Consider the following 288,358-nt stretch of genomic DNA (forward strand, 5'->3'; position numbering starts at 1 on the left):
CCCCCCAGTGTGGAGCTCATCACAATTAGCACATGGCAACTCTGGGCACCTACCAGGGTCCCAGTGACCTGTTAATTCTCTCTATCTTGTCTGGTGTTCCAAGCAGCATCAGACTGATGCATCTAGCCACTCTTGATTTCCTATAATGCCCCTGACTTAGTATCATTCTGGGGCATTCTGGGAAATTCCAAGGGACATTACAATGGGTAAAGTTCACTGAACACTGTTGCCATGTAGCACTGCTGCACTTCGCTGGGTTAAAGGATAATGGGAAGTAGCTAAAGTCAACGGAACTCTGCCCCTTCGCTAACCCTGGCTCAGGTTGACATCCCTTAAATATTGACTCACCAGGGACTTGCCACTTGTTTACAGTTTACATTTACATTCCCATGGGTGAGGTCCCATTTGCATCTCCTCTTGGATTGTCAGGAAAGTCACATTCTTGTAGGGCGTGAAAACTATGTAAAGAAAGAAACATTTGTCTTTGGACTAGGCAACCTACACATCACACACTGTTTGCAATGGAGAGTGTTCACCCAACACAAAACCATGGCTAGTCTGCCAAGAAGCATAACACTACCTGAAGCTTGTATGCAGGCATTTTTACATGTCACTGGAGGGAAATTAAGCTACTCCCTTGGCAAAATAGAAAGAAAAATAGATAGTTTCCACCCCCTTCCCTACAAATGACTGCCAAACAAATGGAGTCAGGAAATTCAAAGATGGTAACACCACAGCACTGACTTAGGTCTTACTAGATGAGACAGGGAAGAGAAAAGGAGGAGACACAGGATTCTCTGGGGGCACGTGGCACCCATAACCCTAACGTATAATTATATTACAGAGATTTTACTTTTTGCTCATTGCAAAAAACAATGGTTTGCTGATTACAAAAAGATATGGCAAGCACTAAAAGGGCTAGTTATTTTGACAATATTTTGTGAGCTTCTGTTGGCATGCCCACTTCCTTCCACCCCCCAAAAAAGCACAAGTAGTATATTTGACAATGAAAAAATGTGATACATCTGGCAAAAGTGTGTGTGTAGGGGGCTCCGTCTGGTTCAAAAGAAGCTGTCTCGGGTGTCCCATGTGCACTTTCTGGACACCTGTGTAAATATACTCAAGGACAGCAAGCACACAGACATCTGTTTTCCTGCATATACATGCACTAAGAACCCCTGAGTGTCAGTTTGGATATGCAAAAGAATGGATAGACAAGTCTAATAACTGTATATGAGATCCAGACAGAGGCTGTACCTAGTGTCAGTCCTGCTCAAAGCAGATGCATTAAAAATCAACACGTCTGACTTAGGTCCATTTAACTGCTGTTTTAATTGCTGTGTTGTTTTAATGGGATTGTTTTATTGCCTATTTTAAACATAGTCATTTATGTGCTAAAGCTTTAATGTGATTGTTTTATTGTGTATTTTCGCTGTGGGGTATTTTTTAATTATTTTGTATTTTAACAGGGTTGTACAATCAGTTTTTATGTTTTGTAAACCACTTCAAACTGGTTGCGCTCTGAGTAGAATTTAGTTGTGTACAAAAAAGCATCAACATTTTTTCCTAAAACTCTGTGATTTTCTGACATTCAAAATTAACAAACAAAGGCAGGAATTGGGATTGTGCTTACAGACTGTCCCCCTGACCTTTACACTTTCAGTGAGCCATTTGCACAGAACCTGTGATCATACTACCCTGGATATGTATGGGTTCATACACATACAGTCCATATCCTAACCAAAATAATGTGTCCATGGGAGCTTATGACCCAGCACCTGCCAGCTTCCAAAGCCTGAGATATGGGACTTTCTTGGAAGAGGTAAGGGAACTGGAAGGAGTTGCCTCTATTCAAGGCAGCTGCTACTTAGGACACTCAACCACTGGACCTCCATGATATATATCTTGCCACAGGTCTAGGTGTGATGGCCGGGGATTCCTATTCTGAGAGTGAACCGGAGGAATCCCAGCCAGCACAGGAGTCCCCGCCTCCAGGGCCGGCTGAACTGGGGCAGGGCCTAGATTCTGAGGAGCCTGCACCTGTGCCAGATCCTCAGGAGCAGGCACCAGGTGAATCCATTCTGGCCCCAGAGGTGCTTGAGGACTCAGTGTCTACAGGTGAGTCTCCCCCGGGGCCCAGTAACCCTTCAGCCTCTCCTGAACTGCAGAGGCTTAGGGCAGAGAGGCGAAGGGAACTGGTTTCTCCCAGGAGGAGTGCTCGCCTTAAGGCCAGAGGAGGCGGGGCTCCAGGGGGCCGGGACCGCCCCTGGCCTTAGAGAAGATAAAGGTCAGTCAGCCCGGTCCCAGGTTGCGGGAGCAACGTCATTGTTGAGTACCTGCTCTTACCCGGACCTAGACCTGATCTTCGAGTGTTCCTGTCCCCGCCCAGCTCCCTGTTTCGGACCTCACCTCACATCTTGTGAACTTCTACCAGGCTAGTGACTCAGGACTGAACTTTGACTACGGTAACAGTACCTTCCCCCCCGGGACCAGCACACTAGGCTTCCTCTGTGCACCAGGACACCCCACCACCACCAGTTATCATCTTCTGGATCCCAAGAACAAATATGATGAAACACTTGGATAGAAGCCACCATATAATGTACAGTGTTTGTATGACACATTTCACTACCTTTGATCCCAAGGATGAGACCTGATTTATGTACCTCTGGGATCAGAGCCTCTAATAATTTATTAGAAAGGGTATGGCTGCAAGGCTTAATACAGCAACCCTCAGTTGCTGCCTGGCTGGTGCAGCACCCAATCTATCCAGTTTCTTGGTCTGTGCTTTAGTTATCTTTGTGGGCAGCACTACTGAGAACAACTTGATTGGGCCTGAACAGGCTGGTTTTAGACCGAATCAGTCTGCGGTTGATCATGTCTTAGTTTTATACCACCTTGCCCGGAAATATTCCGCCCCAAATAGAGGCCAACTTTGTGCAGCCTTTATTGATTTAAAGGCCGCTTTTGACAGCGTCCCCAGGGGATTACTTTGGGGAAAATTAGCACGATGGGGAATAGACAAAAGACTTTTGTGGCTAATAACTAAATTGCATGATGGATCAGCCGCAAGGGTGAGAATCACTCCGGCCGGCGACCTCTCAAATTCAGTAACCATCAATAGAGGTGTCCGTCAAGGATGTATCCTTGCTCCGACCCTTTTTAATCTATTTATAAGTGATATGAGGGCGCCTCTGATAGATTCTCAAGAAACAATCCATGCCCCCCGCCTTGCCCAATATCGTTGCCCCCTTCTACTCTACGCAGACGACGCAGTGATCCTATCTTTCTCAAGAGTAGGCCTTAGGAGGGCACTGAAAATTTTTGATGCTTACTGCAAATCAAATTTTCTTACAATTAATCATGCCAAGTCCAAAGTTCTAATTTTCACCAAGAGTCGAAAAACTTATAATTGGAGAATAGACGGAAAAGCCATTGACCAAGTCTTTAAATTTCAATACTTGGGAGTCCTTCTCCAACACAACATGGGCTGGAAGGTCCATCTGGCATATGTATTAAATAGAGCTAAAGCCCTTTCCTTTGCGCTACTGCGTTTTTTCTTTTCAGATGGGGCTTTCCATATTCCATCAGTGTTAAAAGTTTTCAGGGCAAAGGTGATTGCAACAATAGCATATGCAATTCCAATATGGGGGTCCTTTGTTAATCTAACCCAATTGGAGGTAATCCAAAACCAGCTGCTAAGAAGGTTGCTAAAATTACCCAGGTGTGTAGGCAATACTGCTATACGTCTCGAACTAAATGTTACATCTCTAGAAACCACATTATGGAAATGCATCCTCTGTTACTGGTTGGCATTATGGCATAAACTTCCAAATCTCCACTTGATACAGTGTCTCTGGAGAGACGACTTCCCTAGCCCTTGGGCAAAAATAATACATGGGAAACTTGTGTCCTTAGGACTATCTCCATCTGAACTACTAAAATTGGACTTAATTTCTGCCAAGAGAATTATAACTCACAAATTAGAGGAGATGGATTTACAATTTAATATTGCGACAGGTGGTGGCACCTGTTCGCCGATAAACCTTGGCTTAACACCACCAACGAAGCTTCCATCTTATTTAACTACCTTATCTGTGGTGATGCACAGGTACGCCTTTATAAAGGCTAGATTCAACGTTTTCCCATCAAATGTGTTGGGTAACAGACTCTCCAATGGACAGATCTCACTCCTCTGTGACTGTAAAAGTGGATCTACAGAATCGTTATATCATATAATCTTCTGTTGTCCTATACATTCGGCTTCACGGTCCAAGTTTCTGGACCCATATTTATCGAGAATAGCTGACAGACCTCAGGAAGCCCAAATAATATACTTATTAAACGACGAAGACTCAAGTAGATCCCTTGCAGTCGCTAGATACCTGATAAATGTCTTATTTCATAAGAGGAGAAATGGATCACTGTATGACTCTGACAGCTTAGCCAAACTTAAGAACCATCAATAAGTGCCAGAACTAAGACGCATACCCCCCAAAATCTGAGGGATTTGAATTGCGGTTGACATAGAGGGAGCTTATTGTGTATAGTTTACTAAATTGAAGTAAAATTGGTTTTATAGGGGTGTTTTAACTTGGAACTGTTTAAATTGTATTGTTTATGGATAAATTTTGATGTATTGTTTTTAGATATGGGCCAATGGCCGTAATAAACCAATCAATCAATAAACAAGATAAAGATACAATCTACAACAGAAACATGGCTTCCAAAGTGGCATGCATGTCAGCCAGTCAAATGGCCAAGTGACAGTCAATCTGGAACCACCGTTAATATTGTGTGAACTTTAACACATTAACACTAACACAGAGAAATACACCCTCATTATTTCTAACTACTCAGGCCATGACACACTAATCAATGGGATTAGTAATTCAGATAGTCATTTAATTAAAGACTATCTCCACCTTGCTAGTCTGCCAGATGGAATGTATTGGCATTTTCTCTCCATTATGTGTATACCACATATTAGTACTAACTTGATGCAGTAACTATGACACACATTCAGTCTCTCAGAACGCAAGACACGTGTTCCCATTTTTATACTTAATCAGTGTTGTTGGAATATGTTTGTGTTATCACCTAAGCCTGATGGGAAAAGGACACCTTTCCCCAGTTTTGGCTTCAAAACATTGTTTTAAATACGTAGAAATATCATAAAGCAGCTATCTATCCTTTTCTATTGCCTTTTCTTCAAGAGGGGAAAGTTGCATGGTTTCCACCCTATTATTTACTGTTTTCTCCCCCTTCTGCCCAATTCTTGCTAGAGCCGGAATCGGTTGTTGAACAAGAATGGACTGTGAAGTCCTCTTGCATAGTTCTAAGGCTGCTCCATGCCTTGGGTATCATTCCAAGGGTATCATTCCTTTAGGACCAGCCATGGGTGCCTCTGTACACCTTCAAAAATGTATCTAAAAGAACAGAACAGAAATGATAGGCATCCAGGATGGCTGTCAGGGCCTGGGCAGAAGAGGAATGGTGGAGACCGCCCCCCCAGCCTGACCTTTCCAGAGGAGAAGAAGACGACAGTTCAGAATTACAACAGGGGTTTGAGAGAGGTCACAGCTCAGAGGCAGATGAGGGGGAAATCTGGGAAATAATAGGAGAGGAGGAAGAGGAAAAACCGGGAGGGCAACAGCTGGTGGACACAGTGTCTTTAGAAAGCATTCCAGACCCTCCCCTCTCCCAGAACACGGCGAGCCTTGAAAGTAGTAGAGCAAAGAGTTCAGAAGCAAAGGGCCCCCAGTGCCATCTGTTGGGGAGAAGCAAGTGGGAGAGAAGGGGGTGGAAAGTCACTCAGGACAACACCATTATTTCAAGAGGCTGCATTCCCAAGCCTCTCTTTGTGAATATTGAATAAAAAGCAGATGGCAAGGACTTTTCCTTGTCTTATCTGTCCTTGGCAACCTGTTGTGGGGGTTGGTCCCTCTTCCACCTGACAGTGAAAATCATGAGATTTCTAAGAAGCTATGGTGAGCTGTTCTCTCATACAGCCACCTGAAATTGAGCTTCAGATACCACTGCAGTGCAGCAACTGTCGCTATTTTTCACCTCAGTAGAACAGAAAAGAAGTGGACTGTGATGGACAAATGGACAATCTATGTCAGATCAGCTGGTCCAGCTGTGGTCTACCTTGCTCTGATCCAACAACATACTACTTCTCTTTTTATGCAAGGGTGCCTTTGCAGAATCCTTCAGCTCATATTCATGATGCCTTGCCTATTATGAAATCCCAAGTGTGTAGTCTTGATTTGTAAATCTAAACACGTTGGTAGATCATAGCATACCTAGGATTTTTTGGCAGAGGATGTATGTTTTTTTCTGAAGGTACATGAAGCAACAGAATACTTAAAGAAGAAATGCCTAAGACTGAGGGATGACTCATGCTGGAAGAATGCATAAGAGTCAGGGATGTCTGGCATTGGAATGCATGGTGCTTGAGCATTTTTGCTTCCAAACTGCAAGAGAAGCCGCCTATACCTGGATTCAGATTTCTTGTGCAGCCATGAAATTTACTTTGTTTGCCTCAAGTGAGAACTCTCTCTCAGCCAAACCCACTTCACAGCAAAGCAGGTACATGGATTAGGCACCTCAGTCGAACAAATGTAATACAGATGACGAGAAAAGTTCCGGAGGCTGCGTGTATTGCTCTAAAAATATATAAATCACAAAGTAATATCAAATGCTGGTGCCAAGAAGCAGAAATCTGTGAGGTACGGCTGAAATTCACCACCACAATGCAGCAACTTGGGTGGATTTAAAAGGATTAGACAAATTCATCGAGGATACTAATGACTACTAGTCATGATGTACTGCAGCAGCAATTCATTGTGCACTGAGGCTCTGCCCTCTGCAGGCCACTGAAGTTCTGCAATCAAACATCTACTGGAAACTGCTCAGTGAATTCTGCGTTTCAAGATTTCACCAGGCATTGCCCATACTATCTTAAAAGGGCCTGAAAAGTGTCGACCCTTAAAATGTTTCATAAGGTATCAAGTGCTGTTAAATACTAGGTTTTGTCCTTGCACAGTGAACCTGTGAATGGTAAAAACAACCACCACCACCACTTCCCTATGTTACTGCAATTTGATCAAGTCTTATTGTAATTATTTCTAAATCTGTTTGAGCTGATACGGAGCACTTTTGAGCCTCGAGTGGAGGACATGTAGACAGGCAAAAGAGCACTGATGGCTTTTCAGCGCTGGGAAGACTGTTTTGTTCTTCCAGGCCTTTAACATCACTTTAATATTTTTGACATCTTTAATATCTTTTAAATATTTAGCTTAATATTTTGGTCTCTGCTTTTATGGAGGTTGGGATATGTTTGCTCCCTTTTATTATTTTACAGAGCAAGCCAAATGCCTGATCCACTGTGAAGGGCAATTTGGATGGGGTCTGGAGGGGTTCCTCTGCCCTGCCCGGCTTTAGCCAGCAAGGAATGTCACTGCTGTGGCCAACACCCAGCCGGAAAGCAAGGTAATTTCCCAAGACTTGGGCCCTAATTGACCCATTTGAACCCAGCTTATGGGCCAGGAGGTAATGCCCCTATGGTTGCGATGGTTGAGTGGAATTCCTCATTGGCCGCCAACCACATGGGTCTGGCTGACCGGGAAGGAGGCTGAGAGCGAGGGTCTGCAGCCGGTGCCCACCGGGGAAGTGGTGAGTGTTTAGTTCATAGTCCTCCAGCTGAAAGCATATTATTTCAAACAATGCATGGTTAAGCTTAACCACAATTTGTCAGGTTGAGATGAAATGCAAGCTGCAGCGAACTGAAAATGAAAGTGAAAGCTTCCAAACTGCTCCTCTCAACTGCACTGCTGTGTGAGCCAAGGCTAACATTGGCTAGTTTTCTTCATGATAAATGATAAGAAGGATTTGTTTAAAACAAACAAACATGAATAAAACGATCTATTTCTGCATCACTTCTGAAAACAAGCTAAAGCTTGTTCCTACAAACTGTATAAAGCAGATGCTATATCTACCTATAAAGGTTTCCAAGCTGTTAAACTGACATGATAGTGTTTATGGGCTTCCATTCTTCTTCTTCCCATTATTCTACTGCACTTTAGAAATATTATTTATACCTATTAGAAATACTATTTATCCCAAATATTTATTTTCTTTAAAGGTCCTCTTGGTCAGCAACATTGAGTAAGCTCATGGTGCCCGGGGCACTGGGGGGGAGGGGAGGCACATACAAGGGGGTGTGTGCACAGGGTGAAGGAGCCCATTGCAGCACCTCAGCTCCTGCCACTGACATCGCTGGAGTGACACTGTCCCGCACCGGAGCAAAGCAGGGCTCTGCTGCACCTCCTGCCTGCCCATACAGGGGGAACCCGGCCAGCTGACATGGCACTTAGCAGGTGTGAACCAGGTGCTCCCACAACAGCACCTCCAGTGAGGCCTAGCCAGATGCTCCTCTCTGTAAGCTTTGGTTCCCCATTACACCTGCCGGGGGGTGCCAGCTTTGTGCCCCCTCAAAAGTCCAGGGCCAGGGCCCCCTCTGACACTCCCCCACTATGCCCCTTCTCTTAGTACACTAAATAAATCATTTTCAAGAAAATCACCTCTTCTGAGGTTTGCATTTAGCATGGACTTCTATTTGTTATTCCATGAGACATACATTGCCTTTCCAGTTTTCCTCAGGTGCTAAGAAGTGTTGATGAAGAAACAGTCCCACAGTCCCAACTTCTATGGCTACTGCTGTCTATTCAGCTGGATACATAAATGGTTGTTGCACATGGTAGAGAGGACATCGGGCTACCACAGTTAATATTACTCTGTGGCCAGAACTTTCGACGCAACACATGTCAACATACATGCATACAAAGATACAAACCAGACATGCTTCTGCAGGCATCAGCTAAAAAAACCAAAAGGACACACTTTGGTTTGTGCAGCATCAAAACTGAGCGTGAGGTTTCCGTTCCAAATACAGTTTTGTTGCCACGTAAACCAGCGTTCTTTTGTTTTCAGAAGATGACTGATTAGGAAGACTTTTGGTGTTGGCAAGATGACAATGCAAAAAAGGCTTTCATAACTGACTGCAGAAGTAGAACAGGTACCTCAAGGCTCTGAGATGGCATTTGAGACACAGAGCAGAAACAGTGCTCCGGGCTATATGAATTACTTTAACAAGTGCATTATGCATTATTAAATAAACATAAATTGACATAGTTAACTGGAGTAATAACTTGATTCAGAAGATAAATGTGGAGGGGGGGAAGAGAAGAGAATATGAGAACAGATAGGCTTGTTGTTTTAAATGTAACCAGCCCTGGAATCTGCTGCTGAAGGATGGGTAGCAAATCCAATATAATAATAATAATAATAATAATAATAATAATAATAATAATAATAGCCAACTACCAAACTAAATAACTTTGAACATATCTACACTCATCCATTCTATTCTAGTGTATGTTTTTCTTTGCATTTCTTCTCCTCTGTCAACTGCTTTGACTCCAGAAATGGCATTTATTCATTCATTATATTTCTATCCAGGAGCAACTCACCTAGTGGGGCGGAGCCACAGCAGTACCCTGTTGGCAGCCCAACTGTGCATTTGCACAGCCTCAACCTCACTGCTGTTACCTTGCTTCTCCCAGGAGGTGGTAGTGATGCTGCTGCTGCCGCTGCTGCTGCTGGGAAGCTCTCACTGTGGCTCTGACTGACCAGGAGAGCCACTCCCAAACCCAGGTTCATGCTTTGTTTCCTCCAGACAAACCATGATCTATAAACCCAAGAACTAACTTTGCTTTGTCCAGAGCTGCACAAGCCACAAGTCCCTGAGTCAAACCATGGCTTAGCTCACTGCAGCAAAAGCAGCAGGACTGGAGGGAGGAACTCAGTGGTGACAATGTTTTCTTTGGGGACCTGCATGTTCACTCTGAACCATAATTTGACTTAGTGTTATCTGCAAACCATCTCACAGCCTTTTACAAGCTGCATAGCTGAATTATTAAATTGAAAGGTGGGGAATAAATACTACAAGCAATAGCTATCGCCCAGATACCGTCTGCCCCACCACCACCATCCCACAAAGTAAATAACAGCTTCAGGGGTCAATTTAAAATAGAGAGGGACTTTTTTTTTTTGCTTGGTTTTTTTAAACAACAACAACAACAACAACAAAGCAATGCAGAAAAAAGGGAGGCCTCAAAACAAATTATTTGCAAAAGCACTCCAGTTTTCTATTATTACGCCTAAGGCATTCTGAATGTAAGAACTCTTCTGTTGGAGGCGATACTCAATTCTCGATTCCTGGATTTTGTTTTAGGGAACCAGACAACCTTTAGGGAACCAGACATCCTGACAGGATGGTAGAAAGATTATTTGTCACTGAAGGAGCATTCATTCTCATTTGTTGTTAGGGAGGTGAGATGGCATTGTGTCACAATAATTATTACCCCCACACTTGCCAGTGCATTTCCCTGTCACTTTCCTTACACAAAATGTGTGTGGGTATGTTTTGGGGAGGAAGGGGAAGTTTTGTGGCACAAGAGGGCCAAGCCAACCTTAATTGCGCAACCTGAATTTGCCAGCATGTGACTGAATCCCACCTGAAAATAGCAACCATCTTAATTGCCACAAGCTGTTTGCTTCCCCTGCCAGCATCTGTAGATACCATGAGAGCAGTAGACATTAGTTGCCTGTGTGTCCTGCTGGTTTAGGGGAGCACAGCTTAAAAAAAAACAACCCAGAATTTTCCAGCATGCTTGAGATCGCCCATGTCTGTAGGGATTCCCTCCTGCTCTGTCTTTTGCCCAGTTTGCTGCCCTACACCAGGAGTCGGCAACCTAAGGTCCACGAGCCACAAGCGGCCCACGGGGGTCATTTAACCGGCCCCCAAACCGAGCTACCCACTCACCGAGTCCCCGTGCGCTGTGCTAAACCGGCACAGAGCAGTGCGGGGACTTGCTTCTGCGGCGCCGGAAATCGCATCTGCGCAGACGCACGAGATCCGACCCACAGAGGGATCTCCGCTGGAGTGAACCGGCTCATGTGAGGTAAACCTTGCCGACCCCTGCCCTACACTTCCATAGGTATGACTACCACTTCACTAACAGCGGCAACGAGGAAACAGCAGTAAAAGCTTATGCAGATATGGATGACAAATAATATGGAAAATCAATTTCCAGACATCAAGATGCTGCGCAAGTGATATCAGGAGACTTCAGCTTAAGATGAAATCAGCCAGACCAAAGAACGTGTCAGAGCAGTAGGTCTTTTTTATTAATACAAAGAGGACAAATCTCATTGGAATTCATGTATCTACATAAGATATCTTACTGCAATGTGGAAAAGGGAAGACGATAGGACACGCTATTGTCTCTGCTAATACTGATTTAATGAAAAAGAGGGATTAGCAAGCTGACTGAAGCCTGGGCAGCATTCTAGAAAATTAGTATTATACAGCAATTGATATGAACAAAGCAAAAAGCATTCTAACCCTGAAACGCTATTGACATCTGCATGTTTACTTATCACTGTAAGCACTAGAGATAAAAAAAAGTTTGCTTATAGTGTATAGTGGTGATAATACAAGTTATATGTGTAGGTCATATTTGATGCACACTACACTGAAACCTAGTTATCACAAAAACTTAACCTAGATCTGTCTAAAACTTAACATAGAATTCTTAGTGTAGAACTGCCCTTAAACACTACAGTATTAGGAGACATTTTGAGAAGGTAGTTTGCTAGGAATACTTTACACCTGTGTTTCGGCATCTGCACTACTTCCCTGGTGTCTGAACAGAACTTTGCTTTAACAGGACAAACAGCAGCTGAGGAGAGAATTAACTCTCCTCCCCCAAACAGTAGCCCCAATCTATATCAGAGTTCCCACTGACTGCTTTTTATGCAGGTTTAAAGAGACAAAAAGATCAAATCACAGATGTCCGACATTTCAGGTAGTTTCGGCAGTTTCAGCCCTTTGTTTATTACACAGAAAAACCTATAAATAGAAATCTGGAATTGTGATTTCTGCTACAAAGCAAGGTAGTACTGAAAAGCAGCCAATGGGTTTGGCGTAGGAAGCCATTTTGGAATCCACCGGACTTTGCTAGTCCTTCACACTGTTAACTGGGAATGATTTGCTATCATTGTGGAAAAGAGAATGGTTGGCACTATTTCTCCGCAAATAAATGAGGCAAAGGTCAGGATAGTTATGCACCAAGTTCTATTTTGTCACAAAACAAGGTATCTTCTATTCTAAACCATTTCATTGACATTAAATAATTCTGACAAAAACAGCTGTGAGTCTTGTGTTTCTCATTTCACCCCACACCCACCGTATTTAGAGTGAGCCAGCAGGCTTCACTGTAAAGAAATTAAAAGTGGACTATACTAATTAAATTCAATTACAGTCAAGCAAATGTTATGGTGGGGGGGGCAGTGTTGTGAGTGGGGAGGGGGGAAGGCTGCTTAGACTTTTAAAATTCCACAGGACAAAACACAACTAAGATGACACCACATATCTAGACACCGGGCATTTGAGTTTGTGAAAAAGAAACATTCTGGACTTAAAGGGGTGCAACCCTACAAGAGGCAATAATGTACAATGTGCATTTGAACGTCCATTTTCATGATTGCAACCTTCAGCACTGAACTTCAAACTACTTTTAATCTCCTGAGCATAAAAAGTAAACTTGACAGTTCAGCTAACAGAACTGCAGAGGAGATAAAATCCACAGAAATTTGGCACATGCAATCATGAAAATTGCACCCAAAGTTGTGCTGCTGTGTTGTTGTTTTTTAACAATTCAAGAGACTAACCCAGAGTTGCTGATTTGTGAATAGTCTAATCTGCTCCATTTTAGAAAAGACTATGAACACAGTATGTTTTTTTTCCAGCTTTTATCCCAGAATATATTAGTTCTACCCCAAGACAGCTGTTATCTGTCCCCTACTAGGTCAATGCTATCGGAAACAGAAAAGCTATAGTAGTTATCCATAGTAAACTCTTTTCCCTCTTCAAATTACAGGTAACTGCAGCTTTCTGGAAGTAATCAAAGCTGTTATGTTTCAAGGAATAAGGCATACTGCATCTACAAGATTGAAGCCTCCCCAGAAATGCACTTAACCCTCAAAGCATTTTACTAGGGAAAGCTTCATGATAGTATAATAATTTAATACCTGAGGTTCTGAAAGCTTCCACACTACAAGTGACGATTCTTGACTGTATGAGCAGTGACTTGTATGTTTGTTTCAGTTGGTTTATGAGATAAGGTTACCAGATGTCCCTGTTTCTCAGGGACAGTCCCCAGGTTTACAAATCAGTTCCCTGACAAAATCCATCTATTTAGCAGGAAGTTGAAAAGTGTCCCTGGATTCACTGAAAAAAAATCTGGTAACCTTATTATGAGAGGAGAAAAAAAATGCAAGCCCTTCATTTCGAACTCATAAAACCTATGGTATGTTGTCCACTGTTGTTCATCTTGTGCATGCATTTAATTACTGTATGTTTTTATCCTGCCCTTCTCCAAGGAGCTCAGGGCAGTGTACATTGTTCTCCTTCACAACCTTCATGGGAAACAGGCCACAACAACCCTGTGAGGGGAGATAGGCTAAGAGATGGCAACTGGCCCAAAGTCACTTAGTGAATTCATGGCTGAGTGGGGATTTGAACCTGGCACAACCAAGCCATACTTTAACAGTAATCATTACAGCTATAGCGTGTCTCAAGGTGACTCAAAATGCCATTTTAAAAGTCCATTTTAAAAATGGAACTAATAAAGCCAGTGCAAAAGTAAAACAGAGCAATATACATACAGTACACACAAACACAAGCATACATGTGAATCTATAGCTGAAATGTACTTAAGAAAATATATTTAATACTCTAAATTATTCTCCCGAAGTTGTTGTATTAGTCCAAATACAGGCTGCATTCCCCCTCAACGTCTGGCTTGTATAAGCCTAAGTGTGGCCTAAAGTAAAGGTAGAGAAACTATAATGTAAGATGAGGACTCAGGAACCATGCAGAACTTTGATATACTTCGGTTGTTTTTGTAAAAGTATCACCCATCATTCTTGACAGGTGGCACTAGTTGCCTGGTGAGTTATTCATCGTGTGAGGTAGCACGTGTTTTTAGATAGTAAAAATATGGGTGTCCATGTCAGGGGAAAACATCTATCAGTTGGGGGCTGAGACGTGACAAATTTCAAAATGGCAGTTATTAACTATGCTGAAGTGACAAACAATAGAGAAACAGGAAGGAAATATGGTGCTCATGAAAAGAATGTGCGTCATTGGAGATCAAAGAAGAAAAAATTCAGAATCCCATCTCCATGCAAAAAACATTTCGAGGGCTTAAATGTGGTCGACGTTATGAGGTTGATGAGTGTGTACTTTCCATTGTAAAACAACAAAGAGAAAATGGAATGCCAATCAGCTGCAAAGCATTTGAATTGGTGCCGGGATATTTGTGCAAAGAACTGGCTTCTTACTTAAATGTGGGACATCATTTGCTCAGTGGTTGTCTTCCAGTTTCAGTGAGAAGTTCGTCCAATACCAACGGCATGTCCTTGGCCTGAGGAGAAAACACAACCATTATCTTAGCCAAATTGGAAATGCTGACAAAACGCCCATGTTCTCTGATATGCCAAGCAGCATGATCATGAAAAAGAAAGGAGTGAAATCTGTCTTTGTGAAGACCATGAAGAATGGGCGGGGAGGGGGGGGGGAATGCACCTTACAGCAGTGGTAGCTGTAATAGTTGCATGCCACCCGAATCTCAGAGCGGTGTGATATTCCAGGGGTTACGCAGGGTTTGTGTTTCCTTTGGAATGAGAGAGACTGTGGACAGAGACTTTGGACAGGAGAGGCTGTGGTGTCTTCACAGCATAAATACCCCAAGAGGGACTTGCTTCCCCCATAGTCACAGCCATGAATCCCAACAGAAATCAAGCATAGCTCTGTCTCCCAGCTGTCCAGCCTCCAGCCTGTCAGCTTCTAGTTCACATAACTCAACTGTCAGCTCTACCTTTGTCTTTCTACCTACCGGTGAGTTGAGAGAGGAGGGCCCACCCACTTGATATCTGGCGCAGAGCCACTTCCTTTGTTACCTTAGTGGCCCATACATTACCTCACCAGGAAGCTAGCCTACCTGTTCCAGGAACTGAATCCATGCTGGATCCAGGAATTAGGCAGGGCCAAGGCATGCAGCCTACTCCCCCACCAACTCATCGCAGTATGTTATACAGTGGTACCTCAGGTTAAGTACTTAATTTGTTCCGGAGGTCCGTTCTTAACCTGAAACTGTACTTAACCTGAAGCACCACTTTAGCTAATGGGGTCTCCTGCTGCTGCTGCACTGCCGGAGCATGATTTCTGTTCTCATCCTGAAGCAAAGTTCTTAACCTGAGGAACTATTTCTGGGTTAGCGGAGTCTGTAACCTGAAGCGTATGTAACCCGAGGTACCACTGTACTGAGAGGAAAAATACTTCCAAAAGAAACATTCCCCGCCAGAACAGTTGTGGGATGCCCAAAAAGAGGGTGGATAGTGACTATTCTGTAAGAAAAGGGGGGCAGTGCTAGTGCTAGGTGCATTTAGATGGCATCTTACCCCAAAAGTTAAGAAGATGGATAATCAAAATCAGATTTAGTAGTTGTTCCAGGTGGAACGGCATCACAGCTACAAGCCCTTGATGCGGTTGTGAATAAGCTCTCCAAAGGAAGGACTCTGATTTGTTTTTGTCAGGAAATAATGCTGTCTCACCGAGCATAAAAAATAAAAACCATTGGTGAATTTGCTACGCCACTGGATTTTAACTGCATGGCAAAGAATATCTCCTGAATCTGTGGCTTCAAAAAGTGCTGCCTTTTAATTGCAGCGGATAGAAGGCGACATATTGTGTGGAAATTGGGAAGACAGTGACAACTAACGTGACAAAGATGAAGAGAGCTGTAATAATTAAGAATCTCTATTTGACATAAAAAAGTTTAACAGGAAATATTTTTTAAAAATATTTTCCGTAATTATTTTTCAGTGCACACTTATATCTATTTTTTTCTTTCTTTCAAAGAGCTCTCAAATTTGGACCAATTAGGCTATGCATAGTTTAGTCATAATTGTCAGGAATTACAGTGTAAGGCAAAAACTACCTATGAGAGGAATGAATATATGCTACCTGTGAAGCATATTGCTGAGATCATATTTGTTCTACTTGCTTTGTTTTTCTGCATGGTTAGTCAGCTTTTTTTGCAGAGTTGCCTCAGAAGACTAATCTGCTTTTATATTCGATGTATTAAGCCTGGTTTGTGCACATGATGAATTACTCATAAAATATTTACATATATTCACGCTTCGGTGGATGTTCTGGTTAACTTGCATTAGGACAACATACAAATCGAGGGAGCAAACCAGGCGTAAGTCCTCTATATGCTGTCACATCTAAGGAAGGCTTTATGCAGATGTTCGCAATGTGCACGTGGTCCAGAACTGTGATCAAACTGGTCCACCCAATCAGCCCATGATCTCACTTGATGATCACATGTTTGCACTGGAGCCTGCAATGAAATCAGTTGTGAAGAGTGAAGAGTTTTGGTGCGAACTCACAGCACAGCCCTAACCATGTTTACTCAGAAGATAAGTCCCATTAAATGCAATGGGGCTTCCTCCCAGTCCACATAAATTAGTATAGCATTACAGCCTATGTGAAAACAATTTAATCTGCTTCCAACCCACCGAGCCTGCATTGGTTACACGTGATCTAAAAAACCAAAGTGTACCAGTGGCATGGATCTACCTGAGCTGGGCTCTGAACATGCTGGCACCCATGAAAACATAATATATAATGTGCAAAATTGGGCAGGAGCACAGGAAAGGGAGGATCCTGCTCTCCCATCAGTCACCATGTCTTTATAGGGATAAAGTAGATCTTGCACTGATATCTTCACTCAGTAAAATCTGTTGAGAAACTTGTCCTAAATTACAAATTATGTATACGATCCAATCAATATTAAATCACCTGAAAGACTTAAGACTGCATACCAACATGCATTTATTTATAAGTGCTCTTGAACTCAATAGATTTATCTCCAAGAAAACATACACTGGAAGAATGATGTTCCATGCAACAATCCCCATTCTACACATAAAAGAGTGGCGGCGGGGGGGGGGGGGGAGAGTCATATACAGTATAAAAGAGTCAAGAAAACTTCTAAAACAGCAACTAATCTGCACACTTTTACTTAGATTAGGCAATCCATTTAAAAAAAAAACTGTTAGGAGTGCTAGGTGCTGGCTTTCTCCCCATTTTCTTCCTCTTTCCATGGAAAGAAGAACAGCATTCATCAAAGAAAAAGTTTGTGTATAATTTACGTTTCTTAACTTCTTTGTACAGGCCGCAGATTGTGGTTGTAGGGAAATGACGGTAAACCCTGAGAGCAGGGCCTGTCGCAGGCTGCAAAGGCCTCTAAATTGCTGTGGTTTGGGGTTTTAAATACTGTATAGACATCACTTTGCAAGTCTCATACCTGCACGCTATGCGGACAACATCTGTACACACAGAGGAAGTGTCCTCTGCGGCTAGTGTGCATTAAGTTTCCTTCCTACCTCCCCCTTTCAACGCCCACATATCACAGGTACAGTTACTTATCTTGCCCAGGGGCTTCCTTCCCTTGTACCATGCAGGCAATTTCATGATGACGTTATCTCTTTTCTTTTGCCAAGGAACTCCCAAGTATGGTATGTTCAGAGGCTGCCTATTCTGGTGTGATACATGGCTAATTAGTGATTGCACAGTCTGTTTTATTGTATTCATTGTACAGGATGCTGAGAATCTCTGTGTGCTGGCAACAGGCAGGCAGGGAACAACACAAAAGTTTAATTTCTGGAATCCAGAGTTGTTTTGTTTTTTTAAAGGCACTTCAAGGTTTCAGAACATCTCCTATGTTATAGCAATTAATTCCACTGCAGTCATGATGGTTTCTGTAAAGGCAATGCACCAAACTCATGTACCGTACCTCTGTTCTAAACACTGCCACCATAACAGATCATATGGTTCTTGGTGGGAAAAGCTTATAGCAATTATAACAGTCAGTTGGATCCAAGCTTTGGGATTTCAATAAACTGGAGGGGTTACTTTAAAAATCACAATAGATGCTAAAGTGGAAGCCAGCCCCTTTCCCAACTGTGTTTGTGTACAGACAGAAAGAGTTCATGGTGAGGCTATTTTCTTTAAAAGAGCACAAACACTTAATGGAGGCTGTTTCTGCAAAAACATTAGTGATTTGTATGCAACTCTCAAAAAACAGAAATATCAGTATACTGGTGAGATACAAGGATATAATAAGGTATTATATACTCTATTATTTTCAAGTTGGTGTGGAACACTAAATAGTGATCATTGCCAAATCAAGTGAAAACAGCCTGGTTTTCCTTGACCTTTTCTGATTCCCCCCCCCCCCCCCAAAATCATGGCCTTGGAACTGTAGTTTACCCCTCATGGGTCTACAATTCCCAGCGTCCTTCACCAGCTAGTTCCCAGGAATCTTTAAGAGAAGCCATATGGTGTGAAATGCAACCACTGGCCGAGGAGCACAGAGAGAAGCCAAACCTCTGGCATTATATGACTACAGAATAATTTTATTTTTTTTACTCAGAAAGCATTTTGGCGCCACTCTGCAGGCAAGGCCGGATTTAGGTTTGATGAGGCCCTAAGCTACTGAAGGTAGTGGGGCCTTTTATATGTCCAGCTGTCCTTTGTCAACAGCAAATTGTTGTTGTTTTTGTGTGTTGAATATATGCTATATGGCAATTTATGGACCTAATAATAGGTATCTAGAGCCATTTGCACATAACTAAACATGTATTTAATCAAATGCATGTATTAATCAAACATGTATTTAATGCAGTCATGATGGTTTCTGTAAAGGCAATGCACCCAACTCATGTACCATACCTCTGATCTAAACACTGCCACCATAACAGATCATATGGTTCTTGGTGGGAAAAGTAATTGTTGAACTGAAATACAATTAAGAAGAAGTATATTAATAGTGAAATACAATTAAGAAGAAGTATATTAATAGTGAAATAATTATTAAGCACTAACTTAAAATGATTTTTTATTCATAACAAACTTAATAATGCAAACACACTGGCATTTGGCAATAACAAAAGTTCCTTTAGAAACACAGTTTACAAAGACTCATAATCTAGTCTCTAGAAACTTGCTATAACATGAAATAATAATAGGTGATATATGATGCAAACTACTAATAATTATAAATAGCTCTTTTAATATGAAATTAAGTGTTAGAACCTGCACAATGCAATTGCAGTTAATACAAGCAGGCGGGGCCCATTACTTACATCATAGAAGCCTACACAACACAAAACACTGTTGCTGTATGCAGGTTTTATTTTATTTGTTTTTTATCATATTTTGGAAATGTAAATCCAGTCCCCCCCTTTAAATTTTTTTGGGGGGCCCCAAGAGAGTGGAGCCCTAGACTATAGCTTGTTTAGCTTCTATGTAAATCCGGCACTGTCTGCAAGTACTGACCAGCTGTCTTGACCAGGCCATTTCCACCTTGTGTTCCTTCCTGAGAATTTTTACCTTTTAATAACAACAACAACAACAACAAAATCGTTCTTCCTCTTCTAGAAGAAGAAGAAAAAATCCCTCCGCTGAGGGAAATTTCCTTCAGGCTCTAACATTTACCTGGTTGAACTTGGGTGCGACAGATAAGTGGATGAGCTCCCAGCTTATGGTCAAAAAAACCAAAATGGCTTCTGCTTCCAAATCCTACTTAATTTAAGACAACACGTTCCTGCCTGGTGTGAGGGAGGCTTCAAAAAGCCCCCTGTTGGCCTTTTTGACTAGTTAATAAAGAAATAGAGCATGCTGGGGCCTAATTTTTATTCGCTCGCTGTGAGGAAATTCACCCACCCACTCCATTTGTGCTAAGGAGAAAAGGGGTGAAGCGATGATATGAAGGTCCCTTTTCAGGTATACGCTCCACTATTTCTCTCAGTAATACGAATCGGAACAAGGAGATTTCATTCGGCCATCCAGGGGACGGGATGGGAGAAGCGCCGCTCTTGTTCCCGTGTGCAAGAAGAGAAAAGGAGACTTTGGTCATCTTTTGCAATATGGCAGACGTTGGGCGCTCCAAAATGGATCTTCTGGGTTGTGGTTCTTCTCCATTTTGCACCCCCTCAGCTCTGCACCCGCTGTGGGCCCACAGCGCCCCATATCCAGCTCTGAGAAAAGGAGGCCGCAGGGGTGGAGATTGCAGCGTTGAGTGTTCTTTTAAGGAATTGTTTTGCTTTCCATACATACATATATATATGTTGTTTATTTTCCATTTAATACTATACATTCACATCATCATTATCCACTATACCGCCCTCTTAGAGCCTATCAGCTTCCTTCCCTCTCGCCTCATGGCTTTCAAAATTAACCTTTATATCTTTGCATTTTTTACATTTTCCAATTCTAATTACACTCATTACAGAATGACTCAAAATTTAAATAAATATAGAAAGATAGGAAATTTCTCATTACAAGTCTTTCTGAATAAATTTATGCGATATCTGAAAGATTATTGTAAGCAATTAACATCACTAGCAGAGTTGTCTGAAGACTTGGAATTGTTTTGTTTTGCTTTCAGGCAGCCAAACGTTTGACCAGAAAACATCATGTTTCCAGCCTTGAAGTACCATGCAATAGACTACTTACATGAGGTACAATGGCTAAAGCTTGACATTGTTTGCTCTCTTGGTAGTGTGATAGCTGCGTTTAAATATAAAGACCACTTGTTAAGTCACAGAAAGCAAGTATTTGGACTGTTTCAGTTTACTTTTATTTTATTTTGACAGCATGGGTTTAAAAAAATAAAACAAATAACTGCTCACATTTCATACTGTGAGGAATAAAAATGTTGCTTTTTCGAAAGGTCGCAAGGTTGCAGCGGCTAGGTAACCGCAGACTTGCTTAATACTTATATTTAGAATGGCTTGTGGGTAGAACACTCATTAATAGGACAGCTTGCAACTGAAATACGGCTTATTATTATTATTTATTGAATTTATATATTATCTGTATGCTTCAGCAGATGTAGAACTAAGTTACACCTGCTAGTGGTTACGATGTGGCTTTATCGCTTAAGTCAAGGCATAAAAATAACACAATTATCTGAAAAAACCAACAGTCTGAGGCAGTTTACTGATTTTTAAAAATTTTTTGCTAGATTCCTGCGTGCACATAAAATCCATTTTTGCAAAAGGAATACATTTTTGTGGTTTAGTATGTTTTACAATTTACTTACTTTGACTTTTAATGTGCACATAGTAGTGTTGATTGTAATAATAATAATAATAATATGCTGCCCATATTGCCAGAGCTACTAAAAACACAATAAAACAATCATTAAAAACTTCCTTGGCATAAGTGAATGGATTTGCCAGCAGCATCTGATGTGGTTTTTGAAAACTTTTCAACCTGTTTTAACTTGTTTCATTTCTATTGCTTTATTACAATGCCCCACTGTGGCATTTTGAAGTGTTTAAAGATTTGAAATAAACAAAACAATCCAATTAAGGTTAAGAAATCCCTATAAAATTAAGTAGGAATGTTTAGCATGTGCTCAGGTCTCTTCTATTTAAATCAGTGAATCTTTGCTTGAGTTTTAGGAAAGTAAAATTTGAAAATGTAGGCGTTGGGTTTTTATCAGTTTAAATGTGCATGCACGTAAAGAGACTGTATACTAGGGAGAATAGAATGAACTCCAAATAAAACCACTGAATAGTTCCAATTGGGAAGCCATGTACTACTTAATATGAGCAAAACTGGAGTACTGATACATTTCTCTTGTGCAGAAAGTGGCTAGACAGAGATTTTCCTTTGAATTGTTCTCAATTCACATCCCTTCTGGTTTATATGAGGATAAAAATTATTGTCATAACGGAAACTTGGCTGATGATACATACAGGAGACCCTGGGCAAAAGGTATGTTGTATCTGGCTTTCACATTTAAATTAAATTTTTAAAAATTATACAATCAGCTACAGATGAAAAAGAAGGATAATGAGAACTTGGCAAAGTTACAAAATGTATGTGGACAACTGTTTTGTGTTAGAAATACATTAGCCATTGTAAGCATCCTTTTGACTGATCACAGCAATTCAATACAATCAGATGATCAAAATAATTGTTCGCACACCACAGACATAATAGCTATCATACCCATATTGTGTTGTATTTGTGGCAGTGAACACTGATTGATTTAGCTGACTGAATGGCACAGAATGCTATTCACAATCAATCCAATTATTCAAATAAGGTTTATAGTCCAATTACTGTATGTGGAGGAAAAAGTCCAAGTTTTTCCTAAAGCAAATCTTACACAGGCCCTAGGGACGGGGTAGGTTTGTGGGCAAACTGAAGACTGGGAATTGTTCCATTGGGTAAAGAGTCCAGTGAACGAGGTGGCTGAAGGAAAAGGCCAGAGCAGAATATGAACTGAGAAACTGGAACCAAGAAACCAAGGATTTTTCGTAATGATTTTCATACTGTTTTTTAACTATTTTTGTTTTGTTTTGCTGTAGTTACACCTGACCTCACTCAAATTGCTATGGATCGTCCTGTGCTTGATCTCTGGAATAAATATCTTGGCACAGAAGACTTCTTGGAGGAGTGAGTCCTCTTCGTTTATCATTACGTAGTTGTTGATGCGCTTCTATCCAAGTAAATGTGTTTAAGATGGGAATGCTTTAAAAAACAGAGTCAACATTACTGCCTATCTTGTGTGTTTTAAAGTAGTGGACCTTGAGCTGTGCAGTATGTGTTCACTGTTCTGGAGGTTGACTGCAGTGTATCATCTGCAAAATGCAGATAATATATGACATCTGCTTTTCAAGGAAAAATAAATTTGAAGTCCATCTTGTTCTTTAATTGTGCTCTGTTAATAACTGGAAAATAGAAAGCTCCCCTGTTGTTAGTGTAACAATATATACAGGAGCGTAATGAAAAAATACTGCGATGCAACTGAAATTTCCTGGTGTGAAAGTCTTGTTCCTGCAGTTTTCAACTAAATCACATTCTGTGAAAGACTAGATGAGTTTCTGCATATGGCTAATCAATTTCACAAACAATTTTTTTCACAAGTTAAATGCCAAGGCCAATTCAAGATAGCTTGGTGTCTGAAGCAGAGCCAAAAGTGCAATTGATTCTTAATGGACCTACTGTAATTTCAATGGGTGGACACAAAGCAAAACCTAGTTGAATACCACCCATCACCTTAATCTCAGGGTCATGGGTTCAAGCTGCACGTTGGGTGAAAAAAATCCTGCATTGCAGGCGGTTGGACTAGATGACCCTTGTGGTCCCTGTGATTAATTTCAGTGACTCTAATCTGAGTTGAATACCATCCCATATAGGGAACTTGGACAGCAATAATTTGTTTGTTTGCTTGTTTATTGCATTTATATCCCAATTTTTCCTCTAAGAAATTCAAGGTGGTCTACATGACTCTACACTTCCTCATTTAATCCCCACAACAACCTCCTCCATACACACACAGAAGGCAGGATGAGGTAGATAAAAGTAGGAAGTGTTAGGAAGTAATAAACCAGGTTAGCTTCTCCTCCTTGTTCATCACATTTGTCTTCCTGCAGTCCTGTCCTTCATGTGCATAAGGACTGAACTATATCCTGTTTTGCTGCTTTGCACTGTTTTCCTCAAGAACCATTTATATCATAAGTTTTCCACATAATTTTGTACAAAGAAAGCAAACCCAAACCAATGTACATTCTCTTATGTTATAGTATAGCCCAAAAAATGAAGTGAGGCACCACAGAAATAAATGACTATTATTATTATTATTATTATTATTTACCCACCCTTCACCCTAAGGTCCCAGAGCACATTACAACATTAAAACAGTTTAAAACAATTCCACAGGTTGACTTTGCTCAATGAAATATAATGAAGATATATTTAATGAATGAAATGAAGTTTTCTTAGATGGGGGACAGAATCTTAATCAGTATGTTAAAATTACATTACAGAAAGGTGCATTAGGGGTTATCCAACTTTGTCATTCATGAAAAAGCCTTTTTATGTCTTCAGGTTGATACCTTTTAGTTTGATATATGAGAGACATGTTATTTTATAACATTCACATAAGAGTCAGTTAATGCTTTTCATAGGATGACCTTGTTCCTTTTGTCTCCTGCATTTAGTTAATTCTAGAGATTGTATTGACTTTCTGCTGACACTATTGTTACAAAGCCAAGAGTTTACTCAGAGAGCCAAGTAAATTAAGTTTCAGACATACAGTGATAGAAACAGGCAAAGTCAGTAAAAGAGGGCAACTTTAAAAGGAGGAGGCGTAGTCTTTAGATCAGATTCTTAATTTAGAAAGCGCAGAGGCAGAAAGGCACATTAAGACATCACTACTGTGGCCCCATTCTGTGCTGTGGGGTTATGAGACACATACATTTTTCCTCTTCAGCAATTTGGCATTGGTCTAATGTCCTTAAAATAACTATGGACAATGACTTAATTCTGTCTTCTTGCTGTGTGTCACCCGCAGCCTCTACTAGCACAAGCCTCAATGAATGATACAGTCGTTGCAGTAAAAGCCTGTGCTATGCATGAACATAGGAAATCTTACCCTTCTCTGAAATACACATCCTAGCTGGAACCACTATTTTCCCCTTGCATCTTTCTCTGGACTAAGGCCATGGGAACATCCCTAACAGTAAGATAAGGTAAAGGGACCCCTGATCATTAGGGTCCAGTCGTGGCCGACTCTAGGGTTGCGGCGCTCATCCTGCTTTATTGGCCGAGGGAGCCGGCGTACAGCTTCCGGGTCATGTGGCCAGCATGACTAAGCCGCTTCTGGTGAACCAGAGCAGCGCACGGAAACGCCGTTTACCTTTCTGCCGGAGCAGCACCTATTTATCTACTTGCGCTTTGATGTGCTTTCGAACTGCTAGGTTGGAAGGAGCATGGACCGAGCAATGGGAGCTCACCCCGTCACGGGGATTCAACCTTCAGATCGGCAAGGAAACGATCAAACCAACAAAACTGGAGTACTACTGGCAACAGTCTCCAACTGCATATAACCTTATATACGGTGTCCACGTGTCTTTATCCCTCCAAGCGAGGATGGGGTCCTTGAATCACAAAACTGGAGTACTACTGGCAACAGTGTCCAACTGCATATGGCTATGCGCAAACAAAGTCAAGCTGTTGATGTGAAAGTCCCAAGTTTGTCCTGACGATACCCCTTTCTCCCTCTAGCCCCAGCAGAAAAGAAACAGTGACCACAAAGTATTTCAGACAGCCTGCCCTCTCCTCCTCCCACCAGGTTCCCATATCCTGAGTGGAAAAAGGGAAAGCTTATATTTATGACAGCTCTTCTTCTGGATGTCTCAAGGCAGGAACCTAACAAGGACCTCTTGACAACTGATCAGCTTGTTGCCTACCAGAAAAACCCCATAATTGGTGTCTTTTTATCACAAGTGATCATGCACAAGGTTACAGTGGTTTTTCCTGTATGTCTCTACATAGAGGCTTTTTTGGCTGTTGAGATAATGCCTAGACCAGTGGTGGCCAAACTTGGCCCTCCAGCTGTTTTGGGACTACAGTTCCCACCATCCCTGACCACTGGTCCTGTTAGCTAGGGATGATGGGAGTTGTAGTCCAAAAACAGCTGGAGGGCCAAGTTTGGCCATACCTGGCCTAGGCAGAAGGACTATCAGAGCCCCCCTTCTACTAGTTAAGACCAAGTGACCTTATTGGAAATTACTGTGCTGCAACATGGGACATGTGATTAGTGCAGCAGCACATGACAAGTGTTTGGATCCCAGCCCCTTCTGTAGCAGGCCATAGTAGCTGACCAATATGGATATATATATATATTTCCATCAACTGAAAAGTATTAACTTTCCACTTTTCAGGAAACCCACTTCAAGCACTCTCTTCCATGTCCATAATGAAGATATTGAAATTGTTCCAAGTTCGAATCCTGGTTCGCCTTTAGACATAGAAGATGCTTATGTGCTTATGAAGAATGAAGACAGTTATTTAAATCCTAAATATGCTCCAGTGGAACTTGAAGAGCCGGAAGAAGGTAAATGAGCATTCTGTACTTCAAATACTGCATTTTTTCGACTATAAGACACCCCCATGTATAAGTCGCCCCCTATTTTGGGGGGACTCAGATTAAGAAAATGGGGAGAGATGGCCCAGAGTATAAGGTGCCCCCTAATTTTTGACATTTTTTTAGGGGAAAAACCTAGTCTTATACATGGAAAAAATATGGTAATTATCAATACAGTGCTATCTGTTGCAGAAATGTGAAAATTGCACATGCCAGAGAACCTGCTCACCCATGTGTTATATATCAGTTACTATGTGGCTAAAAAACTGTGGAGCTACCTGTCTCGAAAGCTACTGCCGTTGTGTAACTTGCCTTCTCTTTTGCACACCTCCCCTGCCCTGATTTCATGCAAATCCAGGGTTGCGGTGAGACAGTCAAAAGTCTCTGGTGGGAGCTGCACTCTGACTTTATGCAAATCCAGGTATGTGATGTGGTGCTACAAATCCTACAATGGGGGCTTCGCAATGATGAACTAGTGCAAATGCAGCATAGAGAGATATAGATTTCTACGACACTTTTCAGGATAGGAATTGATCTGCAAAGCTATCTCATTACTTACTATTGTATTTTTATTTCCATTTCTAAAAAGGTTTTTATATTGAAAATGAATTTGTTTCGATGGACTATTTAGCCCAATATGCTAAACATCTACCTACTCCGCATATGCTCTTGAGCCGAATAAACAAATTCCATGTACAGAAACCTTTCAGTGTACAGGAACCCCTTTTAAATTTTCAAGGAGATAAGATAATGGAAGAGGACATCTTCAGGTACTATGTAACTAGATGTTGTGCAATAGGTGATATACATGATTAATATCTTAATATCTGTCCACAAATAATTTTTGTGCACATTTTTATTATTACTGATTTTGATCCTTTTAAACTAAGCTCTGACTTACATAAGCTTAATTTTATCTCATTGATCTTTCCACCCTTAATTCACCAACTTTTATAAAACTGCCAAGAACAAACTGGTTTTGCATGCTTATCTGGTTTTGTAAGGGGGAAAATGTGTATGTGTTATTTAGTTGTAAAACAGAAAACTAAAAGGCAACTCCTTGTGCTTTGATTTTAAAAGAGAGTGTTTTGCTTTCAAAATGAATGTGACATCTGAAATGAATGTGAAATCTGAAGCAAAAGGGAAAGTACACCAGGAGAATTTTGGTAAAGTTTCTTTAAAGAACGAGGAGGTATGTAAGTTACTTTATTTAATCAATGGTGTGTTTATCATCAAACTGTTATGCAGCGATTTTGAAATTTACTCATGCAAACTATTTTACAATCATTTGCCATGCTTCCAAAGATACTGTACCTTGTATATATATGGCTTGTGCCTGCCTTTGATTAACCTTACATGATAAAAAGGTTGCATTGAAGAGTAGTTTATAAAATCCTATACGCTCACTTATAAAATCCTATACACTCACATATTCTAAAGCTCGATGTACAGCCAGAAGCTGGTGATAATGTTGAGCTTCACAGCATATAAAGCAGAGGTAGGGAACTTTTTCATCCTGGTGGACAGGATCCTGTGTTCCTTCATCCCTAAGGTGGGGTTGGATCAGCTATACTCCTTAGTTGCCTATTGGAAACTCTGGAGTGAAGCCAATCCCAGTGGGGCATGGAGTCTCAGCTGATCAGCACTGACTTTAGGCCCTGGTTTTAGAGAGGGTTGGCCACACTCTGTAGTTACCTAATCCAAACAGAGCTTGTATTTGTTGCAAAATTTAAAAGGTGCTGCCACAAGTCCCACTTGCTAAGGGACAATCTAGGTTGACTTTTAAGATTGTTTGCAGCTGTGTCTTTACCTGGCCAATATGGGATGCCATAAATGGTGTGAGATGTAGGATGTGTAGGTGTTGCTAGGGAGGAAACGACCTTGAAGGCCAAATTAGGACCCCTGATTAGGCCTGCAGTCCAAGGCTGATGGGAGGGGTTAAATCCTGCATTAGGTGTATGTGACTATTCCCAACAGGGAAAAGGCTCGCGCAAACCAAAGCAAGCAAGATTTCATTCCCCACTCATCCTGTTCAGTTTAAGCAGCCCAGCATTCCTGTTTGAGCTCTTGACAATTGGGACTTAAAAGGAGAGCATATCCTGATGTCATAGTGAGTCAGATGATTAACAAGTAGGTGATTCTACCCACCAGTTATATTTTGCCTGCCAGTGGATGAGGAAATAGTGATCTGGGCTACAGGCCAGGAAAGGCTTTCTACCCCTGGGCTATGCCACTTTTTCTGGTTAATTAGCACCCATAAAAGGTACTTGGATCTATGTGCTGAGGCCATTAGATTTGTCTTACTTCTGTGGTAAAACTAATAAATGATGCTTTTATATTGAGGTAATACATAACACTATTTAATAATTTTATACTTATCCAAGATTCTTTTAAAAATACTTTGCTAGTTCAAATATAAAACTCTTCAAGCTGCTTTGAGAAATATTATGTATGAAATAACTGTTTCAGGTTTTTTTAATCTATCTAGACAAATAGTGAGAATCTCACATGCTTGGGGCTAATCTCTTCAGAAATTCAGGAAATTATAGGAAATGAAAATGAGAATCTTAAAATAACCAGAGAAGGTAAGGATACAGAAAATGGTGTTCTAGCACTAGTTCTTGGGTTTGATATTGCCTAGTTTCATTATTTTATTGCTAGTCATTTTAACTGGTGAAAACAAAATAAATAATTCTCATTCTTTGTATTCTACAGAGAAAGACAATTCTTTCAATTTCATTATAATGTCTTTTTCAGACCTTGAAGTGAAAATTACTCCTGAGACAGAGAATTTGGAATCTTGTCCCCCACAAGAACTTTGTGCCAGTCAGTGCAGAAGTGTACTGGGACAAAGCAGGCCAGGTAGGACTTTCTAGACAGGCAAATCTGAGACAGCTGAGATATTTGGGTGAATAGCTATAGATCTATACCAGGGACGTCCAACTATCAAGAGACTGTGATCTACTCACAGAATTAAAAACTGGCAGTGATCTACCCTTGGGAGGGGGAGATCAGGTCAAAGTTATTGAGCTTCTTTTTAGGGAGGAAAGTAAAAGTTGTTCACAAACTTGTTTGCAAAGTTGGACATCCCTGAACTATAGTATACCTATATCTATAGTACATCTGAAGGACCACCTGCACCCCCTTCGTTCAGCCCAGACACTGAGGTCCAATTCCAAGGACCTTCTGGCAGTTTCCTCACTGTGAGAAGTGAGGCTACAGGGAATCAGGCAGAGGGCCTTCTCTGTAGTGGTGCCCACCCCGTTGAACATCCACCCATCAAATGTCAAGGAAATAAACAACTATCTGACTTTTAGAAGACATCTGAAGGCAACCCTATACCAGGAAGTTTTTAATGTCTGATGTTTTACAATTTTATATAAATGCTGTAAGCCACCCAGAGTGGCTGGAGAAACCCAGCCAGATGGGTAGGGTATAAATAATAAATATATTGTTATTATTATTATCTTCTTTTATTTTTGCATTCTGAATATCTGAAGGGAGGCTGGCAGAGAAATGTAATTTAGAAATCCCTGGAACTCTACACGTGGAACTCTAAGGCTTCATATAAATGTAACTATAAATAGTGATTGTTCTCAGATATTTTTTGTTCCTGCTGCAGAGTGATCTTAGCTTCTCTTCAGATTTTGCAAGGGAGAGAGCAGGTGTTCCAGGACTCACAGCAAAGATGGTTTTTATATACCTTTGCCTTTATTTTAAAATGTGCATTCTTTCCCTTAATACCTTTCTCTTCTTGTAGGAATTAATGAGAATTGCATGTTTTCCCATTTTTCACAGAGCATCAGACTTCCGTACCTAAATGTCAACAGCTTTCAGCTATAGAATTTCAAGCCAGCTACTTGCAAGGAGGTAACACGCCCATGGGTGAGACGGCCGAGGAAAATTCCCCCTTGGCTGGTGACCATGTGGGTCTGGTTGGCCAGGAAAGAGGCAGAGAGCAAAGGTCCACAACCGACGCCCACCGGGGAAGCGGTGAGCGTCCATTGTCTGCACATGAAGACATACTGGTGTTCAGCCACCTGGAAAAAGATGACTGCACTAATTTAACAGAAACTTGCGCTAGACCATGTGTTTTAGAAGAATTGAACACAGATTTAAGCGCTGGAAATGAGGTTCTTCATACCAATGTAGAAGTGGTCTCAAAAATGTCTACCTCTCGGACGGACAGTAAGTATTGGGCATTTTGTCAGGTGTTGTTTTCCCCCCGCAGCATGAAATGACAAAAACAATTGGCTTAATAGACAGTCTTACGTTTTGTAGTTGATAGTAAAAACAAAATAATCAATTCTCATTCTCTGTATTCTACAGAGAAAGACGGTTCTTTCAATTTCATGATAATCTCTTTTTCAGACCTTGAAGTGAAAATTACTCCTGAGACAGAGAATTTGGAAAATTGTCGCCCACAAGAACTTTGTGCCAGTCAGAGCAGAAGTGTATTGGAACTCAGCAGCCCAGGTAGGACTTTCTAGGCAGGCAAATCTTAGTGAGGATACAGGGAACCAAGCAGAGGGCCTTCTCGGTAGTGGTGCCCACCCTGTTGAACATCCACCCATCAAATGTCAAGGAAATAAACAACTATCTGACTTTTAGAAGACACCTGAAGGCAGCCCTGTGTACCAGGAAGTTTTTAATGTCTGGTGTTCAGCCACCTGGAAAAAGATGACTGCATTAATTTAACAGAAACTTGTGCTAGACCATGTGTTTTAGAAGACCATGTATTTTTGCATTCTAAATATCTGAAGCGGGGCTGACAGAGAAATGTAATTTAAAATCTCTGGAGCTCTTCATGTGGAACTCTAAGGCTTCATATAAATGTAACTAGAAATAGTGATTGTTCTCAGATATTTTTTGTTCCTGCTGCAGAGTGATCTTAGCTTCTTTTCAGATTTTGCAAGGGAGAGAGCACGTCTTCCAGGACTCATAGCAAAGATGGTTTTTATATACCTTTGCCTTTATATTAAAATGTGCATTCTTTCCTTTAATACCTTTCTCCCCTTTTAGGAATTAATGTGAAATGCATGTTTTCCCATTTTTCACAGAGCATCAGACTTCCGTACCTAAATGTCAACAGCTTTCAGCTATAGAATTTCAAGCCAGCTACTTGCAAGGAGGTACCGGTAACACCCCCATGGGTGAGACGGCCGAGGAAAATTCCCCCTTGGCTGGTGACCATGTGGGTCTGGCTGGCCAGGAAGGAGGCAGAGAGCAAAGGTCCACAACCGACACCCACCAGGGAAGCAGTGAGCGTCCATTGTCTGTACATGAAGACATATTGGAGTTCAGCCACCTGGAAAAAGATGACTGCATTAATTTAACAGAAACTTGCGCTAGACCATGTGTTTTAGAAGAATTGAACACAGATTTAAGTCCCGGAGACGAGGTTCTTCATACCAATGTCGAAGTGGTCTCAAAAATATCTACCTCTCGGATGGACAGTAAGTATTGGGCATTTTGTCAGGTGTTGTTTTCCCCCTACAGAATGAAATGACAAAAACAATTGGCTTAATAGACAGTCTTACATTTTGTAGTTGATAGTAGCAGGCAACAGGGCTGGCATCCATGGTGATGTTGGGTACAGGGCTATTGTGTGCCTTCATTGGTTGTTGAAGCACAGTTGAATGAACATCTGAATAGAGTTACAGATACAAAATATGGGAAACAGGGAGAAAACCTTTATATATATATATATATATATATATATATATATATATATATATATTCTTCTTTTTAGAATGCCTTGAAGAGACAAGTTCCTTTTCTAACAACAGAATGGAGTCTTCTAGTGTCCCTAATTGTAGTGGAACAAAGGGTTCTTGTTTGTCTCCACAAAAGAAAGAGAGACTTCGTCCAATGCTCTTGGAGCCTGCATCAGGTGTCGATCTACAGCACACAACATCTACTGTATGTGACAACAGTGCACCTACTGAGAACATCAGAAAAATGAAACCACAGACTGAGACAAGAAAACCAGGGCATTTTGGAAACCCAGAAGAAGAAAATGATCAAGTCCAACTTGTCAGTTACAAGGAGGCATCTACTGACGCAACGAATGCATTGGGAAATAACATGCCTGATGGATTTGATCTGCCTAGGAAATGTAGAGATGATTTTGACCTTTTGAGCAACTTTATCATACTGAGGTCTCAACATATGATCATGCAAAACGAGGAACCAAACAATGTGGATATTCAAGCAGAAGGTAGCTTAAGGCAGTGATCCGAAGGTTTTGGGCTGGAGGGGGAACCAAGGTGGTTTAATCACCTCTTTTCCCAAAAAATGTTGCCCTGGGTTGAAAAGCCACTGTAAAAATTGAGCTTTCTAATCCAGAATAATTACATTTTTCCCCTCCAAGTTTTAAAAATATTTTCATTTATTCAAACTTAGCAAAGTTAAGCATCCTTTATCTAATAAAGCTACATCTGGGTTTAGCCAGTGTGAGCCAGCATATTCAGAAAGAGACATACAGTAATTGGAGGCAGATACCACATAGGGCATATCTACACTACAGGCCTAAACAGCCAATCCCTCACCAGAGGAAACCCTTCAAGCTCTAGTTCTATTTGGGGGCAGGGGAACTAGGGGTCTCTAACAGAATTCTCAGTACCCCAGCAAAACTACAATTTCTGGGAGTCTTTTAGGGCGTGGGGGCACGTATTATTCTGTACGTCTTCTTGCTCTGTGTGCCTGTGTTGGAAAACCACAACCAACCACAACTTTCAGTGGCATGCAACCAAAATAAAAGCTGCGCATGTGATTATCACATCTGATCACCTAAATGTGGGTCACACGTCACTTCCAGTATGAAAGTGTCTTAAAATAATACAAAAAAAAATTCTTCCAGTAGCACCTTAAAGACCAACTAAGTCAGTTCTTGGTATGAGCTTTCGTGTGCATGCACACTTCTTCAGATACACTCACACATGCACACGAAAGCTCATACCAAGAACTGACTTAGTTGGTCTTTAAGGTGCTACTGGAAGAAATTTTTTTTGTTTTGACTATGGCAGACCAACACGGCTACCTATCTGTAACTTAAAATAATACTTTTTTGAAAGGGGTGCAATGCACTCTCTGCCCTATATCTGTCGTTGTTGGGCACAGTCATGCTCTTCTGACTGGATCTTGTGGAAAAGCAATTAATGAATAATAATAATTAATGAATAAGGCCTTTCACCTTTAATAACTTACAATTTGCTTCCCTTTAATGCTTTGCAAGAATCTGCTGCCTGAAGCAGCCTGCCTCACTTAGTCTAATGGCAGAGTTAATCCTGCCCTCAGCAGCAGGTAGGGTGTGCATTCCCATTCAGATTATTCTGATGCAAGCCTGAAATTTCTCCATTGATCTCCTCCTCACCACACTTAATTCCCATTAATCACAGCTTCAGTGATTAGCCTAGCTAATAACCTTATCATATGACTGGAGTGGACTGGCTTATAAGTGCATTGGGTATGATGCACCGGTTGTGACAGCGCATGCTTTACAGGAATTTTTAACAGTTGATTCCACAGAGTAGTGAGTGTGGGAACTTGAGCTGGATCATAAGATCTCTTACTGTGTCATTACAAGCCACAAGGAGAGTAGGCAAGGCATTATGATAGCATAGAGTTGCACTAATCCTGTTTTTCCTTTGCACCAAAAGGCTCTGGTGCAATGCTATATCCATCCTACTCTTTTCTGCCCTGTGGAGCCTTCTTTGAAACACCCTAACAAATAACACTGGCATAGACTAATCCCTGTTATGAGGTGTTGTCCTGCCTAGATGAAAAGATAAATGAGTGTATATAAAAGTGTAAAGGGAGATTGCTCACAAAATACTAACTACCTCTTTGTGACCTAGTTTGAAAGTGGGATTAGCTACGTATGTGTGCACATATGCCATTTTAATTAAGATCTGTTAACATTTAGAATCAATTACCATATTGCACTTTCCTGCTTTTTAAAACATCATTAAATGCAGAGTCACAGGAACTGATGACCTCTGTTCTATGCATACCAGAGTGGAACATCTGTACTTGGTTACTGCATTACCATCTAGCAAGCAACATCTGCATATTGATTGTTGCCATTGTATCAGTGTTTTAGGGCTTCTTAAGATGTTAAAGACAGGGACGCGGGTGGTGCTGTGGTCCAAACCACAGAGCCTAGGGCTTGCCGATCAGAAGGTCGGCGGTTTGAATCCCTGCGACCGGGTGAGCTCCTGTTGTTTAGTCCCAGCTCCTGCCCACCTAGCAGTTCGAAAGCATGTCAAGTGCAAGTAGATAAATAGGTACCGCTCCGGCGGGAAGGTAAACGGCGTTTCCGTGTGCTGCTCTGGTTCGCCAGAAGCGGCTTAGTCATGCTGACCACGTGACCCGGAAGCTGTCTGCAGACAAACAGCAGCTCCCTCAGCCTATAGAGCGCAACCCCAGAGTCGTCCACGACTGGACCTCACGGTCAGGGGTACCTTTACCTTTACCTTTAAGATGTTAAAACCTTCCTTACATGATAGGTGTCCTATTATATATAGTGCGTGTGGAACTTGCTGAGCGAGATCTAGTCTGTTCTTGTAGTCTGCCAGTTGGATTAGCATAGATCAGTCTGGGATTCACCATAGCCCCCATGTGGCTTTCCAGATTTAAGGTATTTTGAATCGGTTCACCTGACAACTGCACCTGGAAGTGTTCTCCAAGAGTAGGCTGTTCAGAGATTACAGTATGATTTTAACAGGAGGTGTGGGGGGAGTTGCCTTTTTGCTCAATTCCTGAATGTGAAATAGTAAAGTATTCAAGGTAAGGGATTGAATTGTCCTCTAGCTTGTCCTATAACACTTGTGGGTTTTCTCCCCCTGTTGTTGTAATTCTTAAGTTCTGGATGCTAAGGAGAAGAGCCCAACACTGGAAAACAATATCAGTCCTCTTACCCTTAACGAAGCAGATCCTATGGAAAAGCAAACAAAGGAAAATGAAGAAATAGTTTCCATTCAGATTAAAGCATCAGGTACTGAATATTTTAAGACACCTGGTAGTTAAGATTCTTTTGTGGGTGGTATTTATGCTGTGGTTTTCAGTGTTCCAAAGAATTAGAAGATCAACAATGGCAAGTTAAGCTTCCATGAAAGGTAGCTTGCTCATCACTACCAATCTTTAGATACATACTTGGGTGTATTCCGCTCAGTAGGGTTCCTATATATCAGGAAGTTGTTGAGCTTTTTTTAGGAAGTGTCACCTTTTGGAAATCTCCCCGGACATCAATTCTGCCTTTGAAGCAAAAGAAAATCACCATAGAAATGGTTCTCAGAACATAGAAAGACTGAAGACCATTGGCACACTAGTATATACCATATTTTTCGTCCCATAGGGCGCACCGGCCCATAAGACGCACCTAGTTTTTTGGGGGGGAAATAAGGGGGGGGGGAATTATTTTTTCCCCAGGTGCGGGGCTGGGGCGGGGGAGCGCCCGAGCTTTCCCCTACCCCAGCCCCCAGAACAGGCAGCTCTCCGCACAGCGGTGGGAGAGCTGCGCGAAGCCTGGAGAGCGAGAGGGGTCGGTGCGCACCGACCCCTCTCGCTCTCCAGGCTTCAGCGAAAGCCTTCATTTGCCCCATAGGACGCACACACATTTCGCCTTCATTTTTGGAGGGGGAAAAGTACGTCCTATAGGGCGAAAAATACGGTAATTCAAATTTATGAAGCATCGTAATTGCTTGTACTGATTAATGCTAGGAAGCTGGTGCTCCTATGTGCATACTGTATTTTATTAGACAGTCAAAAGATGTCATGATGTTGTGAAAGACTTAAGAGAGAAAAAGCTTGTAGAAGGTAGAATTGCTATTTTTATGAGTTAAAAAAAGATGGTCATTTGGACATAGAAAGCCCATAGTGGTGTGGATAAGCCCTTCGCTTACATTTAGCATGTCCAACCTATGACATTTTGCTGCTTGAGGCAAAGGACAAGATGGTGTGCCCCTCATGCCACCTACAGAAGCCCATCAGACTAGAAGTTGTATCTTACTTCAACTCTGGCAGCAGCACAGTACACCTGCAGGCAACAGGCTCACTTAAGAAGACTTGCGGTTGGCTGTGTGGCACCAATAGCTCTGTCCTCCAACACTACTGGTGCTCTCCTATTCCCACAATCTCCTGCCTGAGGAGGCAGCTTTCCTTTGCCTAATGGTTGGGCTGGTTTTGTCACAGAGCCTGTAATATCTGCATATGTCTAAAGTGTCTGCATCTGAAGATGCAAAGTGAACTTTGGCAGTCCTGGCACGAAGAAAAAAGATAAAGATAAAACTGAAGCAAAATATTTCTACTGTAGAATGTTCTACATTTGTTCTCTAAGAAGGTAACAATGATGCCACCTAGTGTTTATCTACAACAAAAGGCTTATTTGGAAAACACCGTATTCACTAAATACAACATTAGAAAATTTTAAAAGTCTGTGATTTAAATTCTGTATTGTGGGCTGTTAAAACATTTTGTATTCTCATCAGACTGCACATTATTTAACCATGTGCTGCCAACCTGAAGTTTTTTTGTGCGGAATTTGTTTTCTCCAGAGAGTCAATTTCAAGCATATCATATCCTTGAAGCTGCAGTGACTCCAGTTTTGAAAGAGCTCATGAGTTTTGGCGTGCCTAAATGGAAATTTCGCACCCTTAATTTTGACACCACCAGATATTTTTTGAAACAGCAGGAGAAAGTGATCAGTGATGCTTTTAAACAAGGTGTGACTGGTAAGGACAGATTCATGCATTGTTTATGACATTAGCAGGGTTCTTTGTATTACTCAGGGATAAATGTAATAGTTTATAACTTAGCAGACAGGGATAATTGTCCTGGCAACTATTATTTGGGGTTTCTTTCTGAGAATCTTCTACACACAATCCTTTTAATTCATGGTATTAGGAACTGAATTGAAATTTTCAAGGATGCTGTAATAGCCTCTTTCTTCAGAATGGACATCATTTGTTCATTTGGCTTTTAGAGAGAATCCAAACGATGTTGCTGCTAAACTGCATCAATCTAGTGTTTTCTGTATAGTCTTTTCCACCAGATCTGGAGTCATTTTTAAGACAATTGCAGTCATATAGCTCTTCATTGTTGTTGTTTTTAAAAGTATTATAGAAATACTGCAATTGCAATAATACCAAAAAAGATACAATTACTCTAAATGCAAGGAGGAAGCAAGTAATGAAAGCTCTTACCCACTGAGTAGGAACTGACTAATGAAAGGAGTGTATATGAAATGCCATGTGGAACCACCATTTTAATTCTTCTTCCAACTGCAGAAATGTATTGTAATGACTCAGTAGCACTAAAGAGCTCTAGTGTGGAAGCAATCTAAGGGCCTTAAATGCCCCCCATATAGAGCTCTGTCATTACAAAAAGGTAAGAAATGCTATTGCCTCATTTACCAAATAATTCTAATATTTATGGGAACACTCCTATGTAAACTGTATATTTCTGTGCCTTTTTAATAGGTATCAAAGAGGGGAGAGAGATTGCAGTATTCAAACACGCTGTTGCTCTTCATTTACTGGTAACAGTTCGAGACCTGTTACTAACATGTAACTTGAACACCGCATTGGGTTAGTTTTTTATATAAATAATAATAATAATCCTTTGTAATTTTAATAAAACACAGCATGAAAATACCTGAACACTACTGTAGATCGTTGAGGCACTAGCGACGTTGTTAAAATCCATTCATATTTTATATCATTTTGTTGACAGATCTGTATGAGAATTCAGTTCTTCATTATTGTTCCAATTCCTCACTTTTTAAAACATGTAAATATTTGTGTGGGGGGGTGGAATTGCTGTGAAAATGTCTTGAATGTAAATTCTTTTTTATTTGTTCGTTTATGGTATCATGGAAAAATTATATAGGTGGTGGAAGTCTAGTTTCCTGTTATTGGGAGTAGAAATCTAGCTATCTGGAATTTGTCTTTTGCATGGCTCTGTGGTCTAATCCAGCTGGCGGCAAGGAGGCACAACCAGCTGGGAAGTGCCCTGGAACTGTGATTGCCTTGCCAATTACTGCTCAACTCCTCTTTGCTTACTGTGCAGGAGGGGATAAAAGGGAGCCACCATGGGGAAGGAGAGAAAGGAGCACTTAGGGGAGCAGGGCTTCTAGTCGGAGAAAAAAGGCAATGGGAAAGGGGGGCTACAGCCGCTCAATCTCCTGAAAAAGCATCACTCCTTCAGACTGTCCAAAGACAGCAAGGACAAACTGCTGATAACTGTATTGGATGGGTGAGTGATAAGGTGAGGTCCTCATCTTCGCTGCAACACCTAGAGACCTGGTGAAGCTCTGGGTGTCCAATAACTTTTGGCAATAAGTTTAGGACTTTGCTCTGAAGCTTTCCGGGACTTTCCCCTGAGGCTTTCTTCATTAACCCCACATCCCAGTTCTAATGAGGGTGGGGCCCAGCATATCCTTTGCAGAGCTAGCCCTGAATCTTCTTCTAAATACGTTGCAATATCATATTCATTTCATCAGAGCCTGAATTAACTTAAGGCTGTTACTCGTCACAGAAGTACTACATTTTGTCCTAGCATGGTACATTTCCCCCCTCCAAAATATTTCTAAAGGTTGAAAGGGAAGAGTTAATATATGTTGAGTCTGGAAGATTTGGGTGAGGGTGGCTGGTTCAGCATTACAGAATGCAGCCTTTAAGGGCAACATTGGCCAATCTTTAAATTACCAGTAAAACTATCATGGGCCATAACAATGTTAAAAGTCTGTGGCAGATGCATACATTGTATTTTTTGTTTATTTTTACAGCATTACAGTGTATGTCACCTCCAAATGAATCAAGTATTTATATGGTTTGAGGAAATATGCTTATTATGCTTAGGGCTGTTTCTGTGCTATATATTTTTCTTTTGGTGTTGTTGTTTTAATGTTAAACTTGACGGTTGCTTTGTGATTGTTTCATATTGGACAATAAAAAGAAACAAACTACTAGTTTGTTACAGTACTGTTGTTAATGATGATTTTGTAAAGCATGTGATTGCTGTAATTAATTTTAAATAGGATATTTGTTCAACGCAAAAGATAGATATAAGGACTTCCTGGACTCCAGGCTGGATAATATTTGTAGATTGTTGGAGATTGTGCAGATTTCCATGCAGAAGCAAGAAGTCAATCCCAAGATAAAAGAACTGCATCATCAAATGTACAAATGGGTGCAGAGTAATATGAATGATCAGAATAAGGTAAATAATATCCAAAGCTGGCATATCTGCTGAAAACCAAGACTGGAATTATTATACAGAATTTTTAGCATAGCATGAATTGCCAGGGAAGGAAAGTTCACCCACCTGTCTAAGTGTTGGAGAAATAATTCCCCACCCTTGGAGCAGGGGTAGTATGCTCAGCAAAACCTAGGACTGAGCATCTACAAATACTAGTTTTTGCATAGCCTTGTTTCTTATTTTATCTACATCCATTAATCTACTTTCGCATTTAATCTAAATTACTCTTGCTTCTTGTGATTAATCCTCAAGTCCTGAAAATATCTACCACTATCTCAAATTATTGTCAAATATTTTAAATATCAAATACAGACTGATCATTGTGTTGTTGTTTTTAAAATGCATACGGTACTTTATTTTATTTTTTATGATGTGCCAGGTAGTAATTGTGACTAGAATGGGTTTTGATGAAGAAACAGATGTACTAATCAACACCATCAGTACAGTGCAAGGTAAATGTTATTTTTTGTTTTGCTTGGAAACTGTATATACCTTAATATTTGCATGTTTGCTTGCATATTTCAATTCAAAAGTCTTGGATCTGAATCTCAAACTCCCATAATATTATTATATATTCTGTAGTTCTCTGAGCAATGATGATTTCTCTGTTTTAGTTTCCTTTTGGACAAGATAGAGACACATGCAGTGATTTCATGATAGGTGTTTATTTAAAAACAAGCACAATGAGCACTGAGAGCCAGGTAGGACTACTAGAATATAAAGTTGCATCAGCTCCTCCACAAGCAAGTGTGTGATCATCTCTTGAAGCCCCACAAAAGTCTTCCTAACTAAAAATCTCAGACCTAGATATGTTTGTTTCCCTCGAATCTCTGCAACTTTCTCCAGCCCTCACCTCAGGTTGTGGAGCATGTCCTAGCCACCAGCCATCAATGTTCAATTGATAAACCTTTCCAATTCAAGCAGGCACCTCTGAATTGCTGTAGAAGCATTAGATGGTCATTAGGAAGCAATCTGATATACAAATGATGGTCACTTCACAGTCATTACAGCATGATACTTTCTGCCTTTGGATGGAATATGAATGAGACTTTTTGTAGGACATACAGCCCCTTTGCATGAGCTTTTCTATTTTGTCCAGGTGGCAAACTATAGTTATCAGCTTCAGAAGAACCAGGATATTAAGCTAAGGTTTGAAGTTGACTTAATATCCAGACTTGTTCAGAAGCTGCTAACCAGAGTTTCCTGGTCCAGAGGAAATCAGAAACTACGTATTGTAAATGGAAAAGTTTCCCATTTGTTTGCTGTCTCACACCAAGGGCATGAATGTATGGGGGGGAAAGGCTCATTCATATCTCATTAAGACAACAGATGATCATCTGAAGTTGCCCTTTAAAGAACAGAGAACTTCCCAGCACATTTATATAAATACTAAAGATAAAGTAAATATCATTACTATATGCTGGTATTTTTCACGCTCTCTTGTCTGATGGAACCTGACAAATGTTATTATTGGTTATTATTGGCCATATGACAATTACCACAGCTTCAAATGAACCTTTTAACTTGAGTCACTAACTTGCAGCTCTGTCTTCCAACAGGCTTGAAAATTGTGTATTTAGATTCTGAGGAAAGAGGGACTTTTCTAGAGAGCCAAGATGTAATAAGTAGGTGAGTATACTTCATTATTAGAAAATAGACTGTGATGTTGAAATTATTAAAAAGAAAAGATTTGTAGGATGTAACTGAAGGTAGTCATCCTAAAATTCCCCCACCTTTGCTTCGTTTGCAGTTTGGAAAGATCCTCTTGTGTGGTTGTATATAATCAGAACATTGGACCTGATTTCCCTTGGACTCATTTTTCATTAGTGGTGGAGTATAATTATTCAGAAAAATCCTGCTGGCTTGATATTTGCAAAAATCTCAATGTTTCTTACATAACTTTCATAACCACTGTTCCGGAAACATTTGGAATCGGTAGGTGAATGTTTAAATACTAAATAGATGATAAAAGTCAAATAGGTTCGGGCATGCTTCATAAAAAGTGATCCAATATCTTTTCAAATGGTTACATAACATTGACTCCCAGAAATGAAAGTCGCATAAAATCAGATGGTGCCCAGGGTTTCCTCCCCCAGCTATACAGCTGTAAAGGCAGAAAAGAACTAGTGCTGTGCTCTGATCTAATGGGAAAACTAATATATAGTGTTAATATAGCATTTTTTAAATATATTGCTTTGTGCTAGTCAGCTCCAGTTTTAAAAAAATATAATTCAGCAATCTTAATCTTTTCCTTATACATTATTTCAGTAATCCTTACAGCAACCTTGTAAAGTATGTCAGTATTCATAGTACAGATTGGTAGCTGAAGCTGAAAGACTGTAGTTTGCCTAAAATCACTTTATATAGATTGAGAGGAGATTTTATTCCAGGACTGCCTGACTCACAGTTCACTTAAAAGCAGCACGAGCATGTGCATATCTATGGCGTCGCCATTATATATCTTTAGGTGCCAGGCAATAACGCTCCTCTTCAACCAAGGGTTTGGCTAATTAATATTTTAAAGCATTTTAAATGTGTTTGTGGGAGGGGGGTTATTGTTTTGTTGTTTTCTGTTTTAAGTACCGTATTTTTCGCCCTATAAGACGCACTTTTTCCCCTCCAAAAATGAAGGGGAAATGTGTGTGCGTCTTATGGGGCGAATGCAGGCTTTCGCTGAAGCCTGGAGAGCGAGAGGCGTCGGTGCGCACCGACGTCTCTCGCTCTCCAGGCTCCAGGAAGCTATCCGCAAGCCTTGCACGCCTGGAGGGAGTTCCCCCGTGAGCGCAAGGCTTGCGGGCGGCAGCCGGGAGCACGGAGCACGGGGCGCGCTTTGGAGGCCGCCCCGTGCTCCGCGCTGGTGTTGGCCAGCCTTGCGCACCCGGGGGATCCCCCCCCCGTGAGCGCAAGGCTTGCGGGCGGCAGCTGGCAGCGCGGAGCACGGGGCGCCCTTCGGAGGCCGCCCCGTGCTCCGCGCAGGTGTCCGCTAGCCTTGCGCACCCGGGGATCTCCCCCGGGAGCTAAAGGCTTGCGGGCGGCAGCGCGGAGCACGGGGCACCCTTCGGAGGCCGCCCCGTGCTCCGCGCTGGTGTGGCAAGCCTTGCGCACCCGGGGGAGATCCCCGGGTGCGCAAGGCTTGCGGGCGGCAGGCGGCAGCACGGATCACGGGGCGCCCTTTGGAGGCCGCCCCGTGCTCCGCGCTGGTGGTGGCCAGCCTTGCGCACCCGGGGGATCTCCCCCCGAGAGCGCAAGGCTTGCGGGCGGCAGCTGGCAGCGCGGAGCACGGGGTGCCCTTCGGAGGACGCCCCGTGCTCCGCGCTGGTGTTGGCCAGCCTTGCGGGCGGCAGCTGGCAGCGCGGAGCACGGGGCGCCCTTCGGAGGACGCCCCGTGCTCCGCGCTGGTGTCGGCAAGCCTTGCGCACCCGGGGGATCTCCCCCCGAGAGCGCAAGGCTTGCGGGCGGCAGCTGGCAGCGCGGAGCACGGGGCGCCCTTCGGAGGCCGCCCCGTGCTCCGCGCAGGTGTCCGCTAGCCTTGCGCACCCGGGGATCTCCCCCGGGAGCCGAAGGCTTGCGGGCGGCAGCGCGGAGCACGGGGCACCCTTCGGAGGCCGCCCCGTGCTCCGCGCTGGTGTCGGCAAGCCTTGCGCACCCGGGGGATCTCCCCCCGGGAGCGCAAGGCTTGCGGGCGGCAGCCGGCAGCACGGATCACGGGGCGCCCTTTGGAGGCCGCCCCGTGCTCCGCGCTGGTGGTGGCCAGCCTTGCGCACCCGGGGGATCTCCCCCCGAGAGCGCAAGGCTTGCGGGCGGCAGCTGGCAGCGCGGAGCACGGGGTGCCCTTTGGAGGACGCCCCGTGCTCCGCGCTGGTGTTGGCAAGCCTTGCGCACCCGGGGGGGCGCGTGGGGCGCCCTGAAACAGAGGGCTCCCCATGCTGCGGACTGTAGCGTGCCGCCCGACGCGCGGGGCGCCCTGAAGCAGAGCGCCCCTCGCGCCAGGCAGACATGGGCCAGCCCCACAAGCTCGGGGGACAGCGGGGAGGTGCAGCACCGCCATCCCACTGTTCCCCGACCTGGTTTTGGGGGGGGAAATAAAGGAATTTTTTTCCCTTTATTTCCCCCCCAAAAAAGTAGGTGCGTCCTATGGGACGGAGCGTCCAATGGGACGAAAAATACGGTACTTAATTATGCGTTTATCTTGTGTTTTTATGAACTGCACCGAGACCCTTGAATGAAAGATAGTATAGATATCTTAATAACAATAATAATAATAATATTCTTTAGAAGAGGTTTCTCCAGATAATTTTGGGTGTGTCCTCCTGGAACTGCCAATTCCATATGTTTTTCTGACATCTGAGGGCCTTCTCAATACCCCAGAAATCCTTCAGTTACTGGAGTCCAAGTAAGTAGTGAGCATCTTGCATTCTCTTTGCGTTTCCATTGTCATAGCTTGCAATTCCTCCTCAGCCTGTTCTCTATGGCTGTTAATAAGGACTGAATGTTAATAAACACTTGCGACCTACTTCTCAATTAAATGTGGCCAGTTGAGGATGAAGGAATCTGTCAATTTAGGTTTCTCACAGCTTTTCGTTTTTCCAAGACTAAATTCACTTTTCCACAATTCCTCAGCAATTTGCATTTTAAAACATTGCCAGCATTTGGGTGCAAATTTATCCTAATAAGCACATTTTCCTATCAATTTTTTTCACTAATATACACATTTTTGCAAGCGGTTACTAATAATATAATGCATTTTTGTGTGTTATTTTCACTAATATATGTGTTTTTATGCACATTTCCCCTTAATATATGCAGCACGTAGGTTGGTTGTATTGCAAAATTCGGCAAATGTCAATTTCAGATGATGGTTGTTGTCTGGTTTGCATATTGTTTTTGGAAGTGTGAATTAGATTCTGCCACCACCCCCCCTATTAAAATACAAGCAAAATATAATTTCTTCCAGTTGGGGTGGGGGTGGGGTTGTATGCCCTAGCCTTTTGTCAGGTAATTCAGTAGCAGGCAATGAACTGGCAGAGGTGTGGGGTGCAGCAGAGCTGAGGAAAGTCCTCTTAGAACTTAGCAAGGCCAGATGACACAGGAAAAGAAAGACTACCATGAGAAATAATGCTGGGACATTCAGTGCAGGAAGAGCACAATTTTAAGTATTTAAGTTGGGTTACTGAAATGTACACAGCTGGTCTACTAACAGGGACTAATCTGTACAGGTACAATATTACATTTATTGAGAGGAAGTGCTGTGAGGCATTACAGTTCTTTGGAAGCACGGACCGTTACATCGTGATGACTGTAGATGAATGCACTGCTATTGTTATTCAGGTAAAAATATGTGGCAGTTAAAGATTTTTCCCTTGCGTATATGCGAAGTTTTATGCTGTCCTGGACACTGAAGGGGTCTAAGACGTTTTACAGCTTAGTAATAAGTTAACATGAGAATATGTCAAATAATAGGTAAATCTTGATAATCTGTTAGTCAAGGGGGAATTGTTCTGTTGTATAACTACTAAATATATTGTGTATTTTGCTCTATGATCCCGTGCATATCTACTCAGAAGTGAACGTTATTGAGTCAGTGAAAATTACTGCTGGATAAGTGAGTACAGAGATGGCCAATTACCCTGCTTTGGGTTGACAGCATTGGCAGCCCCTCACAGGTTGTCCTCCATTTCCCTTGTGGCAAGGAATCACATTCTAGCGGCCGGCAGTTGTAAAATCCCTCACTGGCCACATTACAGGGCAGAATAGCTCAGCAAGGCTAAAGTTTAAATTGCCCAATCATGGGCTGCCAAGGGGGTGGAGCCTGGTTGGCGGACCTGAGTGCAGAAGTTCTCACTCTGGTCTGCCAATTAAGCGAGTACAGAAACACAGCTTTAGATCAAGTGGGTGATTGTTACTCAAGGCATAAACTTTATAAAGTGAATTAATGAAAGTTGTCAAGCAGACTTTTGAGCCTGTAAAATTACAAACCTCAGATAAATGGAGGGGTAATAAGTATAAGACACCCCCATGTATAAGACAACCCCTATTTTTTTGAACCCAAAATTAAGAAATCAGTATTTCTTGAGTTGTTGAGGTTTTCTAGGGGGAGCTTACCCTTGAGTTGTTTAGTTATTCATGTATAAGATGATCCCCAATTTTTGCCTAATTTTTTAAAGGAAAAGAACCATTGTCTTATACACGGAAAAATATGGTAATACTCATGTGGAAGCAAAAATATTGGTGGTTCTTTTTTTCTTCTAATCCACACTTTAATCCTGCATTAGTTGCAGAGTATAATAGACTCGTGACATTTTAAACATTTAAGGCACACTCACTGATTCTGCTACGATTTAATAGGCATCTTTAATACAAATCTCAAAACACACCTTAGCTTAATTATCCCTCTTTTATAGAAAGTGAAACTCACTTTCCAAATTAGGAGTGAAATCCTGTGCTTCAACCATTTTCAATGATAGCTATAGTCTTGCATATACAATCAGCTCCTTGCTTTATACTTATTTTGTTGCAGAACATGGAAGAACTTGGTTATGAAAAATCTTCTGATAGCATTGTGTTAAGACTTGTGGTGCTGTCACTCCAGTACAGCTCCTGTTGGATTATTTTCTACTCCCAAGAAAGATTAAATTCAGAGTAAGTTCATATCTTTTGTTTGATCCTAGTTCATGAGGTTTAGAAGAATGCCATCTTTTTTTTAAGAAGTGAAAGCTCAAATTTGCAATATTTCTGCCAAGGCTGTAGCTGTAATGGAGGAGATCCTCTGGACCAGGAATGTCCAACAGGTCAATCAGCTCCTTTTCCTTTGCGTTGGCCTAAGAGCATCTGGTCCCTCCCCCTCCCTCCATTTTCGCATAACTGCTGGAACGAAAGACGGAGTTTTTACTCGTCTTACATTTTGCTCTTAATAACGGGGCTTTCCTCCCTAAAAAAAGCTCTTTGACCTGATCCCTCCCCAAAAGGGGTAGATCACTGCCAGTCCCCCCCCCCCCCCGCCCCATGAGTAGATCACAGTCTCTTGGGAGTTGGACGTCCTTGCTCTAGACCTTTCCCCTGAATGTTCAGTATGGAAACAATAGTCTACCTGTTGTTTAAAACATACCTGTTCCTACCTTCCAGCATTCTGGCAAATGACTGCAAACACTTTGATACAGCAAGCACTAGGCACTTACTCTAAAATGTTTATTTTATTAATATCTCATACAATGGACTAACCTTAAATATATTTAACTATGTTATGGTTAAGTTATTTATCCCAGTCCTGTGTATCCTCAGTTGCCCTCACCACAAAATTATTGATTATGGGTCTGATTGCTGCACATGCCTTAACAAAAATGTTTTGACTGCTGCTGTTCGGGAGCTGAATAGCAGCACGTTAAGAAGTGCAGGCCTCTTAAAAATGCTGCAGCCTAGCCAGTCACTATAAATATGTTATTCCTCACTAATTATTTACAGGAGAACAGGGTCATTTCTGCATCCACATTCACTTTCCTGGTACAGTCTGACTTTCTTCAGATCAGACAGAAATAGCTACCTTAAATGCTCTTTCCTTGTGAGGTTATGGAGAGAAGTCTGGGTTGTATGAATACTACCCATTCTGAGATATCTTGCTTTGATTCTTGTGGATGGAATCCAACTAAGTTTTACTGGGAATTGACCCATTGAAGTCAGTGGGCATAACTAATTTCAGCCGGCCTGCTCTGAGTAAGACGTAGCTAGATACATTTGTCAGTTTTGCAGTTACTGAAGTGTCCTACATTTTTAACTTTGTCATTTTTTACTGTATCATGTAGTTCTGCCTGTTCAGTTTTTATTGCATCCTTTCTATAGGTTAAGAAGAAGAATAACAGTGAATCTATATTTGACCGTACACCACTTAGAGATTTTATTTAAATGGTATTAAGTGGTATATACTGTAAATGTTTTAAAATAAATACATATATCACAGAAAGGAAAAATATTGGAACAAAGTAAGGATACATAGGAAAAGAATTATGGCATGCAGTGTAAGCCAAATGCATACGTTTTATAAAAAGGGATAAATTTAAAGAATATTAATGTTGTTTGTACTTTATCGCACTGTTTCCCCAGCAAATGTTCAGGTAACTTAATGTTCAATATTTCATAGAATTTGAACACAGATATTGACTAAGTGTAATGAAATACTACTTTATTTAGGTATAGTCTAGCTGGAAAGACTCTGCATCACCTAACCTTGATTTATGGAGCCTTGGTTTCATTTGCACAGAAGTCGGAAGACTTTGACGTAAAGGTAGTTTTTGTAAAATATATTCTTTAATGTTGCTGATGAAACTCCATTAGCAGAATATTTGGTCCTTCATGCACAGACAAAAGATAGGAAATTGGTTAGATTTTAATATCTGCTGTAAAGGAATCTCAAAGGATGTGTGGGATCTGGCAGTAACTTGGTTTGCATGAAATGCTAAGATAAGGTCGGTTTGCACACCCAAACCTATCCTCACCAATGAACTATGTCTTGCTAGTGATCAACAAATCGGAATATAAAACCACTGTTTGAAGTTGGCTTATGAATTGCAGCTTGTGTCAACCATGGCTTCTTGTTGCATCTAACCCCACTATGCAAGCATAATCCTGGTTAGTGTTGGTGCCCCGCCTCAAGATGCTCACCTGTCTAGAGAGAAATGCGGCAAAAGTGATTAGCAAACAGAAACCAACATTAGGTGAAACAAGACTCCAAATATTGACCCTGCTTTGTTCAACAAACTATAGTTAAGACAAACCATAGCTTTGTGTTACAAGTGAAAGTGGCCACAGTTTTCAATGGAGTCTGTATAAAGCTGTGTTTCTTATGTCATCACTTGGCTTCCCCCACCCCTATCATTTGGTTCTCATTTGCGAGGGCTGAAGGCTTAGAATGACAGTACCTGATTCCTGGAGTGCTGGATTTCTCACTTTTTTACATAGCCAGTTGGCACCAGTGCAGATTGAATTTTCTTGTGACATACCCTACATTCCCAAATGTGTGCTACAAAACACAAGCAGAAGTGCAGGAAGAAGGCGCAGATGCAATCCAAAGGTATACTCACTCAATAAGTTAAGGTACAGGGCAATTCTAAGCCCTGCTCCATGCTGCTGGTGGGAGTTAGAATGTAGCAGAGGTGACCTCCTGCCTTGGTCTGCTGGGTTCTTCCACTGATGTACTTGCTGAAAGGGCAGTGATGTGCACACTTCTGTTTGCGCTTTCCTATCAGTAGCAGCCTGTGTAAGGTCCCCAAATAGGGCAATTTGGAGTTGGGGCAGGAGCCAAAGCTCCACCGTTTCCTGAGTGCGGGGGGAGGAGGAGGAGGAGGAGGAGGAGAAGAAGAAGAAGAAGAAGAAGAAGAATTATTGCCCTGTCAACCATCAGCCACAGCCAGTATTCTAAAATCACTTACTGAGTAATCTTGTGGCAAATTTATATCACACAAGCTTCTGCTATCTATTGTCACAAGTATTGCTTGTTTGCACTGCCCACGCTCTGTCCATTGTAGCTGGCACATGATAAGTTTCAAATAATTCTGGCATGTGACAGTAGGAAAAAACACTGTGGTCTGAACAGAAGTACCTAATGCCATGTTACCACTAGAGGTCAGCAAGCTCAGTTATCACAATTAAGCAATCCATTATTAATGTAAATTCTCTAGGTTTTTCTTCAACTTTTTAAATCCTGATTAAGCTCCGGGTGTTCTGCTTGGAAAATAAATGAAAGCAAATGTAAATTCTTAGTTCAGGCTGTTGCCTGATATAGCTGGGGTAGAATTTTTTAACCGCATATAGAGCTTACTGGAAAATTGGTAACTGAGGCCTTGATTATCTTAATGTTGTGTCTAGGCTGAGATTGTTAACATGCAGCATCAACCTGGGCATTAAATTGCCAAGGATTCTTGTTGTTTTGTTCCATTTTATGTAATCTCTGTTCTGAATGTATAACAACATTTTAGGTGGTTCTTACACCAGGAGTTGAAGAGACAGCCCTTTTGGTTCGTCAGATCGCTGACCACATTCTGATGACTTCTCAAAGACATCCTCAGGAATGGCTAGACAAATCTTGGCTTTCCGTCTTGCCGTCAGAGGTGTGTTTCTCTCAAACAAACAGGGAACCTGTGGCCCTCCCAAATGTTGCTGAAGTACAACCTCCCATCATCCCTGACCATTGGCAATGTTGGCTGGGGCTAATGGAAGCAGCAGGTGGAAAGCCACTGGTTCCCTCCTCTCCTTACAAGGGACAGGTGGTTCCTGTTCCATTGCATTTCTTTTATTCTTAATGTGTGTAGGCTACAATAGCAGGGAACACTATTCAAATGCAGCTGTTGCACATGAAAGGATCCTCTAGAGGATAAGGACTGCAACCCACTTTACATGGTAGGCTGCGGTCCTTCCTTGCTAGTGGGTCTTCCAGATGGAAAAATGCAATCTGCCCATGTCTTATCAAAGAAAGGAATGAATCGCTGTATGCTGCTGGCTGGCTAAAAGCCATCCTATTTGTAAATAAATGTATGTTTTATATAATGATGTAGTTACTTTCTGGAAGGAAAATCCTGAAGCAAAACACACATAAATGAGAGAGGTGACCAGACTGAGATGTTGCCTGCCTTACCTGATCTTGAAGGATGCTCCAGGAAAACGTGGGTGGAGGCACTGGCACACTCTGATTTTACACGGCAAATGAATCTGATTCATCCTCTTTCATTACTGTTGCTTTCAACATGGCAGATGCAGGCAGGGCAGAAAGGGAGCAAGCTGTTTTTAATGCCTTGTTGAAATTGTAATTTATAATGTCTCTTTCACAATGCCAGCTTCTTATAATATTGTTATGCTTGCCTCAGTTTCCTGAGTGGTGAGAAGTTCCAGGAGCTCAGCGTGCATCTGGATTTTGGTTTCCTTCTAAGTGGAGGGACTTAAAATATTTTGTAATATTTGAATTTATATTATTTTGGGCATAGGCAGAGGTGCAGTTTAACGCCTACAAATTGTAAACTCTGCTGCCCTACATCAAATTCCCATAAAGGCAGTTTTCAAAAGACACTTTCTAAAAACTAGCCCTTTGCTTCTTTCTTTGTTCCGTTCAAAAGCCCAGTCTTTGCTTATTTCCACTCACAAAGGTAAGTAACATCAGCTTGAGCAGCGGGAAATAAAAAGGATTGCCTTTGCCAAAATGGCTCTTGCCTACCAGAGGTGTCTTCAGCTATCTTTTTACTTGTAGCCTCTCTAACAGCAGATGTGCCTGCCAACTTGGCCCGCTAACTATTAAGGTACATTTGTAGGCATTCTGGCCCCAGGAAACCTCTTTTATCCTACTTTGCAGCAATCAGTTAGCGAACTCATAAGCTATTACCTTTGAACTCAAAACAAAGCAAACATCACTTGCAGCTGTCCTTGAAAACATAACAAAGTTAATTCTGGTTTTTCCCCTCAGGAAGAGAAATCCTTGTTTACATTTCCATGCATGAATCCTCTAGTGGCTCAAGTCATGTTAAAGAAAAGCTCTTCACTGGAGTGGCTTCTGTCAGCAACCTTTGACCAGCTTCATGCGCTTCTGCCTGAAGTGCCTGAGAAAGTTCTGAAGGTCAGATATTCAGGGCCCAGCATCTCCTGTGTACCGTGTGTGACTGTGTTTATATGTGTTTATGCAAGAATCCAGTACTTTAGATGTGTCCAATCAGTGGCATAGCGTGGGTTGCAGCGCCCAGGGCAAGCAAGCCACTGACATCACCAGGGTGCCTCACCTGAGCCAAGCGGGGCCACACTGCACTGCACTGCACTGCCTGCCCATTCAGGTGGGAGCCTGGCCGGCCAACATGACCCTTGGCAGGCGAATCCCCCTGATACCCACAGAGAGGAGTGCTGGGCCAGGCCGCACTGGAGTTACCCCTTACCCGTCTCCCTCCATTAGTGCTGGCTCATTGTGGGCCTGAGCTGCTCTGCTGCCTTCAACAAGGTAGGGCAAGGATCTTCATGGAAGCCGGCGCCTGTGTGTGGATGCCTGGTTGGTCCCCTTAAAATTTTGCGCCTGGGGCCATGCCCCTCCCCCCGCTATGCCATTGTGTCCAGTTGATGCACAACCGCCATGTGGGTCCTTTTGGATATGGAAGAGGGAGGAATGGGGGTGTGGCAGAACAGGTTTATGCACACACTGCTGACACACACGGGGCCCAGAAATGCAACCCTTGTGCAAAACGGTTGCCACCTATATAATTTTGAAACAGAAGGGTGACAAGAAAAATTCCTGAAGCTGAATTTGTTTTTTTACAACTTGATCCCTATTATATGTGTTTCTATAATGCATGCCAGCTGCAATTTAAAGTAAATAGGCCAAGACTGTTCTGCGAATGCTGCATGTCCCTTACCAGGGCCAGCCCACCCATGAGGCAAGGTGAGGTGACTGCCTCAAGTGGAAAGATCCACAGGGGCAGCAGATCCAAACTCCAATAAATGTATTGGTGGCGACGGCTGCTTCTGTACACTCTTTGGAGGCCGGATCGTTTGCCTTTTTGGCAGGCCCCCTCCAAATGCTGCCTCTACAGCGGCCCCTCGGTCTCCTTTGACTCTAGGAAGGAAATGGTGAGGGCTGTCCTCTGGGGGTCTCTTGAGTCCGCATCTACCCAGCATGAGCAGGCCCCTCCCCCTGTCATTCCCACTTCAACCACCAGATAAGGTTGATTTGAAACACACATAACCCCCATCATTATTACTAATGTAGATCTTCACTAACCCCTTCTTCACTGGCAGCGGCGAGACACTGTTTTGTGATTTACCTCAGGAGCCAAGATGTCTTGGCCCAACCCAGCCCCTTGCAAACCCATTTATTAAAGGTTCCATATCAAAAGTGTAGACATGCACTGATATAAACCTAATTCTGTGTTGTTCCCATAGTTTGGTTGCCACTGAACAAACTGCCACAGCATAGTTAGGCCACAATAGTAATGTCTGTAATTTCTTGTTAATATTGTTAACAAGACATCTTCCACACCTGTATTGGTAGCCCTGATGTACCTCATTTATTACATTGTTTTTACTGGGTTATGGATGTTGCCATTACAGTGTGGGTCTTCACCTGTGATTTTCCAGTGGCAACTATACCACAAAGAGATGTTGCCATTACAGATGCAAGCAGTGATTTATCCTGTGGCAACTATACCAAAACTATACCATTTTAGGCCATGGTTTTAGGAATCCTGCAATTGTCTTGCTCTTTTTCTCATGTGTGAATGTTTAATGCGATAATGCTGTGTTGCATTTGGCAGGCAGCTGCCACCCTAGTGTTACTGGATATTTCAAGATGAAATCCTACTTATACCACCTTAAGATGTTCTAATACACCAGAACTGTGTTCAAAATACCATCCTAAGTCTTGATCTGATAGCCAATAGAATTTTATACTTGAACTAAAGCATTAAATCTTCATATAAATTCAGTTTCCCCTTTAAGGTTTCGATGGTGATGTCATTTTTATGCACATTCAGATTGGCGTATTTCCTATCACTTAATAGTTGAAAATGCTGTGGCAATAAAAGCTTCATGTCTTTCTAGTGGTGTAGACTTGAAACTGCTTCTTCCATTCCAGCACTTTAGCGACATCACATCACTGTACATCTTGAACCCTCCAGCAGAGCCAAAACTTCCAGAAGAAACTGTGTCACTTCAAAAAAACATAAAGGGCTCTATCAGGTCTTGCTCCGAAATTCCCTTTTCCAAGGCGGTGTTATCTGGCTTTCAAGGACACAGTCCCTTTACTAAATATTTTGGAAACTATGGTGAAGTACAGAACAGCAAAAATTGTTTCCCAGTTTACTACCAAAATGAGTCCTATACTCCTCTGAAATTAGGTGGAAAACACAGCAGCTTAATAGCACCTTCAGTACCATACCAGGAAAAAGTTTGTTTCTTTCAGGATAATACAGGCATAGAGCAGCAACAGTACATCCCATTTGCGAAAAAAATGGAAGTGGAAAAAAGAACAACTTCATCACTGCTACCACCAGATGATCTGAAAGGACGTCCCCATATTAACCTTGAAGCTACAATGCCATATTTAGCATACAAGCTGGGTGGAACAAATATGTATCTTGAAAATAGCGCGCAAAATAGAATGTACCGTTCAAAAGCTTCAGGCCAAAAGCTTGCTCATCAAGATATTGAAAATATACTGGAGGTGAAAAAGCAGCCACTTGTAAAGCAATGTGAATCTAGCAAGGATTCCAAATCTTCTTGGCATCTTGTCTCTAGCAGAGAAGATTGTCCAATCCAGCAGAACTCTCAGAGTTTTCTAGGAGAACTTGGTGTGACAGGATATAGTGGTCCAAAATTTCAGTTTGAGGAGATGTTTTGGGGTAACCAGTCATCCGTGCTAGCAATGGATTCATCTCCCCATGATTCAAGTTTCAGCAAAGAATTATCTAGTCCAGATAGATTCTTTAATTTGGACTTTCCAATAACAGGAGAGTACACAAGAAAGAAAAATCCCAATGTGTTATCATCTAATCCAAGAGAATGCGTTTCAGCAGGTAGAGTAAAACCATAAAGCACTCTTTGCTGCCACTCTTTTCTGATTAAGTGAAAAATAGCTTTTCCTTATTTATTTTTTCTTACAGCTCCGTGCCCTTTCACCTGCTATTGCTCAAAATTACAGAAATATTATCAGAACCATGAGCAGTCCTTTTGTTTAATGGGATATTTGGCCATTCCTACAGAATGAAATGCTGGACCTAGTCTTAACTCTTAACCTGAATGTGTTTGATTCTGTCGCTTTGATGCTTTAGGGCCAGCTCTCAGTTTACTGCTTCAGGCTTTCATTAAAGGAAGCTTCCTCTGAACAGAGGAAAAGTTAATTGAAATCTGTGGTGTTGCTCATATTGTTGAACCTTAGGGAAATTAGGATAATTATGAGAGATTTGTAAACAATGCTTTCCACTGGCCCTTGTGGATTAAAGTTGAGATCTGAGTAACTATATTTTTATGTACAGTGGTACCTCAGGTTACATACGCTTCAGGTTACAGACTCCGCTAACCCAGAAATAGTACCTCGGGTTAAGAACTTTGTGCAGGATGAGAACAGAAATCGTGCTCCAGCGGCGCGGCGGCAGCAGGAGGCCCCTTTAGCTAAAGTGGTGCTTCAGGTTAAGACCAGTTTCAGGTTAAGAACGAACCTCCGGAACCAATTAAGTACTTAACCTGAGGTACCACTGCACTCTCTTTTTATACTTATTTTCTACCTAAATCTACTGCTTTGTTGAGCGTTGAAATGATCAATTATAATACACATTTCTTTTTTAAAAATTGAGATCTGTGGAATGACCATGCATCAATTAGGTGTTTAACCATGGAAAATAGCCTCTTATGACAAAGCCTTTAAGGATTCAGCCAGTCTGACTTTCTTACTGTGCTTCACTGTTTCCTTGCTTCTCTGGGCATATTAATCTTAACATGTTTCCTTTTGATGCATGCTTCCTCATGTGAAGCTGCAAGCTTCATTTTAAACATTTTCCCCCTTAATAATGTTGAATTTGTGCAGCTGAACACGTTAATAAATCTGGTTAAAAACCTTTTATTTACAAAGGAATATATCAGTTAACGCCATAGAAACACTCGAATGCTGCACCATTGTTGAAAATCAGCAGATGTGGGAGTCCATGTAAGCAGCTCTGAGCTTTGTAAAGGAACAGAAATAAAGAAATAAATAGTATGGTGTTAAAGCCCATAATTACACAATCCAAGATGCCATTTCAATGTTGTAACCTTGTCTCCATTTTAAGCTCTTACACACCATTGCTTTAGCAAGCAATTAATTCCTTTTTAAGACAGAAATTCAGGGCACCATGTAGCCAACAGTAAGCACTTTAATTAATCCAATGGGAGTTAAATAGAAGCTAAACCCTCTCAAACTGAAATAAATGGAACTTAAAGTGCTCCATTTTGGCTAGATCACTCCTTTAAATGCCTAAGCATGCAGACTTTTTCTTACTGCTGGATGGGATTAATGAGTTAGATCTGCATAATGCCTACTAGGTAATTGCTCACTTCTACACACTTTTTTTTCCTACAGCAGGTTTAAAATGCACCCAGTTACCACAGCTGAAAAAAAGACGTCTAACCTATGAAAAAGACCCTGGGAGAAGCGATGGTCAAACACGTCTCAAATTCCTTTAAAGGAAATGCAATCTCACCTTTCACACTTCTGTTTTTATGTGATATACTTTAAGCAGTTTTAAAACAATGTTATAATTTATTGTATACTTACTTTTAAACAGTTTTTAATATTTTCTTGTAGTGCTTGTTGGAGGGTGGGTTTTTGGAGATTGTAGAAAATAGGTTAGATAAGCCTGGGAAATTATTACACAACGATGCGGTATGACGATTAAAATAAAGCACTGCATACTTAAATTATACGTCATCTTTATAACTCATTTGGAGCATCTCTAGAAGGGGGCCTATATTTTCGACTCTGCCTGCAGAATTTGGAACATCTGTCAGGGACAAATGGCAGTTGTCCTGATTCGAGGCCAACAGACTAAGTTGTCACCCGTAGCTACCAGTGGACTGCTGCTAAGTCCATATTTCAAGACTGGACAGGAAAGGGGCACTTTCTTTCTAGGTATCCAGGAAGAAAGAGAGGAGAGAGGAGGCTCGCAGTTGGTAGACCTCCTTCCTTTATTTGAGGCTGAAGGGGAGATATAAAGTGGTGGTTGTCATGAGAAACCAGCTTGTCACTCCTGCCCAGGGCAGTCTCTTTATTGGGCCATAAATAAATGGTCTTAAAATATGTCAAATATCTCAGGGGAAATTCAGTGTGGCACGTTGCCAATTGTGCTGACAGTACAGGCTTTTCAGCTTGCCAGATGGAATGATCCTCCCTCTTCTACATGATCTGGTACTTCTCGTCATGCCCTCATGCCCCCCCAAACCTGAGCCAATTTCAGGGGGGGGAGGGGGAAGTCCAATTGCTTCCGCTAGCACCACTAGTTACAGTGGTTCCTCAGGTTACAAACACTTCGGGTTACAAACTCCACTAACCCAGAAGTAGTACCTTGGGTTGAGAACTTTGCCCCAGGATGAGAACAGAAATCGTGTGCCAGTGGTGCAGCAGCAGCGGGAGGCCCCATTAACGAAAGCGTGCCTCAGGTTAAGAGCGGTTTTGGGTTAATAACAGACCTCCAGAAAGAATTAAGTTCGTAACCAGAGGTACCACTGTAATTGAATCCAGCCTCTGAAAAATATTCCTATAGATCTACAGTACAGTGGTACCTCAGGTTACATACACTTCAGGTTACAGACTCCACTAACCCAGAAATAGTGCTTCAGGTTAAGAACTTTGCTTCAGGGTGAGAACAGAAATTGTGTTTTGACACCGCGTCGGCAGCAGGAGGCCCCATTAGCTAAAGTGGTCTTCAGGTTAAGAACAGTTTCAGGTTGAGGACAGACCTCCGGAATGAATTAAGTACTTAACCCAAGGTATCACTGTATAGGGATTGTTGCTTTTAAAGGTCAATGAAGTACAGTCATACCTCATGTTATGGCCGCTTCAGGTTACGTGTTTTCAGGTTGTGGACCATGGGAAACCCAGAAGTACCGGAATGGGTTACTTCTGGGTTTTGCCGCTCGTGCATGCGCAGAAGTGCTAAATCATGCTTCGTGCATGCACAAAAGCACCAAATCACACCTGCGCAGATGCGGTGCTTCAGGATGCGAACACTGCGGGTTGTGGGCGTGCCTCCATCACGGATTACGTCTGCAACCCGAGGTTCCACTGTAGTAATAAATAATCATAGTAACTTATATTTACAAGCCTGGAGGCATCACTATTTTGGGTCCATTTTTGTGGTCTCTGAACAGCCAATTTTCCATTCCCACAGATTTGGCAGGGTTCTTTTGCTGATCTGAGGAATTTGCTATTTCAGAGCTAAGAGATGCCAAATATAATCATAACCAGCCACAGGGCGGGAATGTTTCAGCTTTCTTTCTTTCACAGTTTAAGAAACATTCCTGCTCCTTTTCCTTGAATTCACCCTTATTATGCACATATCAGAATTGTAGTCCAAACCTATAAAAAGTACATGAAGGGGGGAAAGGTTTAAAATATTGATATAAAAAACACCTTAGGGGTGGGTACATTTTTTAAAAATGACAAGCATTTTTAGAGATTTTTTTAAGTTTCTCATTTTGACACATCCTCTGAACAGATCCTGCAACTTACTTTCAAAAAGGAACCACAAAACAAAAACTGGCTTTCTCTCCTGTTTGAATTGCAACAATGTTATATAATTCAGCAATGTTTTTAAAACCGCATAATTAGTACTTCTTTATTTGAAATACAGGGAAAAAGAGAATGTCATGTGTGAGGAGAAAACAAAAATAGTTTTTTGAGAGATTTTAGATGCCCATAAGGTTTTTTTATCTTAAACATATTATGAAGGAATGCTGTGACTCAAACTGTTTCCTGGTATTTGCTGAGGTTATCTTCCTTTCCTCACCCAGTGGAACTGCCTTCCACTTTTATCATCCCCGTAAATCATAGGTAGGAATTTTTTTCAGCCTGGTGGACCAAATCCTTATCTCCACCAGCCCTGTGGGCCAAGTGTAGCAGGTTGGCAACAGTGCCTTTTGAAGTTTCCAAGTGGAAACACATTTCAAAAGTGCTGTCTCTTAGCCCCAATCATCTGACCACACCTTTACTTGCCTTCCACCTGACATCACATCAGATGCAGGCCAGGTAGGTGTGGTTTGAGAAAAGCAGCCTTGCAGGTCAAAGCAATGTAAGGCAGCTATCTCAGGTGACCAGTTTTGGATGACTTGAAGGGTTGCAGAAACAGGTCTGACCAGGGACAACTACTGGGAAATTCACTTGTACAGGTCTCACTGAAATATCGTTGTGTGGCGATGCACATGGTACAAAAATCCAAACTCGGTTGTTGGCATGTAAGGCTTTCGGATGATTGACCGATACTGGAAATCAAAAGGAATATCACCTTCAGAAGGGCCTCGTTTTCTTTCTCTTCTGCATGCATATTAGGAATTATTACTGCATTAATCACCATGAATAGGATAAAGCAGGCCACTTGCAAATAGTCATTTGCTGACACCATTAGGATAAGAAAGAATTGGATTTTATGATTTGTTCCACTTTGAAGCTGAATAATCTTTTAACAGGAGAGATTTTAACATACACACTCAGGAGTACTGTATGACTAAATTTATCCTGGGTTTAGGGGCATCCAGGGGACCAGCTTTGGATTCAAACCATTTCCTGGGACACTTCCACCCATCCCCTTTTTGATGGTGTTGGAAGAGGGAGACGCCAGCAAAGGATCACCCTCTCCAATGTCAGAGCTGTTTCTCTGACGTTTGGAGGGTAAATCTTATGCAAGGACACCCTGCCTGGGCTATAGTTGAGAAATAAGCAATCTTATGCGCACTTTCCAAATTCCTTCAGTGGATATCAGATTTATTTTACACTGAAAACTCCCCCATCAAAAATATTTCTCTTTGTTACCCAAAATGCTTCCTCTTTCCATACAACAGAGTGTCCCAAATAGTTAGGGAAAGAAATTTTTATTTAAGCTTCCAATATATTAATACAAACAAGGGTGTGTAAACAGAATATTCTTTTTTTAAAAAGTAAACAGTCTGTGTGTGTGTAAAAGTGCTCGATAAACAAAAATCAAAGGCACCCCACCCCAAAAACACATTTGTACAGGTCCCAATAATGTTGCAAGCCTTGAAAAAGTGACCTATAGAAGTATTTATGTAGTGTAGTGTAGTCTTCTTGTCTGTAATTACCTGCCGAGTTACAGTTTAGACATTTCAAAGAAACAGTTTTCTGTAGAAGCACAATAAAAACTAAAGACACACTAAACCTAGTATGGGGGATTTTGGGAATTCTATCTATGTGGCAGATGGAACCAGCTATTTCTGTATTCTCAATGCTTTCAGGAATAGCAAAAGAGCAATGTTTTATAAATAATATTTCTTTCCATACTGGATAGATGGGCACTCTCACTAAAATGGGTTCACTCCTGCCAAAATTTAGAACTTTAAAGTCTCCAATTTCAAAAAGGAAGTTAAGAATGTTATTGAACATGTCCCATTGAAATTAATGGGAAATGGAGCCTGATCCTATGCATATTTACCCAACAGGAAGTCCAAATGAGGTGAATATGCACAGCATTGTTGTGTTAAAAGGATTTACCTTTGGCTGGGTCATGCCTAGTCAACATTTTTATCAGAAAATGCAAAGCGGCTACTAAGGAGGTACCTAGTGAGTGTCTCATTCAGGCACAACAACAGAGCAAGAAGTCATTTGGTAATTTTCTTTTCCAGAATGTAAACATCTCAGGGGAGTAAGTGTAGAAAAGAAGCTGATTCCATTACAAAAAGAAAGCCTCTTCCTTAAAAAAATGCTTTACACAAGTATTAGTAAAAGATCTAGTCAGTTACAAAGATAGTCAAGCAGACTAATAAATATCTAAAGATACTGTTTTGGCCACACAGAAGTAAGGGCATAGACATGTTTGTTGAAAAGAAGGCTGCCAGGATTTCCTCTCACGTCGGAAGAGAACTTTTCAATAACCTTCCCTGCAATATAGGAGGGGGAAAAGCTTTCTCAAAGGGTTGTCTTCCACTTCACAAGTTAATCACAGCAGTAAGAATCCTATCACTACAACAGACAAAACTTTGTGCCCATGAAACAGCATGCAAAACATCTGCCTGCCCACAGAGACTCACACTGCACCACACGTGATATCCCTGATCATTTTATTTAAACATAATTTGTATGCCATTTAATTTAAAAAACCCCTCTTAAGTGGTAAACAAGGACAATCACGTATTAAAAACAAGCTAACATGACATTTCAAAACAGATAAAATCAGCAATGTTAAAGCTGTTACACATGGTAAAATCGCATTCTAAAATTAGATGCATAAAATATTTTTGGCAGGTGCCAAAAATGACAGCAAAGGTGCCTGCCTATTATAAATGGGCAGAGAATTCAGGGGCTGCCACACTGAAGGGTTTCTAAGTGACTGAGTGGGGCTGGGCCGCTCAGTGTCAGGGATGGAGAGTATATTTTGCTCTCCATAAGACAGGATCCCCAACTGCAGTGGTTTACTCTCCCTGCATCCCGCCCCTGTTATATGAGCAAAAGGGAATTGGCCAAAGTTGGGAGAAATTAATAGTGCACTCATGCACTCAGGGATGTCAGTGGGAAGACTCTAAAACCTGTTGCCTTCCCCTACTGACAAGCCTCTGAAGATCAAGCTGAGTCCTGCCTGCATCATCCCATCATCTTGGATTGAAGTCCAAGGATGCTTCCTTGCGATCTGTTTATTGCATATTCTCCCCTATTTATTTGCAAGGAGATTATATGATGTTGGCTACTTAATGAGCATTGAAGTCCAGTCTTTTGTGGATGTAGGTTTGTTGCACAGCAGCTCCAAACCAGCTTTAATTGTGCAACATGAATTTGCTGCTATGTGACTGAACCCAACCTGAAAAAAGTGGCCACCTGGCAGCGCCCAAGGGTTCTTAAAACTTGCTGAAGTCTAAGATTCTGAACCAAGCTGGAAGTAAATTGTTCGTCTCAAATTGAATCCAGTGTCCCCTACCGGTAGATGCCATTTTTATTCTCTACAATTTTACTTGGTAAGAGTTACATAAAGCTCTACACACTCTCAAGGAAAAGGTAAGATGATAAACTCATTTCCAGACTGTACTGTTTTGGACTGCAGAGGAGAGCTCCTCTACAATGACACTATTCAATGCATATTTTTTTTAAAAAACCCAAACTACCATGTTATGGGGGAAATGATAATTTCCTATATGTAGGGAATTGGTTTGTATGGAGGAGCAAGTCATTTTATGAGCTTCCACCTGCTCTCTGAAATGGTACCTTTTAAAAAACAGGTTTTCTTCCTCATCCGAGAACGGAACACTTGGTTGCACAACTCAGGAATAAAACACTGTACCCTAACGTAGATTCTAATGATATGGTTTATGCCAAAGGGGTGTGTAGCTCCTGAGATTTTAATTTTTCTTCTTTGATCAGCAACTGCTTGTGCTACATTACAAATGGTTTATGTAACTCAAAAAGTATTTTGCAATGGTTTCTGTAACTTTAAAGGTATTTTGCAGCATGGGCATGGCCGGGGGGAGGGGGCGCAGCTGCCCCTCCCAGATCAAGTAAAACAATAGAAATATTTAACTAACTGACCAATCACATCAGTTCTGCCCCGCTCCCCCACAAAAATCCTGGCTACGCCCATGTTTTGCAGTGCAGCAATTTGGGTGTGCCTGCTATTTTGGGAAACAGAAGCCCCCAAACTTGTCTATTTAGTTTCATGTCCTCCAGAGTTCATTGGATCCTGCCCTATGCTCTTAAGAGAGATGCAAGCTTCTGCAAGGATCACCATACCTGTCTTCAGAGCAATGCACAGGACCTGGGCTCTCGAAATGGGTTGCTTCCCGCAGGAACACCCACAAGCAGGGCATCTTTGCAAGCATTCTGCATACAGTACTGCTGAAGCTCTGCAGCTGCCTGAGAGACCTGGAAGAGAGAAAAACACAGGAGAACTAACAGAGGGTTCTTTTTTAGAAGTCGCCGTGACATTGTTTCACTGCAAATGGAAGATGCAAAACCTGAATGTCATTCACGGAAACTGAAAGGAAATAGGTTTGAGGCGTTATTTCCTTGTACACCGTGTAATAATTACCTGCGGATTTTATTGCTGCAGAACATAATGACAGTTATTTAGATAGATGCTTAGGACTAGTTAAAAAAATGAAGGCTAAGTAAGTTTGTCTATTTATTCCTGGCAGGGCTTCTGCAGCTTGAACAGCTGCGAGACCATCAAATGCATGTGGAGCCCTGCCATTCATATAGTTTAGCACCCTGTTTCCAACAGAGGTCAGCCAGATGGCTCCACGAAGTACAGAAAGAGGGTATGAAGGCAATAGCCCTCCCTGTTCTCCCCAGGACCTAACAGTCAGAGGTATACAGAGATATTGAATTTAGCTTTTGTGCCTAATAGCCTCTGACAAGAGTTGAGGTTTGCAATAAAAAATGCAACCACTCCATTTTATTCCGCCTCCGTGTTTTTCATCTCCCCTGCCAAACAGCCAGTCAACATTCTGTGGCCACTGAGCATGCTCAGTCTTCATGGGGCAAACGTCAGGGTTTACCCAAGCCTGCTTGTGCCTCCCCTCTTTTGCACCAGTGGTGCTTCTTTTGGCTGCAATAAACAATGGCACCTGCAGGCGGAATGCTGGGAATAGGAAGAATGACAGAAATACCCAACCAGAATCGGTCTAACAATGTCATTGGCTATAAAAACTAAAGGAGAACTCTGGGAATTCTGTTTGGGACACACAAAGCCTGTTCATATTGGATTTGGGATGCTTCCAATGCCCGTGGTATAAAAAGGCATTGCAATTTTATAGTCTTTGCTTATTTTTATGCATGTTATTGTATTTTAGGTTGGTTTTATTTTTGTTTTATTTCTGCTTTAATTGTTGTTTTTAAAAGCTGCGTTGAGTTCAGCTTTTGAAAAAAGTAACCACCGTAATAAATGAAATAGCATTTTCTTTTTCACACATGTTCTGGTCCTCATCAGAGGAGCTCCAAGCAAGATAAGGAACACCACTAAATCCTACCTTAGTGCTGTAGTTTCCAGAATATTGCCCCATTAAGGGTAGGAGCTGTAGCTTTTTACGAGGACAAAGACAAGCCTTAACTGCATTAGCTTGGGAGCAGGTGGCAAAGTCCCTGGAGCACGCTGAAAATAAATTAATAACCCTAAAGCTCTGTCTGAATCTCTTAGCAGATGGCTGCATTTTAGCTGCAAAAAGGTTAGCAAAAGGAGAGTGTGTGGTGTGCTCCACTGATTAGCAAATTATTTTACTGCTTTGTACCTGGCTGAACTTTGCGCAGGTATTGGAGGAAATTAAATTTTAATACAAGGCAAATGTAAAGCTTTGGAAATTTGCGGTAGGGAAAAATCCTGCCACTCCAAACTCCCCTCCCTTCTATTCCAACACCTTGGATTCGTTTTATATGAAAAAAGGTTGAATAGGTGTTTTTCCAAAAATAAAAATAATCCAATAACACAAGAAATGAGCATGTCTAATTACATCCAGCTTTTCTGCAGGGAGAGCTTGCTTTTACAGTGGTACCTCAGGTTACATATGCTTCAGGTTACAGACTCCGCTAACCCAGAAATAGTACCTTGGGTTAAGAACTTTGCTTCAGGATGAGAACAGAAATCGTGTTCTGGCGGCGCTGCGGCAGCAGGAGGCCCCATTAGCTAAAGTGGTGCTTCAGGTTAAGAACAGTTTCAGCTTAAGAATGGACCTCCGGAACGAGTTAAGTACTTAACCCGAGGTACCACTGTATAGTCAAATGCCTGTGTGGACTCACATCAGAATGCATGGGGATCTTCTGTGTTATTTACATCGCAATCTATGTCCTTTTGTTTCCTCGTGAGCTACAGTGACATGGTGCATACCCTCGTCAGAATTAAAAAAAATTACCCAATGGCGTATTAAATTCCATCCCTCAAATTCTTCCTAAAGTGAGAGTTAACCTGTAATAAAATCTCATTCCACAGAACAGCAAGACGAAGTACACTGTTCATTAAATGCTCCGTATTACAGTGGTACTTTGGTTTAAGAACAGCCCTGTTTACGAACTATTCGGTTTACGAACTCTGCAAAACCAGAAGTAGTGTCAAACTTTACCTCGGTTTAATAATGGAATCTGAACGGTGGAAGGGCACCGGCAGCGGAAGGCCTCATTAGGGAAAGCATGCCTCAGTTTCAGAACGGTTTCGGTTTAAGAATGGACTTGCGGAACGGATCAAGTTCGTAAACCGAGGTACCACTGTATTTCTTATTTCATCATTATCTACACAGCAGCCCTGGTATACTTGGGATCCCTATAGGGATCATGAGCACAGGCAGGTCTCTGCCCCACGGAGCTCGCCATCTGAAGTTTGACAGTAGGGAAGGAGAAACAGAAACAAGGGGACGGATGGCAGAGGCGAGATGGGATTGTGCTTGTGAGTCAACCAATGAATATTTCATGTTAATGAACTATATATAAATGATTAATAATAATAAAAGACAACTACATCCTCCTCCTGACTACTACAACCTAGTTGTGCAGATACAGGCAGTTCCACTTTCCCAGCGGCCTATTCAAAAGCAAATGACTGCCTTATTCTACATCATCCTGCCAGGCCAAATCAAAGCTGAGTTTGTGATATCTCAGCATCCCCGGGGCACAAAAACCTCTGAGTGGAAGGTGCATTTATTAATAAGTCGGCAAAACACACACAGCTTACAGCAGCACTTACATGTCAACTTGTGTCTGCAGAAATAAGAGGCTGGGCCCAGCATTTATTGTGCACCATGAATAGCATGGCTGCAGCTGAATATACCACGGACAACAGCTAAACATAGGAGGCTGCCTTATGCAGGCGAATCCTCACTCATGCGGGAGTTACATTCCCGCACCCCACGCGCATAAATGAAAATCGCGTAAGTAGGGGAGCACCCTCTAAGCATCCTCTCTGCTGCTCTTTCTCCAAAATGCTGCTCTCCAAAAATCAAAAATGCTGTACCAAAAATACCTACAACTGGAATTGAAACTCTGAGGCTGGCAGGAGGCTGGAAGAAGAGCCGGAAGGCAACAGCTGCTGCGCTACCGTGCACATCAGCTCTTGGGCGGGGAGGCTCAGCAGCCTAAACAAAGCCCTGCTGTGCCTCCAGTCTCTTCTCCGTCAATTGTGCACAAGTGTGTGTGGGGGATGCCTGTATCAAGTTAGATGATTGGTTCTTCTAGCTCACTATTACCAGTGTCCTTCAACCTTGGGTCCCCGGACATTGTTGGACCACAACTCCCATCATCCCCTGCTAGCCTAGCCAATGGTCAGAGATGATGGGATGTGTAGTCCAAAAACATTTGGGGGACCCAAGGTTGAGCCAGGATTGACTCGCCAGTGGCTCTCCAGGGTTTCAGACATTCTTAGCACTTCCTCAGAATCTCCTTAGAGCTTGTTTATGTGTTAACAGAGCATTTAAAAGTGGTTTTGCCTTCCTGTTTCCCTCACGCCAAGAGAAATTAAAATCAGAAATCAAAATTGAGGTATAAGCAGTAAAAAGTAAGTGACATGCATCAACTCCATTTGGATTGTCTCTTTTAAAGCTTCAAAACCCAAATGTGCTACTGTTTATATCCCCATTTTATCCATTTCTCTGAAAAAAGTATGGATTTTTGAAACTATCTGAAGCGGAGTACCCTCTTTTGAAGTACCATGTGGCTGAACGTCATGTAGTACAATTATATGAATTCAATGGGACATACTCCCAAAACACCCAGAGGGCAAAAACTGCTGTGCTGATTTACCTAGGAGTAAGTCCCATTGTATGCAGAGGCTGGTGAAGGCTGATATGTAAGGTTCAGCACTGTATGCAAAACTTAACAAAGATACAGCTGCTTTCGAGATTTCTGCGATCTGCTGCTAAAAAGTAAACTTTGCAGAAGGCGGAACTAAATAAAGCACCAGAATGCCATCAAATTCCTAATCAAATGGAGGATCACTACCCTGTCTCACCCTGATACATAACTCGGGACTGATTCCCTACCTCCTGTTTTATTCAAATAAATAATGTGTTTGAAAACTTAGGCATGTCTACTTGGAAGTAAACCTCCCTGAGGGGCCAAGGTCCCTTTGTATAGCAAAAGAACTCACCTCTCTCTGAGACCTCGAAGAGCTGTTGCAAACTAACAGCAGGAAACATTGAGGCTGTTTGTGTGACTCAGTAGTATCAACCATGTTCGACAGGACTAAAAGCTAAGTAAGGGTACAACTCTGAACAGGACTGAAAACCTATCAGCTATGTGTTGGAGAACCCTGCTGAATTTAGTAAACATATATGCAGCCTAAACAAGCCTTTCAGGATCTGGTACCTTTCAGATGTTTTTGATTACAATTCCCATCAGTTCCAACTAGCATATCCAATGGTCAGGCATGATGGGAACTGGAGTACAAAACATCTGAAAGGCACCACACTGGGAAGGCTGAAGTCTTCTCTTTTTAGATGCTGCTGAGAAAGAGAGAGTGCTTTTCAGAGTTCAATGAGATTTACCGAAATTGGTTAATATTACCAAGCAAACTGCAAGGCTAGGATTTTGCTCCTAGCTGTCATTATCCTCTCTTTGTATCAATTTTGTGTCACTGATGTGCTCCCATCCAACTTGACAGTCTATTCCTTTGTCCTGTTTTATTATCAATTTTGAAAAGTTTACTTTCTGGTTTTTGTTTTTGTAATTCCATGGGAGAGCTGGTCTAATAAAAGCTCCTGTGAAAGTATCCACTCAAGAGGGCATTTACACAAAGGCCGTTCCTGTTGACAAAACACTGCGAGCCTCTTCTGTGATCGCAAATTAGGGGGCGCCACATCTCATTCCTACTATCCACAGTGCGCCTCTTTGGGAACAAAGGCGTATTTCAAATAGCGGAGCCAGAGTGGCAGCCAAAAGAATTAGCAACCAGGCAAAAGCCTTAAGCTCAGCTGCTGCCAGAAATGAAAAGTATAACTCTAAACCTCCTTAAACGGTACAGAATTTATGAGATGGTCTAGAATGGGCTTCAGTCGCACATTCTCTCAAACATATGATCACAAGGGTTGCCGAAGTTTAAACCATTTTTATCTGTCAATTTTCAGCATTTCCCACAAATATTCTGTGCCCCGAGTATTTCACAAAATGTAAGATTTACATGCAACGGCCACAACCAGTTAAATAGTTCAGTACAAAACTACAGTAGAACACTGACAGCTGTTCGTTTAAAGCAATAAAACACTATAAACAGTCAGATAATTAACAGTGTGCTAAAAACACATCAAAAGTTTCCATGTGCCTAACGCACACCAGCAAGTTAATTAGCAATATCCAGTTCAAATAAACACCAGCGTTAGATCCACGTTTAGCAATCCATCTGGCAATTCGTAGTAGGAAAACTAACCAAGATACCTCGCCCATTTATTTATTTTTAAACTAGCAGCAAGAGAGGAAAATAAAAAACGCTACGAAAACAAAAACCCTTGGAAGCAAGCCGAGGGAGGCCTAACTCTTATCAGTTAAGGACGCCAAATAAAGCCCCGTTTCTGTCAGATGAGACCCCCCGTCTGGCTCTGAATGGGTTTCCAGCGAGCCAGCGAACGGCCTCACGCCCAGCGCTGCAAAAGCCAGCTGCGAAAGTGCGCGTTTTGTTGCAGGCCGAGGAAGATGCCCCTGCCCCTCCGTGCCATCGGAAAAGGACACAAAGCTTCCCGATGCCCCGACGGCCTGACTTGCCATTCAGCTCCTCTAGAAGGAGCGGCGATGGGAGAGCGATGCCTCCTCCCTCCACTATACTGAGGACAAAGGACGCCTCGGGGTCTGGAGAGCAAATGGAGCCGCCGCGCGTCCGGCTCTCCGGACGCCAGCCAAGCAGCTCTGCTCACCCGGATCCTCTCCACGCCGGCCTCCAGTTTCAGCTGCTCCACCAGGCGCTGCATGGTGCTGAGGCTGGAGTTGGAAGACATGCTGGCGGCGGCGGCGGCGGCGAGGAAGACGCGAGCGCTCGGGGTCTCTCTGGCGCGCCGCGCCCGACTTCCCTTGCAGTGCCAGCGCCGGCCGAAGCTGCGCTCCCGACGACGCACCAACCGAGCGCCGAGGGGGAGGAGGCAGCGCCCAGGCAGGCTCCCCCCACCCACCCCGCCACCCGGGGTTGCGCCTCCCGGGCCCGGATGGAAGGCGAGCGCAGCCGCTTGGCTCTTGGAGAGGAACGCCTGAGGGTCCGCTAGCGTAATACTGTACTTATAGACCCGCCGGTTGAAAATTGAGAGGGCTGCCCTCGAAAACCCCACCCGCGTTCCCTTGTCCCGGGAGTTTTGGGGGAGTAGAGCAGCCAACTTGATTAAAACATTAGGTGGGTGGGTGTAACGGGCGCAGCCAGGATTTTTGTTGTGGGGGCAGGACTTTGGTTAGCGGGGGCAGAATCGACTTGATCCATCAGTTAGTTAAGTATTTCTATTCTTTTACTTGCTTTAGGGGGCAGCTGCCGTGTCGATCACAAGATGCAAAACAGACATACCATATGAATGGCAATGTCCATAGGAGCATAGGCATAGCCAGGATTTTTGTTAGGGGCCCCCAAAAGTTGTCCACCTTTTGGGGGGAGATCGCAGGTAAAAATCCCTCTCAAAAGAGGATATTGCAGGGGGCAGGCTTTTGCTGGGGGGTGGGGAACAGAATCTTAGCATTATTTTTAATGCTCTTCGCTGCCCTTCCCTTGGCTACGCCATGCATAGGAGCAAACTCCTAGTTGCCAAGGTACCTTTGGCTCCCCAAATAAAATAGCTGAGTGGGCCAGACTCCCCAAAGTGGGTGAGCATTGCCATTCAAATGGTGTGCGTGGGCCACGTCTTGTGATCTACTGTGCAGGGTGGGACTTATCTGGTCCCTCCCCAATATTTTATTCAAATTAGCACCCCAGGCAATGCTCATCAACTTTGGGGGGGGGGCAGCCCTCTCAAATATTTTATTGTGTGGGCAAAGGGACTTTTGCCCCTAGGAGTTGGCTTGTATGTTGGGGAGAAATGTAAACCTGCTGTCTCAAAGATGTTGGAGAGTAGGGACTTGGGGCATGGGTGACTCAAAAAAGATGTGGGTTTATGGCATTTGTAGAACCTGAGAGATGAGGTAAAAGGTACTGGCACTCTTCTTCTCAGTTCTGATGGGAGAAACCAGCCCCCTTTCCTTGTTTTGACCCCACCCTCCCAAAAATTACTGTAAACTCCCATGGCGGAGGTTCTTCCCATCTGAGCACGGCAATGTGCATGAAACCCAAATCCTATTGGGGCTACTCACTAGGGAGTAGGCTCCTTTGAAAGCAATGACTTTGTCTGCACCAGAACAAAATGTGGATTTGCTTTGGCCTGTCTTGCCATTAATAATTCACATGGCACCCTCACCATCCCAGTCCAGGACTTTCCCCTTTTCTCCTTTGATTTACAGCTCACAAGCTATAGGTTTGGAAGACACTACCCTGCCCAAAGCAACAGGACCAAGGGAGGTGCAAATCCTCCCATTTGTACTAAGCAATGGTTTGCCTTGAGGTTACATGCAAACCAGCTCGCAGGGAGCATTTTTCCAGCAGAGATTTTTGGAAAAGACCATCCAAACTAAACGAATTCCTTCTCAAACTACTTAGGCTAGGGGATACTCTCAGGTCAAACACACAACGCAATCACTGGAGTTGCAGCAAACTGCTTCAGGAGATAAAGCTCTTTAGAGAGTGATCTCTGCAGGCAAGAGCGCTTTAATCTCCCGCTCTCATCCCTAAGCACCACAGTGCAAGACTTCTCTGCCTGCTCTTTTACCTCCCATTCTGTGCGCTAAGGACCACAGCACTATGATCAGAGGTAATGCTTCTTGCCTGCTTTCTAAAGAGGCATTTCTTGCCATGCCACCACTGGCAAATGCGTGGGCTGAAACGCTGCTGTTTAAAGGAACAGACAAGCAGCTTTATCTCGGGTATTAGCACTGTGGTCCTTAACACTAAGAACAGGAGGTGAAAGAACCCTCTGCTGTTTAGAGAACCCCTCAAAAGGGAAGCCAAAGGAAAAGGCACTGTTTGCAGCCAGCATCTCATGCCAGCACTAGCAGGAATACATGGAATGCCGATAGTTTGTATCTGCATTGTGTACATGACGCTATGTGTGTGTGCATGCTCTTTATGTGGTGCATGTGCAATTCGTTTGTACAGTCTGTGTACAAGTGCATGCACAGGCATACATTAGCCATCTCCAACACTGAAATGCAGCTGTCGTCGTCGGTGGGGTGCAGAGTGCCCATCAGTGTGGTTCTTGGATTGATATAAAACTTAGCCAGCCTGGTGTTCACTGTACACACCCTTTCTGGAGCTTTTTATAAGGGGATTTTGACTACTACAGTGGTGGGGAGGCCTGCTGAAAAGTGTATTTCTACTGCTTCATCAGCACTGGAAATTCATCTTTATCACCTCAAACTGGCAACCACATGAACCTGCCAGAAGGCTACGATCTTTCAACTTCCTATCATACAAGAACGATTGAAGCCTCGTGACAGCCTCCAACTTTGAGCTTTGGGGCTGTACAAAAGAAAGGCAAAACAACATGGGCATGGCTTGGATGGCTGATTTGGCCCCTCCTGCCAAATAGGCCCACCTACATACCTGTTACATTATCACATTTACATGAAGACTCTTAAGGAGATCCATGTCAGGCGTGTTTTTAATTCTACATCGAGTGAACCATGGAGCAAAACAATTAAGACTGATTAGCAGATTTCCTTTTATTTTATAAAAATCATAAAATTGTACTAGTTTTCTGCCTGATTACTTCCTGAGTTTCAGAACATTGCTGAGACACAGCAGTTAAACTCTGAACTTTTTAGGTATGAATTTTTCTTGCCAATCATCACTGGACCGTATAAGTTACAGCAAGTGTCAATCATCAATAAAAGTCAGTCTTCCAGGTCCTTCATTTCTCATCCACCGCCTGTATCTTTTCCATCGAGGGTCCGATGCCATTTTTTTCTTCAGTTCTTCCTCTTGCTCTTGTTTGTAAAGCTAAAAGAGAAGGAAAAATTTAACTGAAAGCAATGTCAATCTTCACTGTGCTTTAGCAACAGATTCTTTGACAGTTTCACTGCGGACAAGCCAAAATGCAGATCCCCCTATTTGACATTCAAATGGAGCACTGGATTGCATAAAAGTAGTTGATCCTAAAACAAATGTGCTTGGGGGATACACTGAAAATGTGCCGTAACGGGCTAAAGAGCTAGATACCATGCAGGTGGGTAAAAAAAATTTAAAAATACAGCTTTAAACCTTAATAGTCACATTTGAGTCAATGCTAATCCTACTCACGAGTAGACTCAATGAAATTAATTAACTTAAGTTAGATATGTCCATTGACTTCAATGGCTCTACTAAGTAGGACTAGCATTTGGCATCTATTTTCAAAGTACATTACCAATAGTTAAGGTGACACATTAACTGAGTATCAATTAATATTCAAATTGATATTAATTGAAATATTTACAAACTCACACTCTGCAGAATGAAGCCAATGTTTTCCCACTTCTGCTCTCTACATAACATATGAGGCACAATGGGTTGTAACGGACCTATTAATTTCAATGCTTCTGCTATGAGCAGGACTATCATTGGATACAACCTAATACTACTTGCATGGCACTGAAAGGGACAAGGCTGGTGACAGCTCTCTCAGTAGACTGGAAATGCCACACTGCACCAAGGCTTCTATTGCCAGTATGTTGGGTTTTTTTTTTAAATGGTGCTAGAACAACAAATATTGACAGCTCTATCTGCTTGAGCACAGACAATTATTGTGTTGTGGAAGATAAAATGGTTCTTTTCCTTCAGCAGAACTTCTAAGCTGATTTACTGCTGGGTTCCCTGATCCTAGAACTAGGATAAGGTTCTCCGAGATCATGTATTAAGAAGAGCATTCTGTGACTGCTTCTCACTGGGCCTTCTCCATCTCTCGGTCTTTGTAGCATTTCTGGCCCTCTTCTGAGATTCAGATGACAAATTAAGGTCTCCATTTTACAAAGCCTACACCATCTGCTGAAAATTGAATCTGAGCAGTTTTTTTCTGGTGATAGGCTTGTTAACTGTAGTTTACTGCATTGTGTTTTGTTTTTGTATGTTGTGACTTGCTGTGCTGCTTTACTGATTTGTACTGATTTGAGAAGCACATTTATAGACAGGCATTTTTTAAACTAACTAAACAATGCCACTCAGCCTCTAATAAAGGGGCATAACAAAGAAGTTCATTTGAACACTGAAGTGAACCATCTACAGTGTTAGTATACTGCCCATGCAACAGCCCAACCTATAAATAAAGGTTGGGGAAGACCTACAAAGACAGTAAGTTTGGACAACCGTAATAGGAAATACCTGGTGTACTTTAGCTGCGTATGGGACACTGATCACTGCTTGTGACCCCAACCAACACTATGGAACTGCAAAAGCAAGCGCCTTCGCTTAGGTGTGGTATGAACATAATTTAAGAAGTCAGGACATGTTAGGTTCTTTTCCCACTTCCTGTGTGCCAACGCCGCTCACCTCATAGTTCTCTCTTATCCAGAGCTGTCGTTCAAGAAAAGTCTCTTTCTGGTGATCTTCCAAAGTGTCAAACTGAGACTGTGACATTTTCATGTACTTGCGTATAATATACAATTTCTCTTCTTCCCCATACTCTTGTCCTTTGATGTTGAAACAATAAATCCACCAACAATACCATCCTATGTACTTGCACAGATAAAAAGGTGTTAAAAGGATTTGGAATAAGAGTATGTCATATATTTGGGGCTTCTGATAACCACCCTTGATATCTATTTTGTTTTTTATTACATCTTTGATTATTTCCTCCTCCTCCTTGCGGATTTCTTCCTTGGACCGCCTGTTCTTGCCCTTTTCTTTGGCTCTGTTTAGTAGCCCTTGTTGCCTGGCAATCTCCATGGCTTGTATACGATATTTTGGCATGGTTGCTAGGTAGTTGATAGCTTCATTGTAGCTACTCCACCAGCTGAAGAACTAAAATATAAAACGGTAAGCAATATTAGCCTTAGAGAATAAGCAAATTACCTTTCCCTGTGGTACTCAGACTATATATATAGGATGCACTATATGAAACTATTGTTTTCTTTATTTGCATAGCTTTGCATTCATAATCACTTTTTTTTAAAAAATCCCCTTTCCATGTATGGTGCCCAAGAATCTTAGGGAAAACTGATGTGATATTTTTAATATGTTCCTTATTTTGCAGGTAATAAGTTCAGGCCAGCCACATCCTTTGCTGGCATAATATAGAGAACAGACAGCACTTGATCAATTGCCTTTTACACAAAGGGGAAACATTTGTAAGAAACCAGCCATATTACATTTCGTCTTTCATTATTTTTCAGGTCAGATGGTAACAATGGAAGAGTTTGGAGACAAATATATTTACCTGAAAAACAGAGATGGCACAGACAGTGACTAGAATCACGATTCTGACATCTACCTTGGGTGCCAATCTTCTACTATAATAGTGATAGTAATGGCTGTAATACTCCTCAGGATGATCCAACATATAATCATAATCCTTACGAGTTTCTTCATCCTGCAAATGATGATTGGCAGGTTTTCATTTGGAAATATCCCATATGTCAATGAATAAAAACAACCACCATCCGCTCAGTTTAAGGAATTGCTTTTGGTAGTACTTATGGCAAATATATCTAGTTGAACACTACTCTTAAATTTTCAAACATAAAATGATCAATAGTATTTACACAACAGGAGTAAAATAGCAAAAAGTAAAGGTGTTTATGCTTTATGCTTCTGAAGCAATACACTTGACTACTGACAAGCTATTGTTCTTAAAGCAGTTATAAGCAAACACACTAAACTAATGACTGAACCTAGTTAGGCATGGCATACTTGCTGTGTTACAACCTTGGTTTAATGGGCCAGTTTCTTTTCTCTCTCTGACATACACAAACACCAGGCATATTATACAGCACAATAATATACTGGTGTATGCATATAAACTAGAAATCCTGTTTTCACACACAAACACCCCACCCCATGGAATTATATTAGTTATCAGAATGAATTTCTAGAAGCAAACTGCTTTTTCTGTGCAGCTGAGCAGGAGCAGTCTCCATTAAGAAAAAGAGGTCAGAATAGGCCAATATATATGTGGACTGACCCTGAATCAAGTTCTTAACCAACCTAAGGTTGTCATCTGAACTAGACAAATGTTTAACTGAGAATCAATCACAGTTGGTCCATCATTTGAAAAATGACTTTAGAGCCGTCTTGCCCCAAAATGGCAACTAGACATTCTGTTTTGGCAACTGCAACCTTGGTTTAAGGGGCCATTTGGCACCTAGCTTATATATCTGAGTTTCTAACACTGTCTAGAAGTGTGTTGTGGAGGGAGGACACCCCACGAAGGCAGACCCTCCAAGTGTCCCTATTTTCCAGGGACAGTCCTGGATTTACAGAAGCCAACCATTTTTCTAATTTGATCCTGGAATGTCCCACTTTCCCTCAGGATGTCCCTCTTTTCAACATCATCATAATATAATAATAATTTATTATTTATACCCCGCCCATCTGGCTGAGTTTCCCCAGCCACTCTGGGCAGCTTCCAGTCAAGTGTTAAAAACAATACAGCATTAAATATTAAAAACTTCCCTAAACAGGGCTGCCTTCAGATGTCTTTTAAAGAGAAGATAGCTGCTTAATAATGTTGGAGCGTATGAAGTAATGCAACCCCTGAGCCAATGAGATAAGTAACTATACAACTTTTAGAAGACCTCTGAAGGCAGCCCTATATAGGGAAGTTTTTTTAATGTTCCATTATGTTTCTATATATATATTGGAAGCTGCCCAGAGTGTCTGGGGCAACCCAGTCTGATGGACAGGGGTATAAATACTAAAAATTTTATCATGGAATAGGACAATGTCCCTTATTTCCATTGCAGAAATGTTGGAGGTTGTGACGTTAACAGATCCAGAGCCTTCTGAAGGCAGCCCTGTATAGGGAAGTTATCTTCAATGCTTAATGTTTCATGCTGTTTTAATATTATATTTTTATATACAGAGCTGAAGGCAGCCCTGTATAGGGAAGTTTTCTTCCATGTTTAATGTTTCATTACGCTTTACTATTATGTTTTTATATACAGGACTGAAAGCAGCCCTGTATAGGGAAGTTTTCTTCCATGTTTAATGTTTCATTATGCTTTACTATTATGTTTTTATATACAGGACTGAAAGCAGCCCTGTATAGGGAAGTTTTCTTCCATGTTTAATGTTTCATTATGCTTTACTATTATGTTTTTATATACAGGACTTAAAGCAGCCCTGTATAGGGAAGTTTTCTTCCATGTTTAATGTTTCATTATGCTTTAATATAATGTTTTCATATACAGGACTGAAAGCAGAACTGTATGGGGAAGTTTTTTCAGTGTTTTATTATGTATATACAGTATATATTATATACTTGGAAGCCATATGGAGGACACCCCTATTTGCATGGCAGAGAAATGCGAAGGGGGGGGGCCTGTTCAGGGCCCTCCCGGCGCCAGCCGCTCCTGTCACCCTCCTCCCCGCAGCTGCTCCTTCTCCTCAAGGGAGCCAGGGAGGTGGGTGCTGTTGGGAGAAACTGAGCCTGGGTGCGTGGGGGGGGGGGAGGAGGAGGGTGCGGACGGCGCGTGTCTTACCGGAGGGGTCCGGCCGGGGCGGGCGGAGGGAGGGGGCGGCCCCGGCCCCGCTCTCTCACCTTGAGGGTCTCGTAGGCGGTGGCGATGAGCAGGAACTTCTCCTGGGCGGCCTCTGCTCCTTTGCCGTCCGGGTCGGGTTCCCGCGGTCGGCGGTCCGGGTGGTAGCGGAGGGCCAGCTGCCGGTAAGCCCGGGCCACTTCAGCCTTGCTGGCATCCCGGCTCACGCCCAGCACGTCGTAGCAGACCAGCTTCCCGCAGTAGAGACCTTCCACCAGGGCCTCCGCCGGCCGGGGGAAAAGGCACAGGGCGGAGACCCACACGAGGAGGAGGAGGAGCGGCGGCGGAGGCCGCAGCCCCTCCGGAACCCCCGGAGCCGGTCGCGCCCACGCCATGCCCGTAGCCAAGGGCGACCGCTCGCCGCGGGAGGGGCCTCGCGCGCAACGCCGCCACGCCGCTTACGCTGCAGCCGCCTCGCGAGCTCCCTCGCGCCGCTCTCGGCAGCGGGAGGGGCGGGGCTAGAACACATGGACGCGTGGACAGAAAGCGAGGGCGCTGACTGGGTGGGCCGCGAAAGCAGGAGGAGCAAGGCAGGCACCATACGTTACCCTGCCGTCTAACGTCAGGCACAGAGAGAGAACGGGAGGAGAGGTCGGGATTGGAAGAGGAGCGGCCAATCACAAGGAGCTTGGGGAGGGGAGGGAAGAGGGAGGCGGTGTTTCTGTTCACGCCAGTCATTGTATATTGGAAAGGGAGCGGCCAATCAAAACAAGAATAGGGGTGGGGAATAGGGAGGCGGGAGGGTTTTCTGTTCACGTCAATCAGGAAGAGAGGGGAGGGACAGCAGCGGTCGGGATTGGAAAGGGAGCGGGCGAATCCAAAGGAGGCGGGGGGATAGGGAGGCCGGAAGGCCGAGACGTGGCGCGGCACGCAAAGTGGGTGGGAGGGGGAGACGTCGAAATAAGGGACGTGCACGACGGAGACGTTGCGACAGGGAGGCCAATGAGAGAGGAGGATGGAAACACCAAAAAGGGGAGGGAGGAGCATGAAGGGGGGAAACCGAGGACGTGTATTCTAAGCGACTTAGCTGCGGGTTTCTCATTTCTCCGCCCTTTATATTTTATTAAATTTCCACACATTTCACATATACATCCGAATATATAATTGAATTTTGTTTTGTCGACTTCCCACACCATTTTTCAGGGGTTTTCTCTCCTCCCCCTCTTGCTGCACCCTATCTTCTCTCTCTTACAGTGCTTTTTAAATAGAAAAATAGGTGCAGTAACCATAAAGTTACAGTAAGTGTAACACTTTTTAACACAAAAAAGAGGTGAAGGTTCTGTGTACCCTCGAGTACCCCCTGAAAAAAGCACCGCTCTCTTACGACAATAATGTAATAATCACTAATTCCTTCTGTTGCTCATAGTTCAAATTTTGCTGGTCAATGCATCATACTATAATATTTCTTTATATAGTCCAAAAAAGGCTCCCATAAAACAAACATTAGGTTCTCTTATTTTAGCTGTTAACTTCGCTGGTTCAGCATAGTTAGGGTTTCTAATTTCTTAATAGGTGATGCATGTGATTTTAGGTCACTCTCAGTCAATTAATTTGCAATAAAACGGCTCTTCCTAATACTCTGGATTCTGACGTGGTTGCTTGATGGCCTCTGGTCCAAATAACAACTACTACTACTACTATTATTATTATTTCTATACCGCCGTTCATCCAAGGATCACTGGCGGTTTAGAATATAAAAAAACAAAAAAACATTTAGAAAGTTTCACACCCTTTCTCCACTACTGTACTTGTTACACACTGTATATTTAAAGACACCCCCCCAATAACAATGCTGGGAACTGTAGTTTAACCTGCACAGGTCAGTGTTAAAAAGGCTGGAGGATGAGTAAGAAAAGACACTTTTTTCAAGACTCTGCTGCACCACAACTCCCAAAAACGCTTGCTGTGTGAACAGAAACCCAGTGGGATGGAAAATACAGCCTAGTCAGAGCTAGAGACAAACTGCCATTGCAAGAGACAGGCTCTGCAGAGGGCAGGAAGACCCCCAGGAGAGCACATAGGATTGCTCATAGGCAGAGGCAGGTTAGGGTTGCCATATGTCCAGAATTTCCTGGACATGTCTGGGATCCAAATGGAGAAATTAGCGTTCAGGGGGAATTTTGAAAAATTGGTAAAATGTCCAGGGTTTTGCCAACAGAACCAGGAAGTATATGTTTGAGTATGTATTCTTTGTGGTGCAGCACCACTTTTGCTTATATTTATTTTTTATTCAGATTTGTCATGACCAATGGCTAGTATAATAAAGTTATTCGGATTTGGAGTATCAAATTGGATTTGGAATATCACCCTTTGGGGGCAAATTCCCCCCCAAAGCTCTCTTCCCCCAAAATGCATTTTGAGTGATCCCCCGCAAAAGCATGGGGCTGGGAAAGTAGCCCAACCTGGAGGGCCACCAAATACACGGTACAGGTCAGGTGGAAGCTCAACACCAACGGTGGTAGTAACATGTGCAGACTGTGCACAGCAGTGGGTGCCAGGGGGGTTCTCAACACTGCAAGGGTGGCACAGATGGATGAGAAGGGAATGAAGGGAGTGTAGAGCAACAGCAGAAAGCCATGGCAACATTGAGTACCTGGGTGGTGGGATGGGGGTCAGCTGAAGGCAACGTGTGAAGCTCAGGGACATGGAAGGGGGGGATATAGGCATGGGGAGAAGCAACAGAGGCACATTGGCATGGGCAGCATCATGGTCTGAAGAGCTCCATGACCTAATCTGGCCACAGAGGGTCCTGCCACTGCAGCACCATGTTTTGGACCACCACTTTTACCACCTCTGCATTTATTCCTATGGAGAAAAACTATGAAACAGTGTGAGAGAAACGTAATCTGTATTCCTGTTGAGTAGCCTGGTCCTACTGAGTGAGATCCTACAGGTGCGTGCATGCATTGCACAGTATGTTTTAGCGTGCAGAGCGCATGGAGTGACACTGTGCTCTAGCCAGGAGCCTCTTGAAATAGGGAAGACCTTCCTATGCATGCACGCACGCACACACACACACACACACAACAACAACAACAACAATAATAATGGGCATTTTAGGAGTATGGAATAATTCGCACACCTTGGTTTCACATTCACAGCCCATTTCCTTCATTCAAGTGTCTTGAAAATGTTGGTTAAAAATGCCATCTTTCAGTACCCTGACAGCATCATGCCCTCCAACATTTCTCCGATGAAAATAGAGCCATATAATAATAATATTTATATCCCACCCATCTGACAGGGTTGCCCCAGCCACTCTGGGAGGATTCCAACATATATAAAAACTATAATAAAACATTACACATTAAAGAACTTCCCTAATACAGCTTCAGATGTCTTCTAAAGCTTTACTGTATGTTTACTTATCTCTTCTGCTTGAGTGTCACATAACCTTCCAACATTTCTCTGATGAAAATAGGGATGCCCTAAGGAAAAGTGGGACATTCCGGCATCAAATCAGGACGGCTTTTGTAAATCCAGGTCTGTCCCTGGAAAATAGGGACACTTAGGGAGTGGCTCTAGGATTTACAGGAGGTTTACTTAAGTCTACATCTGGGAATTTCTAAAACAATGAGCCACGTCGCTCTAATACCTTTCGAGGCAGAAACAATCCCGACTGCTACAATCACCTTCCGCAGATAGGGGGAGAAACTCTCCTTTCCTTTTTATTTGTTAAGTGCTTTTGGTTTTTGTTTTCCCACCACCACCACTTCATTTTAGACGGGGCGGCGGGTCAGCGAGGACAAGAGTAGACAGAACATCACTAAGCCATGGAAGTCAGCATGGAGGCAGGTCAGTTTTCCTTTGCCGTCTTGTGATGAGAATGCACATGGGGGTCCCCCCCCCCCCAGATTTCGCAGGGAAAGGAACAACCACCACAACAGGGTGTCCTCACCTAAGACTTAACGTAACCTTGAGTTCATCTCCGCGTGGAGCAATTGGGGCTTCCCTGGGCCAGGGAAGAGAGCGCCTTGGAGGAGGAAAACGTGGGGCGGCAAATAAAATAAAACAAGAGAGCAAGCTGGCGGGCTGAGCAATGTGCTCAGCCTTTTCTAAATATAAAACCCGAGCAGGGTGGGGAAGGGTGTGCAAGGCAAGCGTGCGAGGCACATGCACACGCGGAGGGGAGAGTCGCAGGGCATCGAGCCCCGCCGTCGCCTCGACGGTGGTTGGCGTTTCAGGGGAGAGTCACACGAGAGGGAGGAGGAGGAGAAGAAGAAGAAGAAGAAGAAGAAAGAAAGCAGCCCTTTTCTCTGCCTCTCTTTCCCTCCGCGGGCTCAACTCTCAGCAAGAGAAGCTCATACGGGGGGGGGGGGGAGCGGGGTGACGTCGGGGAGAAGGAAAGGGGGCGACGGGTGCGGAGCCCGGAGGGCGACCGGCTAAGCCTCCCTTCTTCTCCTCCCTTCTTTTTTCCCACACCCCCCCAGCTGACAACATGGCTGCGGCCGCTAACGCTGCCCAGGACGAGCTGAGTAAGTGGGGGCTCTGGCACAGAGAGGAGTTTGGGGAGGGGGATTAATTTTGGTGTGTGTGTGGGGGGAGAGGTGGGCTGACAAGTTTTAATTCCCCCTCCCCATAGTCTTCTAGGGCTCCCTCTTTTTTGTGGGGCTCCCCGCAGCAGGGGAGTGGCCGGGCCCTTCTTTATAGGGTGGGCGCCGGAGGAGGGTCCTGCACCCCGCTCGCTTTGGAGATCCTTGTTTCGCATGGGGGGGGGGGGCAAATGTGGAGCCGGCAGAGGGGCAGGAGGAGGGGGTTTTGCCCCGAAAAGATGGGGGAAAGGAAAGGAAGGAGGGAGGAGGAGGAAGCCGGGCGCCTAGGCCTCTGTTGTGCAAAGTCATATTAGGAAATTGAAAGTAACGCATCGGGGCGGAGGAGGGTTGGGGAGGGAGCGCGCAATATACTGTATATATCTATCTATATCGGTGCCCTGACACCCTTCTTCTTCCCACCCTGCTTTTTTTTAATATATATAAGCCCTTCTTTTGAAGAATCGTGTGTACGTTCGCTCGTTATTCTCGATGGAAACGAGGCATGCTTGCCATAGATATGCTCCCGTTGGGGATTTAACGAATCCAAAGCCGCCCTCCCCCCTTATATTCTTCTGGGACAGTGAATCCAAAGCGCCCCCCCCATAACCCCCGGTTGATTTTCCTGTCCTATCACACTGAAAAGTGTAGGCCGGGCGGCAATAATGACTTTGCTTTTCCGGGTTAGCATCCGGCTCTAGGGAGTCTCTTGTATCCACCTAGAATTGGGATGTTTTTTTGGGGGGTGGGGAGCTGGGGTGGGGGAGATCCTGTTAAGGGTCACCTTCCTTTCACACACACCCTGTCTTTCAGACGTGGAGATGTTGGGGAAGGGAAGAGCATGTTGCCAGCGCGAGAGAAGCTTTTGATTTCCCAACGTGTCTTGCCTGGTGCAAGTCTCCTTCACCCCCACCCCCCATTGCCTTCCAAATTTAGTGCTTCTCTCTCTCTCTCTCTCTCTCTCTCTCTCTTTCACCCCCCCCCCATGTTAAAGGGACCCAAGCCTTGCTCTGCTGGGGCGTGGAAGTAATTCTTTGTGACAGGAAATGCCTGCAGTTTATGGCACTGAGGCAAGCTGGGAAATGTATTTTTCTTTTTCGTCTCATTGAAAATGGTTCTTTCACAATCTCCGCATGTTCCTGCTTAGTCCCTGCAGAAGAGATCCTAGAGGAACAGTGATGGGACTTGGTAGAAAGTCACGTTGTGCAATGTAATATTTATTTTGAGCAAAGATGCAGAGGCTGGGGCTGTAATTGTGATTTCTGTGGTGTTTGGGTGGAACATTCCCTTAATAAAACCTTCTGATCTCCGTTTCCTCCTTCAGGATATGTAATCCTGTCTGGTCTTGAGTAAGCCTTCTCCGTGCCCCAATCCTTTGGTTTTCTTGGGTTTGAAATGACATGATTTGTCTCTGTACCTGTTCCAAAATGTTGGGAGGTGAAATGATACAGTACTTAGAAATGCTTAGCTCGTGAAGTATTCCATTTCTGTTATGCTCCTCACCAGAATGGCTGACTTAAAGCATAAGTAAACTTTCTCTGCCTTCTGCCTAATTTACCTGCAGCATGTATTTTTAAAAGCAGTCTTAGCTGATACTTGATTTTGGAAACTTAGTGTAACAAAAATTATTTGTACATTTCAAACGTGTAAAGCAACCCACATACATGCAGTTTCCATCTGTGGCCTGGTTGTCACCTAACTTAACAGGTCCACTTAGCATGTTACATTAAGCCAAACCATGGCTAAGTGTGAAAGAGAAACACTGTGGGTACACGGAACAAACATCCGAACCATTTTGCTCCTCTACGGCTCTTTCTCCAACCGGAAGCTAAGCCATAATTTTGCTCGGTGTGATAAGTGAAATTGGACCCATGGTTTGCCTCACTTCAAACAAGCTGCAAGTTGTAGCTAAGGTTTGTTCTTGACCAGTACTGTACTCATGGTTTGTTTGCTGGGAGACAAACTATGTGTGTGGGTTCGCACATACCTAAACCTCCTTGTCTTATCTCTGGGTAATGCAGCAGTAGCAGGATTGGGACTGGAGTGAAGTGGCAGCAGTTTTATTTATGAATACCTGTCTGCTTGCTTGTTCCCACTTAGTTTTGGTTTGGCTTAGTCTGAGAGGGGATGCATTGCTTAATGCCACATGCAATGCATTCAGAAGCACCTTTACTGGGAAGTGAGACCTACTAAGTTCTGTAGAAATTTACGTACATTCTGGTGAGTGTGCTTAGACTTGTAGTCCCTTTGAATCTATGACAGAGGTTTCAAAAACAACAGATGCTGCACGATTGTTGCAATTGTTTTGTGAAAGTCCATGATGATGCTAAGTTTGAAATGAGGAATCGTGCCAGCACTTGAGTGGCGTGCACCTATCGCATGCGAGATTTGGAAAGTGTGCGTCACTGGCACCATTTGGTCAGTACTCTTGACATCTCTGATGAAAGGTGACACAACATCTTTTGACACGCCACCTCATGATTTTTATTAATTTTTAAAATTCCTTCATGAAATAGTGCTGACTGTTAAGCTGTTGAAATATTAAGCAGTTTATAAACTATAATAAAATAAATAAATACCAGCAATACTTCTCTTTCCTAGTGTGCCCTGTAATTTAATTATCACTGTTAAGTCTGCAGCTCAGGAAGGTTTGCAGCACAATTTCTTCCTAAGGCTATCAGTGGTTACTATTATTATTGTGATTACATTTATTTCCTGCCCTTCACCAGCAGGTCTTAAGGCAGTTTATAGCAATTTAAAACAGTTAAAACATATTGCACTCACAAGTATAGGGTGGGTCCTGAAAACACACATCTCAAGTGCCAAATGGGTGTACTTTGCTTCCATGGTTGGAGGCAGTATACGCCCTAAGTTGAGTATACTGGGTGGCACTGTGGTCTAAACCACTGAGCCTCTTGGACTTGCCGATCGGAAGGTCAGCCGATTCGAATCTGCACAATGGAGTGAGTTCCTGTTGCTCTGTCCCAACTCCTGCCAACCTAGCAGTTTGAAAGCACACCAGTGCAAGTAGATAAATAGGTACCGCTGTAGCTGGAGGGTAAACGGCATTTCCGTGTGCTCTGGCACTTGTCACGGTGTCCATTGCACCAGAAGCGGTTTAGTCATGCTGGCCACATGACCTGGAAAGCTGTCCGTGGACAAACACCAGCTCCCTTGACCTGAAAGCAAGACGAGCGCCACAACCCCATAGTCGCCTTTGACTGGACTTAACCATCCATGGTTCCACTTACCTTTATCTTACTACCTGAGTACTAGTTGCCGGAAACTGCAGGTGAGGAGGGGGTGCTGTTGTGCTCAGGTCTTGCTTGTGACTTTCTAGTTGGTAACAGGTTGGCCATTGTGAGAACTGGAGTTTGGAATAGATGGGCCTTTGGTCTGATTTAGCAGGCTCTTGTGTTCTCATGTTCCTGTGCTGCCTGGGTAGCATGAAGAGGCATATGTAAATAGAGCATCCTTCAGTGCCTTCCTGTGCCTGTGTAGCTGCTTCTGGAAAATTGTACAACACTGTTGTAGGAAGGAGCTACCCCATGGGGTCAAATCATGTGTCCTGGGGCTTCTCACATTGGTCCAGGAGCACAGAAATATTGTGTTGTACTAAAACAACCTTTGGAGGTCCATTTGTATCAGGAAAGTTCATTCGCTATTGATGCCCATCGTCCTCCACCCCTCCCTTCACCTTTCATGGTAAAATAAGTTTTTATTTTACCATGTTTTTATTTTATTATGTTTTTAAACATAGAAGATGGGTAGAAATGATGATGATGATGATGATGATGATGATAATAATAATAATAATAATAATAATAATAATAATAATAATACAAACAAGGCTTACTAAATTCACCTCTTTCTTCCTGGCAAATGTGCTCTTCTAACAAGGTTTTGGGGAGAAATCAGTACACCTTACTCCTTTGAAGCGTTTTAAATTATGTTGCCTTTAAAAGCTGGATTCTCAACTATGATTACAGTGTTTAAAGTTTGCAGTGCCCTTGCAAATTGATGTCCTCACTTTGAAATTGGATGCAAGTCATTATCCCAAACCACCTTGCAGAACATTACTGTTGCAAGCCCTGTAGTTGAAAATTCTGTTGTGTAAAAGGCCTGTTCTTTGTGGCCACATTCCACAGATAATATTGTGCTGACTAGACTTACCCTGAAATGCATCTGTCTTGGCAAGCCCCTGACACACGGCTGCCTCCATTCCGTAGTCAGTGTATCAACACGATGTAGTGAAAGTATCTGGATGTGGTACTATGAAAATCTTATCTAAGTGGCATTTATATGCCATTACTTTCACTGTTGGGGTACCCCTTTCTTATCCAGACTTTGAGAAAGTGATACAAGCAAGACATCTGCACACATGTTTACTAAATGGAACAAGCTACCGTCAAAAAAGAATAAGTTTGAAATTGGGGTTCATATCTGAAAAGAGGAAGTTACAGTTTTAGAAAATCAATAGGGTACTTATTTCACTCTGGTTGGTTTTTTTTTTAAGTGCTGTGTGTATCGGTTTTCGGTGTCATTGTGAAAAGCTGAACCTGTGCTAGTATTGTATGGCTTGCCTGCTACAGGGCATTCATTTTAAAGTATTGAAGGAGGGGAAGTCACAGAAGTTCGAGGAGCCAAAAGCTACGCTTACGATATCTTTATTGTCATTGTCCCTTGCAGAACAATGAAATTGTGAAACAGGTGCTACATTCTAATAAAGTAGGATTTCTTATTTGGGATTTCTTCCAAATTTTTACATGAATATAATCCGCTCAAGGGATATGGAATATGGATTCCCTTTCTTTCAGACTGGTCCTTGTCTTGTTTCTCCAGACCCCTAAAATCACATTTGCTGACATAATAGCTATATGATACATACAAAGCTTTTCTGCAGACCAGTGTCCTGAGGCTGTGTTTGGAGTCATTGAGCAAGCGGCTCATTCATAGCAGAAGCGCTTCATTACAGCAGGATTTTAGCTCATCCCTTCTTGTTGGATGATTTGTATTAATTGTTTTGCCATTTTATGACAATCTGTGATTAGCAACTTACATATAGAACCTGAAAAAAGAAGTTGATGGAAGTGCTAGTATTGTGTTCAGCGTAACATAGCACACAGGACCAGAAAAATGTAGAGATGCCTTAACGTAAGGAATATATGTATGACTACATATTACTGTGTGCAATAGTATAGGAAAAAACCTATAAGAAGATAGGAAATATTATTTGAATGGCTTAACGTTTGAAGAGCAAGGGGTGTAGATAATAATATTTCACTTCTTGTCTTGTAGAGCTGAAAAACTTAGATGAGAGTAATTTTCACTTCAGTGTCGCAGAGAAACAATAGTGTACTGCAAAGCAGTATGTTGATAAGGAATGTGATAAGAAATAAGTATGACAGTGATTAATTGATGAATCACCTGTTAACCAATTAAATCATAAATGCCTTCAGAGATAACTTAAACTTTAATAAAAATGCTACCTTTTTTAAATCTTGTTGTGTTGGATGATCAGTACACCAGTACTTTAAAAAATGAAGTGTGTCCTTAGTTTATCGCCTAGCAGATTATAATTGTTAATCAACAAGTGCTTTAGTTCATTGACATCCATTAAAACTCTTATTGCAATTGTTGGAATAGGCCATCATTTGGGCAAAAAAATGAAAGCTAGCACATGATGTAAAAGCAGTTTAACAATATTTTCTAGGAAGCTAGCATTCTAAATGCCTGACCCACCTGTAAATGAGCCATTCCAAAAGCCTGTACTTTGGAAACAGTGAAAGATGCTTTTCTTCATTGGAGCTTTTGGTATCTACTGTTAGTTATGGCTAGACCCATATGTGTGTAGGTGGAGGTTGTGTGTGTGCATATATATAATTAATCCACACTGATTTATTGAGATCTGGCTAGCTACAAAGTAAATCAAATAAATCAAAATGGCCATTGGTGACCTTGTTGCTGACGCAAATATTCTTATGTGGTAGTGTGAGCTGTAAAATTGTCTGTGCAGTGGAAACACTGGTTACTGATATCGGCCCCCAGTTTGTATGAGATATTTTGCTGGCATTCTTGCACTGGGATAATGAAATAAATCCATTCTTGGCAACCATAGAGCTTTGGTTAAACAGTACTATAATGCAGTTGGTCCATTTTATTTTAGTGGTGGGTTGTGTCCGTTTTGCTGTCTGTCATAGATTTTGCTAGTTTTTAATTCGTCTTCCCCCTTTCTTTTTCATAGATCAGCTTGAGCGTGTCTTTTTACGTCTTGGCCATGCAGAAACGGATGAGCAGTTGCAGAATATTATATCCAAATTCCTACCGCCTGTTCTTCTGAAGCTTTCCAGTACACAGGAAGGAGTACGTAAGAAGGTATGTATAGACTCCCTGGGCACAGAAGCACATACAAAGACAATGATTAAAAATCCTCCTATATGTTAGTTTTAGATGCATGCAATTTATTCTGTTTGGAGTCTGCTCATGTATCGTCACCTCAGATTTGTTTTTAAACTCAAACTTTTATTTTGGACTCATTCTTTTAAAAAAGATACCATATGGGTATTGCATTCACTTTCCTTTGGTATTCTAGAAATTATTATCTCATTATATCTTGGACTTTGTCAATTGTGGAACCCAAATCAGTCAGATCCAAGATGATTATTTTCTTTCTTTCAGGTTATGGAATTGCTTGTTCACCTGAACAAGCGTATCAAAAGTCGCCCCAAAATCCAGCTGCCGGTGGAGACTTTGCTGGTCCAGTACCAGGATCCTTCCGCAGTGTCCTTTGTTACAGTACGTGACTTCTTTCAAAAGTTGTCGGCTGGTGAATTATGAGGGCTTATTATAGTTAGAAACTTCATCCAGTTGTCTTAACTATTCTGTCATTTCAAAAACTCAAATAGTTATGTCACTGAAAATGGATGGAGGAGACATGCATTGAATTAGTAACATCAGTAGATTCTCATGCATGACCTTTAACATTCAGATAAGACCCAGACTTCTCAGGAAGCCACTGGTCGGTCTTGCCCAGTCTTGTCTACTCTGACTATCTGTGGTTCTCTCAGGGATTCAGTTGGGAGTGTTTTCCAACCCTACCTAGAGATGCCAGGGATTGAATTTGGGGGGTTCTGCATTCAGAGCACGTGCTCCATCCCTGAGCTACAGCCTGTCCCATTGACACAGAAGATACACAGACATCTAGTTAAGAGCTTGATAACCCAAACTTTTAAACATTAAATACTAAAGATAGATAAATAGATTCATAGACTTCCTGGATTTTTTGTCAGAATCTTGAGTGCTGATGATTGCCTGTATTCGTTTCTTTTGACTGCCTGCCCCCTTCCATTGCCAAAATTATTCTCAGATTTAAAAAAACAAATTTCAGGGTGAGGCTGAAACTTTGGCAAGTCAGTGCAGTAGTTGATTGACGTTGGTTACACAGCCACCCAAATGTCTATGTAAAAGCTCAATGATGGTTTGGAAGGCTTTTTCTAGTTGATTGTGGCAGGACACAGAGGTGGACGCAATCTCTTAGGTTTTAATGAGCACTTTCCATTAAGGGCTTTAGCAGTCAAAGCTATAACCTTGAATTTTGCCTGGAGTGTTGCTGTAATGTGCTCCTAGCAACCTACGTCTGTTAGGAAATGGGCTTCTGCAATCAGCCCCATTAAGAGCACATCACTCTTGCTCAAGGTGAATCAGGTTATAGTACTTCTGATGAACTGGACTAGTTGACTGCCAAATACAGCCCTGCCTTGGTACTCGTATGTTTTGGCTCCCGAATGCCAAAAACCCGGAAGTAAGTGTTCTGGTTTTCGAACGTTCTTTGGAACCCGAACGTCATGATGCGGCTTCCGATTGAATGCAGGAAGTTCCTGCAGCCAATTAGAAGTCACACCTTGGTTTTCGAACATTTTCGGAAGTTGAACGGAATTCCGGAACGGATTATGTTTGAGAACCAAGATACAACTGTATGGGGATTGCGATGGCGTTTGCCAATAAGAGGATTATTCTGCACAGATTTCTTAAACCTTTGTGGAGACATTGCATGTCGCTGTTGCTTTGAAGTGGTTCTATGTAGATTTATTTTGTACTTTTGCAGAATTTCACCATAATATACGTTAAGATGGGTTACCCTCGTTTGCCTGTGGAAAAGCAATGTGAGCTTGCTCCCACTCTCCTTACTGCAATGGAAGGAAAACCTCAACCCCAACAAGACAGGTATGATGTTCTAAGCATACGGCTTCTTTTGTATTGTCTTAATTTTAATTCTCTCCCCACCCCGAAATCTTTGATGTCCTTTACTGGGTCTGACTGCATTTTAGACTGCGATTACATGTTGAGGAAAAGTCTTGCTGTACAACCTTTAGGGGGCTCTTCCACTTCAAGATTAGACATTGGAGGAGAGGGTGTTGCATGGTCTGGTTGTTTCCCGATGTGGAAATATCTCTTGTGTGCAGAAAACTAATAGGAGGAAGGCTAAGGGTAGAAATAGCATTATGGAGATCATTCCGTCATTTCTGCTTGTCTAATGGAAAGGTCTCCCCTCTCCTGTCCCCATATGCTGTTCACCCAACCCCCACAGAACTGTTTTGTGGACAACTTGAGGAGAGGGGGGGGGGAGACCTATTGAACTAGTGGGAGTCAATATGCTAGTAGCACAACTTTGTAGTTCAATATAGAGTTTAGTCTAGAATTATCTCCTTTTTCTCAGTCAGGAAATTTTTGTGGTTGTGGTTGTTGTTTTCAAGAGGCATACTCAACTTCTGCATAATAGGCACTTCTGGAAATGTGGACTTTAGAACTGATATTGCTCCATTTGTTAAGCAACATTTCTACCTATATGGATTAATCATAATCTTGGTTATGATCTTTTGAGTTACAAATGGCCATTGGATTGAGTTAATTTCAGTGGAGTTTTGAAAATGCAGTTCCACTGGGATTAATTGTTCTGTAGAAAGAGAAGCCTAATTTTTATGTGGACTATATTGCTTGAAATTCCTGATTCTAGATTTAGAAAATGCACATAAACCAAACTAAGAGTGATTTTTAAAATAGCCTCTGAACACTCTCAGCATTTGCTTTGGATGGACATGAATTTGCTTTCACTCTCAGTGTTCGTTGTGATAGGTATCAAGTGAAAACTAATAGATCATGAAGGCATGTTTCACAGTGGCAGTAAATATAATTGTTTTTCAGCCTAATGCACCTTCTAATACCAACCCTTTTTCACATGAAATACCCTGTTGAACCTCTGAAAGCAGCTTCTCCGTTTAATCTTGCCGAGAAACCAAAGACTGTGCAGCTGCTCTTGGATTTTATGCTAGATGTCCTCCTTATGCCTTATGGGTAAGTAATGTTGCAGTTCAGCCTTTGCTGTTTCTGTTCTCATACAAGTGTATGGCCAGTATTGCCAAAATCACAAAATGGGCTGGGGTTTGAAAACTCTCATATTTAAAATGCTTTCCTTCACAGTGTATGGTTAAAGACTATATAGTAGTTGAAGAGACTATTGCATAACAAGAGTTTTCCAGTTTCTTGTTGATTAGCTACTGTTCTCAACAATGAATGCTCTCTAAAACTTCACTTTGAAATAAAACCGATGCCTGATAACTTTTAAGTCTATTTATTTATAGCCATGATATTAATATTTTGGAAGAATTCTTGCCTTTTCGTATACATTGTGCTTGTTTCTGAGCTGTTTAATTACTTTGTAGTAGGGTTTTATGGTAACACTTGGTATATGGAAGTCTCTTTTCTTGTTTGCATTTTCATTCATTAGACAAAAAAGTAGGCTCTCAAGATGTGTTTAAGTGATACTTTCTTCCCAAAGGAACATGGAATAAGTTCCTTGGAGTTTGCTGGAGGATGGGACTGCTGGCCTGTCCCCTGCTGTGCTGCAGGTGACACAAAGAGTCTTCTGAAGTTGCCTACTCTGGCGAAGTTTTTCCATCTGAGCAACTTGTTACTGGCACAGCCTGTGCCCGTTCACTGGCTCACCAGCCCTGACCTGGGAATCCAAATTCCTCCAAAAACGTCCTCACGTGTTTTTCTTCTTCCTCTAGATATGTGTTGAATGAATCCCAGAGTCGCCAAAGTGTCCCAGCTGGACAGGGCTCTTCTTCATCAAGTGGTTCCGGAGGTTCTGGGATCCCTCAGCCTCCTCCAGGAATGAGCTTTTACGCGGCCAAGCGGGTAATCGGGGACAGCCCATGGACGCCGGAACAGCTGGAACAGGTAAAGCAAATGTGTTGCAGTGCAAGTCTGTGTTTGAAATTGGTGCAAATATCGCCAATTGCATGCATGCAAGCTTGGGAGCCTGATATTTGATTGCATTCTCTTCCCCCGAACCTGGCTTCGCATTCACTCATGTGAGATCTAACGGCAGGAGGAATTTGAAGCCAGTTGACGCCTGGCTCACTCGTGATCTAGTTACAAAGGTGACCATATAAAATACAAAAGGTTGTCTTCAATGTTAGCTCTACCTAGCACAAATATATTAAAATGGATGGACACAGCTAACTCTCAAACCCATTAATTTCACTGGGCTTAGTTTGGTACAACCCAAAATATCAGAGGGACAAAGAAACAATAGTGCATGCATGCAGGTGGCGCTGTGGTCTAAACCACCGAGCCTCTTGGGCTTGCCAATCAGAAGGTCGGCGGTTTGAATCCGTGTGATGGGATGAGCTCCCGTTGCTCTGACCCAGCTTCTGCCAACCTAGCAGTTTGAAAGCATTCCAGTGCAAGTAGATAAATAGATACAGCTGTGGCGGGAAGGTAAACGGTGTTTCTGTGCACTCTGGTTTCCGTCAGTGTCCCGTTGTGCCAGAAGTGATTTAGTCATTCTGGCCACATGACCCAGAAAGCTGTCCGTGGACAAACACCGGCTCCCTCGGCCTGAAAGCAATATGAGCGCCGCAACCCCATAGTCGCCTTTGATTGGGCTTAACTGTCCAGGGGTCCTTTACCATTTTTATTTTAAACCTTATTATGAGAAAGAATGTTCAGAAAGCCTTCCTGCTTATCTGGTAGCTGCAAATCTAGCCTAAACCACCTTGCCAGTGCTAATAATAGTACTTTACTTTCACTGGGGGTATTTTATGGTTTACCCCATTAACACTCTCATAGCATAGCCTATGATAAACTGACCATCCGCCCTTATCTGGCTCTACCATCCTGCAATTAAACACATAAAAGAATCTCAGTCCTTGTTATTGCAATTTGAAGATCATGTTCCTGATTAGACTAACGGATTTCCCTCCTTTCCCCCTCTCTTTGCATTGCCGGGCAGTGTAAACTGGGCATTGTGAAGTTCATCGAAGCTGAGCAGGTGCCTGAACTTGAAGCTATCATACACCTGGTCATCGCCTCCAGTGACACAAGGCACAGTGTAGCCACTGCAGCAGACCTTGAACTCAAAAGCAAGCAAAGGTAATGGCTTGGAATTTTTCTTTTAAAAATAGGAACCGAAGCTTAAATATTAGGCATACTTCCTTTCACCGATTGCAAAATTGTGCTTATTACCATGGCATTCATTGACAAATGGCATTTACTAAGTTTTTGATGCTGTTGTATTGTAGGACCCCCCCCCTTTTTTTTTAGCTGGGTAGTTTTAAACTTTCTGAAGAAAATAAGGCTGGACAAATTACAGGCGTATGACTATTGAGAGTTTCTTCTCTATATTGTTACTTGTTAAACTTGTATCTATCATTTCCACTTAAGGTTGCTCAAGGCAGCTAAAAGCAATAATAATTAAATTAAAATCAAATGTAGTGTTGAAAAGAAGGCATTTAAGACATCACTAAAAAAAAGAGCCAGTTGCTACACATTTACATGTCAGCTTGTAAGCCAAAGGCGTATCTAAAGAAATAAAAAATGGCTTTGCCTCACTAAGCCAGTTGTCAAGGCTCCTTTAGAACTCATTTGACGTAGGAAAGGGAGCTCACAGCAATTTTAGACTCAGGAAGTGTGATATTTAAGTCTGCTTCTGGAAGGAATGGAGGAAGGAGGAATGAAAAGTAAATGTTGTGTAATCATCATTAATCCTTCGACCTTACCAAATATTTATCCTTTTTTAACATTCTTTAGTTTGATTGACTGGAACAATCCAGCCATCATCAACAGGATGTATAAAGTGTACCTTGGGGACATACCACTAAAAACCAAGGAGGTAAGACTTGCTTTCCTAGCTCCACGTTCCTTTTTTGATTCCTGTGAACTAGACATTTCCATCTAGATACAAAAAGCAAGCCATTAAAGACATTGCTGTTCCATATTAAGAACGTCTCGTCTTTGAATGGCGGTTTTGCATATGTGCAAAGAACCAGATGCAAATAAAGTGCTATGTAAGCCACATCCGTTGCTGCAAGAAGAAAGTTAATCCTTTTAAAAAAAAAGATAAGAATTTGTCACGTCCCCATGAGTATTAAGGAAAGGTCAGAACTCATGAGATCATTTTGCAGTTTAAAAGGATTTGATACACGGTACACAAGAAATAGAAATTACGTCTTCACACAAGGCACAATTGATTTTATGGAATTCGGGGCCGCTATTAATTTAAATGGCTTTGAAAGAGAATTTGACAAATTAATAAGTAGCAGCAGCTGTTGGCCATAGTGGAAGTGCCAAGTTCAGAGTGATTCTGGGGAAGAGCTGTTACTTTCACATACTTCTTGTGCTCTTCTCTGGGCCTAAGTCATGGCCGCTGGTGTGTTCACAAGATTAATAAGTAAATGAGTGGAATTTTTCACACCAGCTTCTAGTATGGAGATTTACAATTGCTTAAAACTATTGTGAATAGAAATTCATGGAAGCATTTTGCTGCCTTGCTAAGCATGCTTACTACAAATGAAGTCCTACAGTGGGAATTACTTTTGAGTAAACATACTTAGGATTGCCTTGCTGATCAGTATCTTTATGCCTTTCCTGAAGTCTCCCGTAACCCCATATTTCTTCATAACAGGGAGCTGTTCTGAAACCAGAATTGAAACGTGATCCAGTCAGCACACGGGTAAAATTAAAGATAGTCCCTCATCTTTTGCGCTCCAGGCAAGCTGCAGAAACGTTTCCTGCAAATATTCAGGTAAGGTCTTTACCTCATAATTCTCAGCCTCTTTGAATCCAGGCCTTAACACTCTGGCTTTACATCATGGGCGATGGCGATTACCGGCTCATTTTGTTTTGTTTTTATTTTATTTATTAATACATTTATATTCCACCTTTCCTCCAAGACAGCATGCATGATTCTTCCCCTCCCCATTTCACCCACACAACAACCATGTGAGAGAGGTTAGGCTGGGAGACGTTGAGTGGCCTAAGGTTGCCACCCATCGAGCTTTGAGGCTGAGTGGGAATTTGAACCCTGAGCTCCCAGGTCCTAGTCCAGCCCTCAAAGAACTATACCACACTAGATCAAAGAGTGTGATACCTGTACAATAAAGCTTTTTGGGTACTGGATCTGAGAGCACTTCTGTGCTAAACAAGACTGGGTGCAGTGAAGCGTAGCATACAGGATACCTTTCTTAAGAGCAATTTATCTTAGACACTGTTTTTCATGAACTACTACTGGTTTTTTTAAAAATAAAAAATAATTTGATAGAATATGATCTTAAGTGAGACACAGAAAACTTTGAAAGGATTTTAAAAAAATGTCGCTCCATAAACATTCAGTTCCTAATTATGCCTCCTTTCATAAATAGGACAGATAGGTTCAGAAAATAACTGGAAATAATATCGACTGTTTCTAATGAGCTATTTTGTTCTGTTAGGTGGTCTACGATGGACTTTTTGGTGCAAATACCAATGCAAAACTGAGAACCCTGTCTCTTCAATTTGTGCATCATATTTGTGTAATGTAAGTACTTTGATATTGGTCATGCCGCCATATGCAGAAACATATTAATGGGAAATGGAATATAGAGATAAGCCTGAAGATTTATGTTTCTGAGGGTTTTGTCCTCTTGAGCAACAATATGGCACTATGCCACCAGGAGAGATTTATTACTATTATTTTAATATTCTATTTTATTTCATACGCTGCACTTTTAGTCCTGACAAATAAGAAAAATAAAAGAGAGTATATTAGTTGGATTAAAACTATGTTAAGGTGGAGAGTAAAGTTTAGTTCGATACAACCTGAAAACCAAAACACAGCAAAGCAATGTAGAATATTAAAATAACAAAAACACATGAAATTGGCAGAAGGATACCTAAAAACTGTCACATTAGTACAGTGTTATCACCTAAATGCTTCCTTGGAGAGTTAGCTTTTCACTGGCTACCGAAAAGTGAGCAGTGACTGGGGCCAGTCAAGCTTTCATTTGGGAGGGCGTGGCACAAGATCTTGTTCTATATCAGGGATGTCCAACAGGTTGATCGCGATCTATGTGTCGATCCCTGGGAGGTTTTGGTAGATCGCTTTCAATCGCTGGCTTCCCCATCCAGCCCCCTTGCCCCGCCCTCTAGAAGCTCAACAACTTTGACCTGAAACCCCCTTCCCCAAATGGAAAGCTACCGTATTATTCACTCTATAAGTCGCACCCGACCATAAGACGCACCTAGTTTTAGAGGAGGAGAACAAGAAAAAAAAATCTCTCCCTCTCTGCGCAGCGCCTCTCCAGCGAAGCGAAGTCAGAACAGCAAGAAGGATCGCTGCGCAGCGAAAGCAGTGATCCCTCTTGCTGTTCTGGCTTCAGCGATAGCTGCGCAGCCTGCATTTGCTCCATAAGACGCACACACATTTCCCCTTACTTTTTAGGAGGGGGGAAAGTATGTCTTATAGAGTGAGAAATACAGTATTCCTAAAAAAAACCCTTAACAACTTTGACCTGAACCGCAGAAGAAGGAGTAGGTCACTGCCAGTTTTTAATTGTGTGAGTAGATCGCAGTCTCTTGGAATTTGGTTCTATTCTCCTGTTCTATATCAAGAATGGTTATAAGGATGTCTTATTTAAAAATACATCAAAACCTTTATTCTTCCATGTGTTGCATTTCAGTTGCCCGGATGGTAAGATAAAGCCACTGGGTCCGATGCTCCTGAATGGATTGACAAAACTGATTAATGAGTATAAAGAGGTGAGTTCAAAGGCTATTTCTAAAGAGGGACTTCAGTTGCGGAATCCGTCAACATGCCCGTCTTTTTCGTATCTGGGGAGTTACTTCATATTTGCTGTTGCTAGAACTAAGAAAGAGACCGAGGGGGAGCCTGCAGTGCAACAATTCAGTGTGTTCTCCCTAATAAGAATGTTCCTCTTTAGGGTTCCAGCCATGCATTCTCTCAAAACAGAGCATTTGGTCCCCTTCCCCATTTCTGTTTTTTTGCGCATTCATCATTCTATGGCTATTGAGCATACTCTGTCCTCATTGGGCTATTGATTTTTGCTTTTTTCCATTTTGGCTCCATTTCTTTTGGCTGCCACCACCTGGGTTTCCTAGTGAAAGTAGGTTTGGGGTTTTGTCCTGGATTTTACAAATGACCGACAAGGGTGTCTCTGTCTGCATTCCTGGGTATGGTTTGGCTCACTCAAATTTCACTAAAAAAATAAACATGCTTTACACTAATGTAAATAGCCCGTGTTTAATACCTGCAGCCACAATTCCACAGGGTGTTTTCAGCTCTGGTGGCCTCCTCCCTTGCAGCAGCACACATGTGTGTAACACCATCAAAGCCAAGGGGTACTTGGAAGTCATTTCCTGTCCAGGAGGTTTTGACAGCTGGGCAGAGCAGATGCAGAATCTCTAAGCCACCCATCTGTAGCCTGTGTTGCATGCCTGGGGGTGTTCAAGTACTCTGCCCAATCTTCTCATGCACGGTTAGGGAATAATAGGATAAACTACCTGCCCTGTTTCATGGGTATGGAGCTCCCAACTCTGAGATTACCAGAGATCCACATGTGAGTGTAGTAGTAGTAGTAGTAGTAGTAGTAGTAGTAGTAATACTACTACTACTACTACTACTACTACTAATAATAATAAATAGTGTATTTATAGCCTGCACATCTGGCTGGGTTTCCCCACTCTGGGTGGCTCCCAACATCATCATCATCATCATCATCATAAAAACGCGATAAAACATCAAACATTAAAAACTTCCCTAAATAGGGCTGCCTTGGATCATTTGAATAGTGTTTCTTGTATCCAAATTATACAAGTGATTCCTGGATTGCACTGCCCAAACCTACGTGCTGTTTCAAGCTCTTGTCATGGTGCCTTATTGTATCTGCAATTTTCCACTTGCCAAGGCTCCTTTTTCCTTCTTGACAAATAAAATTAAAGGAACTAGAAGTAGTTTCACTGCCATATGTTGGGATTTTTCATCTCTGCGTGAAGAACACAGTCCCATCTGTTCCTTCACTCAGAAATGGCTTGCTGTAGATGATTATTGTATTTTTGGAACTGTTTCTGAAACTTTATTTGTTAGAGAAAAAGTGGGAAGGATGATGTAAAATGCAATTGTAATAGTTGGGGATAAAGGGCAATGAAAACCTGATTGTGTATTGTTTCTTTCACTTTTATGCTGAATGGCTTTTTTTTTATATAATTCAAGGACCCCAAATTGTTGTCAATGGCCTATTCAGCTGTTGGAAAACTTTCCAGGTAACAGAAATGCACTGAAACATGTAAGATGCTGGTTGATTTTTGCAAAGTGATTTGTTGCTCTGACAGCGGGCAAGCAAGTTAATTTACCACATCACATGGCAACTCATAATGGTGTGTAGAATGTGGAATAGATAATGATCTTCTAATTGCACCGCAGCTGTTCAGTTAAATTGGTGTGGAGGGTGATTATTGAATGCTTGGGCTAATCCACTTTCTTAAAAAAGGGCATTGTTGAAAAATCTATCTGTTCTTGACATAGCTTAAAACTATGTTGGGTAGGTAGTCGTGGAGCAAAGCTTGTGATAGCATGCTTCATAAGTTCTGTGTATAGAAATTACCCTTCAAAAGCCCTATCAAAATTTACCTCTAAAAAGGGGAAAGATTTGTACGATCTGAAGAGATGCCAACGGTGACTGATCAAAAACATCTCCAAAAAAGATACTTTTGACACGCTCTGGTCTCCCCTTTTCTCTTTTACTGAAGAAGAACAGGATATTTTAATGCCACCGTTACCACAGAGGTTTCTGTGGAGGGAATATATTGGTTGAAAATGTATTGTAACTTTTGAATAAATGTTTTTTGAATTAAAAATAATAATTCCTATTTCTATAACTTCTTGATTTTTTAAAATGATCTCTGGTGGTTATCAGATAAAATAAACTTTTACCAGTAGAGGCAGGCAATTTAGATCTAGCCTCTGATTACTGATAAAAGTAATTACCTGCCTTGCTTAACAGCTAGTGTTGCCTAGTGGCTAAGACACTTAGGTATGAACCAAGGCATTTTTGGTTGAAATCTTACCTCTGACATGCGTTATGCCAGTAAGTGCCCTAGGGTGCAATTGCAAACACAATTACTAGGGAATAAGTTATACTGAACACAGTGGGACTTGCTTTTTCAGTACCTGTGCATAAGATGCACCTTGTCAGGCTCCCATTTTTTATTTTTTTTTAAATTAAATGTCAGGCTCCCATTTTTGCTATACAGGGCAGCAATACTGGGCTACCTTACAGATCGTTCGTAAGAATTTCTGCGATACCATCATTATTAGAATGGCAAAGCAAGCTCTGTGAGTTTGTGGAAATGGCAAAATTGATGGCAATCATTAGAGGCCATTCAAATCAGAGAATAATTGAAGAGTGGGATGGAGTGAAGGAATACATGAAAAAGTATGGTTCTGGAACTGGAATATCAATAGATAATGTGTAAAATGTGCAGGGGTAAACAAGGAAATAATAAAAGACTCAATTGAATAATTATTAAACTACAACACAACAAGATGGAAGAAGTTAAAAATAAAAGAGATCACACATGGGTGAAGGGGAGTGGGGGATATAGGAGAATTTATAAACATTTCTAATATAATATTTCTAATTGTGTTGCATTTATATTTGGCAATTAGGTATATTTTAATCTAGTCAACTGTGTAATAGGCTTATGTTCCAAAACCAATATGGATTTTGAATTTGATGTTTGTAATTCTTTTTCGGTTTTGGAATAAAGTTTTTTTAAAAAAGAATTTCTGTGAATAATTGCATGTGGAGTGGTTTGAAGCTTCTAAAGCAGTACACAAATACCAGGCAACATATTGTTATTTTATAGAGATGTTAACTGCAAGGGTATATATTTCGCTTCAGTCTCAAAAACTGATCTTTTAAAATGCTGACGTTGTCTTTCAGCCGAATACCTCAGCTGTTCACCAAGGACCTGGCACTAGTCCAACAGTTTTTTGAGGCTCTTTCTAAGGTTAGTAATTCCTTTAATAACATGCATGCATGGACATAGGTTGTCTAGAAAATTCTCCTTGTTTGTAAGGCTGGGTACTAAAGGATGTATCTCATTTCAGGAAGATCCTGACACCAGGCTTGCTATTCAAGAAGCTTTGTCCATGATGGTTGGGGCCTACACAAATCTAGAAGGAGCCCCGCGTACTCTTATGGAGGCCCTTGTGGCCTCAAACCTAATTAAGGTATGTCAACAAAGGAGTAGAGATATAATATGATGCAATATGACTGAACCTCAAGACTTGAAAGTAGTGTGTTTAGAAATATCCAATGTTTCTGTTGTGATAGATTATTCAAATCCAGTTCTGAAGCAGGTGAAGACTGCAGAGAGTAGTCACAAAGTTTGCCTGTTAATGATCCTGTTTACCTTTACTTTTAGCAGGACCTTAAAAATGCTAATTCACTGTCGCTTCAAAATTGAACACAACAATAAGCAATTACAGTGGAAATTTAGAATTTTTTTTTAAAAAACCCATAGAACCTTCTTGTACAAGCTGAATTATTTAGATACGACTATGAGAAAATTCATTGGGACACGGGTGGCGCTGTGGGTTAATCCACAGAGCCTAGGACTTGCCAATCGGCGGTTCAAATCCCTGCGACGGGGTGAGCTCTAGTTGCTCGGTCCCTGCTCCTGCCAACCTAGCAGTTCGAAAGCACGTCAAAGTGCAAGTAGATAAATAGGTACCGTTCCGGCGGGAAGGTAAAAGGCGTTTCCGTGCACTGCTCTGGTTTGCCAGAAGCGGCTTAGTCATGCTGGCCACATGACCCAGAAGCTGTACGCCGGCTCCCTCGGCCAATAAAGCGAGATGAGCACGGCAACCCCAGAGTCGGCCACGACTGGACCTAATGGTCAGGGGTCCCTTTACCTTTACTATGAGAAAATTCAGTATGTTTGTGGTTCTATAAGAGAGTTCATGTATTGCAAATGCTGTAATTGGATAGAAAATATTAACATCTGCATACGATCCAAAAGGTTGAACATTATTGCAAGACCATATGGTATCTGTCTTTATGCTAGACACCTGATGTTGTACTGTGTTACACTTTAATACCAACACATATGGTGATATTTTGCTTTATGACCTCTATAAACATTTTACTGGGCAAAAAGGGGAAAGGTGCTGAAGAAATGGCAGCTTGTAGCATTTTTTAACATCTGGAGTGCCTCTGCTCCACTGTTTTCCACCCCCTTTGTAGCTGCCTTCATGTTTATTTCATATAAGCACCTGCATTTTTAAACAACTTGGATGTGATTTGTGTAGTCTTCCTAGAGGTGCAGCGATAAAACTGCTAGCACATTTGCAAAGCTAAGCAGGGTGAAGTATGGTTTCAAATTAGATGGGGGAGAACCTTGTGTTGAGATTCCTGCATTGAAGTGGGTTAGACTCTGTGACCCTCGGGATCTCTTCCAATTGTATGATTTCGTCTTTTCAGCCTCAAGTCCAAGTACGTCAGGTGGCCGTAAAGTTTGCCAGCACGGTGTTCCCTTCAGATCACATTCCTTCAAGATACTTACTTCTTTTAGCTGCAGGAGACCCGTAAGTTTAATGTTGCACTGTAGGTCAGATCTGTAAGGAGAGATTTACTGTTATAATAAGTGGTACGCTTAGGGCGTAATTGTCTTCTGTGGCTGGCATGCATTAGGCATCCAGAAAACAATGGGTTAAATTTCCCCATCCTTCTAGGATAGGCATGATCACATGACAAAGGTTTGTATATATTGGCCAACTGATGTGTCTTCAACCAACTTCCTTCCCTGTCTCACCTTGGAACAGAGAAATTGCTTTATCTCTTCTGTCAGTTTCCTGGTTCCTGCATTTCAGCATTTTTCTATATAGTAATCTCATTCCTACTTACCCTCAACTACTAGTCTCTTATTGTTCTTACTTTCTTTTTTTTAAAAAAAGAAAGTCTGTTTCTTTCAAAGATTTCGTTAAAACAGAATGGGGAGCCCCCCTTCAGGGTAAAAAGGCTACAGTAGTGGCACAAAAATTCTACATGTTTTCGGATCTCTTCAAAGTTTCACTGGCTGACACTCTGATAGTGGCTGCTGTAATCTGTGCAGCGGTCTTTTAGGACTGAAACACTCCTCCTTTAAAGATACGGTACCAGCCTACCATTTGCTCCTAGAACTTTTACCAAGAGCATCTCTGCTTAAAGGGGATTCTACTGGTCTCTTCTCCAGACTGCATTTTCTTCTTCTTCCCTATCATTTTCCACCTTCTCTGTCTTTTGTTAGGACACGGTTCAGTATTGGGATGTAGGCATAAGAGGCTGGTCAGTCTGTAAAAATGTTTGTCAATTGGGATGTACGCTGTTATGCCTATCGGGTGGTTGCTCGAGAGCGCACAGATCCCTCACTGGTCTTTTCAAAGGCTTTATTATTGGTGCAAAGCATTTACAGTGTAGAACGCCTAAACTCCATGTCTTCCTCAGTCACTAACAGAATCTGAGAGTGGGCGCTCCTTAAACTTTCCCCAGCAGAGTAGTTTCTTGACCCCCACCCAACGCCTCCCCTCTCTGCGCGAAAACCTACTGCACAGAGAAGGCTTGGGTAAAGGGGGACCTGCCTCACCCCCACTTTGCTCAGGCCCGATGTCCTGGCTCTTTCTTGCATCCTTTGAGCCCTGCAGCTCTTCCCCACTAGAGGCGGGAGCTCCCTCCTCCGCTGAGGAAGTGCTGCTTCCCACGATCTTTAGGGGCTCTCTGTAATCCAGCTGCCTTTCCACCTCTCGCCACTGAGCTGATGGCAGTTCCCTGACATAGGCATAAGAGGCTGGTCAGTCTGTAAAAATGTTTGCCATTTCATCCTGCAGGCAAAGGCAAGAAGGGAGGGTGGCAGCCAATGACAGCTTTATTGTAGCTGCACATCGTGGCTTGATGGTATGAGGGGGTTAAACCAAAGATTTGCAGTTGGTACGGTTTTAGAGAATTGGTCTTGCATTTGCCCTGTTGTATTAAGACATGCTCTAATTTCAATAACAGAATGCAGAGTGAAACAGATTATAAATATAAAAAACCACTAAACATAATTTTGTAAACAAACCTTTTCAAATACTGTACAGTGTATAAAAAACATTGGCAATAAAAGCTGGTCTAAAAGGAAACAGTCATCTTGATAAATTCATCTCCGTTTAAGGGCATTTGAAACTGATTGGTCCCAGCCGTTCTCAACCTGTGGGTCCCCAGATGTTGTTGGACTACAACTCCCATCATCCCTGAGCTCTGGCCTTGCTAGCTAGGGGTGATGGGAGTTATAGTTCAACAACATCTGGGGACCCACAGGTTGGGAACTGACAGGGCAGTCCCTGCTTTCTTTGGTGGGAAAATTTCTCAGATTTGTGGCCATCACTGAAAAGGCTCTGCATCGCTCTCTCTATGTGTGTGTATGTGTGCACAAACTGGCTTTCCCCCCTTAATTTTTGAAAGACGGGAAGAGGTACATGGAGAGGCACAACGCGCGCTGAGAACGATTCCTGGCAAAAATGAAAAGGAGAGCGGTGGTAAACAGATGCCTTCCTTCCCAGAAATGGTCCAGTATATCCAAGAGAAGGTACAGAATTTCAGCTTAACTCCTGTTGACTAGTAAAGTCTGTACAGAATCTAGTCATAATAATGCAACATACACAGCCCACACACAAAAAAGAGAGAATGGTGTGAAGACTGATGCTTAAGCTTAACAAGTCTGGTGCCATAAGCTGCCTCGATGGCTGAACACCTGGCAAGCCTTTCTGAAGAGAGGGTGATAAATAAATACCAGCCCAGTAAATATTAAGCAGAACCTTGAGAAATACCAATGAAAGACAGCTGTTTCTCTTTCTTAGTGCTTCCTGGACAAGGTACTTTGAGATAATTGTGTTTCTCTGCTACCTTTTGGATACCAGCTCTGTTTCGATACTAACGATAAAAAGAGCAATTTGCATTAGTCCTATGGGCCACACCTCATTTGTTAAGGTCTTCTGGGGAAGTCCTTCATTGGGTGTCTTCTCTGTACGTGATTAGGCTAGAATCCATTTTGTTACAAACTAGTCAAGTATGTGCTTCTGTTTTGCCTTCCTGCAAGGCTCAAATGTTGTTGGGCGATCCATTTTAATTGCACAGGAATTAGGTTATTGTTGTTGAGTTGTTAAGCACAAGCTGCCTGGACACCCGTTAGATATTTTGTCCCCCCCCCTGCTTTAGGCTTCTCACAGAATGAAAACACCTGCTAAATATATGACAGGGACTACAGTCATGCCTTTCAACCCAGCTGCTTTTGGAGAGGTATGTGTATCACTTTCGCAAAATTTTGTGTCCGTTCTGATAGCTTTAACCATATACCTTTCTCTCACATAAACCTGCCTGAAATTTAAGATTTGCGTTGATGTCCTCTGGCTTCTCACATTGGATTGTTAGGTGAGAGATGGCATTCCTTTTGTGAAGCTCTGTTGCCCAACAGGTGAGGGAGGCACCAACTTTATCCTTCAGAAGACAAGCTGTGTGGTTGTATAGAGTTCTGACATGAACATTGCCCTGGGTATGATGCAGTCTAAGCTAAACAAATTAAAGTCCTCTTGATTCAGCTGAATGGTTCAGGTAATTTTAACACATTCCCATAGAAACAACGAGGACAACACTCTTCTGGAATCATACTTAGACTAACATTTGAGCTGCAGGCTGCTTAACCAATTTTGCAGGCGTTCGCGCCAAGGCACTATACAAAATGTCAAAATGTTGTTTTTCACAGTTGCAGTTCTTGCAGAAATGCACATATTGACTTTGTTTATTTGTTTCTTTAAAAAAGAAAGAAAGAAAGAAAGAAATGCCCAAATCTGAGTGCTGGAATAGTGTAGTAACCAAGAGACTTAATTACAATTGGGAAGTCACCATTTGAATCTCAGCTCAAGCTTTGAACTCACTGAGTGGCCTCACGCAAGCCACGCTGCCAGCCTCAGACTCTATGTGCAACTCTGAGATAATTATACTGACCTACCTTACAAAGCTGAGACAATATATTTGAGGTGCTTTGAACTTTCTGAAGCTCTATAGGAATGCTAGCTAGTATTACTAAATTGGGAATCTTGGTTCAGGGAATGAAGCCTTCTGACCGATAGTGATTGTTGTTCCCAATGCCAAGTGGCCTGTTTCCCTAACCTTTTATCTTGTTTTCTTCTGCTGCTTAGATCGTCCTGTACCTCCGAATGTGTCTCGCTCACAGTTCTGGTGTGGTGCCCACCTCTCAGAGCTTAGCCGAAATGCAGGATCATGCTCCAGCTATTGGCCGTTACATTAGAAACCTCCTGTCTGGACACGTCATAACATCCTCTTCCTCAAAGGGAGGTGAAAGCAACCCTGTGCAGATCTATATAAGCCTTCTTCAGCAACTGCTGTCTGGTGTTGGAGGTGAGAAACAGCGCTCCACGGAGGTTGAAAGAAAGGACTCCCCTTGCTATCTTTTCCTTTCTGATTTAATCTATTAAAGGTTTAAACGAAGACGAGTACAAAATGTCAGTATAGAATAAGAAGAAGGAACCCCCAACCTCCCTTTTAATCTAGTAATACAAGGTCCACATTTTGTAGTACAGTATTGCAGTATGAATGCAGGAAGGGGGAATAAAATTAGTAATATAAAACATATTCTCTAAACTGCGGTAATACATATGACAATGCTATTCCAGATTGGGGCTTCAAGAGAACACTAATTATATCAAATTTATATAGAAAATACAACTATCTAATAATAATTCCCCAACCACTCTGGATGGCTCCCAACAGAATATTAAAAACACAATAAAACATCAAACATGAAAAGCTTCCCTAAACAGGGCTGCCTTCAGGTGTCTTCTAAAAGTCAGATAGTTATTTATTTCCTTGGCATCTGATGGGAGGGCGTTCCACAGGACGGGTGCCACTACTGAGGCGGCCTTCTGCCTTGCTCCCTGTAACCTCACTTCTCGCAGTGAGGGAACTACCAGAAGGCCCTTGGAGCTGGATCTCAGGCCATTTTGTTTACGAAGTCTGAAACCCCCTGCCATTGGCCCCCTCCTATATAAATCCATGTTCATACCGAATCATTAAAAAGTCTTAATGAATGAGCACTGAAAAGGTCAGTGCAGTGACTGCTGTCAGTCACTAGGTCAGCAGCAAATAAATTTGCTTCCTGAAAACGTAAGAACTGTTTTGATCCACCAGGAGGACAATGCTCATGTGCTCTGGTATTCTGTTTCCATTGCCAGCCTGCGGTACTCATGAGCAGGGCATGAGAGCGGTGGGCTTTCCCAGTTGGCTGTCTCCACTGTTTGGTATTCAGAGGTATAGCACTGTTGTACATAGAGGTTCAATGTAGGTATCATGGCTAACGCTCATGATTCTGCTTCTTCCCCCCTACCTACAAAAATGCATCTTATGTTTCTGGCCATCATCACATATTGTGGAATTCCGTAAGTTTAATTCCCCTTCCTTGCTTTAAACTATCAAGGTCACGGTGTGTCTTAAAAGACTTCTAGATGTGTCACCTTAAGCTAGGTGTTAGGGCTGGGGAGAATATGGAGACGTCTGACTCCTAGAGAAGAACAAGGAGGAGTGATTACTGTTTTTTTATGCGTTGTCTTGTGTACGATGCCTTTTAAAAAAAACAAAACAACTCTTTTCTAATCTTGCCTTTCCATCCACATAAGCAGAGTGTGACCCTTTTGTAATTCCACCGTTCGGCATGTCTTCCATTTCCTCCTAAATCCTGGGCTTTCCCCACTCCCATCTTACATCACTTCCTCTCATCACAGCGACACCGGAAGTGGCATCACTTCCAGTATCGCGGGATTTCGGCGGCTGTGCCGCTCACTCCTCCATCTTTCCTGCTTTCTGGTTCTGTTTGGGTGAGTCTTTGGTGGCGTGGCTTCCCAAACTGCCATTCGGTTTTGAGAGAGTTGCATTCAGATTTCTGTCTTCATTTTAAGAGAGGAAAAGGAAATGCAATTTGTTTTGTTTTTTCCTTTTCTCCACAATTCACGATTTTTAAAATTCATTACCAAATTACCATCTTTGGCGATAAGCATTTTCCAGTTTTCAGCTATTGCGCTGTTTTGGAATAAGCTGTTGTATCTCAAGGTGTATCAGATTGACACCTTGTGGCATCGCTTTCTGGACTCCAGAGGCTGGCGATCCTGTCTAGTCTCTGGGTTGCATTTCACTCTCTTTGGCTTGGACCTGGGTGAGGTGCATGTCATGAATGGTCGCATTTGGCTTGGTTTCAGCTTCTTGCTTCACTTCAGCTGCCTGAAGCATTTAGGAGCATCAGAAGTGACTTGCCAGCAGTGCATGTGAAATTTCAGCCCATGGGTATTGCGTTGCTCTTGGGCAGAATGACTCTTGTGTTCTTGTAGCATCCTGATGTTAGAAACACCTGTTGGCGCTATGCATGCGAGATGCTACACCTCATCTTTCTGCTAGTCATTATGTGGTACATTTGGCCAGCTTGAGTTCTCAATGCTTTTAGGGGACCAGCAACACAGTCCTAACCATATCTAAAGGTAAAAGTAAAGGAACAACTCTGGGGTTGCGGCACTTATCTCGCTTTACAGGCCGAGGGAGCCGGCATTTGTCTGCAGACAGTTTTTCTGGTTCATGTGGCCAGCATGACTAAGCTGCTTCTGGTGCAGTGGAACACCGAAACCAGAGCAGTGCACAGAAACGCCATTTACCTTTCCGCTGGAGCGGTACCTATTTATCTACTTGCACTTTTGGCGTGCTTTCGAACTGCTAGGTTGGCAGGAGCTGGGTCTGAGCAACGGGAGCTCACCCCGTCGTGGGGAATCGAACTGCCGACCTTCTGATCGGCAAGCCCAAGAGGCTCAGTGGTTTAGACCAAAGCGCCACCCGCGTCCCAGTGCCACCAATCCTCTTGAATTCATTGGGTCTTAAACCCAGATCAGTGGGGTTAGGATTGCAGCCTAATTGACTTTTAATTTAGTATTCTAAGAATCCTAGATTTATTTATTTTTTAAGCAGTTCCTAACAAGTTTTCAAATGTGATGGCAATTTTCTTTGATAGGAGCTTCAGTGTTAAACGGTATTCTTATTTCTGCCAAATGTTTTGACATGCAAAGTATACCTGTAAAAGAAAATCAGCCTTGGTGTTGCTTTATATATTGGTTTGCAATGTTCTTGGCATGTTTACTTTCTAGGCAGCAAAGGAGAGAGCATACCAAAAGCTGCTGTGTATTTGTATTGACTTTAAATAATATGTCAACTTGCCACTTCTCTATTTTGGTTTTTATAATACTGTGTAGGTTTGCCAGTGATGTACTGCCTGTTGGAGGTTGTTTCCGTCTACCCTGAAAAGCTAGCTGCAAGATTTGTAGACAAAATGGATTGGATAAAGGTATGTTAAAATACTACGAAAATTGTGCATTTCCCCCCAGGAAATGATGCATTTTGCTCCAGTTAGACAGACTCTTTTGCATGACTCCCAAAAGATGGAATGCTTGTTTTCCAAGTTTGGGCCTGGATTTGTTGACAATGGTTAACATGCAACCTGTGTCACACCTGTGCTAGCTCCGTATCTGTTTATGGCGAGGCTTCTATGTAAATCATTTAGGGATTCATTTTAAAGGTCTGCCATTGGGAAATTGGTATGGCATTGCCCTCGAAAATATTAATGTTCCAAACAAAGTAAGGATGAAATACAAAAGGGGATTATGACAATTTCTCTTTAAAGAAGTCGTTTAAAAATGACTTTCAAAGGCAAAATGGTACAGTGTCCAGTTCTAGAGCAATTAAAACAGGAATAGAATGGCTTCTCAGGGATTGGGTCTGTATTGATTACTTACCGCATTTTTCACCCCATAGGACGCACTTTTCCCCCTCCAAAAATGAAGGGGAAATGTGTGTGCGTCCGATGGGGCAAATGCAGGCTTTCGCTGAAGCCTGGAGAGCGAGAGGCATCGGTGCACACTGACCCCTCTCGCTCTCCAGGCTTCAGGAAGCTATCTGCAAGCCTTGCAAGCCTTGCAAGCCTGGCAGGAGTTCCCCTTGCGGGCAGCAGCCTGCAGCCCGAAGCACGCGGAGCCCTCCAGAGGGTGCCCCGTGCTTCGGGCAGGTGTGCGCAAGGCTTGGGGCGGCAGCCGCAGCTTGGGGGGGGGATAATATTTTTTTTATTCATCCTCCCCCCAAAAAACGAGGTGCATCCTATGGGCCGGTGTGCCCTATAGGACGAAAAATACAGTATATTGTCCAGGCTGTCTTTAGTCTCCTTGAACTTGGTATTTTGTCTACCTGAATTGCACACAGGTATGGTATTGGAACAACTTTGTAGGTTTGGCCAAATTCCCTCAGAAGTAATGTTCTTCAATTCTGCTTTTTTGGGGGGGTGCTTTTGCAGTTACAACTCTGGAAAAAATGCCATTCAGAAGTAATAATAATAATTCATTTATTTATACCCCACCCATTTGGGTGGGTTTCCCCAGCCACTCTGGGCAGCTTCCAACAAAATAGAAAAAAAAACAATAAAACATCAGATACTAAAAACTTCCCTAAACAAGGCTGCCTTCAGATGTCTTTTAAAAGTCAGATAGTAGTTTATTTCCTTGACATCTGATGGAAGAGCATTCCACAGGGCAGGCGCCACTACTGAGAAGGCCCTCTGCCTGGTTCCCTGTAACTAGTCACTATGTGGTACATATTGTCCTAAGAAGTGTCCTAAATCAAACCTTTTAGGTCAATTGGATCATTGTTTTCATTGTTTAAATTCTAGAGAAATTTTTATATGTACAGTGGTGCCCCGCAAGACGAATGCCTCGCAAGACGGAAAACCCGCAAGACGAAAGGGTTTTCTGTTTGCGAGTTGCTTCGCAAGACGAATTTCCCTATGGGCTTGCTTTGAAAGAAGAAAGCCCATAGGGAAATCTCCGGGGACCTCTTTTAAATGCTGGCGGTGGGGAGCAAAGCCTTTCCCCCCCCTCCGGCCTTCAGAAGAGGTCCAGGAAGGCTGGCGGGGGCCGAAAGGCTTTGCTCCCCACCGCCAGCATTTTAAAAGTGGTCTGGGATAGCAGGGAAGCACTTCCCGCTATCCCGGACGGCTTTTGAAGGCAGGCAGGGGGGAGCAAAGACTTTTGCCCCCCGCCGGCCTTCAGAAGAGGTCCAGGACCTCTTCTGAAGGCCGGCGGGGGGCAAAAGTCTTTGCTCCCCCCTGCCTGCCTTCCCGGGAGAGCGGAGAAACGCAGCAACCTCTTCTGAAGGCTGGCGGGGGGCGAAAGTCTTTGCTCCCCCCCGCCTGCCTTCCCGGGGGCTTTAAAATCGCCCCGGGACAGCATTTTTAAAAATGCTGGGGGTGGGAAGAAAAGCCCTTGTCCCCCCCCCCCAGCCTTCAGAAGAGGTCGGGGGACAGACTGTCCCCGGACCTGGTCTGAAGGCAGTTTCCATAGGAACGCATTGATTGATTTTCAATGCATTCCTATGGGAAACCGTGCTTCGCAAGACGAAAAACTCGCAAGAAGAAAAAACTTGCGGAACGAATTAATTTCGTCTTGCGAGGCACCACTGTACTGTAACATGGTTAAATTGTATCTGTATCTTTCATTCTCTTTTCAGAGCCTTATGAATACCAATAAGGAAGAGATGCGGGAGCTGGCTGCTCTGTTTTATTCAGTAGTATTGTCGACAGTGTCAGAAAACGAATTTAAAACATCAGTTCAGCACCTGATAAAAACAGCAAAAGACAATCATGTAAGCTTAGTCCTCCTTGTCCGTTATTCTGTGTTAACTTTTATTAATGACTGTGACAAATAGTAAATGTACTGTAGGCCCCAGATGATTTTCTTTTAATCTAAAGAAGTTGAACTAACCAATATTTTGGAAAGCAGTGATTTGTCTAATTAAAATAGGCAAACAAATTGGGGGGAGGGGAATCATTTTGTTATGCAAGTTATGATTTGAAAAAAACAGAATGCATCATGTCACTAATTTGAATTTAATTTAATTGTATACCAGATATTTTAAAATATCCTTACAATTCTGTGTTTTTAACAGATAATATTTATTAAAGGATTTTAAGTGTTGTTGAATTAATGGAGGATGTTGTTTTAGATGAGTTAGATAACCAATAGAAAGTCACATCCTTGCTTTTATTTGCATGGAGAGCTTATGATGCCCTGGTATATATCCTTTAGTGATTTGCATCTGCTTTAGTGAGATTGTTGCTTTTTATCTGCAGAATCTGGAAATGCAACATGGATCCTTGTTGGCTCTGGGATTTACAGTTGGACGGTATTTGTCAAAGAGAAAAATGAGGATGGTGGAACTACATGACTTGGAAGATCCAAATACCATTGTTGCCCCAGAACAAGACCAGTTGATAAAGTCAACGACAGAAACGATCGGTCAGTTTATGCCTTTTGTACTTTGCCTGTATTCTTGACTCATTTGCTTCCATTTCTCTAATCTACACTGTGCGGACAGACAGGGGGCTTTGCTACAAAGCTCTCATTACACACTAGTAATCTTAAACCCACTACTTAGGAATGGGCACTATGTTTTGTTTGTTGCTTTGGCATCAATTCATACCATGAGATTATGTTTTGTGTTGCCTGGTTTGCACATTGCACTAAACCATACAGTGGTATGAACTTGCTGGAACTTCATCTTTCCCCAGTTATTCTGCTGCTGCCCTGAACTAAGCCATTAAAGGTAAAGGGACCCCTGACCATTAGGTCCAGTCATGGCTGACTCTGGGGTTGCGGCGCTCATCTTGCTTTATTGGCCGAGGGAGCCGGCGTACAGCTTCCAGGTCATGTGGCCATCATGACTAAGCTGCTTCTGGTGAACCAGAGCAGCGCATGGAAATGCCGTTTACCTTCCCGCCGGAGCGGTAGCTATTTATCTACTTGCACTTTGACGTGCTTTTGAATTGCTAGGTTGGCAGGAGCAGGGACCGAGCAACGGGAGCTCACCCCGTCGCGGGGATTCGAACCGCCGACCTTCTGATTGGCAAGTCCTAGGCTCTGTGGTTTAACCCACAGCGCCACCTGTGTCCCGAACTATGCCATAGTTTGGCTTAATATGTCATCTGAATTTGGGCTTGTCATTTAGCTTTCTCTAGGCTAACCATGAGCTTTATATGTCCTATGGTTTATGGCTCATGAGCTAAACCACAAGCCTGGGTTTGGACAGGACACAAAGCCAAACTATGGTTTAGCTCAGTAGAGCACAGCAGCAAAACTGAGGAGGAGCAAAGAGACTGTAGATCTTCTCTCCCAGAACCCACGTCCCTGTGCATTCATGCTAAGCTATGGTTTGGCTTAGCGTGAGATGCAAACTAGAACCAAGGTTTCTCCAGTTGCAACCAAGATATCCACATAAAAAATTCCAGTTGGAAGAATTCTAGAAATGAGAAATGCATCATTATTTTTCTAGACGTGATACTATGACGGTGCTCAATATTTGTGGCTACAATGGCGAACTAATTGGTGCTCCCCACTTTATGCAATTTCACTTATGCGTGTGGGGGCCCAGAATGTAACCCCCACGTAAGTGGGGGGAAGGCCTGAACCCTTAAAATATAAATGGAGTAGTCCCATGAATACAGAAATTAGCTTTCTGTGATCTGAGATACTAGATAAAAAAGTGACTCAAGCACTGTAGATGTAATATTCTTTTTACGCATACACTGTTACTTCAGTTTTGGAGGTTCTGACTAAACATGAGGAAGAACTTTCTGATAGTAAGAGTTTTTGACAGTGGAGCCGACTCCCTCGGAACATGTTGACTCTCGTTTCATTGGAGGTTTTTAAGCAGAGGTTGGATGGCCATCGGTTGGAGATTCTTTAGCTGTGATTCCTGCATTGTAAGGGCTTGGATTAGATGACCTTTGTAGTTCCTTCCAGCTTTATAGTTCTGTGATTCCAGACCAGGCACCCCCAAACTCTGCCCTCCAGAAGTTTTAGGACTACAGTTCCCATCATCCCTGACCACTGGTCCTGTTAGCTAGGGATGATGGGAGTTGTAGTCCCAAAACATCTGGAGGGCCGAGTTTGGGGGTGCCTGTACCAGGCGAATATTTTGACTTCGTTCTTGACGATACCTGTTGGAGAAGACTGGAAGTCTTACTGTCTTTTAGGCCTCCTTAAATTTTTGAATTATCGTCTTTTGAAAGGAGAAATTCAGTCGTCTTGTTTGTTTTTATTTTAGGTTCTTTTCTGGATAGTACCTCACCCCTCTTGGCAGTAGCTGCTTGTACAGCACTGGGGGAAATAGGCAGGAATGCCCCTCTGCCCATCCCGAATGAAGGGACTGGATTTACAAAGCTTCATCTTGTTGAAAGTTTGCTAGCCAGAATTCCCTCAGGCAAGGAAACTAATAAGGTAATGTTTTGCAACAGTTCATTGTTTCTTTATGCATGTGTGTTTATAGGTTTACTCATGTGAGGCCGAAAAATAAAGCCCATCTTCTTATGGATAAAAGACTGGTTTTTATAAAACTTATTTTCCAAATGAAAAAAAAAGGGGGGGTTATGTTGTTATTTTTATTGAGAGCAAATCAGTTGAGCATGGATTTAGAATAATCTTTTGGGTCGGCAAATTGTACAGCCCATGGCGAACACATTTCTGTTGGCTGTTCATGCATCTTACAGTATTTGCACAGGACTCAGTGTTTTGTGCAGAATTTGTGATCATTCAGCTAGCTTGATGTACTTCTGAGGTTAGGAGGTTTGTCTTCCCACCTATATACATAGACAGGTGTTTTTATAAAATTTCTTTGATTTCTTTTAGATGAAGGAACGAGCTATACAAACGCTGGGTTACTTTCCAGTAGGGGATGGAAACTTCCCCCACCAGAAGCTACTCTTACAAGGATTGATGGATTCTGTAGAGGTAATGCTCTAATGTTATACATTAAATATGAAGGGTTAATATTGGTATTTAGTCATTTGTGTCACACTTTCAAAGGGGTATGCTTTGGCATCTTAAATTTTATTCCTTTTTTTAGATAAGTTGGTGTAGCAGGCTTGCTTTCATATTAGTAGATTTTTAATAATAATAATACAACAAAATATTAAAAGCAAGTTAAAACATCAAACATTAAAAACTTCCCTAAACAGGGTTGCCTTCAGATATCTTCTAAAAGTCAGATAGTTGTTTGTTTCCTTGACATCTGATGGGAGTCGACGACCATTTCGCATGGTTCCCGGCTTCTGCACCTTATATAAGCGTGCTCCACCTTGTTCTGCCTCGCCCTTTGAGTGGCATGTTTTGTGACATTTTCAGTCACTTAGAAGTTAGAGTGCCAGCACCCGAACACAGGAATGAGTTGGCAGATCCTTCAGAGCAGATCAGCAAAAAAGGCACGCCTCCCTTTGCTCTCTAGAATAGCCAGAACTTTCATGTTGCCAATGGAGAACTGAGCAAGTTGAAATGTAATTCCTTTTGTGTGTGTTTCTCAGGCCAAGCAAATTGAACTGCAGTTTACTGTTGGTGAAGCTATTACCAGTGCTGCGATAGGAACTAGCTCTGTAGCTGCCCGGGATGCGTGGATGGTAGCTGAAGAAGAATATACTCCTCCCGCTGGTAGGTTTGGGGATAAATGACCACTTGTGTATGCAATCCTTTATCCCCCTTTTCATCAGTTCAATGCCAGACCAGTATCAGTGGAAACTAATCTCTTCTGTTCAGTTTCTCTCCCCTCCCCTTCACATGCTGGCTTCACACTCAAATGCTTAATAGCCACCTGAGATTAAGCCTGTCTCTAGCCCCTTAGCCTTGTACAGTGGTACCTCGGGTTAAGTACTTAATTTGTTCCAGAGGTCTGTTCTTAACCTGAAACTGTTCTTAACCTGAAGCACCACTTTAGCTAATGGGGCCTCCTGTTGCTGCCGTGCCGCCAGAGCACGATTTCTGTTCTTGTCCTGAAACAAAGTTCTTAACCTGAAGCACTATTTCTGAGTTAGCAGAGTATGTAACCTGAAGCGTATGTAACCTGAGGTACCACTGTAATAGGATGTACAGTGGAACCGCAGGTTGCGAATGTGATCTGTGTGGGAGGCACATTCGCAACCCGCAGCGTTTGCAACCTGCAGCGCCGTGTCTGTGCACGCACGGGTTGCGATTCGGCACTTCTGCCGCAAAGCGTGATTTAGTGTTTCTGCGCATGCGTGAGCGTCGAAACCCGGAGGTAACCCAGTCCAGTACTTCCGGGTTCGGCATGGTGCGCAACCCAAAAACGCATAACCTGAATCGTCTGTAACCTGAGGTACCACTGTAATATCTTCAGTTCATAATTGATAGGAGAAGAGCACCTGCACTTAAACATACCTGGTTTTCCTAATTTGTGCTGAATCTGAGTTTGGGCCTTTTGAATTCTCGCTTGATGCTGAATGTACCTCGGTGAGGCCTTAAGCCAAGAACATTGACCCACCAAAGTCGTGATCTAGATCCCACACTAACCGTATATAGGGTATGTTGCAGATTTTCCTAAGCACAAGCCTACAGGAGGTTACCTGAATGTGGACAAAAGTCCAGTAAGGGCCAAAATGCTTCTAATTTGAAAACATTAAGTGCTAGCCGATGGACCAGTTTGTTTTCCCCCAAATTCTTTTGTTTGGAATAAACTTCTCTCCCCTTCTCCGTTTGTTTAATTAAAATAGATGTGAAAGTTAACGACGTGGTTCCCTGGGTCTTGGATGTCATTTTGAATAAGCACATTGTCAGCCCCAATCCTCACATAAGACAAGCATCCTGCATCTGGCTTTTATCACTGGTGAAGAAGCTCAGCACCCACAAAGAAATTAAGGTATAAAGACAAAGCAAATTTCCTCTTTCTTTCTTTCTTTCTTTCTTTCTTTCTTTCTTTCTTTCTATGGTTTTGACAATCTTTTGTGCTCTCTTTTCTCATTGGCCTGGTTTGCATGTCATGGTAACCCAAACCATGGTGCAGAGCAACTGCGCAGGCTCCGTTGTGGCAGTCTTCCTGTGGCCACACTATGCTGAACTGGCTACACTATGCCGCACATTGCATGGCTCAGTGTGATATTTGAACCCCGACTTTTGGTTTCGCTCTTCCGGACAAACTATGAGCTGTAAACTGAAGGGCAAATCTTGATTGCTGCTCATGGTTAGTCTGGAGGGAACTAAACAGCAAGCTTGGGTTTGAACTTAGATCAGTGCAGCAGCTGAATGACCAGGGAGAAGCAAAATGGCTGTGATTTTCTCAGTCAGAGATGGCCTGCTTAGGTGTTTTTGACTTAGTGTGACATAAGAACCAAGCCAGCTCCTTTTGCCTCTTTATGTATTGTAGATTTTCGGCAAAAGATGATTAGAAGCAATAGCGCCTTTTGGTTTTCATGTAATTTTTTTCAAAGCTCATTAGACTGTAGGACTCCTTGTTGGGGTCCCACATCTCACCACATTTGATAACTGATGCCATTGAGTCACTGAAGAATTGTGATTACAAAGTGAATGATTGATGTGTCCCTGAGATGCATTCACACTTCATGGGGTTGGTTGACTTTGAGGAAATATTCTCTTTGACCCTGGTCAGATGTTTCTTTCATAGAAGGCAACACGTTAACATAGGGAACAAGCCTTTGTTTCCTGTATCCTTTCCTGTCACTGGCAAACCAGGCCGTACTAAGTTCATACGCAGCCTTGAATTTCCTGCCCTGTGATCTAGTCCCCCCCCCCCCCCAATGTGCAGATGGGATATTGGGCACGGGTTTTCTTCTTCTTTATTTTAATGGAAAACTTTTTCAGACACTCTAGTAGGAATGAGTCTAAGAATGTGAGAAACAAGCTGCCTCCCCCCCTCTTCTTTTGCAGTCTCACCTCAAAGAAATCCAAACTGCATTTGTAACTACTCTATCCGACAGTGATGGTAAGTAGAATTCTACTTGCTTTCCTTTTACATGGTTTGTTTTGCACTTCTCCAGCGCAACACCAGGGTGGCTAACAAAGTAGTAAGAAAAAAATAACATTGCAGTTTTAGAAACCCTAAAAAATGAATCATACAGACTAACATTAGGGTCCCCAACATGGTGCCCATATCAGCCCAGTGCCAACAGACACTGACATTCTCCTTGGTGCTGTCATGGCTCTCCTATTGTTTTGTTTTGTCTTGTTTTCTTGCCTTGCCTTGCCTTGCCTTGGGCAGCAGTGGGCTGGCTGTGGTTTTGCCTGATTTTTGTTTGTTTGGTAGGAGTGCTTTCCCATCTCCCTACCTCCTCCGTTTTGTTTTGTTGGGTTCACAAAGGCAGGAAGAGATGGTTATTGAGCATCCATCCTCCAGCAACAGCCGGCAAAACTTGCAGCTGCAAGGAACCAGTAACAATAAGGCAAACAATAGTGCTTCTTAAAACCCGGGGGGGGGGGGGGATCTTACTGAATTATAGCAGTGACGGCTCCAGATAGGACTCTGTAGGGAGGCTCTACCAATTCTTACACAGTCTTGCCTCTTGATTAAAAACCTGCTGTTCTCTATTAGAAATGGAAGCCATTATCAGGCATTGTCGATGAAGGAAAAAGCTGACGCAGTGCAAGTGATTGCAAGTTAAACAGCAATTGTATACAGTTCACCTGGGAGTATCTTCCATTGAACTCAATAGGAGTTGTTACTGAGTAGAGTTGCATTCATTTTATCTTTTTTGCTGGCTTTGCACTTTTAAGAATAAGTTCAAAGAATAAACTGGACTATCGAAATTGGGTGCTTTTTTTTTTAAGCATAGCCTTCTTGGAATTCAGATTATAACCTAATTTTTGTTTATTGCTATTTTTGCTACAAATATTGATACAAGTAGAAGAGCATTATCCAAACTGTTATTCTTAAATCCAGCCCTGTATACTTGTTTCAGTCCCATGTAACAGTAAAGTTTATCATTCAGCAATGTAGTGAAGTAAAGCAGCTACTGAATATGAACAGAGAGTGGAAATTAAAAATATAGACTGCTACTGACATGCTGGTTTCAGAAAATTAGTGCTGTGAGATAGATAAAGTGATACTTTCTGTTGGGTCAATCTGTAAAGCAGAGACTAATTGACCACCATGACCAGAACGGTCGTCTGGGGGAGAAGTTTGTGCACAGTAAACAACGCTTTCAAAGTTTTTACTACTATTGTACCTAGCTAAGCAGGCAGCCACAGGACATGCAATGTTCCCATTCCCCCTACTTTTCTCCACTTGGCAGTCTAGATCCTAAGGCGCTGTCCTCTCCAGTACAGTCGTACCTTGGATCCCAAACGCCTTGGTACCCGGACGTTTTGGCTCCCGAACGCCACAAACCCGGTAGTGACTATTCTGGTTTGTGAAAGTTCTTTGGAAGCCGAATTTCCGACGCAGTTTCTGCGGCTTCTGATTGGCTGCAGGAGCTTCCAAGGTACGACTGTAGTTATCCCCAAAGCCTTACACCGTGCATGCCCTTCTCCAGAATGCACTATGGCATTCTGGAATTGCAATCCAAGTGTGCAAAGGCTTTTTCCCCGCGATCTTCTATCATGTGCCAAAAGCACAGTGGGGAATTGTCATGCATCAAGGCAACATTCCTATGCATGAGAGCGGACTCCCTATAACTTGTAGGAGTTCAGACTTTCCAGCTTGATTTTCTGGATCACAATGATAGCTAGTTCAAGGTTGTGGTGGTGTTTCAAACACTCAGCTCATTTGCAGAGCTTCTGTACTAATTCTTATTCTCTATTCATACGATTTTGTTTTTTGATTCTTGAAGAACTCAGTCAAGATGTTGCTTCCAAAGGCCTCGGTTTGGTGTATGAGCTTGGGAGTGAGCAAGACCAGCAGGAGCTGGTTACTACTCTTGTGGAAACTCTTATGACTGGGAGAAGGTACTTGTTTGCACCTCGTTGTGTGTGGAATCCGTGTCAGAGAAGAGGAGAGTGCGGTTTAAGAGACAAAGCTTTGACAATGAGGGACTTAAATATAAAGAGTGGTATTCCAGTAAATTTTACTTAGAGTAAGACCCATTGAAATTAAATAACTTGATTAAGTTAGGTCCATTAATTTCAAAAGGATTACACTCAGTGAAACATGGTTGAATACCAGCCACAGATAGGGTGTTAGCTGGTGTCTTTGAAAGGAAGACCTGAAGCCCCTTTGTCTACATTTGCTGTATTTGCTAAATACATTTGTGAATCACGAGTGTGAAATATTTCACTTAAATCCCCAGGTATGTTTGGGACATGCTGGTTATCCACCATATGCTTATTAGAGACTGCAATTTGGATTGAATGTGGGCTTCCTTGGTGTAAAACCTTTTTGCACGGTGGCCCAATCCTAAATGTGAAAATTCTGGTCTGGGTGTAGAGGTCAGGACTGAATGACCTTGTGGCTCCATCTGTCCTGGCAGTGGCGTGATTATGAGCTCATTTATAACATTTGTACAAGTTGGTGTATTCAATGTACATGCTGCAGACCCAAGTCTTATCAGAATAACTAAAATACCGCCAATCAGGTGGGGCAGAATTCAGATAACAACAACAACAACAACAGTAATTTGTATCTTGCCCTCCCCAGCTGAGGCCGGGCTGAGAGTAGCTAACATCATAAAAACAACACAATATGAATAAAAACAGACATCAATTAATTAAAATACATCTTAAAATTACCATATTTTTTGCTCTAAAAAACTCACATTTTCCCTCCTAAAAAGTAAGGAGAAATATGTGTGTGTCTTATGGAGTGAATGCAGGCTGCATAGCTATCCCAGAAGCCAGAACAGCAAGAGGGATTGCTGCTTTCACTGTGCAGCGATTCCTTTTGCTGTTCTGGCTTCTGAGATTCAGATTTTTTTCTTCTTGTTTTCCTCCTCCCAAAACTAGGTGCGTCTTGTGGTCTGGTGTGTCTTGTAGAGCGAAAAATATGGTAATTCAGACAAGTTAAAATCTAGGCAGGTGGCAGTTATCAGGTTGGAATTGAGAGCGGTTGATACTTGCCAGGGCCAACTGTTTCCACTGATCATACAAGGACCTGTGAACAGGTTGGGGGCGGGTTGTCGGACGAACAGACTTTTAAGCATTTCCGAAACTGCCTTGCGCACACAATCTGTTACAAGAGAGAGGGGACCCGCAGATGCGGGGTCCGTTAGTTTTTTACCCTCATCTTCCTTCCTCATTTTGACAGGTGGGTGCACCACTTCACTCTGCCTGACAGGTGAAAGTGAAGTGGAGTCCTTGAAAGCGAATGTGATCTATTGTCCATTACACATGCCCGCTTTCGTGATAGGTTCTTTTGTATGCTCAGAGCTGGTACTATTTTGCTGGTAGCAAAAGTCCTATGTAATCCGTAGCCCTGTTCAGGTTTTCTAAGCAGCTCACGTAACGGGAGTGTGCATGGATGGGTATACAGTCCCTGCCCTTGCTATCGCACATCATCCTCCGCAAGTAGGAAGAATAACTTCTGAAGCAAGGAGTTTTTAACCCAGCAAGCTTCCTGTGGAATTTGGAACCTTGGAAAACCAGGTTCTGAATCAGGCAGGGGGTTTGCACGTGTTGAGTAGACCCGCATCCCACTGCCAAAGTGACCCCCCCCCCAAAAAAAAATTATGGAGAGCGATGGGAATGGGAGCGGAAGAGCTGAGTCACTCCTACATGCTTCGTCATCACGTGATGGACTTCAAACACTTGAAGAGTTCTCTTATATTTTAGGGTTGTTGTTTTTTTTATAGAAATATAAAAGCATACTTTTTTTCCAGAGCCAGGCATGAAGTGACTGGGGAGACAGTGATGTTCCAGGGATCAGGCCTCGGCAAGACTCCAGATGGGTAAGCTCATTGACTAATTGCAATGTTTGGACTCTGAAAAAGGCTTCCTTGGGTGTGCCCCCCCCTTCATTCTCTAGAACATGGGTAGGCAAACGAAGGCCCAGGGGCTGGATCCAGCCCAATTGCCTTCTAAAACCGGCCCACGGATGGTCCAGGAATCAGCGTGTTTTGACATGAATAGAATGTGTGCTTTTATTTAAAATGCATTTCTGGGTTATTTGTGGGGCATAGGGATTCGTTCACCCCCCCCCATATATAGTCCAGCCCCCCCACAAGGTCTGAGGGACAGTGGACCGGCCCCCTGCTGAAAAAGTTTGCTGACTCCTTCTCTAGAACGATGAATACGCTAAATCTGAAGGTGTTGGTTTCCTCATTCAGTTTTATCAGGAAGTTTTCCCATTTAAGGGTTTTGAAAAAGTACTCTACTGTCCAATAGCTGTTATTTAAATTGACGCCCAGGATGTGACTTTGACAATATAAAAGTCCCATTTCCTTGTGAATTTTCCTTGTGGAGGGTTTTTTGGGGGGGTTTTGTTTAAAGCGGCATTAATTTTTCATTCCTGTTTTCCCAAGCCAGGGTCTTTCAACTTACCAGGAGCTTTGTTCGCTCGCTAGCGACCTCAACCAGCCAGACTTGGTGTACAAGTTCATGAATTTGGCCAATCACCATGCAATGTGGAACTCTCGGAAGGTAATTTCATTTAAGGCTACTAAAACTGTGAACGGTGGAATGGAACAAAACAAAAGCCTGTAATAAGGTGCGCATTCCGGGTCACGCTGTAGGAAGTTGTTCCCCTTTTTTGAACTGTGACCTGAAACCCAGCATTGTAGAATCTTAAAAAAATTAGAAGGGATAAGAACATAAGAAGACTTTCTGCTGGATGAGACTAGTGACTCTTCTAGCCCAGAATCCGGTTCTCAGCAGCCAACCAGGTGCCTATGGGAAGCTCAAAACAGGACAAGGGCTCAGCAGCATTGCAACCATTTGTGATTTCCAGTAATTGGTATTCAGAGGCATACTGCTTCTGACAGTGGAGGTACAACATAGCCATTGTGGCTAGTAGTAACTGTTTTTATATACACACACATATATATCAACATCAATCTTTATTACGGTCCAGAGACCCAACAAATCGTTACAAAGCAATACACACTTCATACAGCCTGTTGTTGTTTAGTCGTTTAGTCGTGTCTGACTCTTCGTGACCCCATGGACCAGAGCACGCCAGGCACTCCTGTCTTCATATTTTCATACAGCCTACCTCCAGGTTAAACAAGCATTTTGTTCAGAATATAGGGATCATTGGTTCTTGCAACCACCGATAAAAACTTTGCCACTGCTAATGTTCTAGCGTTTGTCCAGTCTTCCAATAGGAACCTGACATAGTGAGCCTCTGATTTTCCTGGGAAAGGTACCAGCACATGAGCAGAGTCTGTCCTGGTAGGGAACTCCTTTCAACCTGCCATCCGACACTGCAGCAGGAAAGATGTTTAGTCTGGCTTTGGTAAAAAGCCTTCAACAGTTTGGTACTGTCAGGTTTTTAACGTAAGATGTTAACTTAACTTTCAGTAATTCATCACACTAAAGAAAATTAAAAATGAAACATAAAATAAATACTATTTAATACTGGCCTCAGCCCAGTATGCCTGAAGGAGCGTCTCCACCCCCATCGTCCATCCCGGACACTGAGGTCCAGCTCTGAGGGCCTTCTAGCGGTTCCCTCACTGCGAGAAGTGAGGCTACAGGGAACCAGGCAGAGGGCCTTCTCGGTGGTGGCGCCCGCCCTGTGGAACGCCCTCCCTTCAGATGTCAAGGAAATAAACAACTATCTGACTTTCAGAAGACATCAGAAGGCAGCCCTGTTTAGGGAAGTTTTTAATGTTTGATGTTTTATTGTGTTTTTAATATTCTGTTGTGAGCCAGCCAGAGTGGCTGGGGCAATGCAATCAGATGGGCGGGGAGCAACATAAAAATTACAATTGGACGTAGCATTAGTATTATTAATATGGAGGTATTTAAGTTATTGGCTTTAACCGTACTTTTTTTGTTTTCTCAGGGAGCTGCTTTTGGTTTTAATGTGATCGCAACCAAAGCTGGGGAACAGCTCGCCCCTTTTCTCCCCCAGCTTCTTCCTCGTCTTTATCGTTACCAGTTTGACCCCAATCTAGGGATCCGGCAGGCTATGACAAGCATTTGGAATGCGCTTGTGACAGACAAATCTGCAGTAAGTAACGGAAAGCCATTCTCTATCCCCATCTTTTTGTGATGGTTCTGGCAGCTCATCACATGTAAAAGAGTTTTAGATAGCTGGATATTCTTTTAAATGGGCAAGACACTAAGAAAATAGTCTGTGACGAGGTCAGATAAGGCACACTTTGCTAGATGCGTGCGTACACACGCATGCTGCGCATAGTACAGGAAAAAGCATTTCTGGATACAGTGGTACCTCGGGTTACATACGCTTCAGGTTACATACACTTCAGGTTACAGAGTCCACTAACCCAGAAATAGTACCTCAGGTTAAGAACTTTGCTTCAGGATGAAGCAACCGACGGCATGGTGGTAGCGGGAGGCCCCATTAGCTAAAGTGGTGCTTCAGGTTAAGAACAGTTTCAGGTTAAGAACGGACCTCTGGAACGAATTAAGTACTTAACCCGAGGTACCACTGTGTAGGGAAGCTGTTAATGTTTACAGTTCGTTTTCATTTGATCAGGTGGACAAATATATGAAAGAAATCCTTGATGATTTAATAAGCAACTTGACCAGTAACATGTGGCGGATCCGAGAGTCCAGGTATGTCTTTCTGAAACCATTTGTTCCCATGTAAATAAAAAGTTTGGTGCTTTTGGAAGGTTCAGGGCTCCACGTGTAGATTTCCAGCATTGGGTGATTTATTTATTTTTTAATCTCTTAGCAACAGCCAGGAGGAATAAAGGAATTTGCTGTTAAATTTGCATCACTCATAAGCACTACATAAGCACCTGCTATCCTAAAACCTCTTTTTGGAGAGGGAAGGGAGTTTTAAAATAGGAATGGATTATATTTGAAGAGATTTGGGGGGCTAGATGAGATTTTCCCCCCAGAGAAATTAAGAGGTCTTTTCCTCATAGGCATTACTGTTTGGAAAATGATCCTTCTAAGTTTTTTTCTTTCTTAATATTATTGGTTTTGAGAAACTTGGTGTTAATAAAGTATAATGACTAAGCTCTTGCCATAGCTGTCTAGCATTGAATGATTTGCTAAGAGGAAGACCCTTGGACGACATTATTCATAAACTTCCAGAAATATGGGAAACTCTCTTTAGAGTGCAAGATGACATAAAGGTACTAAAGTTTTTTACGTGTCTAGTATAAATTGTTCCGTTTCTACAGGACATAAAAACAGGCTTTCACAAACAGTTTGCTCCTGAGGACTTGGACATTTCCTTTTTCCAACTGGAATCACTCAGAGAATTCCAGCTGGTTCTTGGTGTCATTCAAGCTCAGATCCACTGTTGAGAGTTTGCTTTCCCCTGAATATAGTGTGATGTTGCACACAGGACCTGTCCCTTCACTCCACAGCCAGCGCAAATTTTGGGTGATTTTCAAGGCCTATAAAACAAAAACCACAAAGAATCTTAATAAAAGCAACACTTCAGGGATATTTACCGCACATACTATTTCTAGTTATCTGAGGATACAGTTTTGAGAGTATAACGTATCAGAGCTTATGTCTTAACTTTTGAAGCATCTTCATATTATTGGTAAATAGGGTTTGTCTCCAATTACATTCATTAATTTTTTTAAGTTTGGTAGAGCCAGGGTCAAGCTACCCTGGACAGATTAAGTGAGAAGATCAGAGGGCCTTCTCGGTAGTGGCACCCACACTGTGGAAGGCCCTCTCATTAGATGTTAAGGAGTAATTATATAACATTTAGGAAACACCTAAAGGCAGCCCTGTATAGGGAAGCCTTTTAAGGTTTAATGTTTTGCTATGCTGGAAGCCTCCCAGAGTGGCTGGGGCAACCCAGTCAGATGTGCGGGGTACAAATAATAAATTATTATTTTTATTTTGAACTCTGTATTTTTAATTTTGTACATTAATAAGGGTAGTATCATCAAACGTAATCAGTTGTGGTAATACAGAAGGGAGGGGGCTTAAACCTTTCCATCCTGTTTTAAATACCCCTCACCCCAGGTTGCCATTGGAACCAGAGGCCTGTAATTTTTCCAGTGTGAGGTTTAACAGCTTGCAGCATCTCCTTCCTGCCCCGCTCCTCCCCTCTCCACCACAATTAGTCTTGCAAAGAGTATAAAGGGCAATCTGCTGGAGGCAATGCGATCTTATTTCAAGCCTAACTGTGATGGTGGTTACAGCTGGGACAGGAATGATCTTGCCATGTACTGTGACACTCACCTCTTCCAGGCCAAAAAACACTTCTGCTCACTAATTAGGCTTGGGGGGGGGGGGTAGCCTATTGGCTTGAATATACAATTTGCCCCCTATCAGCCTAATGGTTGCTGGAGGTCAGGATGTGATTTTTCTGTAAATTGAAGAGTTTAAGACTTCCTCCCTAGGTTCTTGGGAGACCAGGATGATCGTTCCCCTCTAGCATTTAGGCTTGCAAAACAGCCAGATTTCTTTTTCAAGCCTAATTGCTGGAGTGAGCCGGAGAAGATTGTGGGTGGGTGGGGGGGTTGCACGGGGAGCCACACCCACTTTCCCTTGCTGCTGATACGTGATTCCCAGAGAGTTGACCAAGAGGAAATGTGATGCTCGGGGCCCCCCAAAAAGGTTCTTCACTCCTGCCCTACTGAATCTCACTAAGTTTTGTACTCATACCATAGATGGTTAGTGAGCTTGATCCTGTAGCGTGCCTGTGTCTTACCTGTCTGTGCTGTGTGCAGCAGGGTTGTTACTGTATTTTTCGTTCTATAAGACTTTTTCCCTCCTAAAAAGTAAGGGCAAGTGTGTGTGTGTGTGTGTGTGTGTCTTATGGAGCGAATGCAGGCTGCGCACCGATCCCTCTTGCTCTCCTGGCTTCTCTTCGCTGGAGAGGCGCTGCACAGCTCTCCCTCTCTGCACAGCGCCCCTTCAGCGAAGCGGGAGGAGAAACGAAGCCCCTTCCATTTCTCCTCCCGCTTTGCTGGAGAGGCACTGAGCAGAGAGGGGGAGAATATTTTTTTTTCTTGTTCTCCTCTAAAACTAGGTGCGTCTTATAGAGCGAAAAATACGGTAACACCTGAACTCTACATGCAAGCCCTTACATTTGCCCTATGGGTCATCTCCCATACTGATTCAGGTAATACGGTTCCCAAAATGAGCAACGCAGGTTAGGACAAAAACATCAGGATGAAATCCCTCTGTGGTTCATAGTGACTTAAATTACACAGAACAGCTTAAAATCAAAAACCTTTCCCCCTACCCCCCTTTTTTTCTTTTGCAGGAATCTGTACGGAAGGCAGCAGAGTTAGCCCTGAAAACATTAAGTAAGGTAAATTTTCATTGAATCTGCATGGACCAAAGCCATTCCACTGACCTGCAGAATTTCCCCTCCCATCACAACCTGACCCCATGTATTCTTGGTGGAGGCTTCTTACATTCATCACAGCAACACACATGTTCATTCAAGGAGCAGAGCTTGCAGAGGGTCACACTGGAGTGTCTTCCTTTTATTTTTGAGGTGTGTGTGAAGATGTGCGACCCATCCAAAGGAGCTGCAGGCCAGAGAACAATAGCTGTCCTGTTGCCATGCCTGCTTGATAAAGGAATGATGAATACTGTGACTGAAGTGCGGACTCTCAGGTGCGTTCTCACATTTCCCCATTCTCCCCAATTGAATACCTTGAGTATATTCAGCCAAAGAATCTTTCTTCTGGCCTCCATATGTTCTTAACTGAGATGAAATAGTCAACCCCATCTATGGATATATTTACTTAGGGGAAGACATTTCTGCACTGTTGTTGTTGGCATCTGTCTGTCTCAGGAGACAATGGAAGAGTATGCCTTCGGGGGTATGCCTTTCTTCCATCCTTATTCTCTGTACCTTTTGCTATAGCATTAACACCTTGGTGAAGATCAGTAAAAGTGCCGGGGCCATGCTCAAGCCACATGCACCCAAGCTCATCCCAGCTTTGTTGGAGTCTCTGAGTGTGCTGGAACCCCAGGTCCTCAATTACTTGAGTCTGCGTGCTACGGAGCAGGAAAAGGTCAGTGCAAGCAAATGCACATATATAAGCAAATGGACATCAGTGGTTATGTGTTAAAAGCTTTTGCGGCCATGGAGAAATGAGATGGTGGATTTAATGGAATTAAACATTGTGATGCATTTTATTGTTAAAATGCCACTTTAATTTGAAAGGATATTGAACCTATGCCCCTCCCAGATGTTGCAAAACTACAATTCCTACTATCTGTAACCATTGGGCATGCTCGCTGGGTCTGATGGGAGTTGGGAGTTCAACATCTGGAGGACCACAGGCTCCCCACCCCAAGTTAAAATATAAATCGCAGGTTAACAAAACAAGTGAAATCTTGAGTACAGTCAAATACTTCTAAATCCTCCTCCTGCTCATGGGACTTTTGTTCCTCTGACTCTCCAGACGCTTTTAATATTACCCTTCTTGCTTGGTAACCATATAAAGGTAAAGGGACCCCTGACCATTAGGTCCAGTCGTGCCCAACTCTGGGGTTTTCGTGCTCATCTCGCTTTATTGGCCAAGGGAGCCGGCGTACAGCTTCCGGGTCATGTGGCCAGCATGACTAAGCTGCTTCTGGTGAACCAGAGCAGTGCACGGAAACGCCGTTTACCTTCCCGCCGGAGTGGTACCTATTTATCTACTAGCACTTAGACATGCTTTCGAACTGCTAGGTTGGCAGGTACAGGGACCAAGCAATGGGAGCTCACCCCGTTGTGGGCATTCGAACCGCCAACCTTCTGATCGGCAAGTCCTAGGCTCTGTGGTTTAGACCACAGCGCCACCCGCGTCCCACGGTAACCATATACACCTTCTGTTTTCTCTTACTGCTTTCCTAACTTCAGATTCTGGTTATACACATTCTTTTTCTCTGTGTCCTCCAGGCGGCAATGGATAGCGCAAGACTCAGTGCTGCTAAATCCTCCCCCATGATGGAGACTATCAACATGGTAGGTAACTCATGTTCACTTAAGAATCATAGAATCTTAGAGCTGCAAGGGACCCCGAGGGTCATCTCTTCCAATCCCCAGGCAATGCAGGAATCTCAATCCAATCATATATGACAGATGGCCATCCAACCTCTGGTTTCAAACCTCTCAAGGAAGGAGAGCCCACCACCACTTGTGGGAGTCTGTTCCACTGTTGGAACAGCTCTTACTGCCAGAAAAATCTTCCTGATGTTTAGTTGGAGTCACCTGTCCTGTAACGAATCCATCAGTTCAGGCCCTAACCTCTGGAGCAGGAGAAAATAAGATTGCTCCATCCTCCATGTGGCGGCCCTTTAGATATTTGAAGAGGGCTATAATATCTCCTCTCAGTCTCCTCTTTACCAAGCTAAACATACCCAGTTCTTTCAACCATTCCTTATGAAACTTGGTTTCCAGGCCTTTGATCATCTTGGTCCCCCCCTTAGTACATAGGTTTCCCTTTATTCTTCTGCAGTTATCACCCAGACTGCCCGTCCCAGATCTAGCACAACACAACTAGATTGTCCCTGAGCCTTTTGGTGATGTGCTAGCAAGCAGCTTATGAACAGCATTCTTTAATAATGTCTTGTCAGTCTTTTGATTTTCACCTTTTGATTTTTACTTTCTATAGTGCTTACAGTATTTGGATGTTTCTGTTCTGGGTGAATTGGTTCCCAGGCTGTGCGAACTGACTAGAAGTGGACTAGGCGTTGGCACCAAGGTATAATTATTTCTCTAGGAGGGTGTTTTGCAAGGAGGACAGAGATGGAAAACACAAACTAAATGGCCAGGAAAATATGTATTGTGTCTGCCATATAGCTCTGTGATTGTTTGATCTTAAGATGCGATAATGAGCTGAGCCCTCAGGTGGGGCAGCAACTGTCGATGTGAAGAAAGGCACGTGGACATGTGTACACGTGTGTGTGTGTGTGTGTGTGTGTGTGTGTGAGTGAGAGAGAGAGAGAGTGCAATCCAACCCCTCCATTGTGCATAGATTCTCCAAAGTTTCAGGTACGTTGGGTGAATATAGAAACTGCAAGTACCATTAGAATGAATGACTGTCCGCCCAATCCTATGAATATTTATTTCAAAATATATGTTCCAATGAATTCAGTGGGCCTTATTTCCAAGCAATTTATTTATTTATTTAACAACAGTTTGCATAAATAAGTTAATAAACTGTAAACTGTAAAGTAACTGTAAATAAGTTAATGAATATAATATGTGCGTTAAAATTGTCGATGAAAATTGGCTTCAAACCAAGTTTTTTAAAAAGCAAAGTGAATGAAACCCAACAGTCAAAAGTATGCATTCTAAGCTGAAGGTAAATATTAAAATGCACATCAGCTTCCCATGACTGGTACATGTGCATAGGCTTGTAACCTGTATCTCACCCGGCAGAGTAAGGTTATAACTGGATTTTGCTTTTCAATCTTTTCAGGGCGGTTGTGCTAGTGTAATTGTATCATTAACCACTCAGTGCCCTCAAGACTTGACACCGTATTCAGGTGGGTGTGGTTCCCCTCTCCTTACGTTTTGGTTGTTTTTTGTATTCCTTTGTTTCTTAGCAAGAAGCACATTTCCTAATTATAGACACATTAGTTATCTGTGCTTGAATAATCTGGTTTTAACAAAGATGGTGTTTAGGTTGGGATAGTGGGCAAGTAGTGCTGCTACTTGAAAGGTATGGTAGCTTGACTGTAACATTGGTATCAGGTGTCTTACTGTTTCACTGAGTTCCTGGGAGATGTGAACGTTGAGTGCTGTAGTCTCTAATCTGTCCTCCTTCAGCAGTGTTAATAACAAGAGAGGCTTTGTCACAGCCTTTCCCTAAATCTTGTGCATGTGCCAAGGGAGATGGCAGTGAGCAGCTGAGATTCCTGAAGGGAGTTGCTTTGCTGCAGCCTCAGTTGTTTTGCATTGCGAGAAATTGGATTAAAGCCAGGGTCGGCAACCTAAGGCCGATGGGCCACAAGCGGCCCACGGGGGTCATTTAACCGGCCCATGAGCTGCCCCCGAACCGAGCCACCCGCTCGGCGAGTCCCTGCGCGCTGTGCTATACCAGCGCGGTGTGGGGACTCTCTTCTGCGGCACTGAAAATTGCGTCTGTGCATGCGCAGATGCCAAAAGTTGCATCTGCACAGACGCAGATGCCGAAAATTGCAGGCGCGCGTGATCCAGCCCACAGAGTGATCTCTGCTGGAGTGAACCGGTCCAGGTGAGGTAAACCTTTCCAACACCTGGATTAAAGAGCCCTTTTGCCTGGGCTGCAGTTTATGTAGGACTGACTCAGTGAACAGAGAGCCAATGTGGTGTAGTGGTTAAGAGCAACAGACTCGTAATCTGGTGAACCGGGTTCGTGTCTCCATTCCTCCACATGCAGCTGCTGGGTGACCTTGGCCAGTCACAGTTCTCTGAAGTCTCTCAGCCCCACTCACCTCACGGAGTATTTGTTGTGGGGGAGGAAGGGAAAGGAGAATGTTAGCCGCTTTGAGACTCCTTAGGGTAGTGATAAAGCGGGATATCAAATCCAACCCCCCCTTCTTCTTCTTCTTCTTCTTCTTCTTCATCATCATCATCATCATCATCATCATCCTCCTGGTCTTTCAGTCCTTCCCCGTATTAAAAACATCACTGCAAACAAATAAAAATTATTAAAAAATAAATCACTGCAAACGAATGGTGTAAAAGTGTGATTGGGGAAAAGGATGCTTCTATAATACAGAACTAGCCAGCTCTTGTTTCTGCTTTGTGTGTTTTTACATTGAAGCATTTTAAATAAAAAGCAGTAAGCACTCTGTGGATTAGCCTAATGTAGGGACAGCGAATCTTTTGGGCTGCGTAAACCAGATCTTTACCTGGCCCCCACCCTAGTGGGCCGACTTTGGCAGCTGGGTGGCAAAACCCAGCTGTCAATCACAGAGTGCCATTATGACATCACACGATTGGCAGGTGTCAGTCTCACCAAGCGGTCAGTCCCTTACGCGGAACTGATGGAAAGCGCCAAGCATTAAACTGGAAAAGTGCTTCTTTCGCCTGCCTATGAGCTGATGCAGTGGGGAGAGGGAGGGAGGGAAGGAAGAACTGAATGGAAGCTACTTCAGCTGACTGTTGGAGCGCACCTTGCTCCAAGCAAAGGAATGATCAGGAGCTCAATTTATTCCCCTGATTGTTCCTGTGATGCCATAGCTGTACTTGGCAGACATATGATGCCACATATGCATTAGGAGTGTGGCGGATGAGCAAGGTTTGCAGGGAAACGTGGGCCAAATTGGGACTTTTGGTGGGCCCAGTTTGGCCTTCTGGCTGTAGATTCCCCACCCCCTAACCTGAAGAGTGCTATATTTGGAATAATCGTAATTTTAGAAAGGAAAGGGGCTAGCCCACAAAGAGCATAGGCTTAATTTAGGTTCTGGAACTCCGTTTGCCCTGGTTCTCAAAGCTACCATTTTGGCTCATTTTCTTTTTCACGCAGGCAAGCTCATGAGCGCTTTGCTCAGTGGCCTAACTGATCGAAACACCGTGGTGCAAAAAACTTTTGCCTTTGCCATGGGACATCTAGTCCGGGTGAGTGGAGCTTTGGTGCCTCCTCAGTTTTATATTTGATTACTTCTGGGTTTTTTGCATTGAGATGTTCCAAAATGATTTGAGCCTTTCTAATTTTGTTTCATTTAAAAAGACCTCACGGGACAGCAGCACTGACAAATTGCTGCAGAAGCTGAACAGTTGGTACATGGAGAAAGAAGGTATGTTTGTGTGTGCATGTGTGTATGTGCATTTTAAACCTTGTCATTTCATGAGATGATAAATACCGTGAGACAGGAAAAAATATGACTGTTCTGTAGCACAAAGGTAATGCTGGTATTCCTTTTGACCCATGCTCCCAAATCATCTTAAAATGGAACACGGAAGGGTCAAGATGTACCTTTCTCTGATAAATTCACCAAATAGTTGATGCTAGTGCCTGTCTCTTCATTGCTTCCATGATATAAGTTTTTTTAAAAATTAACTAGAAGTGCCATGCATCTATATTAATTTGTGCCCCTACCTAAGAGCAGACAACTCCTCTGTGAATTGACGCCATACCTATAACTTTGTTCTTTACTTCAGAACAAGTCTATAAAATGGCCTGTGCGTTAACCATCCATGCCATTGGGCGCTACAGCCCAGATGTACTGAAGAATCAAGCCAGACATGTCTTGCCCCTGGCGTTCCTGGGCATGCACGAGGTCCCTGAGGAAGAAAAAGGCGAGAAGGAAGAGGGCAACCTGTGGACTGAAGTCTGGCAGGAAAATGTGCCTGGTAAGTTGATCTAATGAGTTGTAATTGAATACGATTAACCCCCTTGAGCTGCTATTAATGAAACAGAAAGGGTGGGATACAAATCGGAAAGTACATACATTAATTTTAATAGTAAATGAACACAGTCCTCAGTTTTGGCCTCGGAGAATTCCTAAGTCACAAGATGTTTTCTCGGTAAAGATTAGAGCAGTTCTCATAAAGCTAACCTGGTTCTGCTGCTCTTTACTCACCCTGTGAATCTTGTGTGTGTTTTGAAACCTAGGTACCTACGGTGGCATTAGGCTTTATATGGAGGAATTGATAGCAATCACCCAGAAAGCTTTGCAGTCCCAATCTTGGAAGATGAAAGCTCAAGGAGCAGCCAGCATGGCATCCATTGCAAAGCAAACTGGCTCCCTGGTCCCTCCGCACTTGGGCATGGTGCTCTCTGCTCTGTTGCAAGGCCTGTCTGGGAGAACGTGGGCAGGGAAGGTAAGGAACGCAGTTACTGTGCAATGCATTTTAAGGGAGAAGTGATTAGCCCCATACTTAAGTAGATGGGGATAAAATACATCACAAGCATTTGTATCTTCTTCCTTTTGCATGGATGCCTTCTGTTTGGATATTGCTGTCAAGCAAAGAAAAATTCTGATCTATAACGTGAAACTGGATGGGGCCTGAATATTGTTAGACCTGAATCTTGCTTTGGCAAATCTTTTCTCTCTATCCCTTGCTCTCTCCTCCCTGCTTTTTGCTGCTGCTGTTCACAGCCAGGTGTTGGTGTATGAAATATACAAATCTGGTTGGCTACAAAGGATAATCCTTGGGTGATGTGAGGGGGAGGCATTTTAAAAGTGCTTTGTAGCTAGGGCATGAATGAATTAGTATTTTTGTGGGCTATATCACTTTTGCATGTGTTCCTTTGTCTTGTTTCCATATTAATCCTTTTTTTTTTAATTAAAAAAAAAACCCACATGAAAAGTTGCATTTAAATACTTATTTCTGAGCTTATTTTATCTCAAGATAGGTATTTCTAAAGATAAGTTTTTCAGCTGAGGCATGTTTGAACATTCAAAGCAAGAAGCGTTAAAATTGGCGGATAGCTAAGTTCCGATCTGCATGTTAGTTTAGGAAGTGCTGATTAGGCCAGTCAGTTGGTATTGGAATTTCTTAAAGATGGGCTTGCTCAGGCTTTGCTACTCATAACATTGTTCTGCAAACAGTGGTCCCTGGACCCTGTACTTCCCCATAGAACCATATTTTTCATGGCTTACAAATAAACGTTGACAAGCAAAATAATCTTGAGGCTCAAGACAGCCAGTATCCTTTTCTTTTATATTTTTAATGATATGGCTTGGTGGCTCAGTGTTAAAATGTATTGGAAACTATGTTACTATTGTATGGATCATGGTAGTTGAAAGTCTCTGCAATTTCTGCCCTATTCAGAGTAGTTAAGAACTCCTAAGTAACCACTTTCCCTGTGCACTTCAGAAATCCCATGCTAAAAATTCTTCCCATTTCTTGTTTTGTGATAACCCTTTTAGGAGGAGTTACTGAAAGCTACTGCCAGTGTTGTCTGTTCATGCAGGTAAAAAAGTCCATCTTTTACTGGTTCTGAGCTATGAGCTTTATAAAGATTGGCACTATTTAATAAGGTGGGCAAACAGTGGGTGACCAAATCTGTGTTTTCTGTTGGTATTTTCAGCACGGAGTTGCAGAAGTCTTTACCCAACCAGCCCAGCGTTGACGACATCCTACAGGCCTTGCTGAAGGAGTGCCGGAAAGAGAACCTCAGGTACAAGATTGTGGCTCTCCGGTGCACCGCTGATGTGCTCAGGGCCACGCAGGAGAATCGGTTCAAGGAGCTGACAGACATCATCTTTCCAATAATAAAGAAGGTGAACTTTCCGTCCATGTTGCTTTTGAATAGCCCACTAAGAATGACTAATACCACCCTTTGCCCATTGTATCAAACTCTGCAGACCATTCATATATATTCTCAGCATTCCTTACAACAGCTCTGTAAGGTAGGCCAGTGACGTCATCCCCATATCGCAGATAGGGGATGAAGCTGAGAATTAGCTGGCTTGTCACCCATTGGCTGAGTCACCCGTTGAGTTTGTGGCAGGACCAGGATTTTAACTGATGGCTTCCTATTTTGCTGCTCAGTCTCTTCACAACAATATGCTTTCTGCCACTAGCACTGGCCAGCAAATCTTAACCTTCTGCAGATTCTTTTCTTAAGTACGTTGTCCTTCTGTGAGAGAATTAAATGGAGCAGCACTCATTTTAATACATGGGCTGGGATGTCCAAACAACGTCATAGAGTTGGAAGAGATTTTGGAGGTCCTTGTCTGCATCATCTTGCTCCATGCAGGTTCCTGGAGGCACCTGAAGCATCGCTGAGAAGTGGATGTCCAACCTCTTCTTAAACACTTCCAGCAAAGGAGTGACCAGCAGCTTTCAAAGCAGCCTGTTCTAGTGTGGACCCAGATCAAGCCCTTGGGAAGCTTTTCTTAATGCTATGCAATAACTAACCTGCATTCTTCTTGTCTCTCCTTCCTCCTCCAATCCTTTCCTCTGGTACCACTGCAGAACTGCCCTGAGAACATGGGGGCCAGTTCGCCACAGAACGACGACGAAGATGAGAATGAAAACGAGAAGGAGCTCCAGATGGAATCTCTTCTCTGTGCCTTTGAGAGTTTGGGGAAAGCATGGCCCAGAAACCCAGAAACGCAACGTAGGTTTTTTCCTTACAAATATTTATACTAATTTTGTGCAAACTGCTTTTGAAAATCATCATCATCACCATCTCTATAACCATGTGGTCTACAAATCTTGTAAAATAAATATAAATAATTGAAAGGTTTAATCCCCAAAACTCAAGCGGCATTTCATCTTAAAAAAAAAAACCCTCTCCAAAAAAGAATCAGAAAATGAGAAGAAACTTGAGGACACTCTTTCAGAGTATTTATTCTATTAGTTCAAATTGTTATTCTTAAAAAACCTCAGCTGCTTTGATATTTAGTGATTTCATTGTAGTTTTATTTGTTGTATTGTTCCTTATTAGTTTTGTTACCCTATTGAAAGGTGGGATAAATATATATATTTAAAGACAGGAAAATGGTTCCCAAGCAAGCTATTTGATCAAGAGTGTTTTGCTTTTTTTTGGCCCTGAGTACTGCGGTGGGGACAGTAAATTAATACAATGCAAAAAACAAAACAAAATGCAAAATGCATTTACATTCATTGTAATAATAAAAGGTGTGAATATTGTTTGTGTTTAATGACATTCAGCAGGAGATAGTTTGAATCAGACATTTGTGTTTAATGCACAGAAGTCTGCCCCCACTCTAGATGATTGCCCTCTACACCCTTTTAACCCAGGGAGGGTCAGGCAAACATCTGCACAGGGGTAATGTTGTAGTCCTGTCTAAATGTAATGAATGGGACAGTGATAAAGCAGAGTGCGTCTGCAAGTACTTTTGCAAAATATAGGAGGCAGCTTTGAAGGGGTGGCGGGGAGAACTTCCGGTTAGAATTAAGATCTGGCCTTGGCTGCTGTGTCCTAGTCTCTCTCCTCCTCCCCCCTCCCCACCAACATAGCTTAATTGGCAGGTTGCTAGGATTGAACCCTACTTAGAAATGATGGCCTCTGACTTAGGGGGTCCTTGCTGCAGGTCCCATGGGGAGCAGTATAAATGGGAGGAGGGGTGGCTGTGTTTTCTTCCATTTCAGCAGTCCAGTGTTTTAGGTGTCTAATGCCTTTGAGCACCTGCATTTTTTTAAACCCCTGGTGATAATGTGTCTAGAGGACAGGGGGAGAATGTAGTTGTTTGCCTTACCTTTGTCTTGATTCTCTTGAAAACCTTTTTTTTTTGCCCCAGGCTGCTATCAACAAGAGGTGTGCAAACTAATGTGCGACCGGCTGAAACTCAGTACGTGGAAAGTGCAGCTCGGAGTACTCCAAGCTATGAAAGCTTATTTTCAAGGGTAATTTCCCTCCAGGTGCTGAACCTGCTTCTTCTCTGCCTTTTCCTCCTGTGACATTTTGTGCCTCCATGTGCGGTTGCGTCAAATCTCGCAAACGCGCGGTGTGCCTCCCTCTGATGTGAACAGAGACAGCAAAGCGGTAACTTGCTTAAGTTGTGTTTGCAAACACCCGGTAGGCACTGCCGCCTGCACTGCCTCCACATTTGGGGAGGAGAAGGCTGCCTTCTACATCACGTCAGAGAGAAATAGAGAAATGGGGGGGGGGGATCTGTTTGGCCTAGATAAGTAGGATAAAGGTAAAGGGACCCCTGACCATTAGGTCCAGTCATGGCCGACTCTGGGTTTGCGCTTTATTGGCCAAGGGAGCCAGCGTACAGCTTCCGGGTCATGTGGCCAGCATGACTAAGCCGCTTCTGGCGAACCAGAGCAGCACATTGAAACGTTTACCTTCCCCCCAGAGTGGTACCTATTTACCTACTTGCACTTTGACGTGCTTTTGAACTGCTAGGTTGGCAGGAGCTGGGACCGAGCAACGGGAGCTCACCCCATCGCGGGGATTTGAACCGCCAACCTTCTGATTGGCAAGTCCTAGGCTCTGTGGTTTAACCCACAGCGCCACCCGCGTCCCAGATAAGTAGGATGCACCTTTGTAAATGATAAAAACCTTTCAGTGGGGCAGTGCGACTGATCAGCTTCAAAAGTGGTGGACGTTAAGCACCACTGTGATTTGGTCATTTGCAAATGGTGCTTCTCTCTGGGATCAGCTAATGTAGTACATTTCTCCTCTGCATTCCATGTCTTTATTCCAGTGCAATGCCAAGTAACCATCTGCTTCAAGGGCTTCCATTTGTGCAACAGAACCACTCCCCCTCTCCTTCCCCCATGTGGAAGCCCTGTTGTCCCCAGACCGACTTTGGGGGAGGGTTGGTGGGAAGCACCCAGAATGGAATTTAGGGGGTACACAGGAAGAAATGAGAAAGTCCTTTGTGTCAACAGATATTCTTTTGCTGAAAGGACAGTTACTTAGCGCTGCTTTGGCTAAAAGCCTATATGTTGTGGGCTTAAGCCCATGCCAATCCTCTCTAGCTAGGGCTAATTGGTGCAGGCTCTGCTCTTTCCAGACTAACCACTAGCCAAGACTCAGAGAGTTAAAAGGGAAACGGTTTCCTGCCTGTTCCAGAGATGCTTCCCATGTTTCCTACAGTTATCTGTGATAGCCCTAAACTGGGCAGCTACTGTTCCGATATTGTCAGCAAGCTCCTTTTGACATAAGGCAATGGTGCTGTTCTTCCTTTGGGTAGGTTACTGTTGCTTGAAGCAGAACACTCAGATCCTGAGGCTTTGAGAAGAATACTGTTTGAAACCTGTTCCTCTATCACCCATTCTCTAGGTAAGTATCTTGTCAGCGGTGCACCAGGAAACCCATTTTAAAGCTTTAAATGACTAGCTTTCACTAGCAGAAGAGAGTGGAGCCTTTTGCGCTTTTTGAATTTCTTGTATGCATCTGTATTGAACCTCTCTTGGAGACAGATGGGCTGTAGGAACTAAAGGATTGATGCATGACTAAAAGAGACTCCCCACTTTGTAGAGGGTGGTGGGACAGAGGTGGGGGTGGACCTTACTTTTTTCATCTTTGTTCTCCTCAACAGAATCCTACTCGTGTGTGGGATTATAACATCAGAAGATACTAGAATTCTGCCCTGTAGCCTTTTAGATATGGGAACAGGGAAGAGACACATTTTTGAATGCTCCATATTTTGCGGGGAGGGCAGTTGTGAACTTGTGGTGGGTAAGACAGATGTATTCCCATTAACTATATGCATCTGGGTCATTGCATAAATAAATGCTGGGTTCTCATTTAACTTCTGACAAAAGTTCTTCCCTGGCAAACATTTTGTCGTTTCTTTGAACAATAACAATACAGTGCTACCTCAGGTTACAAACACTTTGGGTTACAAACTCTGCTAACCCAGAAGTAGTACCTCGGGTTGAGAACTTTGCCCCAGGATGAGAACGGAAATTGTGCACCGGCAGCACGGCTGCAGCGGGAGGCCCCCATTAGTGAAAGCACGTCTCAGGTTAAGAACGGTTTCGGGTTAAGAACAGACCTCTGGAACGAATTAAGTTTGTAACCTGAGGTACCACTGTAAATCTGTACCAAAATTGGGGTTAGAAGAAATTAAGAAGTGCATGTTGCCCTGCAAGATGCTTAAAAGATGTAAGTGGCCCATATGCATCTCTGGCATGAAGTTACATTTCCCCTCAGGTTATATTCACTCTTGACTAATGTTTGTTCCCTCAGAGAATAGAAGCTACACCTCCATAAGAACTGAAGCCTTGTCAGTGATAGAAGTACTGCTCACAAAACTTGAAGGCAAGTTTTTTTCATGATTTTGGAAATGTTGATCAACCAGGTTGTCTCTTAACTCCAGAAGGCTAAAGAATGTTGCAGTTCAGTGCTAGTCTAGACTGATTTTAAAGCAATAATTGGTATACATTTATTGGGGTGGGTACTCTGCTCTTTTTGCTTTGCAGGGTAATTTTGGCCAGGCTGCTTCCCATTTTGTATTATGGAAGCTCGGTTTCTGTGCATGAACTGCATAAGAGTCACACCAGTTGTTTGTTTGACAGAAACTTACCTGCTTGTATTTGCTTTATTGTGTATTTACTCATTTTTGTTGGGAGCCGGCCAGTGGCTAGGGCAACCATATGGGCATATAAATCATTGTTGTTATTGATAATAATAATAGTAATAGCCATTGTGGTGTGGTGGTTAAGAGTGATAGACTCGTAATCTGGGGAACCGGGTTCGCGTCTCTGCTCCTCCACATGCAGCTGCTGGGTGGCCTTGGGCTAGTCACACTTCTCTGAAGTCTCTCATCTCAGCCCCACTCACCTCACAGAGTGTTTGTTGTGCGGGAGGAAGGGAAAGGAGAATGTTAGCCACTTTGAGACTCCCTAGGGTAGTGATAAAACGGGGTATCAAATCCAAACTCTAATAATAATAATAATAATAATAATAATAATAATAATAATAATAATTAAAAAAAAACAACAAAAAACTTTTTGATGTTTGAAAACCACATTTCGTAAAAAACAAACCAAGGAGTATCAGTATGGGGATAAGGGGAAACCTAACAGAAGGCTTTGGAAAGGAGCTCAGGACACAGAAGTTCTGCCACCTAGGCTCCTTAGTCATTTCTAGGCATTGTCTTGTATGGTTTGCAAAATACCACTAGGATATGTTGGCAAATGCCTTTGCAGATAAAAGGTAGAATTGTTATTTTGGGCTTGTATTCCTACAGTCCCTGTTTCCTGCTATGAAGCACTTTACATTGCCCATGTGTATGTATCTACTTCTCAAAACCAAGCTGAACATCTTATTGGCTTCGTGTGTTTGGTAACATCAAAACTAAACCTCTGGTGTGTGTTCCATGTGTTGGGGCTGCCTTTGAAAGTTCCAAGTGCAGCAGTTGGACCCAGGAGTAAGCAGTGAGATGGACTGCATTTCCCATCAGCCGAACTTCCCTTTGGCTATTCTGGCTGGGGCAGATGACAGTTGGAAGTCCACCATCGTTGGCTCCCGCTGGGTAAGCCAGCCACTGCATTAAGTTTAGGAACACCTTTCAAAGGCAGCCCCACAAAGAATGCACACGACTCGAGGGACCATATAACCCCAGTCCTGAAGGAAGTCACACTGGTTACCAGTTAGTTTCTGATCTTTCAAGCCGTTAGTGATCTGGATATCTGAAGAAGCACTTCTCCCATGTTTGTCCATATTTATTTCTATTTATTTCCTTGATATCATCTGAAGGCTCTTTCACCGCCTGAAGATCAGTGGATGGTTCCCAGGGCTGCCTTCTGACTTGTCACTATCTAGAACCCATTGATGCTTCTTACTATATTTTAACTAATCTTCTTACGACTTTTTGTTGTTTTTATAAGCTATTTTTATGGCTTGAAAAGCCCAGTAAGTGGGAATGCATGAAATGACATGATGATGTCCTTCTGCCTCCTTCTCCTTATGTAGAGTCCAGACAGTGGGAGAGCCTGAACACACAAAGCAGAGAACTCCTCATTGGCTCCTTAACAGCCCTGATGTCGGACAGCAGGCCTGAGCTACAAGAGAAAGCCACTTTGCTAAAGAAAACCTTAGAAAAACTCGATTGAATTGACAGCCAACCAAGTGCCATGCGAAACGAAACAAGCAAAAGCGAAAGCGCACAGTGAGCTCTGAATACAGAGAGGGAACGTAAAGACGACTCTGTAGCATGCATCATTCCTTGGCTAAAATAAAGAACACCTTGAATTCTGTTCCCCATTAATTTTCTCCACCTCCTCTCCCCCCCCCCTCCAGTTTTTTGTAACCATTTCAAGCAGTTTGGCTAGAATGAAAGCCTCGAGCGTATTAAAAAAAAACAAACCAAAAGCACACAACCATAAACCCAAGCTACGTAATGAATTTTTGGGAAATTGTCCCGGCCTGCGTGCAAATAAAGGAGGGGAAGAAGCACCTCATTTGAAAAATTAACACCAGCCAAAATCTTGGGTGCGTACCTGGAAATGATGTTTCAAAAGGTATCAAAAGGTGTTCATTGGAGCACTGGAGATCAAATACTCTGGCCTGTATCTTTCATGTGGAGTAATTATTACTTAGTGTTGTATTGGTAGGACTCTGGCTCTTTTTAGGACAAGGTAAGCTAATACTAATATGGAGAGGTCCACCTTCTGTTGGTTTAGCCTGACTTCCCTTTTGGAATCCCCTTGATGTGTTCTGGTCCTCCTGGTCCGCATACCGCCACGCCATCCGATGTAAAAATGGAGCAATTGCACACTGGAAAGCACTTTAATTAGCTGTCTGGAAACAAGGGTGTGCTTGGTTTTAAACAAGCAGAGAAGGAGCACTGCCCTTTCCCGAAATGAGTTTTGCATGACACTCAGTAATAGCAAAGCCCTTATCCAAAATAATGGTTTTCAAGAGTGCTCTGCATTTTCCATGAACTATCTCGTAGTAGGCTTCCTTTCCTCAGGTTTGTAACCCCCCGTCTTGCTTTGAAAAACTGTACGTGTTTTAACATTATTAGGAAGGTGCAGTTAAATAACTGCGTTGTATCTGACACGGCATATTCTGGTTTGTAAGAAAGTACTTTTGTTTTTCTGGGTAAGGCTTAACGTTACATCCATTTAAAAGTGTGGAAATGTATTGCGTTAAGCAGCCCCCTTTTCTGTAGCTGCAAAAGCATTTTTTGGGGGGGGAATGAAATTTGCTCCAATTTTAATAAAGGCTCCCTAGACGGTGCAGTTAAAACGTTTTAGAACTTCGCAACCCTAATTTAAGGCTGATCGCCATACATTCACAGAATACCATGTAGGAAATAACGTGTGCTACTTGCTAACAGTTTTGCCGTGTGGTGTCCTTGCCCGTAAGATGTTTGTAGGATTTGTTTCACATGAAGATCTATATGCAGGTAGCACGTTAATTCCTACATGGAAGTGCCTTCTGCGTAGGACTTTTGCAACGTACAAAACTGACCACTGGTTCTGTTTGATTGGCACCCCCACCCACCCAGTTGCCCTGTGGCACCTTGGAGGGCTGCCTGACTCAGCCAGGATTACTTGGATGCATCGGTTATATGAATTGATCCCCTCGCAGTGCAACAAGCCCCTTTCCAGGTGCCTTTGATCACGAACCATCGGCATCTGCATGGACTGCTCCCTTGCAGAGATACTTCATACATTTGGTGCATCCCGAGGTGCGAGGGCATAAGCTGTTCGTAAATTGGCCTTTTTAGGGAGGTTCAGGACATTTGACAGAAAAAGGAGGGGGGTGTTTAGGGCTGCTTCACATTTAATGGCCACCCAGAATTCCTGGGGTGGGGTTACACGCCTGTATCCTGAGATACAGGTTACCTCAAAATGGCGGCAAGAGGCATGTTCCTGATGTGCCGCCACATTTTGAGGACTCCTGGCCATTGTTACGATCTCGCTCTGTGGAAGTCTACTGAGAAATTAATGACTGGTGTGTGTGTGTGTGTCTCATGTGTGTCGTCAGACTCTTGTCTGTTGAATAAAGGCCTTTGTCTTCTACCTAGCACTGCCCCGTAGCTAAGGAATAGTAAAGCTGGTCTAAAAGATTTTAATGTATTACGGAAAGCTGCTTGTTGTTTACGCTGAGTTTGAATTTGCCAAGCACATCTGTAAAACGGAATGTTTGTAGGCATAAGATCTTTGCATAACTTTTAACAAAATAGCCCATTTTGTCTCGCAGGAGCGCTCTCTCTCTCTTTTTGTATTACGCAGAAATGTCAAGTGTTGCTCTTTTTCTTTCTTTTTGCAACAGTCGTTTTGAGTGTTTTAATAGAACCTGTGAACCATATATATATATATATATATATATATATATATATATATATATATATACACACACGACATGTGCTAGGTCTCCGATATGACTCTTCAGCAACGGCTTCAGTATTTTGAGGTGGAATCTAAAAACTTGAGTTTGGAACAGCTGCTGTAGTAAGTATTTCCAAATGGAAATTAATATTAACCATACTGAATACTAAAATTCCAGAATAAGAACTACCTGGAATGTGCAAGTTTGGTGAATAGCTTCTCTGAATAGCTTTTTTTCTTCTAAATTTAGATTATGAACTTACCAAACAAACATGTGCCTCTATGAGAAACCTACCTGCAAAAAAATAAGTTGACTTAGAGGTCAGATACCCGTCCCTCTTTTAAATTTGTTGACTTGATAGGAAAAAAGTGGCCTTTGGAGAGTTATGTTTTCCTCTGAAAACAATTGCACTATAAAACACTGTTGCCCAAATGTGGGCGCTTGTGCTGCTGTTTAATGCTGCTTTGTATACCTGGATTGAAGTGTGTAAATTTGACACTATAGCACCCGCTGAATTTACAAACTTGTTTTGTGTTTTAAAGATTTCTAATGTTGCAAGAAAAAGGTCTCCATTAAATTCACTACATTCATTTTCTGTATCTGGATGTCAAGTTATGTAAGTGGATTGACCGAAGGAAACCTCCCCACCAAAAGGGTAACATTAAAATAAAGGCACATGACCTCCTCTTGGATAGAACTGGTAATTCTGTTGGCGGTGGAGGGTGTACAGATTGGGCTATCTGCTCCCGTTTGCTCTTGAGACAGGGCTATGCAAATCCATCAGGAGGAAACCTATCCTCATTTCAGTCCTCCCTGCTACTTGGAGAGTCACATGACCTTTGGGGAGGCCATAGTTGGGTATTTCCTGTGGGATAAAAAATTTCCCCTCCATTCCAATCACGGGTAGGAGCTGGCCTTTCATTCTCTCTGCAAGTCAAAATCACTGATGACGTACAGTGGTATCTCAGGTTACATATGCTTCAGGTTACAGACTCCGCTAACCCAGAAATAGTACCTCAGGTTAAGAACTTTGCTTCAGGATGAGAACAGAAATCGGGCAGCAGTGACGCAGTGGCAGCAGGAGGCCCCATTAGCTAAAGTGCTACCTCAGGTTTAGAACAGTTTCAGGTTAAGAACGGACCTCCGGAATGAACTAAGTACGTAACCAGAGGTACCACTGTATTAAAAATATCTTCTCTTGCCCTTCCTCTCAAAAGGAACCCAGGTGGCAAAAACACAAAGCGATAAAACAAATACCCTCTATTCAAATGGCTTGTTGCAAGAGGAAGTTTCTCTCACAGTAGCACTGGGAAGACTACAGAAGCCGTGCCTCTCTAACGCGAGGGAATGCCAAAGGGCAACACTAGAGGCCCAGTTCTTGCATTGTGCAGAACAGGCCTGATCAGATGATACTTGCAGGAGGCCTTCACTTGCAGAAGGCAGTGATCAGCTGGCTATATAAAGGGTGAGATGATATGTCAGGTATCCTGGCCCCAAGCAGCACAAGGCTGCACACACCCAAACCAGAACCTTGGAAAACAACAACACTGAATTTAGCTAATTGACAAATGCAACAATGAATGTGCAGCTGCGCAAGATGCTTTTAAACCATCTTCCAGGATTATCCCATCATAAAACCGATCTCAGATACGCACACTATTATCCTAAGATTTCTGTCTGCAACCCCCTATGTTTATCACTTCAGTAACCTGGAAAAATATCAACGGTCTACATATTCAGTGTCATGAGTCGAGAACAGAGAAAACACCCAGGACTGTTACACTCGACAGTAGCAATATTTGTGGTTTCTTGACTCTTGCTGTGTGTGGCAGGCCATCGGAGCTATTGCTCCAGCCATTCATCCGAGGACTGACATTGTCGCTCACCTGTGGCAATATTCTGCACTGAGGAAAAAGGGAAAGAGCTCTCCACCTTTACTGCCCCCTTCCCTTCCTTCCCATACAGCTGAATCTATTTTAGTTATTTTCCTTGGCATCATTATTTGGTATTTTGACACAACTTCACATGTTCGTGAAGTTACAGGCCATAATCCAGAGAGCGGCAGGACTCCGCTGCAAACACAGCTTCACAAAAGCAGACTGCTTATTTTGGTTTTGCAAAACTAAAGCAGACTGCTTAGTTTTGTGCTCCTCTCTTCCCAAGATGCAGACATTAAAGAGAAAACCCACCCTCAGAACATCAGGGGCTAATCTAAGCCATGACACTTAAGTCATACACCATACAATACACAAGAGGTTTCCAAGAAAATATTATTGTTGTAGAATGCTCAAGAATGGCTTTTAAGAAGACAAACCTTTGTCAGATGTACTTAGATTTTCACAAAACAGCAAATTTCCCTAATCGTTGAGGAACACAAAAAATACTGCACTTGGAACGAAACGTATCAGCATTTGGCAAACAACAAATCAAACCAACAGTTGAACAATGAAATAAAAATAAAACTGCAGTGCACACTGAAAAGATCTCAGGCGCAACGTGACATGGAGATTTTTGCATGTTTACTTTGTAAACCTTGCACATTAGAAGGTGTATGAATATTTCCTATTATACAGATGGGAAAAGTGGCAAGTTTATATTTTGTCTTTTTCCAGTGTAACAAGAGCCAAGAGACAAATATATTGGAGTTAAAAGAGATAAAAACAGTTTGCCACTAGTATTCCCTCAACTCTGTTATTTACGAAGTTTGACTGTAATCGATGCACACCCCAAACTCTTAAAGAGCAACAAGGAGACATAGGGCATTTATATTGCTTTTACTCATCAGGATAAGCTTGGCAATTATTCAGCCAAGTAGTCGTACCTTGGAAGTCAAACGGAATCTGTTCCAGAAGTCTGTTCTTCCAAAATGTCCGAAAACCAAACCACAGCTTCTGATTGGCTACAGGAAGCTCCTGTAGCCAATCAGAAGCCGTGGAAGCCCCATTGGACGTTCAGCTTCCAAAAATAGTTCACAAACTGGAACAGTCACTTCCGGGTTTGCGACGTTCGGGAGCCAAAACGTTTGGGAACTAAAGGAAATCACTTGCCTGTTTTCATGTTTATGCATTTAAATGCCTGGGTGTCAGCACAGGTATTGGGTGGCTTCTAAAGGATATGTGAAGCAGCGGCAGGTGGGGAGAGCAACACGGATGGCACCGTTCATCATAGCAGATACACTGGAAGCGATGGTCTTAAAAACCACAACTGCTTTGCAATCAACAATTCCCAGACAGAAAGAGACAGTTGCATTATTTCACCCAGCACCATGCCATATAAGAAAAAGGAACAAGTCCAGTGTCCTATTAAAATTGTCCTCTTTACTTTGTGGTTCAGAAAACCCCATTAAACTGACATTTACACCCACCCACCCATACCCAATTTTTCTTTGCTCTGACTATAAGTGAAATGGAGCCTCGGATGCATGTCTAAAGACTTGGTTCTAAATAGTACTCCCTCCTCCTTTTTTCTGCTGCAGTTTTAGGGCAGTGCCTAAAAACTGGGGGAGGGCGCTTTCTCAAAGTGTGTGAAGCGCTTACCCTGCGGGAAGGGAGTGGGAGGGCTCTTACAGGGTCCTTGTGTCCTCCTTCCCAAAGCTGAGCAAACGCTTACTGGGCTTTGGGTTTTCTTTAAAAAGGTAAAGGGCCCCTGGACGGTTAAGTCCAGTCAAAGGCAACTATGTGGTTGCAGCGCTCATCTCACTTTCAGGCCAACGGAGCCAGTGTTGGTCCACAGACAGTTTTCTAGGTCATGTGGCCAGCATGCCTAAACCGCTTCTGGTGCAACAGGACACCGTGACGGAAACCAGAGTGCACAGAAATGCCATTTACCTTCTTGCCTATTTATCTACTTGCACTGGTGTGCTTTCGAACTGCTAGGTTGGCAGGAGCTGGAACAGAGCGATGGGAGCTCACCCCGTCGCAGGGATTCGAACCGCTGACCTTCTGATCGGCAAGCCCAAGAGGCTCAGTGGTTTAGACCACAGTGCCACCCGCGTCTACAGGGCTTTGGGAAGGAGGTGGGAGGCCTCTAGGTTGGAGAAACTCAGGCCCAGGGACCAAATACAACTGGCCCTCTGAGTCCTCCTCAGGCCACACTCCACACTGGCCACCATTTGGAGGATAGAGAGGGGTGTTTGAGCATGCATAGATGCTACCTTCATGTACAAAGCAAAAAGTTGCATTCATAGCTCCAACCACTTCTGCTCCTGGTCTCCACCACAAGCATGAGCATGTGACCCTCAGAAATTTGCCCCTGGCTAAGAGAGCGGCTTGTCGCTCCTGTTTCACCCCACATTCTGTTGCGTCGGGAGAACAGAGGAACATGGCATTCCCTTCACCGGTGGCATCTTTGAAAAGCGCCGTGGAGCTTCCCCAACCCACACTGGAAAACGTCTTTAAAACGACATCGCGTTCCTGCACGCTGGTATAGAAAAGCTGGCCAAAGAATGCAAACCAAGCTTGATCTTCTCAGCTAAAGCCATCACTAAGTACAGATCACCCTCTGCTGTTAAGTCCAGGTCTATCTTCAAGTTCTGGAGTGATTTCAGAGGCTTTCCCCCTTTTTGCCTGAGGGATGGCAGGGAAAACTGTGGTTGAGCAAAATATTTTCATTTCAAAACATGCCAGGGTACCGAACTCACTGCTTCCGCGAGCTCCTGTATACTTACGTATCATCTTCTGCATATTTGATGAGAGTTAAGGCTTTTCTGTGGAGGACCAACAAGAATTGGGCAAGGAACACCCTCCTCAGAGACAATCCAGGTTTCAAACAAAAGACCTGTTAAAAAACGGCCACACAGGATAAATCAGCAAACGGTCTCATCTACTGGCATTTTCTCATCAGTTATATTTTAGCAAAATACTCATCGTGATGGGAGGTGGATGAGCTTGTGCGTTGCAGGGACTCTGGGGAGATGCAGCACATTTCTGAGTGCACGACACAAACAGATGCATTACAAACAAAATTCATTTTGAAAGCATGAATACATCAACGTGTTTTTACAGTTATATGCATTGCCCTTTCTAATCTGTTTATGTGCTGGTTACATTCGGAGCCTATGTATAACATGATACGTATTATGTGGCATTATATATATATATATATTTATAATATTTTTTATTGAGTTTGTGAAATACAGAAAAAAGAATAAAGAGCATATTATAAGAGTAAAGTAGAAAGGTTACAAGTTTTCTTGTTCTTTTTTCCAAGCCTACTGGACTTCCCCACATCCTCCCAACCCTGCATTCTCTGTGATACATAACATCAGCAATTTGTTAACTTATTTCATTACTTGCTGTATCCTTCGTTTTATCATGTTACCCAATTTCAAATGCGTTATAACCCAAATCATGTACATTTTCATTTAAACACAATAAAGTTATTTCATTATTCTATCTCAGACTTCTTGTGCCTTAATTTCCATTTCTTTAGTTTAACATTACTGAAGCTAGAATTTCCTAAAAGGTGCATTTTTTAACATTCATACAGCTTATAGTGTTTTTTCAGATAGTCCTTAAATTTTTTCCAGTCCTCCTCAATTGTTTCTTCTCCCAAGTCTCGGATTCTGCCAGTCATTTCGGCCAGTTCCATGTAGTCCATCAACTGCGTGTGCCATTCCTCCAGTGTGGGTAAATCTTGTGTCTTCCAATGCTTTGCAATCAGAATCCTTGCTGCTGTAGTAGCGTACATAAAGAAAGTTCTGTCCTTCTTAAGCACTCTCTGGTCCACCATGCCCAGAAGGAAGGCCTCTGGTTTCTTAGGTAAGGTAAATCTAAGTAGCTTTTTTAGTTCATTATGAATCATCTCCCAAAAGGGCTTCACTTTCGGGCAGGTCCACCAGAGGTGAAAGAATGTCCCTTCCGCCTCTTTACATTTCCAACATTTATTATCAGACAGGTGGTATATCTTAGCAAGCTTGACTGGGGTCATGTACCACCGGTATATCATTTTCATAATGTTTTCCTTCAAGGCACTACATGCCGTAAATTTCATTCCGGTGTTCCATAACCTTTCCCAGTCTTCAAACATAATGTTATGCCCCAAATCCTGCGCCCACTTTATCATGGCGGATTTGACTGTCTCATCCTGAGTATTCCATTTAAGCAGCAGGTTATACATTCTCGAAAGTAGTTTACTTTTTGGTTCTAACAGTTCTGTCTCTAGTTTCGATTTTTCCACCTGGAATCCAACCTTCTTGTCTACTTTAAAAACCTCTTGAATTTGTGCATAATGCAACCAATCTCGCACCTTGTTTTTTAATTTTTCCAAGCTCTGCAACCTCCAATTGTCTCCAATCTTTTCAATTATTTCCCCATATTTAGGCCAATTGGCCTCCATGTTAGGTCTCTTACGTGCCTTGGCCTCCACCGGTGAGAGCCACCTCGGAGTCTTACTCTCCAATAAGTCTTTATATTTTGTCCAGACCATTAAAATTGCTCTCCTAACAATGTGGTTTTTAAACAATTTGTGCACTTTAACCTTGTCATACCACAAATATGCATGCCACCCAAAAGCATTGTCAAACCCTTCCAGATCTAGGACATCAGTGTTTTCCAGTAAAATCCAATCTTTCAACCAGCAGAAGGCTGCGGATTCATAATATAACCTCAAGTCTGGCAGGGCAAATCCCCCTCTTTCTTTCGCATCAGTTAATATTTTAAACTTTATTCGGGGCTTTTTGCCCTGCCAAACAAACTTAGAAATATCCTTCTGCCACTTTCCAAAACATTCCACCTTGTCCACGATCTGTAGGGCCTGAAACAAAAATAACATTTTTGGCAATACATTCATCTTTATAGCTGCTATTCGGCCCAACAAGGAAAGTTTCAATCTTGACCACGTTTCCAAATCACTTTTGATTTCTGACCAACATTTCTCGTAGTTGTCTTTAAACAAATTCAAATTTTTGGAGGTCAGATACACCCCTAGGTATTTTACTTTTTAAACCACATTTAATTCTGTTTCTTTCAGGAACTCATCTGATTCTGTAATTGTCAATTTTTTTGCTAAAACCTTGGTTTTTTGCTTGTTCAGCTTAAATCCCGCCACCCGACCAAAGTCAGAAATTAATTCTAACACTCTTTTAGTACTAGAGACTGGCTCCTGTAATGTTAATACCAGGTCATCTGCAAATGCTTTCAATTTATATTGTTTCACTCCGACCTCAATTCCCTGTACCAACCGGTCCTTTCTAATCATGTTCAATAGCACCTCCAGAACTGAAATAAACAATAGAGGGGATAGAGGGCACCCCTGTCGTGTCCCTTTTTCAATTTTAAACTCCTCTGTCACCACATTGTTTACTATCAATTTAGCTTTTTGTTCTGAATATATTGCTTCTATTCCATTTTCAAACCCCCGCCCCACTCCCATCCCTTCCAAATTTTTCTTCATAAACATCCAAGAAATGTTGTCAAAGGCTTTCTCCGCATCAATAAAGATTAACACCGCTCTAGTGTTGAGCTTTGTTTGTAAAAGTTCCAAAATGTCGATGATGTTTCTTGTGTTGTCAAACAAATGCCTACCAGGGAGAAAGCCTGCCTGGTCCTTATGGATCACTTCATTAAGCACTTTTTTAAACCTACTTGCCAAAATGTCTGCAAAAATTTTGTAATCCACATTTAGGAGTGAGATGGGGCGGTAGTTCTTAAGCTGGGTCTTTTCAGTTTCTAGTTTGGGTATCAATGTGATGAAGGCTTCTTTCCACGTTTCCGGTGCCTTCCTCCCCTCCATAATCTGGTTACAGACCTCCAACAAAGGTTGTATCAAATAGTCCTTCAGAACCTTATAGTATTTGGAGGTAAGTCCATCAGGGCCTGGAGATTTGCCTAATTGGAGGTTCTGAATGGCGCTTTCAATTTCTTGCTGTGTGATATTACTATTCAGGATTGTTCTCATTTCCTGAGGTATTTTCTGTAATCCGTTGGTTTTAAGAAATTGGTCCACCTCCGAATCTTTCTGTGGCCCTTGTGAATAAAGTTCTTTGAAATATCTCTGGAAGCACTTTCTAATTTCCTCGGGTTTCTGAACCATTCTCCCTTCAATCTCTAGATTTGTAACTGTATTAAGTTTTTGTCTCTTTTTCAACTGCCATGCTAGCAGTTTCCCACACTTATTTGCTGATTCAAAAGATCTTTGTTTCATTTGTTTAATTTTCCATTCCACCTCTTGATTTATCAATTTCAAATATTGTGCTTGGAAGAATTTCACTTCTCTCAGCACTTCCTTCGACTTGGGCCTGGATCTTAGTTTTTTCTCTCCATCTCTTATTTTTTCCAATATCTTCTCCTTCTTTTCATTCCAGAGCTTTTTCTTGATCGTATTTTGTTGTATTAGAAACCCTCTCATGACTGCTTTACTTGCGTCCCAGATTGTTCTTTTTTCCACAGTGGTATTTAAATTTATCTCAAAATAGTCCTTTAAAGTTTTTTGGGCCTTCTTAACAATCTTCTCGTCCCTTAGTAAGGTGTCATTCATTTTCCATCTAAAGGATCCGGTTGTATTATTATGTGGCATTATAGACTTGGTAATATTTTTGCAGAACTTGGAAAAAAAAAATATTGTCAAGATTAAAGAGCAGGTCTGAATTTGTAGCTCTTGTAACTTGGTAGAATGCTGGGAACTAGCTTTTACAAAGAAATAGATGGGAGACAGACGCACCCATGTTTAGATACTAGCAGCCAACAAACTACTTGAGTGAGCCCCTGACTTAACCTCAGAAGGGTTACTGAAATCAGTGGTTTGTTGAATATTATGCTAAATACTCAGTCTTAACAATAATGCTTTTATTTCTACATCCCTTAAGTACACTTGAAGCTTTCCCTCAGTTTCTAGACATATAGTACACCACCACTTGAATTAACTTCAGAGTACAGAATACAGAGAAATCTTCTTTAAAATCATTGTTAAATTACTACACAAAAGAAATCACTTGAGATTTTTTTTAATGTACATATAACTACACAAAAAACTACTTCAGGTTTTTTTTTAAAACATGCTATGGATTAATCTGCTTTATTTCATTTGAGTGAATAGTCACCTGATACAGGAAGTCTTTTACTAGAGTGTCTTGGTAAAGGACATCTTGGAAAACATTCCTGAAAAAAATACAAACAGGAGAAGCATGAAGCAATATGTTGAATTTCCCCACAGCACCAAGTTAAACCAGTGGCTGTCCACTGTAACTGTATTTCTTCCTATGTTCAAAAACGTTGGTTTGGGATTGCAGCCTTGGCTACATTCTTACACACACACATGTGGGAGCAAGCTCCACTGAATTTAAGTGGGGGCGTGCTTGCTCAGGCCTGAATTGTAAGACTTCAAGCGCTCTCCACAGAGAATTGGGGCTACAGTCCTAACCTGCTCCTGTCTTGAATTCAATGGGACTTTCCTCTGAGTGGATGTGGTTAAGGCTGCAGCCGCAGTGAAACATCCTTACATTTCAGTTCAGAGATACTTACTTGACTCGTTTTATGACTTTATTTAACCAAATGTTTGTACTGCCTGAATTGTTTCCCAAGAAATACTTAAAGCGTCAGTGAAAATGGTGGAAAGCAGATAATTAAAGCATTCCAAAGGGAATAGACAACAGAGTGAAAAAAGATTAAAACCTGTCAACATCTACATGTCTTGGATATGCTGGTCCAATTTTTAAAAAAGCTTAAAATGCTTATGAGTAAACATGCAATGATGACCCATGAAAATGAAAGAGACTGCAAACTTTTGATTCAAGCAGCCTTATCACTGGAACTTTCTTTCTTTTTAGAAACACAATAACCATATGATTTGAAGTTTCACTGTGAGGCTGGCTATGCTTCTCAACTGCTGATACATGCCTTATTACAGAGACAGGAACCCTGCGGTGGTAATGCGAGTTTCTTTCAATCCCCATGTCTTGTCAGCATTTGAACAAATTGCTAGGTTGCTTCTCCATCCCTTCCCAACTAATTCAGGACGTGCAGCTGATCGGCCACAAACACGGTACGATTCCTTCCTTCTGACAGAACCACAACTGGCCCATGAATACTTACCCCGTCAGAAAGGGGGAAAGAACTGTAGGGTTTGCAGTTTTGCTCACTACCACGACTGTTTGTTCCTTAAAGTACTCTGAGATTATTTAGCCATGGGTGCTTCTAAAGGTACAAAGTGAATCTGGACTGCCATAGTTGGCAAAATTAAACTGATTCAATTTTTTAAAAAACGATTAAAGATTTCTAGAATATAATGGAAATAGCTGCATATTAAATAGGGGTCTTTCATGCTAGTAAGCGGTATGCAAATACTGTTGAGTAAATAAATCAAAATAATTATCTCAGTTGCAAAGCTAACTTTCACAATACATTCCCATCGTTTCTGAATGTGAGAAGGAGAGGAGAGGGATGCAAATTTAATATTTCTTCGTATTGGGAGAGCAAACAAGGAAAATACGCTTTTCCAAGAAAGCAGCACTAAGCATGAATTCATATTAGCACTTAAAAATTATGCTTCCTTAGTTGTGCTGGATAAACTCCCTTTAACTTTGCCGTTCGGGGTGGGGGGTGGGGAGGCCGCTCAGTAGCCTGCCTACCAAAATATCTAAGTGGAAATCTTCATTTTAACCTCAAAGGGAAAATACAAAAACTGCCTGGAAAATCTTATACCCTAGAAAAGACATCTAGTCAGAAAGAGGACAAGGTAGACATCATAATGACAAAGAGATAATTCAAAAGCTTCTAAGCACAACATTACTTCTTTTCCTTAGAAACGAAGGAGCCAGTGGCATTTGGGAGAATTTAGCAGAGGAGATCAATGACCTTACCTTCAGCAATCCTTGCACAAAAAGACCCGACTCGTAATGAAAGGAGGTTTCATTTCTGCAAAGCCTCGAACACTTTTCTCTGTTAAAGTGAGATGAGAAAGAGGCACAGTGTACGTACCTTCTGTAATACAATATCATTTTAATAGTACAGGCAGTGAAGTTTAGCCAAGAGAAAAATCGGCAGTGGTTATATATTGCACAAGAACTGGGGCAATTCTTACAGGGGTCCACATATATTTTCTAACAGCTATATGTTCCTCCAGAATGCAAACTGCGAATTTTGTGGCCAGAGTAATGATCTCTCCCCCCCTTCCAGCTTGGGCACCCACCTCCATCGGACTGTCCAAAACATCACTAGAGGAAATGTCCAGCCCGGACGCGAGAAGCCCTGAGCCTTAATCATGTTTCAAGCAAGTCAAGAGATTTCAAGGGCGGGAAACCTTTCTCAGGCCAATGACCACACTCCTTCGTGGGTAATTTTCCAGGGGGTATATGCCACAAGTGGGCAGAGCTCAGGGCAAAAGTGTGCCAAGAAATCAATATAATTTTTTTACCTTTGTGCGGTAGACTAGCCTCTACACCAGGGGTCAGCAACCTAAGGCCCATGGGCCACAAGCGGCCCATGGGGGTCGTTTAACCAATCCATGGACCCCTGCCACCAGCTCAGTCGGCTCCCATGCGCCGCGCTAAACCGGCGCGGAGCAGAGTGGGGACCACCTTCCGCAACGCTGGCCAGCTTCCCATTGGCTGCAGGAAGTCTGTGGGACCATGAACTGGCCCAAGCCACAAAAACTTTGCCAACCCCTGGTCTACACACACTCTATCCTTTCAATCTGGGATGCGGGTGGCACTGTGGGTTAAACCACAGAGCCTAGGACTTGCCGATCAGAAGGTCGGCGGTTCGAATCCCCGCAACAGGGTGAGCTCCCATTGCTCGGTCCCAGCTCCTGCCAACCTAGCAGTTCAAAAGCACATCAAAGTGCAAGTAGATAAATAGATAGATACCTACCGGCAGGAAGGTAAACAGCGTTTCCATGCGCTGCTCTGGTTTGCCAGAAGCAGCTTAGTCATGCTGGTCACATGACCTGGAAGCTGTGCGCCAATAAAGCGAGATGAGTGCCGCAACCCCAGAGTCGGTCACAACTGGACCTAATGGTCAGGGCTCCCTTTACCTTTTATCCTTTCAATCTAGGAGACAAAGAGTCATTATTAGAGTTCATGGCCACATTCCTGCCAGGTCAAAATACATCAGTAAAAGACATTCCAGCATCCTCAAGATCCTACATTATGGCATTTCCCTATTTTACGACCAATCACTTTTTATAAACCTTTGAATGTAAAAAACAACAACAACTGCATACAGTTTTGGTCAAGTACAGTAAGAAAATGATTTCAAGTGCCGTCATGCTTATGAGATGGAAGCTGGTATTAACTTGGCACTCTCGAAAATCTAGAAGTATTCTTATTTACGATGTGTAATTTATTTTACCGAAGGCAGATCAAAAAGGAGAAGAATGGAAGAGCTGTTTCCTTTCATGATGCAGCTAAGATAAGGGCTTACATCTATGTCTTCTGGAGCACTTTGTGATTTCATAGATGAAAGGAGTTCCATTATAGGAATAACTTCCCCCGTCAGCACTGGAATGATGCTCTGGCCCTGGACAATAAATAACATTTTATGAAATAAAAAAAGCAGAGCATGCACTTACAAAACGTGACATGAAAGGACTGGGAGGTTGTTTTTTTTTAAGAGAACAGAGTAATAGGGAAATAGTCAAATACTTTATTTTCAAGGTAACCAATAGAAAGATAAGCAAATAAATCAAGAAAATAATTTTAAAACTGAATGCAATTTTAAAAACTGGATTCATAATCTTTTTATTTTAAGACTGTTCAGTGAAAGTACTAGGGACAGATCTAGGACTTAAACTGTGAAAAGATTAATGCAGTTAACAAATTTACTGCTGCATTTAACACTTCATCAGAAGAAAAGATATGGGGTTTCATTCCTTGTTAATTACTATTCCCCAAGTGTCCTCTACAATAATCCCCCTCTCAGCCAGATATAGCTTAAGAAGCTTGCATTGTCAGTTCTTTTGCCTGACAAACAACTAGTAAAGAAAAACCTTCCCTTTTTTGTAATACTATTTTGTTTTTTCTGTTTAGAAAATTACATTTGTTAGGAGGTTGATAGTAGTCAGTCTGAGGAAGATACTACCTGTTTTTTTATAAAAAAGACTCAAAATTCATCTAAACTGCCCTATATAGTGAGAATAAAATATTAATCAGATTTCTACTTTGCTTCAAAATAGGCAGGGGTGTGTGTGTTAAGTTTTTCAGAATCCTCAGAGTTCCTATCACATCTTCATGGAAATTGTTCTCGTATACAAAGCTTCCAGAATATCCAGGAGAATCCAAAGTTGCTCCTTCTTCGGATGGGTATGATGCAATGGGAAAGGAGCAAAGACATTCATAACTCACTGAAATCAATGGAATTTGCAATCCATGTTTTGCTGCACGCAATGCTCATACCTCGTCTTCCAGTCTCTCCGTGCCTTCTGAGGCAGCCTTTTGAAAGTGTTCTTGTCTTCCCTAAGGAATAAATCAGTAGGTTTTCAGTAGGTTTTTTTTTTTTGAGGGGGTGTTTTCTTTTTTTTTAAGAAGGTCCTGATACATGTCTGCACATCTTAACCATGTCATACATAAAAAGACACTAGATCCACAACCTACCGTACGTTTCTGTGTATAAGACTACGTTTTTTTCTTTAAAGATTATGCTAAAAAGTGGGGGTCGTCTTATACATGGATAGTGCATAGGGTGAGTGTTTGAGCAGCTATTTGGTGTGTTATTGGTTGATGCGTCAATGGCTGGTGTTGATTGGCTGTCGCTGTGGCAATGGGGGGTGATTGTCAACTTTTCCTGGTGAGGGGACAGATGAGAGGCAGATTTTGCGACTTGTGTGGGTGAGAGATTTCCGGTAATCCCCCCCTAGAAAAAGCTCAACAACCCTGGGTAATTCTCCCCCCCCCCCAAAAAGCTCGAAACTCTGTGCCATCTCCCCCATTTTCTTAAATGTTCAGAATATTAGCTGATGTTCTTTGGATTTAAAAAACAGACACCACCACAAACATTGCCATGGTACCTAGCTGAGGAGTTTGTCCACATGAAAAAGCATTTGATATTTTCCCTGAGAAAATGTATTTCCAAGCAAGGGTATATAACATGAGGGACACCTTAATAACATCTCCAGCAATATATACATCTGTGATGCAGTATGCATTAAAACAGATTCTCATCTCAAAATGGCAACATATAATTTTGGGAAGAGTTTAGCCTGCAAGTAGATTTGAGCCGACAAGGCATGAGCTCTGCTGTTTCAAATCACTGTGCCCTAATAAAACCACTTCTGGGATTCAAAATTTAACATGTACACAGTTAAGTGAAGAATCTTGAACAGTGGTACCTTAGTTTTTGAACGTAAAACATTCCGGAAGACCGTTCGGTAGCTTTTGATACAACTCAATTTTTTTATATGTATTTGTTGCATTTGTGCCCACAATGTTACCATTGCCCACTTGCCGGCTGAAGCTGATGGGAGATATAAAAATGTAGTGTAAACACTGAGAACTGGGAAACACTGGCCTGCAAGCGCTCCAGTTGGATAACAGCCTTTACCAAAAGTGTCATGGGTTTTGGAGACACTCAAACTCAGGACGCAAGGGAGAAACGTGCTAAGAGGCAGGCATGCTTGGCAAATCCACACCGTGATCAACTCCTGCCCGGAAACCAACGTCCCCACTGTGGAAGGACGTGTGGATCCAGAATTGGCTTCCAAAGTCACTTACGGACTCACTGCTAAAACCGTGTTTATGGAAGACAATCTTACTCGGCTACTTGAGTGAACACCAAAGAAGAAGAAGAAGGGAGATATGGTACTTTAACAACACCAGGAGGGCATCAGAGTGTCAGAAAAACAGGTTGCCTGCCCCTCGACCCAAGCCCACTAATCAGTTCTTCTCCTGCGTTACAGATCTACCCCTATCGGTGTACACACCATATATTTAAAGCACATCCCGTGGTCTCTCTGAAGAATCTTGGGAACTGTAGTTTGTCAAGGGTGCTGGGAGTTGTAGTTCTCTCTGGGTGCAAGGAACCACAGTTCCCAGGATTCACTTTCCCGGTCAATGCATGCTGTGAAAGGGACCCTCAAAGGGAGACACTGTTGCAGCTGCCCCTGTTAGGCAGTCACTCACCCTGGGACTTCAACGGGGGCGGTGGCGGGATGCTCACCTGGAAGCGGCTACTCTGTGACTACTCTGTACAGTCTCTGTGACTGCAAAGCTTCAAGGAGAGGGGAGGGAAACCCATTCCTGTGCGTGCGCGCTGTCCAAGGTACTGCGCATCCCAGAGATTTGCTCGCGCGTTTTAAGAAAAAAAGGGAAGGAAGGCAAGCAAGAGTAAAGTATAGTGTCATGCACCTCTCATTTCCGGCTCTACAATGCATTTTTTATTTTTATTTTTGCATTTTCTGCATCCGGTCAGATGCAACACAGAACAAGCCTGCATCTGTTCGCGGCTGCTAAAGAGGTGGACGAATCGAAAGAAGCAGCTCCGACGCAGCACGCAGAGGTTGGTTTTTTTGCAATAATCCTATCCCCGGTTTATAAGTAACAAAAGCCGAGGATATGAGTTTTCAGGACCCTCTGTTTGTCCCCGCCGTCGTTGGGGCTGCTCTGCATTTTCAGCCTTGTAGCACAACGGGCAGACATTCAACAGATATAGTTGACAGAGTAGCGCATGGGTGCAGCTAGCATTTATTTTCAAGCAAAGGAGCTTCCAGCTCCGGATTATTATTTTTTAACCCGTTGTAACATTTCGGTTCACTTCCACGCATACAGGATCCTAGGATCTGTAATTGAGAGCCGGAAGTCTCCATCGAAAAGAAAGCCTTACCTCTTAGGCGTGACACTTGTCTATCCAGCGCGGCAAGAAACACGCAGGCGCGAAAGGTGGTTTGTTGCTTTTCAATGAGTGTTTCAATCTGTGGTCCGGTCCACCCGTTTCACCCAGGTGATCCGTGGCACCTCTCCCTCAAATATTCACAATGCTTTTCAATTGCATTTGTTGCTTCTTTTATTTCTCATATTGCATTTTGTTATATTACCATTGCAACGCTATGGAATTCGAATTGCATTGCAGCACAGCACAATGTACGAAGTAAGGGAAGCAATAAAAACGCAAGTAAAAACCACGCACCTTTCTAGCACGATGCATTGCAACTGCTGCAACAGGGAGAAATATCAGGGCACGTTTCACCAAGCCCGTCAGCAATTTTCAAGTGGCCCATGGTGAGTTTGGGAACCACTGCTTCTAATTTTATATCACGTTTTGCGTCAGTGGCTGCTTAATGCTAACAGGAAATTTGGGATGCTTCCAACAGGTTCAGTGCTGACCAGGCCTGACACACACAAATAAAGCAAGCTTTCATGGCTTATATACAGTGGTACCTCGGGTTACAGATGCTTCAGGTTACAGACTCCGCTAACCCAGAAATAGTACCTCGGGTTAAGAACTTTGCTTCAGGATGAGAACAGAAATTGCACAGTGGCACCAGCAGGAGGCCCCATTAGCTAAAGTGGTGCCTCAGGTTAAGAACAGGTTCAGGCTCAGAATGGACCTCCAGGACGAATTAAGTTCTTAAGCAGAGGTACCAGTGTATAGTGAATGGGACAGCAGCTCACATTTCCAATTCCAGTGTTTACAAAACGCTACCTGAAAGTCACTTCATCACTTTTCTATCTCTTCTATAGACTGAGAAGTTGTGGGAGGCAGGAAACTAAATTTCGAGTTGATTTAATACAGTACTTGCATTCCGCTTTTCTAACAATAAATGTCAAGCTCAAAAGTGGCTCGCAATACCAATAGCATTAACAAATGTTGCAGTCACTAGAATATCAAACACTATAGCATGTAAAGCAAGCAACAACAAAACAACCAGTGCAATAAAGTCAGTGTAATTCAGAGAGTTTTGCCATGCCAGGATACTTCCTAATCACATGGAACCTTTACTCCAGAGCCCCTGTCCACATAGGAACATCCCTTTCTGGGAACACCCCTTTCTGATTTCTTGAGATTTTGTATAGAATTGTAGAGTTGGGGTCCAATTTGAAACCACGCTGGACTGTTGCTTAGCTTTGCAAATGTGCTAGCAGTTTTATTGCCGCACCGCTGTGCAAATCACTTGCTTCTTTTTTTTAATGAGAAGACTGTGCACTTGAAACTGCCCAAAGCTTAACGTCCCAATCTATACAGTATGCATGTTAGTTCTGAAAAAATGGCTGCCATCTGTTAACAGAATTCTTGAGTCCGTTAGTACATCCCTGTGCCCGTCTACTCAGATGCCAGCCCCACTGCGTCCAGTGAGACTTACTCCCAGGCAAATGTGTAAAGTCTTGTAGCCTGAATCTTACTGAGATAATTCAGTTATGCTGAGTATCTCATTTTGGCAAGCCTGCTGAGTGACAGTAAACTGAACTAAGCCAGATGGATTGCAAAACAAGCTGATACTTGCACAAGCTTTTGACAATTTAATTTTGACAAGGCTGAACTAATATTCAAGACAAATATTGAAAACGCATTAGGATAAAACCAAACACTATTTGCTAATTGCCAAAAATTACTATAAAGAGAAACAGAAATGATTTTTACAGGATATACTTTTTTTTTGGCGGTCGCTCTGCTTTTACAGCTTTCCATGAATTTTTTTTTATTTTTAATGAAGACAAGAGGAGGGTTATAACGTGATCTTACAAAGCTAGTAAGATATGGAGCCAGCTGCATTTAGCACACCCTGTACAGAAATGCTGGCAGATTGCTATGTAAGCAGATCTTAATTTGAAACAGAAAATACAGCTGGCAGCAAAATGTGAAAAGGGAAATTCATGTGTTTTTTAATTTTTTATTTTTAAAAAAACGCAAAACAAAAGAAGGGGGCTTAACTGAGCCCACAGCCCAGACAAAGAATTAGTCACGCCCATTAATTTCAGTAATTTACTTTGAGTAAAACTTAAGTTACGGTAAATGTCCCCCAAATAACAATAAGATAGCAACAAAACAACAACAGAAATATTGATTTATTTTACACAGTGATTTTCTAAACCGCTTAATCAAAGAGCTATGTAAGCAGTATAGAAATGAAATGGTTGGTAAAACACAGCAAAAAGCCACAAAACAGTTCAAAAACAATTGTACTCAAAAAACAATAATCATTAAAACACAAAGAAAAACCACAAAACTTTTATAACAAATATGGACAACAAAATTTGGATCTGGGTAGGCTTTGAGATACAGATGTGGACTTGTTAGTCTAATCCAGGCATGGCCAAACGTGGCCCTCCAGCTGTTTTGGAACTACAACTCCCATCCCTAGCTAACAGAACCAGTGGTCAGGGATGATGGGAATTGTAGTCCCAAAACAGCTGGAGGGCCAAGTTTGGCCATGCCTGGTCTAATCTGTAACTTTCTTCTGCAAATCAGCCAACAATGAACTCTAAAGGGCAGGGGGAACCGCACAGCAAACCTTATAACACGTTATCCTTGTCTCCACTGGGAGACAAGCCTTGAACCCTTGTTACCTGTGATCTGTTGACTTCCACCACCATTCCCAACATCAGGAAAATGGTGTGTTTCAAGGACTATTGCTCCTAGACATTTTTCTGTGTGTGTCTGTGAGCTTACGGTATTTCTAAGGTTACTGGTAGCAAGCAATCACCATAACTCATGCAGGCAATCTGTGATTTTGGACAGCGCTTCAGTGTAATTACCAATAATAGTAATGAAAAGAAGCCTTACACCTGACTCCTTTGCAAACCTCCTTTTCAAAGCGCATCGCCTCTCCCTTGCTATAATGTGCCATTTGGTTAGATTTATTAGGCCATAATTATAAGCATCCAAATCTAATTTGACTTGGATGTGGGAATAGATTTTCTTTCCAACCTCTCCGGTTCTAGAAAAGAAGCCATTTATTATGTTCAATGAGGATCTCTTATTTGCATTTCCTGTTGTGTCCCTTCAGCAGCTGCTGATTTGAAAAAGCATTCCTCTTAACCTTGTCCAAAGCCCATTGAATGCTTTCCAGTAACTTCCAAATCAAGGCCCTATTAGTGTCAAATGATGGTGAAGCAGAACTTGACAGATAAGACAGGAGAAGCTTTGTAGGTTGAAGACAGAGAGAAGGAAAACAAAAAGCAAATAGTCAAATGCAGAAAACAATTATTTAATAGCTGTTGTTGGTGCTGGGCTTTCCTGCTAGTTGTGGGGGTAGAGTTGAATTATTATTATTATTAATTATTATTATTTATTAAATTTGTATACAGCCCTATACCCACAGGCCTCAGGGCACTTCCCAACATAAAATAACAATATAAAAAAACAAAATGCATAATAAAAACAAGAACAACCCAATAACCCTGCCCCCAACACATTTTAAAAGGACAATGATGTCAATCAGCTACAGGCCTGGTTAAAGAGGAATGTTTTTGCCTGGCGGCTAAAGGTGTAAAATAAAGGCACCAGCTGAACTTCCCTGGAGAGATCATTCCACAAACGGGGAGTTAAAGGGCAGATCTTAAGAGGCTTAGGGGTAGAGTTGGATGAAGCATTGGTAGATCCACAAGGGGATCAATCCTGATACAGGTATTTGAAGCTAAGTACTCCTGGCAGTACTTAGTACTTCTAGGGATGCGGGTGGCGCTGTGGTCTAAACCACAGAGCCTTGGGCTTGCGTATCGGAAGGTCAGCAGTTCAAATCCCCGCTCCTGTTGTTCAGTCTGAGCTCCTGCCCACCTAGCAGTTTGAAAGTACGTCAAAGTGCAAGTAGATAAATAGGTACCGCTCCCGCGGGAAGGTAAACGGCGTTTCCGTGCGCTGCTCTGGTTTCGCCAGAAGCGGTTTAGTCATGCTGGCCACATGACCCGGAAAAACTGTCTGTGTACAAATGTCAGCTCCCTCCGCAACCCCAGAGTCGTTCGCGACTGGACTTAACTGTCAGGGGTCCTTTACCTTTACCTTTTTTCTCCTGACATTAGCTATAATCCATGTGTAGCCCGTCGCTTTGTAAGAAATACTGCTTTTAATATATTTCCCCTCAAACCAACTTCCCTTCAATTTGAAAACGTAAGCTGCTGTTCAGCTGAGGTGTGTCCACTTCAGATAGCCATTGCACATGCTCAGATGATGACAGATGAATTGGAGTCTAGGGGGTTACAGGCATGGGGAAACAGTTCCAGTAATGTGCACGGGGGGGGGGGGGGAGATTCGTGACACATACTGGTACAGCAAAGTAAAAATGTGCTTTGAAACAGCGATAGGAAACATTGGGAACCTTGCTGTGTTTCAAGCTACTACTAATTTGTGTACATAGCCTAAGTCAGAGAATGGGCCTTTTGTGTGGTGGCTCCCCGATTGTGGAATGCTCTCCCCAGAGAGGCTCACCTGGCACCATCACTGCATGTCTTTAGGTGCCAGGCAAAAACATTCCTCTTTACCAAGGCCTATGGCTATTCAATAATCTATGGCCTATGAAAGTATGGGGAAATGGACTGTTATTATGATGATTATTTTACTATTAGGCTGTCTGTGGTTATGGATTTTTATTATGTGTTTATCACTGATGTTCTGTAATGTGTTTTTAATATTGTACACCACCCTCGGATCTGCTGATGAGGGTGGTGGTATATAAATTGAAACAACAGGAATGGTCACTTCAACACCAATTGTCAGGAGAGGGAATGAAGAATCCAGTTTTCTTTCCACTGTTAAAAATATCAGATCCTGAAGAGGGAGATATTCTCGGTGATGGACCTTATTTTAGAGCATGGGTAGGCAACCTAAGGCCTGGGGGCCAGATCCAGCCCAATCGCCTTCTGAATCTGGCCTGCGGATGGTCTGGGAATCAGCATGTTTTTACATGAGTCCTTTTATTTAAAATGCATCTCTGGGTTATTTGTGGGGCATAGAAAAGCGTTCATCCCCCCCATACAGTCTGGCCCCCCACAAGGTCTGAGGGACAGTGGACTGGCCCCTTTCTGAAAAAGTTTGCTGACCCCTGTTTTACAGCTACAGAGGATCCCAACTACAGGAAGCAAATGACTCTGGGGCGATGGTTCTCCTATCTACCGTTCGTCTGTTTTAGATCTTGTGCCAATGGAATACAGCATCAGCTACACTGATCAAGAGGAAAATTCAGAGAAAGAACTACTTATCTAATACCAAAGGATATAAGCCTTGCCTTACTACATCAGACAAACTGTCCAGCTACAACCTTGTTCGGTTGTTCTGCTTGGAACCTCAATATTAAGCCTGTTTTAAGGAGCAAGTCCCACTGAACTCAGTGAGATTTGCTTTTGAGGAAAGAAGCATAGGTTCAAGCTGCAATGGTGCATGTCTCCCAACAGTAGCCAGCCAGTTAGGTTTAGGAAACACACATGCAGGGCATAACCATAACTAGCCATATCCTAAATGAATCTCCCTTGAAAGCCAGGGCGGACAGGGGGTGGGTGGGTTTGGGGGACTCCTTGGTCCTGAATGCGTAACAGTGCCCCTGAAGGACCAGGTGCGCAGCCTGGGAGTCATTTTGGACTCACAACTGTCCATGGAGGCACAGGTCAATTCTGTGTCCAGGAGAGCTGTTTACCAGCTCCACCTGGTACGCAGGCTTAGACCCTTCCTGCCCGCCGACTGTCTTGCCAGAGTGGCACATGCTCCAGTTATCTCCCGCTTGGACTACTTCAATGCGCTCTACGTGGGGCTACCTTTGAAGGTGACCCGGAAACTGCAATTAATCCAGAATGTGGCAGCTGGACTGGTGACTGGGAGTGGCTGCCGAGACCATATAACGCCAGTCCTGAAAGATCTTCAATGGCTCCCAGTACGTTTCCAAGCACAATTCAAAGTGTTGGTGCTGACCTTTAAAGTCCTAAACGGCCTCGGTCCTGTATACTTGAAGGAGTGTCTCCACCCCCATCGTTCAGCCCAGACACTGAGATCCAGCGCCGAGGGCCTTCTGGCGGTTCCCTCATTGTGAGAAGCGAGGTTATACGGAACCAGACAGAGGGCTTCTTGGTAGTGGCGCCCGCCCTGAGGAACTCCTTCCCATCAGATATCAAGGAAATAAGCAGCTACAGTGGTACCTTGGGTTTTTTTTTTTTTAATAAATTTTTATTGAATTTTAAAGAAAAACAAACAAAACATCTCAAATTTCATACCCTTATTTTCATTACCTTCTTTCATTGACTTCCCCACACACCCCTTCCCACCTTCCAATTTCGTTAATTATCTCAGCAAGTTATTTCTTCTCATCTCTTAAATACAGTTCCTATCTTTTCTTACAATTTGTCATTTTTACTTGATCCGGTTTTACTTATCCAATTTTACACATTTAATCCTTTTTCTAAGGTCGGCCCAAATTCTCTCCCACGAATTCCTCCCTTTTTGTATTTAACCAAAGATCATAATATTTCAATTCAAAATCTCAGATTCTTATTACTCTATTCTCCCCTCCCCCCCCTGGCCCGGTTCCTGTCCCTTCCCAGACCAATGTCCTCAAAAGAAAAAAACAGTTTAGCCCGGATTCCTCACATCAGAGGCCCTTAAGCCCCAGTTAGTCTCTCTCCACCAGTTTTGTTGGTAGTCCTTTTTGTTGGCCCTTTCTTCTCGAGGAAGTTCTGTCACAAGCCCCTCATATTTTCCTCCTTCCAAATCAGTCAAAAACAATTTCTGCCCAGGATCCACCGATCTCCCATGCTCCAGTCTAAAGAAGAAGTCCCCATCATACTTATTTACTCTTTTATAGTCCATTATTCCAATTATTGCAGGGGTTTCTTCTTTTATCTTTCTCTCCTTTTGCAGATTTGTAGTCCACTGGTCATCTTCTTTATTTCCTTTGTTCCCAAAGGTTACAGGCTCTAGATTGATGCTCTCCACCTGGGTTTCCTCTTCTCCTTCTTCTTCTTTTTCCCCCAGTTCCAAAGTTATCTCTTCTTCTGCAGCTGCAAAGTTTTTTTCCATTCGCTTACTGCCATCAACAGAGTTGTTTAGTTTAAGATTGAAGGTCACCAGCTGTTCACTCATAGCCATACTCTGCTCTTGTAGAATTCCCACAAAAGAAAACATTTTCTGTATCTCTGCCAGTAATTTTCCTTCAGCAGCCATTGCAATGTCTTTAGTTTCCTCCAGGGGGATTTCCATCATGATTCTTTTCCAACAGTCTGTTACTTTATTAATCAAAATTACTTTGTTTCCAGTCAATTCAGTTTAGTTGTAACACTTTTAACCCAAAAAGATATTTGTTACACAGTTCCAGGCCTTGGCCAGCCGTTTGACAGCTCTTTTGACAGCTGTCAAACTCTTTATTCCTTTCCTCGGGCTCACACGCAGGGCACTCCCGGGATCCCAAAAAGGTGGGGGGTTAGCCAGGCAAGGAAAACTTCTGAAATTTCTCTCTCCTTCTCTCCAGCACAGTAACTTCTTAGTCCAATTCGTAAAAGTTATATGTTTAAACACCAAAGTCTTTCCGCCTTAATACTCCTCTCCTTGCTTTAAAACTTTTGGTGGGGGGGGAGTGTGGACTTCCTTTTTAACACGTCCCCCGATCGTACTCGAATTCAAGGATGAAAACTTTAGTGCCGAAATTTCATTTTACTCACGGGTTGCTTATTTCAGTCCAAATTTCAGGAAGAAAGACAGCGCTCTCCGGCAATGGCTCGCGGCTTCGCTCCGCCGAGGTAGCGATGAACTCTCAGCACCGCGCCACTCTCCAGTCCACTCCGTAGCCTTTAAAAAGGCTCTTCGCGGGTCGGGGAGGGCGCTTAAGGTGCCCACCGAGTTACCAGGTCCGCAGGCTTCCGCGCCTGCGGTTTTTAAGGGTCCCCGTGTCGCCGGCACGGCAAGACCCGTCCTCGACGGAGCCGATTCCCTCCGGAGCTCGGAGGGAATCCGCCATTACTCGTTCGCGCTATCCCGGAAGTAGTGGTACCTTGGGTTAAGTACTTAATTCGTTCCAGAGGTCTGTTCTTAACCTGAAACTGTTCTTAACCTGAAGCACTACTTTAGCTAATGGGGCCTCCTGCTGCCACCACGTCGCCGGAGCACAATTTCTGTTCTCAGCCTGAAGCAAAGTTCTTAACCTGAAGTACTATTTCTGGGTTAGTTGGAGTCTGTAACCTGAAGCGTATGTAGCCTGAAGCGTATGTAACCTGAGGTACCACTGTATCTTATCTTTAAAAGACATCTGAAGGCAGCCCTGTTTAGGGAAGTTTTTAATATTTAATGCTGTATTGTTTTTAACACCCGATTGGGAGCCGCCCAGAGTGGCTGGGGAAACTCAGCCAGATGGGCGGGGTATAAATAATAAGTTATTATTATTATCCTTTCTTTCTTTCTTTGGTGATTACTCGTGGCCAAGTAAGAATGTCTTCCATGAACACAATCTTGGTGGTGTGTTCATTAGTGACTGTGGAGGCCAGTTCTGGATCAGTACGTCCCTCCACAGTGGGGACATAGGTTTCCAGACGGGAGTTGATCACAGTGAGGTGCCTTCCTCTTAGCTCGTTTCTCCCTTTTGTCCCGGGTTTATGCTTCTTCAAAGTCCATGACACCTTTGGTAAAGGCTGTTCTCCAATTGAAGCGCTCTCAAGCCAGTGTTTCCCAAATTTCCATACTTATACTGCACATACATAAGCACTGTTTGTGCTTATGTTCACATACCTCTGAGCACTGTTTCTTCTCACCTGTTACGGCTTTTCACCTGTCACCCCCAAACTAGAAGTCTCCCAATTATGGCACCTGAAAGTCTATTTTGTCTAAGCACCCCATGGAAGTAAACTCTGATGTTTAAGGTCTTGCTAATATTTCATGCAACATGGGCTTAATGGAACCCATATATCAGCATTTTGTTGTATTGTCTTTTGCTCATCAGGGTGTAAATGGGCTTCAAGGTAATTTTTAATCTATATGGAAATTAGGTGTTATTACTGCAGCCACAATACAAATCAGTCAGCACAGGAAAAGGAAAGAAGGATAATTTGCTGAAAAGCAATATTTATTGGGGGAAAAAGACAAGTTGGCTCTTAATAATTAGTCACCTGCAGATGGAGATGGATTTGATTTATTTTAGGAACACTTTTGATGAATCTGTTAACACAGTCATGTGGGTTCTGTTTACAGAATCTGTTTCTCTGCATGGAAATGGGTGCTATTCTGATTATTCCTGATATCTTAATTATGTACCTTCCAGTGCATGCAATTCAAGATAGGGCTATAGGCTATGAGCAGCTTAAGTGTTAACAACAAAGAGTCCTGTGGCACTTTAAATGCTAACAAATATATTTATTATGGCATAGGCATCAGTGGACTAAAGCCCAGTTTCTCAGATGCATCTGACAAAATAGGTTTTAGTCCCAAAAAAACTTATACTATAATTTCTTCCCAGGCATGAGGTTGCTGCCTTGCTAAAGCTCTGCAGGTCGTGGTCTGGTTAGCATCTGGAAGAAAGACTGCTCAGGAACCACATACACAACACCTTGGGTTCCATGAGGGTTATAAATGTAAGGAAGTTGATAAATGAAATATACTGGGAAAATACATTTGTCAGTCTTTAAGGTGACACAGGGCTCTTGCTGTAATGTATTAGCAATGCTATTCTTCTAGATATTGTTGCAATAAAAAATAACCTGATTGCGCTTTAACTAGAGTTCATATGAATGAGCAGAGTGTACTCTGTAAATGCTAAAAGTTACAACCAGGAAATTCGGCACCTATATTCTGTTACAGGTGATACCAGGCCTAATTTACAGAGCGTTCTAGTGACTGCACTGAAACAAAAATGTTCCATATTCAAGCTGCATGATGAAAGCTATTTGCAAATAGAAAATTATCTGGCCACTTTCATGTTTATTTAATCTATATTATTATTAAATATGTTTATATGCCATTTTTTGTCACAAGCGACTGCAAAACAGTTCTCATAAATAATCATATTAATACAAATCTCAGAACACAATTAAGGTAACAGTAAAATATCACCAATATCAGTAATAAAACCACAAAACCAGTACTATAAAACAAAGCGTACTCAAGGCTCAAAAACAGTCTAACCATGTCCACCAAAAGTTAGGAAAAAACCAAGTAAATTTCCATTGAACTCCCAAGGAACATGTGGACATTCAGAACTGTTCCAGACCTGGTACCAGCACGGTACTAGAGCCATTGTTCTAGAACCCGAGGTCTGCATTTGGCCCCTGGATTCAAGCTTCCCCACTTCTGCGGTAGAGTCCAGAACATTCAGTTAAGCTTTCTGAGGGTTATACTCAACAAAGCCTTTTTCTGTTTTCAAAAGATTAACAGCATCCTCGTCTTCAAAATATTACAGTTACTTTTTTTTTTAACATCTCTGTCGCAGCAGGAAGACCTAAATCTACCCTGATAACTGTAAAAAAGTATATTAACTTCACCAAAGTTGCTGCTGTCTGACAGCGATTTGGCTAGGCTATAAGTCACTGCGGAGCGTTGCTGTCAGGCTCGAGATGTACATCAGCCGACAGCTGCAAAAATAAAAGGGCCAGATGTAAAAGTTATATATTAATGTAGTCTGAAGTGGTGTGTGTGGGGGGGGGGAGAGAAAGAAGCCATCCCTCAACGCTTTAAAATAAGCAGCTGTACTTAAAGTGACATCGTCAGGTGAAATATATTATGAGACGGCACCTTGACATCGACGCAGAATGAGCCCAGCGCGGCTGGGATGAAGCTGGGGAAGAAGAGACAACTATTAAGGAGGAAGAGCAGGAGATGCTGCTATCCCACACTCCTCCATAGCAAAAGTGGTTAGAACATGGGAGACTGCCTTAAACCGTACTTCTCATTGTATAAGGCTATGTTTTATTCTATAAAAATCATGCTAAAAAGTGGGGGTTGTCTTATAGCCAGTGTGGTGTAGTGGTTAAGAGCGGTAGTCTCGTAATCTGGGGAACCAGGTTCGCTTCTCCGCTCCTCCACATGCAGCTGCTGGGTGACCTTGGGCTAGTCACACTTCTTTGAAGTCTCTCAGCCCCACTCACCTCACAGAGGTGGGGGAGGAAGGGAAAGCAGAATGTTAGCCGCTTTGAGACTCCTTCGGGTAGTGATAAAGCGGGACATCAAACCAAACTCCTCCTCCTCCTCCTCTTCTTCTTCTTCTACATGGGTAGTGCATAGGATGGACGTTTGATTGGTTGCTGCCGAGACTGTCAGCGGCTACTGTGCATGTTATTGGGTGCTGCATCAATGGGTGGTGTTGATTGGCTGATGCTCTGGCATTTGGGCAGTCAAATGGCAGCTTCTCTTCTGCCAGCGATGGGAGGTAGACATAGCGATGCATTCGGGTGAGCGATTTTTGGCAATCCCCCCTAAAAAAAGCCCAACAACCCTGGGTAATCCTCCGCAAAAAAAGCTCTGTGCCATCTCCCCCCATTTTCTTAAATTTGAGTCCCCCCAAATAGAGATCGTCTTATACATGGGGGAATCTTATAGATGGAAAAGTTAGTCCGACATAGAGGTTCAGACAGGGGTATTTGTCAGGAGCTCATCCTACACCTGAGTAGGACCCTGGCAGAGACACATGCCCGACTGGCATGTTCTCTCCCTCCTGGTCAATTGTTCGGGAACTTCAAAAGCGCTCTTCTACCCAAACACCACAACGACCGATGCCAACAGACATCAGCACACTTAGGGATCCGCAGAGTTTGGGCAGCTTGCGTAACAGAACCCAGCAACTCAGCATTTTGGCTAATCTACTTTATTCACATATAAACACACACGGAGCACTGCAACATGGCTCCCTCTCTCTCTAGCATCAGACAGCAAAGAGAGAAAGGGCAATAGTCCAACTTCACGGAACATAGTAACACAAACATCCTGTCTCCGTCACTTCCCACTCTGTGGAGTCAAAACATATCACCGTCATGTGATAGACAACAATCCCATGACTGCAATCTTGGAGCAGGAATTCTAACAGTATTTCCTAGCTGTACCTGGAGATGTTGTGGATTGAACCTGGGGCATTTCTGTTCACTCAGGCTCTTTAAAAACATGCTATGTTTCATAGCTTGGGCCTCTCCATTCATAAATACATTCACGGAACTGCCAAAGCCAGAACAGCAATTCATTTTTGGTTCGCTTGTTCCTTTTTCGGTTTGTTGAATGAAGAATGGAGCATGTTAGGAAACAAAACAGGAAAAGGCTGGGAAAGGATGACCTGTGACAGGCCTCACAAATAGTCATTAAACCCGCCATGCACAATAGAAAGAGAGTGAATTACCATTGTATAAGCTCTAAACCACTGAGCCTCTTGGGCTCAGAAGGTCGGCGGTTCGAATCCCTGTGATGGGGTGAGCTCCCGTTGCTTGGTCCCTGCTCCTGCCAACCTAGCAGTTCAAAAGCACGTTAAAGTGAAAGTAGATAAATAGGTGGGAAGGTGGGAAGGCGTTTCCGTGCTCTGCTCTGGTTCGCCAGAAGCGGCTTAGTCATGCTGGTTACATGACCTGGAAGCTGTACACCAGCTCCCTCGGCCAATAAAGCGAGATGAGCGCCGCAACCCCAGAGTCGGTCACCCCTAATGGTCAGGGGTCCCTTTACCTTTAAGCTCTTGGATAACAGACCGTGGCTCTGTCGCTCTGGTATCACATTCCCTGATCCTTACCCTTTTGCTTGGAACATTCTTCTGCTAAATTCTGCAGAGTAAAGTTTTCAGCATTCCATTAGCTTACATGTAAGCAGCCTTTAAAAAAAAAAAAAAGTTTCAACAGTCAGTCTGCAGGGAAATCCCTTTTATGTAGAAATGTTCACAGCTGCTGTCATGGAAACATGACTTTCTTCCAAGGACCAAGAAGAAAGAAATGCATTTATCAATTCGGTCCCCAATGGAATGTTGCCCTCTGGGTTGCATATGGAGTGCCAAGCTAACCCTGAATTTTCATGTCCACACCACTGAGCCCTTAGCTCTTTGCAGTGAATAAAGTCACTAGATAGACGGCTAGTACAGCAGATAGTCAAATATCTCTGCATGAAGAGTAAATGCAATTTAAGCATAGGCTGAAAATAGTTATAACACCTTAAGGCTGCAATCCTCTACCTGTATCTAGTTGTTGGCATCTATCTGTCTCGGGAGACAATTGAGGAGTGCACCTTTGGGGGTGAAGTCTAATTGCAGGAAGTTTGCAGGGCCTACTGTGGCTGTGATAATGGGAGAGACATGTTTTGTTGCAGCTGGGGCAGATGAAGCTCTCCTCTTGCAGTGTTGGGAAGAAGGATCCGTGCCACAAGACATGCATGACTCCAACATTCTTGACCACAAGAACAAAGGTAACCACCTGGGCTGTAACAACTACCATGGGATCTCTTTGCTGAGTACTGTGGGAAAAGCCTTCGCTCAGCATATTACCTGAAGGTCCTAGGGGAAAGCCCACTTAAATCGTAATGGGCATTAATTTATTCATTTCAAAATCTAGTAAAACACCCTGCTGAGTGGGCCCTGGACTTTTGCACAAAAATCCTGCTCTGATTTAACACTATCATGAAATCAATGGGCCTTTAAAGCCCAATGTGGTCTCTTTCACTTCGTATAAATACTCAGAATGACAAAGTTAACCTTTTTGTACTGAAAACCAGTTGCTCTTGGGCTGTGCTTTAAACCCAGTCAGTATTTGTATTTTGTTTCTTGCAGATTGCTTCACAGATAATCACAGCACATACTTACCATACAAATTTATATTGGTTCTGTACCACTCATGGCATTCCCCTGGGAATGCTGCTTTGATGATGGTGCAAATAATACTGCTGGGAAAAACAGACAAATGTTTCCCATGCAAGAAGGAATGTGTATTTAAGTCTGTGTTGTAGACAATAGATCAGCACGGGCAATAGTAGCTGCTCCTATCCTCTCAGTAATGGAATGAAGGGAGGATTATGAGAGTTTATCAATGTCTCAGTGGGATGTGAGATGCTTGGAATAGATTCATTTTCATCAGCAAACCTAAGCAGATCTGAAAAGCTCTTATATCAAAGCCTGCTAGGCAATAAAGCAATAGGAATCAAGAAGCTAATAAGAGGCATCAAAGTAGCATTCTAGCAACACCTGCTTTTGTTTCATGAGTTTGGTTCTGGGGAAAACACATCCCACCTCTGAGTTACAAGTGTATGTGCAGATTACTACATATAAAGCTGTTGTGAGTACTGTGCCAAGGGAGAAAAGCACAGCTCTGGACATGTCAAACCTGCCTGAGGTAGGAATATTGAATTTCAGCAACAACATGCTTCCTTTATGTACCTTAAGCCTGACGAGAGCTTGAACTGTGTCAGGTGATCAGTGGCTTTCTGCTGGAGGGTTAAAAACTTAGCAGTTTGCTGAGTTAGAAAACAGCTGTATCTTACCTATGCACCACAGCCTTTTTCCCCTAGAAGCTTCTGTGCAACTCTAGAAAGCCAGATGTAAAGTGCCCAGCCAAATGTGCCTTAAGCGTGACCTGTTAAGGATAATTATTTCATTTACTGAAATGGGCTGTTACTGGAATAACAGTCACAACAGAATGGGATGCCTCTCTCATGTTACTCACAGTCAGCCAATCACATGAGAGCTACTGCCAGGGGGGGGGGGGACACACCATGTTAACAGAGTAAAACATTCTCGTGTACTTTTAACATTATATTCAATCCTCAAACCCTAATGTCATTATTTCTTTTTCTTTTTCATGCAAAAGGTCCATGAGAGGATTCTAATAAACACGTGGCCTAACTCTGTATAAAGAAGTTTCTTACATTCTTATGATTGTTTCTGTGGCATCGTTGCGTAATCGCCACAGTTTTCTCAGCTTGCTGGTTTGGACTGCCTGTGAAATTTACTTCCAGCCTTTGGACTCTGCCTGGAAAAGTGAAGATAGCTGTGCTGGCTCTGTTGTTTCAAAGTGTTTGCTGTCATGTTCACAACTTGAACTGTCCTGTACAATATATTTCCTTTTCTACCATGTCTCTCTTAGTCCTTCAATCTCCCAAACAGCATAGAGGGAAGCAAAGAGCAGGCTGGTGAGATCACAACACTCTATTTTTCAGCTGTGTGCAGACAACCACAACAGGAAGCTAGTGTTCAGCTGGTCACTCTAATGAAAACAGCACAAGCAGTGCTTTGAATATAGAAGTTTAATATTTTGTTCGTACTTTGTAAGACAAGTTCATCACCAGCATTTAGGTAATACCCCAATCTCACAGCAGCGCAAGATTGCAGGGGTTTCAGGTACACACCCAGGGATCATGTTTCCTTTTGGAAATGAGACACAGTGGGAGCTGGTGTCTTTAGGATATATAGATTCTTCTTCTTTGGCAATCACTCATAGCCGAATAAGATTGTCTTCCATAAACACGGTTTTAACAATGAATCCGTAAGTGACTGTGGAGGCCAATTCTGGATCCACACATCCTTCCACAGTGGGGACATTAGTTTCTGGGCGGGAGTTGATCACGGTGTGGATTTGCCAAGCGTACCATCCTCTTAGCACGTTTCTCCCTTGTGTCCTGAGTTCGATTGTCTTCAAAGCCCATGACACCTTTGGTAAAGGCTGTTCTCCAACTGGAGCGCTCGCAGGCCAGTGTTTCCCAATTGTTGGTGTTTATACTACATTTTTTTAGATTTCCCTTGAGACAGTCTTCGAACCTCTTTTGTTGACCACCAGCATTACGCTTTCCATTTTAAGTTTGGAATAGAGTAGTTGCTTTGGAAGACAATAATCAGGCATCCGCACAACATGACCAGTCCAACGAAGTTGATGTTGAAGAATCATTGCTTTGACACTGGTGATCTTTGCTTAACCCAGTACACTGGTATTAGTTCGCCTGTCTTCCCAAGTGATGTGTAAAATTTTCCAGAGACACTGTTGATGGAATCTATTGGAAAGTTGGAGATGGCGTTTATAAGTGGTCCATGTTTCACAAGCATACAGTACGGTTGACAGTACAATAGCTTTGTAAACAAATATAGATTACAGTGGCACCTCAGGTTAAGAACTTAATTCGTTCTGGAGGTCTGTTCTTAACCTGAAACTGTTCTTAACCTGAGGTACCACTTTAGCTAATGGGGCCTCCCACTGCTGCCGCGCCGCCGCCGCCAGATTTCTGTTCTCATCCTGAAGCAAAGTTCTTAACTATTTCTGGGTACTATTTCTGGGTTAGCGGAGTCTGTAACCTGAAGCGCCTGTAACCTGAAGCATCTGTAACCCAAGGTAAAGGTAAAGGGACTCTTAACCATTGGGTCAAGTCGTGGACAACTCTGGGGTTGTGGTGCTCATCTCGCTTTACTGGCCAAGGGAGCCAGCGTACAGCTTCTGGGTCATGTGGCCAGCATGACTAAGCTGCTTCTGGTGAACCAGAGCAGTGCACGGAAACGCTGTTTACCTTCCCGCTGGAGCGGTACCTATTTATCTACTTGCACTTTGATGTGCTTTTGAACTGCTAGGTTGGCAGGAGCAGGGACCGAGCAACGGGAGCTCACTCTGTCGCGGGGATTCGAACTGCCGACCTTCTGATTGGCAAGTCCTAGGCTCTGTGGTTTAACCCACAGCGCCACCTGCATCCCATAACCCGAGGTACCACTGTATTAATACATATATGAAACCTGAGCCTACGATGGAGGGCTTCACAGCATCAACACCCCCAAAGGGTCTTGCTTCTCCTGTAGCCGCAGCCTCATACTAGCATAGACACAGATATTTACTTTGGGCCAGATTGGATGATATTTCCATTCTGATCTGGCCCACTGTGTGGATGGGGTGGGGGGCAAATGTACCTGCCACCAATTGCTCATCCCACATATCTGCATCTGCTGACCCCATTCACATGGAGGCAACACATGAGTACACAATCTGTGAATGTAGTGAGCATAGTGCTATGGCACTCGCGTCCTGCTTGCGAGATTCCCATAGACATCTGGTTGGCCTCTGAGAGAATAGGTTGTTAGACTATATGGACCTTTGGCCTGATCCAGTAGGCACTTCTTAATTATCCAACTATAAGAATACACTTTATATCCATGGTTTGATAGCTTACTTTGCGGCACTGAAAGGCCAAAAGTTGATAGAATCATAAAATTGTACAGTTGGAAGGGACCTCAAGGGCCATCTGGGGTCCAACCCCATGCAATGTAGGCATATTTTACCCAATGTGGACCTCGAACCCATGACCTTGAGGTTAAGTCTCATGCTCTACCAAAACGTAATTTGCCTTAAACTACAAAGTATTGAGATGAAATTAGAAGTACAAACAGCTAAGGCCTTGTTCATATTTGTGACCTGCTTATACATACATATACCTTGTCTCAGCTGAAGTATGAACCCAGGTACTTTGAAGCACACTAGGTTCAGTAATACAAAAACCAGCAGGGACCAAATTGCTTTGTGGATTGAAAATCAATTAGGTAATTCTACAGGAGTGACTATATATAGACCAAATTATGGGATATAAGATTCCCGCTGATCTTCTATGAATTCTTTTGAACGACCTACATTCTGAAGACACCAATCTAGAAATGATTAACTTCTTGATGGCAGCTAAGATTACAACTGCATTACACGGAGAAAAAAATTATGTCACCATTATCGGTTGGGTTCAGTCTACTGTTGGATGTGAACATTGTGTCTAACCTAAGAGACATGCATTTGAAAATTGCTTTGAGGAAAGTTGGTCCACATTTCTTAGGATCTGCATAAATTCCAGGATGACATCAGAGTCCATAATTAAAATACATAGTAAACCAACTACATTAAAACATCCATAATTAAAATATACAATGAATATGCCAATTCAAATAGTTTAACACCTAAAACAATAATCAAAGCAGAAAATCAGGATGGGCACACAGAGAGGAAGGAAGAGAGGAAATAAGCACAACGGAGACTGCAGGATATATGGTCTGTTTACACAGATATACAACCTGAACCTATAGTGGAGGGGTTCATAGCATTAACACCCCAAGGAGGTCTTGCTTCTCCCATAGCCACAGCCTTGGATTCAAGCAAAAATCAGCCCTGGCTGTCTGACCCTTGGCTTGCTGCTTTGTCTTCTCTCTCCCATCACATGAAACACTGCCCTTTTGTCTTCCTAACTAAGACAGTTGGGGAGGGAGGTAAACTCATTGGCCTTCTGGCTTAAAGTCACTCCCTTTGTTTTCTTAACGACCCATCTTTAGCTGGCTACTACAAGGCTGGCCTGGCTATTCCAGCAATTGAATGCATGCTGGACCCAGGAATTAGAAGGGGGCACAGGCATATAGCCTAGTGCCCCTCGCAAAAAGCCCCTTAACAATATGATGTGGGGCAGTGGGTTTCCTGCTGCTGCTCTGTTAGTTTATATGCTGTTTTATGCTCAAGAGTGCTGTGGTGACTGCTACCAATAAGCTGCGTATCATTCATAAACTCAAATATTGCAGAAATATCTTGCATCACCAGTGCTCTCTCCTCCAAGGAAACCAAACTCAAGGAAGTGCTACCCTAGAATATGTCATTGTTTGGGAGAAATGGGACACATTGAGTATGAATGTGCATTCATGGCAAATTGCCTTCTGTGAACGTGTACCCATGGCCAGTGGTGTAGCGTGGAGGAGGGGGCGCATAGGGACGGTTGCCCTGGGTGCAAAATTACTAGAGGTGCAAAATTTCAACGTCTGGTGCTGCCTCAATACATCTGTGCACTTCCATTGAAAATGGCTTCTCCATGCGAACCAGGAAGTTACCTCTCCAGACAACTAACGGACCTTCTTATCTTCTGTCTGCAGCTGCAATTTCCTGGGTGATGCAGATGCCGTTAGGCAGTTGAATGCGCATGCGTACTCCATCTGTTTCCCTCCCTCCCACTCTGCCTCCACGTGGCCCTGGGCACTGGCAACCCATGCTACGCCACTGCCATTGGGCAAATTGATTTCAAGGGTTTGAGCTCTGTTTTCTGTGAAGCTTTACATCACAACAGTGTTTCTATAACCACAAAATGTAACCTCCTGAACCAGTTACTGGAAACAGACATGACTTCATTAGTTAGTACATGGATATGCTTTCATAATTAAACATAAAACATAAAATGCAACTCTCCTTATCTTCCACATTAGTTACAGTTGTAAGAATAAATTAAGCCTGTTTGAGGATGCAACATTATAATCATCCTCCCTAATTGGTTTTGGTGGCTTCAACACTCTGCCATTCTTTTTCCACCAGCAGTAAATAGTTCTCTATTGAGCAGTGTAGACCACTTGTTACTTATTTCCGAAGCGAATTACAGTCTGGTCTGCAGCACTGTAAATAGCTCAGCAAAATTATATTTATTGGCTGCAGTCTAGTTTGAATGTCTGTACATTCTTTCAACAATATTATATTTTAAAATGTTGAAATACCTGGAACTGGTCATTTTGCTTGCTGCGAAGCTTCTTGTGTTGTTCCTGGAAGGCCAAATAGATTGTGTTCCTGTTTTAGCAAAACACTTAAGAGAGATTAAATGAAACAAATGATCTCTGTAGATCATGCTGTTTTAGCAAATTTACTTTTTATTTTTAAATTCAAAATCCTTTATTAGGCATAACACACCACACATAAATAACATAATACAATATAATATAAAATAATAATACAACGCAACATCATCACCTACCATTAACAACCACTAAGTCCCCTTATCATGGCCCATTCTTTCTTCATGGACAGCTCTTAAAAATTCGGCCGCTATTAAAGTAATTTGATCATCGCTGTCCGCCAGCATGTCCTGAACAGTTGGTTGAGTAAAAGTCTGTTTATTGAATTTTAGGGCCTCATACAATTGTATTCTGGCATAGCTGCCAAAATCACAGGAGAAGAATATATGTTCTAAAGTATCTAGTTCCTTTTTACTGCATTTGCAGAGACGCTCTGATTTTGGGATAGCTAAATATCTTCCTCTCACTACCGCCGAGGGAAACATGTTAAATCTGGCCAACATAAACAGCCTACATGATTCATGTTTCTTCAGATTTGTCATGTATCCCTTTTGGAAATCTCTACACAAAGGGAGATTTAAGTGGATAGGAGAGCAGGTGCTATGCTTTGCAACCTCAAGCATGGCGAGAACACTTTTTTCTGTGAAGGTCTTCCTAATAATTTCCCATGTATCTTTGGGATCAGCGATTTCAAAATCAGTTAGATTGAGCCCTATAGAATCCAGTTTTCTCTTACATATCAATGATAGATTGTAGATTGCATTATCACTTAAAAGATCGTAAAGTAGAGAATTAGGGGATAGGGCTCTATAATGGAGGAAGATCCAATATTTCAAGGTCCTCAGCCATGCTCTTACTGATAAAGGCAATATTCCCAGCTCACAACATATTGTTTCATATTTTACTGAGTTTGCAAGTCCTAATAATGACCTCAAAAGGGAAGCGTGAAATTTATCCAACCTCTTGAGGTCACCTGAAATCCACACTGGTGTGCCGTATAGAAGTTGGGCACAAAGTTTCATATCAATCACTTGCAATACAGCAGGGATGTATCTGTTTCCCACTGGAGAAAAAAAATAGGATTTTATATGGTGGGCAGTCACTTTGGCCTTAGCTATAGCTGCACATATATGTGTATTCCAATTCATATTATTTTTAAATGTAATTCCCAGATAATTGAAATGCTTAACTTCCTGTATTAGATGTCCATTAATTATACAGCCTTTTGGGTTCCCTCTCTTTCTGAATTGCATAATCTTTGTCTTATCATAATTAATTTTGAGATTATTAAGAGAGCAGTAGTTTGAAAAACTCTTGAATAATTTTTTTAAACCCAAAACAGATAGTGAAATAATTACAGCATCATCTGCATAAAGTAGTAAAGAGAGTGGGCAATTGTTTAAATAAGGAGTATGAGTGGTTGCGTTTTGAAGGAATAATGGTAGGTCAGATAAAAAAAGATTAAATAGGGTGGGGGCCAAGATACAGCCTTGCCTAACTCCTCGATTGTTCAGAATAGGACCTGCAAGTCTACCATCTTTTGATACTTTAATATATATTTGGTTATTAAAGTGTAAACTTTGGATCAGTGTAAGTAAATATGGGTCAATACCAAGATGTTCTAGTTTAGACCATAGTTTGTTGCGGTTGACCGAATCAAAGGCACTTTTTAAATCCACAAATGCCACAAAGAGTTTCGTTTATTTCTCATGACATATTTATCCACAAGATGACTTAACACTAGACACTGGTCAAGAGTTGACGAGCCTGCCTTAAAACCAGCCTGCTCTTTACCAGGTAGGCCTTTTGTCAGCATCCATTCTTCCAATTTAATAAGCAGAGATTTAGCATAGATTTTGCTTATGCATGGTAGCAAACTTATAGGCCTGTAATTCTCTTGGCAATTCCTATCACCTTTTTTGAAGATCGGAACCACTATCGAGTTGTTCCACGACTTAGGTACATGGGCTTAGTGATAGATAGAATTAAAAATGGGTACAAGTTTAATGGCCCACCATTCTATATCTAATTTCAACAGATCTATTGGGATGCCATCCATACCAGGTGATTTCCCTTGCTTAAACGAAAGGATTATCCTTTTCATCTCCTCAGCATTAATTTGAAATTGTGTGGTTTTTGCCAAAGAAACTTTAAAATTTTCCTTTTTACAAACTTTGTGATCATAAAAAACAGCAGTAAAATGTGAAATCCAAGCCTTATCACTTATATTAGGGAACTCAGTGGTATCTTTTATTGAGAGAAGTGACCAAAAAGTTTTAGTATCTTTAATTTCTAATGCAGTGACAATTTTAGACCATTTAGCTAGTGCAAACTCAGATTTTTTTTTCCAGGAGCATGTTCTTAAAAACATTTTTCATTTCAAAATAAGTCTTCCAGAGACCTTGAAAGTTGGTCATATAGGCTTCTTTTAGACAAGTTCTCAGTTCTTTCTTATAGTTAATACAATCTTTATCAAACCAATTATACTTATTTAAAGGTTTATTGCTGGACTGAGGGTCTAAAAAAGAAGAAAATAGTTCCAGGATAGTGTTATAGTAACAATCATTATTCTCCAAGGGCATCAAATTTTGGTTAGCCGCAGGTTCCAGAAGAGCTGGGTTATTTTCAAATACTGCTAATAGATCCTCCCTATTTTTATCACTTATATAAATTCTTTTGGCATAAATAGTCTTACCAATACTAATAGGAGGTCTGATATCATTATTTCTAGGATTCCTGTACATCTCTAAAACTATTGGGAAATGGTCACTCTCTGAGCGAGGTACAACTGTAAAAGAGGCAATTTCATTTAACATTTCAACGGAAACTAGAGCATAGTCGATTACGCTCCTGCCCCTTTTGGAGCTAAAAGTAAAATTTCCTGGAATATCCGGCCACATTGAGCCATTCAAAAATGAGAGGTTCAATTCTAAGGCCAATTGTAGAAGTTTTCCTCCCGCTTTATTAATAATGATGTCCTTAGAGTTCCTCCCTATTCTCAATGGAAGTGGGGCATCTTCAGCTAGATTTGAGCCATAGCGTTTATAGAGAGCTGTATTGTCTGATCCAATCCGAGCATTGGTGTCTCCCATTACAATCAGGGGAATATCTGGAGATTTACTACGTATTAAATACAACTCTTCAGAGACTATATTCCAACCGTAATCTGGTCTACTTTCCAGCCCTATGGGAGGAAAATATATATTTAAAAGAAGAATTTCCCTGTATACAATGGTAAGTGATAACAGTTGTGCAAACTGTCCAATATTTCTGATATAATTAATTTTAAGGTTAGAAGACTGTTTAATACCACAGATCAAACCGGCTTTAGGGCGACCTTTTGTTCACACTTTAGTAGCGGGTAGATTATAGGTAATAAAATTAGGAATACTTAAAGGTTTAAGAGACCAGGTTTCCTGCAAGAATATTATATCATAAGATTCAAGAAAGTTCATAAAATCAGGATCAGCTAATTTACAGGAAAGTCCAGCTACATTCCAGGACATAATAGAAAGAGTTTGGAGAGAACTTTGATTTATTTTTTATTTAAAGTATCTGATTTCTGCTGCAAACACAAGGTATCCCACCATGCTAATCTAAAATAACTCCCCCCCCCCCCAAATACCCATGCAGAATCACTCTCTCTCCAAAATACAGGGTGATATTCAACATTAGTCATTGATTAATCCAATGATTTCATTCTGTTTATTTTAGTCATCCCATATCACAGTATAATGCACCCAGCTGATCACGTCAGCCAGGCATTACTTTATTGCTGAAACACCCTCTCGGATTGGAAGGACTGTAAAAACTAAAGGCCATCTACTTAACCCAACATGTTCTGGAAGGTTGTTTCATAGTTTGGGGGTAGTCCTGGCTGTTACAGAATTCCCTTCATGTAATTAAGATTTTTCTGAACAGAGTTCTACTGTAAGCTAGGGAAACCTGTGCCCTCTAGAGTTGTTAATATACGACTCCCCTGATCACTGAATATGCTTGTTGGGGATGATGGGACTTGGCTTTCAACAACGTTTAGTTCCCATCCCTGCTGTAGGCAGTCAATCCAATGCTTGCTAATAATTCATTCTCAGGGTGCTCGCTTTGGCAGCACATATACTAATAATTCATTCTCAGGAATGGTAAGGAAAACCTGCAGTGATGTGAACTTCATGACATCAAAGCTGGGGCCATCATTACAGTGGTACCACCGGTTAAGAACTTAATTCGTTCTGGAGATCTGCTCTTAACCTGAAAAAATTCTTAACCTGAGGTACCACTTTAGCTAATGGGGCCTCCTCCTGCTGCTGCACCGCCAGTGCATGACTTTTGTTCTCATCCTGAAGCAAAGTTCTTAACCCAAGGTACTATTTCTGGGTTAGCAGAGTCTGTAACCTGAAGTGTCTGTAACCTGAAGCATCTGTATAACCCGAGGTATCACTGTATTTTTATTCTATCACATTTCAAACACCTGTAAAAATATCAAAGCAGCATACAAACTAAACAGTTTAAAACAGAAGATCTAAAAAGGATGGGCAGATAAAAAGAACTTTGCCTAGTACCAGAAGGCAGCCAGAGTTGGAACAAGGCAAACCTCCCTAGAAAGGACTGTCCAAAGACAGGGCAGCTGCGCTGAAATGACCCTCTCTCAGATCACAGAGCTACAGTTCCAAACACCCTTAGCAACCTACAGCTCCTACGATTCATTAGGGGGAAAGCCATGACTGTTAAAGCTGTATAAAAGTGCTTTAAATGTTAAATCTCAGTGAACAAAGCAAGCATGCATAGATCAGGGACTGTGGCAGGTTTCTAGAACTTTCTAGAAGACAAGATAGTGGTTACTGGACGAAACACTGTTTCTCTGTGAGATGGGAAAGTAACAGCCATGCTGTTGACATAGCAAACCCACAGGAATCCATAAAATGAAGGGGAATAAAGTTTGCAGTTGGGACGCGGGTGGCGCTGTGGGTTAAAGCCTCAGCGCCTAGGACTTGCCGATCGAAAGGTCGGCGGTTCGAATCCCCGCTGCGGGGTGCGCTCCCGTTGCTCGGTCCCAGCGCCTGCCAACCTAGCAGTTCGAAAGCACCCCCGGGTGCAAGTAGATAAATAGGGACCGCTTACTGGCGGGAAGGTAAACGGCGTTTCCGTGTGCAGCTCTGGCTCGCCAGAGCAGCGATGTCACGCTGGCCACGTGACCCGGAAGTGTCTTCGGACAGCGCTGGCCCCTGGCCTCTTAAGTGAGATGGGCGCACAACCCCAGAGTCTGTCAAGACTGGCCCGTACGGGCAGGGGTACCTTTACCTTTACCTTAAAGTTTGCAGTACTCAGGTATTTGGAGTACAGAGAATAGGATCTTCCAGGTGAGTTACAGGTGGATATTTCCAGCGATACACAAGATTACAGTGCTTGTGTTGACTTGCTAGTCACTGGGACATGTAGGAAATCTGTAATTATAGATACAATACTGTACACAACATACTGTATCATTTATAATGTGCAACTTTAAAACTTAATGCTTCCCTCCTTTACATAGAAAAGAAATCAGTATATTTGATGATTGATTATCATGATTCAGTTTTCGGTATGGGCGTTTAACATGTTTCTATTAAATCTAGATTTCCTTTGAAACCAGGTTATTTCTTAAAAAATGATTCTTTCAGATCTGCTTTTTGAAAACCAGAAACTTCATTTCTAGCCATCCCGGGTAGCGCCTCGAACACTTTCAGTCCATTATAGCTTGATTAATCACGTTGCTTCTTTTCAGGCAGCAATTCTGTTCCCATTCATTACTCCCCCCCTCCTTTTTTTGGTGCTCATTACTTTAGTATTTGCTTTCTGCAGAAATGAAACGGGCTTCTACTCCACTCAGGTCACTTAATTACAGCAAGCACCCCCCCAAAAAGGTGAACTTTTTGCTGAATCGTGGAATTATGATCAGCTTGAAATGACTCTCAAGCACAGCCCATTATAAAACCTGCTCTCATACCTCTCTTGCTTTCTTGAATGCCAGCACATCTTTGATCATTTGTTGTTTAGTCATTTAGTTGTGTCCGACTTTTCGTGACCCCATGGACCAGAGAACCCCAGGCAATCCTGTTTTCCATTGCCTCCCGCAGTTTGGTCAAACTCATGTTAGTAATTCTGAGAACACTGTCCAACCATCTCATCCTCTGTCGTCCCCTTCTTCTTGTGCCCTCCATCTTTCCCAACATCAGGGTCTTTTCCAGGGAGTCTTCTCTTCTCATGAGGTGGCCAAAGTATTGGAGTCTCAGCTTCAGGATCTGTCCTTCCAGTGAGCACTCAGGGCTGATTTCCTTCAGAATGGAGAGGTTTGATCTTCTTGCAGTCCATGGGATTCTCAAGAGTCTCCTCCAGCACTATAATTCAAAAGCATCAATTCTTCGGTGATCAGCCTTCTTTATGGTCCAGCTCTTACTTCCATACATCACTACTGGGAAAACCATAGCTTTGAACATAGCTTCTGTCTATTAATGGTTCAAATTTAAGATCTCTCCTGGCACTCCTGCACATTTTAAAAAATAAATAAAAAACCAACACTCTTTTATACCAGGAGTGAGAAAAGCTTATCAACCTGAGGGCCACATTCCATTGTGGGGGACTTTCTGGGGGCCAGAGGCAGAAGTGAGTAGTAGAGCAATAGATTACCATTGGTACATTACCATTGTACAGTAAGCTGCATTGCATCCATGCAAAAGCAGGTACGCTGCCACCGAGCTCTTATATATTTATTTCTTGCCTTTTTATTTCACCTTTCCTCTAAGGAGCTCCTTTTATCTTCACAACAACCCTGTGAGTTAGGTTAGGCTAAGAGTGAGTGACTGGCCCATGGTTACTCAGTGATCTGCATAGCTCAATGGAGATCTGGAACCTGGTTTCCCAGGTCCTAGTAATAATAATAATATTTTTATTATTTATAACAGGGGTCAGCAAACTTTTTCAGCAGGGGACCGGTCCACTGTCCCTCAGACCTTGGGGGGGGCAGACTATTTTTTTTTGGGGGGGGGATGAATAAATTCCTATGCCCCACAAATAACCCAGAGATGCATTTTAAATAAAAGGACACATTCTACTCATGTAAAAAACATGCTGGTTCCCGGATCATCCACGGGCCAGATTTAGAAGGCAATTGGGCCGGAACTGGCCCCCGGGCCTTAGTTTGCCTACCCATAATTTATACCCTATCCATCTGGTCGGGTTTCCCCAGCCACTCTGGGTGGTTTCCAACACATATAAAAACATAATGTAACACCAAACATTAAAAGACTCCTGATACAGGGCCGCCTTCAGATGTTTTCTAAAAGTCAGATAATTGTTCATTTCCTTAACATCTGATGGGAGGGCATTCCACAGGGAGGGAGCCACTGCTGAGAAGGCCCTCTGCCTGGTTCCCTGTAACTTCACTTCTCGCAGTGAGGGAACTGCCAGAAGGCCCTCGGAGGCTCAGAGCTGGACCTCAGTGTCCGGGCTGAATGATGGGGGCGGGGGCTATTACAGGGCTGAGGCTTTTTAGGGCTTTAAAGGTCAGCACCAACACTTTGAATTGTGCTCAGAAGCAAACTGTGCTTGTAATTGTAAAAGGTAAAGGGACCCCTGACCGTTAGGTCCAGTCATGGATGACTCTGGGGTTGCAGCGCTCATCTTGCTTTACTGGCCGAGGGAGCCAGTGTTTGTCTGCAGACAGCTTCCGCGTCATGTGGCCAGCATGACAAAACAGTTTCTGGCGAACCAGATCAGTGCACGGAAACACTATTTACCTTCCCGCTGGAGTGGTACCTGTTTATCTACTTGCACTTGACGTACTTTTGAACTGCTAGATGGGCAGGAGCAGGGACCGAGCATCGGGAGCAAACCCCATTGCGGGGATTCGAACCGCCGACCTTCTGATCGGCAAGCCCTAGGCTCTGTGGTTTAGACCACAGCACCACCTGCCTGCCTTGCTTGGAATTGTGCTTGGTTCTAAATCAGCAGCGGGATGAACTATTCCAATATAAATAAATACGGCATACAATGGAGAAAAACATCAATATGTGAAAGAGCCAGAAGGCATGTGAGAATAAGGATGTAAGAGATACCGAAACAATACTGAAAGAAGTGTCCCTATTTTTGTATGTGGAATGTTGGAGGTCATGAATACATTATGTTGAGTGTTCACATCTCTCTTGGCTTCTAGTCAAGAGATCAAAAGCTGATCTTTGGAAGGGGCTAGACTCCTACTCAAAGTCATGGAGGGCTCCAGCGATCCATAAATAACTCACAATGAAATGCAAACTCTCCTGCTTGTTGCATTGAAGGCACAGACACCACAGATGATATTATAGAACAATACTGTACATATAAAGGGCTTGCTTAAGTGAACAGCTCAAAACTCCTAGCTAGAAATAAAGGAAAAAAAGAAAATTAAAGCTTAGCACCACAGAGCAATTAGCAAAGGTGTTAAGTCAACTTGCTAGGCAATCTGTGATATCAGACATGCAATCAACATGGGAGACAATAAAAAAGACACTGTAATTAATGATTAAGTGGCACTGCAGGGATATAAAGCACAGGAGGTTCCTGAATAATTGAATTTGAGAGAGGTCTGATCTTTTCACAACAGTGTGTTTTCTGAAATCCGTTTGTTCTTAGATATATATAATTGTTTTTTGATCCAGAAAGCTTTTTATTGGTGTGAGAAATTTATTTCTGCTCCAAAGCTCTCCTTTGTTAATGGTATTTTGAAGGAAATCTTTATGTAGGCCTCTGAAACCGCATTCTCAAGATCATACCCAACCACACAATTTTAGATTAATCTGGAAGGGGTCCTATACCTTGAATATGGAGTCAAACCTCCACCTCTTCATCAGGCGGTATCTGTCTAAAATACTGTGGGAATGTAGAATTTCATATCGGTTAGCTTTTTGAGACTCTAAGAATAAGAATCTCAGTTTTAAAAAGGAAAACAAAATACAATCACCCAGGTTTCTAGCCATGATTTCTGGAAAAATATGCTTGAATTTGTGCAGGTAACACCTACTGTGATCTCAAAAGCCAAGATGACTGAAGTAGATTTGCAGTGGCTGAGAGTCAATACTCGGCTTTGTTCTTTGCTCCTCCCCATAAATAGCAGAACAAGAATGTTGCAGAATAGGAATGATTTTGAAAACGCACTTGATTTTCCTAACATGATGGCAAAATGCAATTTTTGGGGGCACAGAAATCAGGTGGCAAATTTGGAGAAGGGAAAAATAGGGAGAAAGAGCTTCCATTTTGTGCCTGTTGTACTCAGCGGCGTAGCAAGCCGATCAGGCGGCTGGGGCGGCACATGTGCCCTGAGACTAGGGGTGGGGCCAGCAAACCATGGGGCGGGGCAAGCTGGGGCAGGACACTCCATGGGGCCTCCGAGAAGTCTGTCTGTCTCCTCCCACTTAGCCACCCTATAGCTGGTAGGGAGGTGGCGGGCGGACTGTTTGGGGCAGCGTGGAGCCACCAGGTCGCTCCCAGGAGAGACGTGTGGCTCAGGCGCACTGCAGGCCCCACAGTGAGTGCCACCTGGCATTTTGTCATCCCCCTCAGTGGTGACACCCGAGGTAGACTGCCGCCACCGCACCTCCCTTCCTCGGCCCCTGGTTGTACTGAACCAAACTGGACCCATGTAAGTTTCCCAAATCCATAGGTTCTGCTAGGAGTCAGTCCGACAGGGCCAAGGCAGGACACTAGGCAAGGACAGGTACAGGATCTCAGGCAGGGTCTGGCATACAGCAATGTTACTCCCACAACCTGGGGCAGGGTCCAACAGCCTTTTATCTTTGTCAGAGTAACGGCTGGTCCTGATCCGCCCCGGTGACTCACCTCCCTGTCTTGCCTGAATGCGAGCACTCCTTTCCTGCGAGTACTCAGGTCTCTCCTTCTCTCAGACCTTAGTCTCTGCAGCTCGGGAGACGTTGGTGGGTTACTAAACCCAGAGGCCACCTCAGCCTCTCCTGACCGAACTGGTAATGGAGCAGCTGTAAGTGATTGCCCAGCTGAAGGCAACAAGGTAATCCCCGCATCTGGAGCCAGTGCAGGCTCAGGCCCCTGACTCAGTCCAGCTGGTGTTTGTTCCAGGGGAACCTGTGCAGACTGGGACTCTTCAGGATCAGGCCCCAGACTTGGTTCAGATGATGCCTGAGGAAAAGGATCCGGTGCAGACTGAGACTCCTCTGGTTCCAAGCCCGAGCCTGAGTCCCAGGCATTCACACAGTGGAGGGTCAAAGTCTTCCCTTATGAAGACTATGATTGAAGATGGTGAAGGGTCTCAGGGGCTGGCAGCTGCAATGGAACTGCTGTATCTGAAGTCTGTTCCACCTACAAAGTGGAACCATACTGCTGGAGAATCCTACCTTAATGTAATGCCTCCTCTGATTCTGCCTTGGCAAAAGCTGTCCTCTCCTTCTCCACCTTGTCCTATAAAAATGCACCAAGACTCTGGCAACCCTCGTTTAGACCTCTTGTTAATTCTGCTTTGTTTTCCCAGCACTGTATTTCATTATTTGTTTCATACTGCATTTTAGTATATGCTTGTGTGTGCGCTTTGTTAGCTACCCAGAGATGTTACGTGGTGTCTATACCAGTCCATTAAGTAAAAGAAAACAAACAAACAATTCCTTATGAATTTGAAGACGAATTCATGTGGCCCAAATCCTTGCCTTTTCACGTTTGCCTAAAAGAAGAGCCCTGTAAATCTTGAAAGCTTTGCACCTCCCCTCAACAGCTAAAGGTGGCCTGCAAGAAGATAGTCAACCTCCCTGGGGTTTTTTTTTTTTTTTGGTCTCTCTGTAGTGGAAATGCATATATTTTTCCAAAGCACATCTCTTTCTTCCCCACTGTCACCTTCTCCCTGAGAGGAAGTCAAATGCACAGCCTATTAGACAAGATGGAAAGGCAGGCTTTTGCAGAGATAACAAGGAAGCAATAATAGCTTTGCAGCCCCAACAAGTATTAAGAAGCGGGTGCTATCTGTGATATACCTTTTTCCCTTTCACTTTTCACAGTAAAAGGGAGAGGGGGGAAGGGAAATATCGGAACTCCACATAAAAAGAAAGTTGTCTGTTTAGAAACTAAGAAGGGACAAGATCCTTGTACAGATATTTGAAGTACCACAGGTTAAAAAACAAATCCCGTTGGAATTCTATGCACATTTTCATGGTGGGTCACTGAATCCATTCTACAAGGAACTCTGTAAAAGCTTTTCTAAGCGAAATGAAGTGATTCAGCTCCTCCTGGTTGCCTTCCCTCTACGTAGGCTTCAGAGTGAGGCCTGAAAGCATTGCCCTCACTCTGATCACTTCATGACAATGCCATGTGATGATGTCATGAAGCCAAAGAGGAGTAAGGGCAATGCTTCTTGCCCTCATTTTGAATACTTGCAATTTAATAGTAGTAGTAGTGGTGGTAGTAGTAGTAGTAGTAATAATGACACCACTGGGAATGTGATCACTACCCCTGGCAGGACCACATGTGGCACACAAACCCAGGTGGGTTTGTGGTGGCTGTTTAGCCCCAAATGGAAACATCCCCACCCTACCCCACACTCCAGACCAAAGAACTTTAGCCTCAAATTTATTTATACAGTGCAGATTCATTGCAGGATGCATGCGGGCAGACCTGTGCTAAAACCTGGGGTTAAATGTCAGTTCAAGTGTCACCTACTCGTGTAAAAGTTAAAAGATGTAGGCATTAACCGAGGGCAGAGTTAGGTCATGCGTATGAGGCTGAGCACCATCGATCTGAATGTACAGAGGTGGCATTTAGAAAGTGCGAGCTGTATTTATTCCTTCTGGACCGGGAAGTTTAGATACATGGGAAAATTAAATGCTTATGCTGAGCCAGGGCACCATTCTACTGCTAAAACTTGTTTGGCATTTTAAGACTGTTTTGAGTCACCTTCCTGCACTTTGAATTTGGTGAGCCAGCTCTGGTGGATTTCGAGACCATTGGCACCTGCCTCACCAAGTGTCCAATGTAATAAGAGCAGACAGACCCAGCTTTCCGCAGGCCCTTGTGTAATTGGCAGGTCGCCAAGCGTCACCCCATGCAGAATCTCTCAGGAGGCTTGCATAAACGAAATTCACTACCTTTTAAAGAGGACACGTTTTCGATGGAGCTTTCCGTGCAGACAAAGACAGATCGCTCCGCCAAAGCCATATGGATGGAGCGCAAGTGTATTCCGATGGAACGGGAAATGATGATTCGTTTCCATTATCTGTCAACATTATTATACCCAAGGAGTGGTTTATGGCCTGAAATCGCGCCTCTATTTGCAAGTGTATGCAGCGCATCAACAGACTGTCTATATTGCTTAGGCTGGGCCTGTAGCTGAACTCTAATGATGCCTGTTAGAAGTGCTATTACTGCGTTACTTTGGGTCAGCATTGCTGATTTCATGCAACCTGTTATAAATATTATTACAGGTCGGAATTAATGGCATTGTTGTCTCTCTTCTGACTTTCATCCTGCCTGGTGCTAAGGTACTCTTCCAGTTGCCTAGACAACAGAAGGATAATGTCACTGAACTATTGCTTGTATATTTGAGAAACCTGTAGAAATTCTGCTCCCTCCCCCCCCTTTAATTTGTCTGCAACTAGTTGTAGAGGTGAGCATATTGTGCAAAAAGCAAAAAAATGAAAATCCAAATTGCAAATGCAAATATAAGCTTCATTGTGCTGGTGAGAAGGATTGGTGGGAGTGTAGGCATAAGGAGAGGGCTGTGTATTATGTCACACCAATAAAGAACTGCCTTCTTGCACAAGCTTCTCAGAATCGCATTGGAAGCAACAGCAGGGGCAAGCAAGGCACTCACAGGGACCCCGTCCTGTGGGATTTAACTGCCTGAGGCAGCAGTTTCAGTCTCTTTCATGGGGAAGGGCCTCTGACTGGCATTTCACCAGTCAGTAATCCCACCACCAAGTAATCCCAGAGACTATTCCCATATCCTTAGGAAGCAGGAGCAGGGCTCTCATGGCTGATGGCATAGTTCTGGGCAAAGAGGTTTACTGCCAGACACTTTCTCAGTACAGATAACAAGTAACTGAGGCTATGTCCACACAAAGACTGTCTGACAGGATAATTATGTTGTGAATTTCAGATGAAGGGTGGTACACAAATTTAAATCATTAAATATACCTGAAGGAGCATCTCTACCCCCAGCGTGCTGCCCGGACACTGAGATCCAGCTCCGAGGGCCTTCTGGCGGTTCCCTCACTGCGAGAAGTGAGGTTACAGGGAACCAGGCAAGAGGGCCTTCTCAGTGGTGGTGCCTGCCCTGTGGAATGCCCTCCCACCAGATGTCAAGGAAGTAAACAACTACCAGATGTTTAGAAGACAGCCCTGTTTAGGGGAGTTTTTAATGTTTGATGCTTTGTTGTGTTTTTAATCTGTTGGGAGCCACCCAGAGCGGCTGGGGAAACCCAACCAGAAGGGTGGGGTATAAATAATAAATTATCATCATCATCATCATCATCATCATCACTGCCACCGTCATCCCTGACCTCCCAGCCAATAAGCCTGCAGTGCAAAAAGTTATGCAATTTCACACAGGAAAAATTTCACCCATTTTTCGCTGGGACCCAGAAAGGAAAACAATTATTGGACCAGAATCAGTGCTATCCAAGCCTGGACGAAAAGAAGTCTTTACAAGCTAGTACATGGCACAGATTGCCCTCAACACCCAAGCCTTTGCCTCCTGCCTTCCTGTTATCACCTTGAAGTCACTCAAGTATAGTCTGTGCACATTTGTTCTATTACCGTGTATCACAATGGCCTGGAGAGGAACATTTTACTGCAGAGGACATTGTGTGCTTGCTATTAGCAGCCAACTCTCTTTTCGCACATAGCCTCGCTTTCCCAGACCTTTGAAGAAACCCCGAACAGCCAGCCAAAATGATTTTACGCAGCCATCTATAATGAACAATTATTTCCTCCAATTACCTATTCAGTGTTTTCCATTCCAACCACTCCAGTAGATGGAAATTAACAAATAGGTAGCACTTTGAAACCTATTTACACTGTATGCTCACACAGCTAAAATCCCATTTGCAAAAAAGCAAAGCTGAGAGCCAAAAGAGGACAGACGAGAAAATTCCATAAGACCACATCAGTGACAGAAAGAAAAGCCGAAGTTTGTTTTGACACCGCTGGATGACAGAATAGTTTAGACTATTGAACTGAATCACATTCACACGACTGTTTTGCACTTGATAATTATGAATTGCTTTAGATGCTCCTTTATGTTAGACAAGTAATGCAGAAAAGAAATGTGCATTTGTCTTTTTAAACCACCAAGTTTTATCAGTTCATGATGAAAATAGAAGAAAATTAAGGCCTTTTCAAGAGCAACCGGTGATGAAAAATTCAGTTCCTTCTGCAATCTGACACCAATAGCTGTCCCCTGGTAATTATCTGAGTCCGATGTTCCTTTGAGCATCTTCTGAGGCAGTCAATCAAGAAAAGACATATGACCAAGTTTCTCTCTTATTGGTCCAACCAGCCTTTTCTGGACTCCGAGTTGCTCTTAAATGGTGAAATGTGACTCTCTTGTTTAAATAGCCCATTGGGCTGCCTAGAATGGAGTGGCTGCTTCTGCAATGTACGGTATTTGATCATTTGCTTGCTTAACTTTCCTTAAGATTACAGTGGTCTTGTGGTGGTGTCCCAAAGGGCCACAATGAATATGATAATGTGAACCCCTATAAATCCTTGAGTGTGCTTCTAATAGAGAAGTTATGGTAACCTGTTGCTTTATGAAAGTGATGATTTTGCAAGTTGCCGCCCCCCACCCAAAAAATTGGGGTAGAAGTACAGCTAATATGTGAATCACAAAGATACAGCTAATAAACTAGAACATAAGTTGATACATGGTGCAAATGGCTACGCATAACACAGGTTCCCAACATGCACACTAACACAATGGAACAGAAATTAGCATTTTAACAGAGAGCGGTGGGAATCAGAGCTGAATCAACAGAAATTGCTAATGCTTATTCTGCCTGTGTATTAAACATGAAATGAGGTAATGATGTACATGATTGGTGAAAATTGAAATCCTTTGTTTGAAATATTATAAATACTACCTCCCGTACCCTTGGGCTGGGGTGCAGTTTTGCGAAACAATTCGACTGTAACCTATTGCCTAGTAATAAACAACAATGGACTCCTAACTCCTCTTGTCTCTGAGTTTTATTGGCGTAAACTCAGAAGATAAGCCATTTTGGGCTTACAAGAGTCTTGTGACACTTAAAAGACTATGGTTGCAAATGAAACCCTACACATTTCTGGGTAGGCATGGTTAGGAGGCTGCTCCAGCAGAAGTTCATGCATTTAATAGTCACCCAAGTGGGCTATATATATATATATATATGCTTTCGTAGATTTTCACGGGTACAGGAATGCAGGTTTTGGTGTCCTCGGGTGTCTTCCCGTGTAAAAGTTGGGGTGTCTAGGCGACGTTTCGACGAGGTCTCACTCGTCATCTTCAGGCTGGTGCTTTCGGCTTCTTGTTACTGGAACAGACCACAAAGACCACTTGACAACTGAGTTACAGAATCTCTCAAATGTGTTAATTGCCAATGGATACCAGCAAAACAGGATTACGAAGCTAATCCAAAAGGAAACACCCCCCAAAAACCAAGACACAGAAGAAAACAATGGCATGGCCCTCCTTCCTTATATCAAGGGCACTACAGATAAAATTAGCAAAATCCTCCATAAACACAATATCAAAACAGCCTTTTGCACCAACCAAAAAATAGCCAATATCCTCAGAAACCCCAAGGATAAAATCCAGTTGGAAAACCAAGGGATCTATGAAATACCCTGCAAAGTCTGCCCAGCCACGTACATTGGACAAACAAACAGACGAATAAATGCACGTATCGCAGAACACAAGAATGCCGTCAAAAAAGAAGAAAAAACTTCCTCTCTTTTCCAACACATGAAAGAAACAGGACACGAAATTAATTTTGCAGATTCCAAATTGCTCTTTAACACGGAACATCACCACAAGAGAATAATCATGGAAGCCATCGAGATAGAGAAACACCCTCACAACATGAACAAGCGTGACGACACATCCCGCTTGCCAGACATCTGGAAATTAGCCCTCCCCACAAAAACTGACACCAGATCCAGAGGCACACAGAACGCCAACACCAATCAACCACACCAGACCCAAACCCAGACCCTCTCCACAGATGAATTACTGACACCATCCAGTAGCCAATCCATGGTGGCACCTCCGGATGCTGCACCCCCCTGCAATCCCTACACAGATCTGGCTGACACAAGCCACAAAACCACAGCTCGCCCCTATACACGAAGCCAAGCCAAAGCACAACTAAGTGCAATACAGCCATCTTCTCAGGAAAACTCTTCACAAAGTTCAAGAGGTCAAGACACAAAGACTTTAGCAACTAATCCACACCTAATGACCCACCTAAGTGGTACTCAGGATATCACTCAAGAAATCACTCAAGGTATCTCTCAAGTAATTAAGGAACAAAAGAAGAAAAGGCACACTAGCCTGGGAACTTCCTCTCTGCCCAGAACATTGGAGGCTAGACACCACACCCCCTCTACAGTATTTATAGGAACTCAAACATTGAGATCCCGCTCTGTTCCAGTAACAAGAAGCCGAAAGCACCAGCCTGAAGATGACGAGTGAGACCTCGTCGAAACGTCGCCTAGACACCCCAACTTTTAGACGGGAAGACACCCGAGGACACCAAAACCTGCATATATATATATATATATATATATATATATATATATATATATATATAATTATTTTTATTAATTTTCCAATATAAAAAACACATACAAAAAAACCATCTTCCGCAGAAACTGCTGCTTGTCTTCTATTACTGTGCCATTGAGAGCGTGCTCACTTAGGGCTTATGTGTGTGGTACGGAAGCTGTACTACCTAGGACAGGATGGGGTTGTGCAGAGTTGTTAAGGCAGCAGAGAGCATTGTTGGCTGCCCACTCTACACCTTAGAGCAGATTTATGCCACAAGGTGCCATAGGAAGGCACTGGACATAGTAAAAGATCCATCGCATCCTGGTCACTGTCTCTTCGAGCTCCTGCCGTCGGGGCGGAGATACAGAACGATGAAGACAAGAACGAGCCGTCTTAAGAACAGCTTCTTCTCCAGAGCGATCTCGGCCCTGAATGGGAACCCTGGACTTTGAAAGTCATCTAATCTTCCTTGCTGTATTATACTGTATTGTTTTAATTAGTGTTTTTATGGAGCAGTCAAGTAATTAAGTAATTTCGTTGTCCCCGAGAGGGGGCAATGACAATAAAGATATTAATATTATTATTATTATTATTATTATTATTATTATTATTATTATTATTATTATTATTATTATTATTATTATTATCTTATTTATCACCAACATCCTCTTTTGACTTCCCTCAGCCTTTCTGATGATTCTTCGTTTTGTTTAGTTCTTCCACATTTCTTACTTAATATTGCACTACTTTAATATCTTATTTATCCCTTATTAAGTGGGCTGTATATTTTAAACACTGGAGGCATCATGGATCATGGCTGGCTTTGCCATTGGCCAACATAATTGACTGCTATACAGGTTGTTGAGAGACCCTCTGCAAAAGACAACGTATCATTTTTATTATTACATTTATGAACCTGTTGTTTTAAGGCATGACTCTATCCACTTGCCCCATATAATCTAAATGTCGAATGTACCAATGATTTTTTTGTCTCTATTCAGATGACCCACCCTTTCGTTTCAGCCTTGGTCCTAGTACTGAAAGCCACTTTGTACCCCATCACCCATTTGTTGGTGTCTTAAGGTTCTTGCTCTTCACTGAGGAGATCTTGCTCACCAGTCAAGACTCTGCTTATGACCCTTCACATAACCCCAGTGGTCAGATAATATGTGTACCAATTGGAAAGCAACTGCTATTGTGATGATGCAGAGCTATGCCTTCCTCAGTTGCTCACGTGTGTGTGCATGCAGTGGGTGACGGAAATCTACATTACGCCACTGTAGTGGAGTCAAGGTTCCAGTGGGTGCAGGCTATTTTATCCTCAAAATGCTTTACAAACAAGTCACAGCAAACTACTGTCGGTTCTGCCACCTCCTTTCTGCCAGAATGTAAAAGGTCCTGCACTACCCAGAAGAAAAGGAACGCAGGTGGCACTGTGGGTTAAACCACAGAGCCTAGGACTTGCCGATCAGAAGGTTGGTGGTTCGAATCCCCACGACGGGGTGAGCTCCCGTCGTTTGGTCCCCGCTCCTGCCAACCTAGCAGTTCAAAAGCACGTCAAAGTGCAAGTAGATAAATAGGTATTGCTCCGGCGGGAAGGTAAATGGCGTTTCCATGCACTGCTCTGGTTCGCCAGAAGTGGCTTAGTCATGCTGGCCACATGACCCGGAAGCTGTACGCCGGCTCCCTCGGCCAGTAAAGCAAGATGAGCGCCGCAACCCCAGAGTTGGCCACGGCTGGACCTAATGGTCAGGGGTCCCTTTACCTTTACCCAGAAGAAAAGCTCTGCTGGACGGCACAATGAGGATGCAATGGAGGCTGTCTTCACTACTACTAGGTAAGCTCGATGAGCAGCCCTCACCAATGTTCAATTGCATTTGACTCTTGTTTTCCTCCCCTTGTGTTTGAGCCATCTCCCAGCATGTTTTCTCACCCTAAGCTCTGGAGCGCACCAGGGAGCCAAATGAGCTCCATGAAGTGGGGGGACGGCGCTCAGGAGCGATCATGTCCATGGCTAGAGCTATTCCGATGTCTCAGACATCAGCCAGGGCCACTGTGAACCGTTGGAATGAGATTGTAGTTAATACACTGCCTTAGTGGGATGGATCTGCACTAGGGGTCAGCAAACTTTTTCAGCAGGGGGCTGGTCCACTGTCCCTCAGACCTTGTGGGGGGCCAGACTATTATTTTTTTTTTTTTGGGGGGGGGAAATGAACGGATTCCTATGCCCCACAAATAACCCAGAGATGCATTTTAAATAAAAGCACACTTTCTACTCATGTAAAAACAAGCTGATTCCCATACTGTCTGCAGGGCAGATTTAGAAGGCGATTGGTCCAGATCTGTCCCCCGGGCCTTAGTTTGCCTACCCATGGACTAACCCTTAGCATTAAGCACCCTATGTACAGGAACAGAAACACCAAACCAGAAGGAAGAGAGAGAGAAGAGAAAAGTCAAACCTGGGCTCCTTTTATAGTCAGCATGACTCTGCAGAATAGAGATAAGAGAACTAAGTCAAAGCAGCTTCCCAGAAGGTATAACCCAAACAATCATTAACCTTTCTGCCTCTGCTTCTGTCACACAGAGAAACTTCTAGTAGTTTCTTGTATTAATCAGAATAGGAAAGATCTTTACACATGATATCAATACTTTCTGCACTTAAGAAATGCAAACTGACAGGATAGGTCTCACAATGGCCATGTTCTATCCTCACTGTCAAAGGAAGTGTTCCCCCTGAATGCCAGTTGTTGGAAATCACAGGTGGTGAGAGGGCTTTTATATTCTTGGGTTCTGCTTGTTGGCTTCCCACAGGCATCTGGCTGGCTTTTGTGAGAACAGGATGTTGGCCTTTGGCTTGATATCCAGGAAGCCTCCTATCCACTGGCAGAGGAACAGGAGTGCGGAGGGAGCGGATCGCCCCTGGCACCACTATTCCGGTAGGATGCCATCGTGGCGTCCCCCCTGGACACGCGCCTGGCACCCCCCCATGCCCCAGGTACCACGCCCCCACAGGCGGTGTGTCACACCCCCAGAACATGCGCCACACCTTTGTGGGCAGTGTACCACGCCCCTGGGATGCGCACCATGCCCCCACAGACAGTGTGCCATGCCCCCAGGATGCGCTCCAGCCATGCCCTCACCTGTTCTCTGCCCCCGGTAGCGGAGCATGCAGCTTTGGCACTGCTCCTATCCATGCTAGTCATTTTCATGTTCATTTGTCTGCAGTACTGAGGACTACGAACCTCTACCAAGGAATTTCATGTCTTCGAAGATTCTGGGATATGTTAAAAAACACACAGTGGCTCTTTGGGCCTCACCACCAAGCCAAGTGCCTGGAGAGCATGAGCTACAACACATCCCATGCTCTCCTGCAGTTGCAGATTGGTAACGCAGAGCAAGCCGTCTTTCAGAGAAACTTGACTAGCATTGCTAAGGAAACTTGAATGAGTGTCTGAAGAATCCCATAATTCCCTGAAACACATGAAAACTGCTGCCATAGCTCTTAAGCACAATTATATCTGCATTGCAGCCTACATACAAGTGAGTTTCGTTGCATTACTTTTGCTGGCCAAGAGAGGGTGCAAAAGAATAATAGATGCTCTTCTTCTTTATAACTGCGAGAAATTACTTTTGAGACCTCAATTAAGGTCACACTTTACAGTGGCGTATTTTAATAACCACCGATCCATTTCTCTGAATCAGCCTTGTCTAATATTCCACTGGTCTCTTGTAATGCTGTCTTACCTCCAACATATGGCTTGTCGTGAATAACTCTACCATTATTTGCACATCTGTTGAATAATATTACATTAAACTGTTAAATGCACAATTATGTTCAATTATTTTAAGAGAATCCACTTTGCCTCGTGCTTATTCTCCAGGGCTTACTGCGTTCTTAGTTACAGGAAGTTAGCGCAGGCTAGCAGATGGTGCCACGTAATCTCTCCCAACTAATAAGTTTAACTGCCAAGTACGCCGTGCTAATCATATACAGATACACACATGGATGTCTGTCCAACATTTATGTCCATCCTTCCTCTGTGCGTGTACTGTAATGCAACAGTTGCAGTTTTGTGCTGTAAATAGTCTGATATGGAACTGAGCTTGTCTTTGGGAAAGGGGTCTTACTAAAGTTTTCTGGCTGTAGAGTGATTTGGACATTTCTGCTGGCTTTCTGGGCAGGAAAGGTGTGCAGGCTGGCTGGCTTTTGTATACTAGGCAGATTTGCTTATGTTGCCTATTTTATCATTCTGGATAGGACCTAGAACATTCCTTCTGCTCACCTAGGGCTGCCCTACGTCTGGATTTTTCCGGACATAGCTAGGATTCGTCCTCTGAAAATGGCGTCCGGGAACCTGTCAGAATGTCTGGGGAAACCCGGGCATATGGCAGCCCATATCAGAAGCATTGAATTTTTGGCGAATGTCCGAAAAAATACAGAAAAATAGCTTATAAACTAAAAAGCTTGACAACTTTGGTGTCTTGAAATATGGCAACCCTAAGTTCACCGTAATGACTGAGAACTAGTGCGGGCTTCCACTATAGGGTCTTTAAACTCCCCAGTGCCCCCTCCCACACTGTTACTGAGAGACCCCTATCTGTGTGGATTTGGAGGGGAAATGCAGGGGGCTTCAGGGGAAAGGGGAAAAGGATTATCCAGAACCGCTTAAAGGAGACTTCAGTTTGCAGTTTGGCTGCAGACAACTCTGGATTCAATCCGCAATGATTTGGTTCCTTACCCCTGCCCTCCTAGAGATTCAGGACAGCACATGCAGTCTTCTCTCGCCTCATATTCCCCCCCTCTCGTAACAGCTCTTGTCAGGTGGGCTAGGCTGAGAGATGGTGATTGGTCCATCCAGTTCCATGGCTGAACAGCAATTTGAAACCTGGCATGCAGCAGTTTATCTACTAAACCATGCTGGCTTTAAGATTTTGTTTTAATTGTTTTGTTGTTATTGCTAGGTGAGCCTTTCATCACTGCATTTCCAGAAATCAATAAAACTCCATGACTGCCTGTTGGGATAAAGGGAAAACAAACCTATAGCAACCTCTTGCTAAAAGACTGCACCTTTTCCATCTGATTTAGTGCTTTTAGGTGTGTTGTGTGGTATGGAGTTGGCTTTGAATGCAAAGGCCCCGGGTTCAAGTCTTGTCGTCTTCAGGTAGCGCTGGGAAGAACCCTCATCTCAAACTCTGGAGAGCTGCTGCCACTCTGTGTAGAAAACACTGAGTTTAAATGAAGCAATTATTCATTTAAGCACTCACCTAGTTGTTGTTGTTGTTGTTTAGTCGTTTAGTCGTGTCCGACTCTTCGTGACCCCATGGACCAGAGCATGCCAGGCACTCCTGTCTTCCACTGCCTCCTGCAGTTAAGTCAAACTCATGCTGGTAGCTTCGAGAAAACTATCCAACCATCTCGTCCTTTGTTGTCCCCTTCTCCTTGTGCCCCCCATCTTTCCCAACATCAGGGTCTTTTCCAAGGAGTCTTCTCTTCTCACGAGGTGGCCAAAGTATTGGAGTCTCAGCTTCATGATCTGTCCTTCCAGTGAGCACTCAGGGCTGATTTCCTTAAGAATGGTACCTGTAACCTAGTAGTTACCTGTAACCTAGTAGTTACAAGTAACTAGGAATTACCTGCAGATGGTTTAAGTTGGCTGGTGGTCCTCTCCATCTTTCCTCTGCATTCAACACAGAAGCGAAGTTTGTTTCCAGTGGAAGGAAACCTAGCATAGGAAGGCAATGGGTTGCTGCAGGAGGGCCAAATTGCCAACCCACTAGCAGGCTAGTAACTCTTGTGGGCTTATTTGCAAGGCTGTTTAGCAGTTTCCTATGTTCTGATGGTCTTCTCAGACTCTTAGGATCCAGATCAAATGAACTGAAATCAAAGAGTCAGTCTTTTTTCAGGCTGGAAATGGAGAAGGGTGAATGATGTCAAAACTGATGGAGTCTGACCTTGACAGTTTCAATGGAGTCCACAGATGGGGAAGGAGCTGGCAATGGGTTAGGCAGAATAGAGAAGCTATAAAGCCCATTTCCTGCCAAAACACATTTGATTGCATAGAAAGAGCAGCTCGATTAGAAAGGACTTGTTCCTGCCAGCAATACATTGTCAAATGACACAGTGCAAGGCTCAGAGAGAAGCCCTTCATGTGGGATAATGAATGAATGAACAAATATTTGGAGTCATGCACAGCTTCCAATGGGCAAGTGATTGGCAATAGGATTTGCTTAAGAACTCCCAGTAATTTTTACATCTTAGAATATGGTAATTGCAGGTCTACTGCTAACTTGGTTATGGACTAAGAGATTGAGGTTTATCCCTCATCTGATGCCTTTATTTGAAAGATTATTCCCAGTAATTCTGTGGTTGAAAGGGCAGCCCAGGCAACAGGACTGAGCCACTAGGGATAATCAGTTTAAAGTGCATTATGTATAAATGATGCATTATATCCCAATGCAATGGGAGCACACTGATGCTTGCTCAGGGAACCTTCTCTACCCTCCCGCTGCAGAGGGGTTACGACTCATTCTAGCTGCTTCTCCCCAACATTTCTTGATGCCCCCAACTCTCAGGAGAAGGTTTTTGGCAAGCACACAAGGAAGCAGTGGGAAGGAGGACAATGGATTTCCCTTTGCCTGAAGGTCCTTGTGCTTGTCCAGCAGTGGACACATTGAAGCTGAGTGTAGTTTTTGCGCCGCAATATTGTCACTAGGAATTGATGAATCAGCTTCGGTTTTCCTGAACCGAGTTTCTCTTTTCCCCAACCTTATGATCATTTCCCCATCAGATTGTGAGTTTTGTTTAAAAGGGTCCTCATAAGAATTCATCAGCATGTTTCTCCACATTTCTCCTAAGCCACAGATTGGTAGGCAGTGTTACCTAATATACACTATTTTGCAACCCCCCCCATGCATCGCTTTCATGGCATTTCACCAATTTTCACATTGCTAGGCAAACTTTGCCCAAGCATACAGTGGTACCTCGGGTTAAGAACTTAATTCGTTCTGGAGGTCCGTTCTTAACCTGAAACTGTTCTTAACCTGAGGTACCACTTTAGCTAATGGGGCTTCCCGCTGCTGCTGCACGATTTCTGTTCTCATCCTGAAGCAAAGTTCTTAACCCGAGGTACTATTTCTGGGTTAGTGGAGTCTGTAACCTGAAGCATCTGTAACCTGAAGCTTCTGTAACCTGAGGTACCACTGTATGCATTTTTGTGCATGCTACTTGGCTGGAAAAATGAATTTAGAAAAGTATGGATTTTAAAGGGTAGCTGTGTTTCAGTTTGTGTATGGTTTCAAAAAAGTGCAAATTAGGTATTTTGGTCTTAAAATGTGAACAAAATTGAATTTCCATTCCCTCCCTAATCTCCATGGGTGAAATGCTGTTCAAGGCCAACAGAATAGCCACCCTGCAAGAGGTCACAATCTTTCTTGGAGGCAGCCTGGCGAAGACTGGATGGGGAGCCAATGGCTGTGGAGGCCAGAGCTCTACAAAGATAACAGCTTCTAAAAATTATGAGTGGGTTTCACTGCAAGCCTATGGCCTCTGCCCTTTGAATCATTTTCACTCTGCCTCCTTCTCCTCATTTTGGGATATGTCTGAAGCACCCCACCATCCCAAAATGGGGAGAGAGAAGACCACCCCTATGCACACAGCCAGTGTTCTCTAACAAGTTTGAAAAGGTGGCAGTCATCTAATTTTTACTCAGAGCAAACCTATTAAAACAAAAGCATCTAATTTCATGGATTTCAGTGGGTCTGCTGTGAGCAAAACTTAGCTCAATAATACCCAAATACTTTCAGGTACATGTGCAAGCAGTTGTCTAACAGGCAGTTCACATCTCTTGCGCAAGGGTGGGTTGGAGGGGGTGGAACCTCACTTTATTTACCCTTTGTGTTAGTAGACACCTTTTTGTAGCATGTGCACATCTTTTAAAATGGGGCTGGGGGGTGGAGAATAGGCTGTGTCAATGGGGATGCTCAAGGTGTTAGAATAAGCTAATCTTTCCCCAGGTAGGACATGCAATAGGGAAGGACCAGCGGTAGTGCTAATGGTCTGTTAGGATGTGAATGGCCGAAGTGTCCAGTGATGCTGGTTGGAGCCAGAAGATGGAGCTGCTACTCTACCAGTCTTTGAGAGCCTGAATAGCCCTTTTGGCTCCACACAGATAAGGAAGTTGCATTTCAAATGAACAATAAAAAGAATTATGGATGCCTGTATGAGGGATTGGCTGGAAAGAAGAAAAAGGCATTGTGTCAGTCAGCAACCAGCTGCGTGGATGACCTTGGGAACCGAGAGATACATGACAAGAACAAAAATGAGGATGGGTGGGCAGTGGGGGAGAGGTAGGAAGAATAAAAAAGACTTATTCCTACATATTGAAATAACTCTAACAGAGAATCCATTGACAGTAATGCAGTGAGATAGCTCGGTGCATGAAAGCATTAGGCTTAATGCACACTGAAGAGCCCGCAAAATCATCCATGCTATTAATTTGGTTTATTATCTCTCATTTCTCTCTCTCCCAAAACTTAACACTCATGAGAGACACACAGACTTTTTTTTCCAAATTTTTTATTTTGGTACTCCCTAAGAGATTTTCCTCCCGCCTCCCAAATCCCCAGGGCAATGAGGTTATTGTACCAGGAGATTTAACTAGGAAAGCCTATGAAAGCAGCCTATTTCCGTCACTAGTCAGCATTTTTGTTAGCAGCATCCATTTTCTGGTGAGTAGAGGTGCGGTTAGGAGATTGTGAGGCACAATGTGATTTCTTACATGGGCATCCTCTTTTGCATGGGAAAGCAGGATGCACAGACAGATCTATTTTGCACACGTGTGACAAAATTGACACATTCGAGAATGGTTATAGTCCACCGTGTATCTAACAATGTGAGTTTCCTTACAGGACCAGCCCGAAATCTATCTAGTCAGGCAATCTGTTCCTAACGGTAGCCAGCCATATGCCTCGATGGGCTCATAAGCAGGTCATGGTTGCCATTAGACTCTGTAAACTGTATGGTGCAGGTTCCAGGCAGCAACACTGTGTAATAACTCTTGACAAAGCTATCAACCAGAGCCAGGGCTTTCTTGGCCGTGGCCCTGATCTGGTGGAATGCTCTGTCACAAGAGACTAATGACCTAACTAGTGTCCATTTCCGTAAGCGATCCATTCATAGTATGGAGTGCTTCTTGCTTTTGTTCCTAACTTCTGTGTGTTGGATCAGTAATGCCAGTGGGTAATATCAGTGGGTGATGCCAGATACCAGAATTAGAGAGGGAGAAAGTTTTCCCCCTCTATCCATTGTAAACATGAAGTTTAGTTAGCGATGCTTGAGGATTTCATTTTTGTGTAAAACAGCCTGATTCGCACTTCCCAGACTAACACATAGACTGGAACAGAGTTATCATTTATTTTTATTTTTTTGCACTTCTCCAGATTTTGCAGTGTAGTTCACAGTTCAGAAAATAGAAAAAAGAGGAAGGAAGAGGAACCAAAATGCAAACAGAAGCCCCTATTTTAGGTTAAAATGTGTGCAAAATTCACATACAAAAATAATGTGCTTTTTGTGTGGTTAAAAAAAACAAAACCCCAAACATTGGCAGACTAATGTAGAAAGGGGAAAAGCATAGACAGATGTGAAACTGAACCAGACTAGAAATAGACCAACTCTGCCTTGTATAAACTTTTAGTATTTCTTTCCACATTTCCATTTCCCTCTTCTAAACTACATGGGACTTTCCTTATGCATAATGGTTTCTTACACAAAAGTTAAAAGATGAAAAATTCTTTTGTGAACAAGCCCCAGGGAAAAGAAAACAAACGACCTGGTGCAAAACCTGAAGGCTGACCTACGCTGCTTTCTCTCTTTCCATTTTCTCCCAGTGCATAATGAGTTCATTACAACCTATTTGTGGACTTCAAAGGAAAGTTTCTGCTTTCAAATGAGAAAGACTAGTTCATTTCTGGTTCAAAAGGTTCATGCGCTGAACAGTGTGCGGTAACTGTTTCACAGAGTTCATAAAGATTTGAATGGAGCTGGCTCAGTGATGACAGCCATGGATGCATAATAGCTTGTAGTGATTTTGTGGGCCAGTGAGTCATGTTCAAAAGTACCTGAACATGATGCAGTATAAGAAGTGGAGAAATACAGGCAAAATAGCAAGTTAGAATCAAAGGTGGAGTACGTTAGCCTGGATTCTGCGCCGTTGTAGAAGGAAAGGTGCAGACTTGGGGAAAGGTTTAGCAAGTGCGTGTGCAAGGGATGTGGGCAGGACCAGATTTAGGTTTGATGGGGCCCTAAGCTCCTGAAGGTAATGGGCCCTTTATATGCCCAGCTCTCCTTTGTCAACAACAAATTGTCACTGTTCTTTGTGTTGAATATATGCTATATAGTAATTTATGGACCTAATGGGTATCTAAAGCCATTTGCACAAGCAGTATGTAGGCACCCTATATATAGAAATGAGCAAACCAGTTATATTTTAGGGAGCAGGCTAGCAGGCGGGGCCCATTACTTACATCATAGGAGCCTACACAACACAAAACACTGTTGCTGTATGTAGGTTTTATTTTATTTGTTTTTTTATTTTATAGTTTGGAAATGTACATCCAGGGTTTTTTCCCTTTATAATTTTTTTGGGGGGCCCCAAGAGAGTGGGGCCCTAAGCTGTAGCTTGTTTAGCTTATACATAAATCCGGCATTGGATGTGGAACAAAAGATGATGCTCCGCTGTTACTTAGAACAGACCTATTGAAATTAATGGACCCATCTTAGTCTATTGGTTCATTTCACTAAGATACTCAGAAGCTCAATACCATCGGTCCATCTAAGTCAGTGTTGTCCTCATGGACTGGCAGTGACTGTCCATGGTTTCAGGCAGGGGGCATCGTCCTCCGACCTGGAGATGCCAAGATTGAATGTGGGATCATCTTCATGCAAAGTAGATGCTCTACCATTGAGCAATCATCAGTCCTTTGCTTTAAGAAGCACTGAAAAAATATTATTGTGCAAGACAGTTCTATAATTATTCCCATATACTTCAGTGAGGATCCTCTTGTAGGAGAACAGAGAACATGTAAAAGCATAGTTATTGTTTGTATAGATGGTATTTAACACCTAATAAATTGGCTAACATAAGAAGGTTCCTAATAATTGCTGGAACTGTAACCAGATAGATGGATCCTTTTTCATTTTTTACCACATATGGTGGGATTGCAAGAAAGCTAGGGCCTTTTAGGAGATGGTATGTTGTTGTTTAGTCGTATAGTCGTGTCCGACTCTTCGTGACCCCATGGACCAGAGAATGCCAGGCACCTCTGTCCTCCACTGCCTCCCGCAGTTTGGTCAAACTCATGCAGGTAACCTCGAAAACACTATCCAACCATCTCGTCCTCTGTCGCCCCCTTCTCCTTGTGCCCTCCATCTTTCCCAACATCAGGGTCTTCTCCAGGGAGTCTTCTCTTCTCATGAGGTGGCCAAAGTACTGGAGCCTCAGCTTCACAATCTGTCCTTCCAGTGAGCACTCAGGGATGATTTCCTTCAGTATGGAGAGGTTTGATCTTCTTGCAGTCCATGGGACTCTCAAGAGTCTCCTCCAGCACCATAATTGAAAAGCATCAATTCTTCGGCGATCAGCCTTCTTTATGGTCCAGCTCTCACTTCCATACATCACTACTGGTATATGATGAGATAAAAAAGATGTTCAAAATGACTATAGGGACAGAAGTCCCCCAAAAGACGATTAAGTTGCTTATGTATGTTACAACTGAATTCTCTATGCACAGAAATGGAAAGAAGCAGAAATATCCACTAAACAAGAATGGATAAGCAAGGTGATAGATTCTGCAGAACTGGCAAAGTTAACAGCTAAAATTAGAGAATTTAGCAATGAAGATTTTGTGCAGTGCTATTTTTCTAGAAAAAGAGGTGCTGGAACTCACCACAAACACCTCCCTTGTTCTCGTAGAATGACAATGGCACCCACCTGAGAGGTACCGGAATTGACTGAAGAAAAGCTGTGGTTTTGTGGAAAGATGGAAACCCTTTTTGGATTATTTAAAGGAATATTATTATATGATGAACACATGAGCAGGATTTGAACTATGAGCAACAGAAGAGATTAAAAATTATAGTACTTTTGTTAAGGTTTAAGAGATAGAAGGCAGGGTGCAAAGGAGAGAGAGAAACAGAAACATCATGGAAAACGGGTGGGAAGTTGAAGACAAGGTTTTTATTATGTATTTCTCACTCACGGTAGATATGTAACAGGACCTTAGGAAAACAGGGTTAGGCAAATCAATAAAAATAATGTTTTTTAAAAAACCCCATAAAGGCATAGTTATTGTTCAAAGGGCAAAGGGGTTTTTAAGGAATTCTATGAGCCGGCCAACAAGGTTTCTCTGTTGAGGACACGAGTCATCCTTTGTTTGATATTTTGCTGATTCTGGAGAAGGAACAAAGAAAAACTAAAATGGCATTTCAGCCACTCCTTAAGGCCTGGATCATGCAGTGCCACAGTTGTGTGAGTGCCACTTCACCAGGTCTGCATTCAGTCTAGTTTATATCCAAGTGAGAACCATGATAAAATGCAGCAGGATAACTTCACCTCCTAAGAGACATTGCTCTTGTTCACGGTTCCAGCCAATCACATCCTCCTCCAAGATCTTATTTGGTGATCAATCATAGCCAAGTAAGATGGTCTTCCATAAACATGGTTTTAACAGTGTGTCTGTAAGTGACTGTGGAGGCCAATTCAGGATCTACACGTCCTTCCACAGTGGGGACACAGGTTTTCGGGCAGGAATTTATCACAGTGAGGGTTTGCCAAGCGTGCCTTCCTCTTAGCACGTTTCTCCCTTTCATCCTGAGTTCAAGCATCTTCAAAACCCACAACACCTATGGTAAAAAAGGCTGTTCTCCAATTAGAGCACTCGCAGGCCAGTGTTTCCCAGTTGTTGGTGTTTATACTACATTTTTAAAGATTTGCCTTGAGAGAATCTTTAAACCTCTTTTGTTGACCACCAACATTACGCTTTAAGTTTGGAAAAGAATAGTTGCTTGAAAGCAATCTGCACAACATGACCAAGATACCATAAATTGAAAGAGGCTCAAGTAGGAAAATTTATTCCCCTCCATCCATTTTTCTTTTCTAACAGACATCAAACATTTCATGACTCTTGGATCCCCCAGTTCTCACAAGGTCAGCTTTCTGGTGGGGGCCAAACTTAGTCCATGAGGGTTGGTGGAGATAACAGTCTGGCCCTCCATGCAAAACTAGTTCCCTGCCACTGTTTTAGAGAGGAAAAAGACGTTTTTAAAAAGATGAGAATGTACGTTGCTGCATTATTCTCTCCCCCAGCCTCCTGCCTTGCCCTGCCATAGTCACAGCAGAAGGTGCAAATGACTTTCCAGCTTCTAATATCATTAACACCTTTCCCAATGCTGAAGAATATCACTTAATATATTTCCCCTTCCTTGTACCACATCTTTGCTTTTTTCAGCTCCCGAAAGCTGTCTAGCCATATGGACTTTCCCCTTTCATTATTATTTATATATATATATAAACAAACTCAGTTTTGCTCGTCAAAGGAATTGAATGGAGCCATATTTGTTTTAGCTACATCCCGAAACAAAATTTCTGAAGTTTTCTAACATTTTAAAAAACTAATTATTCAGAGTAAACTCACCCTGGAGACAGACCAAACTACCCATAAAAGCACTGCTATTTTTCTTTCCGATTATGACGAAGAGCAACAAAACTTTAACAGCAATGAGTAAAAGTTATTCCCTGGAGGGATTTCTGTAGAGATTGGGAATTCTGGATACATGAATTTAGTCGGATGACCACCAAATCAGGCCTGCGTACAAATTAGGCCTGTTGAGTGAGTAGGATAATAGAATCATAGAATTGGAAGGGACCACGAGGGTCATCTAGTCCAACTGTCTGCAATGAAGGAATCTTCTGCCCAGTGCTTTTTTTTTAAAAAAAGAAAACAAGATTCCAGTACTCCCGATCAAGCTGTTACAGTAAGTGCCACACATTGAAAAGATGAGTATGAGTCAAGAGAAGTCAGAGCAGGGTGGAGAAAGGGTTAAATCCACCCTCCCCATGTACCACTCTTCAGATTGGGTTCAGATGCCTGCATTGTTGCTTTTCCAGGAAAAAACAAAGTGTACTTAACGTAACATTGCTCCTTGACATTAATGCTGTGCACTTACACCTGCCAACGTTTGATAAGGAACACACATGCATTTTTTGTCATTAGATAAGTTTACAGTGGTACCTCGGGTTACCGATGCTTCAGGTTACAGATGCTTCAGATTACAGACTCTGCTAACCCAGAAATAGTACCTCGGGTTAAGAACTTTGCTTCAGGATGAGAACAGAAATCGCGTGGCAGCGGCACGGCGGCAGCAGGAGGTCCCATTAGCTAAAGTGGTGCTTCAGGTTAAGAACCGTTTCAGGTTAAGAATGGACCTCTGGAACGAATTAAGTTCTTAACCCGAGGTACCACTGTATATCCATTTTTAGCACATCAGACTGGCCACTGGCCTTCGGAGTAGAATAAATATATATATGAAACAATGGAAATTCTGTTGTCTACATTTCAGCAAAGTATAACTACAGTTTCTCAGGTCTGGAAGAGCCCACTGGTTTTTTTTAGAAACATTTTTAGCAGTGTTGGATAACATCTCCCATTTTGACATTTTATACACCCTTCATGAAAATGCTCACCTGTCTTTATACATTGCTCTTATACTTAGTTTATTTCAATTGTCTTCAGCCACATCATTACCCAGCCAAATCTGTGCTAAATGGAAGGGGGTAATTACACATCAGACTAATCAAGGAAGGAGGGAAACACCAGCCACCACTAGAAACAATGACATTAAATGGGATTGGGAGTAATCTCTGGGGGAGGAAAGAAGTCTTCTGCTGAAATCATTATTTTTGACCTGAGCATTGAAACTGGATAATATTCTTCGTTATTTATCCATGAATGTGTGTGGCTTTAAAAACCTCACTATACCTGCACACAATTTATACCTGAACACCTAGGCAGGTACAAATACTCTCTATTCCACTCACCCTATCACAGCCTTGGTTATTATCATCCCTTCTTCCTACCAGCAAGAAGTCTCATCCTCTTGGCTTCTCCTTGGGGAAGGAGAGCTGGGAAAAATATTCATATCTGGCAACCAATGCACCCCTTTGCTTTCTTGGTTTCTTTCTTTTTTTTAAAAAAAAGAAATTTATTTATTTGGTTTTTCAGATTAACGTTTTACAGTCACATATCCAACATACAACATAAAAGCAATATTCCAAGGAATCTCTTGGACTTCCCTCCTCCCTTTTGTGGGTCCAAATGAGAGATAACTAGAGCATGCACCACATGTAACATTTTTCTACTCATTATGTGCGATTTGGAAGACCATCTCTCTGAGCATGAATCGTTACAGCTTAGGAATGATCTCTCTGTATGATTTTACTACAAATTTACAAGGCAGCTGAGCAAGTCCCCCCTCCTCTGAAAATTCAATAGAGTTGAACTAAAGTTGTGTATGTTGATCAACCCTGAGCATTATTATTTAGGACCAAGATGTTAGCTAAATTCCCCTTCTGCATATCACCAAAGCAAGCATCTACCTACCGATCTATAGCAAACATAATATATGGTAACTCAAATTCTTGTCTCGGCGGTTCTGTCACGCAACACAAAACAGGAAAACTAACACTACTGCTCTTGAAAGCTAAACACAGATATTTACTTGCTGGATTTATCGGTAATCTTTATACTGTTCCAGCCTACAAAATCCAGTCCTCCCCGGCCACTGAATACATAATTAAAGGTGCAGCTGACTGTTGGGAATGCTTAAAGTAATGGTGTCCTTGTAGCCGTTAAACTTTTATAGAAAGTGATTGCTATGCTCTCTAGGTTAATGCTCTGTTTTATGCCAGTTGTACAACACAAGGAATAATCTACAGCAGGTCCACACAATGTAATGCCTGTGATTTGATTATGGCTCCTGTGCAGAACATTTGTGCCTCTCATTTCCCTGGGTTCCAGTCCCTCCTTCTATGCGCCCATAGGCACCAAACACTCTTCTCACCCAACACTAGCCAACCTGACCTGTCATCAAGATCCTCTGTGCCCTCTGCACTTATGTCGGCTCCCATGATGGTATCCATTAGCACTTGGTAATGTAGTTTTCCAGCAGTTGCTAACATGGCTTGCTAGCACTGGAAAAGTTACATTTTCCAGCATGCCTTGCATTTGACATGCCAGAGAATGTCTGACATGGGGAAGGGGGGGGGAGAATTATGGAGCAGCAAAAAGAAAAGAAAAGGCGACGGGGGGCTTGGCAGGTTGGGAGGAGAGAAGGCTTGAGTTCTTCCCCAGCACAGATATTAATCTGAGTCAGAGAAGAATTTTTCAGGCAAGTACTTCTTGTTTTATATTTAGGGGAGAATTTCTTTAGGGAATTTAGGGGAGATTTGTTCAGTTGGGGAAAAATCCAGGCTGGATCTGGACACAACAAAGAAGCATTTCAGTTAAACACGTTGTAAACTTTGTATGAGAAAATTCTAAACACCAATTGTTTGTAGCCCTAAACATCAGTGTTTGTGGGAACATCAGTGGTCCACATATGCCCATCAGCAAGGATGGTGAAGATGGCAGAGCACAAATCACCTCATGGGTGAGGTAATCACAGGTACAAGGTCAAATGAGCCAGTTGCTGTGATAACAGCTTGGAGTCTTGGTTAGTTTGTGTTAGTTACAGCAACCGTGTTATTTTGTACCTGTATATATCTGTATCTGAAAAGCCTACAAGCTGGAATTTATATTTCTGTCTATAACTTCATCCTGAACTATTTGCTGAGCCCATTATTTCCATAACAGTAAAAGATTTGGACCTCACTCTGCTTCTGTGTGGTACTGCAAGCAAAAGCCACACTTCTGCTCTGCACAATTAATTCATGGAATTCTAATGTAAAAAGATTTGGTGACGGCCACTAGCTTAGGCCCAAACCAGCTGCAACATCAGTAAATCCATTTTCTAGTTGCATATTTTCTCACAATGAGTGTGTGTGTGTGTGTGTGTGTGTGTGTGTGTAATGGGAAATTCAGACAAGGAATTTCTGAATTCATTGATTGAATTCGGGACCTAATGTGGTTTCTTTTATCTTGCGGGGGTTGTGGATCATGGGGCGTTTGATAATTTATGTCGACTTGATATTTAGTTTGGTCCTCAATTTTTTTTTTTTGGAAGTAGATGTATGGAAGACTGGTCTACCAATGGCTGTCTGGCATTATCACTCAGATACCAGAGAGTTGCATCTGACACTGGTGAGAAACAACAGGGGAGGCTTTCTTTATATATAATTACCGTATTTTACAGTATTTAACAACAACAAATGGTCTCTGGGCCTCTTACCTTGATGATATTGTTGCTTTCATGTCCTACTTATGGCCTTCTGGGAGGTATCTGGCTTAGTACTATTGGTGACAGGATGTTTGGACTGGATTAGAAGGAATTTTGATTCAATCCACCAAATCTCTTCTCAGGGTTTAGATGATGAGCAGACAAATCTGCAAGATGGCTGAGATGGGGTTGTGAAGGGCAGAAAGACAGGAGTAAAAGAGCAAGGGATAGTAGGGAATGAGTTAAATAGAAGCACAACGTTGGCCCTCAGAGCACATTGATTTGTGAGCCATTGGTACACAGCCAATTTGTAACCATGTTTTCTTTACAAACACTCATGGTAGACCCCCCACCAAAAGAGAGAGTTGGACATTAAATTAAAATACATAGTTTGGCATTGGGAGGGGAAAAAAAATGAATGTAGAATTTGATGCAAAGAGTTATTTCCCGACCTTGCAATGAATGAACAGCTAGCTGCCAAAAGGAATTCCCAAATTTCTCATCGTTAATAAAAGATGTATTCTTCTTCAGTAGGCGTTTACATTAATAATTAAGACAAATGCACTAGTAGATCCCACCAGAAAGCAGACGCTTCAGTAGTAGTTAATATTATCTAGTCAGGAGGCTTCAGCTGAATCCACGTCATGTCACTGAGAGGAAGCAGAAGGCCTTCAGCTAGCACTACCGAGATTCATCAAAACCAATAACGAATGTTTGCGTGTCCACGGAGCATTGCAGCAAAATCTGTCTTTGAAAGGAGCAGAGGAACCCAATGTGATTGGCTTCTTTCTTCTTCCCTGTCTGTTGTCCTTAGATATGCTCCCTCAGAGCATGCCAGGAAGGGCTTAGACTGAGAAACGTCAGGTGTCATACTCCAGCAAGGGCTCTCAGAGGTTGGGATTCCAGTTCCTGGCTGTCTAAGCCTCCTACCTTAAAAGCTCACCAAGGGCGATTGCGCAGCACAGTCCAAACAAATCAAGCTCAAGCACAGGGAATCAGTTCAGGTCCAGAGGTAATCCAAAGACAAGCTGAGTAAGGTCAATACCACAGGAAGTCCAAACATAGTACCATAAGGCAGGGAGATGAGGTTCAGGAGAGCTGTGATGTTTCCAGCAACTGGAAGGTGCAACAGAGAGGCCTTATACATTCTGGCCTCCCAAGTTCAGCTGCTGTGGATGGTGTTGCTTCAGAAATTGCTTGCTCTCAAGTGGTACGACAGCTCAGGGTCCATAGATGCATACTGTTTTGACACCCTTTGGCTTGGACCTGGAAGTTTTTGGTGCTGCAGTACTCATGGGCTGAAAGGAGTAGCTTCTCCTCTGAGAGCACCAAGGCTTCTTCAGGAGATCTCCTGGAGGAGGGTCACTCAATGGGATTCTCATTGCTGCTTCCAGGGGACCTTGCCTGCTGCCCTGGGTCTTTGACCTGTGGGGAGTCTGGTTCATCCTCTGTCTCCAGTTCAGGGTCAGAGCTTGACAAGACAGTGGTCAGAGACAGAAGCACGGAATCAGAAAGTACAGCCTGACACTGGATCTCTACATTGGACCTGGGTGGGGGTGGGAGGGCTAGCATTTACCAAACAAGCATTCCATAGTATGGCAGTGAGTTAAAATGAGTTAAAATGAAAGCCCCACTTTCACAGTGTCTTCTGACATAGCCTGCCAATTTTTGAAAGCCTAACCATGAAACATATATTTCCCCAGGACATCTATGCTTCACAGTAAGTATTTCAAAAAAATCCTGGAAGGCCATGCTAGTAGATTCCCGTGAGACTGGTGCACTCATGGAAGTGGCTGTAACAGAAGCCTGAGGTTTGAAGAAGCGAACTTTGTTCAGTCTACCGCAGAACTGTGCTAAAAAATTTTCTTCTGGAGAAGTCAAGCTCATCAATAAAACAATGGCACTAGCTAGCTACCTGCAAACAGCCTGGGTTTTGAAACACATTAGAACCAGCTACCAAACAATTATTTTGGGGCTTCCTTGGCATTCCTTGATGCAGAGTATCTCAGCTTAAAACATGGCCCCAGCGGAGCTCCTGGATGTGGCTGCCCCATGTGGTGAACCATTGAACTGCGCTTGCAGCTTTTGCAGTGAAGAGCCTTCAGGCCCTGGAGTGATTCTGCTGACCCATGTTGGACATTACAGCCTTCTGGGCAGGAAGGAGTAGAATAAGGATTTTTGTGTTAGCTGAGTCTTGCTTAAACAATGTGGTCTTTATGTATTCTTGTGTGTTCCCCTATCCTTGGTCCATCTTACTAATTTGCCTTCCAGTTGGGACCTGTTTTTTGGTCCTGACTCTGGCTTGCCCCATATTGAGGTCGGTGATTCCCCACTCCATTTTTTAAAAAAATGCTCATTACCAGAAGTAATGTATTTACAACAATGAAATCTTACAAATACATATTTTTTAAAAAATAAATAAAAATAAATCTGTATTACAGAAAAGTAAAAGTGAAACAGATTCAGTCTCCATATTGCAGTCTCCAGCCAGTGATTGGGAAAAATTTTATTCAAGGAAGGTCAATGGAAACAAAAATTCTGGAATGTACCCCCTCTACTGGAAGAGAGTCAGCAGTTAATGCATAATCAGGGTTGTATTTGGTATAGGTTCTAGCTGCAGTAAACTCACTGAAATTAATAGAGATGGCTAGTTGAGGGCCATTCATTTCAATGGGTTTAATCTAAGTAAACCTTAGTTGAATGCAACCCACCGTGTTGAAGCACACTGTTTAATTGTGGGAGTCTGAATCTTTTCCTGTCTTGGGCACCAGATAACTTTGCTACTACTTAGCACCCTAGTGAGCAAAGGTTTGAACTAGGCACTTCTGAGCTCATGCTCGTAATTAAACAACACCCGTTTCACAGCAATCACTGCAGATCAAAAAGCTCACCAGGGAAGGAGCAAGCTACATAGAATATCACCCGGTTACTACCTGTGCACACCTCCACAAAAGCACCATTTCCTTAATTTTGGATGCTGATCTCACGCGATCATTCACTGCACCTAATTGGCTTCTTAATTGCCTCTCTTTAAAACCCGATACTTCGTAGGCTCCAGCTAGTGTGGAACAATCTCCCAACCAAATGCATTTGCCTAGGCACAATCGTTTATGGAGATCCCAGTAATGGAGTCACTGAGACCATTTCCATCAAGGACTAACAAAGCAATGCACTGGACGGCTCATTGCCCAAAGCATTTCTCAGGCTTAAAGGAGGCCACTTTGTGATTTGCATTAGAAAAGAAGCTTCATCAAATTAAGCCAGCGGGGCGAAGTCATGAATACTCCTTGAAGGAGACCGGTTTTTCCCCCCTGACAAGAATGGTTGCATCCAGGGCAACCATTCTACCTTGACATTCAAGAGGCAATACTGGCTGACAGTAGTTTTATGACAGCTACACGCAGTTGCTGGTAATGTTACAGGCAGGTATCATGCTTTATAGGTCAAAGATATCCAAGTAGGTTACTTAATCAACCAGAGCCGGTCCACTCATGACACAGGGCGAGGCAGCTGCCTCAGGCGGTAGGTTCCTTTGTCGTGGCTGATCAAAGGATTGGTTTACTGTGAGCAGCTCCCACAAGCTGTTCTCCCACCGCCTACGGCCACTCATGGAACTGGCGCCGCAGTTGGAGGGGCTGTTGTGGTGGCGGCTGTTCCTGTAGGTCGAACTACTGCTGGCACTCTTAGCTTACTCTCTGGGTTTTTTTTTTAAAAAATAAGAGGTGCAGTCTAAACAGTGCACACCTACTGTGGGTGGCGCTGTGGTCTAAACCACTGATCCTCTTGGGCTTGCCAATCAGAAGGTCGCCGGTTTGAATCCCCATGACGGGGTGAGCTCCCGTTGCTCGGTCTCAGCTCCTGCCAACCTAGCAGTTCGAAAGCAAGCCAGTGCAAGTAGATAAATAGGTATCTCAGTGGCGGGAAGGTAATTGGTGTTTCCGTTCACTCTTGTTTCTGTCAAGGTGTTCTGTTGCACCAGAAGCAGTTTAGTCATGTTGGCCACATGACCTGGAAAGCTGTCTATGGACAAACACTGGCTCCTTCAGCCTGAAGAGAGATTGGTGTCACAACCCCATAGTCGTCTTAAGCGTCCAGGGGTCCTTTACGTACCTTTTGGGGTTTTTTTTTGCTTATAAGAGTGAGAGAAAGCTCATGTGGAGCTTGTTGTTCTCATGGTTTCCTGTTGCTGTAAGACAGGAAGATAATCTGGGGAAGGCAGAGTGAGGACTGGTAGGAAGACTGAGTGGAGATTATTTAGGTGTGCATGGGGAGGGGAGAGCATTGTTTAGGTGAATAACTTGGGCCATCCCTAGCTTAGCTGCATAAGTGACGTCACACAGTTCTGAGCTGCTGGTCTTTCCCTGTTTGGCACAAAAAAGCAGCAGGAGGCAGAAGGGAAGGGAGAAAGAGCATGAAAAAACATGCACCTAAATTTCCACTCAGTGTTTTCCCCAGAGGCTCCTCCTACCACCTTTGGCCTCCGGCTTGGCCACGCCAGCCCCCAGCCCCCAGATCACAGCCGTGCAGCTTAACATGACAAGCAGCTCACTCAACACCCCTCCTTTCACATCTTGATCTTTCTGGTCTCTCTTCTTTCCTTCTCTTTCATCCAGGGAGAAGCTAAAACCATCCGTAGGATTGCAAACATAGCTGATCTTCTGACTGGTGTAGGTGGGGGTTGAGAGAGATCAGCCTCTCTTATGCAAAACATTAAGGAAAATAATTTCACTTGTCACGCAAGGCTATAGAAATAGTTCAGGCTTTCTTTTAAAAGGCTTCTTTTGTATATGGTGAGGTAACCAGCAACACAAATACAGCTTTGGCAAGTGTGTCCCTGTGCCTATGTCCAACAGCATCTCTCCCCCGCCCCCCACAAAGTGGGATTCCTCTATTTTCTCCCCTGTCTCTGGCTCTGAAATGCATGTTTACTAACCATTCTTCTTAAAGGTAAGTTACAGAGACCTTCATCACAGGGGGCATAACCTCTCCAACATCTGACAAAAATAGGTGGGCCAGATATCAAGGGATCCTCAGGCATGGAATTGGGCTCTAAAGAACTAAAATGTCCCCATTAATCTTGGTTCTTTTGAACCGTCGCCCCCCCCCAGTCTATTTCAGACCCGGTTGCTGATGTTTGGATCACAACAAGTTTCAGTCCCTCCTTCTATGCACCCATAGGCACCAAACACTCTTCTCACCCAAAACAAGCCAACCTGGCCTATTACCAAGATCCTCTGTGCCCTCTGTACTTATGTCAGCTCCCATGGTGGAATCCATAATGAGTAAAAGGAGAGGGATAGCTCTTTCCCTCTTTCCTACGGCACCGCCTCTCCCAGTATGCCCCACAGAGGACCTTAAGGTCCATAAATAGCAACATCCTAGAGGTCCCAGACCCTAAGGAAGTTAGATTAGCCTCAACCAGAGCCAGGGCCTTTTCAACACTGGCCCCAGCCTGATGGAACGCTCTGTCTCATGAGACCAGGGCCCTGCGGGATCTGATTTCTTTCTGCAGGGCCTGTAAGACAAAGTTGTTCTGCCTGGCCTTTGGCTTAGAATCAATTTGACCCCCTCTCCCTCTTTCTTTCTTTTTTGCTTTCTCCTCCTGTGATGAGGCTGCATTTTAATGTTTTAATGTTGTATTTTAATCTTGTTTTTTAAGTTGTATTTCAATCAACTTGTTTTAATTATTGGTTGTTAGCTGCCCTGAGCCCGGTCTTGGCAGGGGAGTGTGAGGTATAAATAAAATAATAATAATAATAATAATAATAATAATAATAATAATAATTTCCCACTCCCCTTGCTAATGTCTGGCGTGCTGATATGGCTGTATGCCAGGTGCAAGAAGCACTTGGTAATGTAGTTTTCCAGCAGTTGCTAACATGGCTTCATAGCACTGGAAAAGGCACATTTTTCAGCATGCCTTGCATTTGACATGCCAGAGAATGTCTGACATGGGGAAAGGGGGGGGGGAGAATTATGGAGCAGCAAAAAGAAAAGAAAAGGCGACGGGGGGCTTGGCAGGTTGGGAGGAGAGAATGCTTGACTTCTTCCCCAGTACAGATTTTAATCCAAGATGGAGAAGAATTTTTCCGGCAAGTACTTATTATTTCATATTTAGGGGAGAATTTCTTTAGGGAATTTAGGGGAGATTTGTTTAGTTGGGGAAAAATACGGGCTGGATCTAAACGCATCAAAGAAGCGTTTCAGTTAAATGCATTGTAAATTTTGTATGAGAACTCGGGTTGGCAAAAACAGAACACAGCGTCATCTGGTGTCATAGTGTTATAATGCATATACAACACTTATAAAGCGCTTTTTCTTTACCAATGTAGCTGAGTCCCCAGTCCTTCTATGGACCGATGTAAGCGCTACACTAGAAAGGGGAAGGAAGTTTCAGGAAGAGGTACAGTCATAACTCGGGTTGTGAATGCCGTGGGTTATGTGTTTTCAGGTTACAGACTGCCCGAACCTGGAAGTACCGGAACGGGTTACTTCCGGGTTTCGGCACATGCACAGAAGCGCTAAATCACACTTTGCACATGCGCAGAAGCACTGAATTGCATCACGTGCATGCACAGACATGGCGCTGCGGGTTGCAAACGTGTCTCCTGCACGGATCACGTTTGCAACTCAAGGTTCCACTGTAAATTAGTCCTGTGTCCTTCTTTCCCTTCATTTTGACAGCTTTGAGCAAGCATAAAAATGTGGCTGACATACTAGTTTAGTGAAGAAGAAGAAGAAGAAGAAGAAGAAGAAGAAGAAGAAGAAGAAGAAGAAGAAGCAGCAGCAAACAAATTATAAGCTATTGTAAGCCTTGCCAATACAATGCTGGCACAATATTTCTCCTGCCTGTCACAGATGACAGATTTCAGACTACTGCCTCTTCGTGGGTCTCTCAGAAAGAAAGAAAGAAAGAATCCCTCTCTGATGAGCAGATTTCCATTCTTGCACAAACAGAGCAATTAACAAGCACAGGTGAGTTGGTGGCATTATCAGATGATAAGGTTCTCTTTCCTGCCTACATAATTATGCATATGTGTGTGTGCGTGCGTGCACGTTCCTATACATCTCTCTGCAACATCTTTCCTTGGCTCTTGCCCAGCATTCCCCAGGAAGAAAATATTTTGTATACAACATAATACTTTAATGAAGCTTTGGTTAAAGACATGCTAGATCTGCTTATAGCTCCAAACAGGTGTAACGTAAGCAGGTGCAGCTCTTTGGAATGCCTGTACGCTAGAGATTATGTAAATTGCTCACCAGCCTAGGGACATCTCCCTTTCAGCTTTAACTGTAGGTTTCAAACTCTGTTTAGGAAACATGTTGCGTATCATTAGAGGTTTCAATGGAGATAGACAGAGGATGGGAATGGAGGGAAAATGCATTATTTAAAGATAGATCAAATATGTTACGGTTGGGAGACAGAATACTGTATTGGCCCAGTACCTGAAAGTTAGCCACGCTCGAATTCCACAAAAACAAAATTAACGATGAAGAAAAGAAAGAAAAGAAACTGAAATTAATGGGACTAAAGTTCATCTTGGCTAAGTTATAATATTCAGCACATCTTTCTCCGGATGAATGGGGGTTGCCTTGTCCCTGTTTCCAAAATACGGGCATCGAAATTGGTACAGCATGCAATTTTAATTCTTGTTTGCATTAAATAATGTTTAAATATAAATACACAAATCCAACAGGTTTGCACACAAATCCACTGTGCTCGAGGCTTCTGTATGTGATTGATTTGGGCTAGGAGGTTGCTGGAGGGAACAGCTGAACCAAATACGACTTTTCCTATAACCTGATGCGTATTCTGAATGTGGAATTTGTGACTGAAGATCCAGACGGCTTCAATTGTACTCCAACCTGCAGATTCATTTATTTTAATATCTTTATTTAGTCATTCCATTCATTATTTAAAGGCATTTCCAAACCACTTAATATGTCAAAAATATTTCAGCAGTGTACACTATGTACAATATGAAAAGAATATCCATTAAAACAAAGGTACAGCCTGAGATCGATAAAGCAATATAAAAGCATGAAAGCCAGTGAAACAGACCAAGGGGATTCATACACATAAATTAGGCTCTAACCTTATTAGAGGCAGGTGGAACAAGCCCTTGCTTGATGGCCAGCAGATAGACCCATTCCCCTCGCAGTTTTTCCTCTTGCCTTAGAATGGACAGTCAGATCCTGGATCATGACAACCCTTAGCAACTTGTGCCTCTGAACATACAGTATGAACAAGAAGAGACCTTCTGAATCAGGCTGAAGGCTCATCTGGTTCGGTGTCCTGTTCCCACAGTGACCAGTCAAGTGCCTATCAGAAGCCGGCAAACAGGACTTGTGTGTGAAAAGCTGCAATCCCCAGCAAGTTGTGTTTAGAAGAATACTGCTCCTACAGGACAGGCAGAGCATAATCCCTGTGGCTAGCGGATGTTCATAGCCTTGTCCCCGTGAACCATGCAGAGAGCCTTCTCGGTAGCGGCACCCACCCTGTGGAGCACCCTCCCAGCAGATGTCAAGGAAATAAACAACTCTCTAACTTTTAGAAGACCTCTGAAGGCAACCCTCTTTAGTGAAGTTTTTAATGTTTGATGTTTTATCGTGTTTTTAATGTTCTGTGGGGAGCAGCTCAGAGTGGCTGTGGAATCCCAGCCAGGTGGGTGGAGTATGTATGTATGTATGTATGTATGTATGTATGTATGTACAAGGTAAAGGTAAAGGGACCCCTGACCATTAGGTCCAGTCACGGACGACTCTGGGGTTGCGGCACTCATCTCGAGGGAGCCGGCGTACAACTTCCAGGTCATGTGGCTAGCATGACTAAGCCGCTTCTGGCGAACCAGAGCAGCACACGGAAATGCCGTTTACCTTCCCGCCGGAGCGGTACCTATTTATCTACTTACACTTTGATGTGCTTTTGAACTGCTAGGTTGGCAGGAGCAGGGACCGAGCAATGGGAGCTCACCCCGTCGCAGGGATTCGAACCACCAATCTTCTGATCAGCAAGTCCTAGGCTCTGTGGTTTAACCCACAGCACCACCCGCATCCCATGTATGAATAAACAAACAAACAAACAAACAAACAAACAAATAATAACCCTCTTTTAAAGCAACCCAAGCTCGTGGCCATCACTACTTCTTGTGGTAGTGAATGCCATAGTTCAATTGTGCACAGTACGAAGAAGTAAATTCTTTCATCTTGTCTGAATTTTTTTGTCCTGAATCCCTCAACATTCAGCATCGCTGGAAGGCTTCGAGTTCTACTTTTGTGAGAGAGGGATAAAACCATCTCCCTTGTCCGATCCAATTTCTCCACACCATGCGAGGGAAGGAGTGGATTTTCCCCTTTTCCCTTTCCAGTCTTGTGCTGTTATTTCGCTGCAATTCATTTCATTCTCAGTTCTAACAAGCGACCTATCTCTCCCTTTTCTAGCGATCTGTGGATCAAATGTACAACTGAAAGCAGGCAGGTGCATACAGAGGTCACCTAGTTCCTCCTGAAAACCTACTAATGAACTACAAGCCATGCCTGACAGCATCCCTAATCAAGAAGGCACTTAAAAGCGCCATTTCATATCTGGCTGAAATTTAAGTACGTGCACTTAAAATTCTTCCCCAAAGTGAGGTCTGTCTTGATGTAAAATTGGTTAAGAGGGCTATTACTATTCTATTATGTCCCAGCCACAGCATCTGACAAGAACTGTAACTGCAAAGGTTTGCAATGCTAACAAGAATGATAAAAGAATAGTTATGTGTCAGGGAAGAAAACCCCTATAATGGAATCCTGTAATACCACCAAGTTTCTTTCTCAGGGACTGAGTGTTGTTTTCTTGCAGCTACATAACCTTGCATGCAGGGTATGGCGACTGTAGCCCGTTTTCCTTTACAATTATCGTTCCTTGCAGCTCAAGACGGACACAATGCAAAGGCCTGATTTGCAATTAATCTCACAGCTAGCGTAAAGCCCTCAAGTTAATTTTGTATGTATAACCACGGAGCCTGATGAAACCACATTTAAACTCGGCTACATTCTACACTAGATTAAACGACAGTGCTGTACTCTTGGTTCAGTGAATTGTACAAGAAATAAGAAGGAACAGGGGACTATTCCTGAAATCCCACAGCTCTGCAGCATTCAGTAGACAAATGGTCTTCTTGTGTTGCAAGGCCATAGAGGCAAATGTTCATACCGGTTATGCCGTTAAAAGAGGTGAAAAGCATTCCCACAGGCTAGAGAACTAGGTGGAAATTCTAGCCTGATTGAGTTTCATTCAGCTGTGTTTGAGTAGGAGTCCTTAGCTGTGTTCACAGAACAGTGGCCAGGGGGAGGGACTGGCTCTGCAATGCAAGTTCAGCACCCTTAGGTTATATCTGCTGTGAGAACTCCCACAGATCTCTCATGACACAAAGCAGGAATAAAGTGTTGCAGCAGCAACAATACTGCTCCAACCAGGAGTAGCTCATGCCAGCATCATTCCATATTTAGTGTCACTTCTGAATAGCATAACATGCTGAATCGTGGAAAACGGAAAGTTCTCTTCATTTTTTCAGCCAAATTTCCAGAACCCAGACCGCAACCTTTTGCTGCCAGAGGTGAAGGAGAAAATGCTGCCCCTCCCTGTTCTACATTCAGAAGTTGACTGGGCTGGCAGATGAATCTTAACTCAACACTGGCAATGGGGCAGCATTCTTCTCCACACCTGAGGGCAAAAGACTACCTTAGGACGTACCAAGTTCCACATGGCTCTGCCCCACAACACCTCACTGCCACTGCCAGGCTGCATCTGCTGTCTGAAGCAACCACATCACTCTGCCTAATCTGAGCCTTATAGATTTGCTAAACAAGGGGAAATTCCTTGCAGTCTGAAGAGTCAGAAACTGCATAGTTCTATACAGTGCTTTTCCCCCCTGTGGGTACGCAGGGGTACGCATACTCCCTAAGCATTTTGTGAGTCTAAGTTTGGCCTCATTGAGGGGCAGTATTTCAATATGAGTAGGAAAATGAGAGTACCCCCCCCAAAATTTTATTTTAAAGAAAAGAAAGCACTGGTTCTACAAATAGGGTGGCCATATGCAGAAGAGGGCAGGGCCCCTTTCCCTTCAGCAGCCATGTGCACTGGCTGAAATTTCTCTTCCACACAATTATTAAATGCACAAGAGGCTACCCAAATGTTAAGTGATTCCAAAAGGAATCTTTTCACTTTAAATTGCGGCGTGCACTTGTATTTTGAGGGGCTAGATAAAAGAGCCACATTTCCCAGAACATGGTCCCATTCATTAACCTGGCCATGCTTCTTCTCCGTAATACCAAATAATTATAATATTTTAAAGGTCTGTAGCTTGCACAATGCATAAGAAGATGCAAATGCTACCTCTGTGCTATATAGCTCCACTATAGCTATTACTCCACTGTGAAATTCCATTCAAGGATGCATATCATCTTAATGGTGCCACTCCAGGAATATTACGCTCATATTGGGCATTACTGTCGTCTACAAGGAGCCCACATGTTCAAAACAATCAGCTGAGCAGCCATTTCAGCTTTAATTGATATTTCCCTGTACCAAACGGTTGCCCTTGAAGCGAGATATAATCCTTGGCATCTCCATCCATTTTGAAACAACCTCCTACGACATTCCTACCTATCTATGGCTGCCTACTGACTCAGAGTGCAACCATCTTTTAAAAATATTATTAGTAGGCTGTTTGCCTCACCGCAGAGGATGAAATTATTCACTAAACAGAAAGACGTTAAAGCAATCTGCACAATAATTTGCTAGATGTCAATAAGCAAAAATTATGAACGAAGGCTGGAATTCAACAATGCACTATTGCAATTGTTCCAGCTGCAAAATGAACTCTCCCCCGCCCCGCACATGCTGGTCTGGGGACTCTCCTGACCTCCCCCCCTAAAGCTGACTGGAAGGGCAGATTGGGGGAGGAGAGAATGGAAAGCCCCGTTGTGCTGGAGGGACTCATTGTGCTAGCTCCTGCTAGCACAACTGAATCTGGCCCAAGGAATTTTACTTGGTAACTTTGGGGTGAGACAGTGGGTGCTTGGGAACTGCATTGTATTCAATTGTGTTCATTGCAATGATGAGGCTCTTTGATCCTGTAGAGGATTCTGCAAGTGGAATGGGAAGTATGAGTAAGGTAAGTTTTGGTTATTTTCCCTCCTCCTCAAAGCCCCTGTAAAATCTGCCCAAGAGTTGTTGGAACGCCATGGGATCTGCTGTGGAAGGTTGCCAGGAGGAAGTTCTGCTAACATAAATCTCTCCTGGATCAAATAGCTTTCCATTAGTGTGAGGGTCACCACTGGATACAAGCCTAGGATTTAAAACAGTAGCTGAATCCAGAACAGGCATGTGCATACTAATTTGATATCAGGCCTCCTAAGGTCTCCATCTCAATAAGGGAGGATGCCACAATTGCCTTCAGTAGTTACCCTTAGTAACTGTCACTTTTGATTAAAACTATGTTACTGTGTTTGGTCAGGACACATTTTGCAGACCATTTCCCCATCTTCAGAGGAAAAGGTCCTTCTGGATCATGAACAATTGGGGAAAAGTTAGCTCAAATGTGCTACTGGAACCATTTCTCATTGCAACTCGGGCTCTGTTCTTTGCTGTCTGTGTTGCTGGCTGGCTTGGAAACTAGCACATTTTTCAAGCACTCAGGAACACCATGTGAGTAACTTTAAAGAGTTTACTTGAGGTAGCAGAGTGCTCTTGTAAGGTCCACAGAAGAGCTAGATAGAAGGTATCAGAACATACTGAAAAATAATGACAAAATGGCAGTTAATTGTTAGTGGTGAAGGAGGTTGTCCCAGAGATGGGAGGTGAGAAGTGATGCTGTGGCAAATATGTACAATGGATGCCTTCTGATTCCGAGAAGAGAAGAGGAGTAGAGAACTATAGGTAACAAAGAATCCCGGTCGGCTGCCAAAGCTGTATCTGCATATCAACTTTCCTTTTTTATCTCCATAATATCTAGTTCAGGCATAGGCAAACTCCGGCCCTCCAGATGTTGGGACTATAGTTCCCATCACCCCTGACCACTGGTCCTGTTAGCTAGGGACGATGGGAATTGTTGTCCCAAACATCTGAAGGGCAGGAGTTTGCCTATGCCTGATCTAGTTCAACAGACTCAATGTCTTGATGTAGTTATGAAATGCATTTCCCTGCCATCAATGGTGCAGAGTTGACTTCATCATCTGAGTATCTCTTGATGCTTTTGGGACACAGTCAGGATGGCCAATGACCAGCGATGATGGGGGTTATATTACAAAACACCTAGAAGGCACCAGGTTGGGAAAGACCGGTGTAAGGTGAGACTGGTATATGGTGTAGTTCATTGTACTTTCTTTTTTTGATCAAAACAACAACAGCACAGTTGCTCAAAATGGTAGACCTGTTTCACATTCCCACCACAACAGCTGATGTCTGTAACAGAGAATAAAAGTACAATGATCTATAAAGAAATATATTGAACAATAAGGCAGTTGGGTTGTATTTTTTGGTTCTGCCCTCAGCCATTCAGTTAATCCAATTAGCGTTGTGTTGCTCAGAAGGGATTGACAGTTTGAGCCAGACAGAACTTCAGTGATTACAATGAAACTTGGCATGAGTTCTTCCTTCCGTGGCGCAGCTTTTTCAAGAGCTGGGACCATAAACAGCAACAGGTCAGCTGCAGAGACCGAAACAGCAAGTTGTTTTAGCAGCCATTCCTTTGTGCTTGCTCTACACGGTTGCTAAGGGGGGCTGACCTATCAGCAATTTGCCTTCCATTCATGAAAGTCAAGGAGTGTGCCGTAAAATGAGCCAGAGTTTCTGCCAGAGACAATACTCGATTTGCATTGAGCTAATTGAGCAGCTTTACACTTTTCAGATGAGAACTGTGACTCTAACACTCAGTTACACCTGGAGCAATTTTCTCTTTCTGACCAGACTACATTAAGTGCTTTTGTTTGCAGCAGAGTTAGTGCTGGGGTTCGCCATTATGCTTCTGTCCTTTTTGATTGGCAGACCAAGAGGTAGTCACAGCAGCAATTATCACGAAGCAATATCTAGAGGTGATTCATTAGAAGCAAGAAGCGCTTGTACATAGGAACAGGAAGCTTATACAGAATCAGACCACTTATTCATCTAGCTGAGTGCTGTCCGCACTGACTGGGAGTAGTTCTCTGATAGCGGTCTTTCCCGACCAGGTGCTGAAATGGAGCCAGAGAAGGGCTGGATAGGGGCTAATAAACTGAGGCTGAATCCTGATAAGAAAGAGATGGGGGGGCTGGGAGGCCACAGCCCTGGCCGCATTTTTGAGATGGGGCATGACCAGGCGCACCCACACAGACTCACTCAACTTGAATAAGGGAAGGATCAGGTAATCGAATTGCCAGGAAGCCACTGGACAAAAGTTCAATGTATCTCAATTTGGGAAAGGTCTGTCCAAAACACAGCTCATCTAGGTGATAGCAGAAAAGTATGGCAACAAGCAGGCTATAAGAGATACACTAAATGAAACCATTGCCCAGCAGTGACATACACGTTGAAGCACACAGCTCTGAGCATTTCATTGTTTGATAGTAGATGTTCCAGGCAACTTTTGATGCTATACCTACTATACCTCCCCATCTAGGGGATAAAAATAACACCTGCCTGTTCTGACCTTAGCAAACATTAGGTGGTGTGGGGATTCTGTCAGCTAAACCCTAATCCAATCCAAACTTTCACATAAATCCGTCATCGACTTTATTGATAAGTAGTTGAACTTTGCTGTTCAAGTTAACTGTATAATAGATTGAGTCTGACTGAGATAAAAGAGGTGAAAAGACAATGCAAGGTCAAGCGATCCAGGCTGCAATTTAAGACTGGCAGAGAACAAGTCCAGAGGCAGGCTCCTCTTCTTCTAAGAACTCTTCTAATCAGGATTAGATATTCTACACAGGCACAACCAATCAATGCATAATAATAGATATTAAGGCTTGATCAGTTGCTAACAACAGATCAATGGCAAAATTAAAGCAACAACAATGGCAAAATTAAAGCAGTTCTGAATATAGAGATTAGAGGGCTATAGCCAAATAACACAGTGCCACTTGTAGAAAACAATGGAGAAAATGATGATATTAGTGTTGCTGTGATTTGTGAGGAAAGTGTTCTTCACCACTCAAAAAAATTAAATTTAAATGGTAGAAGCAAATACAGCTGCCCATAATAGTTCCAACTTAGGTCTTGCTGCGTGTAAAAATGTTGCTGTTGTTATTTTAGTTTTTATTAAATATGTCTCTGCCAATACATATAAGAAACACAGTTCATAACTATTATCCTCAGTGGCTTACAACTGTCCTGTTGTTATTATTTTCCTATTGCAAGACGGTGAAGCTGAAAAGAGAGCAGTTTTGCAACAACCCTTCAATGCAGTTCATTGTTATTACGCACTCTGCAGTAACTGTAACAATGCACTGTTGTCGTTTTTAATACAACAACCAGGGTTGGCAAGGCTGCAGTGAAAGTTATTCCTTCTCTTGGTCATCTCCTCATCGCACAGCAAATTCCAACATTCTGAAAGTGGCTGTTCTGGATTTACTGGATAAACTACCCCGTTCCCACAAACAAAAGACAGTAAAGGCAATTCTAGTTAAAATTGCCAACTCCAGTGCCCCCTCCCAGACCAAACGCAGTGCTCCATTAACCTTCATGCAGACATATGATGCCGTGCACAACAGACAGTGGGCTGAGTCATGGTCAACATTCTGAAGTGAGCCAGGAGTTGGAAACCACGAGTTAGTCAGAACTGGTCAGAACTAATGAGCAAGGCAGGACCAACCATGGGACAGGATTGCGGGACAAGCCAGGAGCCAGGACCAAGGAGTTAGTCAGGACTGGAGGACAAACCATGAAGCAGAACTGAAGAACAAGAAAGGAGTCAGGACTGAAGAGCAAGTGAGGATCGCAGGGCAAACTAGGATGCAGAACCAAAGGCCACCCCAGAATAAAAGGGCACACCAGAACTACCAGGAACAGCTTGTTCCCTCAGGTAAGACCTGGCTTTAAAAAGGAAGCCTTTCATATTTTCCCTACCCAGAATGATTGGGTCGTCACTGAGAAGGCTACTGCCTGTACCTCTGTGTACCACATGGGACAGCCACATATAGATTCCAGCAGCTTCTAACAAAGTGGAAATTGTATCAATGGGGTGTGTAACAATGCCTCTTCTTCTCCCATGTCTAACCAGGTAAAAGAGAATAAATTAACCTACTTGACCTGCACAGAGATTCCATAATAATACAAATAAGGTCTTTACACAACTGTGCCCCAATAAGGAGAGCACTCCAAGTAGTTATAACTTCATATACCATAGGAGCCCAAAAAATTGAACAATTTTTGCTTTAAAAAACAAGAATCACACACAAAATTGAAAGCCCACAACTAAATCTATGAGGATCTAATTCAAACAGTAAGTTTCAGCTGCCAAAAGATGCGTTAGACCTAGCTCAGCCTAGTTTGATTTCCACTGTTAAGTAGCATGCGGATACGGTAAGCGATGATGACTGATTGCTTACATATGGGAAACTGGAATCTTCCATCTGCTATCCTGTGACAGATGCAATTCTTCCTACATGGGAAGTATAACATCAAATGGTCCCTCAAGGAGTTTTAAGTGAACAGAATTGGCAGTGGGGAGGGAATCGTTTCTTTGAGTTTGCTTCAAGTTCCTTCTGTCCTTGTCAGAGTTTCCAGAATGATGAGACAGAATAGTGAAGATTCCAAGAAGGGTTGAGGCCAGACTGGTAGGCTGGTAAGTACTATACAACAGTGCAAAAAACTATCACAAGTGACATGTGAGCACCCGTTAAACATCACCCATCATTGCAAACTTCTTTTCTGGTAGAACCTAACCCCCTCTGAAATGCTGGATAGCCATTGTCAATCTTTTCAGAGAATACTGAGCTAGATGGAGCAATGACCTGACTCAGCATAAGCCAGTTTTTAGGTCCCTCAAACTAATGACTAATAAGTCATTTTATTAACAGCCAATGACCAGTATCAAAACAAAAAAACACCAATTACCGTACAAAATTTAAAAAGCTCAAAGCAAAATAAAATAAAGTAAAATCACATATACATGAAAAAGTTCTGGGTGGTCATTTATCTGTCAGAAAGGAAATCCTTCTAGCAATGTCATTGTTCGATATATTATACAGTGGTACCTCGGGTTAAGAACTTAATTCATTCTGGAGGTCCGTTCTTAACCTGAAACTGTTGAATAAGTATTGTCCTTCCTTCACTCACTCTAGTAAATGATGTAGCAGAGCAGATTCCTCTCAATATAGCTGAAAGCTAGTTTGCAGATTCATTTGAATCTCTTAGTTAAGATTATTTCCTGGTGTCCTCTTTAATCCCTCATAAAGGATTAAGACACAAGAGTAACAAAAAGTTTACTCACATCTCAGTTTACGATTTGATCCCTGAAAGGCAGGCTTTTCTTAGTAACTCACACAATAAACTGTGAGTTCATCTCATATGGAGATGAACTCATGTGTTGCATGGCAGCAAAAGATAGAACAAGACAACAGAAAGACAAACTTCAAGAGACTGAGAAAATGGCTGCATGGCTTGGCTCTTTTATGGAAAAAATTCTAGGGAAATAAGGAATGTTACATTAGGCTGTACCAATGGATTACATCCCACAAATCTTGTGTGCTAAATCATTGTTCGTTGTCTTTTAATTAATGTACTATGGCATAAGTTTTCTTTGACCAGTATTTAAAGGTAAAGGGACCCCTGACCGTTAGGTCCAGTCGTGGCCGACTCTGGGGTTGTGGCGCTCATCTCGCTTTTTTGGCCAAGGAAGCCGGCGTACAGCTTCCGGGTCATGTGGCCAGCATGACTAAGCCGCTTCTGGCAAACTAGAGCAGCACACGGAAACACCGTTTACCTTCCCGCCGGAGCGGTACCTATTTATCTACTTGCACTTTTTGGCGTGCTTTCAAACTGCTAGGTTGGCAGGAGCAGGGACCGAGCAACGGGATCCCCCGTCACGGGGATTCGAACCACCGAGCTTCTGATCGGCAAGTCCTAGGCTCTCTGGTTTAGACCACAGCACCACCCGCGTCCCCTTGACCAGTATTTACATGTGTGCACTTTTTGTGCAAATTTAAAAAACAAAAAGGAATTTTCAGATAAATTCTGAAACAGGATGGTGTGAATTTATGGGTAAAAACACTAGAAAGCAACACAGATCAGAAAACATGACAGTAACACCAATCAGAAATAGAGAGATTTGCTCTTCCTTTCTTTGGACTTACAAAGCTCAATGCAGCCCACCAACCACAGACATTGGTCTGCCAAGTATTTCAGAACCCCCCTCCTCAATGTTTGCCAGTCCAAGCTGGCAGCAAAATACAGGAAATGAAATTGATGGTGAGCTGCTGCCATACATGGTTTGTGGGTCTTCGGTTTGGTGAACTCTACCAGCTGGATTAAGTCTAAGTGCCATGTCTAGTGCACATTATTAAACATTTTGGCACTGGTTATCATTTTGCACTCGGTATGCATGCACAATTTGGAACAGCCGTTTAAGCTACCTGATCTCCACAAACCCTTCTACAAACAATGGCAGCATCTGATAAGTAACTAATCAAAATGTAAATGGCACAAACAGGAAGAAAGGTGCGATTACCACTCGATCCTAGATACTCTGCGGCTAGACACCCTCACAATATTATTAATCAGCCTAACTATGCTAAAGGAAGACCTTCATCTCTGTCATGCAGCCATTCCTGGGACAGATTGTAAGTGCCTGGTAGTTAACAGGCAATCACTCAGCCTGCCCTCGTTCATTAGCTCAGATGCCTGATGAATTACCAAGTGATTTAAGTGGTGAGAAACGCCATAGCTCACTGCTTAAACTTTCTCCTCTCTTAACTCCAGCAACTGTCTCTGATAATGGCAGCCAGTGTATTAAATGTCTATCCCAGAACTACTTATGCAACAGTTCTCCCTCTCTTTGTCAACAGTAGGAATACAATATAGGTAGTAGGGGCCAGAGTAGGGGGTCAAGTTGATTCTGGGCTGATTGTTACTGTAACATTTGTATTCATGTGCAGATACCCAAAAACAAAAGAAGGACCTCTTGTCAAATCTGGAGAGCCCCTTTAAAATACTCAGAAATGGAAGTCCTATCCTTTCACATGTTTTCGACCTCCAGGTGCTGGGCTGCAACTCCCATCATCCCTGACGATTGGCTGTGCTGGCTGGGGCTGATGGGACTAGAAGTCCAGCAACTTCTGGAAGGCATCAGGCTAGAGAAGGCTGTTGTTAAAAGACACATTCCAAACCAGTGCTGACTCCATCAAACATTTAAAACTTCCCAATACAGGGCTGCCTTCAGATGTCTTCTAAAAGTTGTGTAGTTCTTTATCTCCTTGACATCTGATGGGAGGGCATTCCATAGGGTGGGCGCCACTGTTAGGATATTTCCGTTCCACCTTAAAAGGGAGCAGGCTTGTGAGTCACAGAGTCTGCGTATTTCCTGTTCACAGGATGTTTATGTTTGCTATTGCTTTCGTTTTCTCTCTCTGCGCCAGAACACGCTAGCAGGCAGTCATGTTTGTTCTTTGTTCTGACCAACGCTGAATAAACATTCTAAATGATACCCTCCTGAGTGCAACTTTTGCTGTGTGTGAATTCTGCTGATGGAGTGTGCATCAGCCCAGGAATGTGGCAATCTATTTCTGGAGCTCGTGTCACTAATCACTGATACTGTATCTATGGGAGATCGATAGACGTCCGGAGTCCGACGTGGAGGCAGTGGTGGCTTTTGTCTCCCTGGCAGTATCCCAACTGCCGAGAAGGCCCTCTGCCTGGTTCCCTGTAGCTTCACTTCTCGTAGTGAGGGAACCTCCAGAAGACCCTCAGAGGTGGACTTCAATGTCTGGGCTGAGCGATGGGAGTGTAGATGTTCTTTCAGGCAGTGCATTCCCCCCCCAGGGGGTACTGAAGGGTATGCAGGACCAGCACCTCTTTTTGTTGTTGCTAAAAAGTGTGGCACTTACTGTAACTTCATGGTGAGTACCGGCACCTATATTTCTAGAAAAAAAGCACTGCCTTCAGGTATACAGGTCCAAGGCCGTTTAGGGCTTTAAAGGTCAGCACCAACACTTTGAAGCCATCAGTAGATCCCTTTCTTTCTTACCACCACCATCAATTTACTCTTCCTTTTCCTATGACCCAATCCCTATGTCCACCCAAAGTAGGAAGCAAGCAGATGATCAGACAGTGACTTGCTTTCTAACCTTCTTCCTGTGGAATGTTGAGAAAGAGACAGTGAAGGGTGTCAATGGGAAGGAGCAACAGCAATAGTACCAGGGGTGCTTGGTGGTTAGCAGTGGCCCCACTGTTGAGGTAGGGACCTTGGAGGATGCAGGACAGTGCCCATCCCTGGTGCTGGCCCTCTGCCAACAATAATACATGTCCATGCCATTTAGATGTGAGAACATCTATTTGTTCATTTTCAGCGTGCACATGCTTCCCCTAAAACCATGTTCTCAGGCTTACAATCAGAATGAAAACAAATCTGAAAAAACACATATAATGAAACAGATCAGCAAGGAAATATTTAAAATAAGATAAAAATAATAGCAGAAGCCATTTAGAGCCGGAAGAGATTAACAAGCTTGGGAAAACTAAAAAGGCCTGGCACTGATCTCGATAGTGGTGTGGGAGCTGCTGCATAACTGTAGTGTCACCACCCAAAAAAAGTTATCCCCCCCCAGTAGCCATCTGCCACACCTCCCACAGAAGGGATAAAATAAAAGCAGTTTTGATTTAAAAGCAAAAAGAAAACTACAGCGGGAAAGAGTTAAACCCCCACGTCTCCCACCAACACCTGTGATCTGATCAGATTCAAAGCCCGCTGTTCCTATTTAAATGAAAATGAAGAATATCAGAAGAGTTAATCAGGATCTCCAGGGTACTGTGTAGTTTGTCCCTTAGATGTCTGTAAGGCAGAAGGTGGGATACATATTGCCTGGGGGACGAACTCTGGAGCTTAGGTCATGGACGACACGCCACCAAGGTGTGGATTCCTTGCTTCTCTAAACCTTCAACTTCTTAAGTACATGGGGAATAAAGTCTCCAGGCCAGTTGGATACAGTGGTACCTCTGGTTGCAAACGAGATCTGTTCTGGAACCCCATTCGCACCGTGAAAAGCTTGCAGCCCTCAGCACTGTATCTGCACAGGTACACTGTGCAATTTGGTATTTGTGCACATGCACAAAGCACGATTTAGTGCTACTGCGCATGCACGAGCGGCGAAACCCAGAAGTAACCCTTTCTGGTACTTTCGGGTCGCCATGGGACACAACCTGAAAAAAACATAACATGAAGCAAACATAACATGAGGTATGACTGTATAGTAGTACCTCGGGTTATGCTTCAGATTACATACGCTTCAGGTTACAGACTCCGCTAACCCAACAATAGTACCTCGGGTTAAGAACTTTGCTTCAAGATGAGAACAGAAATCGCGGGGCGGTGGAGCGGCAGCATCGGGAGGCCCCATTAGCTAAAGTGGTGCTTCAGGTTAAGAACAGTTTCAGGTTAAGAATGGATCTCCGGAATGAATTAAGTACATAACCAGAGGCACCACTGTACTCCCTTTTGGAGAATGGGAGAGGAAAAAATGATTTGGATTTGGTTTAATATTCAGACAGTTGGACGTTTGCAAGTTTACTGAGCAAGTGGTGGGAGGTGCCAGCTGGGAAGCCCCCAAGGAACCCCCTGAGAAGACAGCTCAGAGCCAGGGACATTGATGAGTGGTCAGAAGGAGAAGAGGGAAGAACAGCAGACTGCAAGGAGGAAGGGTCATACACAAGGGAGGTAACAGGGTTTAGTGAGCAGGAAGAGTCTGGAGCAGAGGACAGTTCAGACTCCAAGGCAGAAGAGGGGGTTGGAGAGGTGTGGGACCAAGAGACAGAGAGGCAGGATGCTGCAGAGGCCAGGGAGTCTCACCCTTTGGCTGTGCTCACTCCTTTCCCCCTTCATCTCGTAGGACATGCAGGGAAATGAAGCGGCTGAATAGAATTCAGTTGTGTGCAGGCACAGTTTGAGACTGCCTTTAAAGGACCTGGGGGAAGAGTAGCATGAATGGGCACTGGGAAGGCAAGGACCTTCAGTCTTCTTGCACCTGCCTCATCAGGGCAAGACCTGTAGAGAAGGCTTGCTGGGCTTGCTGGGACCACTCGGCCGGAGTGCTTCTGTTTCACTTTGAATAAAGAGTTAACTTTACTAACTTCCGGAGCTCTGCTGTTTTTAGTTGCTAACTGATGCCTGACCCAAAGCAAGGGAACATGCCACTTCTGCATATTGTACTGACCCAGTACATTCTGAAGCAGGAGCAGAGAAATATGTGGCCCAAGAAATGCTGCTGGACAATACCTCTAAGCATTCCTTACCATTGGCCATGCTGGCTGGGCGTGATGGAAGTTGGGACTCCAGCACCACGGACAGCTCCTTTGCGTGAAGCATTATACTGCTAGGAACAAACCATTGTAGTAGTTAACTAGGTTTTATGTAAATGAAAGATTTTCTGGTAATTGCCTCTAAAGTGTCATTTTGCTGCTAAAATTTAGACTGCTTTCCTATTAAAAATACTGAAAGCGATGAGCAAATTAACAACAGAACATAAAAATAATTTAAAAGCAAGTGAAAAGAAATGGAGCAGGAAAAGATCAAACAGTCTTTCTCGGAAGCCCATGTCAACACCTTGGGAAAGATCCAGCCAAAATTAAACATAGAATTGGAAGGGACCCTGAGGATCATCTAGTCTAACCCCATGCAGCTGTCCCATACAAGGACCGAACCTTCAACCTTGGCATTATCAGCAGCATGCTCTAACCAACTGAGCTATCCATGCACAATAAAAGGCAATTAAAAAGCCTGGGCGAATAAAAAGGTCATCGCCTATAACGAAAGCATCAGTGCCTTCTGCTGAGAAGCTTTCTTGAAGGGGGAAAGACTGCCTCATTCCATGTGATTCATGGAGAAAACTCTCAAAGAAATTTCCATATAGACATGGGTGTGATATTGTATGCCTCCCCCAAAGCGAATAGCCTTCAAAATAGTACAGTTTATCTAGATAACTTTGCAACAGACAGATGTCTACAAAGAGCTAAGCATTATTCATTTAAACTATGCAGATTGAGGCTGTAACAATGTAATGGAAAGAAATAACTCAGAACACACCAAATTAAACTGTTCTTCAAGAATAATTTAAGCTTCCTGTAAATGCTAGCAGCCGTGCTTGCAATTCAAGGCGTGAATGAAGTCTAACATATAATTGCTTAGCACGTGAAAAATTGTACAGCTGATCAAATTCTTTAAACTATGCTCCATATTCTTTAATATAAAGTGCTCCCACCTTCACTTTTTGGATTTGTTAAGAAGCCACCTCCAACTAATCAAATAACTAATCTCCTGCCTAGAGAGAGGCGAATTTATGGTGCGACCATCCTGTTGCTTATTAGTGGATTTGCTTGCATAAAGGAGATGCTGAAAAATGGAACAGGACAGTCCCCAGAGCTCATTTTTGCTTGATGCTGGATTTGTTTATTTATTTACTTACAATAATGTATAGACTGTTAAAGCAAGGAGTTGCCATACATTAAAAATAAGGCAAAATATAAAATATCAAAGATGGTATCTGCAAATCTAAAGGGTTTGATGGTTACCTGAAGATGCAGCAGAGGGCAATGGACATACCTGGCCTCCATTAATGGGCTCCACTGGGGATACTGATGGGCGTATGGTTCATACCTGTTCCCTGCTTCTCTCCTTGCAAGAAAGAGGTGTCCCTCTATATCCTTGAGATTTTAATCAAGGTTAAGGCAAGGAACCATGGCCACTATTAACAACAGTTAAGTATCAGAGCAAGTATAGCGTTGCCTTATTGCCTAAAGTGAACATTATATAGGCAGCGGGCCAGAGACTCTGTACTCTTCTTTTTTAAAAAAACAAACAAACAAACCTAAGCGGGAGTAAAAAATGGCAATGGTTCTCCTGATGTGACTCACCTGATATTAGAGTCAATTACTGGCCCCAACCTGCTAGGAGAAGACCAATGAATTAGACTGACACTCTCAAACTTGGTCAGATTCCACCCGTCAGTTAGCATTGCTTGTGTTCTCCAACTCTTTCATGCATCCTGGCAGGAAAGGGACCGCTGGCTTTCTAAATGCCTTGCTGAATGCTCAGATACACACAGTGAGTAGCTGTCCAATTGTAATCTTAAGCAGAGCAATGACTCTCCGGCTAGTCTCCTCTACTTGAGGGAGAGAGAGGGACAAAAGAGAGGTTTTTCCTTTCTAAAAAGAGATTCTATTAATAATTGAAGTGGGAGTGCAGCGGTTCGTGCAACAGCACCCCTTCTTCATTCTCTCAAGTATGTATTTAAAAGCTCTCTCTGCTGGTTCTCATTAATATCATTCAATCCCATGGATAAACCTTCCTCCACTAACTCCGAGGGGGAAAAAAGGGCTGTCCTTCCTCTCACAGGACTCAACTTGCTTTTGTGGTCTAATAACTACATTTGCTGCCAACAACTTACAGTATTTCCCTTCTACGCCACTATTATATATTTATTTATACGCTGCCTTTTACCGTGACTGAGACAAGACAGGTGCCAGCAACTCAAGGCAGCTTGCAGATAAAAACAAGAACTGCTAAAAACAGGGGCTCCAAGATAGCACAACGCCCAGGGTTTTGTATTTCTTTCTGCCATAAGAATTAGCACTTAGTTCACTGAAGCAGGAAGGTAGTAGGTTCAAGAAAGAAGAGGGAAGGAGCATTTCATAACTATGAAAGAAAATACGGTAATGGCCACTGACTTAGACAGCTTTTTTATTTTTAATGTGATTAGGCAAAATCATGGAGGAGGAGCATCTCCACTGCCAAGGTCCAGCTTCGAGGGCCTTCTGGCGGTTCCCTCACTGTGAGAAGTGAAATTACAGGGAATCAGGCAGAGGGCCTTCTTGGTGGTGGCGCCCGCCCTGTGGAACACCCTTCCAGCCGATGTCAAGGAAATAGACAACTATCTGACTTTTAGAAGACATCTGAAAGCAGCCCTGTTTAGGGAAGTTTTTAATGTTTGAGGTTTTATTGTGTTTTTAATGTTCTGTTGGGAGCTGCCCAGAGTGGCTGGGGAAACCCAGCTAGATGGGCAGGGTATAAATAATAGATCATCATCATCATCATTATCTATCAAGGAATATTTTAGGCATGGTAGTTACATGGCATCTTTGCGGCATTTTAATTCTGAATGCCAGAGGAGAGCCATTGCCTTCAAGAGTTCTGCTTGTTCCTTTGAGATTGTTTTCTCCACCGTTTTAATCTGTTTATTTCCTCACTTCTAATTCTCTTTTGGGGAGGGGGCTTTATCTGTTGTAAAGATTTTCTTTCTTTCTTAAAAAGCAGTATACGTGTAAGGCAAAAAACACTAATATTTTGTGGTAAGTTTCATCTGATGCGTTCCATTTTGTTAACGTTTAGGACTTGTATAGTTTATAGTTGATAAAAAACCCCGATATTGTATATATCTCAATTATCCTCCTAGACTTCAATACCGTCAATATTTCTGCATCTCTAGTTCTTAATTGGGGTGTTATGTACTGAATTGAACTGCAGCAGTCTGATTGGTCCTAGAACAATAGGATCCAAAAGGCAGCAGTCTGATTGGTCCTAGACAATAGGATTCAGAATGCAGCAGTCTGATTGGTCCAAGAACAATGCAGCAGTCTGATTGGTTGGCAGGAGCCACCCAATCATGCTCCAGATAGAAGTGAATCCACAACCTGATTGGCTTACAGTAGAATTCTGGAATTAGCCAATCATGTGCAGTCCATTATGTAAATAATGTATATAAAGCAGATACTTTGAGGGGACTTTCATTCATTCCTCCTCACCACTATGAGCTGAATAAAGAGCATGAAATCACTTTGCGACTCTGAGTATATTTCATGGGCACTGTTTCTGACTTGGATTATCGTATCTGACTATGGCTGTAGAAGTAAGCCTTACCTAGAAGTAAGCCCTACTGAAGGTTGTGGTTTTTTTCCTTCTGAGAAGATATGCATACAATTGCATTGTATACACAAAAGCAGACCATGTGTTCACAGGCATCTGAAAATAAATAAATTTCTAAATGAAAGTATAACTTTTCAAATTTTTGAAAAATGACTGCTCAAGTGACTGGAATAAAGTTGCTAAATAAGAAAATAATCCAACTTCCCCCTTTATTCAGAACATATTGCAAATTACTTAAGCACATTATTTCACTCTTGCTATACATACAGCTCACTCCAGGAGAGAAGCATTTATGCTGCCCTCATAATTAGCACAACTGCTCTAAATGCAAAAGCAAATTATACACTGGAAGCTCAGAAATGGCCTCTGAAGGTTGGTGGTCACCTATAATTACAGGGGATAAATCAGGCTACAGGGAGGCTAAGGGGAACTTTGGAGGTCTAAGTTCAGATGTTTTAAAAGGGGATTTGGCATTCGAACTTGGTTTTACTCAGTTGACCGAGTTTTCAGAAGCAAAGGCTTTAATGAAGCCAATGTTACTGTGGGTAATTAAGTACAACAAGCTACTGTGCTGCAGGATCGTGTCCAACGTTTTTCACTTCTCAAAGGATCAACAATGGACATACGTAATTAAGAGAGTTCAACCCCATTTGGTTTCATTTAAATCAAATACCTCTGCACGAGTCAAAAATTATCTGCTTAAATCATAATGAACTTTCCCCTTTCCACTTCTATCAAACCTGGCTACAAGCTGGGCATTTGCCAACATGCCCTCTCTAAGATTCTCATTGCCCTGTGTACTTTCTCTCTTCCGTCTTGTCCTTCCTTTTTAGAACAATTTCATGGCCTCTGCTAATAATTGCTTTTCCAACACAACCTTTGGAATAGCGGGGACTATTTAAGGAGGGCAGGGGGTAATCGTCTCCTGTGCTGCCAACCTGAAGCGATTATTCATCAGCAGTACCTATATCTGTGGCCAGGTTTCCTGTTCTACAGACAAAGTCTATTGCAATAAACAATCAAGGCTTCACAGAGACATACATAGTTTGCATAGGGAGCTAACTGTTGGTACACACACACACACACACACACACACACACACACACACCCCTCTTTCTGGCCTAGAGACAACCTTTCTAAGAGGACTCAGCTCAGGAACAGCCAGTTCTTCCTGTTTTCCAGCAGAAGACATTGCACCAAATGTTGACTGGTTGGCCATCAACCATCACTGTTAGGAAGAAAAGTTTCAAAATAAATAAAGAAATAAAGAAATGAAACAGATTGGCTTTTTGGAAAAGGTGCCAAACAACTATTTAATTAGTTAATATGCCGGGCCTAGTGTGTGTGCATGAGGAATTAAAGCCAAAAACTTGCCCAAAATATGGAGACAGGTGGGTGGTGGCGAATGTGTCCTTGATTTGGAGCCAAGTGTGCATTTCAATAGAATGATGCAGGAAAACTATGAAAAAGCCATAACTGGAGGATGTAGGGCACACCCGTATGTGTCCTAAGGTAGGTAAAAGTAAAGGACCCCTGGGCGGTATGGTCAAGTCAAAGGCGACTATGGGGTGCAGCGCTCATCTCACTTTTCAGGCCGAGGGAGCCGGCATTTGTTCATAGACAGCTTTCTGGGTCATGTGGCCAGCATGACTAAACCACTTCTGGTGCAACGGGACATCGTGACAGGCAGAGCACATGGCAGAGCACATAGAAACACAATTTACCTTCCCACTGCAGCGGTACCTATATATCTACAGTGGTACCTTTGGTTGTGAATGGGATCTGTTCCGGAGCCCGTTTGCAACATGAAAAGAGTGCAACCCACAGGGGTGCATCTGTGCATGCGTGGGTTGCGATTCGCCACTTCTGCACATGTGCGTGATGTCATTTTGTGCTTCTGTGCATGCGCGAGTAGCGAAACCTGGAAGTAACCCTTCAGGGTCGCCGCAGGACATAACGTGAAAGAACATAACATGAAGCGGACGTAACATGAGGTATGACTGTACTTGCACTGGTGTGCTTTCAAACTGCTAGGTTGGCAGAAGCTGGAGTATACCAACGGGAGCTCACCCCGTCACGCGGATTCAAACTGCCCACCTTCTGATCAGCAAGCCCAAGAGGCTCAGTGGTTTAGACCACAGTGCCACCCACATCTCCTAAACCAGGGTCATTGCACAGACAGCCTGAACAACTATGCCAGGTTCCCTACTCTGAAAGATGATGATGCCAGATACAGGGATGTGACAGAGGGTGAGGGGCTGGTCCTCACTGTTTCCCTCAATTGATGGTAATCACACAAAGAAGCAAGGCAGCCATGAATTATTTCCAGTAGGCCTTACTCTAAATGCTTGTTGATGCCAAAGTTGTTTTAATAAAACCACAGTCTGCTGTGGTTTCCCAGGACTCTGGAGACTATTACTCATCTCCTTGTGGTTTGATATTAACACACTGGAAATCTCCAGTCAAGCACACAGTTGCTGTAGGAAACTGCAGCACTTTCCTTTCATAAACATATAATTGGGAATAACATATCTACAATCTCATGCTTATTCACTTTGTTTCTTATAGAAAGCACAGGTTTTTTCCCTATTGACATTTAAGGATCTTCCTCTGGCAGCTTCACTCCAGGCAGACATCCCCATCAGTTTCCTGAGAAGTTTCTCTCAGGAGCCATTCTCCCTTCCTCACACATACACACAGAGAGAACAGAAAGCAGTTAAAAACAACAGTTACTTGAATAACAGTCACAACAGAATGGAATGCCTCTCTCATGTGACTCACAGTCAGCCAATCACATGAGAGATACTGCCGTGTTAAAAATACACAGCAATTCAACATAAGCAAACATTCCCATTCCAGGAAATTAAACCATTTACCTTAACAGTTCCATGCCCGGGGGTGTTTTTCTAGCTGCCATTTGGAACCCCAACTGTACAGTAGCATTTTTCCCCTGTGGCAACCACACCCAAGTTCATGAAACATGAGGGATTTCATGGATTTCCTTTAATGCTGAGCCCCCCCCAAACCCTAAACAGTTAAGTAAGCAGCACGTTTAAGACTAATTTTATTCAGTGTCAGGACCAATACAATTCATCCTGCTGCTTCCGATGAAGATGTGGAGATACTGGTTGTAAGCAATGTGAGACAGTTAACAAGGGCAAACACATTTTTGTCTAAAGCAGAGTTGTTTCTCGTTGCAGTATCTTCAGGTATGGATTTCTCCCTCTTTCGTTCCTAAATTGTTTCACAGGTTCTTTGTAAGCATCACAGCCACCAAGAAAGCCATCAACATTTTAAAAGCACCATAAAAAGGTGCCTCTGTGCATGAAGTACACACCAGGTGGGCTTCATAAAACTCTTTAACAGAACACTGCAGAAGAATCTCACGCAGAAAGCCTTGTAACATCTGCTTTGTAGAAGTGGCAGAAACATAACTGAAGTGAACACATTTCCCTTATATGCGCATGCATCACCCTATGGTTTTGAATTTCCCCTTCTCCCGCATTACAAAAACAGTCTTTAAACATTCAAATAATCTATGTAAGTTTAGGCGCTTGCCAGTAAAGAGCAAGATTATGAAACTGTTTATGACGGGGGTTGTAGGACTCTTACGGGTTCTTACCGACTTTCCCAGGGAATGCTTTCCATTCCTCAGAGGATAAAAAGACAGGAGTAGAGTCTGTCTGTTTTTGGCGTTAGTCAGTGGCCATTACAATAGAAACCACACACATATAATCCAACAGTACACTTTGGGTGAAAAAATGGGAGTCATCTGTAAGGTCACGGCCCTATGAGTCCTGGAAGACCTGTTCCCTGCTTTGTAGGCCGTTTTCTACCTGGCCTGGTAGGATGGGGCCCTGACTGACTCCAGCTACAGAAGCTGAGGGGAACTGAACAGACTCTTGGGTTGGGGTATTGTTTAGGTTTTTTTTTCCTGCTGTATGGGCGGGGGAGCATTTTTTTGTGTGTATTTATTTTAGATCTTTTTATTTCTGTGGAAATTGTTTAATTTGGTTGTGTTCTTTTGGATGATTTACTTACTGTTTATGACTACTTTTGCTTTGCTTGAAATTGTAACTTTTTCATGTTGTAAGCCGCCTTGAGTACGGCTTTAACTATGGAAAGGTGACCTACAGATAAAATTATGTATGTAATTTATGTATGTATGTAAACTATGTATGCAGTACGAGAAATTCACACTAAAATGCTGATGAATGTTTATGAAGGTGATGATGATGATGATTGTTTGCAAATGGCTGCAGAAATGGGAAGAAATGAATCTGAGATTGGAAAAATTAGAAACTGAGAGAGGGGGAAATGACTGATCCTTCCACCCCTAGCTGAGAGACACAACCCAGGACCTGATAGTTCAAGGCAGTTCTTCCAGGTTTCCTTCTTTGAGTTTATAAATGCTCACCCTTCCATCTTTTTGAGTCCATGGCTCCCTTGACCAACTAAATTATTTCTGTAGCATCCCTGTGGAGCTCAGGAGCCCAGTTATGTCAACCCTTACCTGCAGAGCTAACATCCTCTCACCCTTTTTGAAGGGCCTGGGAAGAGGATGTCCCCAGCCTTAGTGGCCCAACGGAGACTGGCTAAAGGTGAATGTAAGGCCAGCACCTTACCTTGAGAGGCAACAGTGGCAGCCTGCCTGACCGGCCTCCCACTTATCTGTCCATTCCCAACAACAAGGGCTGGTGGGCTGGCTGGCTGGGTTCCTTTGCCTGCTTGCTTGCTTGCTCTGAGGCTGCCTCAGCTACTGGCAGCCAGCACTTGTTGGCCATCTCCAGAGGCACCATTCACCTGCGGAGCTTGTAGCCAAGGTTGCTGCAACAAACAGCTGTGTAAGCTTTCGAGAGGCAGAAACGTGAGAGGACATCAGAGGAGGGAGATAAGGAAAGAGGGACAGAGGCCATTGTTGCTCACGGCACCCCTGACTATCATTCAAGGCACCCCAGGGTGCCACGACACACTGGTTGAAAACCACTGCCCTATGAAATACAATCCACCTTATCATCTAGCCAAAGGATAGTAAGTGGCTGCATTGGGCTATAAATCTGGCAGTTGTGTTCTGATCACTGTTAAATTGGATTAGCTAATTAAGCAAAATGCCTCACCAGTCTGTAGTTTCTCGTATTCACAATGCAAGAATTTAGACTAGTAATTTTGTGTTCAAACAGTCACTGGGTGATTAGCCCCAATTGTTTGCATTTAAGGGATTTAACTTTCCCCTCCTGATGAAACCACTCTGGCTCTTTGCTGAGCAAAAACACTTACAATTTTGCCTCAGTAAATTGCTTTTATTTGCCTCTAATTAGGATAGCTTATGGGCTGTATTGGTGCACTTAACATAATAAACAATTTTCTTTTTCTCTTTTTTCTTTTAAATCAGCGTTAGCTTCAGGAACACGCATTTAAGCATGGAAATAACTCTTCTCTCTTGAGTGAAAACACTAATAATTGAGAAAGTTGAACAAATTGCCCGCCTAGGTTTTGCTAAATAGCCAGGTATTATCTTTTTACATCAAAGAGAATAGAGTGGTGGAAATGATATAGCCACAGGGCGTGGAGGGAGAAGGAAGAGGAAAGGAGAAAATTGGTCCATTGATCATTTCGTCCAAAGCTATTAGCTGATGAGGTCTGACCTTGATCAACACAGTTCAGCAGCAAGCAATACAAATTCAATTTTCTTATAATCAGAAAACAAGTTGTTCCTTTTGATACTGTTAGGTGAGGCAGGACACAGGGATGAAGTCAAAAACTGTAAATTAGGACATGTTTACATGGAAATAATTATGCTAAGTTGTTTATCATCTGGGTGGGGGAGAAACACCACCACTCCATTGTGACACCAGAACTTCATCATGGGAGCCCTACATCCTGGGGAAAAAACTGCTGCTTGTTTTCAACCTGCGGGCGGAGCCAAATCTGCCTACCTTTCATTGAAGGAATGGGAAAATACATATGGGTCATTCTATGCCAAATCACCTGGGGCCATGTGCTCACATGACTCAGATTTTCTTCAATTTTTTAAAAATGTGTAGATACCTATGAGATAACCTCAAAATAAATTGCATTAGCTTATCTTGTGCGTAAATCGAAATTTCCAAAAAATTCTCCTGCGCCCAATTTTGGCCCAAAAAATCTTTAAAAATTAATTTGAGGTTATCTCATAGGTAAAGGGTAAAGGGACCCATGACCGTTAGGTCCAGTTGTGGATGACTCTGGGGTTGCAGCGCTCATCTTGCTTTACAGGCCAAGAGAGCCGGCATACAGCTTCTGGGTCATGTGGCCAGCATGACTAAGCCGCTTCTGGCGAACCAGAGCAGCGCACGGAAACACAGTTTACCTTCCCATCGGAGCAGTACCTATTTATCTACTTGCACTGTGTGCTTTCGAACTGCTAGGTTGGCAGGAGCTGGGACTGAACAACGGGAGCTCACCCCGGCACGGGGATTGAACCGCCAACCTTCTGATTGGCAAGCCCTAGGCTCTGTGGTTTAACCCACAGTGCCACCCGTATCCCCTATCTCATAGGTATCTAAACATACAGTACATTTTTTAAAAAAGAAAATCTGAGTTGTGAGAGCACAGTTAAGTATTAAAATCAGGTGATTTGGCGTGGAATATCCCATTTGTAAGCATAGGAGGAGTTAGCCTGAATAGTAGTGTCTCAATTCATGCTACTTAGCATTCACTGCACAAGATCTTAGAAGCACATGGGGCCACCACTGAACTTGCAGCCATGGTGGTGACCTCATGAGGTGTGTAGATATGGATATTGTAACCTGCATGGTCATGGCAGCTGAAGGAAAGGCCACCACAATTACACAAATCATGGCAGCACATGGACAACCTTCATATGCAGGTAGGGGTTACATGTCATGTGGGAATAAGAAAAACTCTGCCTACAAAAACTTCTCCTTCTATACCACTGTTGAAGATACCTAATCAGGAATATTTGTCATCCTCTCCTTATTAGCTGTGAAGGAATGTTGCTTCATAAATTAGCATTCATCCATGTCAGCCCTTGCCATTAGACTGAAGTGGCATCGTCCAAATTCCAAAGAAAGGTTCATCACCTGAGCAAAACAGATGTACCCAAGTTGTTAAGGCACTAAAGCAATTGCTTTCAATGCAAAGAAACACACCAAATGGCTGTTTGTTTTGTGTCACTGTAAAGGGTCGCCTAACAAGCCAGATAATCTTTGTGTCAGAGACCAGGCTGAGGAGTACAACTCTGATGAGGAATGGTGGGAGCCTACCCTTCCCCCTGCTCATGGCCAGGATCCTGAAACTCTACAGGAGCAGTGGAGTAGTGTTGATTTGGAACAATGGTTTGCTGAGGGGCACAGTTCGGAAGACAATAGTTGGGGAGAACGGGAGGTGAACAGCAAGAAAAAGAACAGGAAGAGAGGGAGCTAGGAGAATCTCTCTCACTGAAAGATGTGCAGCCTCTCAGTCCCAAGGCTAGGTGATTAGTTAAGGTGGCTTCGCAAAAGGCTCAATGGTTGAGAGATCAGGTGGCTAGGAGACGAGAGGACAGAAGTGACTAGAGGGAAGTGGGCGGAATCTTAATTGGGAGCACCTGCACTCTGAGAATGGTCACTGTTCTTTTGGTGCATTCATTAAACATTTCTGTTACTGGTAAGAGACTGCTCTCTCTTTGTACTGCTTATCTACGGCCAAGGGGGGAGGAAGCCGAGCCCCCAAAGCCTGACACTTTGCAATGATGAGAAGCAAAGGCATGATACGGGATTGAGACCCTGCCTTCTCTTCAACATGCTACTTTCCTGGGTAGGAATATTTCTTCATAGGTGAGAATACAGTCATATGATCGCTTCCCAGAAGTTTGAAGTGACGTAGTCCACAGACACACAGCTTGACTACCTCAGTGAGACATGCCTGTACCTGAATTTCACTTAAGCCTTGCAGAAATAATCCTGAATAGGCCAGAAATAAGCCTCTTTTCATTTCGGGCTCTGAGACAGGAGTAAGTTGTGTTCATCCTATAATATCAATGATGACCTTGTCAGTTTTTCTGCCACTGTTTTACTCCAAATCCCTCTACTACCAAACTACGTTTCCTTTGTCAAGTTCTCATTTACAGTGTGTGCCTAGCTCCCGAATCGCTCCTCTCAGATTCCATCTATTCCCTCCGTTGGCTTGATCCTTCTCCGCAGCAATTTGCATTTTTATCGTCCATGTTGTGTCTGTACGTTGCTGTATTTCAAACTGTGCACTCCATATATTTAGAAGATTCATTAAAATTCAGAGCCTGTGTACGGTACGGCCTCCTTATTAAATAATGAGCACACGGCATGAACAACTCCCACACATCGGCTTCTGCATTTGTCAGAGGCAGCCATGGGGAGCATTAGTAAATTTAATAAAATTGTTATTGCATATTTGCCATCAACTTTTTGTGAGGGAGGAGGTGGGAAAGCCGTTCATGTTGTGCTACAAGTGCACGATGAGGATCAAGAACAAGGATCAGGAAATCCACAAGGCCTCACTTAAGGAGACTTTATGAGACCGCTGACTGTAAAATGTCCTCTTGTTTATTATGTTTCCAGTCAGCACACAAGTACTTGTTCTGACTGATGAATGCATAAGCTCTCCAGTACAGTATGCTGAGGTTTTGTGGGAATAATAGTAGTAATAATACATCTTTGAGGGCTTTGGCTACAATTGCTCCAAAGTGAAAAGGGGTGGGTTGTGTTTCTCTCTCTCCAAATGAGGCAATTCTATGGGTTAGAGTGCATAATTAATACAACAGAGTGTCTTTTGCAGACAAAGATGAAACAATGCACGGTAGCATTTAACAGATGTGCCTGAGCTGTTAAGGCACTAAAGCTACTACTTGCAACACCACAGTTAGGTGTTGCTAAGGAACACATGTCAAATAGCTGCCTTTGTTTCACATCCTTGCAAAGGGTTATCTAACAAGCTAGATAACCCTTTGCAAAGATGTGAAACAAAAGCAGCTGCTGGATATATAGGCTTCCTCATCCAGGCAGATCCTAAGCAGGTTAGCACTAACAATTTAGTACTCTGGATTATTGTAACTCTCTCTACGTGGGGCTACCCAGAAACTCCAGCGGGTGCAGAATGCCACAGCGAGACTCCTTACGGGGTCCTCGCTGCAAGATCACATTCACCCGGTGCTATACCAGCTGGACTGGCTCCCGGTGGAGTACAGGATCAGGTTTAAGGTGCTGGTTTTAACCTTTAAAGCCCTATACGGCCTAGGACCCTCGTACCTACGGAACCGCCTCTCCTGGTATGTCCCATAGAGGAACTTATGATCTTCAAACAAAAACATCTTGGAGGTCCCAGGCCACAGAGAGGTTAGGCTGGCCTCAACCAGAGCCAGGGCTTTTTCAGCTGTGGCTCCGATCTAGTGGAACGCTCTGTCACAAGAGACTAGGGCCCTGCGGGACTTGACATCTTTCCACAGGGCCTGCAAGACAGAGCTGTTCCATCAAGCCTTTGGCCAGGGCACTGCCTGACTCACTCCTTTGGCAATCTTCACAGAACTCTAGCCCAATGGTTGCCATCAATTTGATTTGAATTAATTTTATAATGAAATGATTTTAGAATGTTGTATTGTTTTATTGTTGTTAGCTGCCCTGAGCCCGGCTTCGGCTGGGGAGGGCAGGATATAAATAAAAATTTATTATTATTATTATTATTATTATTATTATTATTATTATTACTCTGAACCTACTCTCTATATTGGCTATACCAGTTCATACCCATTGTCTACGACAAGCCTTTGAAAGAAATGTGTTAAGGTGGAATCCACAACAGCCCTAGGCCATATTTATATAGAAACTGGAGTGGGACAGCACTTTTAGCTCCCACCCCCAATGGTTGGGGATGACTGTCTTTATAGGAAGGGCAACATTACAAATGCCTCCTCATGTGTAAGAATTCTATGTGTTTGGGACCTGGTTGTGTAGCTGTCCTGGTTGCAAGGAGCCCAATTGCATGTGTGGAGTTGCTTGCCTGCTGGCCTTCCTATACAGACAACCATGCTCAATGCAGGGTTGCTAAAAAGGAAGAAGATCCAATGTTGGGCGTGGTGTTAAAAGTATGGATCCATTCCGATCTCCACTTAAATAAGCCCAACAAAAAAGTAAAGTGTGCAAAAGGCTGCTTAGGAGCTAACATTAAAGAATGGCCCATGCAGTGTAGCCACTAATGTGCCAAACAACTATGACCCGGCCACACATTTGCGGCAGGCAAAAAGAAACTCTATATGGGCATAGATCTCCTCCATGTGAGCAGACACTTGACCATTCAGGATCTCTATCAATGGTCGCCCAGATGTGGCTGAACTCCAATGGCCACCAGCCCGGTCATTGGCTATGCTTTTGGAGGGGCTGATGAGTGTTGCAGTTCAACAACATCTGGAGAGCCAAATGTTCTATGCACTGGAAGTAGAGTTACTCTGGGCAATGCCAGAGGTCACAGAAGATTTGGATTTTCTGTATTGGGTGTCAAAACAACTTGGGCTGGTCAGAGCCATTGTCTCTCTGGCATCAACTCTTTGAAGATACAAGGAGCACAAGGGACTTTACAAAGAACAGTTTAGACAGGGAACACCATAGAAAGGCAGGCAGGGCAAGCAGGGGGCATAGAGATGATTTTTAAAAATCACACCTACTTCTTTCTAGTTACAATAGGGTATTCATCACAATAAACCTCCCTCCATTTGCAGGCGAGCAGGGTTTCCATTTTCACACGAGGCGTTTTCTGCATCGGCTGACCTTTTAATATGTTCATTATTGCTTCTGGTATCTAGAGCACATCATGCTGCTCCCAACAGACTTTAAACAGGAATGTTAAACTATGTAGAGAGCAAGCAGAGGAATAGGACAGCTCCCTACAGGGATTACCCGCTGCAAAGAGTAACATTGCTGATTCTTTGTAATAGTACCGCACAGGGAAAAAATGTTAATCAATTAGAGCAGGCAAACTAATTAAAAAGCATGCATTATACATCTCTGAGAACACATTATTCGTTACCATAGAACCTTCCCATTATAAATGCATGTCACAGTGAATCACAAAGGGAAACTTAAATGGATAACAAGGGCAACAAAACCGAAGTCCCACCCCTCCCAACCCACTTTTTGCTGCTGACCTGTATCTGTCCTTGACCAACGTTTGCCATGGTACATGAGATTTGTTCAAGAGAGTTAAGCACTTGTTAAAAACAATAAACAAGGGACTATCCTAGGAAAGGTTGAACTCTGTGGCTTAACTATCATGGATAGTTCACAACCTGGTCAAGTGTGGCTCCTGGAAATTTATGAAAAAGACTCATGGTTGACTGTTCCTGATCTCTTGAGATGTTCCCTCAGGGCCAGCCACAGAAGGAGGTGGCCACCTCAGGCAGCAGATGTTTTGAAGGTGGGGAGTGGCAGCAAGGCACTGAGAGGACAGAGCTGTCTATGCCACAGAGCCTTACCCCTGAGCTAGACTGCGACTCTTGTGTATGGTGGTTGCATCTCATAGCCAGTGTGCAATCTGAACCAAATTTATATCTTTCTGGCAGCTGGGAAGGAAGCCCTTATGGGGCTATGTCCTCAACAGATGTCTCATGGCCAGAAAGGGATGGGAGAAAAGTTTTGCTTGCATTTCAGGAGAGGAAAGACCGAGAGCATGTCTGCTCTGGCACTGAGGGGAAAAGGCAGACCAGAGCAGGGGGTGGCAACCTAAGGCCCATGGGCCACAAACGGACTATGGACCTCACAGCCCACTCGGTTGGCTCCCGTGCACTGCGCTAAACCAGGGACTGCCTTCTGTGATGCTGGCCAGCTGCACACACCTCCTCCACACTGGAAGGAGCACCAGAAATAGCATTTGAGCATGTGTGCGTACGCTCCGGTCCACCATGGCATCTGCAGGACTTTGAACAGGCCCAAGCCACAAAAACTTTGCTGACCCCTGGACCAGAGCAATCACTCTGTGGTATAATTCCTGAGGTAAAAAAGGTGGGAAACACAGGAAGGGCTCTAAGAAACCTTTCGGTTTAATATGTACAGTACTTGCACTCCTCTCTTGCCTCCTGTGTGCTCCATTTACTACTGGATGCCATTTTATGGCTGCTGCTGCAGAATTCCATGTCAATATTGCCAGAAAAGGGGTCACAGTAGCTGAGCAGCTGTCTGGCCTTGCTTCCAGGCCTGCCGCGCAGGAAGCTTCAGGAGGCACGAGCTGCAGCTCAACAGCCGCACCCACCAGCCTGTTTCGCTGCAGCACCAGCTGCTTTTCCACTGTGATGAAAAGCCAAGAGCAAGAAGCTCTCTCAGCTGTGTCAGAGAGGAAAGCCATCTCTCCTCGGGAACTCTTCAGGCTCTGGGGTCAGAGCACAGTCAAAAACTCCAGCTGCGCCCCGACCTGTGATGGCTGCCCTTCCCCTTTCAAAAGAAATAAGCTGCTTATGTAACACTTGAAAAACCACTGCAAAAGGCTGGAAGCAGGCAAAGGCCAAGACCTCTTGCTTGCCAACTAGAGAGAGTTTGGTTGGTTGCTGAGAAGCTTTCTACTTTCTGAGGCAAGTGAACTTGTTGGAGTGGCCTTGATGCCTGAAGTTTGAAGGGGGGGAGGGAGGAAACCCTTTACTTGATATCTGGATCCTAAGCATATGCTCCTGGACTGTCATGAACTGGCAGGATGACAAGGAGGAAGAGGATCATGGTGAGGGGTGTAGCCAGGACTGGGACACACTGGGGCAAGCTGGGGATAGGTTGCTGTAGGAAGTACTCACAGGGCAACGGAAGATGGCGAGGGCATGGGGGTCGGTGCACAGGAACCAGAGCAGCAGGACCCATCAACATAACCTCTCTCCACAAACATGGTGGGGTCTGAGGCATAGGGAGAAGTAGGAGTGGTGATCTAAGAGGCTGTGACAGGCAAGGGCCCACAGCCCAGCTCCCAGGTGGGGCTCATTAGCTTTGGGAGTAAGCTCAGGACAGGTGAGAGTCTCATGCCTCATCAAGCCCAGATGCTGCAATCTGTACAAAAGAGAAGCAGAATTGAGTTGCTGTGTCTGCTCAACTGCCCATGTTAACCTTGGCTTGGATGCTCCTGGAACCCCATGGGACTGTGCTTCAGGTTTGACTCTGGACTGTATCCTCACTGCTGGACTTGGCTTATCTGGATTTAGCCTGCGCTGCCTTTCCTGACCTTTAGACTTTCCTTGTGTGGAGTGACCCCTGGACTTTGAATTTTGGACTTGATACACTGACTTGCCACCAGGTAAGCCAGCAGTTCAGGACATGGACTGATGAAGCCATTTTTCCAAATTCTCTTATCAGTGTCACTCAGCTGAAAAAACGCTGGGTGAAGTGTCTTGACACCAGTCAACTGGGGTCAGAAAAAGGAAGCAGGGACATTTTTTTTGAGGGGAAAGAGTTTCCTGTTTGGTTCTGCTTCCCATTTTGGACTTTAGTATTGTAAGTGAATTCGTGCTGCCCCTACATAGCTGCTCTGCAGAGCTAGGCATTTATGTCCTGCAGAACTAGGTCAAAAAAGTTGGTATGGTGACAACCATGAAAATGGGACTCCCATGCTTAAAATTTAGAGATATCACCTTGCCAACAAAGGTCCACATAGTAAAAGCCATGGTTTTCCCAGTAGTGATGTATGGAAGTAAAAGCTGGACTATAAAGAAGGCTGATCACCGAAGAATTGATGCTTTTGAATTATGGTGCTGGAGGAGACTCTTGAGAGTCCCATGCACTGCAAGAAGATCAAACCTCTCCATTCTGAAGGAAATCAGCCCTGAGTGCTCACTGGAAGGACAGATCCTGAAGCTGAGGCTCCAATACTTTGGCCACCTCATGAGAAGAGAAGACTCCCTGATGTTGGGAAAGATGGAGGGTACAAGGAGAAGGGGACGACAGAGGACGAGATGGTTGGACAGTGTTCTCAAAGCTATGAACATGACTTTAACCAAGCTGCGGGAGGCAGTGGAAGACAGGAGTGCCTGGCGTGCTCTGATCCATGGGGCCATGAAGAGTCAGACACAACTAAATGACTAAACAACAACACTGCTTAATATTGCCCTTTTTCCAGGACTAGCCCAGGAGTAAGGCCTCAATTGGCAGCCAGACTGGATTCTTCTCTGTGTTGGAGACCTAGCCTTATTGCCAGCCAAGAGGAGGCTGCTTCTTGTCTTGTCCCCTCATCAGAAAAACTGGGAGCAAAACTCCTCTGTAGGTCAGGGCTGGTTACTTCTCTACTCAGAAGAGTTGACTCCGCTGTGAGCCAAAAGTGGGGAGCAATTTCTCCCCAGCATGGGTTGCCTTGCCAGATATCCCCCAGGGAGGCCATTCTTCACCTTCAGTGGACCTTCAGCTTCTGCAACAGAAGCTTTCCTCAACAAGAACAAACTTCTGACTAAAAACAAAAGATCCCTCCCTCAATTCTTATGACGAGGGCATTGTGGGTCCTTTTCAAATCTATAATTCTATTATCTCTTTAAGACTGAAGTCATCACTGCTGTGGCCACCAAGCTGCCAATTCAGTGAGGGAATTTGGAGAAATTAACAAGGGGGCAAAGATGGATGCTCACTTACCATTGTTGCCGACTGGCAGTGGACAAGGTCTCTCCTGTGGAATCTGTGGATGAATTTGCTGGAATGCAGGCTCTCAGTGTCCCCTTGCTGAGAGATGTTATTACAGGATATAGCCTGTTGGTTCCTTTGCTGAGCACAGAGCCATCTTGCTGGGAGGACTCTGCAGATTGAAGTAACATTGATTGTTAGGCGTCGCTGAAATGCCAAGTCCTCTAAATAGACCTAAGGCCTAAAAGCTATTCCTAAGCAGCAGATAAGGGGATGCGGGTGGCGCTGTGGGTTAAACCACTGAGCCTAGGGCTTGCCAATCAGAATTTCGGTGGTTTGAATCCCCATGACGGAGTGAGCTCCCATTGCTTGGTCCCTGCTCCTGCCAACCTAGCAGTTCAAAAGCACATCAATAGATAGGTACCGCTCCGGTGGGAAGGTAAACGGCGTTTCCGTGTGCTGCTCTGGTTTGCCAGAAGCAGCTTAGTCATGCTGGCCACATGACCTGGAAGCTGTATGCCAGCTCCCTTGGCCAGTAAAGCGAAATGAGTGCCACAATCCCAGAGTCATCTGCGACTGGATGTAATGGTCAGGGGTCCCTTTACCTTTACCTTTAAGCAGTAGATCAGGAGCAACAGAGCTGTCCTGTTCTTCTCTAGAAGGCGGTGCTAAAAACTGCATCTGAAAGCTTCCTCCTGTCCTGGAAGAAAACCTCCCACCCCAATTGACTCTGCCTTCTTCCTGAAGAGGAGTTCACCTGTTGCTGTCTGTTCTGCTACCTGATTGAGAATGTGATATACTGAGTCAGGCTGTGGATGCACATTGCCATTGTTGGGATTCTGCCTGTCCTGTTGTTCTGTCTAAGCCTCTGAGCAATTTTTCCCATCTACCATCATGAAACCGCACTTGAAACCACATCTTGAAAAGCAAAATGCAACATAATTTAATACTATATTAATTACTGTCAATAATGCCATATCTTTTTATTTTATTTTTTGTCATTGTCCAGGATCTACCCAAGGGCAGTCAGAGGCCTGATAGCCCTTTTCTGGCTTGCTCAGAAAGTAAACAGAACTTCTCGAGCCGCCTTCAGTGGATTTTCCCAGCACTGATAAGAAAACTTGGAAAGTCCAATCTACTATGAACTAGATGTGGGATGTAATCCACTGGGAGCAGTCAAATACAACATTCCTTGTTTTCCTAGAGTGGACATGCAAGGGAATGTTTGGTCAGCCAGTCAAAACTTCCTGTTCCTCCTGGACTGGAGCATCCTTCCTTGCATGTGACTAGTGGATGGGCGTGAACTTTCCAGACCTGGTAAAAGGCCAAGGCGTGCTGCCACTCTCTCATCTTCCTTTCGTCCTGCGAACTTCCTGGAATGAACTGCTGGCTGCCAGCCAAGCAGTCCCCCAGGTCATCTCCCTTATGGGGTAAACCTGTTTTTATACTGTACGTTTGTAACTTTAAGCCGTGTTCTGCCTGATCATGAGTAAACTTTCTTTCTATTGCTTATGAATAAGACTGTGGTGTCTTTATTCTTTTAGGAGGGATTCAAGGGGTTCTACTAGGAAAATGTTAGAACACATTTCAATATGGAGAAGCCAGACTGAATTGCATATTGTCTTAAGAAACTCACATGAGTTCGCAACCTGTTTTCTGCTGTGTAAAGGGGAATGCACTCTGCTAAGTAAAGGAACTTGCTAATGCAAGTTAGGAAGGATATTAATAAACAATATATCCTCTCCTTCCACCCTGAACGTTCCCACATTAGATGCTGCTCATCTCCCTTCCTGGGCCAGTCCTTTCCACAGCCAAAACCAAAAGCCTCTCCTTAGCTAAATTACAGGCCTCCCTGGAAGGGCTGGTCCAAAGTATTTGCCTGTCTGAGGCTGAGGAGCAAATCTCCTTGGCTCTTGAGGCATATAGTGCCCAAGGTTATAATTTACTTGTGCATGGATGGCTCCTCCATTGCTTGGCAGGGAGGTAGTGGCAGGAGAAGATGACTTTCATGCCTGTGGGATTGAACATTCACATGAAAACATGCCCAAACATGAGCATGCTGATGCACACGCATGTACTCCGTCATACATTGAGCATGCACAGAAACCATTCTGCTTTGTTTAACTGTCCCTGGCAACTCTTTCAGGGTTAGGCTCTTGGACATAACTCGAAGACAACAACAAAAAAAAATCCCCGAAAGTTGCAAAGATCCCCTTCATGAAGCAGGCTGCAGCAGTTCAGCTTCCATCGAGTGGGGTAGTTAAACGAAAAGATCACATGAATAATGCATGCCTTATTGTAAAGATAACAAAAAAACACAGTGGGGGAGACCAGCCTTGTCACTATTTACCATGCAGATGTTTAATTGGAAATCTAAATAATGTATTAGGCTCTCGGCTTTGGAATCGGTCGCTGACGCTCTGCTGATCTGTTTCTGGATCAGCGAAGGGTGAGATGAATTTGCAGAAACAAACTCCACAATTGCTTTGCTTTAACGCTAAGGCAAACATAGTTAACATTTTGCTTGTTTGTTAGCACCACAGAACCAGTGCTTTACTCTCGGGCACTGCATCTGAATGTGCTTATATTGAACAAAATAAGGAAATACAGAAAACACAAGGGTAATTCAACAAACACACCACACATTTGGACTTCAACAAGGAATACAAAGCAGAAAGAGAATAGATACCTTTCATCTGTTGATTTTTACTCATTTTTATTTTTTGTAAACTTGGCTGTGTTTTTTTTACATTAAGCATTTTTAACACAAACCTTTTTATTGTGAACAGTACAGTCGTACCTTGGTTTTCGAACAGCTTAGTTCTCAAACATTTTGGCTCCCAAACGCTGCAAACCCGGAACTGACTGTTCCGGTTTGCGAACTATTACTGGAAGGCGAACATCTGACGGGGCTTCCACGGCTTCCGATTGGCTGCAGAAGCTTCCTGCAGCCAATCAGATGCTGCACTTTGGTTTCTGAACATCTTGGAAGTCAAACGGTCTTCCGGAATGGATTCCATTCGACTTCCAAGTATGACTGTATTTTATATTCTTTGTAAACCATTTAGAGGTTGTGCTTACATTTAAGTGCTATGCACTTTTTATTAAACGAAAATAAAGTCTGACAGTGACCCCACTGGGATTAAGGTGAGGCTGAAAGTAGGAAGGAGAGGCCTTGATCCAACTCCAGAACAAGTCCCAGAGCAGCACATTGGGGAATGAAAAGAAATCAGTCCATTGGGCAATCTTGGTTCATGATGGAACAATCTCCTTAGTGCTATGATGTTAGCATAAGCCCCATAGGTTGTTTTCCTTAATGGTCCAGGTCCCAAATATCTGAGATAACACCTTCTCTTTCAACCAGCCTGTGTATTAAGATCAGCGGAAAAGGCTGCCCTGGATGTTCCTGCATTATCTGTGATGTGTAACATGATGGCCCATGGGAGAACTTCTCCCCCTAGGTCTTGCCCTTAGGGATGTGACTAAGAACCAAGTGCATGCACAGTGGCAATCCAACAGGGGGCGCAAGCATAGCTGGGGACATGGCTGTGGATGTGGGAGATAAACCCTAAAATCTAAATAGATCAGCTTTCTCAACCCATTCTCATAAACCTATGTGTTCCAATATGGCACTTCAATGAAGCATTGACACATTTATTTAAAAAAACCGCACACACAGAGAAGAATAATTATTTCGTTTTTATTAACCTTTATTTTTGTAGGAAAGTATTTTTCTTTTTGCGTCTCAACAGATGAAATTCATAACCTTGTTTTCTGGTAAGACAATTCAAACATACAAATCAATTACAACAATGTGCTTTTCAGCTTTTTTTTGTCATTTAAATAACCAACAGTTTTGAAGGACACAGACAATAGGGCTTTAGCAGAACAATGGTACAATTAAAACAGTGTTCAGTGAAAAGCAATGTTCAATAACTGAAGGGACAATGAGGAAGAGACTTCTATTATTTTTGGTTCTTTTCTTAGCAAAACCTGGATTGGGAAAAAAATGATTCTGGTGAAAGCAAGGGCAGTGGTTAGAATTCTTGTTTGTAGGAAATCAGGAAAGTATATTTTACATTGAAACAACAGGTAATAATGAGGGTGGCAGGCAGAAAGGAATAAATTCCTCATAATAAAGTATGTCAGTAAATCTCCATGCTCACTTTTTCTTCACAGAGTAAAAAAGGCGCTTTTAGTATCATTCTTCCTTTTCAAGTTGCTAGTATCTGTTATGTCCCTTGGTTAGTATTTGTTCAAACATTTCCCCCCCGTAGATAATAATGGGAAAAATATGTTTCATACACATGACATTTGGGGTTAATTCAGTCTTTAAGCGGAATATTCAAATATCTTGTACCTTTAATTTGCCATAGTCTTCATAATATCATTGAGATTAGGCAGTACTGCATATCCATTTTAGTACCTATAGACTCTTAGTACCTATAGAGTCATTCTCTCTCCTGTGCACCCACACATACACAACTTAACTGAAAACACACTTTGGAAATTTCCTGACAGTCTCAGTTGGGATAGAGGAACCCTGTCCATTTTAGTTTCTCTCCATTGTTAAGTTCAATTCCCCATATTTCTACATCAGTCTGATTTATTATTATTATATATTTTTAAAAAACTCTTCAGGAAAATTCACCAGCATTTTAATGTGCATTTTTTCCCTAACAACCACATTTGTATGTCATTTCCCCTAATATTCACATGCATTTTTTAAATGCACACTTTACTCCAGTATAGGCATTCTTATACAGACTACTTGGTTGGAAAGTTGCAATGCAATATTGGAGAAGGTGAATTTTGAAGGATGTATTTGCTTTGGTTTTCATATTGTTCTGGAAAATGCAAATTAGGTAGATTCACCTTAATTTTTCAATGGAATTGACTTTCTCTCCCATCTTGGCCCTCAAGATACACTTGCCCAGTTATAACGTACAACACTGAGATCCTCAGATATTCTGGCCCCTCATCACTTAAAGGTTAGGTCTTGGTGAGAGACCTCCATGACAGAGGAGCTACATGAGAAGCAAACCAATCCACTGAACTAAGGTGTTTCTGGCTTGTGGGAGTCAGAGGCATTTCAATAGGCTGTGCATCCAGGGAATAATTTATTTATTTCAATGAAGGAAGAAGCGAGTGACAAGGAAAACAAATAAGGACAAGCAAAAGTAAAAAGCTAACAAAAACAACCACAAAAACAGCCAAGAAGGCAAAACCCATGCTAAGCTAACCTGAGGCAACCTGAAGGGGTTGAGCGTGGGATGGCTTTCCCCCTTCCTTCCTTCCTTCCTTCCTTCCTTCCTTCCTTCCTTCTTTGCATTCATGCCACAAAAGCAGCCTTTTACCCTCACAGATCTCTCTCCACAAAAGATGGCAAGTGGATGTAGGACACACTCAGTCATGGGGAAGATACAGATGCAGGCAGAAGAAAAAAACTGGAAGGGATTTGCAGCTTCTGCCTATGTCTGTCTCTGGAGGTGGCAGGCAGAAGCGACAGATCCATTCCAGCCTTTTTCTTCTGCCTGCATTGATTTGTGGTTGGGTTTCTTTTTTTAACATTAGAATGTGGCTGGGCATACCTGACACACCCCTCAAACAACCCAATTGTAGGAGTTACTGGAGTTCTATTATGTAGTAACATCTTTCTTAGGCTCTGACCCAGCAAACATGGAGTATCAAGCTCAGTTCACACAAATCGGTTAATGAGGAAGTTACAAGTGTTTCAGGACTGTGGAAAATTGTGTGGTTTTCCATGGGGGAAAAATCCCTGCATATGAAAGATGAGCACATCAGGGGGAAAGCCTGATTTTGCATTAATATTACTTTTCTGCATTATATTGGTTTCTGGAAAGATGTAACAGGGGAAAAGGGATCCCCATCAGCTCTAGAAAGAGATTCAGATGAATAGTAGTTCTACCACCTCATGTACTGTTTGTCTGAACTAGCCATGCAAATTAAAGGATTGTTGCCATGTCCCATGCTACTTCCTTTTTAAAAGACAATCTAACCTCTGAACAGGCACACTTTTTCTTGAGGGGAGAAGTTGCATGATCTCGCAAAGTGAACAAGTAAACACCCATTTGCTTCTGTTTCTCTTAGGCTCAATGCTCATAGACATCCATGTGGATGACCATTTGAAATGCCATTGCATGAAGGCTGCTTCATATGGCAAAACTATTTGTATGAAAGAATGTCCCTTGTAGGTTTTGCAATTTTCACCACATCACCACGCTCTCTCTCCCTTTTCTCTTTTTTTGCAGGTTGAGATCACACAGAGGAAAAGGTCCAGACAACATGGAGAACCACCAACATAATGAGGTTTGCAAACATTGCAAATAAGTCCATCAACATTACTTGCGCATACAAATGTTGATTAGCCCTTCTGCTATATACTGAGTCAGACTATTTATCAACTCACTTTCATTGACAGTGGCTGGCAAAAGATCTCCAGGATCTTGGAAAGTAGTCTGGCCTAGCCCTTCTCGGAGATGTCAGGAATTTGATCCAGAGCTCTCGCCCCCCATGCAAAACATATCCTTTACTACTGAGCAACAGCCTTTGCCCATATATCAATATTAGTCATTTTAGGCACATCAGTAGTTTGGGAAAAGAAAAAAGGAACCAGCAATCATTCAAATCATAAAAGTTTAACTAAGCCATCTTGCTGCCTGGAGAACATGCTGTTTTCTTTCTCAGCTGTTTACAAACCTGGGTTGGGGAGTCAATAACTTCAGGTATATGGGTTTCGGTCACTCTGTTCTTTATAAAGCCAAAGAAATGCAGGGAAGGCGTTAACTGGATACGCAAAACCGTGTTGCTAAGCTGACAGCTGATAGCATTGATGTCCATAGGAAGAAAACCTCTCTAGTTTAGACATAAACTAGTATAAATTGGCATGAATACGTAGGATGAATACCAGTTTGCATCAACCAAAGATATGAATGCAACAGGGCCATTGCATAAAGGAAGGAAGCATTCAGCATAAACGGAATAGAATTTGCTTTTTAACATTATGATCATTATTGATTCCTAGCATGACATTAAATAACATTGATTTAACTGTCTTGAAAGTATTAGGACTAGGTGAGAAATAATGGACGTTTTTCAGCTTTTGCATTGTATCATCAAAAGCAATTTATTAAACTACAGTTTCAAGAAAGAGGCCCCATTAGCAGCAGTTGGTCAAAGTTTATGCTAATAGCCAATGAGCAACTAAAAGGTACTATGAAAAATTCATTAAACTGAACATTGGTATCGGTTCAACCCAGAATCCCCATATCTGCTTATTTTAGTCTCTTTAAGGATGTTTAAAGCTCTTTTGATGTTTTCAAATTGATTCTTTGTTGACTAAGAAGTGTGTGTGTGTGTGTGTGTGTGTGTGTATTTCTAACATAGTTAGCAGTAATCTGTAAAAAGAAGTTCCTTCCCCCCCTTTTTCCCCAGGGTGGGAGTGGGACAGGAAGTTAAGATACAGTTGAACTAATGGCGAACAAGCCATTTAAAATAAATGTATCAAGCCAGGAAAAAAAACAATGGGCAGGACTTAGTATAGCCCATAAGCGAAGGCAAGAACATTTTTTTAAAAAACCCCCAATTCAAATATAGGATGTTACCTGGAGTCTTGAGAGAGAATTTGTGATAGTTAGATAATTTGAAATTTCATGAGGTCACCCTGTGACAAAGAAAGCTCTTTAATTAATCACAATGTCAATATTTGTCCACTGGAGATAGAATTTTGTACGTTATTCAGACCAAGTTCTTTATCCAGTACAATATCCACCTAACCACACTACTGACATTATCTGTTGATTATAGGCAGTGCTTTCCCCCCTAAAAAAATGTTTAGGGGTACTCTCATTTTCCTAGTCATATTGAAATACTGCCCCTCAATGAGGCCAAACTTGGATCCACAAAATATTTAGGGGTATGTGTACCCCTGCGTACCCCCCAGAAAAAAGCACTGATTATAGGGCAACAGAAAACAACATGGATAATATCACACGGTATGCAAACCAGAACAACCAAGTCCATTTGCAATATCGTGTTCCTGTGGCTACTTGAATGCCAGGCTAGATGGCTCATTGGTCTGACTCCTTATACTTGTTGCATTCTTAATCACCAAGGTAAAGCAATGCGGGGCATGAGAATCCATTTGATAGTAGAACTCATCTTTATGCCATGATTATTGTTGGAATGGGAAAAGAAAGCTAGTCAGGGAACTTTTAAATGGCCCAATGCCATCTACAGCTAATGAAGGGAGATTGAAGGAATCACTAGTCATCCAGCTTATTTGAAAAGAACAACGCTGTGTTGCAGTAGATCGGCTCAACGGAGGTTTTCAAGACTCATCTTTACAGCTTGAATAATAGTGCATTCCTCCACCACAAACAATCCTTGAAACCACAACCTATGTGACATTCATTTACATGGAACATTGCCTCTAACTTTTAGGCCTGGAATCTTCTGCTGAGCTCTGTTATTCTGCCCCTTGTCCCTGACCCAGTTAATTTCCTTCATGAATAGCATTGCCACTCCTTAACGCCAAATGAGCTTCTGCATCCTCAGTAGTCCCATGGCAGGGGAAATGTGCCTATGTACCAAAGCTGTTGTTGGCTCCATGTGCTACAACACATATGCAGAACACACCCACCCAAGCATGTATGGCCTTTCAAGAGACCAGGTAGATGCAGGGCTCATATGGAGGTTTGAAACAGTTAACAGTTGTCAATACCCCTGCGTACTGATTGGCTGGTCTTCTTTTTGTGGGCAGGCCCAGTTAACAGCTTCAAAGCAGGGTGAGCACATTCATGTGGATTTTCAAGTTCAACCTAGATGCAACATTAATTGCATGAATGCAATTAAAGTGTACTGTATGCTTTTGGTTGCTGTTTTTTTTTTTTAAATTAAATAGTTGTGGGTAGGTGAGGAGGTTTCAACACTGGGACTGTATGGGCTGGGGAGGACATGTTAAACCCTTTCCCCTACTGCTGTGGTCTCAATGAAAATTTTTCCCTCACAGAGGCTGCTCTTTACTCAGGAGAAAGTTTCCATTGGTGCTGATGCAGTTAACAGCTTGGAAGGGGGGAGGCAGTTTTCATACAGGAAGGAAATAGTTAAATTCTCTCTATCTTCTCTGGCACCCCTGCCACTGCTATTTCCATTTTAAAACATGCATGCTAATTGCACCCATGCAATTCATGTAACATATAGCTTGGCTCTTAGCCCTATCATTTTTGAACTTGCAAGGATGTCACATTATTTGTTTCAGAGTTCAGGAAGGATCCTGACTATGTCCCTCCTAGAAATGAGCCAATGCAATAGGCATATTTGTCCATTGTGGTCTCCCTTTTCACCATGTTGCCATAACAGGAAAAGCAGCTCTGCCTGAAACGCTGTTGCAATTCTTGAAAACACAAATGTTTCTTTCCGAGCCAGCCAATCACTAAATTCCGCATAAAAGTCTCGCTCTTGTAAATCAAAAGGCTATCTCTGTCATTATAAACTCTTTGCATGCCGTTGCTTGCTCTTTCTGCTCAGAGAAAGAATTCTCCGGAGGGCAATAAAGTAGATGTATTGCACAGACTTCTATAAAACACAGCTATCTTTTTAAAGAGGAAACACTGTTTCCTAGTGATAGCCAAACTTTGCATATAATGGATGTAACCTATTAGTCTTTGTACACTCAGCTAATAGCTCGTACCAACAGCAATAGATTGTGGAGCTGCTAGCACTGAAGTCCTATAAAAGTTTAAAAGATGACAGAGGAGACAGAGCCCGTGCCATTGCTTGTCTTTCTGAATAATACAAATAGCAAAGTTCTTGGAAAATAGCTTAGAAAAATATAACTTCCCCTTTCAAAGCAATGAGGTAAAATAAGCCCTTCCAGCTGGTGATTACAGCTCTAACTAGCTAAATGAATCCCTCAGGTATCAATTACTGATCCGGCTCTTGCAATTTGAATACAGACCCCCAGGTACTCAGTCAAGGTGTTAAGCAGCCCAATGTTGCATCCACTTTCTCAGAAGATTCATTTCCATTTCCTCATTGTTGTCAGAGCAGGGCTGACACTATCTTGCTACTCAGTTACACTTTCTCCTTAATTACATGGGCAGAAATCCCACCCCACACCCCACTTCCATCATGGATTATGCCGGAATGTAGGAGAGAAGCGACAAACACCTTATCTCAAGGAAAGGAAGGAGGGTCTGCTCTGTAATTAACTGAGGTAGCTGATATTGCACAAAGTCATGCACACAGAAACTCATGGTAGCCCATGTGCTTCTGCCACGGCATAAAGAGAACCAGCTGAAAATGTAACGTCACACCTTGCCATTTGTTAAGTCCAATGTTAATGTGCTCATACAAATGATCTCATGAGAATCAAATAAGGTATCTCGTACCGGAGTAACTGCAACCTGTCATAGCCAGATTACTCACTCAGTTCATTGTTAATTAGACCACACTGATAGTTTCTAAGAATGGACACTGGACCTTCCATATTCTGGAGTCTGCATACCCTCTAACATTTCTCCAATGAAAATAGGGACGCCCTACGGAAATGTGGGACATTCCGGGATCAAATCAGAAACCAGGACAGCTTCTGTAAATCTGGCACTGTACCTAGAAAATAGGGACATTTGCAGGGTCTGGTACTGTACAAGATGAAGCCTACTGGGTTGACTATCGGATGTTTCAAAGCTATACAAGGCTTCTCCACAATCCATTCTAGACCGCTGGCAGAGCAGAACGAATCCATTTCTGGCTCTGCCAAATGTTCTTGGAGAGAAACCAAGCAGTTAATCCAAAGCAGTTTCATTTAATAGGACCAATTACACCCAGAGGGAAAAATGCATTGGAGTTCCTCAAGGATCTGGTATTGGGTCCTGTGCTTTTTCATTTGTTCATCATAAGCTATCTAGAGTGAGCAGTGAGGTGGCCATGTTTGCAGATGATACTGAATGGTTTAGAGTCTTTAAAACAAAAAAGGGATGGATAAGAGCTCAAAAATGACCCCTCCGAACTGAGTGAATGGGTGGTAAAATGGAAATGCAATTCAATGTAAACAAATGTGAACTGATGCATGTCATGGCAAATAAAATCATTTTTTTTTAAAAAAAAACACCTTAATTTTACACATACACTCTTGAGGTTTGAACTGGCAGTGAAAGACCAGGAGCAAGACCTTGGGGTCTCGGTGGATAGCTCAATGAAGATGTCAACCCAGTGTATGGCAGCTGCAGAAAAGGCAAGTTCTGTGCTAGGGATCACTAGGAAAGGAATTGAAAATAACACGGCCAGTATCACAATGCTCTTATACAAATATGAGGGATGACTGCATTTGGAATACTGGTTGTTTCATCTCAAAAAGGATATCGTAGAGATGGGGAAAGTTCAGAAAAGGGCAACCAAAATTATCAAGGGGATGGGGTAACTATGAAGAAAGGTTGCAGCGTTTTGGACTTTTTAGTTTCGGCAAGTAAGAAGTGGCATGATAGAACTGTTTAAAATTATGCATTGTATGGCAAAAGTGGATAGAGAAAGATTTTGCTTCGTGTTTCGTAACACTAGAACTCATGGACATCACATGAAACTGAATTTTGGAAGGTTCAGAACAGGCAAAAGAAAGGAATTCTTCACACAAGAGGCAGTGATGGCCAGCAATTTGGATGGCTTCAAATGATTAGAGAAATTCATGGAGGGTAAGGCAATGTTTTTTATTTTTAAATTTTTATTTATATCCTGCCTTTCTCCCATTGCAAGACCCAAGGTGGCTCACAGCATAAATCAAAACAGACAACTAAAAACACACACAATAATTATAAATATTTAGAAACAAATAAGTAACCCTATTAAAAGCAGCACTTTAAACCATTCCAAAGCACGCACACATGCACAAAGTACAACACTCAGCCTCAGAAGACACTGCCACAACAGCCAGTTAGTGGGCAAAGGCCTGTCACAAGAAACAAGTATTTGCCTGCCAGTAAAAGGAAAAGGGGGTGTGTGTACCACGATTTGGAAACAGGCACCAAGAAGGCCCTTATCTGTATCATAGAGTGTCTTGTCATAATTGGGCCAGTTATATTTAGGAAAATGTTTCTATTCCCCATGATTTGGAAAAACGATGAAAATGTGATTCTTGTCTGTGCATTCTAAAGGTCCATAGTTAGAAGGCCAATATGTAGGAACCTGAGCACAGAGTTTTGCCATTCCTGTGCTCTTGTTTCTAAAAACAATCTCATTGGCTTTTAATGGACCAACTCAGTGGTTTCTGAACATATAAAACAGGCAAGAGTCAAGCTCTTATTCACTCATTGCGCTTCTTGCAGGCAGACCTATCTTCCTTCTCTCTCTTACTTGGATATTAATGACTTCACAGTCTTACCAAATCATGTGACAGTCCCTTGTTTTTTACCAAATCATGTGACAGTCCCTTGTTTTGTCCCAGATATTATGTGGGGATGCAACCTAATCTCTCTGAAATAGCAGCATTATAGATCCGTACAGTAGTGCAACGTATCTGAGTCTATAAAGGCTGTCATGTGGAATGGACCTGCTGTTCTGGATACTGCAGTCTAGGAGGGATATTGGCAAGCTGGGACATGTTCAAAGGAGGTTGACAAAGATGGCGAGAGGCCATGAGAAAAGTTCTATGAGAAAAGGCTGAAGGAGCAGGCAGCCTGGAAAAGAAGGCCTGGAGAAGAATCCCAATATGATAGCCATCTTCAAATATTTGAAGAACTGTCACATAGATGATGGAACAAATTTGTTTTTGGAGAGCATAGGACCCAAACCATCAGGATATAAGAAATGCCTGCTGGATCAGACTAAATGGCCCATTTAGTCCAGCATCCTGTTCCCATAATGACCAACCAGATGCCTCTTGCAAACAGGACCTGAGCATAAGAGCACTCTCCTCCTCCTGTAAAGGTAAACGTAAAGGGACCCCTGACCATTAGGTCCAGTCGTGACCGACTCTGGGGTTGCGACGCTCATCTCGCTTTATTGGCCGAGGGAGCTGGCGTACAGCTTCCGGGTCATGTAGCCAGCATGACTAAGCCGCTTCTGGCGAACCAGAGCAGCGCATGGAAACGCCGTTTATCTTCCCGCCGGAGCGGTACCTATTTATCTACTTGCACTTTGACGTGCTTTTGAACTGCTAGGTTGGCAGGAGCAGGGACTGAGCAATGGGAGCTCACCCCGTCGCGGGGATTCAAACCACCGACCTTCTGATCAGCAAGTCCTAGGCTCTGTGGTTTAACCCACAGCGCCACCTGCGTCCCTCTACTCCTCCTGTAGTTTCTGGCAACTGGTATTTAGAAGCATTCTGTCTCTGACTATGGATTCAACCAAGACATTTAACTTAAAGGAACTTCTTGATGGTTTGAGCTGTTTGACAGTGGAACAAACTGAACATAAGAGCCCAGTTGGATCAAATCAAATATGTATTTAATTTAGCATTCTGTTCTCATGGGAACCAACCAGATAAGAACAGCCACACTCTCACCCACATTTTGTTGTAGCAAATGCTATTTACCTGTTCACAGTGTGAAGAAGAACTAGCTTCTGTCTGGCAGGACTTTGAATTAGATGACCTTTGAGGTTCTTCCCATCTCTATGGTTGTTGCTAACAGAAGTGGTTGCAACACCTTCCTTTGCTGATTATTGGCTTCCAGAGCAGACTTGTGTCCTGGTCTGATAATACGTTATGTTCCAAAGTACACAGTCCTGTAATTTTCAATGGTGGGGGCAGTGATGAAAACTTGCTTTGTCTCCTGGCTATTCTGCATTTTATGGATAAAGTCTTCCTTGGAATAATTATAATGACAACAAAAAGTGGAACATTTTATTGACTCTGCCAAGGGTAGCTTTTCATCTTCTTTGGACTATCAGAGGGGAAAGCACAACCCAAATCCTATTATAGGCTGGCAGTTTATCAAAGCACCTGCTTGGGTAAAATGAAGGGAAAAAAAAGAAGAGGGCAGGGGAGGAGAATCCAGAAACATTCAGACTTGCAGATTGTTCTCAGCATGTGATTGTCTCCAAAGCAAGGAGAGATGTGCAAAACCTGGCTCGATTCTCTCTCCATAGGGAAGTCCCCTCAAACCTATCATACATTTTATAAGTAAAATACTTTTATAGAGGCTAAATTTCTTATGGGCAAATTGGGTTCTGATTTGCTATCCCAAAATACTCCTGCTGAATGTGAAATTCTTTCATGGGGTGCAATGCAATTTCACAGTGTCCATGGTGTTTGTGTGTGGACAGATAGATTAGATGGATATATGAATATGAGAAGGGGACAAATACTGTAGGACTTTTAAAAATCATTTGAACCATGCCTTAATTCACCCTCCGCCTCATATCTTGTCAGACCACAACTCCCATCTTTCCTGACCATTGCCCACACTGGCTGGAGCTGATGGGAACTTCAGTCCAAAACCTGGAGGGCATCAGGTTGGAGAAAGCTGCCTTTATTGAACAAAGTTCTTTCCATCTTTGTATCGAGCTTATCCCTATAACAAGCCTACCTGAAAGGGGAGGTGAATCAGAAAGATCCAATGCCAAGGATCCTGAGCAGATTAGGCAGTACAGGGCTTCTCATTCTGTCCTGTGAGGAGAGAAATTAAAATGCAGCCATGTATAGATAAGATATTTTCCATCCAACTTCTCACTTTCATTGAAGAGAATGGGAAGCTTGCTGAATGACAGAGCATGCAGTACACAAACTGGAGCAGAAAGAGAGTCCATGGTTGGTCTAGATCATGAGTAGGGAAGCTACCTTAGCATGTTCATTCTGCATATAAAAAAATTCTCCCTTGGTTCTACTGTCTACACAGGAATGGATTCCATCCCTGCTCCATTTGCTAATGACAGGTGTCATTTCCCTAAGAATTTCCTGCACCCTCAGCATTCTTTGGAAACCAACAGATCTGCATTACTGACAAAGGAGAAAGCCAAAGGATTTAACAGAATAAGCTTAAACTGATTTAGGTTTGGTTAAAGGTAAAGGGACCCCTGACCATTAGGTCCAGTCGTGACCGACTCTGGAGTTGCGGCGCTCATCTCGCTCTATAGGCTGAGGGAGCTGGCGTTTGTCCGCAGACAGCTTCCGGGTCATGAGGCCAGCATGACTAAGCTGCTTCTGGCGAACCAGAGCAGCTCACGGAAGCGCCGTTTACCTTCCCGCCGGGGCGGTACCTATTTACCTTCTTGCACTTTGATATGTTTTCGAACTGCTAGGTTGGCAGGAGCAGGGACCGAACAACAGGAGCTTACCCTGTCGCGGGGATTTGAACCGCCGACCTTCTGATCAGAAAGTCTGTGGTTTAACCTACAGTGCCACTCGCGTCCCTAGGTTTGGTTAGTCACTTTTTAATGTAGAAAGGCCTGTGGCCAGCTGCAAGGATTTAAATCCCAACAGAATACAGCATGGTTTAGTTATTTTTCAGATGCGTTGGGGTCCAAAGAATATTTCCAGCCCCCCAAAAGGCACATATGAAAATTTGGTAAAACCAGAGGACCAGAGAAGAAAAGAAAAAACTGAGGAAAACCAATTCTATTTTCTGCTCTTCAGAATACATTCATATTAAAATGAAGAGATAGAAGATATTCAAATGCCAGGGTGACTTTGAAATACCCTCTATTTTCTTCAGTAACCAGCCATATCATTAATTCTACTACTGTTAAGGAGTATTATTCCCAGCTGTGTTTATTCAGTCTTTAACCCTGCCACACAACCGGTCAGACCTGTATAATTTCTCTTGTTGCCTGTTTCACAGCACTGAGAAGTTTAGGACATGTTCACAACAGTGAATGTGTGATTAGGGTGGACCTAATGTGAGTCCAGGTGGAGTGTACTATCCCCCCCCCCCCCGGAAACAAAAAGAGATGTGGTGGTCAGAACTCCTAATCCATATTCAACTAGATATGATGTGAAAGATCTGAGATGAGGACCTCTTGCAAACAAACAAACAAACAAACAAACAAACAAACAAACAAACAAACAAAGTAATTCAGACGTGTAAATCAGATCAATATACAGTAGATAAGGTCCTGGGAGACCTGCACCATTTCCCAATTAAAACTGCATAAATGCCCCAAACTATTTGCTCAATTGGGTGAAAGTTACACGTATCATACAATTTCCCCCCCTGTGCAGCCTTTTTTTGGGGGGGAGGGGTGCGGGAGCAGTGATTTTCAATCTGGACACCAGCACAGAAAAAAAGGTCAAATGCACAGCTCCAGCATCATTATTCCATTTTTATTCTACCATTATTCCATTATTACTGGAGGCAGACTGTTCCAGCTAAATTGTAGGACTGCTGGAAGAACTGTTGCAGATTTATAAACTCCAGTTTACAAACGTGTTTCGCCAGACAGATTTACTGGGAATGTATAAGCAGAAATGCCAACAGTACAACTAGCCCTAAAAATAACTCCTCAACATCCCCAAGGCTGCTGTTTTCAGTTTTAGGGAGTATAAATTATTATTTTTGCAGTGAAAGTTTCTGCTCTACACATTGTGCAGCTGTCACTTTCTCAACAGCTAGACCCCACAACACTCCAGTCACATGAAGATTTCCCCCCCCCCCACAATCATCTCAGTCCTATGGGCCGCTAGGATGGGTTTGGTGTGCTCAATAGTACTTTTGTGGACTCCCATATGAAAAGGTTGGGTTTTCTGAAGCTATGAATGAGCATCAGACGATGCGTAATCAATTGCTGGGCAGTCTAAGTGGTATTTTGGGATAGAGTTTTTCCAGTGGAAAATGACCACTATGGTTTCTGACATAGCAGCCAATGCAATTGACCAACTTTCAAGGAGGAAGCACTTTTACCAACCAAAAGGTGGCAGTGCTACTGGACACAGAAGAGCTGGAATGAATTACAGCAGTTTTTACTCATCTGCCTTTGCATCACAAAATGTACAAATAGCACCTTGCAACTGCCGTGTTCTGAGAAGCTGGCATTTTTTAAAATGAAAAAAGCTGTTTGCGTTCCAGACATTTCATGCTAGCTCAAAGAATAAAGGTCACAGTTAGCTTTTGAACATCTTTATCCTAATCATATTTATACAACAGTACAGCCCACTGATTTTTTAACAAGAGCGACTTCATAGTATCTATGCTTAGGATGGCAATGTAAGTTCAAATGAGTGGAATCCCAAAGAGGTGGATTTATATCAGAAACACCATCATAGTTTTTATTTTATAATAATATCTTATGTTTTCAAAGCAGCTACATACATTATCTCAGCAAACCTTAATGATGAGGACTGTGTCATTATCCCCATACTGCAGATGGTGAGACAGAGAGAGGTTGACTTGCCTAACACTACCTAAGCATTTTTGTTAGGGGTGAGATTGTAACTGAGAGTTTCCTGGTGGACAGCTCAGTCTCTTCATCTGCAGTCCTAACTCCATTTTTCTGGGCGCAAGACCCACTGAATTCAATAGGCTAGGATTGTGCTATTGCTCACTATATATACAGTTCCATGAGCCAATCTTATTCTATAGACCAGGGTGGGGAACCTCTGACCCCAGGGGTCCAATTAGGCCCATGAAGCCATTTATCTCAAACCACACTGACCTGTCCATCAACTGACATCACTAGAGGCATGAGCTGATGCATAGGATAGGGTTAACTCCTACATTGACAGCGCTTTCCTGTTCCCAGCAAGGCACAAGATTGTGCAGTCAAGGTAGCAGAATTCAACCCCTGCTCATCAGTTTAGTGTGGATTAAGGACTTGCACAAAAGCACTCTTTGAAGCAGCCGTCTCATGTGAGCTACTTCAAAAAGGCTTTTGCAAAGACTTTAAGACCGCCCTTGTGTTCTTGTTTCATGGAGTCACAGATTTGAAAGGAATCCAAAGGGTCATCTAGTTCAACCCTCTGTAATGCAAGACTCACAACTAACCATCCATGACAGAGGGCCATCCAACCTCTGCTTAAAAGCCTGCAATGAAAGAGAGTCTACAACCTCTCAAGAGAGTCTGTTCCACTACGCAACAGCTCTTACTGCCAGAAAGTTCTTCCTGATGTTTAGTTGGAATCTCCTTTCTTGTAGGTTGAAACCATTGGTTCATTTCCTACCCTCCTGAGCAGCAGAAAACAAGCTTGCTCCATCCATGTGACAGCCATCAGATATTTGAAGATGGCTATCATATCTCCTCTCAGTCTCCTTTTTTCCAAGTTAAACACACACAACTCCTTCAATCGTTCCTCATAAGGCTTGGTTTCCATGATCATTTGGTTGCCCTCCTCTGCCCAAGTTCCAGCTTGTCAACATCCTTCTTAAATTGCAGTGTTCAGAACTGGAAACAGGAGCACAGGGTTGTTTTAAAACCTTTAGTAAGCCTCCTCCACTCCCCCTTGAAGGCCCTGATCTTGAATACTTAAAAGGAAAGCACAGGGAGACTTGGAAACAGCATTATTAGATTCCTCCCATTTCCTTTTTAAACCTCTGAGATCTGAGTGCAAGGGAGTCTGTCAAAATGCAGACACATTTAATGTCACATTTCTTACAGAAGATGGGCCGATTAGAGACTTTTGCTTCTCTCCTTTCTTACTCCCTTTCCCTGCCCAAATTATATGAAATATAATATATGCATGGTTACTCAGAAATAAGTTCCGTTGAACTTAATGGGGCTGATTCCCAAGTATGTATATAGGGCTGCCTTCCCTGATCTGAGGCCCTTGGGATGTTTTGAACTACAACTCCCATCAGTCTCAGCCAGCATGGCCCAATGGTTAGGGATCATGGAAGATACAATCCAAAATTTATGGAGGACACTAAGTTGGGGAAAGCTGATTTAAAAGATTGCAGCTTTAGTACTTAATTACTACCAAGAACACCTAACTGAGATGGTACTACCTGAAGGCATTCTTCCCTTATGCTCTTGTTTCTCTGTATTTCCTATCAGATATTTCCCACTAAGATTAAAAGCCTTCATTGAACTACTACACTATCAAACACCAGACCAGCAAGCCAATTCATAGTGATAATCTCCTGCTTGAAAGAAAACACACCCAACACAAAGCAGACACAACCATCCATTGCATTTCACGAGGTCCAAATGCATAACCAGGCCACAAGGATGTACCTTATGCTTGTGAAATTTTTGGATAGGCTTACCTGTGTTGCTGTATAACTACATGGAACTCTGGACGTATCAGTGAAAAACACAGAATATAAGATTAGATTCCTGAGCGAAGTCCAAACAGAGAATAACAATGTGCAAGAAGATTACAGAAACAAAATTGGGACAGGCAAGGAATAAAATATTACCTATGGAGAATAAGAAAGCAATAAGTATCATAAGGTGTTTTCTATGAGATGTACTACTGGTTGGTTTTCCAATCATCACTATGCACCATAGCTTTTGCCACCCTATTGATGACATTTCATTTTAAGCTGCAACAAAAACTGAGTATCCTCACAGCAGAAAAGCATATTTCTCATTTCATGTAGGCATTATCTTGTGTGGTTCAACAATTATGCGTGTGGTGTTTTTTTTTTTACTGACACAGCTTCTCTTTCATCCTATTGTTTCTTTCTCCCTCTTTTCAATGCAATTTAAAAGTAGAGAAAATAGAGATTCCATTTGGATTTGAGTAAGTTTGCCTTACACAATTTAAGAAAAAAAATAACTTTATTGTTTGTAGTCAGTAAAGGCATTGTCACTAAAAAGAGAGAGAACGGGGTCATTAGTGGCTAATGATAATTACAAGGGAGAAGTAAATGAAATATCTCCAGATTCAGCTATCTTTTCCTTTTGTCTTGCTTATATTTGTTATCTATATGAACGTACAATACAGAAACCCTGCCATGTTAGTCTTGAAATTCATCTCTCATTTGTCAGCATGTTTATTTCAGAGTCATTTAGCATTATTAAAATTCCACAATGTCTTAAAAGCATAGAAGGATATCAAAGGTCTCTGGGGTGGGGGAAAAACAAAACCACTGCTCACAAAGGCAACCTCTGGAGTCCTCTACTTACTCTCTGATGTCACATATATTTGTTATGTAAGCAGCAAACACAGAATCCAACAAGACCTTGAAAGAGACCTGTCGCCACGATGCATCCATTCCATCAGATATTTGCTTCACTGTGGGGGCTCACTGAAAAGTCAGGACCTAAAAGACTGGTGGCCAATCCTGGAAGCCATGTCATGGAGGAGCAGGAGGGGAAGCACAATATATCATGCTTCCATTCTCCCTGATTCTCGTCCTGTACCTCCCCTTGCAGTGAAATGCATGAGCTGTCTCTGTCTCTGGAGCTCAGAGGTTCAAATTCCAGTTTGATGTTTTGAGAGGAAACATAGAAATAAGAAGTGTGAATTGTGTGTGCATCCTGTCAACCCTCTCCCAATTTTGTAGCATCTAGAGCCACTCTTAAGGGCAATTCACACTAACTCAACAAGGGTGCGGGTGGAATTTTCTCCATGACATCTTCCCACCCTGCTCCAAGAACTTCTGGATACAGGCACCTTCTAGGTGGGGCCAATTAGACAGCTCTTTCCTTCCTGGCTGTTCTCCTCCTTCTTTGCTGGGTGATCAGCTGTGGAAGAACCAGCTGTAGTGCTATTATCTAAATGATCCCTGAGAAGTGTGGGGAGAAGTTTTGGATAAGCAGCTGTCAAGCTGCTTTTATGTGTGAATTGGGCCTAATGGCTCGTTCTTACAGTATACAAGTAGAATTGTTACTGTTCCCCCATGGCTGTTTCCCATGGTGCTCTTATACTCTAAGACTATGTGGGAAGGACCAATAGCATGATTGATTCCCACATTAAAGTTGCCCACCCCTGGCCCTTTCCTCTGTTATGTTAATGCTCTAATGTTGCGTTATTAGTGGTGTGGGGATATAGATGGATGACAACACCACCACGCCATAATGTAAGAACATGCTGCATCATCATGAATATACTAGGATGGGATGTAAAAAGAATTTGGCAGATACAACTGTACAAAGTGTAATATAGGTATATATGCTGGTTTGATACTAAATGATGGGGCTGAACATACCATCTACTGATGTTGAGAAAAATTATATAAATGCCCCTACCTTGATTTGAATACAAAGTTGTAAATGAAATGACACAACCTATATTATTGCCTTCAAAATCCCATAGATTTAGAATGTGTGTGTGTTGTGTGTGTGGCTGATCCCTTAAATCCCTTAAAACTGCCTTGAAATCTCAACTGTAGGCAATATGACTTGTTAGGCTCCTTACATTCATTGAGAGATCAGATTTTGGGGGAGGATATTGTTATTTTATAGATATGTTTCATGAAATTGATAAATCTTTTCTGTATCTTCCTAATCCTGTTGGACTCCAACTCACACAAGTTGCAGACAGCATGGCCAATGGCCAGGGATGATGGAAGCTGTAGTCCAGCAACGTCGAAAGGGCTAGAGGTCCTCCACCTCTGTACTAGAAAGTTGGGATGGTCAACAAGAATTAGATTCTCCACCGCCTCAGTTGGTCATACCAGCATCATATCACATTGCAATAGCAGTCCAACTCCCACAGCCCCTTTTGCAAGATCTCCAGAGGAGAAACAACAACAGCACTAGCAATTTTACCACACACGTAACTATTCAGAGTCCGCAGTCCTCTCCTGCCCACAATGTATTCACTCTCATCGTGGGTAAAGGCAAGACAACCGAAATACAAAAATGGCAACAAGGAACAGTTAAAGCAATCATTGAAATTATAAAGAACCAAGTGATAGACATTCATGGATTTTTGCTTTTACCTTTAGGACAGCCAGTTCACACAGTAATATTTGCCTTGCTGTTTTACTTGCATGCTTGACCTCAGGGTTGCAATTGGGAGAAGAGAGTGCCATGAAGCTGTGACAGGTGTGTCTGTTTCACAGCAGTTTTCAAGATGCGGGGAGTTCTTTTTCAAAGCATTATGGTCACAGAACTCCCTGCATAGTATAACTTTGCCTACCACCAGTTCCCAATTTATTCTTTTCCACCAGGGCTTTTCTTCATAGATGGCAGCCATTTTCAGATCCGATGATTCTCAGGAGCACCTGTATCTCACTGGAGCCATCTTACTGCTTATATAATCGATTAAAATGTATGCCAAAAACACAACCACCTTTCCACATTATGTGCATTTTTTGTCTTGTGTTGTATAACTGGCATACCAATTATCGTGAGGTATTAAAAAACACAAAAAAAGCTCTTAAAATACACTGGGTTTTCTTATATTTAATGTATGACATATCTTTTGCAAGCAAGCTCTTTGCTCTTACACCATCCTGGAGTCTGAAATGGTGCCTCTAGGGTTTTGTTCTTCACATGATCAGGCTGCCAGGGGTCATTTCTGTGAGAATAATAATAATAAAAAAGCAGCAAAGGACTGTATAGATCAGCCCAGTGTTTCTTGTAAATACAAAATGGACAGTGGCTTGAAGTTTGGCAGTAATTTGGCCTTGTGGAAGCTACTGAGTGGGGAAGGGCTTTTGTTGAGTGGCATTCTCATCCATAAATAAAACTCTGATGGCACTTCACTGGAAATATGGCAGAATGCATTAACCTGGTTCTTTATCCCAGCACACTGACATCTTAACAATGGATAAGAAATTAAAACAGAGGGGTGAGTGGGGGAAAGTACGGTCATCCAGTTAATTTGCCAGTGTTGGTGCCAACCATGACTAGGAAGTTGGACCTTGGACTCTTACAGTAAACGGGTCCAACGTGATCTCACAGATACTTTAAAAAAATATTCCATTCTATATCAAAAGTAGGCACATGCCTTTCTTTCCATAAAGAGAAGAGCAAGGGGGACACAGTAAATTCTGCCTGCCTCAACAGTTTCTCTCTGGTCTTTGATGTAACGTTAGGCACAAGCCACAGCATCTTTCATTGGTGACTACAGAGGTCTGATTTGGGAATTTGGCTGTAGTTATGGAACAAGTGACATCACACTTGGGTCAGTTACTGTGGAAGGAACAAAAACGTCTCATTTGTATTGCTTTAAAATGTACACAGTTAAATATGTATATTAAAAAAAATTACAGTAATACATTAATCTTGTGGTGTCGAATCAACTAGAAGGTATGTATGATGCGAGGATTTAGCAAATGAGATCTATAGATACAAATTTCACTGCAGAGTTATGTTGTAGACAAACGTCTCTCTCTCTCTCTCTCTTTAAATATGTAAATCCTACACTGTAGGGTTTTTTTCCCTTTATTTTTTTATTTTTGTAGTGGTAGAAAATGTTTTGAACACTTGTCCGTGAACATGAGCCGACAGTTTGTTACTGAGATCCTCAGAATGGCAAAAAATTTGCAATGCAAACAATTAGTACTGTATGCCAACTCTGCAAAAAAGCCCTAACACACACACACGCAGCCTCAAAACAAGAGGCTTTGCTGTACAACCTCAGATAGTCTTCCTGGTTTCCATGTACCGTTTGACACCGCGACGGCCGAGAGCCTCTAGCATGGCAATTCCTAGATACCAAGCTTGTTGGATTGGTCAGGATGCCACAGGAGAGGGGGGCAGGGGAAGAATTAATAATTCTAGCAGCACACAACCATCAAATCATTTTCATATTGAACCTGCGTGGTCCCGGGACCTCCCCTTCCACAACCGCACCATTGTTCTTACGGGGGACGTACTCGAGGTCAATGTTGGTTTTATGCTTGCCTTTCCCTCGGCTCCACACAAAAAGTAGTAAGAAACAAAATAAAACCACCCCGAGGAATGTGAAGCAGCCCATGGCTGTCGACACCAGTATTGTCTTAAGGTCCAGGGAAAATGTATTCATATTGGTTCCATTGGAACTGGTGTCATTGGAATCTGTCATGTACATAGGAGTCCTGTTGGCATAAAGGAAACGATCCGAGGCAAACCCTTTGACGGTTAGGGTGGCTGACAAGGTGTCGTTCCCAGCAGCGTTGCTGGCCACACAAACATAGATCCCGCTGTCTTGATCTTGGGCAAACCGGATCTCCAGGGTGCCATCTCCAAGCACCGTAGCTCTCCCATTCGATTTGGTGGTGACCAGTCTCCGCCGCGGCGTCAGCCAGGCAACGGTGGGCTGAGGGTCGCCATCTGCACTGCACTGTAGCTGCACCGTTTGGCCTTCCTCGATCACCAGGTATTGCAGCTTCTTGTCGCGTATCCTGGGCTTCTTGCAGGTGAAGTAGAAAGAAAGGGCGGTGCTGTGGAAGTCTTTGAAGGGCCTCTCTTTGACGCTGTCTGGGCCGGCGCACATTGGCTGCTGGCCTCCAAACTGCAGCGTGGGCTGCCTTTGTAAAATCCAAAGCAAGCGGCAGTCGCAAGCCAGTGGGTTGTTGCTTATGCAGAGAATTTCCAGGGCTTTGGTGGAGTGGAACACGTTCTCTTCGATGGTTTCCAGCAGGTTTTGGGACACATTAAGAACCCGGAGGAACCGGAGTCCTTGGAATGCATGGGGTTCGATGGTACGCAATTGGGCCCCAACTATGTGGAGCTCTTGGAGGCGCACCACATCAGCAAGCATGTCCGACTCAATGGTGCTGATGGGGTTGTAGGAGAGATTCAGGTGGGTCAAGTAAACCAGGTGCTTCAGGGCAGAATAAGGGACAGTGGACAGGTTAGTATTGGTGATGGAGAGGGAAGTGAGGTTCAAGCCATATAGGCTGTTGATAGGGATCATGTCCAGCATAGGCCAATAGTCTATTTCTAGGTTTTTCAGGTGGAACAATCTCTTGAAGGCATATGCAGGCAGAAGGTTAATATTGAGATGTCTCAGGTGTAGACTGATGAGGTTGTGAAGGTGAGAAAGGGCTTCTGTTGGTACAGCTGTTAGGTTGCATTTTTCCAGAGTTAGCTGCTCCAAACTGAGCAGTCCGCTGAAGGCCCTGTGAGAGATATAAACCAGATCGTTATCCCCAACCTCGAGGGACTTGAGGTTGTGCAGATCCTGGAACATGTAGTCCAGCAGAATGACAATCTTGTTCTCACTGATATCTAGCTTTGTTAAGTTTGACAGCCCGGTGAAGACCCCTAAAGGGACCAGCTTCAGACGGTTCCCTTTCAGCCGCAAGGAGCGCAAGTTAAACAGATTGTTAAAGGCTCCAGGCTCGACGTTGGCAACGATGTTGTCGCTGAGATCTATCTCCTCCAGCAGAGGGAAAGCTGTGAACTCCTCCGGGTTGACACTTTTCAGCCTGTTCTTGCTAAGATCCAGGATTTTCGTCTCAATGGGGATGCCCTCGGGGATGGCAATCAGGCGCCTCCGGTGACAGCTGACAGACTTGTTCTGTGCTGAGCACTCACAGCGGGCCGGGCAGCCTATGGTGGAGCCCATGAAAATTAGCAACACAGCCAGACCTAGAAATGGCTGCCAGCATGATATGGCTGTGTGAAGCATGACTCCACTGATGTTGTCTAATCCTCCGTCACAGGCCTGCCAAGACAGAGAGAAGAAAACAAGGGAGTTAGCTTAGTTTAAGGAGAGTCTCACGCTAAGGCAAATCCCATTCATTTTCAGTTAAACTACCAGCAACAAAACTTATGAACCTGTTTTCCCAAGCACATACACCCAGTTTTCCTTTGTTCTCTTTTATTTATCCCCCCCAATTTTATTTATTTATTTTGTTTAAGTAAGTAGTACAGAGAAATAAAACAATAACAAAAAAGAAAAAAAGTTTGAAAACAATCCAAAAACATTGAAAGCAAATATTACATACTTATATAATACTCTCCCCCCACAACCGCAGCTTCCCTCCGCCACAATTCAACTTCTTTGAATCTCTATTTCCACCTTTATCTTTGTATTCTCCAAATGTATCATTCTTTGTATTTCTTTTATCTCTTCTCTTTTCCAAAGCATACATATACTTTACATTTTTATTCTAGGCATAATGTTTAATATGGGTAAAAGATTGGATTATACTGGAGAAAACTAACATAATGTTTAATAAACTTATTTAGAACAAGTATAAATTATTTACTCCCTTGTTCTCTTTTAATGGCAATGGCACCCACTCGAGAGGTGCCGGATCTGAGTTCTGTCGAGTTCCGGCTGGAAAAAAAAGCCCTGGTTTTCCTGAAGGGATGCACCTAAATATTGGTTCTTCCATTTTCTCCACAACTGATGTCTGAACTGAACATGTGGACCAGAAAAGCTTTACATGGTCAGGTGACTTCCAAATCTTATTGGGACTTCCATCTCTCATCAGGCTCAGCCAGGATGGCCAATGATCAGGAATGATGGGAGTTGTAGTTAAGTACCAAGCAGGGGAAAGGTTTAACAGTAGTTTACACCTTTCCCACCTTTCCCCCCTTTTTTACTTTATTTATGTAGGCTGTTGACAAGTCAGGATTGTTGCTTATATTAATTCATAATGAATTAAGATTTTTCAAAATAAAATAATGCAAAGCAAAACAATGCCACACATTCAAAAGTATGTCACATGTATTATCTTGTATTAATTCTTATAACAACCCTATAAGGTAGGTCAGTATTATTTCCCCCATGTCACCGACTAGCATTGGAAATCAAAAGAGAATGGGTTGCCTAAAGCACCTTACTGAGTTCACTGCCTGAAGAAAGAAGAATGGCAGACAAAATTAATGGACTACGCAGAATTGGATAAAATGACAGGAAGGATTCGAAACCTGCGGGACCAGAGATTTACAGAAGATTGGAAGAAATATATGAATTATTTGAAGAGCAACTGTAATCAACAAATTACGCTAGTAGGACTACAAGAAGTTTTGTAGGGAGAAATATATGAAATATTGCAAAGAAGAGAAAGAAGAGAGATACTAGTTATGAGATTTAAAAGTAATAGTTAAAATAAGAAATGTAAATTAAGTGAATAAATCGGAAAATTTTCAGATGTGACTGATGGAAGTCAAAAAAACTGTATAAGATGTAAAAGTACGTTTAATTATTGTTGAAAATGATATGTTAAAAACTAATAAAACTAATAAAAGATTTATTAAAAAAAAGAGTTCACAGCAAAGGACAGATACGACCTGTATACTGGATTTCCTCATTCATTCACTGACTTTGCTCCTTTTTTTTTTAAGGCTGCCTGTCTGCTATGCAGCACTCAACAGAAGCTTGCAATGATTAAATATAAAGCAATGAATAACACATTCAACATGAAGGCATTACATTATAATTATGCTTACAATTGAGAAAGTATAACAAAAATGTGATGGGTCATTTATTTCCTCGCCATATCCTTCCTTCCTCTTCCCATGCAGGCTTCTGACTTAACTGGCCCCTTCCCATGCAAACTGGCCCCTTCCACATGCATGCATTGCTGCACATATACCCTCCAAGTGTCTCTATTTTCCAAGGACAGTCCCAGAATTACACAAGCCACCCCAGCTTCTGATTGGTGCTTGTCCTGAGAGGCAGCTGCAAGGGCGAATCCTGTTGCCTGCATACGGCTGCCACTGCCAACCTCCTCCCTTGACTATTTGATGTACCTTTGGGGGCAATTAATTTGGTATGTATTTATTATTGGTTGTTTATATGTAGGCCTATCATTTCAACCTCTGTATTGTATTTGAATGCAATAGATTGAATTTTATATTCTTTCCAGCTGATGAAGAATTAGCGTTGAAACAGTTCATTATCCCGGAAGAACTGTTCTCTCTGCTGCTGTGCTCGGAACACCCTTTTGTAATGTTTGGAGCACCTACCATCTTACTTCTGTGGTGCTGTTCTCAGCAGCGGAGGAAGCTGCTCGGGTGCCAGGGGCAGGGCGAGCCGCCCATAGGGGCGGGGCGCACTGTGGAGCCTCCAGAGTGTGCCTGCTTCCTTCTGCTCAGCTGCCCTACAGCCGGGGGGTGGGCAGCGGGCGGATAATTTGGGCAGCGCGAAGCCTGCACACGCCTAAGTCACCACGTCTCTCCCTGGAGAGACGTGTGGCTCAGGCACACTGCAGACCCCACGGTGAGTGCTGCCTGGCAGTTTGTCACCCCCCTCAGTGGTGATACCCGGGTCGGTCCACACCTACCGCACTCCCTTACTCCGCCCCTGGCTGTTCTTATAGCTCCACTGTGCTCCAGCTCATTCTCAGCAACATTTTGGATATGATATTTACTGTGGAAAGGTGTTCAGCCTCAATTTCAAAGGTTCTTTATAGTGACATACCATTCTAATCATTCTTCTTATGGAATAATAATAATAATAATAATAATAGTCCAATCGAGTGTTAAAAACAATACAGCATTAAATATTAAAAACTTTCCTAAACAGGGCTGCCTTCAGATATCTTTTAAAAATAGGATAGCTGCTTATTTCCTTGACATCTGATGGGAGGGCGGGTGCCACTACTGAGAAGGCCCTCTGTCTGGTTCCCTGTAACCTCACTTCTCGCAATGAGGGAACTGCCAGAAGGCCCTTGGCGCTGGATCCAGTAGTTTGTGACTCCCTGCACATATTACATGTCTTCTGTTTATGAATTCTGAAACAGTTTGATAGTGTTATATAAATATTGTCAATATATTATTAGCCTACGTGTTGCTTGATGTTGTTCAGATTGTTCTGTTTTGCAACACAGGGGATTTTTCTTTTTGGTTTATAACCTTCTCCTTTGGGCAGTCTGTAGTAGCTGGTGGAGAGCAGGTGAGGAAGAGGAGAGGTTGTCACCACCAAGACGCAGCCTTGCGTGATGTTCTGGCTCTGAGGGGCAGTCAGAGGGCAGGACCGCCCTAGGCAGTAAGAAAGGGATAGCAGAGCACAAGAAGTCTGGATTTATTTATTTTTAAAAATGCTTTGTGTATCCATATCTGATTTTGCCCCTTTCTAAAATTTATTTATTGGTGTGTGTTTTCCTTTTTGCAAATCTACCAAAGAATAAAATTGGGATTTAGGGATTTTCTCAAGATGGTGGTGGGCCTGTGTCTTGTTGGTGATGGGGTGATAGCACTCACCCTTCTTCAGATAGGAAATGGTTTGTGGGGCGGGGGATAAAAATGGGGGGTCAAGGAGGGTTATTTGGAGGGGAGTGAGAAATGTCCCTATATTCATCTGAGGAATTTTGGAGAGCATGCTGCATATGTGCATTATTATTATTATGCACAGGTTATTAATATAAAAGATCACAAGGAAATCTAGCACGCGATTCAATCAATATTTGTCACTTAAAAGAATCCAGTTGACTTTAGGGCTACCATAATAGGATCACGGCATTGGCAAATGCTTACAAATACATTTTATGCAGGTATCATGTTGTGTGGGTAGCAGGTAGCACATGGGATAGAATAGTCTAGCATAAGGAGAGAGAGAGGGTTATAAATGGGGGTGGGAGAAAGAGAGAAAATGAAAGCTAAGTGAGTGAGTACTTCTGACCCAATGAGCTCCAGTTGGGTTGACTGAAGATGAAGCTTTTGAGGAACTGTCTCAACAACGCTGCCCATTTCATTGGGGAAACTTTGTCCTGGACTGGCCAGGAAAGGTGTAGGACTCACTTCTGCCTGAAACTTGGGTGGACTTGCCATCTCCCTTTGCCCAAAGGGTAACTTTGGTTGCAGTGAGCCATCTTTGAAGGACAATTGTATCCCATTATGGTGTAAACTGCCTCTCATAACTGTGGGAACATGCCTCAACCTTGACTTGTCCAGCTGTTTGATTCTCCTCCTGGGCATCTTCTAAGACGAGGCTAATAATGTGTGGCAGGTTGTGTGGTGGCACTCTGATCTAGCCTGGGAACGCGAATGAAGCCTCCTCTTTGTTATGTGACCCTGTGAGATTTCAGCACTGTCTGAGAAGAACAGACTGCTGAGACTCATTTAAACCCCCCTTCCTTTCTTCAGCTAAAGCTTTGGAAGCCAAAGAATTGCTACCGGTGTCCAGCTGTGTCAAAAACTCACCAAGCTAAACTTCACTTCATTAGGAATTAAGTTACCACTGAAAACCTATCAGGCCCTGTGATTTGGGGCTTCTGATGAAAGGAGCTTTCAGCCACTCTGATCATTACTTTTGGAACGCAGCCTGAGAGGGTAGCGCTTTCGTACTGATCTTCCTTCCGTGCAGGGAATTCATTTCCTATCTCATCCATCTAATATATGAAGCCGAAAGTAAACAGGTTCAGAGGAAGACGAGCACACCCCACCCCCTGGAGCGCTCATTTTAGTTGCAAAAGTGTGAAAAGCTTGACTGCAGATATCTACAGTACATTACACCACTGCCAACAAAAGAACTCTCCTAAGTAGTGTGAAGTTGATGATAAAAGATGACAGGAAGGAGTTCTTTACTGTAGCTAGTTTGGGTTAAAAGCAGGGAATTAATGCTTACCCTGGTTCCTAACAGTAATGAGCACAGGCTTGCAACCAAGAAAATGGATAATTGGGGCTGTAATCCTAACCCTGCTTACACAGGAGTAAGTCCCCTCTGAATTCAGTAGGACTTATCTCTGCATAGATGTAGTTAGGGTTACTCTGTAAAAGGGTTTTTTGAGGGTTATAACCAACTAAATCATTGCATGCACAGAACTGTGAGGACACTGGAATGTCTCACACTTCTCTCCCTGTGCCCCATCAAATCTGCTCTGGATTTTCCCTAAATGCAGGGGTGTATTTTGGTCAGGGGAGACAGAAGGGAAGATGCATTGTGCTTGTGGAAGTCAGATTCAACTACCATATTTTTTGCTCTATAGGACGCACCTTGTTTTAGAAGGGGAGAACAAGAAAAAAAATCTCCCCCTCTCTGCGCAACGCCCCTTCAGCGAAGCGGCAGGAGAAACGGAGCCCCTTCCATTTCTCCTCCCTTAGCTGAAGGGGCACCAACCCTTCAGTGAAGGCAACCCGAAGCCGCGGGAGTGCTCCCACTGCACTTCAGAGGCTTCGCGTTGCTATCGCTGAAGCCAAGGAGCCTGCTTCCCCTTAATTTTTGGAGGGGGAAATATGAGTCTTATAGAGCGAAAAACACGGTAAGTCTGATTCTACTTAGTCCTTTATGGGATTGTGGTAAGGAGATCTATGTGGAGTACTAAATATAGACCCTGCCGCACATTAGACCTCCCCCACAAACTCATGGAGTGGAAAAACGGGAGGCAACAGAGAGCAAAAGTATCAGCAGCACACCTCTGCTCTGCCTCCTATTTGGTTTAACATGAGCTGATTGGCTCTCCAAAGAGGACTGAAAGCTGGAGGTAAACTAAGACCTCAAGAGACCTGGTCAACCTCTAAGAAGCTCTGCTTCTTTCTCAAGAATGTGGAGCAATGCTCTGGCCCGCAGTTGAGCATTTTTCCTCCCAGCTGGCATGCTCCATGCACCACTGGGCCAGTGCAAAGGAGCAGGAGGTATTGGACTCCTCAACTGAAATGGGCTTGGGGGGGGTGTCCTAGCTTAGTTTCTGCTTTGACCCTAATCGAGTCTTTATTAAAGTTTATCACAATGCAATACAAACAGAACAAGTAGAATAAAAGAAACAAGAAAGAAAAGTGTGTGGGGGGAATAGGAAAAGAAGAGAGAAAAAAGAAGGGAAAAGAAACAAAGATGAAAAATTGGAAACTTCTGTTTTTTCTATCTGCTGGTTACATAATAAAAAGATTATTTAAGACATGCAGTCCATGTTAATTTCCATCTTCCTCACTTTTTCTTAAACCATATAGTTTTTAAGTCAAAGTGTTTCAAAATTATTCATTTCTTCTTCCCACAGAAAGTCCAAGAGGGACTTCCAAATTGTCATTATTGTTAGTAATTAACTTTATCTCCATTAATTCCAGCCACCATTCCTTCATATCGGGTAATAATAAATTCTTCAATCCATGCCCATATTAAAATTTTTCCACTGTGGTCACATATAGGAATAATATTCCATATTTCCCCCCTTTAATTAATGCCTAGTTCCATATGTTCAAATTCTATTTCCTGTTGTTTTCTGTTTTCTGTTGTGTTAGTGTCCCAATCTCCTCCTCTAGGACCTTCCTTTTTCCTTTGTTCCAGTCTTTTTTCAGAGATCGCACCATGAATTTAATAGCTTCATTCTCTGAATTCACTCTAAATTATATGCAGAATTGAGGAAGAAATAGGCTGCATCTTGACCAGTGGAGTCCTGGGGAGTCAGCAGACAGCTAGTAGTTTTAGGAAAGAGACCCCAAGCATGGGATTCAAAGACTTGCTTAACATCCCCTCTAGAACAACCCTAAATCAATTGTTTGAATGCTCAGAAAATATTCTTGCCAATTTTTCATCTCCCTCTCCCAGCTGAGAAAGATGCACTTCCAGATTAACAATTTCAAAGTGAAAGTCTGTCTTGCTCCACCTATATACATTTCTACACACTAATAGAGATTATATTTCCATTCGTTTATATGCTGTTTGAGCGCAAGACCTAACATGAGGTTAGTGCACTCCTGAACAATGTACAAAGCTGTTTTTTAGTGATTAGCTAACTGTTCTGTCTGATCTCACTAGGACCTGAAACCTCTTCTGGCATTTGTCCTCTTATTCTTTGAAATGCAAAATGTTTACAAAAAAAGTATAGCCATTCTGAGTCTCTGTTTGGATGATGTGATGTTAGTGGTTCAGCAGCAGCCAGAGGGGAAATTTGGCACTACTTATCCCAACAAGGCCACTGATATTTCTTAGTAAAACTATGTCACAGCATGCCAAACCCTATCTCTGGCATTCTCCCAAGCCATGGTTTAAACTGCCGTGCTAGAAAGGTTTATGCTGAGTCAGACTAGAATAACAGGTGGTGACTCTCAAAGACAATTACATTGCTGAAGCCAGAGCCATCTGAAATTCTGGTTGTCTAGTTTGCCTCTATAGTTGTTGTTGTTGTTGTTTGGTTGTCTAGTTTGCCTCTATTCTTCTTCTTCTTCTTCTTCTTCTTCTTCTTCTTCTTCTTCTTCTTCTTCTTCTTCTTCTTCTTCTTCCTGCTGCTGCTGCTGCTGCTGCTGCTGCTGCTGCTGCTGCTGCTAATTGAATTTATATACACTACTGTCCTATATGTGGAGGTCTCTGCAGTTCAAAGAAAAGTTCAACAAAAACCACAATATATACAATCAAAATAAAAGCAACAACCCAATAACACTCCCCCCAAGAGCCATATTTTAAAAGGGCATGGGATGTCGATCAGATCAACCAAAGGCCTGGTTAAAAAAGAATGTTTTTACTTGGCACCTAAAGGTGTACTATGAAGGCACCAGGTGAACTTCCTTGGGAAGAGCATTCCACAGATGGGGAGCCACTGCAGAGAAGACCTGTTCTCGTGTTGCCACCCTCTGAACCTCTCGAGGAGGAGGCACACGAAGAAGGGCCTCAGAAGATGATCTTAGGGTCTGGGTAGGTTCATATGGAAAGAGGCGATCCTTGAGGTATTGTGGTCCTGAGCCGTTTAAGGCCCTGCGCTCCCATAATGTATCGCTGGAAGAGGACTCTTCTAGGTGGGAACAATTTATCCCATGCCTTGTGGCAAAGATGGGGATCATTCACCTCCTTTGTTCGATTACCAGCTCCCTTCATCCTTGGTGGCTTTAGCCTGAAGAAGAGGGGGATTTGATAACTATTTTCAAGTGCATGAATTTGTCTTAAGGAATATAGGGATCACTGGTTCTTCGTGACTGTTGGCATCAAGATGATTTATTATTATTAAAAAACCCTATCAGTTCTACTTGCAACTCAAAAAGTTGGCTTGCCTGTTTGTTTCATGAAATTTATATACCACTTGGTAATTAAAAACCTCAGTGTGGTTTAGGGTAGATGTTAGAAACAGCTTTCTTCTTAAGCATACATGATGGGAACCAAGAGTACATGATGGAATCTTCATCACCAGAAGTCTCTTAACAGAAGGTTAAGAAACAGTTTGTTGAGTAAGTTTAGGGGAATTTCATTCTTGAGGGAAAAGGATTCAATAGAGGCACAGAGACCTTCTCCAGAACAGTTCATCTATCAAGTACATCACCTCAATCCTTGATCACTTATTGATGACTCATGGATGAATGAATGAATGAATTTCCTCCACTCAAAAGTACTGCATAGGAGGGATTCTGAAGATACAGGAGATGTGTCCATTGATGGACTGTGGCAATTTAAACTGCATGGACACAGAAGATCCTGACTAGCTTTCTACTAGTTTTGAATCTAAGGAGACCCTGTAAAGGAGGAAAGGTTTACGTGGTCCATTAATAATTGTAGCTTCAGGTGAGATCCTACTTAGGGCAGAGCACTCAAATTTATGACTGCCCCTCCACAAGCTCCAACTCTAGGTTTGGGGGCAGAGGGGTGTGATTTCACCTGTCCCATTTTCCAGGCCAACATAACAACAACTTCCTATTTTTCTTTTTCTTTTAAAGAAAAAGCAAAAGAAGAATTGGATTGATTTCTCTACTTTTATCCTCAGCATGAATGCTGGGTACAGTGTACAGTCCTGCTCATTGAGGGAAACTGTATTGTTGGGATCTATGAACACATAAAAAGACTGCTTGCATGTTTCCTTTATGAGTATCAGTTATTTTTACAATTATAAGTCAGTGTGGGAAACAGCTGGAGATGGAATGCAGGATTTAATAAAAGCATTTAATGTGAAATTCCTAGCGCTGCAGAATCCTTTGTCTTTCCTTGTTTCTCCTGCTGACCATCTCAATTGCAGTTGGGTGCCCCATCCTATCCCATTTCTGTGTTGTTAAGAGAGATGGCTACTGTCCCCCACAAACTGACTGGTGCAAGTACATAAAATGTAAGGAGAAGATCCTAAACCCTCTTTGTAAAAACTTTACAATATAATGCCATAGGATATATACTCTCATTTTGACTGCTGTTCAATATTTCATTGTTTGGCTTTGCAGAGATATTGAGAATCCTTTCAGCTCCTCTGTATACATATGCATTATTTTTATACTGAACATCAGTGTGGGAAACAGCAGGAGTCGAAATACGGGAAATGTGTACTAGCAATGACTATTTTGTTTGTTCTTTGTTGCTGCACTAATTAACACCATTTGAATAAATTAACTGGAAAAACCACAAACCAGTAGGAGGCCTGAGAATACAGTTTTTAAAAAGCAAATGGATCAGAGTGGGAGGTTTGGGGAAATATTGGCTGCAGGTAAAAAGTTGAGAAAGGAACAATCTGTGGCACTTATGAATAGGAAGGGCTGGTTGCTGTTGGCAGGAAAGGAGAAGTTAGGATGTGGAAGATGGCAGATTTATGGTTGGGAGCAGAACACTGAAATAAACCATTAATAAAATAAAAATAAATAGCAGAGATATGCACAGACCTTTGGCCCATGCACACTGTCAGGTCTCTCTTCCTTTTGTGATGCACCTGGATGAAACGTGAAAATCTCCAATTCCATGTGGACTAGGAAACTATGGTGACCAGGTTCAGAACCATAAGGCTTTCAAATCATGGACTGAAGTGGGCTTTGGTTTTCTCAGACACGGGTGGCGTGTGGTCTAAACCACTGAGCCTAGGGCTTGCCGATTGGAAGGTCGGCGGTTTGAATCCCCGCAACGGAATGAGCTCCCGTTGCTCTGTCCCAGTTCCTGCCATCCTAGCTGTTCAAAAGCATGTCAAAGAGCAAGTAGATAAATATTGTAGGTATCGCTGTGGTGGGAAGGTAAACAGCATTTCCGTTCACTCTGGTTTCTATCACTGTGTCCTGTTGTGCCAGAAGCGGTTTAGTCATGCTGGCCACATGACCCAGAAAGCTGTAAGTAGACAAACACTGGCTCCCTTGGCCTGAAAGTGAGATGAGCGCCGCAACCCCATAGTCGCCTTTGACTGGACTTAACTGTCCAGGGATCCTTTACCTTTGAGGTTTCTTGGTGCAGATGACATGAGAAACTATGGTTAATTGCAAACTTGCATTTCAGGTACACTCTGAAGGGAGAAGGGCATGAGTGAATGGGCAAAAGGCATGTGTGTAATTTGGCCAATGGCTACTGCTCATGCTGGTTATTTTCATCCTCCTGGTTCAGAGGCAATATCACTGGTAACCAACACCATTGCCTTCATGTTCTGCTTTTGCATATCTGTTGGCTACTATGGAAAACAGGATGCTAGAGTAGGTGGACCTTCGGTTTGATCCAGCAATGCAGTCCTTATGTTATTAAGTACACATTGGGGTTGGTCCCTATGTGTTTCATTAATGATCCCTATGCCTGAATACCTTCAGTGAAATACTTTACTGCTAACCTGGATGCTTTTTGTGCATCCCTACGGCAATATAACACAAACATTTTGAATTCGGGACCACCCATGTAAACTTGCTGTACCTTCCAGGATCTGTTGGATTTGCAACCAACATAGATCTGGAATATTAATGTGCTTGCATCTCACTGTGAAAAGCGAGGATCTCCATGTGTCCTACTTTATAAAGGGCAGTCCTCTATTAGAAGATGTCCAGTCCAAGTCAAAATTAGAAATAAAGAGTTACAGGAAGGGGGATCAGGGCCATTAAGTTTCCCAACAACATTTAACATTTAATACCTGAATAGCAGTCTGAGTAGGCATACAGGTGAAATGTGTTGCATTTCTATTCATATTTTAATAATTATTTATACATTTGCATATATACATTTTTTGTCAGTCTGTGTCCCTTTCTGTCCTTTATTCAGCACCCCAAGATTTGGCCAAATCCTACCCTATCCTGTTATAGTGTGCGCGTGTGCATTTGCAATTCTGAATTACTTATTTTCAGGAAAGCTTTTTTCTCCCCTTTAATAGATCTGCAGGGAAATATGTGTACATTAAGAGGTATGCTCTATTGGTTTGCCTGTGTTACAGGCTAGTAGGAAGGGTGTACATTAACGTTTATAGATGCTATGATTTGCCAAACCGTTAAAAATAAAGGCTAAGTTCTACCACGGAGGGCAATTTTAGTTTAGGGCATTTGAAGTTGAAGCAAATTAAAAGCAATAAATCACCTCTAATGCTAAGGCAGGCATT

General features: G+C 42.9%; 6 protein-coding genes and 3 long non-coding RNA genes across 37 annotated transcripts in view; 4 read left to right on the top strand and 5 right to left on the bottom strand.

The window, feature by feature from the left end:
- Window positions 1-11,983: 11,983 nt before the first annotated feature.
- Window positions 11,984-20,084, bottom strand: LOC310835263. Of its 2 annotated transcripts, none has more exons than XR_014559470.1 (3): window positions 16,997-17,121; window positions 16,320-16,535; window positions 11,984-14,555 (listed from the first exon to the last, which is right to left on the bottom strand). It is a non-coding gene; the product is annotated as an uncharacterized lncRNA (long non-coding RNA). The 2 variants fall into 2 exon arrangements; XR_014559471.1 differs by adding an exon at window positions 19,697-20,084 and having other exon boundaries at window positions 11,995-14,555; window positions 16,320-17,819.
- SHOC1 (shortage in chiasmata 1) lies at window positions 18,446-55,816 on the top strand. 13 transcript variants are annotated; one of them, XM_083718247.1, is made up of 28 exons: window positions 18,446-18,700; window positions 20,649-20,721; window positions 21,856-21,985; window positions 22,585-22,672; window positions 25,945-26,117; window positions 26,737-26,917; window positions 27,228-27,339; window positions 28,636-28,732; window positions 28,905-29,009; window positions 29,946-30,335; window positions 30,519-30,623; window positions 31,208-31,603; window positions 31,900-32,367; window positions 35,014-35,145; window positions 36,704-36,880; window positions 37,628-37,735; window positions 39,187-39,368; window positions 39,787-39,859; window positions 40,967-41,036; window positions 41,158-41,342; window positions 43,683-43,800; window positions 44,624-44,735; window positions 45,925-46,046; window positions 47,589-47,682; window positions 49,373-49,504; window positions 50,848-50,997; window positions 52,996-53,935; window positions 55,474-55,816. In XM_083718247.1, the coding sequence occupies exons 2-28, from the start codon at window positions 20,677-20,679 to the stop codon at window positions 55,575-55,577; spliced, it is 4,989 nt and encodes a 1,662-aa protein (XP_083574373.1). In that variant the 5' UTR covers window positions 18,446-18,700; window positions 20,649-20,676; the 3' UTR covers window positions 55,578-55,816. The 13 variants fall into 13 exon arrangements, with proteins under 13 accessions (XP_083574373.1, XP_083574381.1, XP_083574382.1 ...); XM_083718255.1 differs by having other exon boundaries at window positions 18,510-18,700; window positions 55,477-55,816; XM_083718256.1 differs by lacking the exon at window positions 18,446-18,700 and adding an exon at window positions 19,510-19,984 and having other exon boundaries at window positions 55,477-55,816.
- A 3,144-nt stretch (window positions 55,817-58,960) lies between these two features.
- Window positions 58,961-68,268, bottom strand: GNG10 (G protein subunit gamma 10). Its single transcript, XM_083720051.1, has 3 exons — window positions 67,929-68,268; window positions 61,837-61,968; window positions 58,961-59,999 (listed from the first exon to the last, which is right to left on the bottom strand). Exons 1-2 carry the CDS (start codon window positions 68,007-68,009, stop codon window positions 61,843-61,845), a joined length of 207 nt encoding a protein of 68 aa, XP_083576177.1. The 5' UTR covers window positions 68,010-68,268; the 3' UTR covers window positions 58,961-59,999; window positions 61,837-61,842.
- A 2,507-nt stretch (window positions 68,269-70,775) lies between these two features.
- DNAJC25 (DnaJ heat shock protein family (Hsp40) member C25) lies at window positions 70,776-76,370 on the bottom strand. Its single transcript, XM_083719576.1, has 4 exons — window positions 75,810-76,370; window positions 73,488-73,640; window positions 72,602-73,072; window positions 70,776-71,077 (listed from the first exon to the last, which is right to left on the bottom strand). The coding sequence occupies exons 1-4, from the start codon at window positions 76,140-76,142 to the stop codon at window positions 70,955-70,957; spliced, it is 1,080 nt and encodes a 359-aa protein (XP_083575702.1). The 5' UTR covers window positions 76,143-76,370; the 3' UTR covers window positions 70,776-70,954.
- Window positions 76,371-79,458: 3,088 nt separating this feature from the next.
- On the top strand, window positions 79,459-141,957 carry ECPAS (Ecm29 proteasome adaptor and scaffold). Of its 8 annotated transcripts, none has more exons than XM_083718232.1 (50): window positions 79,459-79,602; window positions 86,581-86,711; window positions 87,015-87,131; window positions 88,441-88,559; window positions 89,538-89,687; window positions 90,404-90,575; window positions 91,633-91,772; window positions 92,430-92,511; window positions 93,304-93,423; window positions 94,109-94,194; window positions 95,336-95,414; window positions 96,886-96,935; window positions 98,618-98,684; window positions 98,785-98,907; window positions 100,160-100,263; window positions 102,155-102,278; window positions 102,908-102,988; window positions 103,888-104,107; window positions 105,487-105,579; window positions 106,993-107,084; window positions 109,292-109,426; window positions 109,914-110,079; window positions 111,887-112,059; window positions 112,468-112,569; window positions 113,139-113,262; window positions 114,339-114,484; window positions 115,510-115,564; window positions 117,408-117,522; window positions 119,388-119,456; window positions 120,030-120,147; window positions 121,514-121,681; window positions 122,171-122,250; window positions 122,675-122,780; window positions 124,883-124,930; window positions 125,120-125,241; window positions 125,495-125,645; window positions 126,518-126,583; window positions 127,233-127,322; window positions 128,043-128,109; window positions 130,077-130,168; window positions 130,281-130,347; window positions 130,712-130,903; window positions 131,166-131,374; window positions 132,427-132,470; window positions 132,588-132,780; window positions 133,478-133,622; window positions 134,770-134,875; window positions 136,177-136,265; window positions 137,178-137,249; window positions 138,906-141,957. In XM_083718232.1, exons 1-50 carry the CDS (start codon window positions 79,581-79,583, stop codon window positions 139,043-139,045), a joined length of 5,622 nt encoding a protein of 1,873 aa, XP_083574358.1. In that variant the 5' UTR covers window positions 79,459-79,580; the 3' UTR covers window positions 139,046-141,957. The 8 variants fall into 8 exon arrangements, with proteins under 8 accessions (XP_083574358.1, XP_083574360.1, XP_083574356.1 ...); XM_083718230.1 differs by lacking the exon at window positions 79,459-79,602 and adding an exon at window positions 79,745-80,282; XM_083718231.1 differs by lacking the exon at window positions 79,459-79,602 and adding an exon at window positions 79,907-80,282 and having other exon boundaries at window positions 132,588-132,797; window positions 133,504-133,622.
- Window positions 96,946-98,158, top strand: LOC310835405. Its single transcript, XR_014559644.1, has 2 exons — window positions 96,946-97,867; window positions 97,905-98,158. It is a non-coding gene; the product is annotated as an uncharacterized lncRNA (long non-coding RNA).
- Window positions 141,958-153,165: 11,208 nt separating the features above from the next.
- Window positions 153,166-235,085, bottom strand: LOC310835195 (uncharacterized protein). 3 transcript variants are annotated; one of them, XM_083720004.1, is made up of 5 exons: window positions 234,876-235,085; window positions 176,523-176,592; window positions 154,600-154,659; window positions 153,557-153,724; window positions 153,166-153,255 (listed from the first exon to the last, which is right to left on the bottom strand). In XM_083720004.1, the coding sequence occupies exons 1-5, from the start codon at window positions 234,974-234,976 to the stop codon at window positions 153,217-153,219; spliced, it is 438 nt and encodes a 145-aa protein (XP_083576130.1). In that variant the 5' UTR covers window positions 234,977-235,085; the 3' UTR covers window positions 153,166-153,216. The 3 variants fall into 3 exon arrangements, 1 of the variants encoding a protein (XP_083576130.1); XR_014559419.1 differs by lacking the exons at window positions 176,523-176,592; window positions 234,876-235,085 and adding an exon at window positions 156,359-156,494; XR_014559418.1 differs by lacking the exons at window positions 154,600-154,659; window positions 176,523-176,592; window positions 234,876-235,085 and adding an exon at window positions 156,359-156,494.
- Window positions 235,086-264,509: 29,424 nt separating this feature from the next.
- LOC310835401 lies at window positions 264,510-267,339 on the top strand. The gene is made up of 2 exons (XR_014559639.1): window positions 264,510-266,471; window positions 266,836-267,339. It is a non-coding gene; the product is annotated as an uncharacterized lncRNA (long non-coding RNA).
- Window positions 267,340-268,072: 733 nt separating this feature from the next.
- Window positions 268,073-288,358, bottom strand: part of LINGO2 (leucine rich repeat and Ig domain containing 2) — a 536,253-nt gene continuing 515,967 nt past the window's right edge. For all 7 annotated transcript variants that reach the window (XM_083719064.1, XM_083719062.1, XM_083719058.1 and 4 more), the window contains one exon: window positions 268,073-276,900. In XM_083719064.1, coding sequence (XP_083575190.1) covers window positions 275,044-276,864 — 1,821 coding nt within the window. In that variant the 5' untranslated portion in view covers window positions 276,865-276,900 and the 3' untranslated portion in view covers window positions 268,073-275,043. The remainder of the gene's footprint in view (window positions 276,901-288,358) is intronic.

This window comes from Podarcis gaigeae, assembly GCF_964106915.1.
Source record: "Podarcis gaigeae genome assembly, chromosome: 17".
In the NCBI taxonomy this organism is placed as follows: Eukaryota; Metazoa; Chordata; class Lepidosauria; order Squamata; family Lacertidae; genus Podarcis; species Podarcis gaigeae.

Bases quoted from the DNA above. Each gene is read 5' to 3' on its own strand.
- SHOC1 (XM_083718247.1), top strand. From the start codon at position 20,677: ATGTTTCCAGCCTTGAAGTACCATGCAATAGACTACTTACATGAG. The intron at 44,736-45,924 runs GTAAAAATATGT...ATTTTGTTGCAG, and splicing joins GCACTGCTATTGTTATTCAG to AACATGGAAGAACTTGGTTA. The intron at 53,936-55,473 runs GTAGAGTAAAAC...TTTTTCCTACAG, and splicing joins AAGAGAATGCGTTTCAGCAG to CAGGTTTAAAATGCACCCAG.
- GNG10 (XM_083720051.1), bottom strand. From the start codon at position 68,009: ATGTCTTCCAACTCCAGCCTCAGCACCATGCAGCGCCTGGTGGAGCAG. The intron at 61,969-67,928 runs GTGAGCAGAGCT...TCTCTCTTCCAG, and splicing joins CCGGCGTGGAGAGGATCCGG to GTCTCTCAGGCAGCTGCAGA.
- DNAJC25 (XM_083719576.1), bottom strand. From the start codon at position 76,142: ATGGCGTGGGCGCGACCGGCTCCGGGGGTTCCGGAGGGGCTGCGGCCT. The intron at 73,641-75,809 runs GTGAGAGAGCGG...CATCATTTGCAG, and splicing joins CCGCCTACGAGACCCTCAAG to GATGAAGAAACTCGTAAGGA. The intron at 73,073-73,487 runs GTAAATATATTT...TTTATATTTTAG, and splicing joins GTGCCATCTCTGTTTTTCAG to TTCTTCAGCTGGTGGAGTAG.
- ECPAS (XM_083718230.1), top strand. From the start codon at position 80,246: ATGGCTGCGGCCGCTAACGCTGCCCAGGACGAGCTGA. The intron at 93,424-94,108 runs GTAAGGTCTTTA...TTGTTCTGTTAG, and splicing joins CGTTTCCTGCAAATATTCAG to GTGGTCTACGATGGACTTTT. The intron at 119,457-120,029 runs GTAAGCTCATTG...TGTTTTCCCAAG, and splicing joins CTCGGCAAGACTCCAGATGG to CCAGGGTCTTTCAACTTACC.
- LOC310835195 (XM_083720004.1), bottom strand. From the start codon at position 234,976: ATGCTAACTGACGGGTGGAATCTGACCAAGTTTGAGAGTGTCAGTCTA. The intron at 154,660-176,522 runs GTATTTCAACAT...TTTATTCCTTAG, and splicing joins AGCAAAATGACCAGTTCCAG to GGAAGACAAGAACACTTTCA. The intron at 153,256-153,556 runs GTAAAATAAATT...TTTGTCTCCTAG, and splicing joins TCCTTTTTGATCTGCCTTCG to ATTGAAAGGATAAAAGGTAA.